Below are 217441 nucleotides of genomic sequence, written 5' to 3' on the forward strand. Positions count from 1 at the left end.
GCCAGCTTTAGGCACCTGGGGTATGAGGAACAGCTCATCTGGCTTTTACTGCCCATAACACACTTATCATGGGATCAGTGTTCCCTTCTCATAAAGAGCCATCAAACTTTTGAGCCTACATGCTCTCTGCTCTTATCCAGTCCTTTAACTTGTCATTTGAAATGACTTATGGGCTCACAGCCCTAAGTTAGCAGACATGATGGAGGTCAGGTTTTTTTTTTTTTTTTTTTTTTCTTTTTAGATGTAACGATCAGCGTGGGGAGAGCTGTGAACAGAATAGAGCCTTTCTTTTGGAGACTCTGTTGTTCATCAGCCAAAGTGATGGTGAAATGTTGCTACACACCAAAAACCACACCCCTCTCTTCGCGACAGTGTTTGATCTGAGTCAGCTTCTCTTCAGCCCTTCAGGACTTGACACTTAACAGTGGATGAGTGAGACATTTATTTATTTATTTATCTTTTTATTTATTTAACTCATTTATTCAAGTGTTTAAATTCTTTGGTTCCAACAGAAACACCATGTAATCATCTTCAGTTTTATTCAGTAAACTCTACGTAACATTGCATCGCTTGTGTACTCATAACCTTAACTCAGCAGTTGTTGCCCCACCATCACATGCACATCTGTATTTCATGATGCTCTCAAGCTGAGTTCAAGGTAGGGTCACCACAAATTACAGAAAAGGTCACTACATTTTATTACAGTACGACAACTGGTATTTTAACTGAGGACTGTGAGTTATAGCTGTTCATCCCAGAGGGGGAGACAGTCCAGTATAAGCTGCTTTAATTAAAAAATATGGATAGTTTAAGCAGAATTCACAACCAGGCTGGACACTAATTTAAGAACACGGTGTCTTACATGTCCTTTTTTAACAAGAAGATCTGTAGTACATGTTGAACTGTCACCATACTGTCCAGTGCTTCTAATTGCTTCCAGGAGTACGAGTAGAGCAGTGTAAGTCAGTGCCCTCTGACAAACATGTACGTTTAGATGACATCAGCTTGTTCATTTTAATTATCCTCCAATCCTTTTTGCTCTGAGCAAGGCTCACACTAAGCCTGGAGGTAATGGGCTGTCACAAGAAAGAGTCGACATGGTTTGGACTTGTTCTAATAATCAACCGGCTGATGAAAAGAAGAGGATCAGGGAGAGAAATGCAGGATTCTTTGTAACTGCAGTAAGTTGGTTGTTTCTTAAATTCAGAGTTTCTCCCCTGGGTTAAGAAAAAAATTAAAAACCGAGTGGAATGTAAGAGTCAATGTCAGTGAAAATTTGATGACTGCGGCGATGACATCTATGACTTGCGAATAAATTTAGTAGCAAAATAAGCAGAAAAGAAAACCCAATCATGGTGAAGAGAATGCCAACACATTCACTCTCTTTGTAATAAAAAATTGAGAAAATACCATTAAACTTGGTTAAAGTTTACAGTGTATATGTGTATTTTTATTGTTAATAGCTGCATATCTTTGCATCTGCTGTAACTGCAAATCTATAAATTAAGATTGTAGATCATCTGCCTTTGCTGCTCATAGCAGTTGTGCAATAGACAAATGTGCATCATTTTATTTCCAATAAGACAAAAATGACAAACACACTAACAAAATGTATTTTTGTGGTTTCTAAAAAGCATTACTCTTGTTGCTTTACTGCAAAGCCCCACAGCTGTGCATACAGACAAAAATGAAGTAGCAGGGTGCAGGCAAAGTGAGTGTCTGCCACTACACAGTGTTTACAATAACTCAGAACATGACATCCAAAAATAGAGGAGTCAACTCTTGCTCAACTTTTATACAACACTTAGAAGACAAATGATATACACTTTACTTAGCCCATAGCATACAATGTGCATTAACCAAGGGCTTTGAAATTTAAAAGCCCTTAGGAGAGACCTAACAGGCTGACAGTGTACAGTGTAATAAATATATGATAAATACTGTGTTATTGTGTTGAATGTTCATATTAAACCTTGACAATGTTTCGTTATCAGGGGATACACCAACTTTAGCGTAACGTCTGGATGTCTTTTCTTGGATTGCTCATTACTCCCACAATCCCATAACTTTTTCAAAGTTCATTATCCAGATTCATATACAGTGAGTGATGCAAATGATTCAAACAAGGCAGAACTGGTGCGCAGATGGCCTTGTGATACAGGTCATCTCCATGAGGTTCACCCCTTGCCCTGGTGGGCCCAGGTTTGAAATCTGTGGCCTATTCCTTGCATGTCATTCTCCACTCTTTTTCCTGCTCTTTCCATTGTCCCCGCTTCTATCCAATTAAAGGCATCCCCCCCCAAAAAAAGAATTTAAAATAATAGTAATAATAATGATAATAATCATAATGGTTGGTGACTGGTGAGAAAAATCTGATCCTCAGCTTAACTTTAGTCAAACAGCAGAAAACACGTTGCCAGAAAGAACGGCATAGGTTCATTAGTCCCAAAAAAAAAAGGGGGGGGGGGGGGGGGGGGGGGGGGGGGGATAAATAATAGTATCCGTGTACCTCTTTCCAGAACTCTGTTAAACTACTATAACTTCTTTTTATGAGAACAGGGATAAAAAAAGATGTTTTGAGGAAAGTGAGACAGGATCTTGCTATTTCCTTTAATAGCACAAGTCTGGCTCCAGAGGTACCATGAACAAACCTGTTCAAGAAAACTGTTTTTTTTTGCAGCAATAATCAACATATTTACAGCTTGGATCAACAACAACTCTGATATGAGTGGTTTATTTCTCTCAATGAACAGACTACACGAGGGGCACATTTTGATATAACTTAGACATTAGAAAATGTGTCTTGACAAGTTTTCTATAAAGGAAAAGCTTGATTGGCAGTGGGCACACTGTAGCTGTCTTTGGCCCCTCTCAGCTCCACCTCTGTGGCTGTTAAGATAAACATAAAGTTTGGTTGAGTCATTTTGAAATATGGCGTCCATTGACAATGGGCTTCGAAACTCTGCTTCAGGAACCAGTGTGTGACATCACTGAGGCTTTTTCCAAACAGTTAAAAAGTGCATAACTTGCATTGACTATAAAGTTAAAGAGGTAAATATGCTGAAAGTAATTGAGACTGTGTTACATTCTATTTCTGGACTGAGGATGAATTTTTTCCTCATTCTGTATTTTTGAAAATGTCAAACGTATAAGTTTTGCCCATGTAAGGGCATGGCTGACTTGATTGACAGGTGGGGTCCCCATCACCCTAACTAGAATGAAGCTAGGTTAAGTCATGCGTTTTCAATATGGCACCAGTCATAATGTAGTATAACAAAAATACAGATTTTTTCTGAGTTGCAAATCATTCATAGCTTCTATAGGTATCTCAATGTGACATAGTGGAAACGTACAATGACAAACCTTTAAAAATTTGTATTATTTTTTATAAGCCTGAATACTGTAATATTTTAGATTTCTATATGCTGTTTAATCGGAAATATAATTAGTGGATCTCTTTCTGTTCAAAGTGTGCGAGCCGTGTAAAGATAGACGGGGTGACAGATATATAGGGGCTGGAAAACGGCAAAAACATTGTACTGACTGGAAGAAGAGTCAGGGAAAAAAAAACAAAAAAAGTGAAATTGGAATTTGACCTCTTAAAATGGTTCACCTCAAATGATTTCATAACACCTGTATTCATCTACAGACTCAAAATACAGGGACTTCAGTCTTTTGAAGTGTGAAGGGTAGAGTCAGTTTGTCTTCACAGGTCAAAGTAATTACAGAGCAGTTCGAAGGCAGAGGTCAGAGAGGTCAGAGAAAAAGGCCTGTTCTTCAGCTTCAGATTACTACCTGCTAACGCCTGACTGTGCTTCAGAGGTTACTCTTATTACTGTTCATGCAGGGAAACATGTTTCTGTGTACTTCTAAAAAGGTTTGTCATGATCATGCTGTGACATTGAGTAGAAAGAAGTGTTTTTTATTCACTCATTTAGAGGAGAATGAATTATTTTTTGTCCATTAAGTTACAGCAGGCTCCAAATATGTTTTGTTTGCTTGTTCAGATTTCTCCCTCTCAAGACGATGACAGGATTGTCTGAATATTTGACTGCAGAATTCATCCACATGGCTACTCAAAAAGCAACTGGAGCACTGTGGACATATGTGAAGTAAGCCATCTAAAGGCAGCATTTTACTAACTTAAATGTTTATACACTTTACCTAAACATTGATTTTTTTTATGTATTTATTTATTTTGTTTTTGCAGGGGGCCATAAATGTTGGGTAGTTAGAAGCCAAGTCAATGACTTACAACACTTTCTGAGACTTCACTGTTTGTAAATCCCAATGTGATCTTTAACATTTTGATAATAAAAACCATGAGGACCATGAAATTAATTTAACCATGCTTGATTTTTTTGTGCTGATAAATTATTTTTGAGTAGAATTCATCATATCGAAATCAAATGTCAAATTAAATACAATCGTTCCTACCAGGTGAGTCAGCCACATTGGCTTTAATGACTTATAGACAACAATCTGGGCCTGTATGCACCTTCAGTCATTAAACTAACGAGACCATTAGTGTTAACGTACTGATATGGAATGACCTGTTTGGCTGTAGTGTTAGCTGAATGCACGTCTGCAAATAATCTGCTCGTTAACTAATTACACCACTGAAGCAACACAGGTGCAGGTTATGTCATTATTAAGGGGAACCTCCTGGAAAACCCCATCCCATAAATTCAAATTGAATCACATCCCCACCCTTCCAAAGGATTATTTCGACCCCTTATTATCCTCTGTCTTTGCACATTTCATCACATGCTTTGGTGGGGTATACCTCCATTAAATTTTATGCTCTTTGGGCTGTTAACCTGGCTCATGCATTGCAATTCTGCTTATCGAATTTTAGTTTTTGGCCTTGAGTACAAACAATCTGTGTAGAGTCTTCCAATAAGACTACATTTTTCCGGTGTGAGGGGAAGAACTTCTCAGACGCACGTTTAAGTAGTAACAGAAGTCAAAACTATCAAAAAAACCAATACCATTGTCCTTTGAGCTTTGGATGCCTTGACCCGTTTATTATTCACCCAAAAAGAAAACTAATAATCCACGTTAAAACAAATAACCAAAATGTTCACCACCCGTTACAACAAGCATGGTTGAAAAACTGTATGCTACCCATTCCACACACACCTGGCTCATTAACTCACTCAGGCTTCTTAAATCCCTGTCAAACACCACCTAATGGCAGAACAAAAAATTGCGTTCTTGAACACACCACAAACAAAAAAAAACAAGAAGAAAACAAAACTAAATTATGGCTCCAACAATCTGTTTTTCTTTGCTAATGGATGGACATTCATATGGGCCCTGATCTTTTTTATGTTTAGTGCCTTTCTTTTTTTTGCAGTTATAAGTAACTTAAATAAGACATGACTGCTTGTTAGCGTTAGCACTGAGGTAAAAAATCCCAAGTTTTCAGGCTACGGGAAAGGAATGTTTAGCCCGCAGAGGACGTCGTACCCCTAATTTTGGCATTGTGTCGACTGTTTCTACACACAGGGCTAATTTCAAGCAAGCCAAAGTCAGCCAGAAGTTGGCTTTGTTAAACACAGAAGTTTTATTTTGCTTGTTTGAAACAATTTAAATTTAGATATGAAATGCTCTGCCTCCCTTACTACCATTGAAGATTTATCATAAGCAGACCTTAAGATGATAAGTATCAACAAGCACATTTTTTAAAGGAGATTAAAGGCAAAATGAGATTTTCTGGATGGAAGGTGACTATCATAAGGTTTGCTTGTGAAGGGCTGACTTAAAAGTTCTGCAGAAGAATCCACAGAAAGCCAGAGAAGCTTGTATAGGAAAACATGATCTCTTTTCTTAGACACACAACATTTGCAGAAGCATTCAGGGCCAGTCTGAAAATTGTACAAAGCCTATAGGGACAACTAGGTCATGAGAAATAATCTAGCCTACAGGAGTAGGAAGATGATGGACCATTTTTCTGAGCCTTCTACAGACCGGATATGACTTATTTTTGGAGTGTTACGTCTGTGAAAAGGCAGTCCTGCTGTGATGTGTGACAGAGCGGCTGCTGGCCCACAGCTGTCTCCTGGCTTTAGGACTCTAAGATAAAACTCTACGACAGTTGTGCCAACTATGAGGTCAGTGTGGGAAAGCATGTCGGTCAGGGTGTTAATGTGTGTGATGGGTCATAACCGTGAACTGTCCCAGAAACCATGGGTAGCCCTGTGACAGAATTTATCCATTAATAGTTGTTTTTGTCTCACATAATTTATTGACTTTCTCCCCTTCTTTTCTTTTCTATTTTGAAGAATAGAGATGTGCTATTGTCCCTCTGTTTGGGCCAGGATGTTACTGTTGCCTGTAATTTGCTTGTTGATCCAAAAATAGAGTGCACATGTAGAAACCTGGCTTTTCCTTGTCAGCAATGATCTCAATATTTGGCTTCCAGATGACATGTGTCACTATGCAGCAGAGATATAATGTGGCTGCTCTTTATCTACAGCTTTTCCAATGTCAGGCTGAGACCCATACGGGCAGAACAGGTCTGGGCCTGAGATGAAAGGGAATGTCAGTCAGCATCCACCACAAGGCAGTCCACCTGCTCAAAATACCACACAGCCACATAGCTAATGGGATACCTGTCTAGAATAAAGTATTTCATTAGGGGTCACTGCTGGTTGGCTGGTTTTCAGCCCCACTCTGGTGTAGAGCCGAGGCAGGTCATGGATGAAGCACAATGAGGTGATTATCTGTCACTCGATAACGCTGCCAAATACCAGCGATGCCATGTTGATTGAGGTGCTATCAAATGCCTGGATCTGTGGCTCTGGGGAACAGGTGGTAAATGCTTATCAAACCCTCAGGAAACCCCTCCCAGGTCCCCCAGTCTGCAGATACTGATCTCATATTATATATGTAACCACGATGTTTCAGCCCAGAAAGGAATTTTATTCCCAACCTAGCTTTTTGTCCCAAAACATGTCGGAAACGGGTCAGCACAGTGACTCTGGACTTTGTCAGTCTGCAAATAATTAAATTACCATTCCCTAAAGTTGCCTTAGGCTCTAGCCCCTAATTTCTTTCACATTGCAAAAGTTCTTTAAAACCACTATTAAATATCAACCGTCAACACATCTTTCATTAAAGGGGGCCTCAAAGTGGCATGTTTCTTCTTGGCTGACTTGTTTTTACCTAGAACCCAATTTAAAGGCAAGTCTTAATGTGTAGTTATGTGTGGTTATGTAAAACATAATCCTGACAGGGTGAGACAAGACCGCAAAGAAAACATCATATCTTATATAACTCAGCTGTAAACTAAGTGTCAATCTATAGATAATATTCCTGATTTAAAATTGATTAAATATAGAGTTTTAAAAAGGTATAACCAACATTTTTTGTACTCTCCTAGTAAATATATAGCAATGTCAGGTATATTCTCCATATTGTATACTGATGCTATTGGAAAGTAATGTCTCTGTTATCGCCAAAAGGTATACATGCATCTCATTAACTCCTTTCCATAGATTGATTTAATATGTCTGACGTGTGATCGAATCATCCCCAGCATCCTACGTGCTGATCTGAATAATTAAAGTTGTCAAGGGGACTTTAACCTGTCAGAGTTAAGTATTTAACACAGTTAGATACTAAACAAGAGGGACAGGTAATCATATTTCAATCAGGTCAGACAAGCTTAATATAAAAAGACAAGACAAGTATACAAGGACATTTGTCAAATAAATGAGACCCGACAGAAGCTCTTTGACTTGTGGACTCAATGGGTAGATGTAGAGATTATACAAAGTCTGATCTGAGCAGAAGAGGGAAAATCCCCCTGTGGATCCTGACCCTGGTGTTAGTGGTGGTGGTGGTGGTGAGGTTTGATGACTTTCCAGCACCAGATGGATGATGAATGAGGGCTAATGATTCTGAAAGGCTGGGTAGTGATAGGCGAGTGGAGGATCCTGTTCATACTGACAGCATGAAGGAACTAGTGACAGTGAAATAATCTCAAATAGAGAGTTAAGGGTGTTAGGGGTCACTGAAAGTGTGCCAACTATTAGCTATTGGATGAAAAAACAAATTATAAAACAGCTGATTTGATGATAAAAGTTTCAGCTTTTCCATGGCTTTAGTTCTTCACCTTTAGTGTATCATCTTTTTGTTGTTGCACTAACGGCTTTATTTTTAACAAAAAAAAAACAAAAATACCACATGATGTTTTTCCCACATACAAATCAAACGTAACGTATTGTATATCATGTCATGACACCTCGATTTAATCTCCTCTGACCCTTAATATTGTCCTTACTTAAACATCACTCTCTCCAAGATGCTGATCCTGCACATCAGTGCTGCTCTGGACGTGTCAGCTCTTGGTCAGACTAAATGTTTGGCAGCCTTCTGAGATGACAGGGTTAGTGAATAATAGCTGTTTATGGGCGAGACTAATCAGCTCGGTAAGACACACTCTCTGAGTTATTATTATCATCTTAGGAGGGAGCGTTGTGATCTGGATCAGGGTTGAACTGAAGAGATGCAATAAAAACAGTATTCTTTTTTTTATTTAGGGTGAAATGTAATGTGGTACTTGTGACGTTGAAATGATGATATTTAATGGAATTTTTGACGTCCAAATCAGGTCTCCTGAAGGTGCAGAACGAAAGTTTTTATTATGTCTTTTTTGGATATTGTATGGAGGTCAGTTTAATGTCTAAAAAAAGTCTATTAATGACGTCTGAATGTTCGGATCCATTCTGAACGTCTCATTGACGTCTAGATTTGGTCTGTAAATTACGTCCAAATGCTGAATGTCATTACAACGCCCAAAAAAGGTCAAACTGAGATGCCAAAATTTGTACCTCTTTTGCAGGTTTCTTTGACATCTAGATACGGTCTTCGACAGACTGACCCAAAACTGACGTGATCTGCATGTCTCCTCAACATCCAGTGTTTGGTTGGTTAGTTTGAGGAGTGATTTACAGATGAAGTCAGCTGATATGAGATCTGTGCAAGGGGACTTTTATAGATATACACATGAACCCTCCCTGTTTGTCTCTTATGTTTACAGAGAGGCACTAGATATTTATGGGAGCTGTTTCTTTTCACGAGTTTGACTTACCCACTAAAGAAACCTTTTAAAAAACAATGTCCACAACAGCTTACCCTCAGATTTGCAGTCGAGATTGAATCAAGTGGAACAAGTTTGAATTATCAAAGAACTCAATTTCATTCTGGTTTTTGTTGTTAAAATGATTATTTATTTCACATAACAGATTATATCAATATATGATTTCAATACATGTATACATGATTATGAGTACATGATTTCCGTTGCTAGGCGCTGCCCAAGTAGCTGCCTGTTGCAGCAGCTCTCTCGTCTTTGTCCGTTTCTTGTAATTTTCTTCGTCTCTTTTTCGTAATCTTTGTATTTGGAGTGGATCATCACTTAGTATGGTTCATTGTTGGTCACGGACACCAAACTTTTTGTGGCTTCGGTGATATTTTTTTACTACTTTTCTCCTGTGTTTGTCTGGAGATCCTACATGTAACCATGGCTGCATTGTTTATATGTAAAATTAGCTGTTAGCAGCCTGTAGCATGTCAATGCTAACTAGAGTAGGGCTTGATGATTTCCCTCGAGGTAAGGAGGAGGTGAGGACGACGTGCTGGTTCTCCGATGTGAGCTGGGAGGTGACGACGTGGACCTGTCCTTCCATCCATCGTTGTTGGGAACGTGGGATCTAGCTCCGAGGGATGGACGAGCTAGCTGTGCTAACCCAGTGGCATCGTGCTGTTCACGGACGTGGGTGACGGAGCTGACATCGGACGCCGGCGCCACATTGGAGGAGCTTCACCTGCTGTGAGCAGACAGGATCCAGGAGACAGAGACTGAACAGACTGCTGGGGAGGCTCAGTCCTGGACCCTGTGGAGGTGGAGACTGGCTGGGCTGGAGAGTGGTGGACGAGTGGTGGACGGGATGTCGTCATCTAATTTCTTATGGACCTTTTTGCACTTTCTATACTCTTTCTTACTTTTGTTTTCTTAAATGCTGCGGTGACTCCTGAATTTCCCCTCGGGGATAAATAAAGTATTTTCTATTCTATTCTATTTCTATTCTATAAATAAAGAGTTCCTACAGGCTGATTGTAATGTAGTTTTGGTTAATAGTTAAGCAATAAACCAGTCAACAAATAGTAAACTGTACTATTTAGCCTGATGTCTAAAGTATGAATTTGATCATTCTAGTAACATGTTCAGTAACCTGCAGATTTCAGCATTTTTCGGATAAATATCATGAAAAGCCAGCTGTATAAGTCATTATTAATAGTTGCGATAGCCACATGGTAGTGAAAGCATCACTGATGAGCAGTGCTAATACTTCTGCGAGTCACATTAGCATGGCTCTGATCTCACACATGAAAGCAAGACGCAGCACGCTTGCTTCACCCAACTGGAGACACTTGTATGGTCTAGACACACAATGCTGGCAGAAAATCCCTCACTTTAACTATGGATGGTCACCATGGATACCACATACCCAACACCAATTTCTATTACTCTCCACATGGCTGTGTGTGAAGGCCACACCACCTAAGACTCAAAGCATCAGAGATGAAAGCATTCATCACTTCATCCTGTCATGCATGAGACATGAGGTTTTTTTTTAACATGGCAAAAAATTGAAAGACGTTGCTGGATTTGAAAAAGTGGCTGTAATGAGACGACTGTTAACTCCACAGCAGACCTGTGGAATCAGAGATAATGTGCCACCTTTATAAGGCCACCGCAGCATTTAACCATAAACACAATGATATTTGCAGAGAGCAACCTCAGAATGCCTCAATAATTCAGAGCACAAAGTTTCTCTGTCTGTCTGTTTTTATCAGATATTCCTTTTGCATGGTTGCTTTTCTGGGAGCAGTGTTGCAAGGCTGGAGGATTTCAGTCAGTTTTTATTTTTTTGGTTCCCCTCCTTTACTCTCTCCAGGTCTGTCCAGATCAAACTGTGGCATCTTCTTTGCTTCAAGATGACCAAATCTGCCAATATATCTGTGATGATTTTATACCAGGTTTGTAACTAACACATTAAGTCCGATGATAACTCAGTAAGCAATATATTCAACACAATCACATCTTTCAGAAGCTGAAAAACATCCCATTCCTGTGATCACACGAACTCCACTTTAAGGTGCCATGGACAGCACAATCAACAGTGACTTAGCTTAAAATACATGAAGCCAAAGCAGAGGTAATAGAAACTGCAACTTATGAAGCACCTGCTTAACCCCTTGAAGGTATAATTGGTAGTTTGATTTAGATACACCTTTTGTTATACTGGTTACAATGATCTATATGTCACAATGGCAAGCAATACATGATGTGTTCTTAAATGAGAGCGAATAATATCTGCAATCTACAGCAGGAGAAAACCCAGGAAACCATCAGCCAATCACATTGATTAGGATCCAATCTGTTAAACCAATCAAATCCCGTCCTGCCGTTTTGCCCTCCTCTTGCGTGTACTTTTAACTGGCGCGCACCGCCCCTGACTCAAAGCGTGTTCCCAAATGTAGATGTACTAATTGTATTAAAGCTTTACTCCTGATATCATGTCACAGGTAAAAGTGGATAATGCTAGCATGTTGCAGTTGCGAGTACTAAGTAAAGTCACATTTGTTTATTTGTTTTTTAGCTTAATGTTTTAACGTTTTGGTGTTTCCTTACCTCTAAATGAGACATGACTTGACATAGTGCAAAACATAAAATGATGTGCTAAATCTGTCTTTCAGTCATTCACAACCATAGCCCAAAATCAGCGGAGCTCGTGCATGTGAGTGGGGGCGTTGCTTTGGAGGAGCACCAAGGGGAGGGAGAGGAGGAGCTAGGCGGAGTCCTGACGAGACGCTACATTCAAATTCATGCGAGTTTTTCAGGGCTGCCAACACTGCCTTTAATGCCTGTTGTGACAAATTTGCAACATATCCTGTCAGACTTTGATGCAGCTGAAATGACCTTTGTATCTCATTATTACCTATTATAATAATACATTTTATTTATAGAGCGCTTTTCAAGTTCTCAAAGTCGCTTTACAAGGTAAAAGCAGTATAAAAAAAACAAGTTTAAAAACAGATACAAAAACAATGAGATAACAGAAAAGAAAGATGTATAGAAAAGAAGACGAGACAAAAACAATTCAAAGGTGTAGAGTAAAAGCAAGTTCAGTTACCGGGGGTTGTTAAATTAAAAGCTATGCGAAACAGGTGAGTTTTGAGTTTTGTTTTGAAGGCGGTGAGGTCAGCAGTATCACGGAGGTGTTGTGGGAGTGAGTTCCAAAGGGATGGGGCAGCAACAGAGAAGGCTCTGTCCCCCCAGGTTCGGTGCTTGGTCCTGGGGACGGTGAGGAGGTTTGCTACTGAAGAACGGAGGGTGCAGGAAGGGGTGTAGGGGTGGAGCATGTCAGTAAGGTATGGAGGGGCCTGGTTATGGAGTGCTTTGTGAGTGAGAAGGAGGATTTTAAACTGGATACGGTAATGGACGGGGAGCCAGTGGAGATCTTGAAGAATGGGAGTTATGTGTTCACGGGAACGGGTACGGGTGAGGAGGCGGGCGGCAGAGTTTTGTATATACTGGAGTTTGTTGAGGTGGTTGTTGGTTGTGCCAAAAAGAATGCTATTGCAGTAATCGATTCGTGATGTGATGAAGGCGTGGATGAGGGTTTCAGCAGCAGAGAAGGAAAGAGAGGGGCGAAGGCGGGCGATGTTCTTAAGATGGAGGAAGGCTGTTTTTGTAATTTTTTGGTATTGTCACCTATTACCTGTTACCTATTATCAATGTGCTCTATGTCATGTACTGTCTTTTACTTTATTTATATTTTGTTCATTGTTGTCTCTTTTTGCTGTTTGAAGTTATATGTGTAGCCTAGGTGGACTGCAAAATCAGAAGTGCCCATTGGGATAAATAAAGTTGTCTAAACTAAACTTAACTAAACTCAACTATTGATTCATATTCTACACACACCCAAGATCATATCAGATCCACTATGTCACAATTTATTGGTCAGGAATAAACTTCTCATGTCTATAAATATAATAGAACTTAGTTATAACTATTGTGTGTACTATACTCAAATTTACAATCTCCATTTAATTTAATATCTGTAAGAATGCAAAATAAATAAAAACAATCTATTTTTATAATTGTTAATTCATTTCAGGCAGTAAGGGGTTGATGCTCGCTACAGATGCTGTAGGAACTACATACTACAAAAACACTATATAAAATGGAAGATGATCTCAAGCAAAAAAAAAAAAAATACTGTCTGATTACAGAAAAGAAAAAATAGTTTTGGTCTTAACAGTCTACTTTGCCACTCAATACTACCACTGATAGTTGCAGATGAAAAAAAAACAGATGCACTTGTCATTTCTTCAGTAAAACATCATAAAAAAAAAGTAAACCATGATATTTATCACACCCATCTTTTTTTGTTTTGAGACATAATGTTTAATCTCCTCGTCCTCTATCTCCCCTCTCATCGCTCAGCTCTGTGTCGCTATCCAGACCTCCATCACAGAGGTGCTTGCTAATACTTGAGTGTGCTGCCGGGCTGCCCACTGGGATAGGGGGATTATCTGATCACCTGTTGCATGCTGCATTCCTTTGCTCTTCATCTGAAAGAGGAGAGATGCTGTTTTATTTGCAGGTGGTGTTTTACTTTCCAATCTTCCTTCCCGTGTGTGAGGTGACTACCTTTTCCTACCTGGTGAAGTAATGACACCTGTAACTGCTCACTATTAAGAATCACAATGGACACCACAAATTTGCATGTGTCCCTGCAGGCAGTTCTCATGAGGACACTTCTGATGTAGCAGTGGGGAGTCTTTCTGTGGTCAGAATTTTACCTCAGACCAATAACAAAAGATTCTTTCATCCTTTATTATTCGAGAAGGAAATAAGGTGTGCTCCCTGCAGGTACTTGCTAACACTTTCCTGCTGTGGGTCATTTCCTACGGCAGAACAACCAATAAAGGCCAGTCAGACATGTGATACATCTGTAGCATGACAGTGAAGCCAAAACAAAAACTCTGTCCTCTAATTCTTTTTCAAATACCACAATGTGTCGTTCTGTATACGTCATTAAAGGTGGTACAGATCTTTAAGACTCATAATGAAAAACATGATCCTTTCTTCGCTGAGAGCCAGGCTGAGATATGCAGCCACTGGCCTCAGTCCTTGTTTCTGTGAGCTGCTCATCAATCACACGGTGACTCAGAAGTGGGATCAGTGCTCTCGTTTCAGCTGATTTACTTTTTCCTTTTCGTTTCACTTTTTGCGGAGCATTTATGAAGAGTGATTTGCTTGTCATTGGTTTTTCCTGCAGAGAACTAACAGCAACAGAGACACCCTCGGAAAATAAGTGGTGTTTTGCGTCTCCATCAGAGGCCTGTTTTGGTGATCTAGCACAAGTCCAACGGGGTGAAATGCTTAAATTATCCTCAAACTCCCTTCAAACTGGATACCATGTTTTGACACATGTCTTGGTTACAAAGATACATTTTGCTTTTGCAATAGCAGAGACCACTTCTTTTTTTTCTAACTGTGGGTAAAAGGTTGTTTGTGAGTCATGATTATGTGCCAAAGTCTGAGTAGATTCCATGTATCAGGATAATGTTAATGCCAGGGAGCAGATCCCTGCTGGAGAACCCTGGTGAGGTGACACTGCCAGTAGGTCATGTAAGGAAAGCTCAAAGGGTTTTAGGGAAGGACAGAATCCCAGCCAAGCCTGGAAACTGAAACAGCTTGTTGCTCAAAGGGTTCATGCAGAGTTCTGCTTGTTGGGTCTCTTGCTGCTGTTTTGAAAGAAATGAAAGCCGGTGTCATTCCAAGGAGCATGTTAGAACAGAATTGGTGTTATGATGCTAAACCGAACATTAAAGGCAGTGACAGATGGTGGATTCGGGGCATGGGGAGGCTGTTTGGCACTGGACTTTGTAAAAGTTGCTTTTATTTATCGCTTAAATAAAGACAATTTACTCATTCTATCAAACTATTAAGAGTGAAAGATGTATGAAGGTGTGTGCTTGTGTCACTTGTCATCAGAGGAGACATCTGAAGCTTTGTAACAGTTGGTAACATCTGATCATGATACATTCTATAGCTGTTTGCTGTAAGACATGCATCTTGTCTGACCTTTAGACTCTCAACGAGGAAGTACTCTGCTCTCCCATTTTTAAAAATGGATATAAAGTGATAATGATGGCTTTTCATCCAAAATGTGTGCAGGATGGACAAGAGTCCTTCCAGGGACTTACTAAAATGATGAGGTCATTACATATTGAGCTCCTTACTAGTTACTAGTTACTAGGTACTAGTTTATGAGAAGGGCAGGCAACTCCAGGGTCTGCCCATTGTTCTGCCCAATAAGAGGAAAGGGAGCTTTTTAAAGAGTCCGCAGCTAGAACAGTCATTTCAGACAGAGGGTGTAAAAAAAGTTTTTCTGAAACACCAGTGTAAGAAAACATATACAGAATTTTCTTCTTTTAAATCATGTGAAGCTGTTACCGGGGGTGCCAGAGGGACAGTGTAAAGGCACCCCCCAAAAAACTATACCCCTCACATATTTTAGAATGAATAGTGGTACCTAAAATGAATTACCCATGGTGCTCTTCTTGACACTCAAATCGTGTTGGGATTGTTTCATGAGGACCCTATGATGCCTAAGCACCACACACCAAAGCTATTACATACAGTTTACAAGACCTGATAGTATGTTGAATAAAGGCATGCTGATGCAGAGTTGAGGCATTTTTTTGTTTTGCTCACTAATAATAATAATAATAATAATAATAATAATAATAATAATAATAATAATAATAATAATAATAATAATAATTATTATTATTATTATTATTATTATTATTATTATTATTATTATTATTATTATTATTATTAATTTATTTATTTATTTATTTATTTATTTATTTATTTATTTATTTATTATCTTTTTAAAACAGCATTATATTCTGGTACCCAAAATATAAAAGTAATGATATACAGATTCTTGATAACTTGGGTATGCCCTTAGAGAAATCTTAGCTGATACACGGTATGATGTATGTGTTACACATGAATAAAGCTGAATAAGCTTTTCACTAACATGAGGCAGCAGTAGGTAGTTAAGGGCTCAGTTCACACACATTAACATCAGACTGCTTTGACAGTCTTAATCCTAAATTTGCAGTTAGCAGCTAGTACCTGGTGGGTAGTGACAAAGCTACAGAATTATTCAGTACTAACTGTATGTTCCTAGTCTTTGGATGAGAGCTTTCAGTTTTCATCTCATAGTTTTCTAAAGCTGGACCATTATCCATCTTGTTAACCAGCTATTAATTAAAAGGATTTGATTGTTTTGTCGTCCAGAAAAAGAAGCTTGAATAAGTTTTACAGGTTTTTTTTTTTTTGTCTGAAAGTCTACACCAAAACCAACAACATCATCATCATCATCAACAACAACAACAACAACAACAACAACAACAACAACAACAACAACAACAACAACAACAACAACAACAACAACAACAACAACAACAAGGTAAATCATAGATTTGAGGGTGTAAGATCAAGGGACATGGTCCACTTTTGAAGCATTGCAATTTTACTACAAAAACATATAATTAGTCCATAAAACCCAGAACCATGTTATATTTTAAGTTATTATAAGTGAATATTAAGGCCTGGGTTGCCCGTGATGAGTATACACTTAATCTGCCAATAGAAAAAGAAAAGCTGACAAGTCTCGAAATAAGGATCTTGTCCCGATTCAAGAAAATTATAAATATTTTTTTCTTATGCTTGGCTTAAATAAAGAATCCTTTAACATTTTTACAAGAATATGACAAAAATAATTGCCTAGTTCTGACTTTTTACAGTGTAGGAACTGCAAAAATGGCACCGTACCAAAACATACAGTGTTGATCCAATAACCACAACATATTAAACAGTGGTGTCATGATGGAGACACAGATTTGTCACGTTTTCTTAAATAAACTTTGGCAGGCTTCTTAAAGAAATCCAGAGGCACACAATGTTGAGCTCAGTAGCCACTCCCATGACATCACCAATCCCAGTGGGTTTAACTCACACCCAAACACAATCAAAGGTTAACGTAGGATTGATCGTGTTTGTGTAAAATCCACAAAATGCTATTGTTGGGATTAAGAATTGATCCGAAGTTGAACCTATTAAAGTATGTGTCTGTCTTAGTGATGTTGACAGTGTTCTTGGTTCCCAAAGAAATTAATTCAATCCAGGCTTTGGCCTCTGGTGCTGCTGGCGCTGTGTAGTCTACAAACTGAGAAACAGAGCAGCCCAGACATGCAGGGCCAAAAGCCCCTCCAGCGCTGCACAGGCAGCAATGCCCTGCTTAGAGACGAGGAGGTTTCACAGTTCTTAAAAAACACAATGTCACATGGCTCTGGTTCAACCTTCAAGGATTATACAATATTTACTCTGCTCTAAAGACTTCTACAGTTTATGTTACACAAAAATAAAGTTGAGGGCGGCTGTGCAGTCTCTTCCTGATGAATGACTTTATCAGAACCACTTTCAGTGACATTTATGGATGGCACTGGAGTAGAAGCAGGATTTTGTTTCTCCTGAGTCATACTGTGGAGAGCAGCAGAGGGATATCAGTGTACTGTTTGGAAAAAAAAGAAAGAAAACAATATTACAGGATTTTATGTGTCACTATTTATCCGTTTTGTATCAGGAAGTGGGCAGCATTGTGAGATGGTGTTTGTGGGAGTTGTCCATTACTGTTTGTGGGACACACCCTTCAATGTTGGAGCTGTAACCATGGAAACTTTTTTAATTTTGGACAATAAATGTGATGAACCAAGGGCACAAGTTTGTTATTATTGATGCATTTTTAAATTATAGAACAAATCAAGACTTAACTTCTTTTCAGTGTCAGATTACAATCTGTTGTTATGGATTTTATTGTAAGTATTGTATCAGGTTGACTTAATGGTGCGGTAAGTCAGGTGTGAGACAGGAAGTGAGTATTCTGTCTCATCAGAAACAATAGCTTTACAGGCCAGTATTCAGACTTAGCAGGATTAGCTTCCATAGAGACTTTAAGATAACCTTTCAGCTCTGGCAGTGGGAAACTCCCAACAACTCAACCAGGCGGGTTTACATGGCTGTCATGGAGATAAAGACGGTGAAAACAAATGTTGGCACCATTGGTTGCTTTGCTAGCTAAGCTTATTACAGTTACTGTTGTTCCTTGAGTTAAGATTTTCATGTTTCGACTTCACTTTCTTGACGGAAATTGGTGGACATCTAAACCAGAGCAAAGAACCTGAGACACAGGGAGTGTTCTTTATAAGAATGCTTCCAGGAATAATTAAGGAGTTACGTCTATTCTGTGTTTACATAATAAAAAAAAAAAAGTGAGACAAGAAAGATGACACATCGAGCAAAACATACACTTATTTTGAAAAAGGAATTTAGAGGAAATGCTTCAAATTTAGATATAAAACAGCCAAGTACTTGGCTCCCATTGCTCTTTACTCAGACTCTATAAATAGCCTCTGATGCTAAATCCAATTCCTCTTCTGATATGTCCCATATTTTCAAATTATTCTCCACTCTCTTGTTTTTAAGTATTAAAGCTCTTCAGATTGCTTTTGCTTTGTATAAAAAGTGCTAAATACATGAAAACTATTTGATTTATTGTTTCACTTTCCTCAACCATGGTCACTGAATACTGATGTTTTGCCTAATAAAAACAAAACAAACAAACAAAAAAAAAAATAGAGGCATTTTTCTTTTAACAGGGCTGAATTGAAATGATCTGCTCGGGTGTGTTTAGAGGCCAAGAGAAAAAAAAAAAAAGTAAGACGTAAAACGTATTATTACCTCTACAATAAAATCAATGGATGCTTAGAGCTATACCTCAAGCAATTGAATCCCTGTCTTGTGAAGGAAAGTCTTCCTGGTTGGCCAAATGAAAACCTTTGACTGCAAGTGAAAGTCACATTTCTGCCTCCTGTGTCAGTTTGAGCCGTGGCTTAAAGTGATAATAATACTCGTTTCATATCATGCATGTTTTGAGTTTGACCCTGAATGACACTCCCAAGTGCTGAGACAGATGTGGTATTTTATGACTTGGGAATTGGAACATGCTGTAATTATGTCGTCTTAATCAGACATTTCAAAGTAGAGTTTCCCCTCAAGCGATCCAGTTTCTTTCTGACATTAAAATCTTGTAACATTTCAGTGTTTAATGACACTGAGTTAAAGTCATCTGTCTTTTATAATAATGTCTACAATCAAATCAAGACACGCTCAAAGGTGCAACAGCCCGAGCAGGTTTGAACGGTTTTCACAGCTTTAACTCCGAATGTTAACATGACAGAGCGCAGTAAGAGCTGTGAAACCTGGTAATGGGCAAGATGGACGGGTCATGACCCCAGTGTACTGTCAGAAGACAGGAAGTGAATAAAGTCCTGAGAGGAAGTATTGTACTCTTGCCCCTTATAAATCACATAACATCCTCAGGAAGCATCCATAGAGCAGTGCAGGGCCAAAACAACAGCTCGACTGATAAGTTCAAGGAAGAGAGTGCACAGATAATTGGTTTCCACCTCTGTAGGGCGCTCATTTTCACAACATAAGCACATATGTCTGTGACACAGAGGGGACTCACTGCTTTCCTGTGGGCCCCACAGTCAGTCTGAGGAGATCGTGCAGTAAGGACTCCTGGCAGGGGCAGACACAGTGGTAGAGGTTATTAGTTTGTTGGTTGTGTAATGGATTTCTGGTCAGTATTTAAGAGGTTTAGCTACTGCAGTTAGGGGAAAAAAAATCTGTATCATGTGACTTAATTTGTAATTTGGCCAGCACAAATGAGGGAGTAATTCATGTTAAAAACATTTGGCACTAAATCCCACAATGCAAAAATCAAAACTAACAACCAACCATTATTTTTAGTCTTTGAAAATCACAAACCCAAAAACTTGTCCCTACATGAGGTAAAACCTAGAAACAGAGGTGAGCACCTTTTATTGGCCAAAAAGAGTAAAAAAAAAAAAAAGAAGAAGAGTTCAGCATATATATAAACCATAAGGCTGGTAAAACACTCAGGACTTACAAAATCTGAGATGTTGAAATGAATGGTCATGATTTCTCAAAGGGTCTGTTTCTGGAAAAGACATGGACATAAATGCCTTCTTTAAGAAATAATGTGACAGTTATTGACATTTTTACACTGTGGGACTGACAAAAAAGAGACTGAAAAATAACTCAGTAAGAGGCAGGACGTGTTATTTGTGAACTTAGGCCGTGTATATATGTATCTGAAAACGCTGAAACCCAGCGAAAACGCAGTGAAAAAAAATCTGCGTTTACACAGAAACGCAGAGGGACTGAAAACGCTGCAGTAAGCATGCCAGGCCTGTAGTCGGCGCTATAAATGTCTTGCCCAGAAGCCGCTTTTGGGATATCTCCACCAAAGTAGAGTTGAGCTGATCATCTGGTGTATTGGTGAATGCTAAGAGCAAAACTGGAGCAACAGATGCACATTTTGTATAAAGACAGTCAGCAGATACAGCAGATTGAGCAGCACAAGCACAAGACGGTTTGGTATGATCGTAACAATTGTACCGTTGTCCTGTTGTATGCGCTCGTGCGAAGTGGAGTGTGACGCCAGCGTTTCCACTGAAAATGCCGGCTTACAGTTTACACGGCAACGGTGTCGGCAGCGTTTCAAAAAAATCCCACTCTGAAGGCCGTTTCCAAAAGTTTGCGTTTCAGGTCGGCTGAAACGCTGTTTACGTGTAAACACAAGGCTGAAACGCAACAAAACTTTCCATTTCACCCTAAAACCGTTGTTGTGCAAACGGCCCCTTAGTGGCTGTGAGGAGTATCCTACTCCCTTTGAACAGAACTGAGGCTTGCTGTTGGTTTTAAGGTTCTATGCTAAGCTAAACTAGCCATTCTCATGTCTTTTACAGATAATGTGTTTTTTTTCCCCAAGTGCCAAGCTTATCCTTTAGATTGATATACTGCATGTTTTGGGTTCATCATTGCTTGTATAAGTGTCTTGTTGACCAATGCAGTATTAAGTCCACTGTGTCCATATGGGACATGCAATCAGTGAGTTCATCTAGTTTCTGATACATAATCACTGGATGTGTGTTCTGCCTCAGTCTTATCGTAACCTCTCAGTGACTGAGTGGTGTAATTCACTTTTTTCTCCACCAAATGTTCTTGTACCACAACATTAACTCCCTGTTCTGTACCTCCCAGTACGCTGGTGTGAACAGGAAGTATGACACACACTTGGTATGAATCATAAATGACCCACCTAAAGGACTTGGTAATGTTTCCTCTTTTTTTATAATCAAACCCAGTCCCTTGCTAAATGAAATCACCATTCAGACTCGGGTAGATGAATTATTTGTTCAAATTTCAGCACTCAACTTCACAGTGACAGCCAAAAAAAAGAGTTAGTTGAGACGGCATGCCCCGGAGAACAGGGGAGTATTGTAAATCTCAAAGTGAGCTGGCTAGTTCTCCCAGGACTGATGTCCCGGTTTGTGATTTTATTCAATTACAGAGTGTTTACCTTTCACGTTATGTCAACAGTGATGTAGAGCAGCTGAAGGGAGAAATTAACTCACCTGTTCCTCAACACACACCTTTTATTGTGTCCAACACACACATGATTTAAATGTCACTAAAATACGTACGCACAGACTAACACTGGGGCACAAGTTTATTTATCCAGTTCGGTCAAGACCAGCTCTCACTCCCCATTCTCTTTCCCATTTGATGTGTGAAAAGTGGAAGGAAATCAAAGCCATTTCCTTCACTCTGCTCGCTGTGGGTTGTGGTTCCCTTGGGCAGGAGGGGCTGGGCTGGCAGTAAAGTATGGTCAAGCCTGTAGAGTCTGGGAAGTGTATGGAGCGCTACACGTTGCCAAAAACAACAGAGGAAACTGTTGCTCAAAGCAGCAACCACAGGTAGGGAATAGGAAGGTGGTCCAAGCACTGAAATGTAATCTCTGCTCCGAGGAGTCGCATACTTTTGTTCAGTGTTATCACAGAGCTGGAAATCCCCCAAGTCCATCCTCTCCTAATTTAGTCCAACAATTTGTTAGTGTGCTTCTTTAAAGTGAGTCACCAACACACTCATGGTTACTCACTCACCTTCTGAAACATTTGGAAAAGTTTGTTTGAAATATTTGTGAATTGAACAACTTCCAGACTGACAAAATCCTGTAATCTAGATATGATACTTTTCTCTGCTCATTTAAATGCTAATAGCTTTGAGGACATGGGCTGCAGAAAGTGCTGGGAGCCAGGCTTTTCTCCTATCTGTTCGTTGCATGAGGTGAGCACCTGCAGCTGAATTTTCAAACAGACTAATTCTTTTTGCTGGTAGGACAGGGCAGTGATTTTGTTTTGTTTAAGGGCATTTTGCATGCATAAATGAACACAAATTTGTGCTTGTGTCTGAGTGTGAGGGAGATTTGCGACAGAAATAATACTTTAAGGAATCAGAGTTATGTTCAGATGCCTGGCAGAGGTAGCTGTAGCTAGAGTAAAACAAAGAGCACATTGTTTAAAAAAAAAGAAAAAGAAAATCACTTTTCTGAGCAAGGGCCAAATTCCCTCCTTGAAACGGCACCTTGGGTTACAACTAATGGTTTCAGTCATGAGCCAATACTTTGAAAATTTGGGACTGAACTTCTCTGGTATCCTAACAGGGATTTACTTAAATGTTATCAGCAGTGAGAGCAATGGGGAAAAAACTTACTCCTAATATTAAAAAAGGGGTCAGGGGTATTTTCCACTTTGACCCAGGCTGTATGAATGAATAAAAAGTGTTTACTAAGTAGGGTTGGGTATTGGCAAGAACCTCTAGATACGATACGCATCACAATACTTAGGTCACGATACCATAGTTATGTTTATGTTTATGTTAAAGCACTTTGTAAACTTGTGTTTTTAAAAGGTGCTATATAAATAAAGTTATTATTATCATTATAGTATCATGATATATCACAACATATTGTGATATATTGCATATTCTACACAATCAACTTAAACAAACAGAGATGATGTTTATGGAAATCAAAATATTACTCAAAATTAAAAGGACCAAGGAAAACATTGATGTCTGGCAGTAGTGGCAGCAATGGCATGCTGACTTGCTCATTGCAACAAAAACCCTACATCATCGCGTTTAGACATTAAACATTTTATATATACTTTGGGATGATATTTATTATACAATCTATTGGCAACATACAGTGTAATAGCTGTTTTATTTTACTTCTGACTTGGCTAAAATATGTTTTTTTAATTTTCACAAATATATTGATATTAAGATTTGAAACATCGATATTGTTTTGGCGGTCAAAGTATCACGATATATTGCCGTATCAATATCTTTTAACACACCTCTAATACTAAGAGAGGTCAAGTAGCAAAGAAAAAAGATAAAAATCCCTTTGACAACTTTCTAAGTCAAGTCATCTTGAAAAAGTCTCACTTCTTTTTGTATGCCTATTCATGATCCACAGTTTAAAATGAGTTCTTCGGCACCAAAATAAGTCATTTGTTAATGCTATTTTCAGCATCCATTTTTGGGTCCAGTGACGTGCACCGACTTTTTGAAGAGTTGGGGAAAAAAGAAAAAAAAAGCCCCATAAAGCTTGTTTTGGCTCACAAGAAGACACTGTAGTACATCTTGGCATCCAATAGGCACCTTGGCATGTGTTTTCAAAAACTGGGCCACAAGGGGGTTGATTCCCCCACCACCACAGGTCGGGTCATCTACAGTCATTAATCTCGACTGATTTTAGACACAATAGGACAAAAGAGCAGAAGAAAGCTAGACAGGAGAGTGATAGAGCACAGGTTAAAACACGGGTTAAACTGTTTGTGTTAATGTTCATTCCAACCCACAGCCAGCTGTTATTCTGCAGTGGTCTCTTCAAACTTGAGAGTCTATCAATAACATGAAGAGTGAGGTTACGTTAGCTCTGATTGGTGAGGTTGGAGCGGGTAGATGAACACTGGTTGGACATTACCAGGATTCACCAACGTGAGACGTCGCAGAGCGCCAGGCTGTGAGCAGCACTAAATATATCCTGGTACTAAACTATGGTACAAACTGAGTTTACAAAGTTTGCTAGTAGTTCACTACATGGTAGCCTAAAAAGTTGTCTTGAACAAAGAAACGTGGTGTTAAAATGAAGAATTGCTCTCCTTTCATTTGCTTCAAAACAAAGCATCTCAAAGTTAGAGTCAAGACCGTGGGTATTAGTGCTCATGGGAAGCAGAGTCTTAACCCCTGAAAATCACTTCTGAATAGCTCTCACAGCCATTTTTAAAGAAAAAAAATTACAGTCACCATATTTTCCTTTGGCTCTAGATAGAATCTTAAACCCCTCAGGGTTCAACTCATCACAAAAGCACAAACCAAGCTTTGCAGCACATCCAGCAGAGTGTGGAATCCCTCCCCATGCATTGAAGCAGGTTTTATATTACAGATGATCTGTTGAGCTATGTTGGAAACACAAATGCTGATAAAACACCTGGCATCAGTTCATGCCCTGCAGGCAAAGCCCCACAGAAGCCACTGTTCACACCTCAGCTGGAATGTAGCTTCTTCTGGGGAACATTCAAACAGCTTCATACACCACTTCCATGGATGTCAACAACACGTTTCTCTCACAAACAGTTCAGGCCCACTTAGCTGCAAAGCGATCTTGCGTGTAATTTCTGAAGTGCACCTTGGATTTCCATGGAGCAGAAAAGTATGACTTTTGGAATGGAGGGTGACGGATGATTTTATTCGTCTCTCAGTAAACCAGAGTAGGTGTGGAATGTGCAGCTTTTTGAGAATCTAAAGAGCTTTACAGAAAATCTGCCGTATCACTGGTGAAAAGATATCTTGTCCTAAAGAGAAGAAAGAGGAAGGAGAAGTGTATTTGGTCACATCAAGCTGGTCTTTTTTCTATTTGACCTCTGCCAAGTTACTTCCAAAGGGAACTTTTGTGTTGGGCAGCAGAGTGAAGGCTACTTAGCCAACGTCATGGATTCACATAGAAGAAAAGTTGAGCAAGACAACTTCTTTGGATCCAATTGAGCCAAACCTGAAAACCCTGACAAACTTTCTATGTCAGAATGGGCTCAGTGGTGAATCAGGTCCACTTAATTTGAAGCTCCAGGCTGAATGAAGAGCAGACAATTCAGGTGTGAAAGGACACTGAAAGAAATATGATTAAAAATGGGAAAATGTTTAATTTTCTCAATGAGCTATAGAAAATCCTCCCAGGCAGTAACTCTGTGACTTTGGGACATCCAATCAGTCTTTGAATAGAGGAGCAAATTAGGCATTTTAATCGACATATTCTACGTACTATCAAATGAATTACATTTCTAACCCTTTTACAAATCAATGAGTACATAACTAAGATAAGACTTTTAATTTCTGATAAGTTGGACCCAACAATCATCACATTGTCTGTACTCCAAGTCACTGAAATTGACTTTGTGGGTCAAATGTTCAATGGAGTGAAGTCAATGTAAGGCTTATATACTTATAGAGCAAACTTTAACCTTGTGATATTTAAAGTTCACATAGGTCATTTCGTTTATGTATTTCAGGCTTTAGAAGTTTCTGATGAGATAAAAGAGAACTTGAGAGAAAAAAAGGATTAACACTGATTTATTTTATAGGCAGTCGCTCTTTGACTGAGACAAAAAAGGACACATGTACGCACTCCTGAAGCCAAATCCTGTCAAACATTTTCCCTCCCTCCCCACCTCATGTGTGGGTGGCAGATGGTCGCTCACTGGTTGTCACAGCGATAGAAGATGGAAATACAGTCGACTTATTCAAAGCAAGCAAACACCTCCATTGTGACAGACACTCTTGTGTACAACAGCAGCTGTGATATAGCTGGGATCGGGAAGCTAAAAAGAGCATGCATAGATTCCTACAGGAGATGATTCATTTTTCCGTTAGCAGCTTACATCACAGCATACGATACGAACTGCAGCTGTATATGTACATAAAACATGTAGCTCCATGTTATATACCAACAACCTTTAGTGATAACATTTTTGTAGAAGATGCTTGCACACCTGTGATATGTCTTTAATTAATTTACTGCAGTGTCACAAATGTTATGGCTTCTCTTAAAAGTTTACAACAGGCGATGGTCTGCGACATGGTCTGGACTAGTGCTGCACGATTATCGCAATCGCAAAAGAGGTGTGATTGTGCAATTATTTTTAAAAAAGGGTAAAAAAAATGAGCGTGTTTGTGTGAGTGTGTGTGTGAGTGTGTGTGTGAGTGTGTGTGTGTGTGTGTGTGTGTGTGTGTGACTGAGTAAGAGAGCGAGCGTGAGATGACTAATCAGTCACTGTTTCAACTGGTCATGTGACTACCTGCCTCCCTGGTACGGCAGTTTAATCAGACAAGATGGAGCACAAAGAAGTAAGTGAGGCGCTCAAGGCGAAAAGAAACTCTACCTCTGTTATTTGGTGTTATTTTGGTTACCGGTTGGATGACACAGCAAAAAGATGTAATTTTCAAAACATGCAAAGCAAAAGTGGCATAAATGTGCTATTTTGAATACAAACAAAACAGTACTGTTGTGCTGTACATTGTTGTTTGTATACAGTAAGTTTGGATATTTTGAGAATTATTACACAATTAAAATCCTCAGTAATCCATCTCTGCTTTTTTCTTGATTTTTATCCATGATAACCAAGCAAGTCTGTAGACTCATGTCGCAACTTTTTTCATTAAATGGCAAGCACAATCGCAATACTGTCCACCTAATCGCCAATCGCACCTTTTCCCCAATTCATGCAGCACTAGTCTGGACTTGCTGTTCCAACAAGGTTCGATAATGTAATCACTTTTTCTACTAAAGATGCTGTAAAATACATACATATATACATATATATCTTTTTTAATGTCTTAATCATTGGACAAAGTAAAGTGAATCTAATAGATTTTCTTACTATCTAATACATAGTTCCTCATGGAACTATTCTTTTTTACTTGGACTGCTTCACCACCTTCTGGCCCAGGGTCTCATGCACTCTGTCATAAAGATGTGACTTTTAATCAGGTGTGTGTTTGATTCGTAACAAATTTTCTTTGTTCAAGACGTGTTATCAGATACAATGCGGCTCTTATGTAGCACTGTTGTTTGACAACAAGTAAACATTGTAAGTTTGTACCATTCGTCAGTAGCTGGCTATATGTAGTGCTACTAGCAGCCCGGTGCTAAGATGTATCAGTAGGCTAATGGGACGATGAGCAAACAGTCAGTTCCTACAATGGTTTAGTAGCCATCCATATGTGGCACTACTGACAGCCTGATGCTGTGAGATGTGTCGTTAATATGTCGCGTTAGTGAATCCTGGTTAGCTTTGCCCCTCCAGTCATCTACCAAGCAGAGCTAACGTAACCTCACTCTTCATTTTATTGATAGACTCTCAAGTTTGAACAGACCACTGCAGAATAACTGCTGACTGTGGGTTGGAGTGAACATTATCACAAACAGCTTACCTTGTGTTTTAGCCTTTAGCTTGTGCTCTATCCCTCTCCTGTTTATCTTTCTTCTGTCCTTTTTCTGTCAGACAGTTTGGTTCCTGTATCCACCATTACAACAAAATTAATCACAGAAATCATTTTCAGCAGAGAAAAAGACAGATCTCTCTTGTCACTACTAAACTTCGTCAGCCGATACAGAGTAGCATTTTGAAATAACCTGTCATTTTAAAGTGTGGATTATGATCGGGCACATATCTAGAAGGGAGACACTTTAAAGATCACTTTCAAACTCCCTACAGCCGTATTAGTTGACAGTGTTTTACCCTTTTCAGCTAGTTTAATCCTTGCCAGATTTTATAAACAGTTGTTTGGTTTCTGACAACATCCTAACTTACAATGTGTCTGTGAAAGAGGAGATTTAAGTTTAAAGAGCCTTTTGATTCATATTGTTTTTCACCATTTGAGCAGCTGTCATTGGAAAAGTCTGCAGGAAACATTATTTTGTTCCTTATGTTCCCAAGACATTTAAAATCTTTTATTAATTAGTTCCAGATACAGACCTGGTGGATTTCAAAGTCTTCATTATAGGTGGCAGTTCCTAAACATTTTTTTTCAACCATTCCTCCTTCACTTGTACTTATAACCAATATAGAGGCACTCTGTATTTTTTTTAATCACTCGGTGCAGTAATAACAAAAACTAAACTTAAAAATAGATTCGCACATACATCGGTGTTTTATTTGGCAGTGTCTCTCCTTTGCCCCCTGGTTCCTCAGACAGCACACAGCGTTTAACACGCTAGTAAATCCTGCCCCCCCTCCACCCGGCTGGTCGATGGGCGGCTCGGCACGGTGCTGCCCGCCCTGTGGGTGTGTTTAAAACAAATAGGCCTCTGCATCCACCTGCTAGCGCCCTGCCTCCTACAGTCAGGAGCGCCCAACTTTCCTGAGGAGCACACGCTGCGTGTCTGGACCTCTGTACGCCACAGGGACTTTGTTTCACACCGCTTTTCCCACGAGATGTTGACTGTGCGCGTGCAAAGACAGCGTCTCCTCGTCTCGCGATCCCGGTGAAGGTTTTATTCAAGAAACATTTTCATTTTGCTTCTTTTTTTAATTACTCACTGACAACTCCGGAGCCAATACCCGCGCAGTGCGCACAGGTAGACACTGCCCTCCTGAGCAGGGACTCTCCACGAGCTCCACCGGGATTTCCTAGGCTTATTATTGATTTTCACTTGGAAACGAAAGTGATCGATCTGTTGGATTTGTTCAGTTCAATGACTTGCAAGACTCGGTTTGAAGTTATATTCGCAACGCTGTAACAAAGGTAACAAAGGTAAGCCTCACTCCCCCATTGCTGTGTATCTGAGGATTGATTATTATTGCTCTTTAGTTTACCTGGCTGCGCGCGTTTTAATTTCTATATTTTATTCTTCGCAACGCGCCTTATGGGGCTTATTTCTTTAAACTCTAAATGAAGGTATTTTATCTCACTTCTAATATCTGAAAGATAATAACCTCAAATTTAAAACACTTTTACTTGCTGTTCAGTTTACCTCGCGCTCTAATGACACACCAGACTGTTTACAGTTGTGTCCTCCATGTGTATCCAAAGCTGCCAGTCTGGTACGCACAGCTTTCTTGAATCAGGGATATCGGCCACCCTTTTTTAAACTACACGTTTTTTTTTCATTCAACGCAGTGATTAAAATGCAGTGTTATTATTTTTTTTCATGTTCATAGTTAGTCTTTTCTTTAAGCCACTGTTTACAAGTGGGACAAAATCCTCCTTGGTGGGTCTGTCATGTTTTTCATGGTCATTAAGTGGACCCTTTATTGCTCTCCAAAAACATGAAGATCAGGAGGAAGCTTATGTGTGTTTGATGACATTGGTGCATTTTAATGTGCTCAACATGTGGCTGTAAATAACTTATCACCAGAATATAGACGCTTGGAGCATCCGTTGCTGTGCTTTTTACACTCTATCCTCCATGCTGATTGCTTGATTATGAGTTCTGTTCAAGTGGCTATATGTCTCTATAAAGTGTCCTCCCTGACCCTGCACCTATATATTATTTTCTTGAAGCAAAATGTCTTTTGAATTGTGGCTCTGTTTTCTTGTGAAGGCACTGACTCAGTTGTTTGTGAGCAGCGCTGTGTTTGAGTTTATCTGCTTGTGTGAAGGAGTTGGCTCTTAGAATAAACAGCTGGATGGTTTACAAATTGTCAGTAAATAGCCAAGGTTTAAACAGCTGGTTATGCTCATAAACCCACTTTAGCCAAGTAGTCTGAGATTCTCTGGCAGTGTGAATGTCTCTAAATGGGTGTTTGTAGCAGACCGCTAGAGGAAGAGCTCTGCCGACTGTTATTGTAGCATCAGCGAGGTCAGGGTCAGGATGAGAATACAGCTCAGTGAAAATAATGTCATCCATGGTAGAATACTAACATGCTACGTGTAAACAAGCTGAATCAATGCAAAATGGGCAAGGGCAAAAGGTGACATGTTGGACACAACTCTTTTAAATGATTTGTGACGTACGCATGGATCATTGTGGTTGCTCCCTGCTGTCTATCATTCATTAACCACAGGCTTTATTGATGACCACACTTTGTTTGGAACACTTGTTAAACTGTCCCATTTAGCATTTGTGCCTGTCGTCATTTGTAACCTTTTACGAAGGCTTTTCAGCAAGAGGTTAATATTTTATTAAGATTGCACCAATAACAATGTTTGACCTATTGTCTGCTTTTTGAATAAGAGTGGGGACGTGGTTTAACCCAACATTAGGTGAGTCTCTAATGACAGAGCAGCACGCACGTGTAGTGTCATGATGTAGGAATGTGTTTTGGGTGCATGGAGGGGACCAAAAAGTGACTTCTCTCACAGGAATTAGAGCTGTCTTTCTATTTTGTTGCACAGGAAAACACCCTGGAAAAAAATGGATGTGAACAGACATCTTTTAAAGATTCGTTCCTCTCTGCAGGGACTCATCAGATTAGCAAAGTCTCCCAGGGATCTGGTGTAATCTTCACACCTCATTGCAGCATCACTAAAACGTGCAAGAATCGAGCCCTTGGGAGACTTGGATTTGACATGTCACATAAATTAATAAATACAAACAGAGTTTTTGCTGCAGTTTGGAAAGCAAAGCATCATATCCTCTCGTGTGTTTGTTTTCCTCCAGCAGAGATTTTTAAAAACACGCCTCGTGTGCTACTGGAGGTTGGTCAAACATGCAGCTGGACGGTCTGTGGACGGTCCACGCCCTCCTGGCACTGTCCGGCTTCGCTCTAGGGAACCCGATGAGCAATGACCCACTGGCCGCACCCCGCGTCTTCATTTCCTTCAAAGGTAGGAACCTGAACCTTGCTTTTCTTCCTTCCACCTGCCCTACATTTCTGGTTTTCAACTGGTGTTGTGGAGTTCCCAGTCCTTCTGATTCTGCGGTTGTTTCTTAATCTCTGCTGCGTGTTTGCTCATTGTGTGAGTGATGGGATGACAGTTGAATAATTAGAGTGGTTGTGGATTTGATAAGTGCTGAAGGTTTGTGCTGAGGAAGAACTTGCAGCTTCACCCTCTCATGTTACACTGCAGAGCAGACTGAAGACAAACTGAGCAGCCAGTGCTGATTCGCTGCCCCCCTTCAAACCATCAGGCTCTGTAATAATCACCAGATGCTTCCACTGCCTTACTGTATACTGTATACTGTATACTGTACACACATTATGAAGTACAAACTTATAGGAATAACTAAAATCTTCTATTAGCTTTATTGCTGTCATGTGATTATTCCCCATAGAGACAGGGTTGGACTTCAGAGGGCTGCTGGTACATTTCAGCGGCCGTATAGATTAGGTGAGATGGGTTGCCGGGTTCCGAGGGGTACAGAGTGAGTGAGGGTATTATCTAGAGCAAATTGCCAGGATCAGCCAAGCAGAGCGACGTCCCTAAAGCCCGTCCTGCTCCCAGATCAAGCCTTTGATTAGCACCCAGAGAAAAGCTCAGGGAGCGAGCTGCAGCACCCCTTGTTTGCTTTGCTTTCCATTTCCCAGCGCTCCCCGGTACAAGTTGACTTAATTAAGTGGACTGGCACGGTTCATTGTTAAAGGCGTTTTCCTGCTTTAATCAAGTGGGATTTAACACATCAGTGAACGCACATCCAGAACTCAGCAGTTTTTTTTTTTACTCCAAATATCATTTTTTTCTCATTCTATCTCTGATGCAGCGTTGTTTTTGAAGAACTTTGCTTAATGTTTTTTTCTGCTGCTCTATAAGCTTCTTTCTGAGCAGACTCAGTGGATGCTTTTGTAAAAGAGCATCCTCGGATGGCTGAACTTACCCACAATATATTAGAAAGCAGCAGACTACAGGCACTATTCTTTGGCTGACACAGAGTGGAAAAAGCTCAGCTCTGCTGCTTACCTGTGTGTGTTTGCCTCTCCAGTCAATATGAATTTCACAGTCTACTGCTGCTGCCTCTCAGAGGAATGCACCCCCCTCTCCATTCAATATTATGACTCTCTCTCCCTTAATTGCTTTTTGAGAGGCCCATGTAGTCCTTACCTTGGCAAGCTGGCTGCTCTTTCTTAGATGCATTAAGATGTGTTAAGTTTCTGCTCGAGCCTTTAGGGAGAACAGTATTCCTCTTGGCAAAGACTTAAATAGCATATAGAATGACCACAAGTGTGGATTTAACACAGTTTTGACCGATGCAGGAAAGGACGTATTAATGATCCTCATTCTGTCTATAATAAGGGGAGTTTTGAATTTGTCACATTGTCAAGAACAAAGCTAAATAGCTGCATTGGAGTTATTTTCTCCTTCAGTTGAACTACATACATGCTCCAAAGAGATAAACTCAGAGGCCGGAGGTTTAGATCGTGACCTCTGCCTTGGAGGCCCCCGCCTCCCTATCAAGGCAGGTCGGATAAATCATAGGGTCTGATTGCTTAGCCCTGTCGCAACGTGGTACAGAGTTTTTATGATTGGGAAATATTAAAAAAGAAAAACACTGTCCCCAATTATCAAAGAAGTATAAAGCAAGAAGAAAAAAACACATTAAATAAGAGAGGAGTTCTCAAAGCCAGTGAAATAAAACTAGGAGTAGACTTTGTTCAGGCTTATCACCCCTTTTCTTCGAGTAAGCCAAATAGAAAGGGCTGGGTTAGCGAAAAGAAAAAAGTCTGCTTGAGTTTACACAGCAAACAGGTGTAATCTGCTCTCTAGGATAAGAACTGTTGCAAATCTGCTGAAAGTAATCAGTGAACATTTCCAAGTTTGTCGAGACAAGACTGCTACGGCGAGCCACTCAAAAGACAGGAATCATATCAGAAAGCCAACCTGAAACTGCTGAGAATCTGATAGTTTGAATTAAAACACACCCAGAACAAGTCCTGGCATGACATCTAATAAAGCAAACACTTGGAGAAAGACCTTTTACTGGGTCATAGTTGGCTCCTAAGGAAAATCATCATACTTTTTTTTTCTGCAAGTTCATTTTTTGAAAGATTTCAGCAAATCATGAGTCTGAGCTTTAGTTTTTCTGCTGATAATTCGTAGGAATAACTGATAATTCCCCTTTAAAAATGTGATAAAATATCATTTGATACTTTTGTACTGTTCTACAGGTCAGGTTATGACACGTGTATGTGAATTATTCAGATTTGGGTTCAGTTTTTTTAATGTAATATGATAAACTGAGCATCAAAAGCTATGGGAAAAATGACTGATTGATGCAGCTTGTCTAATTTTAAGTCCATATTTCCGCCTTTTTAATCATATTAATGATATTATCTAATATTTTATCATGAATTGTTTGTGCACTCCTGCTTTTGTATACGTTAAATCATTTGTTTCGATGTATTGAGCGTTACTGACTCCAGTTCTTTGTGTGGAGTAGCTGAGTTATACTTGTACAAGCCATTACTCTTGATTCTACACAAATGTAGTGCCACTTGTTGGCCCATATTTAAAGTGTCTCATCACTAAAGTGAAAGAGTGAATTTACATGTGAAAGGATTGTGTGAGAGCTTCGCCTCTCCGTGAGACTCCAAAGACATGCGAGTGCCTTTGTGGCTTAAGTCCATTGGGAGGTCAACAGATTTAATGTTGACGTTATTTCTCACATTTTGCTTTTGTGTCACACGAGGTACAGCGAGCATCATGCTTTATGAATCCCCTTTGCAGGAGGTTTGGCTTTGAAATAGTGTAACATTACTGCTGCTGTGCTGCTCACGTTCACACACTGACATTTCTGAGTTCATGCATTAGCAGATCTAAATCTAAATCCATGCTTATAGCTCTGATATTTCTGCCTCATACCACATACCAACAACCTCATTCACTTTAGTTAATCACAAAGCTGTTTCATGTAGCAGTTTTCTGGAGCCATCTGTGCTACAAACACAACTGCTTAAACTTTTAAATTTCCTCCTCTAACAAAAACAGTGTGAACGTAAACTTTGCTTCAGATGAGCAAAGACTCAAGCTCTAAAGTATCTCTTAGAAAATCTATGTAGATGTGACCTGCTGCTGAGAAGGGAGCCATGACTTATGTGGATTAGCCCAATGCACTTTTCACCTTTTCTGCATCGGTGCTAATAGATTTGAATTGCTTTCCTCTTCAACAGCAGCACTAGAGTTATGCTCATTGGGCTCAAAGGAGTCAAGTCTTTTATATACCATAACACAAAGGATTACAGCACGCTGCTCCCTCCTCCCACGGGGCACATACGATGACAAATCCAGAGACCATATCAGAATGTGGGTCAACTTTGCTACAATACACAACAACGATACACAAACTCCCTGCTGCCCCGGCAGGTGGAAGTGATAGGGAGCAGCTCTTGCTTGTCATTTTTCCAAACATTTCCCATCAGCATACCTCCTGTGCAGGGCTAACTGCAGGCTCCTATTTTTACTCCTCAGCAAAGTCTTGAGTCTCTATCAGGCGTTAGTGTGTGTGTTTTGGTGAGTGTGTTTGAGTGGGTGGGTGGAAGTCTGGAGGGTCAGAAACCCCCTTTTGGGGGAATTCTTGTATGAGTAAGTTGTTGGAATTCTTTTTTTCTGACTATGAATGACCAAATAAAAAAGAGTGGACGAGGGTTTATCAGAGGGCGTGAGCTGAGAAGCAGCTTAAGGCGGCTTCCATACAGTGTAGTCGTTGTTTTGATGGCTCAGCAGTTTGCTTATCAGATAATCTCATGTCGTGCCCTCTACCCTGGCCCTGTCACATATTATATTGCTAAATGTTTAAACTGTGGTTGCTGTTATTGCACAATGAAAATAAGTAGGAACTTTTGTAGTATGAGCTCTAGGAGCATACATCCGTGGTAAGAATTATCTCCAGCCCTTATCACGGTGGAGCTGATAGGCCGACATAATGCTTTTAGGAATATTTTGTGTGATTCTGAGTGTTTTACCTACATTTTTCCAATTGAAAAGAATAGCTATCCTGTGGTGACTCTTGCATGTTTGCTTCGGGGCCTTTTTTCTTCACTACTGAATAAATGAAATGTGGCATCTACCTGTGTACAGACTTCTAGTTAATACACCTCTGCTTCTCGCTGCAGGTCTTTGCAGTAGACACATCATGCACATTGGCATACCTTTGCCCTAAACGTAGCACTGCTGTATTAGCAAACCACATGTATATTCCACAAAACCACTGCCCCAGTAGTCTGGCACCACTGCTGATGTTTGGCTGTGATCTCTAATTACTGTTTGTCAGAGCTGAGTCCATATATCACCACAGCAGCAGAGTTAAGACTGACAAAGCACTGGAAACCACTATTACCCTGGCTACATCCCAGACCTCAGTTTTTCTCCACAGTAGCTTACTAAGTTATATTTAGAGTAAAACTCTACTCTCCCATAGCAGACAGCAGTCTTTTGTAGGTCTGTGGTTTACCATTGAACACAGTTGGTCGGGTGGTGAGTGCGGTGCAAGTGCGAATGCAGCTTGTTACGGCACAATTTATGCTCAGCTGTGATTCTGCTGTCAGAAGAGTTAACTGGCCAAAAGCCACTGGCCACTGCTAACTGTATAAAATGTTTAATATAATAGATGGAAAAGCACTCAGAGAGCGTAGACCTCCACCGAGCATATTGTGTTTGTTGCGCAACACTTTAGTCCTACTTTAATGTTATACTCCCTTTCAGCAGACTGTCCGCTACAATTTGGTGTTAGTTGCAGGTTTGTACGATAATTTGTTACCTGACAGTGTTGAAAATTATGAGGACCCAGTACATATTTAATATTCCTGATCTTAGTATCCAGAATATTGGCAGGATCTAGATCGTACTTTTACATCTGTCAGAAATTATGGTGACCTTGTCTTGTATTGTTTTGCAAAGCAGTCCGATTGTGGAGTTATATACACCTATGGTGAAACCGACCCTATCTCACAATGATAAAGAAACCTTTATAAAAGTTCTGGATTCAGTCGATGAGTCGGATCACCTCCAAAATTTCATCAGTTCTTCCTTATCCCAGTTTGAACATTTCCTGAAAATTTCATCAAGATCTGTAACTTTTTGAGTTATGTTGTTCACAGACAAACAGACAAACTCTACCAAAAACACAACCTCCTTGGTGGAGGTAATGAGAAAACCAAGAAGGCAGTAAATAGGGAAGCAAATATTAATGCCATGTAATTCAGAAGCTGCTGACACCCCTCTGTAAGTTTTACATTCAACAAATGCTTGTAATGTGTGTCACCACTTTTTGTTGATTGAACCACACTGGGGAGTAATTGTTCATGAAAGGCATCCATTCCTTTACTTGTTGGATTTTTACATATCCTGTTATTTCTTGGTCCCTGTGCTTGTGACGATGACCGATTTTTAATTTTAAGGGAAGTAGGGAACTAATATTATGTTCATTAGGGCTGGGATGATATGTTTTTCCCCCCGATTCGATTCTTATATGATTTTTGGGGTGCCATGTTGATTTGATGTGCAGATCTTTGATTCTTCCTGGGCTGCGATTTTTACTCTCAGTGTTTAACACCAAACCAGGTAAAAAAGTTAAATGATGATCATATCGACAGACTTTATCAGGAGCCATATGTTCCCCAAAAATGCACATCACATGTGAGTCAGTTTTAAGGATCTATTCACCTCAACTTTTTTCCAACCCAGCTTATAAACAAATACTTAAATGAAGGATTTAAAATTTGAAAAACAAACAAACAAAACAATTAAATTGTTTGTTTATGTTGTCTTCCTAGTTCTATTTTTTTCCCAAATTTCCTTTTTTTCTTTTTTGTTAGTTTCTATTAGGGCTGCACGATTATCGCAATCGAAATGTCAGCACATGCAATTCAGATTTTTCTCCATGATAACCAAGCAAGTCTGTAGACTCATCATGACAGAACTTTTTTTATTAAATCGCAAGCACAATCGCAACCGCAATATTGTCCACCTAATCGCAAATCGCACCTTTTCCCCAAATCGTGCAGCACTAGTTTCTATATACCACTTGTATTGCACTTGCATGAAAACATGAAAATAAAAGTATTTTAAAATAAGTAAATAAATTTAAAAAAAAAAAAGATTTTTGAACAAAACCTCACGATACTATCATACAATGATTTTTTTTCTCTCCCTCTCTTAATGTTTATGCCAACATTTTCTACATATATAGTTCAATTGTACTTCTCTGATTCATAACACTTGAAGTTGGACAACATGTGGATGGCCTTATTTGTTTTGGTCCTCTCCATCTATTTTCATTCAAAGTCAAGGAACAGTTGTGCTAAAATGAAATATGATTGCCAACCATTCTTAGACCTGGACAAAACTGATCAGCTGCTATCGAGTCAGAGGTTATTGTTAACTTGTGCTTGTCTCAGGTTGACAGGTCAGGAATTGGCGATCGATAAGCTGTCAGCCTGTGAGCGTGTCTCCTGAACCGTGTACCCTCTTTGACAGATGACAGATATGGCCATGATTACGTTTTATTTCTGGGCCAGTTGGTACCATGCTGTCATCGACAAACATGAAAACACTGTTGACAGATGGAAAATTAAGTGAAAGAGTGCACAACAAGAGTTTTGCTTGAGGCAAAATCTGCATTCTGAGGTTATCAATGTGAGATTCAAACTCTTCTGATGTTTATTATTTTGAAGCAAACCTCTATACTTTTTTATTGCTATAGATATTTGTCATCAAGCATCTATGAGAGATTTGTGTCTCATAATATGTTTTAGTAATTCATCAACAATAAAATGACAGTCATCTTTTTAAAATGGTGCCAAAGCTCTCAGATAACCTTATTATAACTTTGTTTTAATTAAAGGCTGCATAGTTTCCGTTCTCACCCTTCCCCTGTAAGGTATATCTGTGGGATGGAAGTGTGATATTTCTCAAGAAAAAATGAGTATGCTGGCACCTTTCATCACATGGCCCCTGAATCCAACAACAACCTGGTGTGTGTCTCTCCTATGGTGCCAGTTTCCTCTGCAAATAAAAATACTGCCACGGTGTCATCTCAGAGCTGTGTCTGCCAACCATTAATGCTGTCTGCACCTCCCAGTCGGTGTTGCTGCTGCCGCTGGAGTATCTGCTTTATTCTCTCCCTCTTATGCTTGTTACATGCATGCATGCCTTTTTCACGGTGGCCAATGAATCAAGTCATTGTATTTTAGTGTTAGAGAATATAGCCACTTGGCACCTTGCTCTATGTGAATCTAAAGCCATATGGCAGTGAGGTTTTGAAGTGTATCTAAGGCAGCTTGGGTGGTCTTGTTTGATAAAAGAGGACACAGTATCAGCGCTGGCCTCTGGAATTCTCACATCTGTTGAATGAGTGCTTGAAATATGAATTGGCTCCACAGGCAGCGGGGTTCCTGCACAACTACCATTTGGACAAGGGGACCTCAAGACAGAGTGGCGTCTGAATATATTCTGCTGCAGCTCTGTTTGTCTCCGCTTTCTCTTTCTCGACATGGGCATGGCAGTAAACACACAGGGACTGGGCTGTTTGGGATTCCTTGCATGGAAGCTGTGCATGCTCGTAGCCTCTGCAGAAAGAAGGATATGTTGTGAGAATGTCGTCTCTCATCTTTAGTCAGGGTTTCACCAGTGAAACAGCCCCCTGAGTCAAGTTTCAGTCTGTCATTGCCATGCCTCCAGTGAAATCAAGATTGTCTCTTTAAAAAAACCCTGAGGACTCAGTGTTGTCTGTCCTTCTTGTCTTTCGTTGGGATGTTGTTGCATCTGTTTCTCCTCCTGTAACCCTCGCCTCGCCAGATTGGAAAATACCAGCCAAATTGTCCAAATACTGTGAGTCATATTTCCCTTCCCTATCTGTTCCAACTTATTTTTGATCATGAAGATATTTTTTTTTTCCAAAGATGTACACCAACTATTTTTTGTGAATGGTGGAATATGAGAAAACATGTTGAGGCAGTAAATGAAGCCACATGGGCCAACCGAGTGTCAAAAGACAGCAGTTGTGTCCTATAATCACAAAAGGTGTGAGAACAAGGTTCCTTGTTGTGGTTATTAAAGATCACACCAGCAACATCCTGGAGGCCCTGTCAGGTATGATTAAACTTTTTGAAACTTCTTAATGAAGTGAAGAAAACTGTCACTCAACATGTTTTGTTATTACTCTCCCCTGTTACTCTGACAACAGTGATAAGCATTCTTAAGCCTGATATATTGGTGGAAACCTCATAGACGCTAAGGTTCATCTATGCCTCCGGCTTGGTATCTAGCACACCTGCCAAGCTTCAAGGTTGGTCCCTTTTCTAGGTGGCATAATTAGACTTCCTGTGGGATTTCATGTCCTTTCTTACTTGAGAAAACAGGGCATTAGTATGGACTGGATAAACAGGTTGAGGACTCAGACTGGCTTTGTCTCTGTAACCCTGCTGGGGCTGAACATTGTATATTATTAGCACCAGTGTGTCTGTTGAAGCAGATTAAGGTGTCAGGTAGATTAATGCTCCAGAAGGATTAGATACCTTTGCTTGAGATCCATTACAGACTTATGCTATGGAATGTGATATAATGTGGTTTGACTGTAAGATGTGATGTTAAAAAAAACCCTGCTTTGAATAGACAGGAAAGAGTAATAAAGCCAGTAGAGGAAGGGTTGGAGTATTGTGTTGTGTCTTTCACTCGGGATAGGTACCTTTCACATTTGAAATGATGCAGTATCCATGCCCGGTACCTGGCACTTGATATCAGTACTAAACGGTACCAATTTTTGGTATCTTTGTGTGTTTATGTGGTAATGAATATATATGTATGTTTTTCATTAATAAAATACTAGGGATGGGTACTGAGTTAGGTACTTTTATAGGTACCGACCGAATTCTGTCAAAAGTACCGAGTACTGGTTCACATAAAATCAAAAGGTACCATATTTAGGTACTTAAATGCATCCTTGTGACTGTGAGGGAGTGGAAGAGTAGGAGATTTTCCATGCTGGACATGAACACAGCATTGCAAGGTTATATATTGAAGAATGAATATGTTAAATTGAAAAAAAAATTGTATTTTATTCTTTAATAAATTTATATTTTTTTACCACTATAACACAGAAAGTACCGAAAATCGGTGTCGTTGAGTACCGGTACCAATTGACAGGTACCGGGTATAGGTACCGTATTGTTTCAAATGTGAAAGGTACCCATCCCTATAAAATACTAAAGTTTTTCAATTTAACATATTCATTCCTGAAAATATAAACCTCCATGTCCAGCATTGAAAATTGCCTTCTCTTCCACTCCCTTACAGTCACATGGATGCGTTTAGGTCCCTAAACATAGTTGATTTTAAGTGAATTGGTACATGGTAGTAGGGCTGCCACAAACGATTATTTTGATAGTCGACTAGTCACCGATTATTTTTTGCGATTAGTCGACTAATCGGATCATACATAAATTGCAGCTTATTGTACCAGCATACAGCTCATTAGTTTCCAGCTTCAAGTGTTTAAGGTATGTACTAAAAATAAAGACAATTAAGATGATAGTTCATTCAACTTTTAATGAACTTTGCAGCTTGTACTGACATTCTTTTAATGTGATAGTGCAAAATAAAATGAAGGCATAACTCTGGTCTAGAATGGACCCAAAACTTTGCACTATGTATGTACACTATGAATACTATGCAGTAGTAAGAACACAAAATATCAACAAAAGGAAATAGCTGAAAACACATTTCCCTCTTCTCTGACATCAAACAAATCTTTAAATGTGCAAACAGCTGAGTTAAAGACGGTAAACAAGGCACTGGGTGAGAGTAAACAAAACAAAACAAAAAAAACGTTTATAGGTTTTTCTTTGCTTCATTGTCCCTGGCATTAGACATAGCTACATTTGAAGTACTGAAAGTGCGACACAATCAAATGAGGTAGGCACCTAAAACTAAATAAATTATCCAAAAAGACAAGTTTTGCTCTCATCCATGTACAGCAAAAGTGCATTTTGTGCTCAGTGCTCACAACTGTTTTTAACTTTACAACACTCTGACTCTACATAATCCCAGTCTACACAAGGCTCTTGTTCATAGCCAGGAAAGTTAGCATTTCTACATGTTCTGGAGAAAGGCTTGCTCTCTTTTGAGAGCAGATGTTCCCTGCTGTGGAGAAGATGCGCTCTGACGGGGTGGAGGTTGCAGGGATGCACAGAAAAGATTTAGCTAGCTTTGATAGCGTGGGGAAGCGTCCCTCATTTTCACTCCACCATTTGAGAGGATCATCCTTTTTAGAGAGTGTGGCCTCTGCAAAGTACAGCTGAACTTCACTTCTCACAACTTGGACTTTTTGGTCCTCCTGGTCGGTTTCTTCATCATTTTCACTCTGACTGTCTGTGCCAGACTGAAGAAGGGAGTCCAAAGCAGTCTTTTCAACTCTACCTGAACCAGTGACCCTCTGCTGTTGTGCACACTCACGTGTCCCAGCATTTGCCTCTTTGACAGCAAGCACTTCGATAGTACCCTGCACTCTGATGCCATCGGCGGGAGCCAGAAACTTCAGCTTTCTGTATCTGGGGTCCAGTGCAGCTGAGAGAATAACTGGGTTTTCTTTCTCCGCTGAGATAGCGAAAATACTCTCCCATCTCTGTGTTATCCCTTTTTCCGCAGTGGCAATGAAAGACTTTCCTGAGCTTGTCTCAAACTGTCTTTGGTGTACAGACCGAGACAGTCCCTTGATCACCTGTGGAAGACCTGAAATGGTTGTGTACTGCTGTCCACTAAGGTAAACAGTAGCTGTCTCAAAAGGCGCCAACCCTTGCTCCAGTTCTTCAAGCAGAGCCCACTGCTCTGGCTTCAAGTCAAAGTAATGCTTCCCCCTTGAAGTTACCTCAGGATCTGAAAGAGTGGCAGTGAGAGGCCAGCGCTGTTCCAGGAGTCTCTCAATCATGTGAAATGTACTGTTCCATCTTGTACTGACATCTTGGATCAGAGCATTTTTCTTCACATTCATTTGCTCCTGTTTCATCTTTAGCTTTGTGCTAGCCAGCTCACTTCTCTTAAAGTGCTCCACTAGCTGCCTAGCAGCACCTAGTGCTCTGCTGATGGTGGTTTCTTTGAGAGCGGTGTTGACTATGAGCTGGAGAGTGTGTCCAGCACAGCGGATAGAAGCCCATCCATGTTTTTCTTCAAGGAGTCGCATTGCTGCCACCATATTTGACCCACTGTCGTGAACTACTGCCTTTATTTTGGTGGGCAAGATGTCAAATTTTGCTAACACCTCTTCCATCCATGTCATTATATTTGCACCAGTATGCCTTTCCTCAAGAGGCATGGTGGCAAGGTTGAAGCTCTTCATCTTCCAATCTTCACTCATAAAATGACAAGACACACCAAGGTACGCCTCTGTTGCACGACTGGTCCACACATCAGCAGTCAGGGTGAGGAAACTTTGGACTCCTCGAAGGGTCTGCTTTACCTTAAAGATATGAGATGATTTGGAATAGTTAGCATTAGGAGGAAAATTTTATGTACATATATTATTTTTTAACAATATTTGTCAGTTTATGCATCAAGATTTAAATGTATTTAAAAATTCAGCAATTCAGTTGTCACATCAAATCAAATACAGTAACAATAAACATTCAACATATCAGTAAAAAAAATTGCATTACATCACTTTTGTTTTATGCTTTAACAAAGATTAATTAATTAATTGCTAAGTCAGCAAATTCTTAATCATTTCATCATGTAATGTGTTAAATTGTAATACAAAATGCTGTTTTGTGCTGAGAGAAACAGAGAGAGAGAAAAAAAACTGACCTTCTCAAATGTTTTAACATATTTCTCTTCCATCATTGCGGTGAAGTGTGATCGGCCTGGTAGGTAGTTGTCATGGTATTCTGGATTGAACTGCTTGATCATATCTTTGAAACCTGAATCACCAACCATGGACAGGGGTCTCATGTCTGTCACCAACATGTTCAGGATAGCTTCAGTCAGGACATTTGCTTGCCGAGGTGTGCATGTTGTTGGCTTTGTCACAAAGTTGTCCATTGAAGAGGAACACGTTTTTTTGGCGCTGTAACGTAGCGTTATGAAACATTAACGTCATCACATTTTCTATTCAAACACATCGCTATAAAGTAGGTAGCTCACTGTTGACGCTAATGTTAGCAGCTAACTAGCCAATTAGCTTACCGAGATGGTCCTTCTTCGTCCGAAAATAAATCCGCCACGACGTGCTTTCTTTTCAGATGCTCATGCATCGCCGTCGTGCTGCCATGGAAGGCCATTTCTGCTTTGCAGATTTTGCATTGCACACTTTTCTCCTTTACTTTGGAAAAATGCTCCCAAACTTTCGAGCTCCGTTGCCGGCTTGCCATGATGCTGCTGGGCATAACACTTTCGGTGACATCACGGGTGACCTCGGATACCACTTCTGCGCATGTGCGTGAAGGATAGAACGGCAGACAAGATAGCCGAAAGTACAGCGGCAGTTTTGAGGGGAAAATAAGGTTTGAAAATATCTTAAAACGACGACGTCGATCATTAAATAAGTCGTCGACGATTTTGATCGTCGACGTCGTCGTGACTAGTCGACTAATCGTGGCAGCCCTACATGGTAGTACAGATGGAATTTGGTCTGTACCTATAAAAGTACCTATACTACAAAAAAGTACCTAAAGAAAAGTACGTAATTTGGTACCCATCCCTGCTTTTCACACAGGCTTTGGTGTGTTTCTAATTTCAATGGGGAACTTAGTTCATAATGTAAGTGAATATATACAAGAAAGGCTTTTCAGGTCTTGAAGTATTTCCTCCTAACTGCTTGTCATAGGAGGGTACACAACTCTTCCAAAACGCTGCACACTGCCTGTCTTTGACTTCCACATATCCTCTTGTATCAGCCCCCCTCTCCCACTGGCTGTTTGTAGCAGCTCGTATCATATTCAGAGCCCAGTGCTGGCATACCAGCCTTTGAAGAGATCGGCAACCCTGTATACCCAGCCCTGAAAACCACACCGCTGCCCCCTCCCCGCTATGTGTCCAGAAAGAAGAAGCCTGCTTCTTGTAACAATACCACAAGTCATCCCTTCCTCACTGTTGTTCTTTCTTTCAAAATTTCCTAAATAGTCACAGCCCTCACCAACGCTCTTCCTGAGGTTGTTGGATTTCCTAATGAGCCTTGTAGTTTCCCCAGATCTATGAATCAAGCTTCCCTTATTCCTCATCTCCTCTGGAACAACTGTCTCACTTTATCAACCCTTGGTTTTCTGTCTTTCATTCATTCTTGTTTTTTTTTTTTTTTTTTTTATAGCCAACCGTGAATCAGCACTATACAGGGTATCTTATGTAACATTTCTCTCAATGTTTGATGTATTGTGTATTCAGACTGAAAAGCATGTTGGTCTTCCATGTAAACACAAATTTTCCTGAAGTCTTCTTGTACGTTATAATCAGTGTTGGGATTAATGGATGTTTTTTGAGGTTTAATTGACTTGTTTTGACTTAAAACAAATTATTAGAGATAATGGAACCATACCTAAAAATAAGGGGATAAATCGGTGACATTACAAACTGGGAGTGGAGCAAGAGACAGAGTTCAAAAGTGTGAGTTTCCCTTCTAAATTGGGAGTGTTGGCAGGTCTAGCAGTCCCAGGGCAGGGGCTTCATATTCAATACGTGTGAGTGCCGAGACTGTCGAGTTAAAACTGGCGTTTTTAGGATGGGAGAAGACCTACAGGCAGTACTTTAATGTTATTTTCAGGATGGAAGTTAACAGACACCACTTCAGTGTCATGGATGTAAAAGGCAGGATGCATGTACATTTGAACATTGTGTCTCAGAGCAAAAACTGACTTATTTTTCAAGTATTTTTTAAAAAAGTAATGCAATAATTACTGTCCCTGGCATTTTAAAGTAATTTGCCCAACACTGGTTATAATGATGTTTAAGGTTTAAGATTTTTCTTGGTCCATTTCCTTAGACTGTACCTCTGTTGTACATTGCTGAGGAAAACATCAAAATAGAAGTAAATGTATCTGCAATTACTGATTCATGCCACAAGTACATTTGCCTTCTATATTTACTTAATCCTCCCCCATTGCTTGTGTTAATCCCTAAAGACATAGAGCCATAGAAAGGTCAAGTGGGAGGGCATGACCCTGACTGAGGAGGCCAAAGCCACTGCCTCCCTCTGATCTACAACCTCAACATAATTTCTCACCCTCTGTCAGTAGTGGATTGAGTTTCAGGTGCGTCTCACTTCCTCAGAGCTGCAGACTCGTTCCCATTAATGTGACCTCTCGTCTTTGGGGTGTACAGTAAATACACTGCTACTGTGGGGTGCACTGTAACCTCTGAGCATAACTGTACTACAGATGATTCACAACTTGAACTGTGTAGGGAAGTAGAGTCAGATGTTGTGTAAGACAATAAGTTGGCTTCAAGGTAGTTGTTTATTATTATTATTATAGAGAACTTAGAGCATTCAATATATCTAAGTTGTTTTCTCACCTGATGTTTCCCTGGTGGTTAGCGTATCAACCTAAACATTTTCATTCTGACTTTACCTGGACATTTTCCTCCCTGACTTGAAGCAAAATTTCTGTGTGGAGCCAGTAGGACTGGCGTGGTAGTGCTGCGTGAGAAGACAGGAAAATACAAAAGCGAGTAGGCTGTCAGTTTTTGCTCCATGTCTTTATTTTGGTCACAAACTGGGATATGTGTCCAATAAGAGTATGGACGATCTGTTTTGGTACCTTGTTGTCACACCTTAAGATATAAGAAGAAAATGGTCTGTCTTAGGAGATCACTGTCCACTATCAGATAATGGCCCAAGACACCCAGGATTATAGATTGACCTGTACACCTCACCACAGAAAAAGAAAAGCATTCAGCAAGACTGCATTTGACTCTTTGCTTTTTTCCAGTGTGTTTTCTTCTTAAACTTATTGATTGATATGATTTATTCAAGTGTTTGTAGCATTTATGTTTCTTTCCTCGTAATGCAATATCTCCATCTCTTTTAAAGTGACAACAACTTTGTTACAGTTATTAATACTGTAAATTTAAAAAACACATGAGATCTGAAGAAAAACAGAGTCAAGTGCTCAACAAAGAAAAAATAGCTAAAATAAACATATGGAAGATAAAAACAAAGGGATCAACAGTTTTAATATTTAAAAGCTTCAAACATTGTACCATGACTGCTAGAAAGGAAAAACTTCATCCTGTGAAGAGACACATGACAACACATGTGAAAAATCAATTCAGGAAGATTTGGGGCAGAGCTTTGGAAAATTTCTGTGGTCTGAAAACAGCTTTAATGACTTAACACAGTTGTGAAATCGCATTACTTCGAGTTAACAGGAGAATAAAGTTTCTAGTCAGTGGTGAGATGGTTTTAGGAACCAGAAAGTATAGAAAGACACACCAAGTTTATAAGTATCTAAGAATTCAAGCAAAGCCAAACACCTCTTATGCAACTTTATCTCAGTTGATGATAAACTCCAATTGATTTCTTTGTGTGCACTCCTAAATAAAAACAAGTCATCTCAAGGTATTTTACATGAACCGCGGGTGTGGATGACTCTCTTTGTGTTATTATTCTGAGGGAGCCAGCATTAATCTGCTGTGGCTGCAGTGGCAGGGATAAACATTCCTTTAACAGGCAGAAACCTCAAGCTTCACCAGGTTCATTTTTAACAGCAATCTGGGGCTAAAACACAACATTCAGCATCGTCTAGGTTTGGTTACAGAATGAATCAAACATTCTCATTTGAACCTTGAGGAATTTGACTTTGTTGTTATTGAAATAAATGTTCGATACACTCTATTTATTTTTATTTGCATTATAATTCCAAAGCTAAAGTTTGACCAAACTCGTGAGCATTTTTAAAGAGTTTGACAGAGAAGTAGTTTTAAGATACCTGACTCAAGCCATGATTGTTGGGGCTTCACTTTTGATGCGTTTCACAAGGTAAAATTTGTTTTCCATCACGATGCTCTCAGAGCTGTTGTCTCTGTTTCCCCTCATTTGGTCTGTGGTGAGTAAACCACTTTAGCAAGAGGAAGTCGTGTTGTTTGGGAGACAACATTTATTCCTATAAGAGCACTCATGCAAATAACAAAGCAGCTCTTTGATGCCTTTGTACTTGCTTGGTTTTGAAATGCTGATTTGAAGATTTCCCTATTGCTGCCCCCTGCCTGTTGGTTGAGTAGGTGTTAATTGCAATGTGTGGGGATGGACCCATTCACATCCATTCAAGACAGGCTAGGGCCATTGGTGACCCCCCGACAGGCCGTTTTATTGTGAAGGAGCCATCCTTTAGGCCCCCTCCTGCAGCAGTGCCTTCTCTTGATTGGTTTGGGGGCGGAATAAAGAGAACCCTGGCATGCAGCTCTCCTTGTTGTTGTTGTTGTGAGACGTCACCCACACACTCTTCTCACTGTGAAGGTCCTATAGCTGCAGGGGTGTTTGTGTAGGTTTGCCTCTTATTCATAAAAGTTCATTCACATTCTGGGAGACCTGGGGGTGGGCGTCACACCAACATCAGGCTTTTTTTTTGTCTAAGAATGGGGTGCGCAGCATCCCGCTAAGACTTCTCTGTGCTTCCTATAGATTCCTTAGTCCAGGTCTGAGGTTCTTTGCTGCTGAGGGAGGGGTACAGAGGACAGCAGTCTGGAAGGGAGGTGAAAAATGAGATACCTCGGATGGAGGGAAAATGTAAGTGTGGAGGGGCAGAGGACTTTTTTTTAACCCCCCTTTAGCCTGGCATCATGCCAAACCAGTAGAGTCTGATTTGTAGTGATATGAAAGCACAGGGGATTACAAGTATCAGGGGTGTTGTTTGTGGAGTTATAGAGTAATTCCCCAATCTTGCTCACTTTATTCCATCTCTCATCCCCTGTCTTTGATCTTCCTGTTTGTCTGAGCATGAATTTAATCTCTGCGAGGCTTCTAATTGTTTTATAAATCTTAAGATGAGAGGGTTGGTGTTACTGTGTGCTAAGTCCCTGTTTGACTTCTTAATTCACTTGCTTGTTTTCCTGCTTAGCCATTCAATGCAGGGTCAATGAATACTTTATTGCCACTTTACTGTGTGGATCAGAGTGGCCGTATTTATTTTCCCTCCAGGGACGTCCTGTGGCGTTTCCCAGAGTTTTGGAGCAGCCTACTTTGCATTTCCATTCTGTGAGAAGACAAACGGGCCGAGAGTCCAAGATGGACCGCTCAGACGGAGGGAGGGAGGCGGGTATATGGGGACAGAGAGACAAGGAGAGACAAGTGAAGTCAGGCAAAGGCTAGGATTTCACTCCAGCTTCTTTCCCTCCAAGTTCTGAATCAGTCCAATGTCTCTCTCGTGGGCTACAGTGTGGATCAAGTTTTACGCCAACTTGTACTCTCCCCCCTTCCAGTTTGGACATACTTATGTTCCCAGAGTGAAAAAGACAGACAGGCTGCTTAAAGAGAAATGGAGTCATAGAATATGAGTAGTGAATGAAGTGAATGAGTAGTTTCCTGAGTTTAGAGGATTCACACACTAATACTCTTTTTTTTTTTAAGTGTCCACTGCTAAACATGGGCATATCCTGTCACCTGACCTCTGCTGGTACCTGATCAGACATTCATCAGGTTGTATTTAAGGTTGAGGTTGAACTTCTGCATCTTTCACCGCTTGATCAACTCCCTGACTTCACCTGGAGTTAAGTGGAGCAGGTCTGATGACTTATATCATCGCCCAGGTTTGCAGTTTTTCTCCTCTTTTGACCGACCCTGTCAAACAGCACTCAGAAATGCAGCTCAACTGTGACGAGTGTTTGCTTTTTTAAAGCCTGTAATTAAGTCAGTTAGCTCTACCTCCCTCCTTCATATGGGCCAGATCAGGGTTCTTTGGGGTCCTGGAGCCCACCTCTTTCTTGCATTGGACCCCAGGCTGAATGATGGTTTTTTAATGAGGCAGAGAAAAAAGCAGAAAAAAAGCCAAAGTTTGTGGTCCCAACTCGAGGGAATCCTTGAAAGAGTGGCAAAAAGAGCAATGAGCAGCTCTTCCTGTTTTCTTAAACGTGGAGGCAGCATTAAGTAAAGGTAATTGATCGGAACTAATTAGGGGATGAGAGATAAATGATGGTTAGGCGGGATGCAGTGTTTTTAATGACGCGCTGTGGGGATGGAATGCACTGTGGGATCAACTCCTCAGTGAGTAATGGCTGCACGCCTGCAGTAAAGCTCCATCATGTGTTTGTGTTTGTGGGTTAATCCCCAAGGCACCCGAGATTCATTGGCTGTGCTGCGTGAGTGTGGGGAAATTGTTGGTAGATCAAGTATATTCTCTGAATTGACGTTAAATGAGTCTTTGATTGGTGGCTGAAGTATTTCTGTGAAAAAAAAATATGTAAATGTCTCTGAATGTCCGTCACTTGTTGCATGTGGAAGAGTGTGGTTGAACAATAAAGTAAGGAAATTACTTCCGTATGAACAATTTAAATGGATGACTGGAAGTTGAGCAACAGTACAAGAAATCCCCTAAAATACAGAGCTGGACAGGGGGTAATGAAAATGAAAAAAGTTTGTTTTTTTTCTAAAAATAAACGCTCACCATGTTTGCATGTTTAAAACACACAACATGTACTCTGTTCTTATTATTTGTGACGCAATATGATTAAATAACCAGGATGCATTATTTATTTACTAATTAAAATACTTGATGTGAGTGTCTACATGTTTTGGTATTTTCTTCTCCAAAACAACTCACTGTAAGCTCTGCACTTTTCTGGATTAGCTGATTTCCTAAACTCCTGAATACATGCCCAGCATTACAACTCTAAAGCTCATTTCTAAAATTGATTAATGAACCATTAGTGATTAACCAATTAAGTAGTTAACTGCATGTATTAATAACACTGAACATTGATTTGACAAGTGTTGAAGTACACAGCAGACTCCAGAATGGCTGATAGACTGGGTGAAGACTGATGACTCTTTTCTTAAGCGGGGGCCGACCTCTTTATCCTTCTTTGTTGAACACCTCCCCTGTTGTCTTTCCTAGCAACATGTCTCAGCTGTTTGGAGAGGTTTGCCTCTTGAGATGTCAAAGAAATTTACTTTCATGTGTTCACCAGAGGGGATGTGTGAACCAGCTCTGAAAAGTGCTGTCATGACCCAAGACAACCACTGACACACCTGATACTTTACCTGTCAAAGGGTTTCCTCTCCTTTTTTAATTTTCCTTTATCAGCTGTGGGTTTGCTTTCATGTGATATTAAACATGTGTTGATGCTTTAGTGGGTAAAGCTTCTCTGTCAACGTAATTCCAATTAATTCAACTCTTTAGTGGGAAACATAGATGTGCAATAAAACTATCACTTATATATTGTGTAGCATGCAACTAATTGATCATAAATTTAAGAGTATCAAGAAATGAACACGAAGAAGGATTGTGCTTCCTTTAAATGCACTGTTTCAAGGACTCAAAGAATAGAATAGAATAGAATAGAATAGAATAGAATAGAATAGAATAGAATAGAATAGAACTTTATTGTCATTGTTACAAGTACAACAAAATTGGAGTCACAGCAGCAATCAAGAAAACATAAGTAAGAAAGTGTATAGAAAGAGCAAAAAGTTCCATAAGAAAATAGATGATGACAGCTTGTCCATCATTCTCCAGTTCATCCAGCCTCCACCTCCACAGGGTCCAGGACTGAGCTTCTTCAGTCATGCTCCATCTCTGTCTCCTGGATCCTGTCTGCTCACAGCAGGTGAAGCTCTTCCAATGTGGCGTTGGTGTCTGATGTTAGCTCTGTCTGTGAATAGCATGATGCTACTCTACCCTCTGGTATTCCCTTGCTGGGTTAGCATGGCTAGCTCGTCCATCTTATTGGAGATAGATCTTACGTTCCCAATAACGATGGATGGACAGACAGGTCCATGTTGTCACTTCTTAGCTCACACCTGAGAACCAGCACGTCGTCCTCACCTCCTTCTCCTCACCTTGTGGGGAAATCATCAAGCATTACACCAGTTAGCATTGACATGCTACAGGCTGCTAACAGCTGAGTTCACATGTAAACAATGCAGCCATGGTTACATGTAGGATCTCCAGACAAACACAGGAGAAAAAGTAGTAAAAATATCACCGAAGCCACAAAAAGTTTGATGTCCATGACCAACAAATGACCCATACAAAGTAGTGATCCAAAAAAGGAGACAAAAAAATACAAGAAATGGACAAAGAAGAGCGAGCTGCTGCAAAGGCAGCCATAGCCTACAGGGTGGCGCCTAGCAAACTGTTGCCTTGGCTAAGTTGTAATCCATCACTAGCTTGTTGGGAATAAAAAAGGCCTCGAATGGTGATGAATATCTGAAAATACGAGTCATTGCTACTTTACATTAATGAAACATCACTGGGCTGTTAAGTGAGCCCGTACTAATGAATGATCCTTCATGGCACATTCATGGGAGCTGCAGGTGTAACCATTAACACATCATCCTATGCTAAGACTACAGAAGGAAGTACATTGAACCACGAGGGTATTACTTAAACTACACGTAATGTTGAACATTATCCTAAACACAGTCTTTCATGTGCTGCACTGCTCAGACATTCACATTTTGAAGGGCTGTGTCGAAATCATCTTGCAAAGTCCTCAAACTTGATTGAAACCACATCAACTGCTGTTGCAAACATAACCCGCTGACAAATAAGAACTTTTTGACAGGATTGCACCACAACCAGTGTTCCCAGTGGTGATGTACTGAAGTTAATTGAACATTATTTCCAAAATATCTTCTCAGCATGTGAGCCCTCTCTGCCTGAGATTCTGGAGATACATCTGTGATGAATTCTCTTCATTCTACATTTCCCAGATAAACTGTGAGACAGATTATTCACCCCACTCACAGAGTTTCAGTAGAGCTCTGTTTTGACTTGTCTTGCTTAATTGTGGTGTCAATTAAAATATTTTTTCGGGAACATCACGCAGGCGGGGTTTGGGCCCGGAGGATTGCGAGAGGCTCCTTCTTGTTCACAGCTGTGCATTGCCTGCAGTGCTGATGCAGAGCCAGGAAGAGACAGCGTGGCTGAGTTGCTGAGAGAGCTCAACATGTGAGCAGCCAAATAAAGTCTAAGAGGTCCGTCCAAGTCAGATTAACCTTTTTTCAGTTGCTTCCAGAGAGCAGTAACTGATAGGTTCTTTCATCATGATGTAAATGCAAAGTGTCGGATGTGTGAGCTTATGAACTTCTTGATTTAGAGTTTGACTCTGAAGGGAGAGGAAACTCTCAAAGGAAACACAAGAAAAGGAGCAGTTTCCAGTTAACTGACAACAAAACTTAAAACAAAAATACTTCTGCACAGAGCAAGCAGGTGGCAGCTCACTTAACAACTTAAATGAGAGGTTATTGGAATAAATAGGATTGTATTCATGTCAATAGCATGACCAATTATCAATTCCTGTGAATTTTTCAGGTTCTGCATGCTTCGTCCTTGTGTACATAGAAACATATCAACTTTAAACATTAAGTTGTGACTTTTACCCACATGTGCTGAGTTGTAGTTATCACAGGTATGAAACACTCTTTTGCTAGTGCCATTAGCTTTTCATTCAAAGATGTGATGAAATTGTGATTAAGTCGGCTGCCAATCCAACAATCAATCCCAGGTCCTGCTGACCACAGTCCAGAGTGATCTTGAGCAAGACTGTGTGAATGGGAAAAGTTCGACTGACTGTACTGTGTAGATAATACCTCTAGCATGTTGCTGGTGTTCCCCATAGACTGTAAAAAAAATGGATGTCCGCTTGCTCAGCTCAAAGTGAGGGCTCCACAAAAACTGCCCCCCCTGGTGGCTGCAGTATAGGTTAAAAAATCTGGCTTTCCAGTCATTCCAGATGGGCTGTGGTCAAACTTGAAAAAATGAATACACCTCATAGAAATGTTTCTCACGTCCGATTGTTGTGGTGATTTGAAGATAACATTTGGCTGTCTTGTATTCAAGTCCTCTATTTTCTGAAAAGTTTCATTTTCATTAGTTATATGAGGTTAAGAACAAGGCTTTATGTAACGTTTAAAGATGATTGACAGCTGCCGTTCTTGTGTATTTTTTTCAGGGTTTGTAAAATATGTCGGGAGGTAGAGTCAAGAAGTGATTAGAGTCTCGAAAGAAAAAAAAAAATGTCACCCAGCTCCACTCAGATTCCCCCAGAATCCCTCATTGTCTCTACTGTGCAGGCTCTGGCTCCAAACTGCTACAATGGCTGCGCCTATGACGGGGGTATTTTGGCTTCAAAACCGTATAATGATAAATGGCTGCGCCACACTGTCCACTCTATATACAGTCTATGGTGTTTCCACCAAATCAGACAAGCACAAGCAGCTGTGTTAGTGTCATTTGACATAAAAATAATATATATGATAATAATATATCACTTCTGTTTTCTGTTTGCCTCGAGTATGTCCTTGATCCCCTGCATGTTTTTTCTGCAGACTACTTCTCGTGATACACCATGTTGTTATTCAGTAAGGCTAATTGGGACGAGACAATGATAGGGGAGCTGTTGAGCTTGAGGCAAGGGATGATGATGCCTCAGTTAGAGCCAGTTCTTGATTCCCATCCCTAAATAGAGTTTTCTTGTTGTAGAGAATGTGAAATTATTTGAAGGTCATCACCATTACTCGTGTGTGTGTTTGCTGTGCATACACTGAGCCAATGATAACATGCCATATTAACTGCTTACACATTGGAGCTGAGTTTTGCTCTGTTTTTAAATGTGTAAAAAGAGTTGATGCTGTCTTTGGGAACAAGAGGGACTTGACCTTTGATGGGTTTCATACCAAACTGATGGTTAGTTGCTGTAGTGCTGCAGGACCGTGGAGGAGTGTGGGAACATGGCAGTTCTGTGCTGAGTTTGCTGGACCTCTGAAACCTAATAGAGATGGTGTGTTAAGGCTAAGTTACAAAGGGTTGCACGGTAGCTGTAAATTCATTGCAAACTACTGTTGCAGGGCAGAATATTACCACATACTTGTATAAAGCCAAAGAACACACAGCAAAGATATGAAAGTTGTCACTTCTCTTCAGCAGCTCTCTTTCTTGTGAAGTAACTTTGAGTTTGATAAAAGAAACAACCCAAATTTTTCATTATTTAGTGATAACATGAAAAACTATCAGCCCTTCTACAGACAAAAAGAATGGAAGAATATGTATAAAACTTTGGGGCATATAACTGAAACACTTTTATTTTTAAGGCTTAACTTGTAGGATTATTGTTAATTGTATTATAAACATCTTACAGTGATTTGACGGCTGATAGGCCCTCAGACTCATGGATCTGTCAGTGACCTGTAGCGACACGCCCCAAAAAACACAGACCTTTGAGTTTATCTTACTCCATGCTCCGTCTGGTCTGAACACCTACTGAGGACATAGTTGAACAGGGAAGCCCTCGAGGTTTGTCAGGGGAGAGTATTTCTCAAAACTGGGGTAAAGATGACTCCAATTATCTCAGTTGCACTTGTCGCTCCCTGGAAATAAACGTCATTTTCTTGGTCTGCACCATCCAGGAATTCACTCATAACAAAAGCCTTTTTAAAGCCAGTTTGCAATCAATGCTCCCAACCTCTCCTGCAACTCATTACCTGCAGCCAGAACTTCTCAAGAGGAGGGCTGCAGGGTCACAGGGAAGGATATCCTGCCTGTCAGTCAGATGTCAGGGCTGTCAGGTGCGTCTCACAGTTGCAGATTTGAACCCAAGTAAGAAGAGACCGACAAGTCATTAAAATCCAGCAGAGAGGCGAGTTCTGATTTTTTGCCTGAGCTGACTATATTTCCACAGCTGTCAGTTTGTCTGCATGTCTGCTGCCACATGTGGATGTCACTTCTGGAGACGGACAACTTTCCTCTAGGTCAGTCAAGAGCCGGGGTAATGATGAGAGGGGGTTGGGTTTTTCTCTCCTGAAAGTGTTTATCTGTGCAGACCCAGTGATGATGGGTCATATGGGATTAAACTGTGAGCAGTAAATTAATGCAGAAAAATTTAATAAAAGAAGAAGCACCTGTGAAAACATTTTGAGTTTTGTTTTATTTTTGTTTTCCTTGTTTTGTAAGGAAGTGTCTGCCATCACTGCAGAGCTCCGCCTCAGTTCAGAGATCCTGAAGGGAATACGGTATTGAAAATAAGATCAGATACTCTCCTAGGTTTGAAGTCTTGTTTCTTTGACAGAAATACCTTTTAACCTGTAATCTCAGTGGCACTGACCAGTTGGGAAGGCAGGCAAAGCAAGTCTGCCAGGGGGACCTGTGTTGTACTGTGAGCTTTTTCTTCACACACTTTTCTTCTACCGCCAGCCCCCCTGATCCCCTCACACCGGCTGCCTTCTGCTGTCAAACCAGCCTGAAAAGTAATAAATAACTGGGAATTTGTGAGACTTCTTTTTTGTAAAAAAAAAATTGTTTCGAATGTACGGGGTTAAAGAAAGGCTATTGTGCTCCCAGGAGAAACGTGGATGTATGAAGTTTGTCTCTGAAATGATAAAAAGAAGAAGGGTAGTATATTACACCACTCAGAGGGAAACAGAAAAGTTAAAGGAATTTTAAACCAAGTCAGAGGAGCTTGTTTTCAAAAGGATAAATTATACCTTTTTACACCTGGTTGTAGTTTAACACCACTGGGTATCTGCAGCGCTGACCTTTAAGTGCACTCATTCTCTGGGAGAGATTGCAGCCTGTGACAGTCCATGATGCCGTCCCATTAACAGAGATAAGGCGGCAAGGGATTGAAAAGCTCAGATCAATGAGTCATTATGTGAAGTGCAGAGCCTTTGCCCCAAACGCTGCCAGAGCGGGATGCTTATAGTTGTGGCTTAGCGGCTACACTGCCCAGCAATCCATCAGCTGCTCCCCACCAACCTGCAGTGGGGGCATCCTGGAAGAAAAACCTGGCAGGATTTTCTCTGGATTAACAGTTGATTCCATGTCAAATATGCTTTCCAGGAATAACGAGACAGGGCATCAGCCTTTTCACCTGACACTTTTCAGATTGCCTAAGAAGCCAGTAGGTTTTTCACTGTGACATGGTTTACTTTAATTCCCATTTATGGACTCTGCTTTCCAGTGGAATGGAGTGGTTACACAAAGCTTGGCCTTCTTCTTGCTTTAGTGATCTGAAGTGTTTGGTCATTTGAAAAAGTAGACTTTGCTTTTGTTAAAAGGAAGGCCGGTAAAAGATGGACTATCAACAGATGTTTCCTCTCATAAGGGATCATGTATTAAAGCTGTGTTGTCACTATGGATGGGCATTTCAAGCGTAAGAGCTATTTGATATTCACTCGTAACTACTTGAACATGCCCCCCCCCCCCCCCCCCCCCCCAGTAAGCAGCCGCCGCTGCCCACAGACACATGTTTCTGTGCCTACATTGCGCTTTGACTAAGATGGAGAGGGCTTTTGTACGCAGATCATCAAACTTCTTGGGTGGCGTAGCCTACCACTGACTGTTGAACTGTGGACAGTGCCACACTTCCCGCTGCATGCCTCGCTCTGCGCATAGTTGTTGATGCTATTTATCATACATCAATAAAACCATTTATAATTTCTAACCTCCCAGCAAACAGTGTACAGAAAGTAAGAATTTGATACAGCATGTTCCAAACTCAAGGCCCAGGGACCGAATGTGGCGAGCTTAAAAGGTCTAATTGTCTGATAATAGATAAGTCAAAAGGTTGCATTGACCATAAACTACACTTCCCATAATACCTGCTGATTATGTTGCACGTGATGTTACAGTATCCCACCATTAGATTGCAGTGTTTTCACATCAGTGCCATTTTCCAAACTAGTGGAATTACAAAATAAAACAATGATCCCGAAAAAGTCCAGGAAGAGAAAAGTTGATGCAGATGGAAGGCTGTTGCAAGAAAAATGGGAAGGCCACCATATTTTTGTGCTTCAAGGAGGAAAAATTGTATGTCCTTTGTGTCATGAGGCCATGGCAGTTGCCAAAGTGAGCCTTCAAGAAAAACAACAAATAGAGCAAGATTTAAAATGCAAGAAGCCTCAACCAAAAACATTACAGCGGAGAGAAGCTAGCTTTATGGTGGCTGAAGAAATTGCCCACACTGCAAAGTCTTTTTCAGAGGGTGAATTTTTGGAGCAGTGGTTGCATTTATTTTACATGACATTTAGTTACATTTAGCCACATTTTATACTGTCTCAGGGTTCCCGCGGATCCTTGAAAAGTTTTAAAAGGCATTGAATTCATAACTCTAAAAATAAGGCCTGAATTGGCATTAAAAAGTCTTAAATCCAAATTTCAAAAGTCTTAAAAATTTGAACACATTGGTTACATTTATGTTAGTTTGAAGAAAAAAATTAAGTAACATTTATCTTTTTTTCTAAATAATTTCCTGATTACTCTTGTGGTAACATTGTGTAATCACAATAGCGAAACCAACAAAACAGTGCTGTGGTTGCACCAGGAACTTTAAAAGCAGATGCATGTCTTGGTTCTACTCAGGGTGCCTGGAGATAGAAAAAATGAGGAAAAATTGGCAAAAGAAAATCCAAAAGTGGCTTAGGAAAATTGATTATGGCAGCAAAATTGAGAATTAAATTTGACATTAAATTTAAAAAAACATGTAAAAATTCCAAAAATGGTTGTGACAGTGGCCAAAAAAGATGAATGGGGGCAAAATAGGCATGAAGTTGTAAAAATGGGGTTAAAAAAAGGCAAAAAGTGATGCTTTTTGTAAAATAAACATTGGGTTAAAATTGCCTCTAACACAGGTAATTCATGCGGTGTTTTTGTTTGTTAGTTTTGTTTGTTTCAATTGTGGTTTGTTGTCGACTTGTTTTTAAATTTGATTTCCAACGTCATTAAAAAAGTCTTTAAAAGTCTCAAATTTAACTTGCCTTGAGCTGTAGGAACCCTGTGTCTTATGGTTACATCTGGCCCTTTGAGGGAAACCATTATCTAATGTGGCCCTTAGTGAAAATGAGTGTGACAATCTTGTGATAAAGGCTTTATTTCAAAAGTAATTTGGGCGACAAAGCGATAAATTGGTAATACGCAAAAAGGGTTATTTCTGTGTCTCTATTGCTGAAACAGTTTCTGCAGTTGGTTGGATTGTGCTCTGAGATCCCTCCCTCATCTCCTTCATAAATAGACTGCCCACTTAAAATGCCCTCTCCTCCCCGAGGCTCAGCGCTCCCTTAATAGCCGCTCGTCTGTGTTCCTCTCTGACTGGGTTTTGGCTGATATTGATCAAACTTGAAAGGGGAGCCCTTAAGTGAATGTGTAAAAAGTCCTGGTAATCAATGATTGACAGTTGGTATTTCCCTCATCAAGGTCACTTTGCCAATTTCAGAGAACAGAAGAGCTGTGGGCCAATCAAGTGATGAGTGAAAAAGAGGGTTTGTTTTGTCTCTTTGGATTTTTCTGCACCAGCGGGAGGTCAGGCCAAGAGAACAACTTTCAATCACAGTAGTGCTCAAGCATCACGAGCTGGACACAAGCACAGCTCAAAAGAGTGAAGGGAAAATCTATCTGTGTGCTGCGAGTTTATCAGCATCCAGCTCGACATGGTGCTGCCAGAGAGATCCAAGCAGCTTCAGTGCTTCAGTTAAACGTTACAGCTGCAGCTAATTGAATTCAATCATAACCAAAGTGAGAACAGCACATGCTCAAGGTTTTCTCTTTTTCCATTTAATTAAACTTAACTGTATGAACTTTTGAAATGAGGCAAAGAGACTCATTTTTGCAGCTCCACCAGGACAACCTGTGGTGTAATGTTTCATCCCAGTGTACGACTTCACGTTACTGTGTCACCTGGCTGCATGTGAAGTCTCTTAATGCATTCTGACCAGTTCATTTCCTCTGAATGTGTTCAAATAACAGCAAATGGCTAAATGAACGCCTACTGGGATGTCAGCAAAAGGTAGAAACCCGGTGAGCTTGACCCACTGACATGTCTGTGCTGCTCCCCGTGCACACAGGGAGCAAGAGAGAATAACGCTCACAAAGCTCCCACCTTTTCAGGCTGATTCTGTTTGGCTGGAAGAGCCAGAAAAAAGAGTCCTCTTGATTTAAAGAGCATACTTTCTGTGTTAGGAAAGACGTGAAGGGATAAAGGAGGCCACACTGAGGGGGCTAGAAAGAAAGGAAATGAGGATGCATTGGCTGTGTGTCTGTTTTTTTCTCAGAAGGTTATGGTTTTGGCCATCGTAGCTAAAAAGAACACCTCCATATTCTGTCTCAGAGGAACCATATGAACCTTTCACACGCTTCTTGCTTTCGCCTGTTCTGCAGCTTCCATTTGGACTTGCCTCATTTCTGCTGAGCTCGATTGTTAAATGTGTTTGGAGGAACTGCTGTCACGGGCACTTAGAATCTGTAGATATTAATCTATTGTTGCATCTCATTTTCCTTTTTTTTGTACATTTTGTTTAAATTACTCCAGCTGCTGCATGTCTGGACCATCAGGAGTCACACTTATGGTGTGTGACGGTACTTAACTTGCGTGTTGAGATGCACATGCTATGCCTATTATCTGTGAGTGTGTGTGAGAGATGGAGGGATGAGGTCCAAGAAGGCATGCACTCAAACACATCTCCCTCTCACCCTCCCTATCTGTCTGCTGCTCTCTTTATCCATGTCCTGCAGTCAGCTGGCTGATTTTATCACCTTGTTAGCTGTAGGGAGATTACCCATGACAAACTGGGATGGCTAAATCGGCTTGGTAAACCCAGTGACCCTTCAAACCTCAGCCCTTCTCTGCTGCTATCTCCTTAACATCACCTTATATGGGCGTAGATCAAACTCTGCCAATTTAACAGTTAAATAGATTTTATTGAAATGATGGTACTGAACACACTCATAGGGTAAAAGTTACACTGTTGAAAAAAAAACATAAACATAATAGACTCATTTAATCAACAATGCCAGTTCTCTGATGAGTGTTTAGGGTTGTCCCACTATTTACAAACTGGGATTATTATTGTTTTCCTTAAAAAGAATAAGAAACTTTGTCAGTCGGGGACAAGCTCCCTCACCAGATTAATTCCTCTCGTCTTAAGGGAACTTATTATCTCATTCTTACTCTGAAAGAGGATAAGAGTGCAGAGCCCTGGAAGGCCCTTAAAACAGCCGTGGTTTACGAACAGCAGGCTTATAACGTCAGAGAGCACAGCTGAACCGGTGGCTTCTGCTCCTTGCTGTCTTTTTACCTCAGATTGAGTCTCTGCTGGTGATTCCAGGACTGTAATAAATGAGACAATTTATTTCCTGAGAGTGTCGCCTTCAGTTTTTGAACACAAAGCTCTGAGATGGATAATCATTCAGTGAGCTTTGTTTGACAGATTGTGGATGGAGGCTTTTCAAAGCAATTCGACTGTCTAACAAGCGCTGAAGAAGTTAGCTTTTACGAGCACCTTTTGCCCCATAACTCTCTTTTCCCATGAGTCCGTCTGTTCGCGATGTAGAAATTTCAAGCACTTCCCCTGACTGATAGACCCAACAAGGCAAGGGGAAGTAGACAACACAAAGCTGTTTGTAGAGGGCTAATCCCCTTTATTCAGATGAGCGTCCTTTGAATGGAGAAAGTAACTGATGAGGCAAAATGCCATGCTGCTGCGGACATACACGTGGAAACTGGAATTTGTCATCTAATCCCACTTCCTGTCCCCTAAGCCTGGGAATTAGGAGGGGCATTGGAAGCAAACTGATGACCTCCCTCTGCTCAGAGAAGAGTTAAACCCGAGGGATGTCCACTGGTCTCCTGTATCATCTGACTGACCGAACAGAGAAACTGTACATGTCAAATAAAATGTTGAAGACATTTCTGCCTGAACCACAACTCCTCCCTCCCCAGCCCTCCCTGGGAACAGGAAGATAAGCGCTGAGGTGGCATGCTGTGTACTTACTGAGGGTAAGGGATCAGCAGGAGCCTGGTGGGAGGGAGAGACCTGGAGCAGAGCCACAATGGATGCTGTCACAGTCTGTCCTGTCGTCCTGACATTCTCAGGAAGGGGCTGGAACAACTGGCCTCCCACACACTGACCCCTCACTGCTCCAACAAATAAGGCATTCATAACCTATGGGCACTACAGTGGGTCTCTGGTGTCACATACATTAGCTTGCTATATCCTGTGTCTGAACAATTGTAAATCTGCCACTGGCCTGTCAGGGTGCACCTGAAAGACAAAGAGTTGTATTGTTGCATTGAGACATTTTTCCGCTCTGTCTTACTGAGTTCTTTTAGGGTCTGGTTCAAGCTGCCAAGAAGGTCTTTTTGCATGTACTCACAGTTTTCAGGGCACGCACTATCTGTTGTAAGTTTTAAACCCTTTGCGGTCTTCCAATGGAAACTACTTGGATTATTTTGGATACAGACTCACTATGTCAACATCAAATTTATGACTAAAAATAAGTTTCAAACTATCAGATAGTAGCTAGTAGTGATGGGCGAGTACTGGTTTTGGTATCGAGTATCGGACTGATGCCAGCCATATCAGTACTCGTGAAGGCTGCTGATACTCAAGACAAAAAAAATCGTATGTCCTCCTCGCTACATCGCTGCAGTTTGACACCACATAAAATGTGTGTCAGGTCGAGTTCAGACAACATGCATGATCCATGGAGAGCTTATAGTTATTAGCTTCAGGGGCAGTTTACACGACAATGGTTTTAGGGTGAAACGCAAAAGCTATGGCCTCACGTTTACACAGAAACAGCGTCTCAGCTGACCTAAACGCAAACTTTTGAAACCAGCCTCCAGAGTGGGATTTTTCTGAAACGCTGCTGACGTCGTTGATGTGTAAACACTGAGACGGCATTTTCAGAGGAAACACTGACGTCACACTCCGTTTTGCGCGAGCACATACAACAGGACAACAATAATGTTGTTGCGATCGTTGTGGATTACCTATATGCAAAATGTGCATCAGTTGCTCCACGTTTGCATTTAGTTTTCCCCAATACACCAGATGATGGGCCCAACCCTACTCCTGTGGAGATCTCCCAAAAGTGGCTTCTGAACAAGACAGTTATAGCACCACCTACAGGCCTGGCATGCTTACTACAGCGTTTTCTTAGTCCCTCAGCAAATCTATGTAAACACAGATTTTTTTTCACTGTGATTTAGCGTTTTTGGTTAAAAGGTTGTTGTGTAAACAAAGCCTTATTTTACACTTTTTCTAATTTATCAAAAACATAAATAAACTCAAAGAGTTGTTTTTGTTTTATCTTAAACTTAATGGCAGAGTGACTGTGCTGTTTTTGTTCAAAATGATCTGTCACTGTTTTAGGCAACCAAAAGTACTAGTGGTATCAGTAATTACTCAAGAGGGTGTACTCATACTGGTATCTGTTTGAAAACTGTAGACAGTCTGTGGCAGCAATTTTTTTTTCATTTCTCAGAATAAATTTATGTGTCCAGCAGTTGCCTTAGTGCCAGAAATTATAACCTGGAAGTATTGGTTTTTTTACAAAATGACACATGAATATTTCAGCTACTCTAAAACTGTATGCTTCAACAAAAGTTTCACTATTTTTATTTATTTAGAATTTAAAGGGTTAATTTCTGGCAACTTAAGTAATGTAAGACACTAGATTTATTAACCTTCATTGTCTTTTGGCCCTCAGTCCTCACTCAACTGATTCCCTTCATCTAATTCTCATCAAAATTTTAACAAAAACTGAGTTTAAGACCTCTTCTTTTACAAATCCATCCTTATTTCAATAATCAGGTCTGTTTCTCCCAGGTAGCCTTGAAATCCGACAGCAGAACCCACCCAGTGTGTTTATTATTTGGGGATTATGTGACATGAAGTTGACAAAAGCCAGGTAAAGATAAGGGAGGCGTATGCCAACACAGTTTTTCAGCGGAGACTTCTGTCTTTGTGCTGCTTGCTTCTTCTGCCATGCTTTTTATTCATTCCCCTGTTACAGACACTTTTAGCTCGCCTCCCTGCTGGCTCCTCGGTGCTACACCAGCATTAAAATGAATTTACCATGCTCAATGTACTCAGGAAACCAGGAGGTATGCACATAACTATGGCTAGACAGATATAACACACAGTGATTCATTGGTTCACTGGGTGTAGTAATTCTTAGTGCATGTGGATCTGCGTTGAGTTGGATTGCAGGGCTGGCAAGTGTTAGGGTGATGGCAGAGAGGTTACAACCCAGAGCCCAGTGAGTCATGCTCTACATCTACTCACTCTCTCTTTCTTGTCTTTACTCCTGTTGATCACAGGCTCATTGCAATTCTAGACAAGCCATCCAGTAATGCCACTTTACCCCAGGCAATCCCTGTTTCCTGATTCCTCTCAGGCTGAGGAGAGATAACCCTGACCCTGAGCTAATCCCAGATTAAACCAGAACATAAAGCACAGCTACTACTGCGAAGTAACCTGTGACCTCGGCACGTCTCCTGGCCCGGGCTGGAGAAACCCTGCTGACTAGCACAGGCAGCTTTTACTGAGCATCATCCAGGCGTTGTTAGGGCACATGTACCATTTCAAGCTCAAATGACTTCAGGCGAAGGCAGCAGCTAGTTACTTGGCCAGTTTCCTGAGACTGAAAACACAAGTGATTCATGCAAACACTCTGTGTGTAAAAGGTCACTGAAGGATCGCTGAAGCTGACATGTGGGATGGGAAAGGGACAAAATGTGTCACTGTTGAGCCGGAGACTGTTAATAAAACATATGTCAGTAAAAACAGAGCTATGTTTGTGCAGATGTGTGCGATTAGATCAAGACTCTCATGGGAGGATCCCCTTCCTTACTTGTTCTCTCCATTTCACTTCCTCCTCAGCTGGATCTCCAACTTTATATGTTCCTGCCAAATCAAGGAAGGAAGGTGTTCATTTGTTTGGAGAGGAACTCAGGTGTACACTGCTGGCTTTAAATACATCCACTTTCCCAGAATGAGAACGAAGCACCGTGGAAATTAAAAGGACGGGAAGTGTGTGTCTCATTTAAGTTTTGATCGTGGATTCTTTATTGATTCAGGTTGTCTTGGTGAACTGATTCTGGGCAAGAGCACATCTGCCTTCTGTTACAAGAGTTAGCAAGAAAACAAAGACAAGTGTTCATCTCCACACTCACCCCCTCACCCTCTCCACCTGTCAGTCACAATGCTGGGCTTGGCAGTCAGCAGGAGAGGGGCTTAGGTGATGGGAGCCAGAGGCCTTGTGATAAGGCAATCTCTCCGCATGAGAGCTCATCAGAGCTGACAGTGAATACAAATTGGTGCCATTAGCGTGGGGGGCTGTTGGACAGAAGAGGGGCAGGGCACCACAGTGGCTCCTAATAATAGAATGGTTGAACCCCCAGGTTGACAAGAGAGTGGTGGGGCACGAGGGGACCCGACAGTGACAGGACAGAGACAGTTTTAAACACAGAGACCATGTTTCGTAGAACATCTGGTGCACATTATCAATAGTAATGCTTGAGCTGAAGTGAGTGAGGGTTTTTTGTGTGGTAGTGCTTTTGGTGTGTATTTGTTAAGATGGTTAAATATCAGAAAATGTGTTGAGGCAGGAAAGAGTTATACTAGTTTCGAAGTGTGAGAGCAAAAAAACAAAGCATGCCCATCACTTCTCATCTCTCTATTTACCAGAGCCCGACCGATTAATCGGGTGGGCCGATTAATCGTGTGGGCCGATTATAACCTGTCACTGATTAGTCAACATCAGCCAAAATGTAGCCGATTGTAAACATTTTTGCTCCGCGGTGATTCTGTTGCTCCTGCTCCTGTGTGTTAATTAGTATAAGGCTACAACACAGCGTCTCACTTCATAATGCCATGAAGGATTAACCTGGGCTTATAAATTCACAAGTTATTGTCTTAATTGAAATAATTTTTGAAAATGTTTCTATGTATTTAGTTGTAATTGTATTTATTACATGTTCTGAAAGCAGCTACATTGTTACTTAAAATCTAGTTTAGTCCCATGCATTAAATGGAAGATGGAACTTTTCAATAGCTAGTAATTATTTGTGTTCATATACAGTATATATCCCGTGTATATCAATGGATTTATTATATATATCAGCCAATATATTGGATATCAGCCGATATATCGGATATCAGCCGATATATCGGATATTGGCTTCTTAATGCCCTCAGTATCGGTATCGGTATCGACCCCAATTGGTCGGACTCTACTATTTACCCTCATTCTCAGTCTTAAACTGACTTTGATGCAAAGTTTTTTTGGAGCCGCATCATTGCGTCACTGTAAAACATCAGTATGTCACTGCATTAGTAGCTTGTCAGTGGTGTCAGCTGCAGACGCTGTGAGTGAAGGATGGCGACAAATACCGTTTTTCCACTAGGCCTGCACAATGTATCGTTTGAACATCGCCATCGCAATATGTGCATGCGCAATAGTCACATCGTGCATATGATGTGACTGTCGCATTTCCCCCATTTATCGGAGAAATGAAAAAAAAGCAACTGAAATTGAAACCTATTCTATTTTGTACAGAGACATGGCCTCCTGGATCCCTTTCATATACAGCAATCTTCATCATTAACAGATAAACCCCCTTGGCCTGGCTTAAACGGTATAATAAGAATACAATGGTGTCATTGTGAGTCAACCAAATTCTTCCCAAACACAGCTATTCAAGTCATTTGGTGAAAATTCTTCTATCTTTAATAATGCAATATATATCGCAAACCCCCCAAAAATCGCAATGTCAGTTTTTTCCAATATCGTGCAGCCCTATTTTCCACTAAACTGGTGCTAGTGCCAGTTCCAGGTCAGTGCCTGACTTAGCGCTGATTCTCTGTGTTTCCACAGACAAAGCTCTGGCTCCAGGTGCCCAAAACTGGGGCCTAACAAGCTCCAACTCTTTGCTGAGCAAAGCCCTGACTATGTCAGAGGTCAGGAGTGGGGCTACTGTAATCAACAAGCAGCCATATTCAAAAAGTAAAGCTGCTAAGTGAGTCCCCTGTTGTTTTGTTGGTGTCTCCTCACTCGAAACATAAACTTGAGGCAAATTTAAAGCAGCAATGCCTTGCCTCTCTTATAGATCAGGTTTATACCTTGTTATTTATTAAACTAAACAGCAGAATGTATATTATTTTTTTTTTACAGCTATGTTAATTAAGAGTGGCTGTTTTTCACTGCTCATCGTTGGTCACTGTAGCCCCACCCTCAGCCCTTATGTTGTTGATGCTTTGCTCTCATCTATTGGCAGTCCAGCCTTGAGTTTACAACCCATAGTAATTACACTCTGGGACAGCAATATTTTCCTTTTTTTTGTGTGTGAGTTGTGTAAGTACAGAGGTGTAAATTTGCATGGATGCTATGCTAAGATGTTCAGGAATATGCACTGTCCCTTTAAATTTGAAAAAAAAAAAAAAAAAAGTTTTACCCCTTCACTAACTGCACAAGTGTGTGATTGTTCGCTTTAACGTGTCTCTTTTACTAGGCTTGTCGTACAAAATAAATATGAGTGACAAGAACAACAGCACAGCCTAATCTTTGAGAATTAAGATGCTTCAAGCCAAACAATTAATTGATAGAATGAATCAAATAAAAGTATTTAACCTCAAAAGATGGATTATGTTAATGTGTAGCCACAGCATACTGGCATAAACAATGATCATAATCAAAGTTAAATTAACATCATTTCAGCCTTTAAATAGCTGTGCAGAATTGTGTGTTGTTGTGAAGGAATACTGTTCTTGGTTTCATTCACCTGATGTCATGTTTGAAGCTGGATGATGGTGAGGAAAGGAGTGTGTGTTGATTCTTGTAGGAAGCAGGTGTTTTTACAGGCATGCTGTTATGTCTGTGTTTTCTCTCCTAGCAGCAAGCTGCAGATCATGTCTCTTCACAAAGAACACACACACACATATGCACACACACACACTACAAACAGAGCGAAGCTTGACCACGCTTCTGAGAGCACTTCACAAAAGATTACCATTCCTTTATGAGCCGAACTCTTCAGCATTTACCAGCAGGTCAGATCAGATCTCTCCTCTGCCCCTGCATATTTGTTGTCTGCTGAATGATGCGTCCTATCTGATGTGACTCTGGCCGAGCCCCTGACCGCTCTTATTATCCTCCGTCCCACGGAGTTACTAAGCCGAGGCGAGCAGATGCTGGGTTCACATGCTGTTATCTTTTCTTTTCATTTAGCCGCACAGCTAACCTCATACTCACTCTCAAGTAATCACACAGGCATTCTCTAACAACTGTGTCACTTCTCTCCTGGCTTTGAAGCATGTAGCGCACACAAAACCAAATGAGTCCTGTAAATGTTTGACATGAAGACTAATTATGTCGAAGGGAGATGTTGAAGGAGAGTAAAGGCAGGCGCTGCAAACTAAGTCACTTTTTGTGTCTCTTTGTAAGAAACCCTGATTAGATAAATAAAGATCCAAGTATAGAAAATCAAGGAAAGAGAGACCATAGCCGCTTTTGGATACAGGAGTCTGGATGTAAGCTGATTCCACTCCTTCTGTGTACAGTCGGTAAATCTCAAAATATTTGAACAAAATTTATATAAACACCCATCTGTTGTCACATTTTGTAACCTTTACAGACTAGAGCTGGAGCGCTTTCTTCTGCTTTTTTAGCATATCACTCTGTAGACAAAGTTAATTATCTCAGTCTGCTTGAAAAAAAAAATATGATTTTATCAGACTTTAACACTTTAATTTAGAGGGAGAAGCTGTGACAAGGAAGTCAAGAATTTCTCAAACCGATCCAAATTGAAACTGCACAGTTTGAAGGCCATGTCACAGTAGGATGATGAGTGAAAGAAAGAGTCCTTCCTGAGCACACAGCAGACAGCATCTGTGTACAAATCTCTGATTTTGTAGTGAAAGATGATATTGGTAAAGCATCCAATTGGTGACACTTCCCAGTCTGCTGATCTCACTGGTTATTGTGGGTGTCCTGTTAGAGGCAGTTTGACCTGGAGACCTGGAATCATTAATACAAAACATGTTGATATCTTTGATCCTAGGAGTGGGAGGCTCTGACTCTTTCTGGATCAGTCATATTGACACTACACACTCGAGGATTATGTGAACAAATGATCAGTTCTGACAAGCCTCGATTCAGGCCACACCCCTGGTTATTAGGAGTGTTAAATCCAATCCTGTGACACTGTTGCCAGTGGTATCTCAGCTCATCGCTGCTCATTGTTTGAAGTTGACCCAACTGCCGACTAGTCAAGCTTGTAAAAAAATCTCTTGGGGTAATTTGTGCAAAACTCTGCTGTTCTCGTTGAAATGGAATGTAACTTTGAAAGAGTAATAGGGCAATCTTTACTGAAGCTCTCCTCTGCACTGACAGCATTCAGAATATTTGGCCAGGTTTCCTGACAAGTGCTGCTTTGATGTGTGAGAGCAAGCCACCTCTCCCGCCCCCTGTTAAACACCCTAATTATCACTGCTGCCACTCCACTCTGTGTGAACTAACACACCCCTCTCTGACGGCTTGGAGATTGCCTTAGGACCTTGCTTAGGTAGTGCAGCTTGTTTATGATGAGCTGGGAGCTAGCAGGTTATGTCTGTCACTATATATCTATAACCCAAGCAGACTAAATGAAGCACTGTCAGACTCAAGACTTGAAATGTGCTTTTTGTTTTGGTGCAAAACAGTATAGCCCTTACATTTTAACTGTAGCTCCCCACTGTGAAGTTGTGTAGACGAAAGGGTCAGCTGCTGCAGTAGCTGCAGTTTCTAATTATCAGCCATACGTTACACAAGGGAAAACCACAGACCTGTGAATTGAGCAGGTGATTGCTACACACGTCCTTCCACATTGCTCATCTCTCCCTTCCTGTTTGGTGTCAAAGCAGCAGACCGCAAACTTTTGTTTCTTCCCATCACCATCCCCCATCCTCCTCATTTTCTGTTGCTCCCTTCAGGGAGAAGCAGGCTTCAGGCACCAACATGCTCTCCACTATCATTGGCAGCATCCTGTACTTTTAATTCACCGCGGTTGAAGCCAGAGTATGCAGAGAGCTGAAACACATATCAGTGTCACGTAGCGGCTGTGTGCTGCACGGTCAAGTGGCAGGGTGTGTAACGAATCTCATCCTGTCTTACTCTATTCATTGTTCTTTTTTTTTGCTCTCTGTCCAGAGTTTTCCTTGATGCTTCTGGTTTATTTTCCTGAAGATTAATGAGTGGTAGGGGCTGTGCACTGTTAACTTACACTTCATGCAGTATCACTCCTGAAGCAGGGGAAGATAAAACATCACTGAACGAGTAAGATGCATTAAGCTTGAGATATAATACATAAAATCCAGTATTCTCTATCTCTGACAGCATGGGGAGAAGTCATTTCATACAAGACAGCAATAGTCTGTGTTTTTTCTTACTTCTGGGGATGTGAGCTAAAGAGTATATTGCATGCCAGTGAACTTTTCCTGTCCAAACATATTTCCAAAGTAAACTGGGCCCGTTGGCTATTAATTTTAGATGGAGAGATATGCTATAACATGCAGGCCTGCAGCCCCGGAGATCATCGTCAGCAGCCAAGTATTCTCTCAGGAGGAGGAGGGCTGGCTCTGTCTGACAGTGAGGCATGTCTCTCCTATACAGTGAGTTTCCACACCTCATTTAACCAGGCAGGCTGACAAAAAATACATTTTTTATTTATCATTTTCTGAGGAAGGGGCTGCAGGAGGTTGGGACAACTGCAGTACTTTTCAGTACAACCACTGCATTGTCCTACAGGCCTCTGTCCAGCGCAGGGTGCAGCCAGAAACACACCTACTGGAGTCTGCAACTAAGAACAAGTATATTTATACAAAATGTGAAGCAAGTGGTGCATTTACTGAGCTAGAAATTAAGAGAAGCACATCACAAAAGCCTGTGTTCAAGGTCAGAAAACTCATTTAGTGAGTTTGATAAAACACACATGTACTCTTTGGCTCCTTGTTTTGCCAAGGTTCTGTGCTGGACTTCCCTCTTGAACAATTTAGCAGTTTTTTCTCATGTGATGATGGCAGTAGACTGAAAATTAGTCTTTCACTCAACTTTATTTCATTTTCCCAAGTTGATATCTTTCTTTGTTTGTTGAGCAGATCATAACGTCCATACCTTTGATTTTGGATTGACTGTGGATCCTATTCCATAAGACAAGGTGAAATGTTTTTCGTAAGTACACAATTCAGTAGCAACTCAAGCAGTGTTTTTATTTGTTGATCTAAATTGTTTTTTTTGATTATTTTTGGATTATCCCCGACCTGCAGAACTGGCAAAGAAGAGCTTTCTTTTGAATCGTCTCTTAAATGTTTCACTAAACAGAGTGCATCATATATGTTTCTTGGAAATAAGAATGCATGTAACAACAGAGTACAGTTTATCATGGCAGTGGAAGGATCTTCAACATTATTAGGATGAAAAGCTCCCTTTTTTGATAAACACAATTTACTCATGGTGTGACACCCACATTGAGTACTCATGCTTGTTCTCTGCCACCATACTTTATTCCCACAGAGTACAAGGTCAATAGATGCTGCCAGTTACCAAAACGTTATATCTATCACATCATTTACTCATCTATAATACAGAGTTCTGATGCTATGGGGCTGAATGCCTTTAATGTGGCTTAAGGCTAAATTACACTTGATGCCATTTTTGTCATGTGTTATAGATGAGCTGATTCACTGAACATCAGACATTTGTTTTTGATAATTCCTAAGGAAGGTTGTGCTGCTCACTCCAGGTCTCAAATTAACATTTTATAAATTATTGAACTCTCATAAGTGATGAAACTTAAAGCAATCACTAAGAAGTTTACATCATTCATAAGAAATTTTAAAACAGAAGCAGAGAAAATGGATAGAAGCTGGTTGCTGATTGTTGACCTACAGATTGATTTGGGGTCATATAATGAGTCAAATTTATTGCATAAAACTTAACAGATTCTTCAGTTTGAAATAAATGAATAGTTTTTACTGAACTAAAGATGTACTTAGCTTCTAACCACCATTGACTATCTCATGCCGTAGAAGAGAGAAGAGAGTTCAAAGTTTGGGGTGGAAGTTTGAGGTGTCTGACAACATTTAAAGTCTATGAAACGGCCCATGGTTTGTCACTTGGCTCTATGCTGACATCTAACCAGGTCTCAGGTTCAGGTCTCATCTTACTCGGCTCACTCTTCTCAAACTTTTCCTGCAGCCAAAAGCAGAGTGTTGAGTTGTGGGAGCAGGCAGTAGGTTGTATCAGCCAGCAGCACCTTGCAATGTTGGGAAAGAGTAGAGGATTGTCTGTGTTCAGTAGACTAAAGTAAGTGAACCTGTCTGCCTTTCACTAGCTGACTTGGATGTCTGAGCTCACTGCTGTTAGATCAGTTTACGGTCGGTGTTCTGGTAGAGCACAGGCACCACTTTTGTTCTGAGTTGCGTGCAAGTGCAGACATACAAGCGTACTAGAGTAAGTGGACGAGTTAAGGACAAGACATTGAGAACAAGGATCAGGTTCCATCACCAGCTTACTTTCACCTCTAATAGAGCCATTGCCATTCCTCAGGGGCCAGTGGTGCGTTTCTGAAACAATGCGCCTGCTGTCTGTGCAGACCCCCCAGAGTGAACCTAAACCATACATCCAGTAATGGGCTACTTTAAGAGTTTATCTGGCTCTAATGGACATACTTGTACACTGCTCCCAGTCTCTAAATCTTGAGGATAAGTCTGTGTGTGTGTGTGTGTGTGTGTGTGTGTGTGTGTGTGTGTGTGTGTGTGTGTGTGTGTGTGTGTGTGTGTGTGTGTGTGTGTGTGTGTGTGTGTGTGTGTGTGTGTGTGTGTGTGGAAAAGGCTGTCATGCCCTAATGTGGCTGACAAAGGGAACAGTAGTCCTTCCTTTCTGTGTCTATCCCTGTAAAATAGATTCTCTGATCTTCTGCTTGAAGCATGATGAGTATTGCAGTGAAGGCGGTGGATTGATCATGTGGTCAAATGTATAAGAGACTGTAATGGTTGAATAGTTTAAAGAATATCTTTAGTCATTCATATCCATCCAACACATTTCTTCATAGTGTTTTAAAAATTTAATGGCCGTATGCTTTAGGGATAGGAATCGAAAACATGTTCCTGTTGAGAATCGATAAGAAATGTTTCAGTCCATCGATATCATTAGCCATTGTGCTGAACAATTCCCTTATCAACTCTTTACACTATGCCAGAGCTGCTGGACCTTATGTGACTAGTCTGCTGCAGCTTCCTTAGCTTGGCAGTTAGATAACATTTCCCAAGAAAACTCTGTTTAAGGATTTCTAGCTTGATATTTTATTGACCAACTGAACACAGAAATATTCATTACTCTCTCACAGGAGATTCCTTTTCAATACATTTAAAGTACAAAATAGCGCTAGCTTGATGCTAATATATACGGGAAATTGCATTGATTGGCTAGTAGTTAGCATCCATTGGTATAACTTTGGCTTCAGAGTAGGATTTCAACTTTCATCACAGAGGCATATCACAGTTACTCTTTTTTAACAATACGGAGAACTCCAAATGTCAGAATACTTTCAGGCAAATGAAAGAAAAGTTAGGCTCATGGTTGATTTCATAGCTACGGCAAGCTTCCAAACAACTTAGAAGGATGCTATAACCACTTCGATACTCTAAAGGGCTTACTTGAGTCAATAACAAATTACAAAACTGTACATCAATGTCACATGACGTGCAATTTTTACTTATTTCTGTATATTAACGCCAAGAGATATCCAGATCCAGTGACCAATTACATATTTGTTCACTTGAAAAAGAAGGAATTGATAAGAGAATCAATAAAGAAATGAATCGATAAGCATAATCGATAAGGGCATTGATATTGATAAAATCTTATCAATGCCCATTCCTAGTATGCCAAAAAACTCACCAAACACAACCCAACCTATTCCTCTTTATATTTCCAAAGTAAGCTCCTCATCAGCCTCCATTGGCATGCCTTCACACAGAACAGCAGCCTCTCTGCACGACTCCCCCAGCTGATACTGGCTGGGTGTTTTCCTGGCACTAGCCTCAGAACAAGAACCACCTTTTTTGGCGTGTTCCCACAGGCGGCCTGACCTCCTCAGCAGTGGAGCGGCCAAGCCCAGTCGGCTGCCATCATGACTTCTTGATCAACATGTTGTAGCACAAAGCCATGTACCCCTGCCCCTGGCAAGGGTTGACTTTGGGACTGAAGTGAGAAAAGCTGACAGGGTGGGGAATGATGCCTAAAAGCTACAGTGACTTCACACTTGGGTAGAATTGTCGTGCTCTTTTTTTTTTTTGCTTTTCTTTTTCAAACATGTGGTGATAGGTTTTAAATGATTCTTTTTTTCCCCCTGATAGTAGTCGACCCAACAGCATTCAGGCTGCAGTATTAACACCATGTGAGAATCCTGTGTAGTTTTATTCTTTGTAGATATGAAAACCCTGGAGAAGTTAAACAAGAAAAAAAATTACAGGCCACTGGAACATTCCATAAGAAAGAAAGACCTGAAGGGTTTCCTTTCAACAACAACATCGCAATTTAATAAGCTTAGCTCTCTGTGATTTCGTCGACATTACAATTAGATATGGAGGATTAGGTGTGGGGAAAGAGTTTTCATCACTGTTCATTATAGTGAGCTGTGTTTTCATTGTGACCTAAAAGTTGGACATGCTGTAAGGCAGATTCAGGCTTAATTATATGTTCATTATCAGACAATTACGGGATTACATTACATGTCTTTATATCTAAATTTGAAGCTCTCTGTTGGGTACGTTTTTGCAATGTGTGCAGAGCGTGTTCACATTCCCATTGTGGCTTAAAGATGGCGTCCAATCCAGACCCCCTGACAGCAAACACACACTGAGGTGCTGCTGAAAGGACCTCCACTGGCCTTTGCTATATGTGTGTTTGTCTGTATGCACATGCATTCTCATCCAGTGTGTTACGCACTCACTGCAAACACACATAAACACAGCTAGAGTGCATGGGGACTCATCATTCAGCTTAAACCCCAACACAAATAATCACAGCGTCCGAGCACATGTTGCTGCTCCTCTGACAGCTGTCAGTCATTCTGCTGACCTGTAAACATTCTGTTGGTGGGCATGGTTATTAAATCAAACTGTACAAATACAGCAAATCTAATGCTATTAATCTTTGCTTATTGATGTAACCCTATGTTAAATTTAGACCTGGCTGGAAAGACGGGTAATATCAGATTCCATAGTCTGTTTAAAACGGTCTCTAGATGGTGTTTATTTTAAGGCCCACTGGTGGACATGCTGATGGCTTTGCATGCTTTGGTGTCCAGACCTCTTCTGTACCACCAGCTAACAACCACATAGGAATGCTTCTCAGTAGCTTCATACATATTGAGCATGACCGCACACAAGGAGCTCACCGAAAAAAAAAAGAAAAGAAAAAAAATCATTCATTAAGTTATTATCGGTTTTACAAAGCTAACTTGTGCTCAACAGTTTATCCTTTGATTTCCCTTCACCACATTTTGCTGCTAAATCAACAAAAGAGAACTCTGGTTAACCTCAAAGTGTGGCTCCTTTTTTAAGCTCTTTGTGGTCTGATGGTTGTACAATAAAGCTTAACACTGACACAGGACTATCCTGCTGTCTGAGTTAAACCCCTGTGTTTGTCCAACAATATGTGAATGCCACCCTGTAATGCCTCTCCCCTATAGATTGTGGAGGAGTGTTTGTCTATGGTGTGGCATGGGGCCTTTGCTCTCTTTGCAGCGGCCTCTCTGCCCTGCCTGTGCATGGTTGCTGAACCGAAGAGAATATATCAAACAAACACTCCAGCACCACGCTGAAGGAAGACTGTGAGCCACTTGACATGAGAAAACTTGTTGACTACATTGTGTTGCTTTAAGAGCCTCACTCCTTTGACCTTAGTGGAGTGTGGTCCAACCAAGGATGCAGCTGCATGAATCAGCCATACTGATCAACACACTAGGGCTGGGCGGTTATGGTAAAAATAAGAATCCCGATTATTTTAAGTGATATTGAAATCAAAATTAATATATACAATTATTCATTTATTCAAAAACTTCAGTACTGATTTAAACACAACTTTTAAGAACCAGCAAGTGGCACATACAGTATTATTGATACACATAAGTCACACACACTTGCTGTGGCTGCACATGGAACACAGAAGAGCTATGATGCACAGGAACTTGCATACATCTACACTGTGTGACATATTAAATGTTTTTCTTCGATTTTATTGTTTTTATGATTGTCAGATGGCAAAATTGAAATCACGATTAAAATCTGATTAATTGTCCAGCCCTACAGCACACCACACAATTTTACTAAACATTACATCTGTCACACTGCGGCTTGTATTTTCAAACATTTGAGTTGATGTAGTGAGAAGCAGATCATGTAAGACTTTCTAGATCTTCTGAGGTACTCAGGGAGCATTAAGCCATCAACACAGTGTGACAGACCCTCAGCAGCAGTTGCCTCTAATGCATGGTGTTAAGTTGCAGCAGTGTTGGTGGAAAACCATCAGATAACTCCAGTCTGTTTGGAGGAGTGGCATCAGGAATGTGTCAGTTGTGCAAGCATGTTTTTGTAAAAATGTGCATGTGCACCACAGCTGTCATTAATGGGTAAATTTTTGTCTCCATACAGAGCTGAGATCCACCGGCACTGCTCATCACTTTGCCTACCTTCTCAATACTTCTGATTACCGGATCCTGCGTATGGATGAGGACCATGATCGTATGTATGTTGGAAGCAAGGACCACATTTTGTCCCTGGACCTCCATGACATCAACAAGGATCCACATATTGTAAGACTATTCCCACGCTACCCCTCTCCCATAACTTCCATCCCTCAAATGGGCTGTATCAAAGGGTCAAAGGAAGTGTCTTTACCTCAGTGCAACAGCAGCTGCTCCACAGGGCAAAATATTCTGTAGTGTTGTCTATCCAGCAGCCGTTTCTGGTTAACTCACATTGACTTTTCATTGGAGTGCACATTGTACGTTGTAGGGTCATTAAACTACTGTGATTGGGTCATGACGATCCCAACAGGAGTGATATTTGCCTGGGTGGATGTCTCTTTTGCAATTTCAGCCCAGACTTCTCATTAATGCCACTGATGTGTAGCAGGTTGGTTTGAAACTATAAAAATGTCATCTGTTCCCTCCTGACAGATCCACTGGCCAGTGTCCGAACGAAGAAGGATGGAGTGCCTTGTGAGCGGGAAAGACGCCAATGTAAGTACGCCTCCTGACAGCACTCACAACCACATCAAGTTTGCTCAACTGAGGGGGTTTCCATCCACTCCATTGATTGCCCTAATATAGAAAAATATGTATTTTTCAATATTCAACGTCTTAAAGTATACAGCTCTCTGTTTAAACTTTAATGAGAGCAACCAGAGAAAATGACTCTCACCTGCAGGGTTGAAAATTGGCCCAGTAAAATTGTAGTTCCAGCCATTTAGCCAAAGAGAAGGAGAAATGAATTCATGTTCCAGGCCAAAGTGGAGAGCACAACACCACTGGCTGAGACTTTGAAGTATTACCCACGTAGAGGCACAGTCTAACTGGTACTTTTTGTTAGTCTCTTAAACTTGTGCACTCAGTTAATCTGCAGGGGGTTAACCTGTAAATTGTGGCTATGCGTGGCTTTTAACTGAGATGTTTATGGCCGTTTAATTGACTCAAGTTTTTATGTTTCCAGGAGGAATGTGCAAATTTCATCCGTCTGATTGAGCCATGGAACAGGACTCAGCTTTACATCTGTGGAACAGGAGCTTACAATCCAGTCTGTACCTTTGTCAACCGTGGGCGCAAACCTCAGGTTAGGATTTACACTTAAAGAGAGTTTGAGCCAAGAAGGTGCTGTTGTTTGATACACCAACCTAGCAAAAACCTATCTTCCACTGGATGCTATTTGGCCTCACCCAGCCCCTGATTTTCTTTTTCCCTTAAACAAGTTCTTGCTCTCAATCCACCTTACACCAGGTTCCTTTACGAGGATTTCCTCCCATCATTAGGCCTGCTGGAGGTACCATGTTTCTGGGTCTGGCAAAGCAGCCAACAAAGCTTTACATGCACACAGCTGTCTTCCCCAGTGAGCTGTTAAAGCTACTCTGTTTAGTCTCAGTCTTTAATGGGACCTCTTAAATTTCTTAAACTAAGCCAAGCATCCCTACCTTGCCATACTCCCCTTTAACACCTCGCTATTCTCTAAATATCACACTTGTTCCCTAATGATGGCCAGGAGACTGTTAAAATGGGAAAAATAAAAAGTAAATTTCCCTGTTGACTCTCCTTTGAGACACACATCACAGTTTAGAGAACTTGCAACTGCAGGCACGGCTTGCATGAGTCCCTTTTGGTTACTTCATGACCATTGGCTTACAAAGGGCTTCCATCCATTTGCTCGCCTATCCATCCACACCCGCGCATGCATCCACCAGGCCACCCGCCAGCCTTCAACATGTGAGATGTTGGGTAATTGGAGATGGGAGCTCCCATTATGGGGTGTCAGAAGAATGTTCCAGTTCTTGCCTATTAATGAGAGGGCTGTTTTTTTTTCTTTGGCACATTGAACAGATTGGTTAAAGTTGTCCCTAGTGAGGACCTTTCTCAGCTGTGCTGGGCAGTTAACTCGGAGTGCAAAAACATGAGGTGACACACTCAGCACAGATGCATGCACACACCTTTCCTTACACATGTAAGGTGACTGGGTTTGTAATAACTGTTTCAACAACCAGGTGGATTGTTGTGATTTGATCTCATTGTGTTATGTTTCTTCAGATCTTTATCGCTGTCCTGGTAGGTTTTGGAAACTGTGGTATCCAAATGTTTTGCTTTGGCAGCAGCTTTGAGGAAATGTATGTTGCATACTGTGAGAGCTTTATTGACTCAACCATGGAATAGAGAGCTGTTAAGGTTGTCTTTACAACCATCTGGTCAAATAAGCCTAGGCACATTCTCTGCAAACATCAACAGACATGTTAATCTTCTTTCTGTTCATACATTAAACTGATTTCATTGGTGTTGGTTTGGAAGGGACCTCTTCGAATCTGGAAGTCAGTAAAAATGCGAGTGATGCAGAAGGAAGAAGGCTCCACGATCCCTCCTCATCAGTGGCGTAACATGCAGACTGTGTTGCTGTCTCCTGTTTTAGACTTCCATGTATCTGCAGATGGCCCAGGCCAGAGGAAGGGCTAGCCGCGCAGCTGAACCCAGCGCGGTGCACGAGACTCTTGGATTGAAGGTGCGATGTGGGGCCCAGTCTGCACCGCAGCCCTGAATATTACCTGGGCTCGTGGTCACCTGCAGCACGCTCCCCCTACATGTGTCTGAGCACCAAACCATTTAACTCCCATTCACTTTTATCTCCTTAACATTTGGCATGAATCTTTTCTAGACCTTGCACAACCCTGAAGTCTTTTTGTGATCTGATTTGCATTTGATTTCATGTCATGTTCATTTAACAGTCCTTGAATCGTTTTCCGTTGTGTCAGCCTCATTGTTTGAGCACTCTTTCCTATCTGTCATTGTCTTCTTTGTGCTTTGCATTTGAGCTAAATGCCATATTTTGCATGTGAGCTGGGTTATCAAACATAGCCTTACAGGCTGCCAGGGAAATCTCTTGACCTTTGCTTGTCACAGATTTAATTATTCAGGCTTTCTTTGCTGTTTGATGCATGGCATATCCATTTTAGATACCATACATCTGGCATTTATTAAACATCCAAAACCCAAATCATTCATCCCACTTATCTGAGATGACGCCGGGTGTCCCACCTATTATTGCAGCGCTCCATAAACCATCCACCCTCTGTAGGAATGTGGTGCAGTCTCTCCCATAGAGGTAGGAGGACTAGTCAGCATCTGACCCACTCCCACAGCAGGCTCTGTTAGCCCAGAGCAAACACCAGCCATCTGTAGCCAACTAGCAGCGCAGCAAAGGAAATAAAGGAGCCACATACTTGAACATGTCTCCACTGTTTAAGCTCTCCAAGCACTTAGAGACACAGAAAGTCTCTCTGGTGGACAATCAAACTCCAAGGTGTTGTATTTTTATTATTTCCAGTGTTTTTTGTTTTTTTTTCTTTGAAGGGTCAGACATGCGACAGTGTTATAAAAACATGTTCTCCTCTGGTACACATCAGTTTTTTGTGACCTTTTTATAACATCTGGAATGGCTGGGAGTGAGCTGACGGCACCATGTTATTTAAACAAGTGGTGACTGTAATCAAGGATGAATGGAGGATTGCGAAAGGATGTGCTTATGATCCAGTGAAGTAAGTGTGGCACGGTGCCATTTTCTTTCCGCTGCTTTAGTGCTGATGGACAAGGACAGAGTTGTCTCTTTCCCTTTACCCATTGGGACTGATAAATGGAGATTGGACATGCACTAGTGTGTGTGGAGGGGCTACAGGACATGTCATTGCATGCCACTGATTCATGTTCCCCCACTCTCATTCGCAAATTCCTGCCAATCATCTCCCAGTGCTGGTGTACAGGGATGCCACAAGCAGTGAGCATCAGTCATCCAGCCAGCATCATGGGTTTGTTTTCACTGCACTGGATTACAGGTGTCAGCAGCAGGCCTCAACAGCCATAGGCACAAAAGGCTGAGAGACATTTGGCATGTGGTTCATTATGCAGAAAAAATACCCGAGCAACTCAAGACACATTGTTTTCAGGAGTAGAGTGGCGTAGATGAGGATTAAAAATTCCTTACTTTCTCTGCATGTATTTTTCTGTATGAACACATACTCATTATACTAATACTTCATCCCCCGTCATGCCTTGTAGGTCCCAGAGGAGTCAGGGGGAGTGCACTCACTGCCTCATTTTACCCTGCACAAGGGAATTACAGTGACAAGATGAAGAGTGCTGAATTTATTACCGTCTCCATATGATTTTTCCATTCCAGGAAGATATATTCCATTTGGAGCCGGGCAAAGTGGAATCTGGGAAAGGAAAGTGCTCCTACGATCCGAAGCTCAACAGCGTGTCAGCTTTGATCAGTGAGTATTACGTGAGCGTGATCATGTACGATCATAAGCTCAGGTACGATTAGACCCAGAGGTTCTCAGAGCGATTGCAGAGCTGCCTCACATGGAGTCGTCATTTGTGTTTCGTGTTTGATTAAGGCCCTGTTTACGTGACAACTTATCGCCCCAAAACACAGTGAAAAAAATCTGCTTTCACAAAGAAATGCTGAGGGACTAAAAACGCTATAGTAAGCAAGCCAGGCCTGTAGTTAGCGCTTTAACCGTCTTGTCCAGAGGCAGCTTTTGGCAGCTCTCCACCAAGCGGCAACCTCCAGTCTAAGAATATTAGACAATGTAGAAGTGCTAGATTCTGCTGTTTCTCAAGAGTCTGCTTTAGGCTGGCTGCAGAAGTACCAGAAGTCACATACACACCAAACCAAAAAAAGCTGTTTTCAAAGCAGAAATTAACCTATTTACAGCCTCGTTCAAAAAACGTCTCCTGTCTGAATAGAAAATAGAAAATACTTTATTTTATTTTATATATATATATATATATATATATATATATATATATATATATATATATATATATATATATATATATATGTATATATATATATATATATATATATATATATATATATATATATATATATATATATATATATATATATTATATTATATTATATTATATTATATTATATTATATTATATTATATTATATTATATTATATTATATTATGTTATGTTATTTATTTATTTATTTATAATAGCTAGCTTTACTATCGGCACACACTGAACAGGGTGTGAATTTTTTTTCAAACTTGGCGGTTCAAAGGATCTTAAGATTGCAAGCTCGTCTAATCAGAGTCACAGCTCAGGTCACATGACCGGCAGGCGCCCTATAGCTGTATGCAAAGCCCTTGCCACTACCAATATGGCAGCTATAGCCGATGTGCCTCATTTTCTGTTTCAGTAACAGACAGGTGGTGACAGGGAGACTACGTCCATGCTCTCCACCGAAGTGGAGTCAAGACGGTCATCTGGCCTATAGGCAAAAGTGCAGAAGTGGTGCATCGGATGCGCATTGTGTTGAAAGACAGTCAGCGGATTCAGCAGCACAAGCACAACACAGTAGTCTGCGACAATTGTAACAACAGTACTGGTGTACTGTTGCATGTGCATGTGCAAAGTGGAGCATGACGTCAGCTTGGTGTTTACACCAAAACTTGGGGCTGCAGCGTTTCAGAAAAATACCACTCTGGAGGCTGTTTTCAAAAGTTTCCATTTTATGTCGGCTAAAATGCAGTTTCCATGTGAACAAGAGGCCAAAATGCAGCAATACTTTAGCGTTTCATCCTATAACCGTTGACGTGTATATGTCCCCTAAACATAGAGTTTATACTTCTGCTTCACTTTGTAAGAAATTTATGGCCTCCTGTTGAAGAAGGGGCAAGATGGTCAGGCCAGTTTTGTGGAAAACCTGAAGAACAAAGAAGAGAAACCTCAGAAAGAAGGGAGCACTGAATAATTCATCACTCTAGTGTGTAGATGTTGAATTCAGGGAAAAAACTACAGGGAACGTTTGAGTCCATTTGGCAACAAGATCATGTCAGACTATACTCACCAATTACATGATTTAACATTTGTATTATATAAACCAATGTTTCATTTCTAATCTGTAAGTTTTAGTAGAATGATTGTTATCCCTCCATAAGTCCAGTTGCAGAGTAACAGCTGTTTTGGGGGATCATGGTGGCCCCAATCTAATAACCCATTGGCAATCGTTGCCTCTCATCGTCTGACTTCCCTATGCAATATGTGCTTCTGGGAACCAATGCCAACTTCTCAGTAATTCAGATGTAATCAGGGGTTAGTGTTAACTGAATTCCAGCCAAAATTTCCTTTTTCCATCTGGCATTTGCATTGCAGACATGAATCCCATCATTTCTTGGTCCATTACATCCCCCAGTGTATGGCTGTTCTTCTATTTTAAGAATATATCAGCTCAACAGGAGACAGCACTGTAACACAGATGCTTCACTTTGGCTTACTTCTAGTAATTTGTTCACAATTAACAGGTCCCAAGTTTGCCAAAAACATTAACGGCATGATGCAGATTTGTAAAGCGTAAATGTGAAAACTTGGTCAGGTGTGTCCCCAAGACATAAAGAAAATAGATTTATAGATGCACTTGTTGGAGTTAGAACATCTGAACTGTTTCATAAAAACATGAAAAAAAAGACTTATGAAGCACAGCAAGTAATATTTTGTTACCAAGTGTATCTATCTATCTATCTATCTATCTATCTATCTATCTATCTATCTATCTATCTATCTATCTATCTATCTATCTATCTATCTATCTATCTATCTATCTACCTACCTACCTACCTACCTACCTACCTACCTACCTACCTACCTATCTATCTATCTATCTATCTATCTATCTATCTATCTATCTATCTATCTATCTATCTATCTATCTATCTATCTATCTATCTATCTATCTAAATATCTATCTATCTATCTATCTATCTATCTATCTATCTGTCTATCTATCTATCTATCTATCTATCTATCTATCTATCTATCTATCTATCTATCTATCTATCTATCTATCTATCTATCTATCTATCTATCTATCTATCTAAATATCTATCTATCTATCTATCTATCTATCTATCTATCTATCTATCTATCTATCTATCTATCTATCTATCTATCTATCTATCTATCTATCTATCTATCTATCTAAATATCTATATATATATACACACACAACAGATTGTAAGACACACTAGATTAAATTTCATAAATTTCATATATATTAGGGGAAATAGGTCATTTTTAGATTAAAGATTTTCTTTAATTGTGTTGGTTTAAATTCCTCTTGCTTTTCTTCTCAACAAAAATCTTTTCGATAAGCCATAAGCTAAAGCCTGCTGACACATGATTGGACAAAAATATTTGAGCTACCAGCAAAAATGTCTCTTTTCAAGCTGACAATCCAGATCCCCCAACCAGAGCTTTTATGGTTAATAAACGGAGATTAATCATAGTCTAACACGACAATGAGACACTTTTGTTGGTGGTTCTTAAAATGTTGTTTGATATTGAGTGCTGTCATAATCTTTAGTTTTAGTTTACTTGAGTTTCAGTTTAGTTTGAGTTTATGTCATTCTATCATAAAAAATAACATATTCCGTTCAAAAACATGAATGAAAAGGAGCAGAAAGAAGAAAAAAAGACTTTTTATATCTGCCCCTTTTCTCACAAAATATTAATTAATATTTTAATTTGTATTAAAACACAATACAAAATAAAAAAAACAAAACTGTAGGCCCGCATGCCATGTTACACTCTATTATTTCTTATTTAAAAACAAACAAACAAACAAACAAACAAACAAAAACAAAGATCCTTAAAAGACTTCTTTGTTAAATTCCCCTTGTTTCCATCAAACAAAACCAAGGATTTAGGTCAACACAATCCCATTTTTCCTGAGCATACTGGTTTTTATGCTGTTGAACACAATATTCTTTTAACTTGGTTCTGAATGTCGGTTTTCTGAACATTTCAAATCCTTTTAAACTATAACTAGTTTCTCTTTTTTCAACACGGTTCTAGTTGTTGATTGGTAATAATTTACTGAACTCTCCTATTTCATTGAATTTTAACAGCTGCAATTTGAGAAACAATGGGGATTCATGAAACAAACTAATCAGCATGCTGTAGAAAAAAAAAAGCTTATTTTCTTTACTCTGTTGAGTTTACATCGTTTACTTCACTAAGGCTCAAAATTCTTTCGATCTATCCTGCTTTGGTAATTTGACAGGTAACAGTGGGAGCTGCAGCTTGTCATCTGCTGTAATGTTCGTGTAGACCGTGTCCTCTGTCCTTTTGCCCAAGGTTACTCAGTTAGTACCAGACCACACAGTTGCCACCAGTGAAAGGCGATCTTCTCTGTGTGGGGTGAGGCAGCGGGTGTAAATCACTGGCAATGCTTTCCCACATTAGCACAGTGCCAACTGACCAGTATGAAACCAGTACTGTCATCCAAGATGGATTTACCTCCCACTTCCACCAGTTAGCATCATACAAGAGACCCTGTAGCAGGTGTTCATAATGACTTCGAATTCTGTGCTTCAAAAAAAGGAAAAGTGAGCTCCGCTCTCTCCCACATTAGACATCCAATCATCCATGGACATTTTAATGATACATCATCAATCTCTATACTGCTACTGAGCACGGTGACACTGGATTTAATGGCAACAGGACAGTGCTTTTTGTTTCCTGTGCTCCACCTCCTGCTGTCTTCTTCCTGCGTCTCTGAAAGCTGACAGTCACACGTGCTATCCTGAGGGGCCCTTACAGCAGCTGGAAAACCAACACCTCGTCTTCCTGGGGCTTAACAAGGCTGTAATATACATTTGTGTGTCTCCACACATGGATTTTATGCCTTTACCCAGAGCATGTGAAGGCTTTCCATGGACTTTAAGCACCTAATATGGTGACAGATTTATAATAATTTCATACTTTTTTTTTAAAGTGGTTTTCAGAAATTCATTTGAAACAAATAAGTTGATACAATTTTTTCATTGAAATAAAGAAAATAGTGTTCAAGTGTTGCAAGAGCTTTGCAGCTACTTGATTTCACCCAAAGAAATGCCATATTTAAAAAAAGAAGTGGGTAATAATTTTAAAATTGAACAAATAAATAAAACACCCAAGTTTTCCTGCAAAATCACTACAGAGGGTAGTTTATAATATCTAACAGTTCACACCCTTTCAAAAAGATTGTTTATAAGGGAAAAGTCAAGACAACAGTTTTACTTTGGTGGGCGTCTGTATTTATAAAGTAGATTCTTGAGATGTTGGGTAAAAAATAGATTTTGACGTTAAAGAGGGCGTTATGTGTCAAGGGAGGTGCTAGAATAATAACATCGTCATGGAATTTTACTTAACCAACCTTTTTTTCCTCTTTTTTTCAGATGGTGAACTGTATGCTGGGGTCTATGTTGACTTTATGGGGACAGACTCTGCCATTTTCCGTACTTTGGGAACAAAGACAGCCATGCGAACAGATCAGTACAACTCCAGATGGTTAAACGGTAAACCTCCTTTAAAGCTAGAGGTGATACATAGGGCTCCCATCCAGTGTTTAGCTCTCCTGCATGATTTTTCAATATACAGTGCAAACAGAGCTCCAAATGTCAGGCTAAAATGTGAAGGTTTTAATGTTTGCATATGCTAAGGATCTTTCAACAAGTGATAAACAGGAAGGCGGACAGTTTATAAGATTTCAGCCATCGGTTTCCTAATTCTATTTGGGTCTCAGCGTCTCATCACCCTCTCTCCCCACAGACCCCACTTTCATCCACGTCCACCTGATCCCAGACAGCGCAGAGAGAAATGACGACAAGCTGTATTTCTTCTTCCGAGAGAAGTCCTCCGAAATGGGCCAGACGCCGGTGACCCAGTCCCGTATAGGACGCATCTGCCTGGTGTGTAAACAGTGAGCAGGGTTTGTTTTTGGCTGTAAACAAAATGAAAGAAAAGCTTGCATGGATATTAAAAACAGGCTGAAGACTCCCAGCATGAGTGTTTGATTGTTTACAGGCACAGGACCAGTATTTGCTCAACGCTGATGTGCTGGAATCCACATGTGTCTTTAACCTTCCTGTCCACAATGCATGCCTCTGTGTGTAAGACTGCCCTTTGGCTTCTGACCCTGTGATCTTTTGACCTCTTCTGCCTGGTAGTCCTAAAACACTTTTTGTGTATTTAGCGACAAATAACTCTGCTTTTTAAAGAGATAGAAAGTCCTCAGTGCAGCAAGAATTCTCCACAAAACTCTGCGTGCCTGGAGATGAAAACATAAACACATTGCAGTCCACGTCTCTTGAAGCTTTTAGGGCATCTTGTGTTGTTTATACATTGCTAGTGTGAGTGTAGCAGGGACTCCCTTATGGGTTTGCGTGCATGTGTGAGCCTTACAGCGGGTGCAAAAGCACGGGTACGAGTGAGAAAATGTGCTGTACGTGCGTTTGCCTCCTCAGCTGTTTGCCATTGTATTTATTTGAGGAGGTCAGGCACTGACCCGGCACACAAACACTCATCCTTCTCTCAGTGGGATCTCGCGCCGCCTCAAGAGACCTAGCCTTGTGATTCTTATTACGTCACACATCTGAACTTGCATTCTTTGCACACCAGCAAGTGAAACCTCTCAGACATTTACTTTAACTATGCTGAAAATTATTAAAACATTCAGCTTCTGGAATGGGAAACCTCAAAGGTGCATGAGGAAGCCTGTTAAGAGTATTCAGATTAAATATTAATTTATTTTCCCAAAGATGCTAATTATGGGTAAGGACTTAGCAGCAAAAGCTGGTCTCAGCTTTCTTTCTGGGATAGATCCTGGTTTTGATCCACCATAGATGGAGGACTAAATCAGAGGAGTCAGTGTTTCTGATCTTGCCCCCCCCCTCCTTTGCTTACCATCATGCTCTGTGTGTTTGGTGTAGGTGTGTAGGAAAGAGGTGTGAGTTTAAGTGATTGATGGGGAAGCTGCTCTGTGTCTGTCCTCCCTCAAATGTAGAATGATGATGGAGGCCACTGCTGTCTGGTGAACAAGTGGAGCACCTTTCTGAAGGCCAGGCTCATCTGCTCCGTGCCGGGCGCTGACGGCATGGAGACACACTTTGATGAGCTGCGTAAGTACAAAGACCTTGCCTCTTCTTTTTTTAATCTTTTCTTTTCATTTTTCTTTTTTGCTTCCTGCAGTGTGAGTGGTTAGCATTAGGTCACTTAGTGTGGGAGGGGGTGCTGTATAGACATATCTGTCAATCAGCTGTGAGCCTGGTTATGTCTTTTTTGTCACTCAGTGGGTGTTGTGCCACAGCTCTTTGCCAGATTACACTCCAACATTCCTTACATGTTAGAGACCAGTTTATGAGTGTGCTGTTCTTACCATTAAGGTTTTTACTTATTTATGAATTAAAAAATCTTAAACCACTAAAAAAGATCTAATGAATTCAGTGTTTGTCTATTAATTTTTGTGAAAGATTAGGTGTATAGAAAAGGTAAAAATACAATCTTATGCTTATATAAACATTAACTGGCTAATTTGGCCATTGACTGGTCACCTTTGACATACCAATAATACTTTAATCAATCAATCTCTGAAACCTTATTTATCAGCCAAGAATTTCACTAAACTGGTTTTGAATCTAATTTCCTAAACATTGAGTTGAATCATTTTAACACTCCGTATCAAATTGTGAAGAAACAGGCGCAACTGACATGACAATGATATTTTAGACATTTTCTTTTTCTGGGTCCTGTCATTTATAATCACATATGTAATATTAGGATAGAAGCTGTCCACTGTGCTATCTGTTACTACGATGGCACCTGCCTCTAGTGTACTTGTGTAAATACGCACCAGAGCTCAATCCTTAGCCCATATGGCAGCCCACTCATACCATATGGCCCATAAAGTATGATGGAAATGACACATGTAATCCTACCACTGTAATTTTCATTCTCTTCTAAAATGTTTTAAACAAAAGGTTTTTTTTTATGTATGTGAGGGTGAGGCCTGATGATGAACAGATCATTTCACCTGGCAGGGTGTGTGACTGTGAGGCTGCTGGCCCTTTGCTGTTTGTTTGGTCTCACTAGCTTAAAATTGGGCCAGTAATGATGAAGTGATGCATGGAACCACTGATAGTGGTCCTCCCTTTTGTTTTGGTGCATTTCCCTCTTTTAGTTAAATCTGATTAGTTACAGTTTGTTAAAGCAGACATTTAACTTTTTTATATGTCAGACCTCTTATTGTGTGCAAGCGTCCCAGAGTACAAATGGACTTACCTTGCCTTTACGTTTGGGGTAAAGTCTTTCTGAGTCTGATCTGTGTTGACACAGTGATTCTGTGTCTGTCTACGTGGGGTTACAGCTTTTATGCACCAATGATTACTCTTTATTTGAAGGAAATGCTGGTCAATGACCAAGAGCAGACTTTAGAGGATAGACATTCCCATAGAGAAGGATAAGCTGCACATATCAGTTCCCAGAGCAGCCGCCTTGCCAAGGACTCCCAGAGGGGATAGTAAACTGGATATGATTGAGTTTCATGCTATTGGCCTCACATTTACTGCCTTGAATGTTTATTCAGACCTTTTGCTGGACAGTGTGATTTGTATGATGACGAGATTTAAAAATTTTGGAAAAGGAAGTTGATCTGGTAGAATTGCCATTTGCTGCTGACTGAATGTTTTGAAAATCATGGTTATTTTGTTCATACATAATTGGAGTCCAAAAGAAAGTGTGTTGTGTGTAGTATTACTTCAATTAGCAGCAGTAAACAGAGCAGACTTAGTAGAAATGGAAATAATTTTGATTAGTATGTTTAAATAAGTATAGAATCACCTAAATAATAAAAAAAAGTTTTGTGATTTTGTTAATAGAGGCTGTCATCTTGAATTGCCATGTTTTTACCACTGCACAGAATATACAATGTAGTAAGTTATGTTTAGAGTAGGGGTCTATCTTCAGGAGCTAGAAGTGAATGTTGAGTGAACGTGTGCAGTTTGAGTTCACATCTGACTGAAAATTAACATCTTATCCACTGATGTGTGTCCCAAGACAATAACATAAGTAAAATTTGAAATATTGTGGAGTAATTATTTAAAAATACAAAAGAATGCCTAATCAACCAGAAATGTCATGGACTCTCTGCAATACCTATATGCACCCCCTAGGGGTGTAGCCCTGTTTAAGACCCTTGGTTTAGGGGATTTCTGCCTGAGAAGCTCCAAAAAGAAAAAAAAAAGGAGAAAATAAAATAAAAACAACAAAGTTGCGGGGGCATTTACCTTCAAAAGATCACAAATTGAAAACTGTTAAAGTAACTAGAACTCTATTTTGGAGTTTGACTCTTAGTTTCCCCTGTGTTCATGTTGAGCTCAGCTAACCGGCTGCTGCTTGCAGCTTCATGTGTGCTGTACAGACATGGGAGTGGTAATGATCCTCTCATCAACATTCAGGCATGAAGTTAATCATCATACGGTCATGAAATCATTCTCAAAATGTCAAATTACTTCCTTTAGGATACTGGAGGCTAGATACAGCATGTAGGAGGCACAGTACAGTAGGAGAGTGTTTCGAGCCAGGACAAGTTCAGGTAAATCTCAGAGAGATCATTTAGCCACGCTCGAGTGAGAAGATCCTTAAACTTTCCTTTTCCTTTAAGAGCTTTAATAAAACAACGCTGTAAGTCATTAGTGGGAGGTTTGCTGAAATGTCCGGACCAGCTGTGCTCCTGGAGTGGTTTTTAGAAAGGCATTAAGGTAAAGCACATCTGAGACCTGGGGAGTTTTTACAGGTGGAATATTTAGCAGATATTGGCCCTAACAACTTCTGCGTAAATTAGTCAATGATTTAGAAAACAGCATTAGAATAGTTTTTTCACTCAGAACCTTACGGAAATAGAAAGAGTCTCCTTGTTTTAGGATGGGGAACACTTTAGGACACTGATCAATGGACAACTGAAGAGGCTAACATCTGCAGGCTGCAGGTCACTACAGCTCATGCTGTCATGGGTTTCACACAGGCTGCATGTTAGCTGTATGTTGGCTGATGTTCAATTCAATTCTGTTAAATCAAATCAAAGAAACTTGATTTATCCCAAAGGGGCCCATGCTGTAATGGCTTTTACACAGGCTACATTTTTGGCTGCATGTTGGCTGTGCGTTGATTGTGTGTTGGCTGCATTAAGTTCTGAAAAGGCTTGAATAAACATGATTTTATCAATGACCTGAAATGAATCACTGCGTAATAAGAAGGGAAGTTTCTCTTTTATTTTGAAAAGCATTCCAGCAGTGTTTCCACAATATATCTTCCATGCTAATAAGATAAATATTGCTGATTTAAAACCAATAATGCTTTCAAGTCTTCAGTTTTTTAATTAATTTATTTTTGTTATTTATTATTATTATTATTATTATTAATAATAATATTAATAATAATAATTATTAATATTATTATTATTATTATTAATAATAATAATAATAATAATAATAATAATAATGATAATAATAATAATAATAATAATAATAATAATAATAATAATAATAATAATAATAAATTGATTATTTATTTATTATTATTATTATATTTATTTATGTATTTACCTATTAATTTTTGCAGAGATCAATATGTGACTTGTGGAATCAAAGCCTTCTATTCTCCCAAGTTTTCAGGAGTGAGACACGTCTTGTTTTCAGCCTTGTTATCATAAAGGTCTGATCTGCTGGTAGTAAAGAGGTAGCTCTGTCTTGTCCTCAGCTGTAGCTTGTCTGCATAAACACACACTTCTTGCGTGCAGGTCAACCATTTGTGCAGAGCAGCAGATGTATGTCATGACAAGGATCATCTGTTGTGCGACACCCGTGAAAGCTCGTCGTGCTGCATCCATGCGAACCCATGACTGTTCCACTGTGGCAGCTGTGGAGGATGGCTTTGCGTTGTGTGTGTGTGTAAATGGATAGATTTGTGTGTGAGTTATCTCCCAAGGATTAATTACCAATAGGCTGTTATCTGTCTGTCTGAAGAATATTCTGAGGACATGTGGGGTGTCTCTGGAGGGGAGCTGGACTCTCCAGACCCACGTGAACATGAACAAAGTGGTTCAGATTCAGAGACAATACTCCTTTACATATCATTCTGTTGTAACGAAACAGAATTTTAACATTATCAATTTGCTGCTCTCTGTACTTATCTTCACTCTGCTGACACCTCTCCTCTCATCTGGGCTGGGTCCACGTTTTCTTCTCATGCTTAAGGCTGTTGTCCTATTGTTGGCAGTGAATGTGCCTCCTGGGACTAGTATTTAGGTCAGGTACAAAACAGGAGAGAGACTTATCACCCATCATATGTGTAACTTCCCTTTATTTTTTGCTGTGTACCTTTCACCAGTATCAATAAAAGAGTTGTCTAAATCAGGCAGTGTCCAATGTCAGAGCCTCATAGGACAGAGTCTGTGACCGTCTGTGATTTAGAGGACTCTAAAATTGTCTTGATACTGTATGATGTAGCTCTCCTCTGGGAGAGATATTTCCGTTCCCAAATACATGAACCAGGAGACACATGGTGTTTGAATTGTTCTGTCTCCTCAGGAGTCGTCTCAGGTGGTTCAGCAATCACATTGTTTCAGTCTCATCTGAAGACACTCAGACAGTTTGAGTTCCCTGCTCCGTTAAATACCATTACCCTGGTACTTGGGTTTGATTGCTTTGTTAAGGGTAAGGGGATAAAGCTTTACAGGTTCACTCTGTTATTTTGCAATAATAATAAAAAAATGCTGATGTGAACTCCTTTGGAGCGGTTGGTTATTTTGTTTTTGCATCACCTGTTTCAGAGACTTGTTAATGACAGGAGGGAAGTCTGGATGAAAGAAATTCCCCCTTATTAACTTGGCCAAGGAGGGTATATTTTTTTGGGAGAGTCTGTCTTTTGTCTGTTTGGTTATTTGTCTGTGAATAACATAACCGAAAAAGTAGTGAATGGATATTGATGAAAAACGAAATAAGAAATAAATTATTAAATGTTGGCGGTGATCCAGATCACCGTCTGGACCCAGGATTTTATTTAAAGATTCTTTATCATTGTGAGATAGGGCTGTTTTCACCATATGTGTATAGAACTCTGCGATAAATGGTCAGATTGCTTTGCAAAACAATACAAGACAAGGTCACTATAATTTCTGACAAATGTAAAAGTTAGATCCAGATCCTGACAATATTCTGGATACTAATATCTGGAATATGAAATATGTACTGGGTCATCAAAATTTTCAACACTGTCTGGTAACAAATTATCGTACAAACCTGCAACTTACACCAAATTGTAGCAGACAGTCTGCTGAAAGGGAGTATAACATTAAAGTAGGACTAAAGTGTTGAGTGACAATCACAATATGCTTGGAGGAGGTCTGTGCTCTCAGAGTGATTTTCTAGTTTATGATGGAAAACTTAAAAACTTGAGTGTAATGAAAAACAGTTTTTACCTTTGTTGATGTACAAGCTAATGTTGCCTGGAAAAGTCCAGCTTTTTTCATCCACTCCTTCAGAGGAGTGGTATGTCCCATGTGTTCCCAATAAACCTGACGTTTTCAGGCCTTTGTTAGCGCATCACTTCTTCCAGCAAGGTGTAGCCTAAAGGTCCCTCTGGCTGAGGGTCTGACTAAAAGCTGTGTAAATATTAGTAAAAGAGAGTGGTTTCGCCATGGAGCGTGATGGTCCCTTCATCCGTTGAGTTTCCACTGACATGATTTCCCTCTTTTCTTTTGCAGGAGATGTTTACATACAGCCAACACAGGACACAAAAAATCCTGTGATTTATGGAGTCTTCTCTGTCTCTGGGTCAGTGTACCATAGTGAACTAGATTTGCTTTAGGAAAAAATTGGCAGATTTTATACTTCATGTTTTATATTTTCCTGACCTTGTTTTCTTTCTCATTTACCTTCTGTAACAGCTCTGTCTTCAAAGGCTCAGCAGTTTGTGTCTACTCTATGGCTGACATTCGTATGGTCTTCAACGGACCCTTTGCTCATAAGGAGGGTCCAAATTATCAGTGGGTTGCTTACACCGGGAAGATCCCTTACCCTCGTCCGGGAACAGTGAGTTTTCTGTTCACACACAGGAGTCCACAATGAGTTTACAGAGCAGCAACTTCTGCTTGATTTAGACTTCAAATAAGGAATCACATGAACAAGTTGCTTGGCACTAGCATGAGAAGTGTAGACAGGCTTTTAAGGATTCATGTTTTCATTTTCCTTGGTTTGTTAATCCTTCTGTTCCTGCCTCAGTGCCCTGGAGGTACCTTCACCCCCAACATGAAGTCCACCAAGGACTACCCAGATGAAGTGATCAACTTTATGAGGAATCATCCTGCTATGTACAACGCTGTGTACCCAGTACACAAACGCCCCCTGGTGGTTCGGACAAACGTGGATTATGAGTTCACCACCATCACTGTGGACCAGGTGACGGCTGCAGATGGAAACTATGAAGTCCTCTTCCTAGGAACTGGTGAGTGTTTTTTGAGCTTTAAGTGTCATTAAACACAAAAGAAACAAAAAGTGTTTGTTTTCTTATCACTACGATTACTACAGTATTCAAGAGGTCATATTAGGGAGTATAAAACAAGTCAGTTTGAACTTAAAAACCCTTTTCAAGAGATTCACAATGCCAGACGACAGTGTCAGCAGGAAGTTGAGTGATGGAGAAAAAAATCCCCCCATGAGGATAAATCCCATGTAAGTGGAGGGCTTGTCTCCCCTGTAACCATTTATCATCAAGAGAAAAGAATTCTTCTCTTTTGTGCTTGAGTGGAAGTTTAACCAATCAAAGGGTTTGTACCTTGCTCTGTTCACATGAAGTAAACAACAGGAGATTTGTACCTGGAGGGCAGGGGTGGATCAGCAGCAGGGGAGGAAAGACACAGGGGGGTGAGAGGAAGAAGAAAGGCGGGGGGTACAGTTAGGGTGTCCATCACTTTAATCCTGCCCACTGGTGCAAGAGAGATTATCTGTTTGTTTTCATGCCTCCAACCTTTAATCAGGCCTCAGTTTGACAGCAGCAGTCACCACACAGTGTGCAGCCCTCACATGTTGCATATGACGCCAGTGCGCTGGCTTCTACATTGATCTGTGCAGACGAATGGGTTTGTGTGTGTGATGGAGGCCACTGTGAAGGAATGTGTGTGCTTTCAGCTGCTGTCAGAGCGAGCCATTCAGCCCCGCGTTCCCGGCTCAATGCAAAAGTCATAATAAATCTCAGGTGTCCTGCTCACAAGAAAGCCGTACACTTTGCTGAAATCAAACATGCCAGGAGATGTTTGTAGCATCCAAACTAATAGACATTGCAAGAAGTAGCTGAGGATGACAGGAGAGGTTTGTCATGTTGGCTGAAATGAGGGTCTATTCCATCATATGAAGTGGAGTTCAGTTTTATTGTTCTAAGGTCAAATGAAAGAGAAAACTCATAACCGAGGGAAAAGTACAGTGGAGCCTGTTGATATGAGGATTATCCCTTCTGGGAGGTTGCTGAAAGAATAAAATTGAGATTCAAGGGGCTGTTGACAGATGGAGGGGTGTGAGATTGCAGGTATGTAGCTGACAAGTGTGCGTGTGCATATGTGTGTGTGTGTGTGTGTGTGTGTGTGTGTGTGTATACACAGACAAGGGGACTGTTCAGAAAGTGATTGTTCTGCCCAGAGATGACCTGCAGACCGAGGAGCTGGTCCTGGAGGAAGTGGAGGTCTTTAAGGTGAGCTTTAATTTGACTTTTTATTTATGATGCTCTTTTTACTTCCTTACAGTTCAATCAAGTTTTTTTTTCTTTCTGTTTGTCCCAGTTCCTCTTTTTAATTTTGCCCACTCCTCTGTGTAAACATGTCCCTCCGCAGCAACACAACAGATACTGTTCTCACACTTGAATATCTTCTCTATTAAGGTCCCTACACCAATCACAACAATGAAGATCTCATCCAAAAGAGTAAGTATGTTCGCACATTTCACAGCTTTTAGGAATAAAAGTAAAAGGTAACACTTTATTTTTGAGGTCCGCAAATTTCATCACACGTCAGTAATAATTAGTTATAATAATAGGCAATAATTTTCGTATTTCTTTAAAATTAGCTCATAACTTGCCACAAATAGATCACCTGCCTAGAGATCTAGCAACTATTGTTTTATAATGGGGATGATTCCTTAGACTGGAGAGCCCCAGTTGTGTTGTCACAATTTGTTCAGTAACGTGCCCAAATGCACTTATATTTAGTCAGATATGTATATATATATATATATATATATATATATATATATATATATATATATATATATATGCCCATGTGTCTACTCGTATGTAATATCTGTATGTATATGTAACAGTGTTACGTTAGTGTAACGATAATGTGCTGCCTGCCCTCCACCTTTCCCCCTCTTTTTTTTTTTTTCTTCTTCTGTATTTAGTATCTATTTATTTACTTATTCTTCTTTTCTGGGGTTATTTTAACTTTAAGCTGTAAGAATTAATCAGACACAAATTTTCTGTAAAAAAATGGGAAACACAATAAAATATTGTTTAGAAAAAGATAGCCCATAACTTCTTTAAAATAATGTCCAAATTTATTGTTTCGAGTCACAATTGGTAGGTCACTTTTTTTTTTTTTAGTTTCTTTGAAATTAACTCCAAATTGCAAGGTAAGAAGGAGATGATTAGCAAATAATTTATTTGAAATTAAATCACAACCCACCACAAAATGTTTTTAGAAGTATCCAAACATTTCTGCTATTACCAGAGAAACAGGTGATAAATAGCTGCTTAGTTCTTGAATACAGAAGTTAGTTTCATTGGTTCCTCTGATAATTACCTTTGAAATGTTCAGTGAATAATTCAATTTCCCAATAAACAGTTGATAGTTAGCTATTTGTTATTTAATGTCATTAAGTTCTTAAATACCAAGTTTGTTGACATGCATAATTGAGATCACATGCAAAATGATAAACCTTTATGATTGGGCCTATAATGTTTTACATGATACAACTAAAGGCTTCAGATGTGATATTCACTTAAGAGTGGGGTTGTAAATTGGCCTTACGTAATTGTGATAGACACTGCGAGTAAAGGCTGACTGAAAAACAGAATCTTGCCAGAAGTTATGTCCTAATTTTCACCAAATTCTCATTAAATTGTGGGTGTAATTTCAAAGAAACAAGAAATAAATGTGTCTAATTATTACCTAAGTGCGATAAAATTTGCAGACCTCTTGAGTAAAGTGTTACCAAGTAAAAGATCATCCGAGAAAAGAGAATAAAGTGCACTTTCACTCAGCTGTTCTTCCTACTGTTTCCCTTCGTAGCGTAGAGAATCCTGACTCTAATCCTTGCCCTCCATTTGATTCAGTGACATCACCCCACAGACACAGAGGTTATATTACAAGCAGCCTGCCAAAGTGACACATTTCTAACAGCTGATCATTAAATTATGATGATGACTAGAAAGAGATGAGCTAAATATCACGCCAGATGATCCAGAGCCTGCTGATGTTTCAGTAGAGCAGTGCCACATTTTACACTTTTCTCATGACACACAGATTGTGAAGTCTTTCAGACACAAGGTTTTTTGACATGTGGTTTTAAAAAAAATGTGTACAATAAATACTTTTAAAAGTAAGCAACTTGGTATTTAATTTTTTTCTTACTACTCTTTAAACAAATCTATTTGACTGTTCTTTTTTTATGACACGTTAAACATCATAGTGTTTCCAGGTGGGTGAAAGTAACACCATTTCTCTTTCAACAGCAACAGCTCTATGTGTCGTCCACGTTGGGACTCACCCAGCTGGCTCTTCACCGCTGCGATGTGTACGGGGAGGCCTGTGCTGACTGCTGTTTGGCTAGAGACCCTTACTGTGCCTGGGATGGCAAGTCGTGCTCCCGTTACTCTGCCTCGCAGAAGAGGTGAGCACCAGCAGCAGATAGCATGAGCTACTAACTCCATGACTAACAGACTGTCTGATATAGTGTTCTCAGAGTAGACCGCCTGGATGGCTGAGTGGCTGTGTAAATGGCATTGGGTCTTTCATAGTTTATTAATCCTGGTCTTTGGGTTATCTGTTGTTAAGGAATCACTAATCAATCATGTTCCTGTCATATTATAAGATTAACCTGAGGAAATCCTATCGCTGTGATGCAGTGTGATAACATAGCTGGGTGGAGGTTGGTCATTAGAGGCATTTAGATGTGACACCTTAATTGCTTTGTGTTTTGATGGATGGCTTTGAATGGCTTGCGGTTGCTTTATACCTGTTTTCTCTCCTTATTCGGCATTACTGGTCTGACCCGTTTAGAAGAAGCCGGCGGCAGGACGTCAAGTACGGGAACCCCATTCGACAATGCAGAGGCTTCAACTCTAATGGTAAGATGTCTGCTCTTCAACCTTTTTCTGCTGTAATTTGTTTATTAATGAGTCCAGGAGGCAAGATGTGGTGACACATCCTATTATTGCTGCTCAAACTGCTAGAGGTTGTCACTGATAGGGGCGGTTATTAAGGCATGCTGGCAGCTTTATGGTAATCAAAGAAAGTCGTCTCACCAAGAGGACTTTGATTTGCCACAACTGAGATTTTGGTCTGAAGGAGTTCATGGTAATGAGTGTTTTGGTTGCCATGGAAATCCCCCTCTCTCCCTGCCTTACAGCCAATAAGAACACTCTGGAGATGGTGCAGTATGGGGTGGAGGGGAGCAGTACCTTCCTGGAGTGTCAGGCCCGCTCCCCACATGCTGTCATCAAATGGCATCTGCAGAGGGATAACAGCGACCGGCGGAAAGAGGTGAGACACCACATTGTGTGTTTCTCAAACACTCAGGTTGTGTGCCGTGTTTCTGTGGAGAGTTTGCTCACAACAAACGTATAAAATTCCTCAAGTATGAACACACTTGAAGTTTATCTAGTATCCCACTGACTTCACCTTGCCTGCTGTGGATGGGTGGAGGATGAGCATTTGAACAGATGATCGTTTTTTTTTTCATTGTGTCTTTGAATAACCCCAGATGGGGCTGGGGGCCACTCCAACTCTGAAGGATTTCATTTCATTTTCTCATTGTGTTGTCATGGAGAGGGGGAGATTTATAAGCATTGAGACTCAAGTGAAAAATGACCTCAGTGTAATTCTTGTTATATTATATGTTAACATGAGTAAGTGATTCAGGCTCTGATTGAATGATGCCTGATTTCTCACACAGACCTCTGACTGTCCTCAGGCCCAAGGGGAGGACGCATAAAGCAGAGCTGTGAACAAGGCTTCTGCTATGATATATAGCCCTGAGGTTCTAGTTAAAATTTTATTGTGAAGCTATGTAGTGTTGCTGCTTCTCTTTATAGACTATTCTGTTGGATGCTCTCTATCCCCTAGTTTCTATCCCCACTGGCAGAGCAGATTCTGCTACTACCTCAGGTTCAGAGCTCAAAAGCTAGCATGCTCACTCTCAGATCCCTTGGTGTGAATTTGAAACATAAAAATGATAAGAGCTACACCTAGTAGTACCATTTATTATGTTTTAATTGATCATCTTTTTGGGCAAGGCAAGTCAAGTTTATTTATACAGCACATTTCAGCAAGGCAGTTAAAAGTGCTTTACAGAGATACAAATCAGCAAAATATATTAAAAGAAAACAATTAAAACACAATTATATTAAGATTAATAATAATAATAATAATAATAATAATAATAATAATAATAATAATAAGCTAATAATAATAATAATAATAATAATAATAATAATAATAAAGCAAAAATAAAAACAAATACAATAACACAAATTTAATGGCAAAAAATATGGTTAAAATTTTTTTTAAGACTTAAGCATAAAAGTTGCAGTGTTAAGTTGTGTAGCAAAAAAAAGATATTAAAATGATTTGTTAAAAAATTTGATAAAAGGCAGCCATAAAAAGGTGAGTCTTTAACCTGGATTTAAATTAGCTGAGACTTTCAGCAAACTTGATATTTTCTGTCAGTTTGTTCCAAATATTTGGAGCAAAGAAGCTGAATGCTGATTCTCCATGTTTGGTTCTGACTCTGGGGACTAAAAGCAGACCTGATCCAGATGACCTGAGTGGCCCTGATGGTTCGTACTGGATAAGAAGAGCATTGATAGGTTTTGGCCCTGATCCATTTATTGCTTGATGAACCATCAAGGGTATTTTAAAACCTTTCACCCAACAGGCAGGGAGCCAGTGTAAATACCTCAGAACTGGACTGATGTGGTCCACTTTCTTGGTCTTAGTGAGGATTCGAGCAGCAGCATTCTGAGCCAGCTGCAGCTGTTTGACTGAATTTTAGGGAGACCCGTAAAGACGCTGTTACAGTAATCAAGTCTACTGAAGATAAATGCATGGAGCAGTTTTTCCAGGTCCTGCTGACACATTAATCCTTTAATCCACTACACATTCTTCAAGTGGCTGTAGGCCGACTTTGTAACTGTCTTAATGTGTTTGTTAAAGTTTAGGTGTGAGTCCATGATCACACCCAGATTTCTGGCGTGGTCCATAGTTTTTTACTTTTATCTCTGGAGGTGCTCACCGATCTTTAATCTTTACTGTTTTGGCGTGAAAAACAACAACCTCAGTTTTATTTTTATTTAGCTGAAGGAAATTTAGGCTCATCCACTCGGTGATTTGTTTGATACACTTACGCAGAGCCTGTGTGCAGCCATAATCGCCTGGTGACATGGTGACGTATAACTGTGTCATCAGCATAATTATGGTAACTGACTTTGTTGTTTTAAGTGTTATTAATCCACCCTACAGGCCAGATGGGAATGGTTTCTTCAGAGATTATTACAATATATGGATTAAATTAAACTCAGACTTTTTGTCATTGTCATCACAGATGCGTTCTGACGGTCGGATTTTGAAGACAGAGCAGGGTCTTCTCCTGCGCTCTCTGCAGCCCTCTGACTCTGGCATGTACCAGTGCACAGCCACAGAGAAGAACTTCAAACACACGCTGGTCAAGCTGCAGTTGGTCGTGCTCTCAGGCCGGGCTGTCAACAACGTGCTCGTGGAGGGTGCTGGAGGGCTGACGTCTTCTCTCCACTCCTCCAGCACCCAGTGGACCCCCAGCTCAGACCAGTACAAGGACCTGCTGACCATCCTGAGCCAGCCAGAAATGAGCCTGATCAATCAGTACTGCCAGGACTATTGGCAATTTGGAGACCCACTGCTGGGCGCCCTCAAGGCTAAAGACCTGAAGGAGCTAAAGGAGCAGAAGAAACCTCGCAACCGCCGGCATCATGGGGAGGGGGAAGAGGAAGAACGAGAGGAGGTAGCGACATGAGGAGCCCACCTTTTGTGTCTACAACACCCTCGACCACCCTCCCCCACCCTGTGAAAACTGGGAGAGACTCATTCAGAGTAGCAACATGAAAAAAATCCACAATCCCCCCAAAAAAGGAAACTGAGAAAAAAAGAGGCTTACAAACTAAACCCACACACTTCCTCTTCAACAGTAAGGTATATGACACAGTATTTATTGTAGGTTGTATATAGTCTCATTCTGTGGATTTCTTTGTACTTATAGAAAAAAACATGCTCTTTGTGTATAGGTACCTGTGGGGCAAAATATTATTGTTATTATTGATGTTAATTTTATTGTTACTGTTACTGTCATTGAAAAAACTCATTGTCCTAACCATGACAGTTTGGAATGTGTTATCAGGCATGTAAGCTGTTAGCGGGAGCTCTGAGGAGCTCTCTATCACAGGAAAATGAGTTGTTAACGAGAGGTTATGGGTTCACTGTTGTTTCTTCTTTACTTTGACTCAATGCCAGGACTCTTTATTTCCGGACACTCCAGGAATGACTGTAATGTAACCTCATGTGGCTGCATGACAGAGACTTGATATTGTGAGGGGACCATAAACCCATGGTCCGGTTTATGGAGGGGAAATTGTTTTTCCTCCATGGGAACCCAGACATTAAGGTAACTGTTTGATAAGTGTTGACTGGTGTAACTGGGCTTTTTAAACATAGTGCTTTCCTTTCCTTTTCTCCTTCTTGACAGAAGAGTTTAAAGTAAAATTTGGCAAATCTCAGTTGTATTTTGTCACGCTGAAGGTTCTTCTGGCTGTTGAACACAAGTTTGACAAAGAACAGAGAACTACAGTTTAAAAAAGTGCATTGAAGAGGCAGGAGACTTGATTTCTTAAGTTTGATTCTTCTAAGATGAGACATTGTTTGGACTGAGGTTGAGGTGCAATAAAGGGTCATGGTTATGTATAAAGGGCATTATTTTTTTACTTACAAGGGACATTGGCTGGGGCCAAATCCAAAAAGCACACTCAGCAAGTTCAAGTTAATTTTTGTAAAAATGGAAAAAAAAATCTATAACACACAATAGAGGTGCCAGATCAGGCAGCAGCTATTAGCTCCACGCACAAAAGGCATCTTTTGTTCCTTCTTCATGTACTGAAAAAAATATAGATTGCCCCTTCACTCATCAGAGCATTGTAAAAATGTTGTGACACTAACCAAAATATTGGGAAGCTGGCTTTCATTGTGTGCATGAACCTGTATTTGTACTGTAATTCTGATAAGATACTGTGTGTTTTTTTTTATTTGTTTTATCTGTTTGTTTTTTTCATCTCTAAGGGTGTACAGTAAGTCACAGAGGAACATTATTAGTACAGAGAAAAATGCTTTAAAGAAGTCTTTATATCAAATTCCCCCTGCAGCATGATACTCCTTTTCACTGAGATAAATGTAAGGTGTTAGGTTTTCACCTGTTTCTCTATTGTGTTTTAACAGGTGAAAATGTGGATGTATCATTGGAAATATTAGAAGGGCATGTTGATGATGCAGACAAAGGCGTACAACCTTCAGTGACAGGGCTGTTATCAATCTGAGTGATGGTTTCGCTAAATTGACTTTTGTACTCACCATAAATTACACCAAGCTGTTATCAACATAACCACAGAGAATCAAATGTAACAGATTTCTCTTTAAAAAAAGACAAGACTGAAAAAGACAGTTCCTGAACAAGGTGCAGTTTCATCTTCCTACCATTGTGATATATTTAAGGCTGTCAGAACACCTTGCCTGGCATGTATTCAGGCTGTAAATAAGCCGCTATGAATTCCTTTTAAAGATGTATCCAGAGTAATTACTGGAGTATCTGTACCCCCTCTCCTCAATTTTGGGATATCTATCTGTCAACAGCCTATACTGGCAAAACAATTCAAAGAAAAGTTGTACAATTTGTTAGTATTTTTAAGTATGTGCCTGTAGTTCTGAGTGTTTTTGTTTGTTTTGTATTTTTGCATTACCAGACTATGACGAAAAAAGAAAAAAAACACTCAATGCGCAGAGGTGATGTTATCGTAATAACTCGTGTAAATTACTCTATCTTCCCTTTCCGTTGTTGTTGCTGACTAATAAATTAAAGCTCTATATTTTATAAGAATGGAATGCTCCCCCCGTCATTGTGATTGGCTTATTACCTGATGTTTTCCATGTTCTGCCCAGAGCCCTCTGGATCCTTGGAATAAAGTTGTACCTGTTAAAAAGACATGGATGCACATTTCTGTTAATTGCACATATTTTGTGTTGTGAATTGAAACTATGGAAGATAAAAACACCTCAAGTTAAAAGACATGGGAGGAGATTTGTTCTGTGTTTGTACCAGGGCTTCCTAACCTCTAAGAATTAGACTGGATTAAGTAAATCCATAATCCCCATTGGTGAGACTATTAGAAATACACCATGTTAGTGGTTAAAGGTTCATTAACTCATATTTTAAGTGCTAGGCGCAACGTGATCAGAATATACCTGCAGGAGATTTAAAAGGCTGTAAATGTTTTGACTGGCAGAATTTCTTCCTCTATAAATTACCATGAACTTAAAGCTTCAGCACCGTGACCTTTAATTTCTCAGGAAAAGTTGTAAAATTACATTTAACATAAACGTAAGCTTGTTTGTTTTTATGCTTCTGTGCAGTAGAGAGACATGACTTGATGGGATAATGAAGCAAAGGGAATGTGCAATAAAATTGTGAGGATGTAAGTGGAGCTCACAGCACCACAGGGAGCAAACTGTTGTCAGGTCAGAGTAGTGTGCTTCAGTCAAGCCCATTAGAGTCTCTACACCTCATTAAAGCCCTGATGGCTGAGCTGACCTCTGATCATACCAGAGTGACTCAGGTCTTCCCATAGACACAGGTCAGACACAGCAAAAGGGCTTGTCTTTTTTTTTCTTTCTTCCTTTTTTTATTTTTTTTTATTTATTATTATTTATTTATTTATTTATTTATTTATTTATTTAGGGGGATAATACTTTACATACACAACACAGTTATATCTAGACTGCTGTCAAGATTTTGAGTGCACAATGGCAGTCAGACAGCATTTACGCCTTTATGTGACAAAGCTGACCACCTCGGAGACTAAATCACATTATTTCACTATCAATGGATCAATAAGGCAGAAACACTTATTTAAGTGAACATGGAGCAGACCATAAAAGACAGGCAAGTATTCTGCTTCTTAAACTACAAAACTGGAGTTTTTGTGCTTGGTTTTTCACATCTCGCTGACATCACTGTTAAGCATTACGACTACCCCAGACACTATAAGACTTCCAATTCTTAACCACTTTACTTCTACTAATGTTGCTCTTACAGATAATTTTAAAAATTATGTCTCATCTAAGGAAAACTGCTCAAAAACTGGTCTGAATTAAGAAGCTGCCTAAGTTTACATAAGGTTACTAGGCTTACAGTAACGATACCAGTAGTTGTAAGTCGTAGAGGTCTGGGAAGTTTATTATAATTTCGGGAGTCTGCTGCCTTTAAGGTCCCATATTCTGCTCCTTTTCTGCAGTTAAATATGGATCACTGATGTCTTCATGAAATGGTAGTAACATGTTTTGGTCCAAAAAGCCAATAAATCAAGCACAGCAGCATTGTTTCCAGGCTCTCATAGCCCCTCTGTTCAGAACGGTCTGATTTAGTGGGCGTGACCTTCATATGTAAATGAGCCACCGCTGATACCACCCCGCTCTTTCATGTCACTGAGAGCGGCACCACGAGCTCCGAGTGCACAATGTTTAGAAAACAGTGAAGCTCGTTTACTGTAACATTACAGGCTACAACAACAGGCTAACCGCAGCTAAAGTTAGCATCCTGAAGCTAACACAGAGACAGGGGGGACACTGAGGAAAAGCTCTTACATCTGCTCCACAGCACACAGCATTTAAAATACTCACATTTCCAGGGTCTGAGGTTTGTTGGCGGATGATTGGTGATGTGCCTGGATTCAGGACCAGTCCATTCACTAGCCCTCTGTTGTACTGTCCAAAGTTGGAAAAGCAGTCGGCCGTGAAGTGACTAGCACACACATGCACAGTTTTACTGAGTGTAGCTGGCACATTTCCTTGATAAATGAACTCTAGCCACTTAGTCTTGTCTTCTTCTGAGATGGGAAGCTTGTGCGTGGAACTATGTGGCTGTTTACAGCCAAAAACAAAGCAGTGATGGCTCTTCAACTTTGGCATTCCCCTCCCCGCTGTTGGAGAGTTTTCTCTCCAGCAGCAGGGAAGGGAGAGGGAGGAGAGGAGGTTCGGGGGTATCTGCTCCGGTGGACCAATCAGGTCAGACTTGCTTCTGATTGGTCAAAAAAAGGAATCGCAGATGCCGGCAAATCCCCCAAATCCAAACAGCTCATTTTAGATCAGGATTTTACAGTCACAAGCACTACTAAGTACAGGTTTTGTCATTAAATATCACATTTTGTGGGCTGGGAGGAAAGCCAAAGACCCACAAATTTCACTACAAGACTTAATAAAGTGACTTTTTGCATAATATGGGACCTTTTACTTACCTTTAAAGCATATCCATGTCCACTCTGCAAAAAACCTTTCCTCTCAGCTATGTGAGTGTGTTTGTGTGAGAGAGTGCATCCACAGCTTTGATTGCTGATTGGCTGTTACCTGAACCATGGCTCTGCTTGTAACCAATCAGATGGTTCTGTGGATGGGACGGTAGTGGGGCTTGGGACTGACTAGTGACTACAGAGACAGAGAGGTGGTTGCATCAGAGCCAAAATGACACAGTTTTATATGTATTACGTATCAGTGGCCAGATTTTAAGAAAAAAATTTGCCTTAAAACTGAGAATACTGGCCGATCCCATTTTTATATGATTTTATTTAGCATCAGTGTTGCTAATCGTCAGTGCCCTCTGTAAGAAATAAAAATTCTTTATATTAATAGTATTTTTCTAAAGCTACAGAGAGCCACTGCAAAAGACTCAAAGAGCCTCATATGGCTCCAGAGCTTGCAGACCCTTGCTCTAGTGGCTTACATTATATACAAAAGTTTTCTGAGGGGGATTCTTATCTTTTTCTGTTTCAAACAAAACAAAGGTGCTTAGCAGACTAGTGTTAGGTGGACCTGTGCACAGACACCACATGTGTTTGGTCTGTGTGTTGTGGCCCTCTGGTAAAGAGTACTCCTTGGTCTGAATCCAGACTTGGTGACATATTTGAAAAATCTGGGGATGACAACATGTCTGGGGACACGGTCTCACCCCCGCATTGGTTTGTTTGAGGACATGTAGACAAAAGGTCGGATGGGTTGAACAGCATCAGCAGGCATTCAAGGCTAAGATGGCATTTTGTCCTCTTTTCATTCCTCTCCATAGACAGAGCTCTGTTCCCCTTCCTTATCTAACTCTTATCAGGGAGCGGCAGAGTCAGGGTGGGAGTGTTACAGTTATGAATAGAGGACAACAATGTTCAAGGTCAACCTCCCACGCTTAGGGCTGTTCAAATTATGTCTGTATCATCACAGCATCACTTTAAATCCATCCATCTCTGGCTCTGAGTCAGAAACTGGCTCTAAACCAAGAGGCTGATCCACATGAAATTCAAAACTACCCACAACAAATGTTAAACTCTCACAATCTGATCAGACAGTTCTATGGAGCATTCTTCATAACACAGAGGAGATTTATTTCTACGGGTTATTACCTCCTTAGTGGCATATCACATGACACACAGCCATGTCATTGGCTTCAGTATCATCATTCAGCTGACTTCTCACATGTGGAATCCTACTCGGTCTTATCGTTGAGTCTGATCTGGTGCAGGGTGGCTCAGAGGCAGCGGTGGCATTCTGCGGCTATCTGCTCCGTCTCTCTTACAGACAGGGCAGCCAGACACTTACTGCATTGTTGGAGCTGAAGTTAGAAGGGGGCATAGTTTGGCATGGCATGAAGCTGGTTCTTTGTTCATCGCCATCTTTCTTTAGACCAACAAACCTGGGCCAGTGAAAAACTAAAAAAGTAATCGCAGTCTACTGAAAGGCTGATGAGCTGACACTCATTAAAGTCCACCCCAGAGGCTTCTCATAAACTGGGGTAGAGGTAAGTTGCTGGATGTTTGATTTTTTGTACCATGTCACAATCTGCTCCTGACCTGGTCTCCTACTCTAACATTGTGTGAGACAGCGACTTACAACAGAGTTCATCCATGTGCTAAATACGTGTTTCTGCTGATCCCAGTCCTCATATTGTCTCATAGTGTCTTCTCATGCAGTTTCCATCTGCAGATGAGACTCTGGGGAAGGTGTGGAGTCATCTTTGTGGACCAACAGTCTTCTGGAGTGAAGCATACAAAAGGGGAGCAACAGTGCTCTCTGCTGCTTCCACATGACTCCAACATGAGTCCTGATTGAGGCTGTAATGCATGCTGTCAGACAGCAGATGGCAGGCTGCAGCAGCGTCTGATGGACTGTCATTACTGAAAAAAGCAACCAACTATGAAAACTTGGAGAAAAACAAAATCTGTAAGGCAGGAGCTTTATTTAAAAGAGTCCAACATGAAGGCCCATGGGAAGATATCTTTTAATGAGCCTATATATCATGATATTATGCTGTTTCTAAAGTAAAAAAGGAAACAATCCATCCTCTGGCATTCAGACTAATTCAGCTAAATTTATTTACACCAAAATCTAGATAAAATATGAACTTAAATTCTTTATTGGTAATACAGTGTGAACATTTGCTGACTGCAGTAGATCATGGAAAACGTTTTGAAACACTACATCTGTAGATTTAGATTAAAAAGCTTGACCCTGTTCACCTAGAACACAGAGAAGCAACAGTTTTCTTTGATTTCTTAAAACTCTTGATCTCCTAAAAAAGAAACCGAATCATTGGGATGTAATTTGACCAATAAAACACACAGACATCCAGCAGCTAAAATATGTTTTCACAAAGGGAGATGTATGAATGTGTTATTATTACCCTGGTCCAGCTTAATCTCAATGCTAATTTTCTCTCGGCCTGCATTTTTATTGTTGTAATATAGTTGTAGCACTGGCTTATTATTTATTTATTTATTTTTTTAAATCCACTATGGCTTTTGAATTAGCTCTCTAGGAAAAATAAAGTTTCAGATAATATATATATAAATATATAAATATATATATATATATATATATATATATATATATATATATATATATATATATATATATATATATATATATATATATATGTATATATATATATATTTATATATGTATATATATATATATATATATATATATATATATATATATATATATATATATATATATATATATATATATATATATAACCTGATATTTCTGATTCCAAGTAAGTAATGTAATGTACAGTCTTGATTATTTTTGTGTTTGTATCCATCTGCCTCAGTTTGTTTTGTTGTCTTTATTTTTTTCATGTTGGTTAAGCTTTTTGTTTTACACAGCCTCTGACATTGATTGAGGTTAACTACTGAAGGCACGGCGACAATGTAGAATAGTGTTTGACCTCAGTGGCATGCAGTAAGCTGAGGCAGCAAACATTAACATGAACATGCCAAAAGAAATCAATGAAACTCACTACAACCATTCATCACCATCTTATTTCTGCTCCTGAAGTCATCAGTTTTAGTGTGAGGCCTGACACCAGTTAACAGTTACTTCAAAGATGGAAACATCAGTGTTAGTGGGAAAACATGTCCACAATGACTGTCCCATGTTTTTTCATAGTGTGATACGTGTGTAAGACTGTTTTTGCCCTGAGTATTTCATATTCAGTACACACTGTATTTTTCTTTTCTAAGATTTTGGTTGGACTTCTCGTAATATTTTGGAATTAAATGTAATATTTATGAACAAAGACTGAACAGACCCCTGGCTGAAAGCCTTCATCTCTACATTCTTGCCTGAGACAAACATGAGACTGACACTTCCCTCATGTGGTTCATAATGAAGTCATCTAACAACACAGGCACAGATATAGTATCCCCCAGAGCCCCTGGAGCGAACGGATGGCTGCATAACATAGCACAATGTGCATGAAAAGGAGAAACCTCCCAGGAAAAACCTTATTAAATCCCCAGAGGGCCGAGAATGTGAGTACTCTGTATTATTATCCAAATGCTGTGCAATTGAAGCACCCTGGAAAGTGTGGCCAAATGGCACTGCTGGGATTTTTCAAGCTCAAATTCGCTCGGCACCAGGATGGGTGCGAAGCTTGTGCTAATGGAGAGCGTGTAACACAGATGCTCTCCTCTGCGTAAGGAGAGAGCAGAGTGGGATGTCACAGGCTGTTTCCCCACATTTTCTCTGGAATCCACCGTATCCATGCCCCCTCTGCCACTGACTGTCGACTGAGAAGACAAATGATGAGAGTTCAACGTGAAGAAATAGATGAAGTAAATTTTTAATACCATCAAAGTCATCAACTCAGTCAAGGAGAACAGTACAGAGCTCACAAATGCGAGACAGGACCTACAGGTGACCACTGGTCCTGGCAAACATCACATCTACAAATACACCTGTAAGTGCATGGCAAAATGAACAAACATGGAATATTAAATACAGTGAGGAATGTACTGGAAAAAGCATTGCTTTAAACTGTGTAACAGTATTGAAACAGTATTTATTTGCCATCTAAACAAAGAAAACAGACTACATGGATTAATCTATACACACAAAAGTCTCTTTAAATCTTCTGTTAAAGCCTCTCTTTAATATCTAAATATTACTCTTGTAGGAAAGAAATAACAATGTAAGAAATAATACAGCTGTATAAACCAAATAACTGGTGTATCAACCAATCTACTTCATTATAAATTTAGAATAGATACGTTTGTAAATGTCACCAATATGTCCAGAGCTGCTTTTGATTTTACATGCACACTTTTATACAAAGTCTCATGTGCTCACGGTTAGTACTCTTGACAACAGATTTGGTGGGACAGAATCGCCATAACAGTGTACTTACTACGTTTTATAAATCAATCTGTTGGAATACTTGTGTTGACAGCATGGCAGCTGTCTCCATGTAACCAGAGAAATAAAGCCCATGGCTCAACGTGTGTTAACACAGAAAACCATGTGGGCACTCAGGGGCCAGAGAAGCAAAATGGTCAAATCTATCAGCCCCCACACACACTTATCTGACAGCAGCCACGTGTTAGTTAAGAGGCTGTGATGGGCCTGACAGCTGGCGAGGACTAAAGACTTCCACTTACAGGTACATGGACTGTATCGAAAGGACACCAGGAATCACAGTTTCTGCAGCCAGTCGAATATTGCTCAATATCCTCTAGAGTGATTACAGAGAACTTGTTCTGTAGCTCTTTATTAATGCTCAAGGGGACCGGTGTCAGCAAAGGCTAGATTGTTATTATTGTTCATAAGAAAACTATTGGATAAAATGAAAAGATTAAAAACAACAGAAAAAGCAAATGTGATCTGGAAATTAAAATTAATAAATAATATAAAAGTTAAGAAAATGAAAAAAATTGCTTTAAACATGGTTGTCTATAGAATACATGTCAGAAAAGCAGTGTTGATGAAAAGAGCTCTAGATACCACAAAGTCAAAATGATGCGTGTCTTCTCTTGAAAGCCGCATGTGGTCAGTTAATGCACATCTTGTTTTTAAGTTTCAACTTAATATTAAGACATTTGTGGCATTTAAGTCAATAGCCTTACACAGGGGTCAAGGTTAAACCACAGTAGATGCAGGTAAACTGAGATCTAGTCCCTCCCCAAAAGAACTGCTCGAGTCACGTGATGGATAAAGATGTGATGAAGTAACATCTCTAAAATGGAAAGCTACAAATTAAGATGCATAGAAGTGCGTCGAAATGAAGACTTCTCTTTTCAAAAGCTTGACTGACAGCAGAGGGGTGAACAGAGCGGTAGCAATAGACAGCTTAATGTGCATTTCAAAAACACTTCAACAAAGTCTGTGGGGAAAAAAAGTGAGGATGAGGATGAGGGAGCAGTTAGCTATGTTAAGACAAAGTATTCACATAAGCATCTTTATCCATCAAGTGTTTGTAAATGTGAATGAACAGCAAAATGTGAGAATGCATGCTGTTTTGGCTACTTCTACAAAGGTCTCTATATACAGAATCTTTACACATACAGCTATGAGGTGCTTCCCTGAGCAGGAAGTCAGCAAAGAAACTAAAGGTTTGTGTGTGTTCTTATGTTTAAAGCTGCCTCATTCAAAAATACTGAACTGGGCACGATAACTCCCAGACACCAGTCTCGGCATTGTAACACAAATATGTGCAGAAAACTTCAGAAGGACAAGAAACTATGTCTGTCCTGTAACAGGCTCAGAGTGTTGGAGTTTAAGATCAAAATCTCACAGGCAAAACTTTTCTTTTGATTCAAAGAGCAAATTCTGCTTTTGTAGTACCGGGACAGAGAAGTTTCTCAGGTTGGCTCATTAAAAAGAATCATAGCAAAAAAGAAAAGTTTAGCTGAAAGCCACAGTTTGACAGTATATCTGTTTTTGCCCTTCAAACTCAAGTATTCAAAGATAAAAGTGGTTTATATAAACTGACACAGAACGCTGGCGGGTCAGTAAGAAAACTTTTAACACATGTAGTAAGACGACCAATACAACGCAGCACTCAGGAAAGGTAGCACACAGCCTCCATGAGATGATTCTAATGCTGCGCGTGAGAAAGAAGCAGAGTCAGTGTCACCATGCTAGCAGCTAATGTACAGTGTGCAGGAGTTGGCAGGGACTTCGGGGGTCACACAGGGAGGGTTGGAAGGGGGTCTAACCCTGCTCATTCCCGGCTTCGGAGGCTGAGTGGAGGGCAGCTAAAGCCTCTCCATTACAGCGTGATGTCGGCTCGGCCTCCTGTGGTGGCGGGCTTGGTTGCTGGGGCTCAGCGACTGGGGCAGCCTCGCCGGTCCCCACTTCTGCTGCTGGTTGGCTTGCTGGCTCTGCTGTTGCAGGGGTCTCTGCAACTTCAGCGTGCACTCCTTCAGGTGCTGCTGTAGAGGGGGGCGCAGAGGGGTCTGTAGCCGTCTGGGGAGCTGTGGGGTCTGCTGGAGCGGCTGCCTCTGGGTTGGTTGTCTTTGACTCAGGTACTCTCAGTCTCTTCATGATGGTGGTGACCCGCACAGCTTTCTGTAGGAGGAAGAGCAAAGTGAACTCAGAAAGGTGCTGTATCCTATAGACTTTCTGAGAGAACATCATCATCTCTCAGTGGACTGCCATCACAGTTATAAAACACCACTATTCTGCAGCTGCCTGTTCAAGGACTGAACATGTCCTGTTGAGCTTTGTGAAGAAGAACAAAAAGGCTTACCTTCCATTTGGCTCTGGCAAAGTTCTTCTCTATTTGTGCACACACATTTTCCTTGATGTTCTTATCTGAAGCTGCACCACCGGAGATCCTGTTGTAAAAAAAAAACGAACACATCCAGCTTATGTCAGTCTTCCTCCTTCCCTGTCTTTGGTTACCGCTGCTGCACACAGTGTGATGCAACTTGATGTTGTTTTCAATGTGCGCATTTCAGCAGGACTGTATAACCTTTAAGAATCACATTGACTGTTTTTTTTTTTAACTCTGTCACACTAAAATGTAAGCAGCATCAACTTATTATTTCAACAGTAACATGCAGCACAAACATATGTAGTTACAGTTACTGAATATGGTTTGAAAGGACATATCAAGCCTGAAACAAAAGTCTGATTTTAGCTTGCTCCAGTTTAACTGGTTTGCACGATACAGCGGGGCTCTCCTGCTCACCATTCATGATTTATCGCCTCCTGGGCTGTCAGTCTCTGGTCTTGGTCCACCTCCATCAGACGGGCAACCAGAGTCTTTGCTGTCAGAAAAGAATCACACAGGAAGAGGAGGGGTTTGTTTAACTTATTGTCAGGAACATAACTATGTTGTGCTCTAAGGTAAGAGGGGAGAAACTCTTGATTTAGGATTTATTCCGTGAGCTGGCAATGTGCTTACATAGACAAGTTGTTTTATTTGACGCTTTTTCTTATCTTGCGTTTCCTGTTTTATTTTGTTTCCTAACCTTGTTTCTTGCTTCAGGTTACTTGACTTCCTTTCTCTGTTTCCTGCTCCCCTGATTATCCTAGCCTGCTGCACCTGTGTCTTGTTAGCTCCACTCACAGTGTGTGTATTTAAACCTGGACTGTCTTTCACTGGGGCTGGTTTGTATTTGCCATTGATTTTTTGACCAGCAAATGTAATTTTGTCTCATATTTCTGCTTCACATTTATTGAGCACTGCTGATTAACCACCTGTGCACAGACGGTGAATTTTCACCTGCCTCTCTTATCTTGCATTAAAGTTGTGTATTTTGTTCAGTGTCACCCTCAAGGTGTTTGTACCTGATTCAGAAATGTCATCCCAATAGGGAGAGTCAAACTCATAATCCCCTGCCAGTATCTTCCGGAACAGGTTCTTGTCATGGTTTTCATAATCATCGTCATCAGTTTCATCGTAAAAAGGAGGGTTCCCGGATAACCTGTTGCAAAGAAATAAAAAAACAACATTTATTTACATGACTTTCTCTCTGCAATGGCTCCTCTGCATTAAAAGTGGGATAAAGATTTCTTTTTGATTCACTACTTACAGAATGTACATGATGACACCCGTTGCCCAGCAGTCCACCGGTCTGCCATAACGCTGTCTGCCAACCACTTCAGGTGCTGCACCCAAGACAGACACTTAATTAAAATCTGTGCCACAGAAGGCAGCCACAAAGCATCCTGTGATGATCAGCTTGTGTTAAGTTGTTGGTTTATTTATATTCTCACCCAGGTACTCTGGTGTTCCACAGGGATCCTTTATGAGTCCGTTCTCCAGCTTGGCGAGATGAAAGTCGCTGATAACTATCTTTGAGTGCTTCAAGCGGTTGTAATAAACCAAGTTTTCCAACTGAAAAAAATGACATTTTCCAATTAATTATTAATGCTAAGAGGCTATTGTTTTCATAGTCAATCATTAAATGAGACGTGAGGAGTTTCAAGTTTAGTTGTGAGATCATTTTCTGACAAAAAGAAAATAAAAAAAAAACCTCAAAATATCTTAAGTTTATTATCTAGCGTGGATTCAATTACAAAGAATTCAATGTGAGACAATGTGTGCGGTTTATTTGCTTCATTAAGATTGGAAAAAAAGCTAAGGGCTTTGTTACATTTTTGACACATTTCCATTTAACAAATGCATTGCTTTTTGGTGACTTTGAATCTTAAATAAGACAATTTAACATGTCTCAATATGGGTAAGCTAATTAAGCTTTTATTACAGCTCGTATTAACAACCTTTTTCTCCATCACTGTGAAATTTTACTGATGTCATGCAGGGAATCGCATTCCCCATGCCTATGTGTGTGTCCAGAGGGTGTGTTTTTACCAAATTTAGCACAGCTGAGCGCACAGAGTTTCAGGCCAAAGATAATAAGAGCAATGATGATATTCAGCAAAACATCAGGCGCAATCTTGCTTACTTTTTCTTTTACAACAGTTAAAATGCGTATAATAAAACTGACTCCACAAGTTCAGTAAAACACACAAACTGAACATTCTTATGCAATCTTGCTACTTTCCATGTTGCTGGTCCAAAGTTACTGAGACCAAAGAGACTAGCTACTGTGTGTTATGTTGATTTATTATGCTTTTCCATTTATCCTGCTGCCAGTGAAAGAAGAGTCTATTGTGTTACTCTGAAGTGTTTATCCTTGATTGCTCAGGATAAACACTGTCTGCTGAAAAAGTTACGTAACTAAACAACAGCCGAGGTGGAGTAATACACAGATTAGAAAGTCCTGCTGATGCTGTTCTCCACATCAGCACTTATAAAATTTATCTTGTCCAGTAAGATAACTTGATCAGAAAAAAACAAACAAACCAAAAACTGTTTTTAACTACACTCTATGGGCAGGATACCTGTCATTTAAATAAAATAAAAAGCCCACTGACCACAATATCTACCCACCATCAATGTTTTTATGAACAAAATCAAAGCTGAGGACGTTACCTTGAGGTTTCTGTGAACAATATGCAGGGAGTGGAGGTAGGCCACGGCCTCCAAAACCTGACGCACCACATTGCTGGTATCTCGTTCTGAGTAGTAGCCCTGGTCGAGGATCCAGTCAAATACTTCTCTTCCTGTTGCACTTTATTAAGAAAATGACATAAACACAAACTGTTACAAGATTTTACCCCAGAGTGTGAAAACAGTACAACATAGCTACAGAGTTTATTGCTTAGGGTGAGCCTCTCTCTTAACTTGGGGCAAAAACGATACAATTGTTGCGGTCGCCACTTGGTTTGTTTGTGTTCACACAGCAAAAGTTCTTTTTCTCTCATTGGTCAGAAATCATACCCAGAAGGTGGGGAGTTTCCCTTATCTTCATGGAGCATCAACAATGTGTGTGGCTAATTCGCGTTACAGCATTTCTGGCCCATATAACAGTGTGTGCTATATGATCAACATTTGTTGTTTTTGACAGTCCCGACTGCATGAAGGCACTTTCATAAGGCACTTTATTTCTTTACTGCTCCACATGAGCCCACAACTCATTTTCCTCAGTTCATCGGTCTCTTCTTCTGCTGTGGTTGATTCTTCTATTTCTTCTTCTCCTCTTTACTACTACTGCCCCCATCACTACAGTGTGAGCCACAGTTATAAATCAGTTGTGCCGGTTGCCGGGGCGTTTGTGTTCTCACTGTAAAGCAGGGATCTCAAACTCGTGCCATGGAGGGCCAAGAGGCTGCATGTTTTCTTTCCAACCAGCTGATTTCACTGATTACCTCACCTTCAAGCAGAGAGCAGGGACTAATCAGTGAAATCAGCTGGTGGAGTTTTTAGTTGGAAAGATAACCTGCAGTCTCTTGGCCCTCCATGGCACATGTTTGAGATCCCTGCTGTAAAGGAATCGCTACAGGGCTTAATGGAAGCAAACTGAGACCACCTATTTTTGGTGATCTCAACCTGCTTGTTTTGTCCTGGAGCTGAGAGCGATTACTGTGTTCACATATGCCCAAATGAACCAGAGTTTCGAGGGGGCTGCTCACTGTTTCTGAACATCTGCTCTAAACAATCCAGGTGTGAATACACCCCTAAAGTTTGGGTTTTGGTGTTGGCTACTCTAATCAAAAACAATCTTTTCTGGAAATATCTGTTGAGGTACTTCTTTATTTAATAACTAGAGTTAAATGTTGATTACACTGCAGAATTAAATCCACCTACTTCAGAAACTTGGGTCAAATTATTTTCCAGATATACAGTGTTTATCAAATATATTAGACCACCAACCAGTGTAAAGTGTTAACCAACACTGCCTATAACAATAAATATTTGACTACCAAAACTTTTTTTCACGTTTCTGTGATGTTAACCCACCAGGATGTGCAAGCTATTTACTCAAAAGTCTATCTCGACTGATAAAGAATAATTATTGTTGTTACCCAGGAATTCTTAAATGCCCTGCTTAAAAAAATAAAATAAAATAAAAAGAGAAAATCACTTCATTATTTTTCAATGGACAAATAACAGTTATTTACTTTCATTACTGAGCATACATGTGCTTTACTAGTTGTTTGTTATTTTTGATAAATTTCTCAGATAACTCCAGTCTTCTGGCTCAAATTTGGGAATAAAAACATAAAACCAGCCTGAAACTCCTCACTCCTGTTTAAAATGATGAAGCACAAAAAACTTACAGAGAAAGAAAGAAAGAGTCTGAGTTAAAGCACTTTATGATGATGGCTACTTTCTGCTTCTCATAACAGGTGGTCTAATAAATTTGTTAAGCACTGGATGTGTGCATGAATGTCTTTGATGTTCTTTAACCTAACACCCCAAACCCACTAATCATGTGTCCTCGAAGGAGGAAACCGCTATTGCACATTTAGCATATCCATAGAACTGTATCTAATTCCCCAAGAAAGCATGCTGATGAGAATGGTGCAGCTAGCAAGCAATCATATCTGAATACCAAATAAGAGAGTTCAGAGCTGTTCTCATATCTAGCAGGCCTCAGGCTACAACAGCTTATTCCCCACGAGTGTGTAATCAACACACACAGCCCAGCAGGCCCAAGCTGCTGGGAAGACAAGCTGCACCTTTTCCCCTGGCTCGCAAGACATCTGAACTCACAGTTCAAGGAAGAGGAAGTACTCCTTTTTGGTCTCGAAGACGTCCACCAGCTGGAGAATATTGGGATGCTTCACCCTGAGGAGACATGTCATAAAAGACAAGACAGAGAGAGAAACCGAAAGAAGGAGAAAGAATAATTTCAGGATTCATATAGGAGAACTGCATCATTCATTCATTCATTCATTCAGATGGAGGAATAATACATAAGTCTCCTATGATACTCATTAATAACATATGATGCAGGGAAGCAACTGTGGAATAAGCAAAAAGAATCAACTCAATCTATCAATTTAACTTCTCAACACTGATAGTTTCCTGATCAAATCTCTACTAATAGACAAACATATTTATGTAATCTGATGCTTCCATCTGGAAAGTAATGACCATGGGGTAGTGTGGTGTTGAGCACCTGACCATGCCTTCTACAACCACAGCACCATATGGGAAAACTTCACGGGGAGCTGGGTCCATAGAGCAGTGCATTATTCAAGACTGAGAGTTGTTGTTACCATTAGAGTTGTCTGTACTCTCATTGCATTCAACTATACTAAACTTTGAACAGGGTCAGTGAAAATGTGTCTGAAATTGTTTCCTCATTCATCCAGACCTCAAAATTTTGTTTATTTGTCATTATCTTATGTGTCATCACTGACAGGTGTGATATTGCATAACTTTAATTTACATTTCTCCTATGACAGAAGCTTCATTATGGGATTTCTGGCAAAGAACACTGCCAATCTGTTGAACAATTTTTTATTCTGGAGGGTGTTTAAAGACCACGTACACCAAATCTCTATATAAAAATCTTGCCAAGAGCTAAATAAGCAGAGTTTAAATAATTCTTAAAAGGGGTAAAATTGGGAGTGTAACATTATTTAAACTCTGTTTATTAAATCAAAGGGAATTCTCTGCCTCTGATGTGTGCTTTTAAAGAACCAGTCTGTTAATCTCACAGCAAAACCAACAAAACATTTCACACAGATCTCCAAAAGACACCACATATCATTATGTGTAACACCCACTTTCTTTGAAAATGTTTATGTCTCTCTTCAGCTATTTCACCCTACCTCCCATCATATCAAGAAAAATAGCCATAGGTTGCAATTAAAACACACACATTTAAGTCATTTTAAAAGGGCACATATGTCATGTGATTTCCCCGTCATAAAGATCAGAAATTTATGACCACACAAAAATAATCCATTCCTTGTTTGCCAGCCTACTCTAAGCCTATGAAAGTGTCATCTAGGAGTGGGGGTATTGGGTATACAGTCTGTTTAGATGGGGAGGACTTTTGGAAAATGCCAGTACATTTACATCAAGGGGCAAAATCCAGTCAATAAAAATGAAGCCTATGCAGAAGTGCTAAAAGTCGCTGTTCGTCAAGAATCCGCTTGAGGTTGACTGCAGAAAGACTGGAAGTGAATTTTTTTCTATCTCTGCGGTTTAGAAACTATTAGGATCATTTGATTTTCCAATCAGAGGCACAGCTCAGGTCACGTGACAGCCTGGTGCCCTATAGCTGCTCGAAGAGAAACTAACAGCTGGCGTCATAGTGAATTTGGCTGTGTCCGTGGATTGGCCTCATTTCACGGTTTCAGCAAGAGACAGGTGATGTCATGGGTGCTTTGTCCATGTTTTATACTATCTATGGTTTACATGCACACATCAGTCCGACCATGAAGCCACAGCGAGGGGGGAGTCTAGAGAATCAGACTTCTGATCGAGAACCTCACATTTGGCTTGGATAGGCAGTGCTGTGTCCTCTTATGATGAGCAAAACTCGGGGCATTAAAAAAGTTTTGTTTCGCCAAAAGAAAAAGCAGCATTGTCATGACAATGGCAGGGATAGGATGCAGCTGTAGCTCTTAGTTTATGTGCCATTTTGTTTGTTGTGTTAGAGCCATAGACTGTATCAGTGCAGTGACCCTACTAACCATGATCATCTACTTCCTCTTGCCAAATGCCACAGTGTAGCGAGACCTGCCAAGTCCTGCCGAATGCAACCGCTGCCCGATAGCGATCGCACTATCTAGGTGTGTCAGTAGAGCTTTGCTTTGTCTAATTTTGGTTCAATAAAGCTGTTTACATGCATTCCAATAGTCCAATCTTGCACTGACTAAGCTCATAGTCTGATTTCTAAAGCTGCTGTGAGTATGATGATAAAGCAAAATGACCTTTGCGTGACTTGTTGAACAGTATGGGCAATGAGAATGAGCATTCGCTTTGTGAAGAAACAGTTCTCTCTGAAAGAGATAATTAAAATGATGAAAAAGGATGAACTAAACAGGCTTGACTCTTTGGGGAATATCAAACACATCTTATTACTTACATCTTCAGAATGAGGATCTCATTTTTCGCAGCTTTGCGGACTTTCCTTCCATCCTTTTTCAGGAACTTTTTACAAGTGTACATTTTCATTGTAGTTTTGTCCTTGGCTCTGAATATCTCACAGAATTCCTCCCTGAAAGAATCATTTCAAAGCATTTATCATCAGCACAGATCAGACACATTTCTTGAAAAAAAATAAAGAGTTTTTCAAATCTCTTTTCAAATGTTCATATTTCTAAGGAGATACTTACGATTTAACGATCTGACCCAGATCATATTTGTCTGTCACGTCTGAAGGATTGTTATAATCCTTCTTCTCTCCGATTGTTAAACAGCCAAATGGCATGGCTGCTTCTGACCTGAAATAGAAAAAGAAAAGAAGGAGAAATAAGCGCCCTGAGACAACATTTTTAATGACTTGGCACTATATAGATAAAGGTTGATATAAAGGATAAGAGAGGAAACGAGAAGTTTTATGGGAACCATCAGGGTGTTCATTGATCATCCTCAGTAGCTGATCCTTTCTCTTCAATTTGGCGTCACACACTTCCACGTTATTACACAGGATGATGACTAGGCTGCCACACGCCCCTCCCTCAGTCATAAACAATTACTCCAATAATGCTGAGGAAGCCTTTCAGAAGTAGAAGGGCTAAAGAGGCACAAGGGACCGTACGTTGCAGGGGATTGTTTCACTGATGCTGTAACTGAGCCTCACATGAGCCTGTTTTAATAATTGGCAGAGCCTTGGAGGGATCTGCTGCAGCGGCTCAGCTTTATGCAAACTTATATGAGTTCAAAAATTGCAAGGGTAATATATTTTGCAGTTATACAGGTATATATATAATGTACCCGTCCCAAGTAGTAATGCCTTGCTGTGATGTAAAAGTTACAAAATGGAAAGAAAATGCGCTTGAACTCTGTGCTTACGGGTTAATAGAAAAAAAAAATACATTGCTCTGCAGCCTAAACCAAAAGGATTCTCCTCTTTTGTCCCTGGTAGAATAAAGGTTTTATGGTCCACTTCGTTGGATTAGTTTTTTTTTAACTTAAGGGTTTCTTTCTCTCCCTGAACTCTACAGTAAGGAGCTGTGACAACAAATCAGAACAAGTTCTGTGCCGGCATGTTCAGTGAAAACTTCCTGTTTCTCAGCAGTCAAGACAACTGATGTGTGTTCGTGCCTCGTTACGTACACAGACTCACAGGCTGTGCTGAAGCTGATGTGCACAACATGTACCAAAAGCAACTACATGACACAATGTGTGGCACTCTCAGAGAGAAGAGGCACTACATGTAGTATCTTAGATTTTTAATCCTCAAATAGCTTTTTGTTCCTTCTTCTTTTCTTTTTTTTTTTTTACTAGGGGTAGTGAAACTGAAGACGCGTCTTTGCATTCTTCTGTTGAAGATTTATGGAGACACACACACACACACACACACACACACACACACAAACAAAGAATCTAAGTATTGTATGTCCATCAGATTCTGCACTCGAACCTCCCCATCCTCTGATTCAGGATGGAATCAATCAAACCGTGTGTTTGACAGAATGAAGCAGACTATAAGTGGCACTGACAACAGTTGCCAGGCAACAAGCTGTGACTTTAGGTAGCTTCCAAAAAAAGTAGCAAATAACATGAAACATCAAACCAGTATTTAACTATTCAAGCTTTTGTAGAGAATACAAAGGAAATGTACCATTTCAGTGGGACAATTCACTGTATGGGGCCATCAGTTTGGACACTCTCTGAGTTCTGGGAGAAGATCATTTAAGAGCAGGGTCAGGTCTGTGTCTTTGATGGCCCCTGATTTGGAGCAGGTGGAGAACATTATATATATTCTTTGGCTCCAGTTCCCTGTGCTGACTCATTATCTCACCCTCAGAGGAAGTGAGAGGAGCTGTTTTCTGCATTGTGATGTTTGGCTAAAACTTATTGAGCTGTTTTCTGAACATGGTCAGAACCATTACTTTGAGTTATCCAATGACATCACTAAAGACAACAACAACAACAACCGAAGACAGCTACAGATTGTTTCTGTGGAAAAAATGTAAGAAAGCCTAATCTTTTTTAAACAACCTCAGGCAGAGAGAGAGGGTGACGTTTCTGCGTTAGGTTTGGATGACAGCGATTTGATTACAGACTATAGACTATACCAAGGAGTGAAACCGAAGATTACTTTTTTTCACTTTAAAGGAGGAAGCATCTGCTGGCTCCTATTCAGAGTAGGCCCTTATTTTCATACAACAACTACATCTTCTTTTTCAACATTGAATAAGTTGAGCTTTCAGTGTTCTGTACAGGGATGTACATCACTTTGAAACACAGTTTCTCTACTATATACAGTGTCTCAGTATCATCTACTATATATCAGTATCATCTTTTAAGTCTCTTCTTAAGACATGTTTCATCATATTGCTTTTTATTGTCCTTGTCTTTTTTTGTATTTTTTTTTATTTATTTGTTCCATTTCTATTTTTGTTTAATTGTCAAGCACCTTGTAACTTTATTTGAAGGTGTTACACAAATAAAGCTGGTGTGGTGCACAATGTGGAGGTTAACAGAGAAAAGAAGGAAGTTCAGTACATAAATGCAAAAAAAAAAAAAAAAAAAAAAAATCCCTGAAGATGTAGAAAACATTTTCAGGAAGTGTCTGCTCTCTGATTTAGAATACATATTGCATACATTACATATTGCCATAATTTGATGCAAGGCACAAATAATCATCACCTGTCCTGGCTGGAGTATCATTTTAAGGTTACACTGAAAAAAATAAAAAAATAAAAATAAATAAATAAACAGAAAGTTTATTTACTTCTTTATTGTTTTGTCAGTAAGTTCTGGGTTTGCACTGAGGGAGAGTTTTACAAAGGAAACGGCTGAAATGAGATGAATCTGTGATCAGCTCTAAAAGATCAGCTTGGAAAACCTGCAGGGCAACTATTGCCCTGTCAAAACCGACACTGATGCGTCACTAGAAAACGTATCTACACCGCTTCAGTTATCTTTTCTTACTGACTGAGCTGATGGGAACACTGTGTTTTATTTGCTGCTTGGCTGTTAAGAAGTGATGTGCTGCAAAACGATGGCACAGCAAAAATTCCCCCAGATGACTAAAAGGTAGAAAATATTTATATTCAGAGCCACACGGGATCCATCTGTGCTGACGGCCTGGGTGATGGATATCCACATGTAAATTAGCTCAGCAAGCATGAGGCGTATAGCACTATGTGTAAGAAGGGCAATCTGTCTGCTGTTGCTCTGTGAACTGACTCGTAATCTAATTTGAGAGATGTCTTAAATTGCCGAGAGAAAACTGTGCTCTCTCTGAACTTCCTTTTCTCATCTGACGCTGGCGTCTAAGCTGTGGTGTGTAGTCAGCAAGAGGAGCTGACCTTTTCTGGCTCCCTATCTCTCACTCTCAATATATTCTACATGTCTCTCTGTGCTGAATGCTTTGACTTGGTGAAGTTTTGCAGCAGAGAAGAAAAAGGGGAGTTCTGCAGGGCAGATTGCTGGAATAGAGGTTATTCTGAGTAATCTGACAGAAAAAGGCACAATCAAGCGTGTTGAAATAAAATCGTTATTATGCAACAAAACACTTTGTGATCGGCAAGCCGCGACAACGGTCCCCCAGGGTTGTTGCACAAAGGGTAGAAACTGGAGAAAAGGCGAGAGCAACAGCATTTCTGATGCTGGAAGCTGGTAGGCAGCTGAATGAAGCCTTTGTAGTTTTGGAAACGTTTCTTGAACCAGAAAGTGGAGCCTATTACAAGCTTATCATGGCTCATTATTACAAATTTAAGATCAGCTAAGCAAACATGACTGTAGTTTCCCAAAGGGCCTCAGCCAATGTCAAGCGCTATAAATCAATCAATCAATCAATCAAATTTTATTTGTAGAGCCTTTTACAACACACAAGATGACCAAAGTGGTTTCTATTAAAATCAACATCAAAATAAAACAATTCAAATTGAATATAATAACAATACAACACAATTATAATGGCAAAAATATCTCACTGCATTACTGTATGTTAAAAGTCGGTCTGAATAAGCAGGTTTAATGAGAAAGAAATAGACCCACATCCTATTGGAAAAATATATGTGAGGCAACTCAAGTAGAAAGAGGAAGATGGAGGTTTTATTGTGTAACAGAGACAGCATATTGTGCTTTTATACACTGACCACCATCAGCAACATTCAGGCATTATCCCCAGAAATTCAGAGGGTAATTTTCTCTGCAGGAGAACCAATCGATGGCTTATAATGCTTTATGGCCCAGTGTGACTAGTGACTCCCAGGTTGGATTTTCTGCAATAAAGATGTACAAGAAGATAGATAGTGATAAAGACTGTGGGCTCATTAGGGAGCACAGCACCTCCTCTAACCCAGAGAACGGTCATGTTATTCTTCATTCCTTGTTCTCTGGAAAACAATGATATTCACACCCAGTGTCACTGGGGTGTGACACTGGGTTATGAGTTAAGGAAACGGCCAGTGTTAGGGATGGTTAGCTCACAGCGTTAGCACTATTTCACATGTTTTTCAAAGAAGAAAGAAACCCCCCTGCCATCGCCCCTCCTTATCTTTCTGAGATCTTTTATTGCTGTTTGGTTTTCAGCTCTATCCTTCCTTCACCCCTTCCTCCACACTCTCCCTCTGGCTCAGCAGCATCTTAATAAGGATGCACAGTAAAGATCAGACCCCATGCATCACACTTGTGCTGACTGTAGGCCATTACAGATTTACTGAAGTGAAACTAAGTAGTGCTGACGCCCAACAGTTATGAACAAAGTATATTTTATGCAGACCACAATCCCTTGAGCCAGATAAAAATATGATAAAATAATATACACCGCACATTTTGTCTTTTTTGATTGATGTTCAGTATTTACTCTAAAATCCTTACCTTAAATAATTCGGATAATACTAAATAGAATATCTAACTTTTCAAAAAAGCATGTTTGCCTTGAATATTTGACACACACACCAACACATGAATATATTATTATTAGAGATAGACCGATACGGATTTTTTCGAACCAATACGATACCGATTATTTGTAGTCAAGGAGGCCGATAACCGATATGTGAAGCTGATATTAATTTGCAGTCAAAGTGCAAATATTGGTGTCAAAACTTTAAATAATACAAACTCCAACACTTCATTCAAATACCTTTAAGCATGAGTTTATTGAACAGCTCCCCGGCTTAGCAAAGTTTTTTTATAAAGTTGAATGAAAACTTAAAATAATTAATAGCTAAAGTTTTCTACAGTAAATAAAGTTTTCTAACTGCAATAACTTTAATAACTGCACTGCTGATTGGCTCTTCCCAAAGCCATGGCTCTGCTTGTAACCATCAGATGGTACTGTGGGTGGGACAGTGCTGGGGACTGAGTAGTGACTGCAGACAGCGGAGCGGCTGCATCAGAGCTGCAACAAGCAGTTTGAAATTTGTTTCTTATCGGCCGTCTGATTTAAAAAAAAAGGCCGATACCAATATGCTTCACAATGCCAAATATCGGCCCCGATTTATATATATATATGTATATATATATATATATATATGTATATATATATATATATATATATATATATATATATATATATATATGGTTTCAGTACTAAATTTTTATGATTATGGCATAAAGCAGATAAAAGTCTGGCATCCAGGATCTGAAATTATTAGAGTACCATAAAACAAACAGAAAAACATGTTTTAACACAAAATTCAAAAAAAAAAAAAAATCTTGTGGGGGAGTAATTCCACTGTTATAAGCTACATTTTGAGACAAACAACCAGTCGTACACCAAACACTTTACCCATTCCTTGATCCCTATACATCACTGGTGGTCAAGGTGTGTTACGTTTTCTGCAGGAGTCTCTAGAGATGGGTAAAGCCTTTTTCTAACACTATCCGCTGAAATGTCAGCTTTCCATGTTGGTTCGGTAATATGCCAAATGGTCAGCATTCCCTAGTGAGGAGGTTAATGATGGGTTAAAACAGACCATGACCTGCACAGAGTCTGGGGACTTAGAGGTGCTGCCACACAAAACTATCCTGTTGTTGGCTCTGACTTCAGATGACAGGGAAGTTACAAACTTTATCAGTTCATTCATTCAACTTTCCGTTTTCCCCTGACAAAGTGAAAGTAAAATTACGACCTAACCCAGACTTTCTGTCTAAGGTTATTGAGTCATTTTGTAGTTGCCCCCCACAGGAGCTGCTTGCTTTTCACGCTCCTGCTGTGGATCTAGAGTAAAAGTTGCTATATGCATTGTTTTACTCGATTATGCCTCATAGTAGATACGACAAACGCTCAGATTTTGACTGCCGTGTGAACAGACTATTGTTATAGCAATATTTATAAAGATGAAACAACACTCTGAGAGCAATACAAATCTTTAGTTTAAAGTGGAGACAAATCAAACATCAAAGACTGCACAGATGGGTGTACAGGAGTAGAAAAGTAGGTCCAAATAAGCCACTTTATTTCTGAAACAAGAAGTAACAGGAGGCAAACAACAGTGTTTAACTGATTGTGTTTTCCTGCTCTGTAGTTCCATTACCATCAAAGCTGTCTGATTGTGAGGTACCTGGTTTCTGATTGAATCCCACGCTGGGAAACACTGTAACAAAAAAGGTTTCATCATCGGCTTGTATTGAGTCGGAAATAGTGACAGTGTTGTGAAGGTGATGAATTATTTTCAAATATCGAGTAGCGCTTTTGCTTGAAATGCCCATCCCTAATTTGTTTATTTCTGTAACTGTTAATCAGGTCATTAACTGGTAACTGGTCAATACAGTGAATGGCCGCATAACTACCCCCTCACTATACATTATCCCTTACAAGTGCCTTTATTATGCCTTTATTCTGTGGTCATCTATTGTTGGAAGAACCTGAGGCAGGGAGAAATAACATTCTGCGACATCATCACATTACCTCGGTGCTGTGCCTCACAAACATTATGTGTTTTTATATTGACTATGAAGGAAATGACTCCTTGGAAATGTTGACATCAAGGTTTGCATGCACGGTCTCAGCAGAGTTTCAGCACACTAATTAAACCTGCGGCGCTGTGTGTGAGACTTGCTATTTTAACCTCTGCAGAGCCAGGAGAGCTAACGGTTCAACAACAAGGGGAGCAGAGCCGGGAAACAACAGCAAATAGAAAAGTAAATGAAGGCATAGGAAGTTGCTTCAATCAGCTGCATGTGTGAAAATAGGATCAGAATAGAGGTGGTGGAAAGGGTTTTTACAGTGAATGCACACACACACACACACACACACACACACACACACACACACACACACACACACACACACACACACACACACACACAACTGAATTATTTCTTCATGAGTGACAGGCTCCTTTTCCACACTGTGTCTCACTGGGCCGTCGGTTCATGTCTTTCTAGACTAAAGGAACCAGCGTGTCCCAGGGTACTTCCTTAACTGTGTGCTACGAGCAGAAGCGAGTCAGCCATGGCACTGCTGTAATAATTACAAGCCTTGTCTCCTAAGCTTTCCACTAACCCCAGTTCAGTGCACAGCATTGCTGTCTGGGGTCTGTGACAGCCTTACTGATGACAAATCCCAAACAAATTGGGAGGATTTGATTTATCACTACCTACCTGGTATATTTCTTCAGTTAAGGTCAGGAACCCCAATCATCCCTTTGGAAAATAAAACCAGTAATACTCAGTGTGCTCATATTCATCCAAAGCAAGGTCTTGACACATATTTCTTATTCTTAGCTGAATGAGGAAACACACTGCAGAGGCTTCCCTAGAAGTAGACAGTGCGCTAAAGAGCAACTTTGGGAAAATACTTATTTACATTGCTCTGATCTTTTCATAAAATGTGCAATCTAAACTAATGAGGCCAATTAAAGCCACAGTTTATCATACTCTTGTCATCAAGCTTCAGGTAATTTGCCTCTTTTCTAGGACCAGAAATGACTGTAGTTGAAAGAGGGGGTTAGGCTTTGAGAAGTCACGACAGTTCTGTTCTTATTGCCCTGCCAGTTTATAATACGGCACTTCAACATTGGACAATCTTTGACTTACTGTCACCACCCATTCATCCATTATCTTTACTGCTTTTCCCTCTCAGGGTCACGGGGGCTGGAGTCTATCCCAGCTGTCATTTGGTGTAAGGCAGGGTGCATCCTGAGTAGATCGCCAGCCTATCACAGGGCTACGATGTAGACATAGTCAACCACTCATGCATACACTCACAGTGACAGACACTTTAGGCTGTTTGTAAGTGGGATATTACTTTAAACCGCCTTGTGATCATGCTTTTGGATTGTGGGAGGAAATTTAAGGGCTAAAATCTCAAAGTTTTTTTTTTTTTTTTTTCCAAAATGTGCATTTCTAAGCAGAATAACACGTACTGTTTCAATCAATGACCTATCTTATGGGTTATTTTTTTAATCCATGCATTGCTGCAGAGTGGCCAACCTGTGGCTCATAAGCCACCTGTGGCTCTTTGCCTTTCGGTGTGTGGCTCTTCTATCCACTATAAAGTTATGAGTAACAGTGTGCCGATCAATCTAAAATATTGATATATTGGTGCCAAAACTGGGATCATAATTGATCAATACTTGAGTGATGAGATTGATACTTAAGTTTCAGTTTCTCTTCTTTACATGTGCTCCTCTTAATAGCTCATGTGCTCATATCAATCTGTCTATATATCTATCTGTCTATCTATCTATCTATCTATCTATCTATCTATCTATCTATCTATCTATCTATCTATCTATCTATCTATCTATCTATCTATCTATCTATCTATCTAGATCAGGGGTCTCAAACTCATGCCATGGAGGGCCAAGTTGCTGCAGGTTTTCCTTCCAACCAAGAACTTCACCAGCTGATTTCACTGATTAGTCCCTGCTCTCTGCTTGAAGGTGAGGTAACCAGTGGAATCAGCTGGTGGAGTTATGGTTGGAAAGAAAACCTGCAGCCTCTTGGCCCTCCATGGCGCAAGTTTGACATCCCTGATCTAGATTCTAGATAGATTTCGGTGTATTCAGCAAAAACACCTGAAACTGAACAACTGTGACTGAGTCCCGCTGGAATGGCCTCACATTTTTCTCTGGAGTCAAACCATGGCTGCACAGCTATTTTTGAGCTCCACTGTGGACGCCTGAGGAGGCTTCAGTATGACCCGAGCAGCCCATTTTGTACTTCATTTCACTCTTCAGGTAAGATGGCTCATAAGTGCCTCCCCTATAGAGAGTGTGTGAGAACAAAAGCATGTTTGATGAAACCATTACAGACAATTCCCCCTCAGGGAGTGTATGTGTGTGAGCAGAGACATAAGTGCATGTCTGAATTCATACAAGCATGTCTGTATTACAGCACAAATACATATAACTCAGATAGGAACATGTCTGTCTCTATTTACAAGAGCTGCAGTCACAGTTTTCTAGTTAAGGCCAAAACAGATTAGGCTGTCATTTTCACTTCCTTGCTGTTTGGCACCTTAATTTTTATTTTGCACTCTTTTTCCTTCTGTATGATTTGTTTTCATCTATGTTAAGTCTTTAGTGTTTCCAGTAGGATTTTTTTGTTCTTGCTTCATGTGTGTCTGGTTTAGGCCTTGTGCACACGTGGCGTGGTATTAAAAGAAATGTATATATATCTTCCTGTCATTTGTTTTTGAAAATTCTTTTTTCCTCACACACCAGGAAAATCTGTCTATAAATGCAACTCGAAGCATGCCAAACCCAGATTTGGCAGTGTTTTTCAGACGTGAAACGCATTACACCCAGTCAGACTAAACCCCCATCATTCAGCTGTGACGTTTGAGAAACCAAAAACTCTGTTTCTTGGCGTATGCACAAAACCATGACACCAGAGTTTTCAGAAAAATCACTTTGGCTGGAGTTTTCTGAAAACATTGTTTTTAGTGACATAAAATTGCAGTCTCATGTGGAGGAGGGGCCCAAACATATGAAAACATTCCCAGATACTGGATGGACATGATTGAGACACAACATGTTTTCTCCTGTTTTTGTCAGTTCATTGAAATTTTGTTCCTCATAATGTTTGCAGGTTTCTTGTTCTCTTCCTGTGTCCTTGTTTCTCTTGAGTAGTTTGTTGAGAAAATTTATTTAAATTTGGTTTTTACTTTGTTCCTGAAATTAGATTAGATAAATTAGATATCCATCCTTATTTTCTGCCTCTGCTATGACAAAATACACCAACAAAGCTAGGAGGCCGTCAAACCATCAACTATATTAGCACTGCCTAATGTAAAAGACCAAAACCTGAAGCATGCCAAAAATACCCTATCCCTGATTTGGGAAAAAAATGCATCAGGCCTGTCTACTTTGCTTATTGTTATATTGTTTCCCACAAAACAAGGGACTGAGGCTGTTCATGTTTTTAATTTTTTTTTCTTGTTCTGTTTTCTGGGTGGTACTTCAGTTTTACACAAGGGGCAACATCTGTTGGGACAACTGTACTTATCAACATGACTTATTTTACAGCCCTATCTTGATTTTCTTGTTGAAGGTTAGGTCCCAGACTCTTGAGAGCATTTCTTCTCAGACAGCTGGGCCACATTTGCGCTGAAGAAAGTGGCAGTTGAAACCCTCAGTATGGTTTGAAAATGGACATCTAATGGACCTATTCTTTAATTTGCCCCCTTTTTTGCTCTCTGTAAGACATTATAGTTTGTTGACAGCTCTTTCTTTAGCTGTGCAGCTCGCTGTGTCCACTTATCTCCCTGGTACTTTGCATACGGCTTGCCGTTTAGTTGAAAAATGTCACAAGAGGTTATTCTCCTTAAGCAAGGCAATTTTCTCTCTGCGTATGAGACAGGTGTAATTCCCCTTAAACTCCACAGAAATAATCATTTTCCCACTTCTCCTCGAACACTCTTTGCCTATCAGCAACCTTTATTTTGGCCTTTGAAAAGGACACCTTGCTCTAACAACGTTTGGGAGATGTTGGCAGCTAGCCAAATGTTTAGGTTTTTTTTCCACTCAAGTAGTAATCATGCTGCATTTAGGGCCAATTGCAAAGTAGATACCTCTTGACCACGGTGGCCGATAAGTGTCAGACTATTCGCCAAAGCCACAACACAAATGCAAATGCCACAACACAACAGAAGTACAGCCACAATGGAAGTTAAGAAGACAGTTATCCCAACCGACATGGAAGAGTTGTAAGAGTAAGGAAAACATTGTTTTTTTTGTCTGTTTTTTTTTTTTAACTTCATCTACGACAAATATAGGTTATAACATGACTGATCCATAAAGGTAGCTATAATGTGACACATTAATGGTAAATACCGATATGTAAGTACCACAAAGGATTTCACAAGATAAGAGCCCTACAAAGCTGTATTTGTCATGGCTGAAGTTAAAAAAAAAAGGAATCAATGTTTACTTACTTTCGCAACTTTTCTGTGTCAGTTGGGATAACTAATCTTTTTTGACTTCTATTGCGACTGTACCTCCATTGTGTTGTGGGTTTTGCAAATCGTCCGACACCTATTGGCCACTGTACTTGATGGTTCCAACAATGGGCTGGGCCATGAAGGCAGCGGAAAGATTTCATTATAAAACTAATATCAAGTGGTAGGCTGAATGAATTGGTTTTGTGGCCCCGTGAGTTCAAAACCCTTTAGTATGTAGTTTAGGAAACAGCCGGAGACTATACATCTGGGTTAACAGGACACAGGTGTGACAAAGAGAAATAGGTGGAATTTATGCAGTGCAACCGTAAAGGAGAAAACTTGATTTTTCTCCACTGACACTGCCTACTTCCTAAATCATAACTTTCCTTTAAGCTTCCATCTTTCAACAGCAGCACAAAACAGAGAAACTACTCACAGTCATACACACATCTGTGTTTGATAAGTGGCTCTCTGAAATACACTGCTTGGGAAACAACAGAGAAAAAGAAAAGTTGCTGTTTATATGTGCAAGTAAATTAGTATTGACGAGTTGTTGAGGGCTACAACAGCAAAAATCAGCATCCTAGTTATCATGCATCACAGCAGCCACTGCTCGCCTGCGGGGCTTCATTAAAGGTAGAGATGAGTAAAGGGAGCAACTTAATCCAGAATCCCAGAGCTGGATAAGCCATGTATAAGATTTTGCTAAATATTCAAATTTCTACACACTACCGCTTTACCAAATAAAGAATCTATATCATAGAAATTGTATTTTCCAAAGTAATAATTATAGACCTCATATACAGACATGATATTTTTATGGCAATGGAGTTTTAACTGTTGACCTAATTGGTGCAAAGTTGCATGGAGTCAACACGTCAAATGTGAGAACTCGTGCATGTTCAACTCCAATCATCTATCACTGTTAGTGCTGCTGTAAGAGTTAGAGGTATTTTATGCAATGAGGCCCATTTGCCCAGAAAGGGGTCTGTTTTGCCCTAAATAAATGGACAATGGCTCGTTTAAATGCATACAACCCAATTTGCTCTGCAATGCAGTTTGTGTTTCATTTGACATTTAACTTTTAGCTTTGTCACCTGGATAGTGTATTTTTGTCTCATGTGCACAAGTTCACTAACTGCAAAATTATCACTCTATCTTTTCATTATCTATACTGCTTTCCCCAATCAGGGTTACAGGACACCCTAGCCAGTCCCAGCTGTAAATAGATGAAAGATGGTTTACACCCTGGATAACAGGGACAAACCACCAAAACAACCACACCCACAGGCAATTTCATTCATCATTCATTCATCTTCTGTAGCCCTTACCCTGTTCAGGGTCACGGGTTGCTGGAGCCTATCCCAGCCGTCCTAGAGTGAGAGGCAGGGTGCATCCTGGACTGGTCGCCAGTCAATCGCAGGGCTCCCATAGGAAATTTGAAGCAACCAATTAACTTGACAAGCAGATCGTATGGTATGGAGCCTTTACATACAGTGAAAGGCCCAAGCTGGAAACTGACTCATAAACCATCCTGTAGTGAGGCAACAGCTCTAAACACTATAATACTTTAACACCGTGCAAGCCAACTTCAGGAAGTGATTAGTATAATCTATAGAAGCACTAGGTTGAAAATGATACTCACAGTGTCAAAAATATGACTTAAGGTAGTTTTTTTTTTACACCCCCCCCCCCTATTTTATTTTTGTAAGTAAAGACAAATTCCCTCAATGTCAGTTCTTACAAATTCCACAAAGGATGTTTTGTTGACCTCTTATGGAGTTGTGATTTTAAAATCCTACTTAATAGAATACAATAATTTAACTGACAAACTAACAAACTTTTCTTTAACAGTGTAATGAATAAAGACTTGAATACTGAATTAGATTACAATTTTTCACAACAATCAATGAAAAAATTGCCTGTAGTTTACTCCTTTTCCAACCGGAGTATTTGATCAAGTGAACACCTATTGGGATATTGTGTTGTTGTTGCTACTGCTGTTGCTATGGATACAGCAAGACAAGGTGGAAACAACGCGCATTGCGTCATTCCCGCCATGAGATGTTATCCATACCTCTCTGTTTTAAATGGGATACCATATAAACAGAGATAACCCTGTTTACTCACAAATGTAAAAAGATTATTCCAAATATTTCAGAAACTGGAATATTCCCCGAATATTGACTGGATGTAAACGAAGCCAATGTCTGTCATTTATATCGTCTGTCACTGAAGTTCAAGCATTATTGGTGTATTAGCAGAAACATAGTTTAATGAGCTAATTATCTTCTCTCAATCAACCCTTAATGGTCAGAATCATGTAGGATGTAATGGTGCCGTGTGTAAAATACAAGTCGTTTACTTACTCAGTGGATTTGATGGAGCTCTCTTAGTTACTTAAAGTTTCTGGGGGTTTTTTCAATGTCTCCTGAGGTTTCTTGTTCTGATGAGAACATCCAATGCTTCAGCGTCTCATTTCTGACACAGAAGACTTGGCACTGCCAATCTCATTAGCCTTCAGTTCCTCCGTGCCGCATCAGTAGACAGCAACTTAATTGCCGCACATAAAATCGACATTACGTGAAATATCATCTGAAGAAAGGGATAAATAAAGCAGACTCAGTTTTAATGTTGAGCTCACACTAATTGAAAGTCCCTTCAGAGTGCTGACAGTGAAATTGACAATGCAAAAGAGACACAGTTATGAGCAGTAATTTCAAGGAAGCCCATTTATAAAACTATCAGGAGGATATTGATCAAAGCTGAGAGCAAACCAAGTGGAGACCCTCTCTCTGCTGTGGAATCAACTCTTTCTTGTCCTGGACTTGGGGTCATCAGATTTCACTGCAGCTGAACTTGCAGAAGGATTCTTAGTCTTTAATAGACCAGTCATACTCCAGGTTGTCCAACATGTACTAATTATATTACAGCCGTATGTCCGCTTATGTCAGGTTAAGAGCATACTTCATCATTAAACTCACAGTACAACTGAGTCAAGTTCCCTTTTAACCCTGGCTTATAGGTCCCTGTTAAACAGTTTGTGTGAAGAGTTGTGAACATGTAGATACTTTAATCTTGTAGGTTATAACTGTACATAGTTTCCTAACTGCCCGCTTTTTTATCTGCTACAGTTTCAGCACTTCTCCTACTTATTCCCTCTTTAGGGAAAGATGTAAAATCCCATTAGCCACAGTGAAATCAGTTTTCTAGTACTCTACACAAGTCTCTTCAAACAGCAAAAACTACCTGACTCTAATCTAATCCTTTTCCTGATCCACTTCTCTCAATCTCAGCTGTCCTAGTCCTGAAGAGAGTGAAGAGAAAAACTTGGGATGTCAGCACTTCAGAAGTTTCAGTAGAAGCAACTCTCCCAAAATTAAAGCTTGAGGAGACATTTTGTCTCTTCCGTGGTTGTGAATTTATTAAGTTGTTAAATTTGTGTCGGACTGGCGAAACGAGGAGCTCTAGCTTTGAGAACTACCAGTCAGTCTCTTACCTTAACCTCCCGCAACCCATACATCTTCCCTAACTTCAGACATCAAGCAAGAGAAAGAGAGAAGATTATTATCTTGCTTTATAAAAAGCTCTGGCTAAGGAGCAACATCCGGTTAGTAAAAATGAAGCCTATGCGGAAGTGCTAAAAGTCGCTGTTCTTTGAGAATCCACTTGAGTCTGGTTGCTGAAAGACCGTAAGTCACGTACACACTCAGCCATAAAAACAGACTTTTACGGAATTAAAAAAAACATATTTACAGTCTGGTTCTAAAATATATAGCAAACTAAATATACAGCAAACTAGTGCACATAAAACAAGATTTTTCACTCAACAAGTATTATTTTTGGTTCTCATTTATCCTTTATTTAACCAGATAAAGAACCTTTTGAGATCAAGATCTCTTTCACAATTCACAAGGGTGACCCAGCCAAGAGGTCAACAGCACGTCATAAGAACAGTGTAAAGAAATGTGTTTTGAGCAAAAGCTGTCTGGATCTTGGGATGTTTTACACGATCTGGTGTGTTGAGCTCAGTGCTCGGGCTGGAGTATGAAGGTGTCAAAACTTAGACAGGTAAGATGGAGCCAGCCTATGTTTATACACTTTTAAACACCAGCTAAACATTCTTAAGCTGGATCCTGAAACTGAAAGTAAATCAGTGAAGGGAAGTTAATGCAGGTGTGCTTTCTGCATTCTAGGCCAGCACAGATGAGTGGTTCGCACCAAAATACAAAGAATTGCAACAACTATTACCAAGCATGTAGTGATAAATGTTTGTATGGCCTGTTCAACCTCATATGGAAGAAGATGGGCTTTTATTTTGAAAGGAATTGCCGCTGAAAGCAGTTTGTCTTCAAAACTGAACTTCTTAACTACCAAAAATGACATCCAGGGTCCAAAGACACGAGCAACTGTTAAAATGTTAATGCCAATTACAATATTTATGCTATTCTATGGATCACGCTCCCTAAATATTTAGACTTTCATTTTGTTTTTCAATGAGACGCAAGAACTCAATGCACATACAAATGAAAAGCAGCACAGACATTAAACAAAAAATGGTCATTTGTACTGGAACCCTGTGGCTTCACACAGCACACAGCTGTCTAATATGTACCAGCTCTCGGCAGGTTCAGAGTGGTTTGGTAGATCTACACATTATATTTTCATGACAAGAGGAGCAAGTGCAGCAGGTCAGTGCTTTTTGCCTTTGCTGATAGGCGCCTCACATGCACTGTACTGCCAACATGTGAGCTTGTGTTTGAGTTACTGCTGCGTTGGTGTTTGTGTCACTGTATGCTTGGCATGACACACGCTGGCTGTGTGTGATGAGCAGAGAATGGCACAGAATCTAAAATATGTGACAAGACTGGCTGGTCACTGACGGCTTTACAGGCTGACTGGCTGCTTATTGCCGTCATGCACCTCTATTCAGAGATGCCTGCTCTCCTGTGACATTATACTGAGGTGCAGCAATTTTTTGAGAGGGGTCTGACTGTAGACCTTCAGTGTGAAGCACCTCCACTGTCAGTGTGGGAAGTGACTTAATTTGTTAAAGCAATACCACCTGAAGATTGGCATTGGAGATCAGTGGCGATTGCTCTAAGTCTGCAAGGGAAGCTCAGATTCCCCTAAATTGTCCCCCAAAAAGTGGAGATATGTACTGCTGTGTACATTTTATTGACAAAATATGCGCTAGAATTCCTTCATCTTTTGTTCAGAATCAGCTACCTATCACAGGTAACTGGCTCCACCTCCTTCTCATTCATCCCTGCAGTGTCTCAGTGCTTTAACACAGTCGGACGCTGAGCGTCTTCTGACTTCAGCAGGGACGCGTAGAGTGGGTTGTTCCACTGTGGAAACTGGATGGTCATTGGATAAAAGCTGGGCTTTGTCCCATCCATCGGACACTCAGCGTCTCTGGGGGTCTATGAGGCAGTGGGCTGGCCTGGACGCTGGGCTTCTGCATGATGATTGGATGATCTGTCTGAGGCTGAATCCCTTTTTGATTGACAGTGAAATGAGCATGTCAGCGATCTTGAAGTATAAACCTCCACTGGAGCATCTTCTGAGTTGTTCTAGATTGATCCGGAGGCTTTATCGATCCCCAGCGAGTTTACCTTTCTTAAAAACGAAGAGCGTTGAGAGAACACTGGTAAAATCCCTGGAAAAAACACCTGGTACGACAGGGTCACAGATCATTTTCTCGAAAAAGAACGGAGAGTAGAATTTATGTTTAAATAAATAAACAAATTTAGGATGTAGGCCGGATAAAAATTGAGCTTCCCCTTCCTTGACTGACCAGCAGCTGCCAGTGTTAGAGATAGACCAATATGTTTTTTTTCAGGGCTGATAACGATACTGATTATCAGTAGTCGAGAAAGCTGATAACTGATATTTGGAGCCAATTTCATTTGCAGTAATAGTAAAAATATTGGCGTCAAAATTTGAGGTAATGTGAACTCCAACACTTGACTTTGTTGAAACGCCTTTCAGCACGTTTACTAAACAGCTCCCAGGCTCAGCAGCATGTCTTATAAAGTTAAAGTAAAACTTAAAAAAAAAAATATCTCCCTAAAGTTTTCTACACTTAGTCAAGTGTTCCAAAAAATGGCTCTGTATGTCACCTGTTCAGATGGTAATGTGAGTTGGACAGAGTCGTGACTGCAGACAGAGAGGCACAGCTTCACTGAAGCCAAAATAACGCAGTCTGAAATTAATGTCTTATTGGCCGATGAATTTAAGAAAAAAAAGCTAATGCTGATATGCCTCAAAATGCTAAATATGGGCCTGGCCGATAATCGGTCCCTTGTTAGCAGTGTTCCACAAATGTTAGCATCAGCTGTGCTACTTTGGCCTTAGTAAGTTTGTAGAAGGAAGTAGATCAGGTTAGTTATTTGAGTTACATTCAGTGCCAACTTGGTAATAAATAAACAGGTAATCATAATAACCAATGACTCAATACTTTGCATCCAAATAGCATGATGTACTATACTTTGTTTTGTGAAGGACAGGACTTTTTCTGTGAGCTGTTTGTGGAGCTTATTAAAAAGTTGATTTCTTGAACTGATCTTGCATTGATAAATAATGTGAAGCAAGTTAAAAAGTAGCATATTTAGGTGAACTTATTATCTTTTGCTACAACAACAGCTACAATGAACCCTGATTCACAACCACTAGTTGGTTGAAAAAAGGTGATTACCTGTTGAACAGTCGACCAGCCAAATATTAAGCTCGCAAACAATGAACATAGAAAATGCCTACGCTCATCACAAATGAACTTCTGTGAACCTTGAATGTGGATGAATTTTAAGCTATGATTCACCTTTGGCCAATGTGGGATTAAACTATTACGGACTGATATTGCTATCCTCACCAAGGATTCATTCCAAGGAGAGACGGCCACCTGAATCTTTCTGGCAGACAAGCAATTAATCTCTGTTGGCTCCCCCCAACAAGAATTTAAAGTAAAGATAAAATTAGAAAAAAAAAACATACACACTCTCCACTCTAAAATGATGATAATTTATTTCTAGCACTGATTTGTTGTACTTACTTGCTGTTGCGTTTTTGCCTCTCTGAGTAAACAGACTGTGCCTAATGCTCTCATTAGTTTCTGTTGTGTCTCTGAGTAGAACTGCAGGCTAGCTCCATTTCTTATTCTCTCTTCTCATTCAGTTTAACAGCTCTGTTCTCCATTGAGGAGGCATCTTGTTTTATCATTTCACTGAACTAAAAATAGGAAGTCGAGAGCATGACAATGCCTTTGACGGTTTTGTGTGTGTGTGTGTGTGTGTGTGTGCGTGTGTGTGTGTGTGTGTGTGTGTGTGTGTGTGTGTGTGTGTGTGTGTGTGTTTGGGGAGGGGGATGTTGCTTTAGCACCCAGAGCTTGAATCTTAAAAACCCAGGCAGTTCTGCAGGGTTTTGTCTGAAGTGCACCACAACTGAAAGTGAATGAACTATGATGAATTCATGGCTCAAAGGCAGTGCATGCCTGATGAAGATGTGGGATTCTGCATGGAATAGATTCATTTTATGTGATGTCTCTTTGCTAATGAAAAAGTCAATCTGCGGGGAGTAGAGCAGTGCAAAGGCTGCACTTTTCAACAAAATTCTTTGAAATACTCCCTGCAAGAGATAAAATTATGCTGAAAGTTATCTGACTTGTGTATTAGAAAAGAATTGGAAAGCAAACAACATGTAACTGCAGGTTATCTAAATTCAAGTCAGGTCAGTAATGATTTGCTTTTGGGAAGAGTTTTGATACAAAGGCGCACCATAGATCCGTTGTCTTAATCCTGTGACTAACAACCAAAAATACCAGGCGCTTTGGAGAAAATTTTGTTATTCGGTTTAACAAGTGAGTCAGCACAAGCAGGTATACTGCAGTGGCAGGCCTGATCAAATAGTACAGAGGGAGGGCAAACTGATGTTTCCAACAGAAGCAGAGTTTTCTTTTTTTTTGCCAGCTGCACATTGTAGATATTTAAAATCCAGCCAGCATTGTTTACTGGTTAACAGCTTCAACATTCTGAACACCAACCTTCAAAGTTAAATCTTGACAGCCATCAACATGTTTTGGTTCTTTAATTTAAAAGCACAAATAAAACCACGGGAACAGACTTCATGGGGACAGCAACATGCTGCTGTTTACTACAAGTTTGCTCAAAGGTTCTTTGAAGGGATTGAAACTGAGGGGTTAGACTGCTGCAGAGCTGTTGCTGTCCAAAGGCTTGGTGTGAAGCTAAAGAGATTTTGCCATCTTTTGCTTGCTGCTTTGGGAGAAAGCCTAGAGAATGGAACAATTATATCTGTTGGTGTTACCCCAAATTCACACACAGTGCGATCTGCTCCATTAGACAGTGTGCGCCCATTCACATTGGCGCCATCTCTGGAGCAAAGCTTAGCGCTGTGCACCCCATACAGTTCTACTGTTTCATTTAGCAGACACTTAAAGCGACGTACAAAACAAGCAAGCATTTAGACACAAGGAAAACCTAGTTAGTGCGACAACAGTGCTACGAGTTATTCAGCTATGTAGGTGCTACCATTAAGAGGAGGATTTTTTTTATTTATCAATTAATTAATTTATATTGATGTCCTGATCCCGTTCCCAGTATCGGATCGGGCCGATTTTTGCTTCTTCTTTTTTTTTTTAAATTTATTTCTTTTTTATTGATAAGTAAAGATCAGGAATTCTAGCCAATCCCCTCAACAGATCATTCAAGTTAGCCGTCATACAGACAAAATTGCTGCCGAACACCAACGCATCGCTAAAACCGAGCATCCACCCTCATAAAGCTGATGAGAGACTGATAGAACAAGGCACAATACAGTGAAGTAGAACAGCAGCCACACTTTGGCTGTTTTCGAATTCGCATACTATACTAGCAGTGCCTACTGATTCGACCAAAATGTAGTAAGCAGTAAGCAGTATGCAAACAAATGTCAGAGTTGTGGTATAAGAAAAACACCCGGATGACGAACTGAATCGGGAAAAATCCACAGTATGCATCGGACCAGTCTGCTTCGCCTACTGTTACCCACAATGCAACGCGCCGGGGTCCCATATCAGAAGTGAAAATGGCAGAGAGTGGAGCAACAATGGAAGAGCCTTTTCTTTTTTATCTTTAAATCCTCATCATCTCCACCACTGAAAGTTAATATAAAATGCACTCTCTGGCAATATATTTGCAGATAAGTTACTCGTGGTTTGTTAATTTTGTACATTTTCAATAAAGTTTTTTGGGGAAAAAAAAAGTCAGCCATAGCCAACTTCCGTTTTCTTCGAACTGAAGACCAGCGTAGCATACTACAAAAATTAACCCAACTGAACAGTCATACTACATACTGCTTATGAAAGTAGTATGTAGTAGACAGTGCTTACTACATACTACTTTCATAAGCAGTATGTAGTGGGCGAATTCGAAAACAGCCTCTGCTTTATCACAGAACACATGTGCCCAACCAGATACGTTACAGCAATAACATCTGCTTTACAGCATCCTACGGTAACTCTACAGGGACAAATGGCTCAACGGGCGAACACAAACAAACACTGTATAGTCCATTAACTTCGCACTGACAACTCTGTGGCTTCAGTGTCAACAGTGTGGAAATACAACAAACTAGAAAGTGAAGACAGCCCAACAGCCACATCTATGCTCTGCGATCTTTCCAAGAGGTTTACAGCTCGACCAAAACATCCTGAAACATTTTACAACGTAGTTCACTCACAGAGGAAAGGCCGCTCCGCTGCTTCTGGGCTTTAAAAGGCCGGATAGAAATCCACAGAGAGAGGACAACAGCGCCCAAAAATCTCCGAGAAGAAGGTGGGACGCAGGTTTGTGCCATCTCAGTTATCCACGGTATGTCTCTCCGTTCATACACTTGGTTTATCAGCCTGCTTCACTGAAGCTGTACAGCACAGTCAGTGGTAACATGCTATGATCTGATGATGGTGGGATTAGCTTGACAACAGAAGCTTGTCCGGTGTTTCTGCTGAGCCTCACAGCACTAGATTGATCCCTTGCCATGGATGGTTCAGGTCAGTTAAAGTTATAATCCACTTTGTAGCAAAATAAGTATTTCCGTGAAAGGGGGAAAGCATGTGATAGTTCTGTTGTCTAATATGTACGTTTGGAGTCTCTCACCGTCTTCAGAGAGTTGCGTTCAGGGCAGCCTCTGATTTTAGCGTGCTGTATTACATGCACACAAGTTGTCCACTATTCAGGGTTTGATGAAAGCCGAAAGAAGTGTCAAATTTTTTTTCAACTGCATGTGGCGAGTAAACCGGTCATTTTCTGCAAATGTTCTGAGACGACATGAAATTCAAAGCAATGTTGCTGAAATTTTACCATCTTTTGCTTCATGTTAAGACATGTTTCCAGCTTTGTATGTGGTGCATTCAGGTGCCCTCGGAAACTTGAGAATCTGACAATTACCCCAGTTTTGAGTTTTTGCATTGGACAAATGGCTTGTAAATGTCAGTCATTTAAAAATAAGTGGTATTTTGATCCCGCCGACGGGTTTGGGATCCAGAGAACTTCAAAAGTAACTGGACTTAGTTACGCCTGATACACTTTAGCTGTAATTTTTACTTTGAAGTGTTGTTAACACACAAAACAAAAAGACTGCGCTGCTTCACTTTCTCACTTCTTCAGCAAAGATTATCTCCAAACTCAAAAATCGGATTGGGACCCAGTATCAACCGATACTCAATATTAAATAATCAGGATTGTGGGCAAAAAAATGCTAATTGGGACACCCCTATTTTTTATTTTAGTAGCGTAGAATAATCTAGCCAACTAACTACAATTAATCACTGCAACACTATAGTTTAACCTTCAACATGTTCAATAATCAGCCCTAATTATTTACCAAGGGCTGGGTCTGAGATCTCCTGACTCATTTTACCCCTGAGGACAAAGAGGAGAAGGGTCAGCTAAAGTGCTTAAGTGTTCCCTGAACACATGAGTCTTGAAGAGTCTTAAAAGTAGAAAGGGACTCTGCGAGTTTGGAGTTAGGTATTTCATTCCACCTTTTGGGCACAACAGAAGAAAAGTCTGGCTAGAGATTAAGAGCCACGCTGGGCTGGGAGCACCAGGCATCTTTCACAAGCAGAGAGAAGAAGTGTAGACCTGGATGAGGTACCCCAGGTAGGCAAGGGCCATTCTTGTCAATGGTCAGTAAACCAGAAGAAGAGCTTTGAATTTGATTTGAGCTGCTACTGGAAGCCAGTGAAGAGAGATTTACAACAGAGTCACATGCTGGTTTGGTCTGGTTAAAGACCACAGAAGCTCTTTGATGTGATTAGAATTAATTTAGATTTTTTTTTAATTCTTTCTAAAGGGCTGGGCCAACATGGACAGGAGAACATTCCTATTAAATTTGGGGTTTTCACAACAGATGTCTGGCAGAAATTTTAGTAGGGGGCAGGTAGAAAAATGTCTGGTTAAACTTTGGGTGAAAATATATCCTGCTTGAGTTCTGACATCCAGCCCATCCCCAAAATTTGTGTAAGTTTTGTGGAAAGTCCTCTCATATCTGAACACAGTCTTGCTTTTATCTTTTGCTGTCAGGTTGATATTGAAAAAGCCTGCTACTTTGTAGCAGAAAATAGCACTGCTGGTTTGGATGATTACAATGATTACAGTGACTTGGAAAGTCTGTCAGTAATTAGATGTTTTGGCTCAGTGAAATTAAAGGTGTGAGGCATCAACCCACAACCTAGCTTTCTATTCACCAGCTCACCATTTATGGAATGAAATTTTCCAAAAATGTGTGCAAATCTGGGCCAAGACTTTCTTTACAGCTCACAATTTTACAGTCATTAGGTTTGATTTCATGTGTCACAAACTTAGTGCAGAAAATGGGGCAGTACACCCAGGCCCTGTTTTATTTTAACACTTGTGCACACGAATCAGATATACAAATGATCAAATCCAGATCCATCAAAACTTGCACTTACATTAAGGCACATCCTCTCAGAGAAAAACAGTTTGTATTTCATTGAGATAAATGTGTCAAGGAATAAGACGTGGCAGTAGCAGTTGTGTGTGATTTCTCTTTTTTTACTCCCCAGTAATAGACAAGTTGACTGTAAGCTGCAGTGCATTAAGCCTTTTGATCCCACTGGTAACATTCATGTTCAGTGTCAGAAATCTAAGTTTAACAAGGACCAGTCCATTAAGAGCAACCCTGACTGGTTCATTTCTTCTTACATTACTACAGTGGTAGGTAGCCCTGTAAATACTGAAGATTTACCTTAATGAGTCAAGATAATGTTTGACTTCCACTCGCCTGAGATATCCATGCAGATAGCCAGCCAATCAGAAGAAAGTGCCCTTTCAGGGAAGGGGGTGCGAGGGAATAAAACAGCCTTTTTCAGAGAGAGGCTTTGCTGAGGAAGTGTATGGGGAATTTTAATGACCTCTGAATCATGCAAATCTACTCAAATGGAATCTTGGAATAAGAATTAAAGCTTAAAATCAGGAAGATAGGACCACTCTAGAGAAGCATCAGTTATGCTTCAGTGTCTTCTCACGTTTGGTGCTGATGCATACAGTTATAAATTATATCAGGGTGTTGCACGCTTGTTGATTGATGAATCATATTTTAACCCTTTCTGACAGTTTACATGTTAGCAAATATCCAGGATAAATTAAAGAGCGCTTCACAACCTGTGTTAAACTGTTTGAGTGATTCTCTCTCTGAAGGCTCAGCTGGACCTAACTGGGTTGACTTTTCCAGTATTCTGACACGCATTTTGAATACTGGTATCCATGGTTATAATTTATGAAATAGTATACATGTACAGTTGCTCTTCAGAGTAAAAGGAGATAAAAGCCTATCACTTAAATTTGAGGTAAAGTGTTTTGGCGAAAGAAAACCAGACATTGAGGTCTGTGTTATGCTTGTTCTGCAGAGCAAACAGTGAGCAGATGTCAACAATTACTTTCTGCACATCCTAAGACTTTCTATGGATTTAAAGAGTTTTAATCCCAAGTATATGCAAAGAAAAGAAAACATTGTCTCTGCTGGTAATTAGAGTTAGATCTCCCTTTTTTATCCCTAGCTCTGTTCTAATATGCTCTACTACACTTTAAATTTTAATGGCAGTCTCCTGGGTGTAATAAAAACCAACGCTACACAGCCCCCCAGATGCTAAGTCAATAAAGAAAAGGCTAAGAGAAAATCTGGTTCTCAAATCCATGGCCACAGAGTTGTTTCTGTACCTAAAGAGAAGTAAATTGTATGCACAGATTTATAAACATGAAGTCTTTCTCCTATGGAGTCCAGTGGCATTAAAAATGCATGGCCACCAGATAGTTATTGATAATCATCTTCAAGCAGAGATATTCATTGTTGCTTTCATAATATGTAAATTCAGGTTCAGATCGTCGACACAGTTTGCAAATCTGTGGGTAAGGATTACAAATCCCTGTGCGCAGCGTACCAATCCTTAGTTACAGACAAGCACGTGGCAGGTTTTTCTTGGTCTGGCACCTAGTGTGGCTCTGCACAGCACAAGAAGCAGGATGAAACATAATTCCCACGTTGTGTTAGTTCATTTATAAATTTCTTACTCACAATTACAAAATTGAAAGGACAAATGGCTGACTCAAAGTGTGTTTTACACACTTGATGAAAATGTAATTAAAAAAAAAGAATCAGGAAGAAAATGGAAAGGAAAACTTCAAGGCAGAAGACTGATCAGTATGCATGTGTGGCAGATGAGATTTTGAAGAAGTGTCTAAAGTACAGTACCTTGATCCGACAGCCATGCTCTCTTTCGGCGCTGCTGTGAGCTGGGTAAAAAGAGTGTGTGTGTGTGTGTCTGTGTGTGTGTGTGTGTGTGGGTGGGGGGGTCTTGTCACTGGAACATTAAATCTCAGAAAGAAGCTTTTGAGAATGATCTCTGTTGCATAAACAAAATACCTGGAGTAATTACACTGAATATAAAGCACCATAGTGAAAGTTATTGTAGCTGTTAGCTTATATAATGACCCACTGGCAGAGTTTGTGCGCACTAATGAGCCATCAGTAAATTGCTTCTTGGTCATTAATTAGATCAGAAGCAGCTTGACAGACACTGTAAAAGAAGCTGCAGGCATAAAAAAGCAAAACATTTGCAGGGGTCTTCTATTGTCTCTAATGATGTAGAGCAGGCAGGATAACTCCCTGATTCAGTCATGTTTGAGACTCATAACTTGCTTCATATATGAGCAAAACTTAGAAAGCTTTGGCTGCAAATAGAAAATGCTTGTTGTATTACTAACTTCAGCACACCTAGGGTATTGCAAAAACTGCAACACTATTTCTTTAAGGAGACAAAAAAATGTTTCTGAACCTTAGTTTTCTGCCTTGCATCACACACAAAGAGCTGCAGACTCCTTGCTCGTAATGTGAGTCTTTGCTGTAATACCTTCAACTGCCTCTCTATATTTACACCCCTCTCTCAAGGGGGGGAAAAACAGCGGGATGAGGGATGTGTAATCTCTCCTGACAGAATGTTCATGAAAAGTGGGATGGCGTCATTGCTGTGTGCTTTTCGGTTCCAAACAAGAGAGGCCAGCTTGCACTGCATTTTTAGCTGTTTACAAATTACAGTGTAGAGAAGCAGCTGCATTTCTCACTGTGTGCAGGTAAACAGATGTTGGAGACACAGATGAGTGGCTTGTACGGATCCAAGTCAAGATAACAGACTGAGCAGAGCTGCAGCAGCTTAAACACGAAAAAAGGAGGATAACCGCCCTGTTTCTATGGTTACAAAGTTGTCATACAGGGGGAACAAAAAAAGGGTGTCTCTCAAAGCAGGTGAAGACAGAACTTCACCTGCTGTGAAGACACGCTCTCACCCCTCAGACTGGAGGGAGAACGTATGTGTTGTGGCCCAGTCAAAGCACAGACCCAGTGAGGGGTGTTGAGCCGTCCTGCATATGTCCCTTATAATCCCCACAGAATCACAGCACTGCAGGCCCACCACCGGGTCTGTGGTGCCCCACCTGCTCCGCACAAAAAAGCCAAGCAAGCCAGTTCCTCATGCTGGCTACATTTCCTGTTGATCACATGCAAATACAGCACTGCCCAGAAAATGTCATCTAGCTTACTCTATCGCCAATGCTTAAATTGTTCTAGGCATTCATGCATGTTTCACACTCACAGTGTGATCACATTTGTCCGGCTCGAAAAAAGAAAGTACCATCCAAGCCTTAACTGGTGTTAAGCTGCATTCCAACTCCTCAAAAAAATGTTTTGTCTTTACACGTTTGCCCTCCGCACATTGAAAGGTCCTAAAGTCAAGTGGCTTGAACTGTAGACTGTGTTACCATGTGTTGGTGCACCCTGTTGTTGATTGACTCTGCTGGGCTGCAGACCTGTCCGCTGCTTTGTTAGTCATCAGTATGATCCTTTATTGTCCCTTATGCATGTCAGGAGTTGTGTCTTGGTGTCCTAGTTTGGCTCCATGAAGGCTTCACATTAGACTTTAAAGGGGGTATGTATAAATCATGGAAATCCCAAAATCTGTCTGTGAACTGCTGAACATTCTGTTTTTAAAAATAGCACGAGATCTTCTTGAGACACACTGAAATGATGAGGTCATCACATAAGGCTCTCCTAACTGGTTCATGACACACAGGAGCAGCAGGCCTCAAACATTAAAGCTCTGCCCTGACAGGCCTGTAGAGGGGGTTTTGGAGCTGGGAGCCTTAAAGCTACAACAGGTTTACCAGAGGGACAGTATAACACTAAAAGAAAACAAACAAATGGATCTCTGCATGAGAAGTATTCAGTCTAAAGCTAAAGGGTGATGGAATTGTATAAGCATTCTTGGCATAAAAAACTAAGTAATAAATCAAACCATAGGAGGAACCTTGAAAGATGGATTTTAAGAGGTCAGGGTTTGTTATCTCAAATGCTGTTTAAAGTTCAATACAAATGGGTGAGTACTGATCTCGGTATCAGTTATTGTCCAATACCAACCCCAATTCAAGTTATCCGTAATCATGAAGACAGCCAATACTTGAGCCCAAAAAAATCTTACGTTGAGTAAGTCCTTCATTGCTGTAGTTTGACACCATGGCAAATGTGCATTAGACAACATAAATGAACCAGGGAGAGTTCACTATTACACTATTTTATTTTTGCACTTTTGTTAATTAGTAAAATCAAAAAGTAAACTAAGAGAGATTTGTTTATGTTTTATTTTGAACTTAGTGGCAGAGTGAGTATGCTGTCTCTTCAAATGATCTGCTCTTTGAAATTTAATGTATTAAAATTACTTGTGGCATTGGTACTTGCTGTCAGTGAGTACAAGAGGGAGTACTCCTACAGATATGGGTCTGAAAAAAAAGTGTTATCAAAACCCTAACCCTAAACGTCAATAATAGAACATCCAAACAGATGCTCACACAAACTATTTTTAAAAGCGCTGTGAGGAGTTTAAAAGTAATCTTGAAAAAAATCTTCCTTCTAGATATATGCCTTAACGTAATCCACACTTTAAAATGGGATTATCAGCACCAATGTTACAGGTTAAGACAGTAAATGAATTATTTTTTTTTTTGGTCACAAAAATCTCCTGGTTCCCCCTTTAAAACTTTAGAAAAGATGACAGAAGAAAGGCAATTTTTTAGTGTAAGGAAGTTCTGTTGTCCACTGCAAAGGACATTCAATTTGAGGGGAAAAATAAATAAATAAATAAATATATATATATATATATATATATATATATATATATATATATATATTAGAGCTGAAACAAATCCTCGAATAATTGGAGGTACTCGATTACAAAAAATACTCGAGTCATTTTCTCCGCCTCGAGGACTCGTTTAATTTTAAAAAAGATCAAAGAGTGGTATTTCAAATAGAGCTGAGGCTATATTAAGAGAGTTTTCAGACCCCTCAAGCTACCTCTTATACAAAATAGCAATTAGCAACAAATCTAGCTTCTTTTCTGGAGTTTGGAGACTAATGGGTCATTCTACAAAACGGGTGTCATTTGGGTCCGCAACATTTGATGAGATGTACAAGGCACAAAAAAAGGGTCATAGTGTGTTTACAAATTTTGGAGCTACCAAAACAAGTGCTCTTATTGACATGCTGTATCAGAAAATTCTATTTCTTAAAGAGAAAAAATTTCATTTGAAAAATAACTGCTCTTTAACTAAACAAAAATGTATTTTATCCGATTACTCGATTAATCGATGGGATTTTCAGTAAAATACAGAAATTAACCTATTTACAGCCTGGTTCAAAAAATGTCTCCTGTCTGAGTCGCTAATTTTACTATCGGCACACACTGTACAGGGGGTGAATTTTTTTCTGACTCGGCCGTTCAGAGGATATTAAGATTGCAAGCTCGTCTAATCGGAGTCACAGGTCAGGTCACGTGACCGGCAGGCACCCTATAGCTGTACGCAAAGCCCTTGCCACTACCAATATGGTCGCTATAGCCGATGTGCTTCATTTTCTGTTTCAGAAACAGACAGGTGACGTCGGCGAGACTACGTCCAAGTTTTATTCAGTCTATGTTACGGACATGTCTTGGAGCACCGGGCATTCCAGCTGCACTAAATACAAATGGCTACTAAATTTCAAACTGACAGTGTTAACTTGTTGTCACGTTAGCCTACAGGTACGGTGCACCAGGCTACCAGGCTACCAGTAGGGCCGCATCTAGAAGGTGGCAAGGCAGTCCAATTAAAACAGATACAACTCATAGCATCTTTATTGTTCATGTAAATTCGCTTCAAACAAAGATCTCCCTGTATTAATTTGTCCATGGTAGGGCCTTTTAACATACACACACAAATGCCTGACCGTCAATGAGCAGCTGTAGTTCAGTGGTAAAAACTGTTGTGTCTCACTAGGAAGGATGGAGGTTTGATTTCAGCTTTTGCAGTCATAAGCTTAAGCGTCCTTAGGCAAGACATAAAACCCAAATTAATCCTGACAACACAGGCAGCAGTGCGTAGGAACAAATGAAATTAGTTTATACTTGATGGTGGGATGAGTGAATTTGAGCAGTACTGTAAATGTGCTGTGGGTTCGGCAGAAATGAAAAAAAGGGCTATTTTATAATTACACTTCCATTTACCAAAGTTCCAGGCATAACCTGTGACTGTGCGGGCACAAAAAAGGCCCTCTTTAACTGAAGACACATTAAACTCAATGCTGCATGGAAGCAAACAAGTATCCACAGACCACAAGAAGTGTTGGGATAATAAATAAAAGTGCAACACCGAGAGCCAAGTGGATGGTTCTCTGATGCATCCTTGGCTTTGTAGAAGTGTTTGTGTGTGAAAGACCAGACTTGGTGCTCAATAAAAACCTACTTTCCACCACAAAGCTCAGCTCGTTCCTCTTTCCTTCCCACGTGAATAAAAAAAGCATATCCATGAAGCCTCCTGCCAGTCAATGGTAGCAGTCTGTACCAAATATTCTGTCTTCTGTTCATTCTTGCCATGTCTAGGTAGTGATGCACTTTCCCTGCTCTTGGTGTTCTGGTGTGTTTAATGAGGAGACAGGAAGAGAGGTTGAGGTGGTACGGTAAGAGAATAAGCCGAGAGGAGTGGCGTGGAGCCAGGTGACTCAGAACATGTGACAGGGGTCAGCTTTGTGGGAGGCAGCCAGATGAATGACTGAGGTATGAATCTCCGTCGCTAATGGAGGCATCCACCTCCACCAAGCTCTTTTCCTGAGGTACATGATTATCTCATCTCCAGCTTGTGATCAGCTACATGTGTTTGCCTTTGAGCCTGTGTTCAAATCCTCCCCTCTGTGCCCACACTGTGAAAAGTGTCTAAATTTATGATGAAATGTACGGATTTGGTGATGAGGGGAGCTCCTTTTGTGACCTGTTTAACAGATGAAGTGAGACGACAACAAGAGCGGCAGCTAGAAGGAACCTTTAACAAGGTAAAGGGGTTATTTCAGCTGTTGACACACTGTATGGATGTAAGGAAGCCTGGTGATGTTGCTTTATGTAAAATCTGAAACGCTTCCTCTTCACACTTCAACGGCTAATCTGACCATTCTCTGCGCCTGTTGTCTGTTGCCTTGGTTACAAAGTCCTTCAGTGTGGCATCATAGTACAGTACTGCTTCAGTTCAATGCAGAGAAATGCATCATTTGATTTGGGGGAGGGTTTATGTTGTGCACTGCAGATTGCTAAATTTAGATGATTTTTTTTCTTTTTTATATATTTTGGAGGATTTGTTTATGTATTCAAATGGCAAAAAGGGATAAACATTAATTTCCATACCACATGAATCGTACTACCATTGTGTCTTTCACACATGGGAGTACGGTCAGTGGTTTTATACTGATCTTATTGGATCTGCTCATTAATGTCTTCGTCTCTCAGCATAGAATCTCATCTCATTCAACGTGTGCTGCATTTCATGCAATAAACCTAAATATGAAATTAAATGTCACAGCTTTAAAAATGAAAAACACATGACCATTTATTATTTTTGGATTTCATCTTTCCTTGCCAGTCACACACCGAAGGTAATAGCAGTGGTCTTAAGTTTCTCTTTCATTTCTATTTGACTGAGGATGTAAAAGGCTCAAGAGTTACACCCATCTATAAAAAAGGAGTAATATAAAGTCATGTCAAAGAGGCTCACAGGATGAACCAACAGAATACTATCACCTAAATCTGCAGCTCCTCTTGGCTTGATGGAGGTTTTTTAGCGAGTTTCAGTGTTTTGTTTATCCATCCGGCCCACAACTTTTCTCAAGTGGTTCACACTTTACGCTCTCAAAACACTGTTTCTCAGCCTCAGCAGGAAACTGTTTCAGAGAAAAGCTCTAAAAGCCCACTGTACACTATCCGCTTTGCATCCCACAGAAGACGGACATACTTAGCAGCTAGCTGTTGCGCATTTGGCAGCTAAATGACCATACAAGCCCTTCAGGGGATTGGCTGGAATAAAAACAGAGCTAAAAGAGAATCTGTATCCGGCATCCATTCATAGGAGGGGCAAACATACGGTTAATAGATAATAGAGATACATTTTATGAACTGTATGCATCCAAGTCTACCACATAAACTAAAAAGAGAGTAAATTTAATTTTCTTTTCTCTTTTTGCACTCAGCTTCAAAGACAACAAGCCTATTGGTGCAGGTTTTACCTACAACGAGTCACAGATAAATAGACTTTTGAAGCCAGAGTCAAACCATCGGTAAACAAGGTATCTCATTGGAAACAGTTAGTATATAACCGTGGCAGGAAGAACAGTAAGAGGAGAATGGTCTGTAGGGATGGGTACCTTTCACATTTGAAACGATACGGTACCGATGCCTGGTACATGGCAATCAGCACCGGTACTCAACGGTACCAATTTTCGGTACTTTTTTGTGTTTATGTGGTGAAAAATATAAATTTGTTTAATAATAAAATATATACATTTTTTCAATTTAACATATTTGTTCTTTAATATATAACCTTGCAATGCTGTGTTCATGTCCAGCATGTGAAATCTCCTTCTCTTCCACTCCCTCACAGTCACGAGGATGCATTTAGGTACCTTAACATAATACCTTTTGATTTCACATGAATCGATACCCAGTATTTTTGACAGAATTCGGTCGGTACCCATAAAAGTACCTAATTCGGTACCCATCCCTAATGGTCTGGATAATAATTTGTAAAGTACCAGCAGCTTTTGGGGTCAACAGAAAGCAGTGAGTTTGAAGAAGGCAGACAGACTTTGTTGGCAGTGTTTCTGTATGTCGGTGGTGTGTGGCTCAAAGTTTAGTTTGTAGACCGAGGTGAGTTTGAGATATTTGAAGCAGTCCACTATCTCAACAGTTTCATTGTTGATGTAGGGTTGTGGATAGAGTTGAGGGCTGGGCTGAGAGAGCAGGAGGGTTGTAATGGCCACTTTTTTTGTTTTTGACGGCTGAAGGAAACTGTTGGTGCACCATTGGGAGATCAAGTCCTGATTGGTTAAAATACAGTTGTTGTCCTTAATGAAAGTAAGTATGGCAGTGTTGTCTGAGTATCTGAGGTTTGTTGTAGTTGATGAGAGCTGGTGCAGTCACTGGTGTTGAGCAGGGGTCTCAAAATCGAATTGTCTAAGGGCCGCTGAGGATCCAATCTTGTCACAGTCTTGAGGGTCACTTAAGGTGCTCCACTGAAAAAGGAAATAAAACTTCAACTATTCACACAACTGTTCTTCTTGAAGTGAGCTATTTGGCTTGCTGGGCTCCCAGACACCTGAGAGCACTTCTTCTCAGACAGCTGAGACCCATTGCTCTGAGGAAGGTGGGAGTTGAAACTCTCAGTATACATCAATAAGTCTGGACCTGTTTCTTGTTTTGCCTCCTTTCTTGCTTTCTGGAGCATTGACAGTTTTTCTCTAGCTGTGCAGTTCATTGTGTTTGTCTCCCTGGTATTTTGCATACTGCTCCATGTTTAGTTGAATAATGTCACATGAGGTTTTACTCCTTGAAAACTTTCTCTTTGCAGATGAGACATGTGTCACAGGTGAGCTAACTTCATGGTGCTGAAATCCTGGTCAAGTTTCTGTTTGTATTTGACAGTTTATGGCTCAAGTGAAACCAGCAGTAGCCGTGGCTGGTTACTATAATCCATGATCATGGAGACCCTAGCTGTTGAACTGCTATCAGTGCAAGCAATTGATTCCTGCAGTTGTGCCGTGGCATCCTCGAACCCCTGCATGGCGCTATAGGTCTGAGGCTTCTGAGGCTTGAACACTGGTTTGCAATGGAGAAGAAGATGGACACTTTTGTTATCTGAAAAGCCAAGTGGTGGTTGTAAAGGATAAGGCAAGAGTCTGCAGGAATTTCATGGATGAAAGAAAGGAGTATTGGTGCTTTCCATTTGTACTAAGAAGTCGGAATTCATGAGTTATGAGTGGGAACACCCAGCTGGAATGCCCCCCAAGATCAGAATTCCTGACTTGTAAGTCGGAGCAGCTACACCCCCCTGAGTTCCTTGTGGGAAATCCAGAGTTTGGGGTAAACAGTAATTAAGCTCCTGTTATTGTCTTTTTATTTCGGAATTTCTGACTAGTTTTTGTGGCAATACATCAGCCGTATATATATTATTATTAGATGTTTAGTACTGCTGTTAAGGCAATTTTTTTCCGACTAGGCAACTGGAACTGGGATGATGTCATTTACACTCCCGACTTCCCAGGTCCGAGTACAAATGGACGCAGCATATGCTCATCATCTCCTGGTTTGGGGTACAGACCTGGATTATGATATTTTTACACCGCTTGTTGTTGGTGTATACATGCACCTTCCGCAATTCCCTCTTCCAGTCTACCCTTTGGCTCGTGAAGTTGTGGAAGGATACCTTGGCATTTAAGACCGCCAGGTTTCGGTCAGGGGGATGATGCAAGCCCTTTTGAAGGTCCTCTCAACCAGAGTTGTCATGTGGAGTATCTCCATTTTCTCCGGGAATGATGGATGAAAGAGGGCCATTGAGATGATGCCCTCTCAATCACTTTGCCCCTCTTTTTTACACTGTCAGATGTCTGCTGGGAGTACAACAAATGGTTTGGCACTGCTGAGCAGGGGAAAACATGGTATTCGTAGAACTTCCTGGTTGTAGGTGAGTCCATTTTTGCTGCCAGACAGTAGAGCCCTGCAGTCACTGGTTAAGCTCATGATTGAAGGATGAGATCAGGATCTTCTTGTGCAGTGCATTCATAGAAACAGACAGTATTAACAAACTTGATGTTAATGTGAAGAAATAGACAAGAGACATAATCACAGAGTGGGAAGATGCAGACAGGCGCATTGACAGTGTTGTTGCAGCAGAGCAAACAACCCAGCTTCTTACAGATAAAGATAAATGCTTTTTGTTTTTCACTCTAAAAAGTACTTGATCTGTTAAATCCCTAGTTTTTGATTCCTGGTAACCTATCTGTGTTATTTAGTGTCCTTTGAGTAATAAAGCCAGCTACACCAACATGATTAATTGGAGTTGCTCAGGGGCAAAAGCACATCCTCACGCTCTTTTTTGTGTGACTCAGACCCCTTAACGTTCTGTTGAACTGCATACAGTCTATTGCAGAGCTGCCTGCCTGATTAACAAGCCCCTTCCCCCTGTCCTCCCCCTCTTCCTGTTTTGCCAGAAGCCAAAGCTGCACTGTTGCACCTTCTGAAACTGCCCCAGCTGAGCCTGTGATTATGCTTAAATCCCACTCAACAACACTTAACACACTGATTCCTAAGTCAGTATATCCTCTAATGTGCTCCAACATCTAAGTGTCTAAAAAAAGGTGCTTTGGTAAATAACTGCAGGCCAGCAACGAAGCATCATTAAATCTTCATTCAAGGGTCAACTCAAGACACATCTGTAACCGGCATCACCACAGCGACGAACCACCAGAGCGTGAGCAGCATTGATTGTAGTCATGCAACTGCCGGTTGTCTTCGGGCTCTTTCATGCTAATTTAATTAAAATAGATTTCCAATGCCCTTCACCTGTGTAGCGTGCGTCATAGACAAGTACAACATGGGGCAGTGTAATATTTACTGGACAGAGAACTCATTAACAAGTATGAAATATGACAGGAACTGGAGGCTTTGACTGTTTTTGGATATTTCAGAAATTTCTCTCAGCTTTTGCAAACAGTGGACCGTGTGCTTACTGCATAGATTCTGGGTGGATTCAGTCACAGGAAATTTCACCACATTTCATCAGTTTTATTCTGCATAGAGCACAGCCTTGCTGCAGATTTCAGCTGATGCATTAAATGTCACCTGAGAAATTACCTTTCCCACTGAAATATCATGGAAAATGTCACTTGTTTCTTCAGAACAGTCAGCAAACACAGGAAAACAATGAAAACACCTTTCATCATCCATCTCCACCTTTTCCTACCTCAGCTCTTTATTAGCGCCTATTTTAAGTGGTAAAATTACAGAGCAGGAAACTGGGGTGATTCCCCTAGGAGGTGATGACAGGGGCACCCCACACAGGAGGTCCACTACTAATACACAGTCAGGAGGAGGGAATGGGCTGAATCAAGAGACTGTGGTTATACCATTGCATGCCTTTGCAGAGGCAAACTGCCAGAAGATGAAAATGTCTACACGGACAGCACAAATCAATGCCGAGGTGAAATATTAATCTTCCATTTAAAACTCCCCTTCAAATATTTTATTTTTGTTTGTAAGGTGTTTGCTGACTTCCAAGCTGTAAGGTGCCACTTTAAGTCATTCACTAGAGAAGGGGCATTTTTTCTGGCTTTGCCTGTCTTAGTGATTGGTTATTGATAACAAAAACAACAACAACCCAATTTTTTTATCCATCAAACTGATGGATGTTTCCGCAACAGAAGTTCAAGCTCAGGACAAGTAGTATGTCATGTCATTAAAACTTAACTGCTGTTACATGCCCCCTCAGATACAACCCATAATAACTAACGACAGAGGCGGTGTCAGCAACTTGTCCCTGGATTCTTGCCACAAAAAGAAGCCAGCCTGGACTAAATATTCTGGCTGGGAGACTGATAAATCACAGCTGGCTCTCCTGGTGAGTTTATTCGCTGATGTCGCCAGTTCACACACACACACACGCAAACAAACACACACACACACCACACACACGCACAAACACACACACACACACACACACACACACACACACACACACACACACACACACACACACACACACACACACACACACAACTTTCTTTGTAACTCGGTAAAAAAAAAAAAGGAAAACAAAATTTGTGAGTCTGCAGTGAATGAGCCGAGTGTTGCTGGAGAACCACATGTTTGGTAATGAAAAAAAACAGGCTACATTATTTCCAGGCAGGCAGTCAATCTGACACTGCATTGTTTGTGATGATTGGAATTGTGGGCAACAACAATAAAAAAAAACTTATTCTAAGAGGAGAATGGAAGGTATGAAAAGAAATAATGGTACTTTTTTTTGTTATCACTAGCTCAGGCTGAAACTCTGGAGCTGCTCCTCTCTAGACTCTAGTTCTTTAAATATTCTGGAGAAAATCAATCAGAAAGTTGTGTTTAGTCAGTGGATTTCACAGTCTTTGCCCATTTTGAAAAGAACTGTACATAAACACTCCCTTAATTTAATAATATTTGGTAGTTGGCAGCACAGCAGCGTTTTAATAATATATTTAATGTTGTCTCTACATTGTGACAAGAACAAGACATGAAGAAGTAAAAACAAGAATTGATTTGACAAATTAATTTTTAATCACTGTCCATTACTCTAGTTTTTAAAAATGCAAAGAGGAGGATGGTGGATCTGTTAATATTGGACTGCCTCGCCACCTACTGGTCTGGAGTCGAACACACACTGTCATGGAGATGTGACTTTTAACCAGGCGTGTGTTTGCATTGGAACAAATTTTCTTTGTTCAAGACAACTTTTACTGGATATAAGAGACAAAGTAGGTTATTTATCAGTACAGTTACGTAGCGCTGTTGTTTTAAACATGACAACAAGAAAATGTAACTGTGTCCCATACGTCAGCAGCCAGCTATATGAAGCACTACTGACAGCCCGAAGCTGTGAGACATGCCGGTGATGTGTAATGTTAGGCGATTCTGGTTATGTTCCATTATCACAAACAGCTCAGCTCATGTTTTAGCCTTTAGCTCGGGCTGCATCACTCTTCTGTTTAGCTTTCTTCTGCTCTTCTGCCATTCTCCTGTCTGACATTTAGGCTCCTGTGTCCACAAAATTAACCACAGAAGTTTTTTTTCCCTCGAGAAAAATACAGATGTATCCCCTCGCTACTAAACTTCGTTAGTCGGCATGGTGTTGTCATGGAGACTTAGACATGCCGTACATAAATCTGGTCCTGCTCACTCAATCAGGAGGCTAAAAAGTAGCATTTCAAACCTGTAACCAGTAGTATAAGCACTGATAGTGTCATTTTAAAGTCTGGATTACAATCAGGCATGTAGCAGACCTTTTTATTATCTCTGTTAAATACTTCAAATTGTTCGTCTTTACTTGTATCAACACGGGACAGTTATGTGATTGTTAGCATTGTAAAAATCCAAAAAGGCAAACCATGGGGCAACTTTGGCAATGAGTAGGAGAGCTCTCTGCATTTACTGTGTGCCTGACTTCAATTGCGCTTTGGCTCAGCTCTTGTGGTGACTCAGTTCACATCAACACTAACTGCAAATAACTCCAGTAAAGTCAAGGAAACTGTCTGGACGGGCTTTGAAGGAGGATTTTTCCCATTACGTTATCTGTCTCTGTTCAAGGAGTCTTGCCTCTGCTTGTCATCTACAACCTAACTGCTGCACCACTGGAACAGGCTAATGGTCGTTATCTATGTGTAATTATGCACCTTCAGAAATGTGTGGTGCTGAATGGAAACTGTTTTAATAGGTTAATGCATTAACTTTGGCAGCCTTTTTTATATGTTTGTACGACTGAAGAGAAATAGCTGCTGTTAAGTGTGTTAGCAGATTAACGCTGATATTAATAAGGATCGGCTGTGGAAGCAAAGATTTACTGACACCCAGTGATTAATAAGTAACAGACTGAGAACAGGGCTCAGTGTGCCTGGATGAGCTATTATAACAAGGCTGTTGACAATCAGTCGGTAATGTTTGAATCCACTGTGTTCATTTTGGCTGCATCCATCAGCTCTGTCACAAGCACGAGCAACTTATCTTTAATATTCAGATTAGCAGCTTAATGTCAGCTGCCGCATGGCGCAGCTGCTTAACGGCTGCTACAGGTATCACTGCAGGATTTATGCACCGTTGTATGCTCCTGGTTTTTACTCACACCTCACAGCAGGGTATTGATCCACGCGCAGGAAGAAAAAATAACCCATATGTTGCTGCAGTTATTCTCTGACTTCATGACGTCTTCTCATTTGTCCCACTTGAGTCATGTAAGGACAGTTTGGCCTGTGTGTAATGGTCAGTCAGCACCAGTAAAACCATAAAGGCTTTAATGAAGCTGATTAACCAGAATATTCTGCACTGCATCAGAAATAATGATGGCAGTATTTACCTCTGAATAAAAATTATGTATAACTATTTACCAGATCACATGATGTTGTTTACACTTCTAAAAATGTTCAAACCAAACGTGCATGTCATCAAATTAGTAAAACTGAATGCATCTGCTGGCTGCTGTGTTTCTAATTATCAAGAAAGTATCGGGGCATTTAATCTCTGCTATGCTAAATTGCTTGGTGATTGGAACAAAAACAGTTGAAAAAAAAAACTGTTTAATGGTAAAAATCAGAATAAGCTTTACCTCATATGTGGGTTACATAAAGTCAATACAACAGTCAGCCTCTGCAGTGGCTGAGTATCCACACGCTTTTGATTCCACTCTTCAAAGCAGAAGGCTACACACACTGTCCACACACTGTAGCTCTCATAAAAAGAGACAGTTCAGTCTTATTACTTCAGATCCAACCGTTTCATGCTACAGGCGTGTCCCCCCTAATTTAAGCTGTTGAACTCCTTTACACTGCATGATTCAAATCTCTCATCCAGAGGCCTTAAATTCTCATTGCTCACACTGGGGCCATATAATAAAAAAGTATTTATGAAGCAAATCCATCAACAGTGCTATCCAGCAGTGACAGCAGCAGTCACCCCGTTGTGTGACATTTCTTAGTTTTCTCAGTGAGTATTACCGACTTTTCAGGTCTGATTCAGAAATCTAAACAATGAAAGAAGATCGCAGATAACAGATGATCTCTGCAGCCCACCTCACGTCCTTCATGTAATAAGTACTCCATGCTCCGGTAACACAGCCATGAGTGCATTTGGCTCTCAAAGAATCAGCATGGTACACTCTTTGACTAAAAGCCCTCATAGTGAATGTGTCATAAAGCTCTCACACAGGGGTATTGGAGGCCCAGGACTTTCAAAGGTTTCATAAAATGTTTAATGAACAGAATAAGCCACATGCATGGAAGAGACATTAGATACTTTTACAATGCAACATGTACAGCAATGTGCGAGGAGAACCACAGGACTCGTAAAAACAGATGGTAATAAAAACACTCTATATTGGAATGCTCGGGTGCTTTCAAGAAAGCATAGATCTAAATGAGCAGACTTCCAGAAATTGATCCCACGTCTATTTATACAAGAGAACCAACTCCTCTGTCTTCCGAGTATCGATTTCCATTAATTCACAGCACTATTGCCCTAATTACTTCACCAGTTTCTACATCTGAAGTTGCATTTTTCAAAGAAATCCTTACATTTCCACAAGTCTCTCATGCCAGCAGCTCTCAGAATTGAGAGCAGTTGCAACACAAAGTTGTAGCAGATCTCCCAGGAGATCTAATTGTGAACAAATTATGAGTCTATGTGGTAATCCGAATTGCTCTCCTGTAGCTGCTGCTTCCACAAGCCCACCTGGGGTCTGTCACAGGTTTTAGACCTCCTCTGGTTCAAAGAAAATCATTTCATACAGCCCACTGTGACCCGGTGCACATCCCACATCTTTTAGGACTGTTATGATAGGGCAGGTTGATGTGCAGCTTTACCTCCCAATACAAAATGCTCAAATGAGGGATTTTAACTCCTGTCTGAAGCCAGACTGCTGGTCCATCAAAGACATAGACCTGAATATGTACTTAAGAAGCAACTCAATAATGAATGTCAAAAGGCAGATGGAGAGTTGATTATTCTGAGTCTTATTAAATACTTGAACTAAATGTCAGAGTGCCTGCTCTTTCATGTTCCTCTGAGGCTGGGTGCATGTGAGAGTTCAGAGAGATTAGTGTCACTGTCTCTCACAGTGTGGCAGTAAAAAGCATCATCTCTGCGTGATGGTAATAGGAGTAAGCCCTGATGTACTTCAGTATTTGCTCAACGGAAAACACCTCCTATGTGGTGTTCCCTAAAGCTAATTAATTTTCTGTTTCACAAAGCTCATCAGTGCATGAATCCTAAAAATAAGTGATTTGCATTTTAATGGATGATTGGTTAACGGATACCAGCAAACTCCAACACATTATTCAGCAAAGAGATGCGTGTAGACTGTCACAGTAATTATTAAATATCTTGTGTTTGTTTTTGGTGTTTTTCTTATTTCATCCACTGTAGAGCCATGTTAAGCATGCCTTTGCTTGCCCTGTTTTAAGCCATCTTTAACCCGGGCCACTTCTCACAAGAGATGAAAAACTGCTGTAGACAATGTCAGAGAGCATTACTGACCTCTGACATGGAAGTGTCTGTATAGTTTTACACATTAAAGTTTGCCTGTAGGGGGATAAACAGAAGTCACTAAGCCAGTGAAGACTCAGTGCTGCTGCAAGTCCAGGAATAAACAGCTTTAAGATTCTGAAACAAGCAGGATCAGAATCACTGGGAAGACTGATGTGTCTGTTCATTCATAATTCACACCTAAACCAGTGCTGCAACCCTAAAGTTCATTCTGCCATTTGAATAAAAATCTCATAATTTTATATTCTTTGTATCTTCTCTTGTGGATAACTTAGGATCTACTTGAGGACGTTTTTTCTTGTCTTTAAGGAATAAAATATGAGCGTATTTATGGAAGCGTGTGATCCGATGACTGGTTAATTGACGCCAGCGCGCTGTCTCACAAGTCTATTGTTCTTCGTTATGTTAAATATTATGTAACACGTTTAAATTGGGATAAGTAAATAAATAAGGGTGAAGACTACAGCATCGATAAAAGAGGGTGAATGTTTATTATCACTGACTTTGGCTTTTTTTTTTCTCTGCGCACTATTCTGAGTTCGTTGAATCCAAAATGTGAACGGTTCATGTTATTCAAAAAAGCATCACAACTTACCTTGACACCAAATGTCGCCTCTAAACCGTAGGATCCAGTTACTGACAAAGTCGCGCGTGTCCTCAGAGGACCCCTTTCTCCTTATACTCTAGACTATTCGGTGAAGTTCAGAGGAATAAAAGTACTTGTGCACAGAATTAATGCGCTCCTGCAGCCTGTAGTACTGTACCATCTGTTGTGCCTGCGCGCGTCGAGCTCCAAGCGCTAAGGAGGAGCGCAGAGAGGAGGAGAGGAGGAGGGATATGGGTGTCCAGAGCGCACAGCGGATAGGAGGGCGCTCACTGGATGAGAGGGGTCAGAAGCAATCTGATCAAACTCAAACCCTTTGCCTATTTAACACTGAGCCTATGTCAGATATAACTGAATCAGTTTGAAACATGCAGACTGATAAGCAACCAGCTTGGTTGCCTGCACCTTTCCCCCCTACCCCTAAGCCATGCACTAAAAACATCTTTGCGTAGATACTTGCAAATTACACCCAAGTTCTTCTCAGTTCAGAAAATAGTGAAAGAAGCTGAAACACGCAAACTGTGCTTTTCAACATTTGAGTTTGGAAATAAACAGAACAGTTCTCCATTCTCACCAGTTCAATAGACTGCCAAGAGGCTCACTCCACTGCAGAGTGAAGAGAAAACACTACATGGTTTGACGCCAGCAGTGGAGTAAAATATGAAGTAGAGGAGGAAAAAAAACACTTCAAATGAATGAATGAAGCACAACACAAGGTAAGTGTGAAAGGAATATAAGCATGAATGCATCATGGTGGGGGAGAGAAGATCAGAATTGTGCTGCTGACACAAAAACAGGGCTCTCAAAGATTAATGTGCAGACTTGTGTGATGCCTATTTAAAAGTTATTTTTGATTATATACATTAACAAAGCCAGAGTCTTTAAAATACACAGAGCCCCTTCTCTTAAGGTCTCCATCACTGCCCTGCTGATCTCATGTTCATCACAGACAACAGGAAATCTATCACAGCCATATATTGTGGTGCATTTCCAACACTGTCCAACCGTCCAATCAGCCCCTGGCTGCTGAATCATGTTGATATCTATGAGTGCTGCTTGCGGGCATCTCAGAACTGTTTGATCTTCCAGGTCACTCTGACCAGCTTAGATGCTTGTTAGAAAATAAACAGATAATAAAATGTTGCCCCATCAAAATCAGATGGCATGCTTTCATCAGTTCAGGTTTTGAAATAATTTCTGTTCTTCATTTATTTTCAGTTGAATTAGGCCTTGCAACTTCAGTAAATCTTACATTTAAACCAGTAATCAGCAACATCTATTTCCACAGAAGAATACACAATTTTCAGGGAAGTGGTGGATAACTCAAGACCCGAGCAAATAAAACCAGAAGCTGCATGGTTTTATCTGGGCAATGCATGTTTTTTCATTATTATTATTATCTGTATAACTGTTTGCATTGTGAAATAAAACATCTTGCAGCTGGCCTTGAATGTAGTTTGAGATGAAAACATACTCGACACTGTCGACTTATCCAACCCCCAAGGGTCCACATGTCCGCACACATTACAAATGAAGCATGAGAAGAATCATGTATGCTTTCATACAACTAAGACGTGAAAACACTCCACTCAGTAAACAGATGGTTTTCCCTCGATGTGACAGATGCAGTAAGATGTCCTACATATGTTTTGACCGATGAGAGCACAGGTCAAAAGATTCCAGCACCTTCAACACAAAGTGGAAACACATGATGATTTTTTTCTGAAAACGTGTCCTCATGTAAACTAAGTTTCTAATACTTTTTTTTAATCATTATATTAATTGTGTACGTGTACTGACAGCTGTCAGTCTCGTATCCCCTCCTGCAAACAGAAACTGCATTCCTCCTCCGGACACTGCTGCCTCCTCTCCCACATGTGTAGAAATCTGCTGAAACAGAAGAAGACGCAGCCTTTCACACAGGCTAGGTATTTTTGGTGGGACACAGACTGAATGTCGACCCTGATGTCGTTGGGTGCCATCTGCAACCATTGAGAGAAGCCAGGCTGCCATACTGGCCATTTACTGCTCCTGCCAAACTTGCTTCTTCCTGTGGTAGCCAGGCCTGGTCACTGCGATGATGAAACAGAAAAAGAGCATCACAGCACAGCCGGGTCACTTAGTGAATCAGTCAGAGCTGGAGAGGCTGATGATCCAACTCAGCCTTTTTCACTTTTTCTATATGACTTTAATGCCCTGTTTTAACTACGTCAATCTGCTTTGCTATTCAAAGTTAACTGTGGAGGTTCACTTTTTTTTTACCACAGGAGTCATGGAACAGTGTGGATTCTTGAGTAGAGGAGGTATTAAAAGTGAACAAAGGAAGCTGTAGTGATAGCGATTGTTGACTGATTGACACAGGAAATTGATAAATGCGCTCACTAAGAAAATGATAATAAGATGAGCAAATCATGTCTGCAGACACTGCAGACAGCCTAATAAGTGCGTCTTCTGTCCAGGAATAAAAAAAAATACACCTCCTGCAGGCTAACATGTTTTTCTCATCCTGATCATGAAAGAATACATCCATCCATTTTCTTTTGACACTTTCCCTTCCCTTTTCTGATCACAGGTGTCATTCGGCTCTACCCTGGACAGGTTCGCAATCTTCCCATAAGGCCAAAGAACAGACAGCCACGCTCACATTCAGACCTACAGGCAATTAAGAGAGAACAATTAACATGACGAGCATGTTTATTTATTTATTTATTTATTTATTTAGATTGGCCATAGAAAACCCACGCTTGCACGGGGATTACATGTGAACTCAACCCAGTCCAAGGAATTGAACCAGAAACCTTCTTGCAGTGAAGCAACAGCGTAAGACCCTGTGCTTCTGTGCAGCCCATATGTTAGCACATCAAATCTATAACAGTTACAGGCTTGTGTCAATTTTTCTGATGTGATGTGAAGTATAATGTAGCTTAATATTGTCTCTAACATTTATACCAGTAACGTTTGACAATCTAGAGGATAACTCAATATGTTATAAAAGACAACAAAGAGTCAATTCATTAAACATAAAACCAGGTTAGCATGTTGATTAAATTTCAATGTTCATAGAATAATGGTTAGATTTCTGGGTCGTTGCAACTCAACAAACGCAATAAACCACAAGGTAATATCACTATTATACACCAGCCATTGGAACTGCTTTTGAATTATTGACGCATCAATCAGCTGTTGAAAAACTGACGATAATCAACTGCTGTTCATCACTGTGTATGAATTCTGTCTGCAGACCTTCAAGTACAGAACTTAAGTGAAGGGCTATAGGATCTTCCCATAAGTCTCTTGGTATTTCAGATGTCTCAGATTTACAGCCTGGCTTGAAGTATGGAGGTTGACATTGTTGTTTAAAGCAGGGGTACTGTATATTTTTTTCAGGCCTTATACTGTCTCTCGAGTATCCTTACAGTAGCTTTAAGTAATTGACAGCTCTAGAATATCTCTATTTTTCTCACACTGGTGTTTTAGAGAACTCTCATTTCAACTACTGTCTGAAATGCTTTCTTTTAGCTGCTGTCTCTTTAAGGATGAACTGATTGAAGAATTTCAGCAGAGGAAAAAACAGATCTCTCTTCTCACTTCTAAATTTTGTCAGCCGGCGTGGTGTTGTCATGGAGACTTACATGTGCCATAAATCAGTCCAGGCCTACTCGACTCAATAGGGAAGCTACAAAGTAGCACTTCGTCATAACCTATTTTGGTGCTGATAATATCATATTTAAGTGTGAATTACGATCAACCATACCTAGAAGTGAGACTTTTTCAAGATCACTTTCAAACTCCTCACAGCCCTTTCAAATCTGTGTTAAAATTGTAAAAACGGTAATTTCACCTCTTTGGCTGTTTTCTCAAAAATCTGATGACTGAGCTCTAATTGGGCATCATTCCTACTTGTGAAAGTTTGAAGTGAGTTCAACTGACTCCAGATGTTTCAGTGTCATCTAGTCTGGCCTATGTTTAATTACACAACCCAGGACAGCCCAAACTCATCCTGGAGACAAACTGAGTGAGTTAATCATCAGATAATTTTATTTTAATTATAATGCCAACAGTTAATACAGCAGACTGGCACGTCAAGCCAAGATACAGATAGCTTTGTTCTTGAGGACAGTTGAAAAGTGTGCACAGAGTGATGTGTGATATGTTCAGCACAGCCAGTCACTTTGTCTCCTGTCACGACAATATCAATGATGTAATGAAGCAAGCAGTAGTTATTGCACAATGTAGACTCAGCTGTCATCTCTGAGCACTGGGACAGAAGTGACAGCTGGGGATATGTCAGCAGGATGTCGTGTTCTTGAGGGCAGAGCCACAGCTCCTCAGTGTGCAGCAGTTGCTTCAAAATGTGCTTTACCAAACCTGTGACTCCACTCGTTGCTTTTACATCTGTGTTAGTTAGCTGGCTTGAGGGCACTCTGAGCATCACAAGGTCCTACGTTAGAGGAAATGGAAAAAGAACAGTTGATGATCATCGTAACTTCTTCAGTTAAGCATGGGCTGTAATATGTGTTTATCTCCCCTCGATCCATCTAAATAACATGATTCATACATGACCATTTCTTTCCTTTCCTTTCCTTTCCTTTCCTTTCCTTTCCTTTCCTTTCCTTTCCTTTTTCCTTTCCTTTCCTTTCCTTTCCTTTCCTTTCCTTTCCTTTCCTTTCCTTTCCTTTCCTTGATGACCCGAAACATCGTCTTAAGCTTCTCTTGAAGCGCACCCAGTACTTCTGGTCACAGACAGACAGTGCTGTTTCTCCGTTAATATCACAATGACAACTATGGCCTTGTAGCATCACGGCACTCATGCTGGAGTTGCTATGGCAACGAGTGATCAGTGGGGTTATTTTTCTGTGTTTGTGAACATATTGAGGAGGTGATGGGGGAAAGAAGATTTTATAATCAGTCACCAGCTACAAAGAATTTTTTATCCTCCACAAGAAATGAAATGCAGCTAAGATCATTTATTAAAGTACTATGTGTACGAGGGCATTATTATTTGATCACAAGTATTCCCACTTTACTCTGTGTTACATTTCTATTACTTATGATCCACAACAGAGAAAAAAAAGAGGAAAATTCATACTATTAGCTCTCCAGATTTACATTATTCACAGTCGTTTGAGTAAATAAATTGTAAATGAAGGCCCATCTCTACCAGATGAAAGAGACAACAATGTAGCACGACACAACTATTATATATATTGCATATGATCTAATATTACCGTATAATAATGAGATGTTTCAATCTAAGATATGTCTCTCTGGATCTACTTTTTTGGCTGTTATTGTGGATGATGTATGTTTTTAGCCCATATTATATGCGTATTGACTTAATCACAGAACTATTGAGTGCAGTAATTTCACTTTTGCTTCAGCAAATGAGCTAAACAATTAAACAATAAACCACAACACCCCCCACCAGTCTCTCTTTGTTCCTCTTTTCAGATTGTACCAGAATGCTAACGATGATGCATCGCTGTAATATGTCCATCCTCTTTTGGTGATTGACCAGGAGGGGATGGCTGGCTCCTCTGACAAAAATTAAATTAAAAAAAATAATCCTGCATGACAGCATCTCCTGAAACAAGCCTTCCAAGAAGAACTCTTCTGAGTAGTGAAATCATGATGAGCACAGCATGATTTCACATCACCCCTACAGAGAGCTGACACTATACTGCCAAATTTAAAAGGTCAGGGCTGGAGGCATCCACACTTTATGGGGATTTTATTTTGATGGGTAGTACATTTGTGAATATGTTGTAGATGGTTTACCTTGAAGCCATACAACAGAGAAAATACATTTTGTGATAGTTTTTAAATACTGCCCACACACACACAAACACACACACAAACACACAAGCACACAAACTGTCGTTGTCCCTAAACATTCCCGTCCTCACTGAAAGCTTTTTTTCTCTTTCTTCTCTCTTCCTGTCTCAGTCTTTCTGTTGGTGTCAGCACACAGAATCATTTATTGTTATCCCTCAGAGGAAAGACCGTATAAATTTCAATGATTTCATGGCATGGACACTGTTATTGCCTTTCACATCTACCCACAGGGTGGATGAAATTTCCCCACCACAGCCCATAACAGCACTCAGAGGCCTCTTTTCAGCCAATGGATGAATCCACTACCCCTAAACGGGATTTTCTTAACATCCCACATCATATTAAGTAGTAGTAGTATTGAAACTAAAATTAAACCCCAGAGAGGCTGCTGATGGTGGGCTGTATAGGATCTATATTTTGCTCTTTTGCTCAATATTTCAGAGTGCTTTTGAACAATTTCTGCTCCAAGTAATGTCAGTCCCAGAGGAACAAAACAATGTTGAATTTCACCAGCTATTGTCATCTGTAACAAAACAGATAATCCCTGAGTGTTTGTACTTATAGAGGCCAAGCCAATGCTCTAAACCACTGAGATTTCTCACCCAGCGTAATAATTGGCGTGCTTTGCGAATGAAACTCTTCTCGTTTGTTGCGGTTTTCAATGATATGTCCATTTTATTTACAAAAATCATTACCGAAAAAAAGGGTGTATAATATCTTTATCAACCTGTGTACCATCAACTCCAGCGTCCTACATCATCCAGCGTCAGTGGTTAAAAACAGTTTCACACCAACAGATGGAAAACCAGCCCACAACACCAAGGTTCCTACCTATATTGTTTACCACCCGTAATTGACACACACACACACACACACACACACACACACACATACACGTGTAACCAACCCAACTCAATCTGCTCCTACAGTACTACTGAAAAATTTTGGGATGAGATTGAAAAAACAAAAGTCTGAGTTTTGTTCTTAAAAATGAAAAGCTGATCCACGCGTGTTTTATTAACTCCTCTTCTTTTATCAGAGCTCATTACCTTCCAGAAGGTGTTCAGGTTAGGCTCGAACATGGAAGTACCGGAGCTCCTGGGATTTTTCAGTGCAGGCGTCCAGCCAAGTGGAAGAGCTGTTCAAATGTCTTCATGCCTGTTTATTCATGGCAGGTACTGTATTGGTTCTTGCCAATATTCTCCCTGCTATTTCTGTCTCTCCTGAAATAACACAGTAAGCTCATTTTTTTGTCAAAGGCTTTGAGGTCTCGGTCTGGATTATATATGAATGAAAACTCATGGTCACTGGGGTGATAAGTCAGACAAAATTTTGTGATCGTTTGCCACAGAGGGAGTGTGGGAACTTCATCACATTTGAAAAGTAGTTATCAAAAATGAATTATCAACATTAATGTATTTTTTTTCTTTATAGTTTTGTCAAAGCAGATAAAAAACAAGCATTTTCAAAAAGTTAAATGTATTGTGAATCCCAGTCAATAACACTATTCCTTCCTAAATTCTAAACCATTAGTACATGTGGTCAGTTTTTTCAACCTGTGTTAATCTCCATAGGCAAGGTAAATGTTTAAGGGTGCGGACACACTGGCTATCTGTTCCGTGCCCCAAGCAAGTTTCAACCGCAAGTGTGCAGTACACTGCACGGTGCACTTTGTGCACAGGCACAAGCACCCGTACACAACAATATGGACATGAGGTATGATCCACAACGTACAACTTCTATGACTGCTCCTCTCAACAATCATTTTAAACAGTAACTGCCTGGAGCACAAATGGCCTAGTGGTTAAGATCGTACTCCATGAGGTTCGCCCTCATGTGGGTGGCCTGGGTTAAAATCCGGCCTGTGGCCTCTTTCCTACATGTCACTCCCCACTCTCATCCTGTTTCCTGCTCTATCCACTGTCCTCTCTAACATCCAATTAAAGGCACCAAAAAAAGCCCCAAAAATAACTTTACGCAGCAATGAGGTTGTCAGAGGGCTGTGTTGGACCAAACCGACTTCACATAAAACAAAAAGTCACTTCAGTCATAGTCATGATCTCTGTGTTCTCTGGCTCTGATGAGACTGCACTTCTTGTAAACAGAAGCTTCATGATGACCTACGCAGGCCATGCGTGTACTGTTCAGCAGGGAGGGGGCACATTGCAGGGGGGCATTGCAGGGGGGCAATCAAGCTTGAGTACAGCACAGTATGGATGGCCAGCATGACCTCGCCCTAAACCCCAGACCATATTAATGTAAATAAAATCACTCACTTGTTTGTGACACAGGGTTTAAAAGCCCACTGTGGGTTAGGGGGAAAAAAAAAGCCCACTGTGGGCTGGTGCCATATTGAAAAGTTTGACTCAACCTAGTTTTGATTAAGTGAGGATAAAGTGAAATCAGCAATGGCCTTATGTGGGCAAAACTTGAACATTTAATAGCTTAACAAATGAATTTAAAAAAGACATACACAGAGAAATGAGTTATTCCAGCCATAACAAGTTTCTGAACCAGGCTGAAAACATCTTTGTTTCGATGGTAAAGGTCCCATATTATGCAAAACTCACTTTATTAAGTCCTTAAGTAAAATTTGTGGATCTTTGGCTTTCCTCGCAGCCCACAAAATGTGATATTGTGATAATGACAAAACCTGTACTTAGTAGTGCTTGTAAATGTAAAATCCTGACCTTAAACGAGCTGTTTGGATTTTGGGGATTTGCTGATGTCAGCGATTCCCTTTTCTGACCAATCAGGAGCAAGTCTGACCTGATTGGTCCACCGGAGCAGACACCCCCGAACCCCACCACGCTGCTGCTCCAGCAGCCATCACTGCCATCACTGCTTTGTTTTTGGCTGTAAACAGCCACATAGTTCCATGCACAAGCTTCCCATCTCCAAAGAAGACAAGACTAAGTGGCTAGAGTTCATTTATCAAGGAAATGTGCCAGCTACACTCAGTAAAACTGTGCATGTGTGTGCTTGTCACTTCACGGCCGACTGCTTTTCCAACTTTGGACAGTACAACAGAGGGCTAGAGAACAGACTGGTCCCGAATCCAGACTCATTACCAACCATCCGCCAACAAACCTCAGACCCTGGAAATGTGAGTATTTTAAATGCTGTGTGATGTGGAGCAGATGTAAGAGCTTTTCCCCCCTGTCTCTGCGTTAGCTTCAGGATGCTAACTTTAGGTGCTGTTAGTCTGTTGTTTTAGCCTGTAATGTTACAGTTAACAAGTTTTGCTGTTTTCTAAACATTGTGCACTTTAAGCTTGTGGCGCTGCTCTCAGTGAAGTGGAAGAGCGGGGCGGTATCAGCGGTGGCTCATTTACATATGAAGGTCACGCCCACTACATCTTTGAACAGAGGGGCTATGAGAGCCTGGAAACAATGCTGCTGTGCTTGATTTATCGGCTTTTTGGACCAAAACATGCTACTGCCATTTCATGAAGACATCAATGATCCATATTAAACTGCAGAAAAGAAGCAGAAAATGGGACCTTTATAATCACCTTTCTTAAATGGGTGTGTATGTGTTTTTTGCAGCCAGCCTCAAGCAGACGTTCAGTGAACTGCAGTTTCTAACTCCTCTGCATTGGCTTTATACCTTAAGACCAGAGGTTGCTGCTTGGTTTAAACTCCACCTTCCACCTACAGCTACATATGTGGCCTTGACTTCCAAAAATGATCACCTCCAGTCATACACTGTTACTGGAGCACTGTGTGGGATCAAGTGGGTGTGTCAGTGTGTTTCTGTGAAAACGAATTCAAACAACAGAAATTTTGCTCTGCTAAACATAAGGAATAAACTCACCTTGACTCAAGGATGAAGATGTGTACGCCTACCCAGGCACCCATACAAGTCACCTATAGATCTGCATAGACTTTAAAGTCTACTCTGAGAAAAGTACAACTTCAGCATCAAGCCAAAGGAAAACACTGTTCTCCCTTCCTGCTTGTGAAGACAAAGACCATTGAACAGTCACATCGTCTGACACTCTCTTGTAAACAGATCTCAGGCTCCCTGTGAAGGATTTTCAAACTCCACCAGTGATGTGGTAGGAGTTAACAACATGATACAATTGTTTTGTATAAATAGCTGCTGCAAAGTGAAAAAGTGAGACAAAAGTTACACAAAGAAGTTTATCATGCTGGCTCGTGCAAACCGTATGGAAGGTTGTTTTAGGCTCATCACTGTCTCATTGCTGTCTTTTTACCTCTTTAAATGAAGGAAGGAGAGCTGGAGGACTTCTCTCTGTTTCTAAACTGTTCCCTTCAGTTCTGCTGTTCCACTTTAAAAGTCATCTGCTGCGTCTCTTGCCAGGCTCTCTGGGTCCATCTGCCAGACTGAGATCATACAACGAGATCGGAGACTTGCCAGTGTGTAATCCTGTTGTGTGCAAGGAAGTAGGATGAAAAATTCCTTGAGTGCCAAAAACAAAGGAGTCCAAATTTCGCAAAATGATACTTGCTGTTGTAACAAATTAATACATTATTTTCAATCTTTATGAAGGATCCGGACGCCATCAACCCTTACACCCGATGTCTAAGGACCACAGATTTATAAACAGACAACAGATATCAGCCAGAGGCATGAGTCATGTAGACAGCAGGACACCATACCACCATATTCAAAGAGGCAATAGTCCTAACCCTACCTTTATGACCGCAGCCACAAATTCAATACTGAATATCAACAAATTATTAATTATAAATTATTTATAATTTTATTGAATTGCACATACAGGAAATGAATCACTAAATGAGCATTACACACTGACTGGGGGGTCAAATAAAGCAACAAACTGTAACTTAAGGAGACTAACAGCCAGACTGTAAACTTTACTTTCTAACCTTTCCTTCTGCTTGTGCTACACTTTTTACCTTGCACTGCCGATTCAGCAAACAGCAGGAAAACATGAGAAATGTCCCAGGGTTCAGGTCAAGAGGGAGAAAAACAAACCCCCATTCCTTGATTGTACCAAAAAAAAAAAAAAAATTGGGGGAAGAAGTCTAGCCCTGACGTAACTTATCAAACTCATTTTATTTTTGTTTAATTAACAATCGCTTACTGTGTAATCACACAGCACTTCTATGCAATAAAACACGAAAATAAAAAAATTAAAGATACTTGACCAGATGAACCACAGTGAATCTGAACAATGTCAGTTTGTGTAAAATAAGTGCTTTAAGTGCAAAAAACAGCATCAAAATAGAGCTTGTTTCTTACTGGAAAAACCCAGGAGGACTTCTGGTCCCCCACTGAGATCCAGGCCCCACAAGAAAAAAAGCCCCAAAAATATCTTCAAGCCTCAGCACACTGTGCTGAGATAGATCTCTACTGATCTTGTCTCCACTGTCTGGTACTGTCATGGTATCATAAAAACAGTTTATGCATATGACAGAAAACCTGGTATTTTGCCAACAGTGCGTTTGTGTATGCAGTAGTTTTTTAGTTTTGAGTTTGACCTCCTCCAATCAAGGACAAGGACCATTCCCTGTCATGAGTACACAGTTCTGAGTGCTCAGTGGACTCTGTCAATGAAGAAAAGTCTCAGTCACACTTTGGAGAAATCACTCTGAAATATGTTTTCAGGTAACTTTATGAGATTTAGTAAATGTGCATAGGGTGAGTGATTGTGTTACCTGCATCAAGCTGTACATTTAGTTGGTTATAACCCACAGTGATGTGAAGCTTCAGTACCAGCTTCACACCTTTAGTTTTCTTATTGTGAGTGGTTGTAAATGTTCACATTACCTGAAGCAAAGAGTAGAAAATTAGAAGAGGGAGGCTGGAGGGGAAACGTTTTCTTGCACTACAAACCTAATGCATTTATGTCTCCACAATGTAATAATGTCAGGAGAAGAATCTTTAAGAAGGAGGCGCTGAGCCAAGTGGAAAACTGGAGACATACCTCATGACCGAGTGAGGTGTGCTGCATAACTGTAATTTTACAGAGATTGGTTCAAAGCCCAGACAAACCTGGGTACCCATTAATCCCAATTCATAGTTCCCTGTCAGTTCAGCCAGGTGTAAATGTGAGATCTGTGTCTTTGTATTGGGCTCCGTAAAGAGGAAAACGTGGTTATGTTTGGGTCCAAGATATATCAACAATTACTCTGGTTTTACGGTTACTGTTTTGCATGTTGTAATAAGAAGGTTACATTATGTACGAGTTGAGCTCAGAGTCTTTGAATGGTGTAATAAGATTCCAAACCCAAAGGCACAGCTCGAGGATTCATTTAAAGTGAGCACCCTGCGTATAACTACCAGCACATAATAAATCTAATGCACTCTTCAATCGGGCAAATTTTAAAACAGAAACCAAACAAATGAGATGCTTCTGGCCCATTTTGATGACACTTAAATCATACAAAGTAATTTGGCCCTTATCTTAATGAGTTTTTGAACCTTTATACACATCAAATGAGTATCTGTAATTAGGAATCAAACATCTTTGGAATGGTATTACTGTTTCACAGTCAAGAATCACGAGTACACAATTGCCTGATTGAAAATGATGCCTGAAGGTTGTGACCACAATCATCCCTCTGTTAACGTTCCTTTTTAATTCCAAGTGCTCAATAATCTCCTTTTTTCTTAAGTACATCTCATTATGATGTCTCCTGACAATGACTCAGCTTAGTTCATCGGTTTTTTTTTTATCATCTATCACTTAATTAAGATCCACTGGACACTTATGACAGCTCTTCACTCTTTACTTGGCAAACATCGATCTTTTGAGAGGAGGACTGGGAGCCATTTTCTTTATTATCATATCCACATTATCTTTAAACAAGTGTCTGGGAAAAAAGCACATGATTATGAAATTATAACTCCTTTGTGAAGTATTTTCACTAGAGCCAAGAGTCGATTCACTGATTGGCTATTTTCATTTTAAATTCATTTAAATTCCTCATTCCAGTTTCTTTGTCTGCAGTCATTATTCATCTGGATGCCTTTGCCAGCTCCTGCTAGAAAACAAACTACTGCTGGGTGGTGATCTATTACTTTCACATTCAAATGTTTGGGCACCAAAATAATGAGAACCAGCCCAAACTGATACAGGTTAACATCTCGTGACTTAAAAAGATCACAAGCCCACATGACCAGTACAATAAAACAGGTCCTAAAATCTCTTACGAGATTTATGCCATGAAATTTAAACATGTTAAAGGTGTGGAGTGGAGAGGTTGCTGATAAACAAATATAGACCCACCTCTCCCTTCATACCCCACCCCTGGCTTCACACCTGAAAGATGATGGACGTGCATCATCATGGAAACGACTGCAGAAACAGCACAGCCGACCAACATGGCGGAGGCCAGACCAGCAAATGCTCGAGGGTCAGTTCGCAATAACATGTGAAGCTGTATTTATTGCTTTGAAAGTAGTAATAGTGTGACGAGTTTTAGTAGTATTGTATCAAAAGATATTTTAATATTTAGATATATGAATATTTTCCGATCAAAGACGTGCGATGCTCCACAATAGAAAGGCCCAGGTTGTTGAGCTTTGAAAGAGACTTGACCTGCAGATGTACGATGGAGTGGGAGGACGCTGTCCTCAGGAGGTTTAGCTGCAACACCCGCCAGCTCCAGCTGTTTTAAAGGTATTTCTTCCTTTAGCTCGCTACTATTGTTTGGGTTTCGTGGTTCTTTGATTGTTGAATGGTGCTTATTGTTCACTCTAATGTTGGTGCGCTAAAGACACACGGTTGTGTTTGCATCGGAGGGAGAGAAAAGAGAGGGAGGGACTCGGCTTTCCTTGTGGTACAGTGCCTTGTATATGTGGATTAGAACTTTACACTATGGTTATGAATCCAGTAATGAACAAGAATTTGTGCCCCCCTGAACCTGTCATAATGCCCTTTGTTTAATTTTGTCGCTGACTCTGGGTTAGCACATTGCTAAGCTGCAAAGCTAAGGTAACCCTGACTTGTCAGACAACAGTAGCCACAACTCGACCGCCATAATTGATAACATCACAACAACAGTACATTTTGGCAGATAAGACAATAAGATGAATGCCTCACGGCTGTTACTGTTTTGTGAAGCACCACAAAGCTAATCCAGCAGAAAGTCGGCGACATCCGCGTCCGTTTTCAGCTCTGTTAAATCACAGAGTTCCCTCCACCATCGGAAAGCCAAACCAATGTTGACCCGGGTCTTCCCTCTATTATGGTCATAGACCCTCCTTTTTTGGGGGGGGCTGTTTTTCGGCCATTGCTACTGTTGGTATCGCACTGTTTTCTTACGCCAACTGCGCACGCTATGCAACATTCTACTCCCCCTCCCCCCTCTGTCTGATCTGCGCATGAGTATGATCCGCTCCCTGGTTGTGTGGGGGTGTACCCTGTTTTGGTGGCTTGGTCCGAGCAACAGTATTCACCTGCTGAAATTCAGAGCCAAGGCTGTGTATTGAAACGGGACTTTATTTCAACATGCTGTTAGTGATGATATCTTGTGGATGGAGAGGAGCAATACGGTGATTTTGACAAATAGTGCAGATTAGAGAATCGCTGACTACACCTTTAAATCCAGAACAGGCCATCACTGAATCCCAAACTGGTATGAGCCCCCACAATCATAACATGCTATTCTGATCATGCAACAAGGCTCTGGTTCCATGTTTTCTTTACTCTCTCTGTGGTTTTACTGTAACTGCAGAGAGACACACAGTCTCCTCCTGTTCCTACATCCATCTACTCTGACATGGATTTTGCAGATTAGCCATATTGCTCCATGGCCCTCAACTGTAAATGGGAAGTTCCTTTTAAAATGGCAAGCTTGTGAGGAGGAAGTGATGCTCATTGCTGGGAGGCGACCATCTGCAGGGCCTCTGGCGAAGAACAGGTCAGCCATGTGGTAATAGCTGTTTTTAACTGCCATGCTGTTAAAGTTCTGCTCGTAGCCAAGAAACACATGTGTAGCTGTTACTTCTGGCACCACCGTTTTAACTACCAATTGGAAGCTTTGCTTTTCAAAACAAAGTGGAGGATCAGGGGCATCCAGGTGGAACAGGAGCAAAACAACCCAACCAAGTTTGATTCTTGGCAACAACACCTCCAGCTTGGTTTTGTGTTCCCAAGAGCACACTTGGCAACGTTTGTGGTTAGGGAGCTGCTAAACTGGCAGTAAGATCCAGATTGCCCGGGTGTTTAGTGTTAAGTCAATGTGGGAACTGGTTGGGCTTTCATTTTCCAGTGCAGGACTTATTGGGCTACTCAAGATGCAATGAGGTATAACACAATACTCACCACATTCTGGCATTGACATCATGACACAGCAGTTCTAATTAACACAAACATATTTCATTTCACTCACATAACAATCTTTGATATCTGTTTAACTGAAGAACATGTCTCCAAACAGAATCCTCGATGCAGAAACTACAAGCTGTAAATCAAAGGGCTTTGTATGAGCAGATAATTAGAAATTTAACTTAAAATTATTCCAGAAAGAGTCAGTTTTAAACCCAGAGAAAGGTGACTGAAAGTTACTGACATGCCATGGTTTGATGGGCCAAACAAAAAGTTAGAGTTAGATGATGTGATTTGACACACTGTGAATACCTTTGAATCACAGCCACCTGCCAGCAGAAGTGGTTCATAGACAGGTGGTTTCCATGACAACGTTACATGAGAAGCTCTCCCAAAATGATCAGATGAGAGGAATAAAAAGTCAACTTCAATAAGTCAAAGAGTGGTGAGAGAAACACTGTCAGGGGTTGGTGCAATTTGGACATCAGGTTTTGCACAATGGCAGAGGCTACAGAGGTGAAGGGCAATACTATCTCTGTGAATCGAATTCCAATAGCGTCTGAGCCGTCTCTGCGCTGCCACTGATGTGCTGCCAGAGAGTGTCAGAACAGATCAGGAGGAGACAGAGTGAAGTGTACCTGCACAGAGAAATATGATGACACAGGGAATTGAGCCAAGCTTGTCAGATTGATTAAGAACATTTTTCATCGGTGGTATTTTTATTTTATCTCCACATAGAATTCCGACAAAGCAGGCGGAATCTTTCACTTTTTCCTAAAGGGGACGGGATCCATTTGATCAACAATGATATGCAGAAGTGTCCTCGCCACAACATCTCATGTTGTGTAAGAGTTTTATTCATAACATTACTCTACAAAGTGCTCGTCCATGCAGCCCATTATGCACCTCCTGTCTAACTCTCTGTTAGTTTCATTCGACAAACCCAGATTTTTCAGAGGACATTGTCGGTTCACTGGCTTCAGTTTTTACTAAAAGAGTAACTTGCGTTTCCATAACATCTTTTGTTGAGCAAAAACTAATTTGTGCCTTGTTTACATACCAGCAAGAGATGATTCTGTTGCATCAACAATAAAATACAGCACTCACAGATCGAGTGACACAATTTCTACTGACGCAGCCATGGCAACCCGGAGAACGAGATGTTACGTCGTGATAGGCTGTCAATAAGCAGCCTGGTTGCATAATGCTCTCAACCTTGACTTGATATGTCCCTCTTTAAAACTCTGTACCTGCAATGAATGTTCTTGTGGTATTGCATCATAGGAGGGATAGAGGTGACACTAAAGGTCAAAAATCAGCCGTGGTTTAATCTCAAAACACAAAGAAATATCGATTTGATGGCAATTTCCACAAATTATCAGGTTGTTTTTTCAACAAGTGCATGCACACAGGTTAGCACAACCCCGGAAATTTAATAAACTACTCCCAGTCGACTTGGGCCGCAGAGAGAGTTTAGCCTCGGTCAAAGCCGTCTGCTGCTCCTTTAATGAAAGGTTAAAGCATGTTATGATATTTCATCTGGTCTCTCTGTTAAGGCAGCACAGGCACAGGGCACAAGGAGAGGAGGAGAAAAAAAGAAAAATGTGCTTGAGTGTGTAAAAGCTGGTGGCAGTAGGTGGGTGGGTGTTGGGGGATGGTTGTGCAGGGAATGGGGGAATGAAAGTCGCTTTCAAATGCAGTGACTTTGCTTTGACACATGACCGCCATTTCACCCATTTCAATTTAGTAAGCACTTTGTTCTTTAGAAAGAACTCGCCATTGATTTCAGTACGGAGCGGTTTTGAATCACTGAGGAGAGCAGCCAAATTTCTCTTCTTCCAAGAAGTCTATTAACAAGTGAGAGACCCGTACTCATGTGATTTAAAGATTTAACAGCAAAGATGCTTTTTCCCTCGGCTGAGTGGGGATTTTATTTTCTGTGGATTAGTACATTCAGCTAACAGTATCTTTGTGGAAGCAGCTGTTAAGAAGTGACTCTGTGTGTGTACTGATGATGTGATGGTGGGAGTTCGGCAGTGAGAGGGGAACAGGGAGCAGGGAGCAGGGGGAGTTGACCTCTGAAAAGGACACTTTCTTTGCTCTTAATTACCAGCAATCCCAGCGAGAGCAGAGATGTTCATTTGTGCTGTGAGCACTGTGCTCTTGTTTTCCTGCTCTGCAAACCCTGTTATTGCATCGCTGATGCAGCCTCAGCCCTTTGTCACTTTTTCATTTAATGATGCTTCAGCAAAGCAGGAAGTTTCACCTGCACCAGATTTTTAGAGTAACTGTTATTTAAACAGTATGGGACGCGGTTTGGAGCTGGAGGAGGCTGTTGACTAGTCGCAAAACTGTATCCTTCAACCATGGTATACACAAACACACACACACACACACACACACGTGCACACAAACAAATAAACACAAAGGCACTGTGTTCCATCGGTAATCAGAACTGATAAGTCAGGAGTGGGAATGATGTCATCTCCGAGTTCAGCGTTCCACTTGCCAAGTTGGAAAAACTTGCCTTGACAGCAGTATTTCTGTTTATCGAATCATACTATACGTACAGCTGATTTATTGTGACAAACACGAGTCAGAATTTCTAAAAACAAAACAAAACAAAAAAAAGAATATAACTGTAGCTAAATTAATGTTTACCCCAAAACTCAGGATGTCCAACTAGGAACTCAAGGGTGGTGTGGGTGCCCTGACTTCCAAGTCAGGAATTCCACCCTCGGGGGGCGTTCCCACTCGGAATTTAGAAATTCCAACTTCCGAGTACAAATGGTACGCATCAGTACCCACCTGCTCTGCCTAACTACACCAGTCTTCTCAGTGATGAGAGTACATTGGATGGAGAGGTATCAGCTCTTGTACGCACAATGACAAGCATTCTCTAATTATTCCAACACATTAACCAATTATCAGTTATTATTTAAAACTCACTGTGCCTGAGAGTCTCATTAGAGATGAGAAAAAAACACAAGCCTGAGATTATGATGTCATGAGCTCGGGAACACAGGAAACAAAAGGAGGTGGACCTAAATGTAGATTAACAAAGAAACAATTTGATTAAACCAAACTCAAGAACCCAAAAGCAAGAGAATCCAAAAACTGAAAATCAAAAACTCCTAAGAAAAAGACTGAAAAGAAGCATATGAAGCACAAGGGCATGACGGGAGTCAGCAAAGCAATGAACTCACAAAGAACACAAGAAACACTGAGGCCACAGTGTTTTACACAACTCCAAAAACTGTCAGATCCGATATAATTAGTTTTGGCCTTGTGTTTAGATGAGACTGCGTTGCGTTTTGTCTGAAAACAGAAACTTTCGAAAACGCTCTCCAGAGTGGAGAGTTTTCAAAACGCTCCTCCATCCAGCCTCGTATAAACACAGAGCAGAGCACTTCAGGGTGAAACGCTGACGTCCCCGCATGCGCATTTGCATTTGCATTTGCAGTTTCAGGTGAAGGTTGTGCGTGCAGCCACAACTTCCAGTTAAGCCATCCCGGTCCAGTAGGTGGCGGTAAAGCGCCTCAAGGTTGGATTGACAACTGTCTCATACAATAAAACGGCAGAAAAAGAAAGAACAACCACAACAATGATGGCTGATTTCCAAGCAGCATATATATATCCACACACATATATCCACATCGCCAACTACTGGCCTGGCACAGCCACTACATCGTCGTGACTTGTCATCTTGGAGTCGTATGAATGCGGATCGTTTTCACGCTGTCCTCATGTAAACGCGGGTGGCTTTTGGAAATGCAAAGGAAGAATCTTTGCGGGAGTCTCAGGGAGTAAACGTGGCGTGAGACTACAAAGACCAGGGAGCAATCAAACACAGGTGAGAAACAAGACACAGGTGAAACACATGAAGGGTATTCAATCTGAAGGGAAACAGAAGGAGGACTAAGCCAAACGCAGGGAAACTCAAGACAGAGACTACATTCATAAAAACAGAGAAACACTAAGAAATATCACAAAAGGACTCACACATGAAAAGAACACAAATCAAAACCACAAGGAACACAAATTAAAGACAAAAACAGGAGACACAGAACACTCAGCAAGAATAACCAAGAATCACAGAGAATAAACACAAAAGAACTCAAGATACCCATGAACACAGAAGACGCAAGACAAGCCAAAACCCGGGACTACGCAAACCAAAAGGAAAAAAAAAACAACCATTATATATGGAATGTAAAGGATGGATTTCAGCTCATATCGGATTCTTCAAGAAGAGCTGACCATGTCACTGCACATTTATTTCACTGTTAACAAAGTTCAATGTGGCCTTAAGTGGAACCACTGCACAAGCAAATTGTGTTGAAGATAATGTATCAAATAACAAGTTAAATCCAATTTCACAAACATATACCCTGAAGACACGATTTACTGATTTCTACTGATCCATCTTTCACACGCAGAGAGGGAAAGAAAGTGTGAGGGGGAGAAGGACAGGGGGAGGGGGAAGAAAGAGGCAGCAATCTCTTATTGTATTTCTAAAGATATCAAAGAAATTGAATTTTGGTGAGAAGGAGCATCTTTCATTTTGCCACCACACGTCCAACAATCCCTGCTTGGGATGGATTTTTTTTTTAAATCTATAAATACATATCTTCCAGCAGCAAGTGAGCATGCTGAGGTGAAGTGCTGTTCTCCCATCAATAAACTGTTATAGGCTTGTTAATCCCAAGCACATCGAGCTTGGATGGAGGTATGAATAAGGAAGATTACAGCCAGTGGGTCTCCCAGGTTAACACACACACACACACATACACACACATGCAATGGTTTTCACCGAGTAACTTGTATCTCAGTAAAAACAAGACTGGAAGAAGCTGCATTCAACAGATTAGCTGCTAAAACCAAACCTGAAAAATAAAGTTCTTCAAAACAATCTTTGCAACCCACTAAATGGTGCACAGTTCATGTGATTGACAGACAATAAAAAAAATAGCTTGATTATTTAACAAAACTGGCATCAAATGAGGCAGTTGGAACAGAGAGTGTACACACCCACACAGCAGGTACATCTCTCCTTTACAGTTAGTCTGCTGGGTGTGATGCTGGCAAGCGATGCTTCTTTTTCAATGCATATCTGTTGTTATTCACAAGAGTGAGGAGACAGCTGTCTCACCCTGTATAACCATTCCCATCAATTGTCCTCTATGCAGTCAGGCATGTTTACCCGTCAGCCAACTGCAAAGTAAACCTCAAATTCTCCCTCAACCAAATGTCTCAGTGAGAAACTGTAGCTCAAGAATACACAAATGCTTCAGGACAGCATGTGAAAGCAGGTGGGAGTGCTGGGAGCTGGGAGTGTGAATCTACAGCTAAAGCTAGCTAAGGTGAAGACAGTAACCTATGTTTCCATTCGCACTGGTAGAGGGTGTTGAAATTTACACAATCAAATTGAAGAAAACAGAGACAACGGAGAACAACCAGCTCGCTATAAGTATCTTGACAACAGTCTTTCTCAGTCGCTTTGGTACATGTCTCCAGTCATCCTCGCCATTTGCAAAACAGTAGGAGCATTTCTCAAAACAGTTTGTACAAATACCAAAATACCATGGGTTACCTGCAAAAGTCAGTCTCTCTCTTAAAGTTCTTAGTTCATCTCTCAAAAGTAAATTTCTGTGTCAGTGAACGTGTCAGTGCATCAGAATGACAAGTCCTCGTGTCATTGTGTCAGTGTGTATGGATAGGACAGTCAAATTGTTTAGTCATGTTGTCAGCATAACAGTGAACTCTGGAAGGATGTGCTGATGTAAACTACGGCTAAAAGTTTCATGACAGTTACTGTAAATTTAAAGTTACATCTTAGTGTTTGTGGGAGATTGATTACAAGAGACTGGACGAAATTCACATTTTCACTTTCACTGCTTGTGCTGTAATTTGTTGACTGACCCCATCAGTGATACAGAAAGGAGAAGAAGGGGCTGCATAGCACAAAGAAAAACAAAAGTAGAAATGTGAACATAGAACAGCCTCTTTATGGAAAACTGTTCATGCAGTGCTGTGTGAATTACAGGTCAGTGCAGTCTTCCTTCACCGCCTTATGTTACTGTATGTTTGACCACAAATTCTCATCCACATCACAACAAAGATCTTCTCCGTCCACAAAAAGTCTGAATGGTTGAGGACACAGTTGTTCTTCCAGCTTTTAGCTGCATCCTTCAACCAACCTCAGCCACTGTAAGCGTATGATTGAGAACATGGTTCACAGGTGTGATAGATCTTTATTGTCTTTTTACAGGAAATGTGTTGTCACTGCCTGTACAGAGGAAAATACTCAGACATAGATACCTATCAGTTAATGGTTTATGAGATGAACCTTTGAGCTATTTCAGAAAACTGGTTGATCTGATGATTCACACATTTCCATTTGTTGGAGAAAGTCAAGACTGACAAGGGAGCAATTTACCCATCAGGACAGATTTAGAAAAATAAAGTCCACTGGGATTGTGTGGAAAGATGCTTGACATGTTATGATAATTTGTTCAACCTTTTTGCATGTAAAGACACATGTGATGAACTCATGTCTAAATGTTGTGTGGTGTTAGATTTTCAACAGAGCCCCATGATAATCCATTTTGATCAACATGACATAAGCAGCTAATAACATAGGAAAAAGCAGAGAATCGTACTTAATCATTAGCATGGATGTCCCAAAGCATTTGCAACATGTTCAAAGAAATAAGAACACTATTTTGATTTGCATAAATGACACAATGTTGTGAAGATTGAAGAAGAGAAATGAACCAAAGATACAAACGAGTCGACTCAGGTATTGATTTAAAGATTATTTTATTTTATTTTCTATCAGAAGAAAAAATAATTAAAACAGCACCTGTATAAGGTGCACTTTACGTCCTGGTCTTGTTTCCTCTTGTCAGTATATTTTGTACTGCCAGCACACTTAAATAACGTATCTCACCTTTTTCTATTTCTTGGCGTGAAGTATTTCTGATTGGATGCCTGATTACCTTTTCTGTTGCATCGAGCCTTCGTGTGCTTGGTGACCCCTGTTTGAAAGAGGAACTGTTGTGTTCAAGGTCTGAAAGCCTAAGAAGTGTAACCCAAGGCTACATCAATGGCTTCTGGATGAGCAGTGTCAGTCTCTGACATGCAGCACAGTGATGGATCGTTAAATGTTGCCTACAGCCTGTTTGGCCATGCACACACTTCCCTACACGTAAAGCCACCATATGGATGGTTTTGAAAAAATGGTTTTATCACCAGTGAAATAGGAAGTATATGTCCTTTAACTTATCAAAGCTTAAAATCATTGTGGTTTTGCTGTCCAGAAATGAGCCGTAAATCAAAGGCTCCCTCGGATTGCTTTCGGTCTGTTTGAGATTATCTCGGGATTTTCACATGAACAGGCCAGACTGCGTGGAAGCATCCATAATGCAGGTTGTTAAGACCCAGCAAAGTCATTGCACATGCTGCAGGAAAACATCATCCGTTATCCAGCCTATCTCTTCTTATTGCTTTGTTTTTTTCTTCATTTATTTCTGCCACAAGCCACACATGTACAACCACATATAACACAAATCCCATTAGCTTTCTGACTCCTTGGTTTCAGGCAGGATCTATGAAAAAATCTAAAAGCAAACACAGTTTCCAAAGACTCAGGACTTCTCTCCCATTATTACTTCCCAGCTGACCAGTTTCATCTTTTTTCAGCTTCTTTCTGTCGGCCTCAAGCTCTGTTTATCCCTCAGGCCCTCCAGCTGCTGAGTGACCGGTGTTTGTGGTGAAAAGAGATGCACTTTTACACAACTTTTACTCCAAACATTAGTTTGGTTATAAAAACCAATCCTATTCTGTGTTTTGAGAAACCACCATTTGCAAAGCACCTGTTTGTAAAATCAGATCATGACAGAAGATTGCAATCACACAAAGAACTGTTTAACCGAACATAGCCTGTTTTTCATCTCACAGGCAATGCAATGCAAGTTTATGGCATAACCAGCAAATTAATGTACTTAAGATGCTGACTATAAAATTTTAGTGCCAGTGCACATGCAAAATTATATTTCCTTAGGGATACTGAAGCTATGAAAAAAGAAATGGTGTCAGATTTTTTTGGCGCTAATCATCACATTTTGACATGTGAACTGATACTGTTTTTCTTTATTTTGTTTGAACAAAGTAAAGTTGAGGTGTAAAGGTAAGATAAGAACTAGAAACACTTTAAAAGAGCATCTTTTTTGCCTTTATCCTTCATACAACACTCTGAGATAACAAGCCTTAGGCTGTAAGAATATAAACCACAAGCATTTATAACGAGGAAAACAAAGTGGCTTTAGATCTAGAGCAGGAAAAACATTCTGCCAAAGTAATACCTGAGACTAAGGGGTAAACTGTCGACATGAGACTGTGTCCGAAAATAAGGGTTTTAAGCACCTCGGCACCTTCCAAAATATGCCTTAAAATCCAATCTACTGAGAAGGAAACTGTGAAACTTTTAACGTAAAGTGAGTATTGATAAAGCATCTAGAACAAGGGTCTTCAACCTGCAGCTCTGGAGCCTCACGCTGCTCTTTGACTCCTTTGCAGTGGCTCCTTGTAGTTTTATAAAATATTATTAAAGTAAATAATTTTTATTTTTCTTACAGAGGGTATTGATGATTAAAGACACTGACACAGAAAAAAATTGTGTGTTAACATTTTGTTGAACTAAATATTCATCACATCTGTCAATAAGCTTTCAATTTTTTTCTTTTGAGTTTTGCAAGTTTTTTGACATTTTATCAACTTTGAAAAATAATTAATTATTTTGAAGATTTTGCAGTTTTTGAAATTTTTTGCAAATTAAAAAAAACTAGGAATTTCGGAACATTTTTGTACGTTATTTAATTCTTTTTTATCCCAAAAATTTTGAAATTGTACAATTTTCTGAAAATAAAGCAGATTTTTGACATTTCAAAATTTTTGAATTTTGCACTGTTTTTTTTTTACTTTTGCAAATTTTTGAAACTGCATTATTTTAAAAGAACTGTGCAAGGTATTGGAATTCTATAAAGTTTGAAGATTTATTAAATATATGACATTACAAATTTTTCATCTTTAAATTTTTTTTGCAAATGTATTAAAAATTAAAAACTAAAACATCACATGCACAATTTTAAATACACAATATCTTCTGGTTTAGATAATTATTCACTAGATTTGACTATGTTTAGAATTTTATACATATTATACATATATTTATATTTTTGTCTTTATTGTGAGATAAAGTAGATTTTGTGGCTCCTGAATAATATTAATCTAGGTGAGCTGAGGAAAAATGGTTCTAATGAAAGTAAAGGTTGCAGACCCCTGAGCTTGAATGTTTTATATCTGATTCACTGATGTGCAGTATTGAGCAGCAGTGTTTATAATTCCTGTAAAGCATATTGTAATATGGCCTGCATGGCTACTATTCCAAAACTATTCCCAACCAATAAAAATTACATTGCAAAGCTGGTGATTATGCTACTGTCACTCTTCACCCTGTAGGTAAAGTGCCAGCGACCTGCCAAGATGAATATATAAATGGCAACATGCAAGGTGATGGCTTCAGGTACAAAGTTTGATCTATAGCGAGCCCCCAGTGATTCTCTGAAGACGTCTGTGTGGTATGAATGGCACAAATGCAAACCAGGAGGCTAACTCCCCTAGGAGCTACTCTTTTCAACAAGTGGACCCCCTGCTACCTGTGAGGGCTCTAATGTGCACAGAGCATGAATGTTACCAGAGCCCTGAGAGGATGAATGACATACAAGGCAATGTAAAAGCCCTCTATACCTCTTACATACTGTATATGAGCAAAACAATGAGGCTGAGAGGAACACTGAACAAATACAAACCAAATACAAACACACTGGTGGGTTATCAATTTGTGCATTTCTTTTTTTCAGGTATTCCTAAATTTGTTTTGTGCCACATTTTGGTCATATTGCATCTGCTGCGCTAGTTTTGTGTCTCTTTATGGATACTGCAAGTCTCTCTTAAGGTCATTTTTCACTGTCTGTTTTTTTCAAGTTTTTTTCAAGTTTTTTTTATGTCTTAAGGGAAGTACAGCAATAAGAAGAGAGTAAGCTTATATGGTGCTTAATAATTCTCTACCTGTTTTTTCAAGATCTTAAAATCAAATGTCTATCACTACACAATATTATTTTGTGCACAACAACCACATTCTTCTTCTTCCTCTTCTCCCAGTATTTGCATTTTGCACAGCCACTCACTAAACACAAAAGTCTGTTTGGTCTGTGCTGTGGCAGAAGGATGGCAAGTGCAACATAGTGGCCTCTGTGGGCAGGGATCCATTCCAAAGCTGAAATAAAAGGTTGATTGTTAAGTTTATCTAACGTTTTTATGAATATTATATTCAATCTCTACCAAGGGCTGCACAGTGGTGCAACGGTTAGCGCTGCAGCCTCATAGCAAGACGGTCACTGGTTGGATTCCCAGCTTGGCCGGTGGGCCTTTCTGTGTGGAATTGGTCACTCTAAAATTGTCTGTAGGTGTGAGTGTATGTATGAAAGGTTGTCTGTCTGTCTCTCTGTCTGTCTGTCTGTCTGTCTGTCTGTCTGTCTGTCTGTGTCAGCTCTGTGATTGACTGGCGACCAGTCTAGGGTGTACCCCGCCTCTCGCTCAATGACAGCTGGGATAGGCTCCAGTCACCCGTGACCATAAACAGGATAAGCGGTTCAGAAAATTAATGAATGAATGAATGGATCTCTGCCAAATATAGCCACATATACATGGACCCAAATATTCTGCTTGCATTCAGTTTATTTGCTCAAACAGAAAGAACTTAACCTTTTTATACACCTCATTCCGAAAGAAAAGTGCCAATCCGAATGGACATTTAATTGGTTTCACAGGGGTGGAATATTCCTTTCCCCAAACTGATTGAGGTATCATGTATCCACTCAAACGGACAGTCGTCAGGGTGCGCTTACAGATATGACGAAAGACGCAACTAGAGACGTTCCTCAATTTGTTTACGTTTGTTTGCGCATGCCCATTGACTATTCTGTTTGATTATAATGGCGCATGTAGACCAGAGATTGAAATATTCCTGTTCATGTATACTATTGTTTTCGGAAAAGTCATTCAGAAAGATTCCAATTTGAAAAACGAAAAACTCCTCGTGTAACCATGGCCTATGTTGTACTACCAAACAATGCAAAATAGAACCCACATAAACAGTTCTCTCTTTAAAAAGTTTTTCCTGGATAAATAAATAAGTAAATCCTTCCTTGGGAACCTGACAGAGCCAGTATGTAACATGCGGCTGCATTTTTGGTAGAGCAGTGACAGAGACAGGCCTTTCTCTGTCTTTAGGAGTTAGAAGTGAAGGCTGAGTGAACCTGTGTGCAGTTTGAGAGGTGCTGTTTTGCTGAATGTGTGTTAACTAATAGGAATAACATGAGTAAAAACTGAAAATATTTGGGATTACATTTTTGAAAAAATGAAAAAATGCCTTAAATCCAAAAAATGTCACAGACCCCCTTGCAGTACCTCCACAGACCCCCTAGGGGCCACAGACCACCTGTTGAAGACCTCTGGTCCACAATCTACATGCGGTAAATAGATTCCATGGTTGGGTCAAAAACAGATATTGAGAAATAACCTCAAGAATAAATCAATGTTGGTGCTGATAATCTCATTTTGAATTGTGGATTACTGTATAAACAGGCAGATATTTAAAAAAAAAAAAAAAAAGTGAGATAATTTCCCTCATTAGTCCTCATGGGGCTTTTAAGACAACTTGCACAGGAAACTCACACCCCAGGGCTTTGAATTGAAGCTGGCTGAGCTCTCCACCCTCCACCCTGGGGTGTCATTGCAGAACACACAGACTAGAAAAGACAAACAAAGCCCTGAAACAGCTCAGAGAGTAATGATGCGTGCTCGTAACAACCGGGAGGCCAGACAACTCGACATGCTAAAGAGATGAGTTATGTTGTGATAGTGAGTAAAGGCCAAGCTCAGATATGAATTAAGCCTCACAAACTCACTTGCTGCACGCTGCACCCCACACAGAGTCTGCATTATGAGCAGCTAGTAGGTGGTGAGATGTGGTTGACGTCTCCTTGTGGGCAGATAGTCTGTTAGTTTTTTTTTCCGCTGAGATGAGAGACTCTCCATTGACTGAAGCCAAAAGTCACGAATGGTAGTCTGCTGTAGGAACGTACCTTAAATACCCTCAGAGCCTTTTCAGGAATATGCAATGTACTGCCCAGTTGTTGTGGAAAATATATCTAAATGATGAAATTATCAATAAATAAACGACAAAAAAAAAGGATTTTGCATAGAGCTTGCCTGCACGCATCCACAACACTGTGTTAATAGACATCCTGCCTAAAAAAAAGACAAAAGACAATTGATAAAAAAAATAGCATGGTGTCATGGAGACACTGAGTCTTACTTTGGATGCTGTCCATTTAGTAACTCTGAGATAGATTATTCTATTATTGGCTGCATGTGGTGCTTTTTCAGAAACAGGGACTCAAAAATCCTCCCTTTAATACAATATTTTGGCAACATTTTCAGCTGTGTCCTTAATCCAATTCATCATCAAACAATGTGCAGAGCCTCTTTTTATCCCAGGTTTACATGAAAGGCTGATAGCCATTCCACCCTGAAAATCAATTGTTCTGTTTCTGAACTAAAGCAACAAAGGGGAAAAACAGCATCCAAGTTCTCTTGACATGGATATAAGGTTGTTTGTTTAGGCAACAAAGATTTGCAAAGCTCTTGGTGGTCAACATGAAACGGTTTTTTTTTTAAACCTGCTATCTGAGTAATTTGGTTTGTAGATTACTGGTCCATGAAAAAGCTTTAAATATAGCAGGTTATTTTTTATAATCATTATTATTTTTTCTGAATACAGTCACCTGTTTTCTCAAAGGATGTGAATTTAGATGTTTCTTGTTCTTTTGGCATTTTCTTCCTAAAGGTAGAGTCTGCAGGATTTTCCTAAAAAACAAAATGTCAACTTTTACAGGAATAATCCTGCTGAATCATCACTTCTGAGCATTGATACATGTGTGTCAGTGTCTGTGTCTGCCTCAATCTCTTTCCTCTGCCTGTATGTTTATGTTTTGGTTGTGTAGGTACATTTCTGGGCAGAGAGTAGCTGGGTATGGTCGCTGTGGTGCACAAGTGACTTTGCGTGTTGATTAGCAAGTGAAAGAAGCTATCCCAAGCGGCTGTGATAGTGGACGTAGCACGGATCAAGAAAAACACAACCAAAGTGAAAAGAAATGCCAAACAGATCAATTTTTTTTCCTGAACAACTAACTAGATAATATTTCAACTTATTTCAGATCTGCACAGTTGTGCAGAGATGCTGCATAGTCAATCTGCAGGTTGCCCGGCTACCTCAGCAGGAATACTACTCCTCAGGATGAGACTGAACCAAGACACAAACTCACTCCACAACCATAAAATCAGTTTTTCTAACAGAACTGAGAGAAGATTAAAAGAAAGAGATACACCCCGCTAATGTGCGTCAGATGTGCTGCAAGGCATATTTTCAAACCATGCATATTTATGCAGGGCTGGCTTATCTCTTAAAAATAACCCACTGAGACACAGTGTTATCAATATTCCCATCATATTCTGAGAAAGAGTGTGAATAAGCATATTTCCCAGAATATAAAATCTTATTTAGGATCTTCTGACTCTCATCAGGAAATCCATGATCCTGTGGATGCAAATGAATTGTAACAATACATGGACCACACAAATTCAGAGAACTGTCTCTATCACCTCTAGCTTCTATGTTCATTTCATGATATTTTAACATATGTGTCGTCATCATGGATCCAAATGCAGCTGCTGGTTCGAATATAAATCATAGCTTTGTTTGTGCTGTCCAGATATAAATAGCTGTTTTGAATGATCACTTATAATCATCTATTTCAGGCCATGTCCTCTTTCATACACTGGACCAGCGAGGAAGACCATAGCTCAAGTATCTGTAATCAAGGGCTCTAGAGCTTCTCCCAAGCACCAGTTATTCCTCATGACTTCCTCAGCTAACAAGAGGCTCTCAGCTCAGCCTGTGTAATAAAGTAGCCACTCAGGAACAACAGGAGGTGTCTTCTTAAGCCCACATATGGAATAAGACTAAATGATGATTATAGCTGAAGTGACAGGATGACTTTGGGAGTGATTACAATCAATAGACTCCCAAACACTAGATTTAGGTTTCAATGCCTTTTATCGATGCTGCCATGGAAACATGTGACATCAGCAGGGTCAAAAGTGCAGGGAAGTGTGGGGTGGGTGGGCAGGTGGGTGGGTAGTGGATCTGATGGGAGGCAGACCTGTGGAGCGGAGGTGGAGATTGTGGCGCTAATGGTGTTTCAGAAGGGGGAAGGGCTATGCTGAGGGCTCTTCATTGCTACTTCTGTCCGTTTAATGACTCTGCTGCATGATTACTCAGGTCAGTCCACACAGTTACATAAACACCACTCAGGACTGAATGCTAAATGTGGTTGTCCTGTTGCTGTGAAGTCCAGCTGTTACATGCTGCAGATAAGAATAGTAATATTAGCTAATACTTCATGGGCAGACTGCATCAGTTTGGAACATGTTGTGATTTTTTTTTTTGGTACCCCAAATTGTGTTACTTGAGCTGAGGACTACTGTTTCATATTGACTACCCCTACTATTTGTGATGCTTAAAGGACTATATTAACGAATGATCTGAGATGAACATGAAATATTCATCCAGTTTCTTCATACACTGCATAAACTACATACAGAGTCAAGACCAGTGAGGTTGAACAGGGAGTTGAATTCTTTCTCTTCTATCCAATAATTGTTTCTTGCTCTGATAGTCCTGTGGTCTTTTCATATTTTATTCAGTGCTTCCAACACAGTTCTTACTTATTAGCAGTCAAGAATATTCTTAGCAATAACATTAGTTAAATGCCTTCCTCTGAAACACTCGCCAAGCTTTTCTTACATCCTGCAAGCACTGATCTCATTTCTGCTGCGTACATTTGTAGTGGCTAATAACGTTGATTTTTATCACTGCAAAATGTCTATCACACTTAAAACACTGGCTAATAACAGGGGTTGTAAATGTGTTATTAAATGCGTATCTGGCTTAAGCATTTGTCTAGCCCCGAGTTAACTAATAGTCAAACATGAACCACTCTTGGATCATTCAGCCTTACAAAGATGACTCAACAGCGTGAAGATTTCAGAAGAAATCTATCAAAGTTAGGGAGTCATTGCAAGGCAGATCATTGCAAAGATAATGTGCTGTTGGATGGTGATTTAGCCTCAGACAGTAAAAGCCAGTGTGTCTTGGCTCACAGATGAAAATGTAAATTTTAGGGGTTAGGTGTTATTTTCTACGTGATGGTGATTGCTTACATTTTAGCTACTGGAAGTGTCACAAAATGAAGTCAGAGTACTCAATTTTTCATTGCTCCTTTTGGTTGATGTAAATTTGCACATTTATCAATTTATCTAATTATTTATTTTAACTTAGCCACAGAATAAGCATAGAATAATTTTCCGAAGGAGAGTTTCTTGTAGCAGAGGAGCCTTAAAAGTGAGACACATGATCCCTTAGTTTCTGCTGGGGTCCTGCTTACCCTGTCAAGTTTCTTATCTGTTCCAAAAACCTGCTCACCATGCATTATATTGTGCATATATTCTGTTTTGTTTTGTTTTTTTTTGTTGTTCTTTTGTTGATTCTCAAAAGAAATAATCATCTCCTATAGCATACACTGAAACCCAAGCTAGGGTCAATGCACTGCAAACGTTGCAGTAGCAGGCTACATGTAGCAACATTGTCAGCTCTGTATGCTAACATGACAACAAGTAAACACCATCAGTTTGTGGTTTAGTAGCCGTCTATATTTAGCGCTCTTGACAGCCCGGTGCTCTAAGACATGTCTGTAATGTGTAACGTTTGTAAATCCTGGTTAGCTATGTCCTGCCATTCATTTACCAAGCAGAGCTAACATAACCTCACTCTTCATTTTATTGATAGACTCTCAAGTTTGAACAGACCACTGCAGAATAACTGCTGACTGTGGGTTGGACTGAATATTATCACAAACAGTTTAGCCCCTGTGTTAGCCTTTAGCTCGGGCTGTACCACTCTCCTATTTAGCTTTCTTCCGCTCTTCTGTCCTTTTCTGTCTGACAGTTAGACTCCAGTGTCCTCCATCACTACAAAGTTAGTCACAGAAATTGTTATCTTGTCACAACTAAACTTCGTCAGCAGGCATGGTGATGTCATAGAGACCTAGACGTGCCGTAGATCAATCCAGTCCCGGTCGACCCTAACTGGAAGCTAAGAAGTAGCAATTTTAAATAACCTGTAATCAGCAATATTGGTGCTGATAATCTCATTTTAAAGTCTGGATTATGATCAGGCGTGTATCTAGAAGGGAGACTTTTTCAAGATCACTTTCAAACTCCTCACAGCCCCTTTAGGAGTAAAAGAGAGTCAATGGGTTTAGGAAAATGTGGGTGTCAAGTTTCTTATTAATACATTTTTCCAATTTTAAGAAACTGGACAAACACTCTTTTCTTAGCAGATATTTTTCAGAAATAAAATAAAACATCTTTCTGGACCTGTCAGATTTTCTGGCTCTAATTAAGTCTAATAAGACATTTTCTTCTAAAAAAGACAAACATGGTTAGGTTTAAGTTTTGATGTGTAGTTATCTTTTTTTTTTTTTTTTAACACAAAGTATGCTAAAGTGGAGATGTGTCTGTGTACCTCGCTAAGCTTTGGGCAGATCAGAGGTAACATTACAAACATGACTTAAGTATTTTACTTTCTTCGACTGTAGCATACTCCACATAATAAAAATGGGTTTGCATGGATTTAAAGGTTCCACCTGACTGAGTTAATGTGCCTTAATGATGTCAGGCCAGTCTTCCTGCGTTAAGCAGGGCTGAGAGAGTATTCCACAGGAGGAACACTTTGCTTGTCACCCACAGCAGCTCTCCAAAGGTCAACAGGCGAAGAAGAAGAAGATCCAGCCTTCTCCAGTTCTTTAATTAAAGACCTCTGCTGGACAAGAGTTAGCAATTACTGTCTTCTCAACGACTGTATGTCCCAGGGGAGGCACCAAGAAGAACTCCTACTCACCTATTAATGTTTAAACTGGCCTGATTGAGCTGAATTATTCAGTGAGTCACTCGCCCTCTATGGGTAAGTACCTGGTTGCTGGTTCGGTCCTCAGGCCTGATTCTGTGAGATTATATGGACAGCTGCAATCACTGCGGTGGAGTCGTCACGCATGAATTGTAGACACAGATGGGCAGAATTCTGGGAATGAAGCAGCTTTAAAAAATAAAAACAAGACAAAAAAGAGTTAAGAAATCAACTCTCAATAGACTTAATAGTTTTTGCTTTCTTCAAAGTCTTTAAAAAACTCTCCCAATTTAATAGTAGAGTCTGCAAGGTTTTCCTTAAAAAACAGCATCAACTTTTACAGGAATATTTCTGCTCAATCGTCTCCAACGGACCTCTATACATGTGTGTCAGTGTCCGTGTCTGCCTCAACTCCCTCCTCTGTTTGTATGTTGATGTTTTACTTGCGTTGGTATGCACACTCTCCACATAGAAACGTGGAGAGTGAGCATGATTTCATCAGCCAACGCATGCCCAATACGCAAGTGACTTTGAGAGTAGCAAGTGGAAAAAGCTTTTCTGAGTGGCTACAACAGTGGACAGAGCACAGAGCAAGAAAAACACAGCTGGAGTGAAAGGAAAAAAAACAAACACATAGAGCTTCTCCCTACATGAGGGCTAAGCTTGATTTGACTTCCACTTGCTTTCAGGCTCTTGGAGAGCAGAAATGTGATGCTGCAGATGGTTGCTGGGCTAGTCAGTGGGTTAACATAGTCACAGTTAGAGGCTGTGGGTGTGCGCTGCTGCTGGCACTGAGCCAAGGAGCCCAGTTTGAATGTTGTGTTCACTTACAAGTAAAGAAAATCCCTGCAGAGCCTCCCTTTAATTAATAAAAAGATAAGAAATAAATTTATTATTCTTTGCTTTTCTTTCATAAAGTTCAAATACCGATTATTATTATTATTATTATTATTATTATTATTATTATTATTATTATTATTATTATTATAAAAAAGGTAAGTTTTTATATGTGATCAGAATACAGGTGTGCTCTGAGAGTTATGTGTTTTTGATGGGTTAGAGAAGGGTTCCTTCACTAAGATTGTTATTGTATCATGAAGATTTAAAAAAACAAATACAATTGTATTTATAAAACCTAAGCGAAGGTTTGAAATGTGAGATGGCAGTTACAAGGAAACTAGTAGACAGTGTATTCATTCATTTCATTTTTCTGGCACAAATTCAAGACATGTGGTGAACACTAAATCGTACTTCAGTTATTATTCAAAGAAGCTAATGACTGTGACTCTTGCTTTACATACTTTATGTTTCTATTTTTCTCAAAACTTTAAATTTTACATAAATTCATTGAAATGTGTAGATGTTTTAAAACAGTGCTTGCACTTTTTGAACCCTAGTTACCAGCAACTCCACATTTTTGCATTTGTGCTTTGTATACATTGAACAGTATATTATTTAGGGAGAATATTCGTGGGTAGGCAGGCTTTACTTACGGGAGAGTCAGGCAAGCTGTGGTTTTTGCCTGGTTTCTGGTTTAACAGACAGAGGGTCCACATGATAGATGGTCTAGGGTGGCAGGAATCTTCTTGCTGTATTATTACAAGGAAAAAAAGAAGAAGAGCAGAAAGAAAGGGGTTGGGTTTATATCCTAAAAATTAAACAATACATATTCCCACAGCTGTTTTTGTGTACCAGGGATGAAAACAAACAACTTTTGTTTTCATCCCTTAATTTGTTTTGGTGGAAATCTTTAAAGAAATTTTTTGATGATCAAATCATGAAAGATACTTTAGCTTGGAGACTGTTTTTGGATATGAATACGGTAAGAGTTAAAAATATACTGTTCTCTCTTATAAATTTATACATTATTGTGCATATTTCAATGTGGTGTAGGTGTAGTTTTTTTGGGTGGAAACATATTTGATTATGGACATTTTTTTTACATCAGCATTTCAGCAGAGGTATATTTCTGCCTGGGGTTTGGATTGCCCAAAACATTGAGTATGTCACACTGATCTTAATCCTCTATTTACAATTTTTTTTTCCTCTAACAGAATCACTCAAAGCATCCTTTTCTGATCCATTCTGAGCAGAAATTCCTTCACTGGAAAACTGACTTGGCTGAATGTTCCTTACTATAACTGGAGCCATTTGTAGTACATATCTGTTTTCTACAAATCTGCAGCAATGTGCAAGTAAAGCCTGGGTTATCTATATTGAACCAAAATCTGGCATAGCTGCTGGCATCCTACACATTATCATTGTGAAAACAGCAGTTACCTTGGTAACAAGCACACCACAATAAGGGCATCTTAGGAGACAAACAAATCGTGCTGTACCGTGGAGGCTGGGGCCGTGTTATAGATTTACATAATCAAGGACATTTACTGTACAGCCCCTCTTGCAGTGATCTGAAACATCTCACCAGCAGCACCCAAAAGGTGTTTAAGATAGAGATGATATTCTCACCAGCCCAGCCAGCTTTTATTCACAGGAGGATTTTCACACCTAAATGGAAGAATATTATATATCTCTGACACTTAGAGGCACAATGCTTCCTCAACAATGCTCTCGCACATTACTAATTTCCACATGCATATGCGCCTTGGGCAGCCTTAGTGGGGGTAATTGAATGAGTTTGTTCATTTAAGCCAACAGATGTTCCCTGTAGCTGCAGCTGTTTGCCTTATTTACCAACTGAAGACTTCAGAGGAGAGCAGAAAGCCATATCCAAATATACATTTAGGCTGCGCTTCAGTGGGCTGTGGAGAAAAGAGAGCTGTGTCTATGTTTTACATTCGTCACAGCCTGTTCTTCTTTGCTTTAGTTTTGGTGACATTTTGTACATTCAAGTAGCTGGTGCTGTCAGGTTTGGTTTAGAGCTGTCAGTGTCATTAAGCCAGGAGCTGTTCTGGTTTCTGCTCAGTCTTTATTAAACACCAGGACAACAAACACATGCAGTGTCCAAGTAACAAGGCAGTCATGACAGTGTGTGGAACAAATGACCACCTACATTATGTGTGTCTAAAACAACAGCACTCATTTAAAATAATTACAACCAGCCCTTCCCTCAACAGCGCACACACAGGGATTCCTGTCACCAGGTTTCTTATCCTTCAGTTTTCAACTTTTCATAACATCAGCTTTGTTTCTCCTGTTATGTCAATGTCCTGTTTTTTCTTGGAGGATGGTGAAGGGACTTTGCTCTTCTGACCACTCAAAGCTCTTTTACTTGTAAGTCCCATTCACACCACATTCATACACTAATGGCAGAGTACCAAGGGCACTTCAGGGTGAAGACTTTTGCCCAAGGACACTTTCTCATGTGGGCAGCAATCAAACCCCCAACCTTCGTTTTTAGAGATGGCAACTCCAGCACTGAGTCACAGCAGCTCAGCAAAAGGAGGAATCAGGGGGGCAGCTGGTAACCTGTCAGTGTGTGATTTACTGCAGTGATTCCCAACCAGGGGTATGTGGACACCCTTGTTTATTTATTTCCAACTTGGAAATACTGAGATAAGCCCGTCAATTAAATGATATGTGTGCGCCACAACTGGTTTCCCCAGAAAGACAATAACCTGTGCCACAGCCGGACCAAAACCAAAACAGATGCTTACTGGCTTAGGAAAGACAACAAGCAAGCTCAAGGGCCTCATTAAAGTTTGGATGACTGATAAAAAAGAAAATAAAACTGTAATAGTGAGTCTGAATATTATTTTGTTCAGTGTTTTGTACCTGAGTTTTACAGTTTCAATGCCTGTTTAAAAGAGACTTATTTGATGGAGCTCCATTTTTTGTGGTAAATGTTACAAGAGTTATATTTAAAAAAGGAAGGTTGATTATTTCCTCCTCTAAGGAGGTTATGTTTTGAGGGGAGTTTGTTTGTTTGTTTGTGAACAACATAACTCAAAAAGTAACAAACCGATCTGGATGACATTTTTAGGAATTGTTCAAAATGGGATAAGGAAGAAGTGATACAATTTTGGAGGTGATCAGGATCACTATCTGGACCCAGGATTTTTTTAAGGATTCTTTATAATTGTGAGATAGAGCAGTTTTTACCATTTGTGTATATAACTCCACTATAAATGGTTGGATTGCTTTGCAAAACAATACAAGACAAGGTCACCATAATTTCTGACAGATGTTAAAGTACGATTCAGATCCTGGCAATATTCTGGATACTAAGATCTGGAATATGAAATATGCACTGGGTCATCATAATTTTCAACACTGTCAGGTAACAAATTATCATACAAACCTGGAACTAACACCAAATAGTAGCAGACAGTCTGCTGAAAGGGAGTATAACATTAAAGTAGGACTAAAGTGTTGGTGACAATCACAATATGCTTGGTGGAGGTTGGCGCTCTGTGTTGTTTTTTTGTTTGTTTGTTTTTTTGTTTTGATTTTGTGTTCATTTATGTATCTACGTTGCTTATTTGTTTTCAAGGCGGCATATTATGGATTTATGCTTAATTTGAGTTTAACAGATGAAAATGAGAGAATTAAATGTTCATATTAAGGAGAAATTAAAACAATTTCCATTTATTTATCAGGTGTGTTATATCCTACTTTTGAAGAATCGTCAACATGCATGAGTAAGGGGTACTCATGGTCTGACAAAACGGCTCAAGGGGTACACAAGACAAAAAAAGGTTGGGAACCACTGTTTTCCAGCATTCACAGAAGCCTCTCTACCACTAAGTTCTTAAAATGATAGTCATAAATCATCATATACTACGTTGAAACACAGTCATATCTACTTAAGCTCTTGATTATGCTTTGACAAACATGACAAAAGATACACTGATGATAAAATCAGGGGTCTTCATGTAATCATTCACCCATTATTGACTCTGAGCTTGTAGGATTTAGGTTCAAACCATATCCTGAAGTCAATGAAGATGTCAATGTGGGGTTTTTTAATGAGCCCCTAAGGGTCGACAAAATGTTTTACCAGATACCAAGATGTCCCTGGAACAAATACAAGACCATCAATCATGTGAATATAATATATTCACGTACAGTGTTCACTTATGTTTTGGTTCAATGGGTTAAAAGTGTCATCGAAATAAGATGTGTCTTCAATCAATATCTATTTCCTTTTGACAAATATTACCTGTCACACTTGAATACAGTTCACAATTCCAGGCTGTATCTCAGTTATTAGACTCCTCCAGACTGTGGAGGTGAAATGATTCATGGTCCAAGCCTCCGCCCATAAGACAGGACTAAATTAGTTTTATAACAGTGACAACTTGTAGAATTACTCTGTCATAAAACTGTCAGCTAACACAATCATGTTGTGTAGCCCTGACCGTGCCTCTATCTGTGGCACAAGAGCAGTTTCTGTCTCGTTTGCACTGCTAGGGATGACACAACCTGACTGGAAGCACACTGGATGCAAGCTGGCAAATCAGCCGCACATTTTTGGAGAGAAGAGGTCTATTTTCAGAAGACAGGACAAATCTGCATACTCTCAGCATATTTTTTTTTCCAAAATCTAAAATATGCCAGTGCATGAATAAAACAGAGAATACGTGAGTGGGCCAACTTTATCTGAAAGCACAACAATGAGGAGATAAGAAATCAGGGAACAAATGAATGCAGCAATAAAAGGTCAGTGTTTGAAGATAAACTGAAACAAAACAGTAAAAGATCCCTCTGTGTCGCTGCAGTCTTGGTCATATTTGCATGTTGTATTCTCTGCCTGTGGTCCTGTTTCCTGGAGCTGATCTCAAAGCTCTCTGGTTGAGTGTCCTTGTAAATTATGTCAGTGAGGCATTTAAAGTTTAACTTTAACATAAACTGAAATTCGAGATTACCTTGATGAGATGAAGTCCTTGGGAGCTGAGCTATGTGAATAAACGCAGTGAACACTTGAGCTGATTGTCTTGTGTAACTGTAACATTTTAACTGGCAAGAGGAGAATCACAATACTGTTTAAAGCACAGTTAGCACATTGATTGAATGAACAGAGCAGACGTTTCTGCTTTGGTTTTCTCAGTCTTGGATCCCAGAGATGTAGAGCTGTCCATGGTGCTGAACCTGCTGGAGCTGAAAATAAAAGATTTGTGTGTCACATTTTGGCTCATCCCAGTATGTAAGAGAAGAGTAAGAGAAAAACCATTACCAGGCACACGGATCACTGGAAAAACTGTATGAACCCATGAATATTAATGTGATTTGTTTTCTCAGTGAAAAATTAAATTTGTCATCTCCTTTATCTATATTTTGCCAGGAGCTCATCAAGGGGGTTTCTGTAATTTATTGTAAGCCCCACAACAGGCTGTTGCTTTTGGCTCCTAAATTTTCCTTCAAGCTTAAACATGACATGAAAAAGAAAATAAAAGAAAAAGAAAAATGTGACGATCATTAATATCCTGCTTCAAGAGAAGATAAGATGTTTAAAATGTGAAATTTACACTGTACATTTACACCTTTCCTGCGGATACACACCGTCCAGTTTCATGAACCACACAAGTATTTAATTCAGAGATGATGATGGCATGCAGTCCTTGCAGAAAACAAATTGAAACTCCTTCTAATGAAAAACATTTTCAGACAGATGCTGGACTCCACTGAACAGATGGAGAGAGGAAATAAAACTTTAAATCTTGGCCCGCAGTACACCAGGGGACAACACAAAACTTTCAGACATTCCTCATTTCCCAATCTTCTCTACCGCTCCTCAAATTCTTTTTATATCGACCAGACGGGAAGTGGAAACTCATACCAGCAGCTTTAGCATGAATCACACAGAATTATGAGGTTTTTGGTGATCAAAATGATTAAAACTGGCTGATATGAGACATACTGACGTATCCTCGGTTAATTTTGCTAGTTATAAATTAACACTCAGAGCATAGGCTGATAAATAATAAGAGGGGTGACAGGAGTGTATCTTATATTGTTATAGGAGAGATGCGCTTAAATTCTGCACAAAATTTTTAGCAGTTCATCTTTCATTTTAAGCGATTGTCAGCTATTTGGGGCCTTGTCAGGATGGTAGACGGATAGACAACCTGACAATGTCACCCAGAAAGCTTGACCACCAGTTTGTTTTTAACCTGAGGATTTTCTAATAATAAAACAATAATAGTAAAGACTCCTTAATTTCTCTGAGTGTGTAATCCACAACAATAAGAAATGATGGACAGGAACCAACAAAGTGAGAAATGAATCAATGTGTAACAAGACATACCGAGAACACAGTTAACATATGCAGTCTTTTTTAAGGTGGCAAAGCCCTCCAGATGCCTACCTGCATACATCCATCCTGTGGTGACAGGAGACAAGGACCTCATCCCCTCCCATGATCTGATCTGCCAGTCAGTCCTGAAACTCTGAAGTGACAAATCCCAAGACTGATTCCACTGGGTTTTCTGCAGGGCTTTTTGATTGAATCCACCATGTACTCCAAGAATTCATGTCCTGATATAGCTCGTTTACCTTTTCTTCTTCTTCTTCTTCTTCTTCTTCTTCTTCTTCTTCTTCTTCTTCTTCTTCTTCTTCTTCTTCTATCGGCTGTCCTTCTGTTTTTCAACTTTAGGAGAGTCTCAGTTTCAGCTAAGGTTAATTAACCACAGTTTTCAAGTTTTGTCCTGCTCAAGGCATCAGCATTTATTATTATTATTATTCCTGAATTCAGTTCACACTTATAAATGATGCAGTGTCATGAAAGATAAGCTTCAACCCTACCCTGTCATAACAAAAAAAAAAAAAAAAGAAAGAAAGAAAGAAAGAACTACTCCTGGAATAACAATACAAGCTGTGGTAGCTCAATGAACCCTTAAAAAAGTCTGTCTACTTTAAGTTTTTTTCAATGAAACCTATCTTTATTATTTTAGGTATTATTTTAAGTGTTAAAGATGCTGTGAGGAGGATCTGTTTTAATTGGACTGCCTCGCCACCTTCTGATCTTGAGTCTCTCACACACTGTCATGAAGATGGGACTTTTAACCTGGTGTGTGTGTGTGTTTTTTTGGAACAGTTTGTCTTTGTTCAAGACAACTTTTTACCGGATACAACAGGACGAGGTAAGGTATTCATCCATACAGTGCCCTTGTTTGACACGTGATTGCAATCAAACATTGTAAGTGTATACCGTACATCAGGTGGCCGACTAAATGTAGCGCTACTAGCGGCCCAGTGCTATGACATATCTGTAGGTTAACGTGACAACAAGCAAACTGTTGTAAACAGTCTGTATAGTAGTTTAGTAGCTGTCCATATGTAGCTACTGACAGCCCGGTGTTGTGAGTGGTGTCGGTATTTAGTCGTGTCCTTCCAGCACTCATCTACCAAGCAGAGCTAACGTAACCTCACTCTTCATTTTATTGATAGACTCTCAAGTTTGAACAGACCACTGCAGAATAACTGCTGACTGTGGGATGGAATGAACATTATTACAAACAGTTTAGCCCTTTTAGCCTTAAGCTCAGGCTGTATCACTCTCCCGTTTAGCTTCCTTCTGCTCTTCTGTCATTTTTCTGTCCGACAGTTAGGCTCCTGTGTCCACCATCACTACAAAATTAATCACAGAAATCATTTTCAGACAAGAGGATCTCACAACTTCTAGCAGAGAAACTAATAACACAAACATTAGCTGCTAAACTGTCAATCGCAGGTGATGCATACACTGGGCCTTGTAATTCTCAGACACAGCACAAGTTCCACGCAAATATGTGGTTTATTTATTTAAAAACTAGAGTGTTATTGATGTTTCTATTTTATTTGGCTGTTGTGGAAAAAAGCTAAGTATAATATTAGTCATCACTAAAAGAAATATTTTTTTGCAGTGTTTGGGAAAAGTTTTAACTGTAAATCCCCAGTGGTCCATGAGCAACACCAGAGTAATAACGTCACTGTCAGTGGCTGGCGAGTGAGTGAGTAGTGGCCAAAATGTTGTTTTTATTTAGCTGATTGAGTGGACTGTATAGTCCACTACATTTAATTCACTATATAGTAAGTTTTTCGGACACAACTTTTTTCAGCCGGCGTGGTGTTGTCATGGAGACCTAGATGTGCTGTAAATCAATCTGGTCCTGCTTGGACTGATCAGGAAGCTACGAAGTAGCATTTCAAAATAACCTGTGTTGGTGCTTATTAAGTGTGGATATATATCTAGATGGGAGGCTTTTTCAAGATCACTTAGAAACTCCTCACAGCCCCTTTAAAGACATATATTCTACTATAACTTCATAATTCTTGTCAGCTTCTTAAGTTTTACAACTGATTTTACACTCAATATCCAGCTAAGCAGGTTGAAAGTGTTTTTCTGTTCCATTACCTGAAAGATCAAACAGGAACCTTCTTGATTTGCATGTTATGAGTTAAACCGAAAATGAGGAGAATGTTTTCTGGGTTTTGTCTGGCAACATCTTTGGTGCCTCTGTGTTTGGCACTAAACATTGTTTTTTAATTAAGGAACTTGACAGGCTCTTTGTACAGACTCTGCTTAAATCCCCCGCTTTGTTTACCTGCTAGAGGCTAAATGTGTCTCTCAGCAGTGCTGTCCTTGGCAGGTAGTTAACAGTGTGTTTACTACAGTAAAACCTATAAACCAAAGGGTTGTGGAACCAAAATGATGTCCTCAGGGACAGTAGAGAGGCAAAAAGAGCTGGAAAGAACAGCAGAGTTGTACCCATAAAAATATTAACCACAGCAGCTCTAACAAAGGCCAAGTTGTTCCTAAAGATAGATGCTGCTGAAATACTCTTCATAACAAGCCAGTGTTCATATTCCACATCTACAACGTAATACCTTTTGAAGTCAATCCTGATCTGTGCTTTTTTTTTTTCTCCGTTGAAAAATGCATGCTTCTAAGCCCTTTGATTTTCTGTTGCTGGAAGCTGAATCCCGAGGCCCCAGTGAGTCAGAATTTCATCTCTCTGGAAGAACAACCATCAGCCAATAACTGCAGCACATTGACAAACACAAATCATCTCAATTCATGTCAGCTCAACATGTCCAGCCAACCTCATCATCTGACACAAAGCTAATGTTTACCAATAAATTATTATTCCAGAAAAAGGATTTAAAAAGTGCAGTCTGCTTTTGGTCTGTTTGGATATTTATTTAAATTAAATGTTTGTGCTGCAGCAGATTTTTTTTTCTTTTGCTGTGCTTGAAGGTGATTAGTCTCTATAAAGGTGAAAAGGAGCGATTTGAAAAAACCTCACTTTTTCACCAAGCAATTAAGTAGAGTAAGACACACTTCAGTGACATCACGAGGGCGGAAAGATGAATCAAGCTGGTGTGGACAGACGTCCCTGCGAGGTCTGGTGATCACTGAATGTTTCATTCTCTCGGCTGTCACGAGCTGTTAGAGGTAGATACTTGAGTTGCGTTATTATTACACTTTTTGTTTTCTTATATTATTTATTCATTTTTGGCTTATGCAATCGGGTAGCAGGCAGTCAGATAAATTCAAACTCCCATTTCTCTGCAAGAATCATATCAGCAGCCAGATCTACAAATTGCTCAGGCATCTTTGAATTAACAAGAGGAACAGGCTGGACTCCAACTGTAGATGCCAGTTCTCATGTCTAGACTCAGTAAAAGCATTGTTTACTGTCTTACACCTCACCTCCTGTTAACACGGAATTGTTACCGCCAGTCTCGGATGTGGCAGACTCAGTAAAGTAAAGTTGGCAGGTGTAGAGTTTCCATAAAGTCTTGTAACCATGGATGTCAGGACTGATTGAGCGTTGCAACCATTATAAAGGTAAGATTATTTCAGAGCTGTTGTGAGACTGCAAACATTTTATCTATCTGTTCCTGATTAACTCGCTTCTTAAAACCCATTCCTGTAATTTTTCTCTGCACTGTTTGTGTTGGTGGCTAGGAAACAGATATATGATTTTAATGAGAAAGTAGCACCTGCTTCAGGGAGCATTACTCTCCTATTTCATCATTTTGACTTGTCACAAAGCACAGCCTCTGCCGAATCCTCTGTTGATATCCTGAAATCTATTGAGTATGATTTTTTTTTTACTTTTTCAACTGCAGAATGTTTTGTTCTGTTAAGAAACACTGTTTTGTCAACTGTTTCCAGAAATCCAGACAAGTAGACATTATCCAAAACAATAGACTGTATAACAAAATTAAGGTAGTCTCCATGACTCCACCCATCTGTTTCTGAAACAGTTTTGAAGTGAAGCATTGACCGGGGCCATATTGGAAATGTGGCAGGCTTTGAGCCTCCACACTAACAACTATAGGGCGCCTGCCTGTCAATCCGCTAAGCTCTGCCTCTAATTGAGAAATCTCACATTCTTAAAGGTCCCATATTATGCAAAAAATCACTTCAAGTCTTTTAGTGAAATGTGTGGGTCTTTGGCTTTCCTCCCAGCACACAAAATGTAATATTTAATCACAAAACCTGTGCTAAGTAGTGCTTGTGAATGTAAAATCCTGACCTAAAACGAGCTGTTTGGATTTGGGGGATTTGCCGATGTCACCGATTCCCTTTTTTGACCAATCACGAGCAAGTCTGGCCTGATTGGTCCACCAGAGCAGATACCCCCTAAACCCCCTCCCCGCTGCTGAAGAGAAATCTAAGTGGCTAGAGTTCATTTATCAAGGAAATGTGCCAGCTACACTCAGTAAAACTGTGCATGTGTGTGCTTGTCACTTCACCACCGACTGCTTTTCCAATTTTGGACAGTACAACAGAGGGCTAGAGAATAGACTGGTCCTGAATCCAGGCACATTACCAACCATCCACCAACAAACCTCGGACCCTGGAAATGTGAGTATTTTAAATGCTGTGTGCTGTGGAGCAGATGTGAGAGCTTTTCCTAAGTGTCCCCCCTGTCTCTGTGTTAGCTCCAGGATGCTAACTTTAGCTGCGGTTAGCCTGTTGTTTTAGCCTGTAATGTTACAGTAAACGAGCTTTGCTGTTTTCTAAACATTGTGCACTCTGTGGCTCATTTACATACCAAGGTCACGCCCACTAAATCAGAGCGTTCTGGACAGAGGGGCTATGAGAGCCTGGAAACAATGCTGCTGTGCTTGATTTATTGGCTTTTTGGACCAAAACATGTTACTACCATTTCATGAAGACATCAATGATCCATATTAAACTGCAGAAAAGGAGCATAATATGGGACCTTTAATATCACCTAAACTCCTGCAATTGAAAAAAATTCACCCCATACAGATTGTGCCATTAAAGAAATTAGCTACACTACGGTGGCTGGTAGGAGATTTGCAAAAGCCACAACATGAATGTAAGCCCCAGAACACAACGGAAGTTAAGATAGTTAGGTGTCCCGATAGACAGAAAAGTTTTAAAATAAGTAGATGATTATCTTTTTTAACTTTAGCTATGATAAATATAGCTTCACAGGGTTGTCAACTTGCGATATCCTTCATAATACTTATTTTTCTTAATTACCAGTAACACCCTATGTTATTTTTAGATATGCATGATTCATTTCATAAAATTAGCATCATAGCTATTTTTATCATTGGTGAAGTTAAAAAGAAAGCAATCATTTACTTACTTTTTTAAACTTTTCTGTATCCGTTGGTATAACGGTTGTATAATGTTGATGCTTTTGCAAATCAGCTGACACTTACCGGCCACCAATGAGAAACATTTTTTGTACCAGGCTGTACAAACGTGTTTATTTTTGCAGTGAAATTGGCTTTTTATAGCTTGGTGGTTTCAACTACTTCTGGGGCCAGCCTCACACAGACATATGACAAAAAGCAAATTTCAGCACTCATGCAATGCCTCATATTTTTAGACTGGAGGTTCAGCTTGTCAGAAACTCATTCATCTAAAAAGTAACAATGAAAGACATGACCGTTTAAACTAGCACACCTCAATTCTTAGTGCATATTTTATCTTTGATGCTTTGAGCAGGGTCAGCAAAGCAACGTCAATATCAATCATCACTGTGCGGCTGTAGATGTAGCTCTGAAATTGTCATTGCCTGTCGAAGTAAAATGTGTGGCTGTTTAAAATGTTGAAATCTCCATCATATCGATCGGTGTGGCTAAGAACTTGCTTTGATTGTGTCACTGAACAGGAAGTATACAGTCACTTAGCAAGAACTTTTCCCTGTAAGCAGCCACAGACCGCTGGGAATGATCGATCACTGAAAAAAATACTAAAGCAAAGCAAAACAATATGGAAAACAGGGTTTTGAAAACACCCTGAGCTGAGCGAGGATAAAGAGAGTACCCTGTCGATTTATCACCGTGAGAATTCCTCAATAACTAATTCTCTTTTCTGTTTCGACAGTGGAGATCTTTGAAGTTGTGCTTTTCAAAAAGACGGAGCCTTCTGTCCTTTCCCCTTGAAAAATGCAGGTGAGTTATTGATTTACTACAAGCACAAGCTAAAGTCAGACACTTAAAAATTAGCTCCAAAAAAAACACAGCAGGTAAATGAAACAGCTAACACCAACATTTGTCTTTATTGCTTTAATCTTGTACAAAGAAGACTCACCTGAAACGTGGATGAAGAAGAATGACGGGGGATATTTTGGCAGTTGTGTCTGTGAGGCTCAGAGACACTCATCTTTGCAGTGACTGACAGGAGGGTGTTCAGTGAGAGAGAGGAGGTGAGACGGTGTGAATCAAGGTGTCAGCAGAGCTGGAACATTAGGTCCAACAGAGACGATAGAAACAACGCTTCTTAAACAGCACCCAAAGGAGAATGCAGCTGGAGTGTCTGCCTGTCCTGCTGTGCAGTGAAATGGGTGATATTAATCACCAATAGGTGCCAATCCATCTGGTGTCATCTGTACCTTAAAGTTTGAGTATGTTGACTGCAGAGCAAAGGAAAGGACTCACCAACGTGAGCAAGACCCCAGCAGCTGCATAGTCCATGTAATGATACCGCTCATGGCAACGGACATTAAGGGTTTTTAATGTAGATATAAAGGATTCTCTGTTGTTTATTGATTAAGAAATTCACTAATAGATTGATGTTAATTATCTCCGCCAAGGAGGTTATGTTTTTTGGAGAGTTTGATTGTTTGTCTGTGAACAACATAATTTAAAAAGAAACAAACAGATCTTGATGAAATTTTCCGGAAATGTTCAAAATGGGATAAGGAAAAGGGGATTGGATTTTGGAGGTGATCCAGATCACTGTCTAGATTCAGGATTTTTTTTTTTTTTAAGGATTCTTTATCAATGTAAGATAGGGCCGTTTTCACCATATGTTTATATAACTCCACGATAAATGGTCAGATTGCTTGGCAAAATAATACAAGACAAGGTCACCATAATTTCTGACAGATGTACAAGTACGACCCAGATCCTGACAATATTCTGGATACTAAGATCCAGAATATGAAATGTGTACTGTGTAGTCATAATTTTCAACACTGTCAGGTAACAAATTATCGTACAAACCTGCAACTAACACCAAATTGTAGCAGACAGTCTGCTGAAAGGGAGTATAACATTAAAGTAGGACTAAAGTGTTGCGTGACAATCACAATATGCTTGGTGGAGGTCCGTGCTTGCTGAGTGCTTTACTAGTTAAAAATGTTACATACTGTTTTATTGTGGCACTTTCAATGGCTGTCTGACACTGAAAGCACTTTTACATCACGTCACATTCACACCACTTTTCATACACTGTTGGCAAATTCTGCTTTAATACTTCTTCCATACACACATCTTTAGCACGGCCACACTTGAGGGTTGCATGAGTGTTTCGCACTAAAAACACTGCCGACAGTGAAACCTGGGATTGAACCCCCAACTTACTAACTGAGCAGCGACCGACTTTACCGTTGAGTAACAGCGTCCTTCCAGGATTTAAAATCCAAACAACTTTTAAGATCAATCCCACGTTCAATCCCAGGTTTTGCTCCTTGTTTTTAATTTAAAGTAATTCATGATTTTGATTTTTTATGGAAAGACTTCATTTTGCCTGTTGTGATTTTATTTCAAATCAGGTGTAAAACACTTTGAGTTGCCTTTCCTACACTAATACCAAAGATCAGGTATAGGGAAGATGTGTAATGTAAAGAGTTGCACTGTATGATGAAAGCCATTTGATTTTTAAACTACGGATGTCCCGATCAGGTTTTGCCCCTGAGTCCGAGTCTGAGTCATTTGATTTTGAGTATCTGCTGATACTGAGTCCCAATCCGAAGCTTTTACTCCAATACATCACACGTTCAGCTTTCAGCTTTCATCTCCTGCTCCACTTTACACCATTCAACCAAAAGTGTCACTGCAGCAAAGTGACGTCATGCCCTGCGTTGTTTCTGTGTGGAGTTGAGACAGTCTGATTCTGTACCACCACACAAGGTAGCAAAAACTAAGCTCTTATTTTTCCCATTTGTTCTGAAATGTATTAGACCTGATACAAAATAAAGCTAATGATTACATAAATATTTATATCTAATCCCTGATCGGGATGTAATTTCTGATTCCAGATGAGTCTCTAACCACGTGATCAGCTGCGATTTCTAATCACGTGATCTGATCAGGACATTTCCGTGTTTAAACACTGTTTTAAAAGCCTCATCTCGACTCATCCATCCACACTTGCATCCTTTAGAAGGGCACCATGGGGAATTCATCTTCTGCCATATTTTTCTGTACCTAAGCCACAGGTGGACCTTGCAACATGACAGTAAGCTCTGATTCATGACAAAAAAAACAACAAAACAAATATGCAAGCAGGATGATTAATTTTTCGTTTGAGTTATTCTTTTCACAGTATCTGTTTTAGCTGCTGTCTTTATCCAGTCATGTGGTTTTTGTTTTGTCTTTGACCTCCTAAAATCAGTGGCACTGAAGCATCAGCTCCATTTGTTTAATCATGTGTTGATGCAGAAGAGCCTGTATGTTGGCAAATGTCGCCCCATTATCAGCAATCAGTTTTCACAAAACAGATGTGACATTTAAATGTCCTTAAACAGGCTCTCGGGAAAAAGAGCAGTGCCTCTATTTTTCACTGAAATGCAAGAAAATTCAATCGTGTTCTTTCTCAATACAGATAAGAAAAAGATTGAAACTTAAATTACATGGTGCAGGTGGTAAGGGATTTTTTTCCCTACTGTATTGAAAGAAAAATGCAAAAACTGCTTCATAAACAGAAGGGATCCAAGGGGCCTCTATCAGTTCTTACCCATCTAAATCTAAATCTGTGGATTTCACATGAAGAATACCAGGCCAATACATGTCTCTGTCAGTGCTACACTTACTTTCACCACACTCTTTGTACAGTATCTGTCTCTTGATTCTGCTACCTACCACAGGCAGTGAGAAATCCCTGGAGAAAACTTCATGTTGACATAAACATCTCTCTAGACACTTGTTGGTTTTTTAATAATCAGCAAGACAGAAAGCAGAGACCTACCCCTGTAGGGGAAAAAAAAAGAACAAGAGCCATTTTTACAGTACACTGACTGATTCTTATTGGCTGGGGGGTTTGTTTTGCTATCCTCCCCCACTGTTTTGCTGTATCGTAATTATTATGCAAATTGCAATTGCAGGGATTGAGGAGCTCCAGGTTTTCATTAGTTCAGGAGATGAGTGCTGATCGTTTAAGGAATGGAAGGAATATCTTATCACACACAACGAGGGGATGACAGATGTCTTTTTGTTCTATAAAACATAAAGGGAATGACTGCTTGTGTCAAGCAAGTGTCAGCAATCCACACTAAGAAAGGTGACAAACTGAAAAACACTAATAAAGGGCTTTTTCTCACTTTTGACACAAAGGTAGAGCATACGTGTCATCTCCTTTTTTCTGGCTACGATAGCTGTCAGTGTCATTTTTCATCAAACACATATGTAAGTAACAAATGTAGAAGCACCCATCTGTGCACCTCAGGGCATGTTGGTAATTTAAAACAATGTTTGGTCTGCTGCGTTGCTTTCTTCAAAGACTGACTGCTAAAGAGCATCAAAACTGGTCCAAAAGTTATTTCCCTGATATTTAAAAACAGGTCCATGACATACTTTCACTTTGTTTGTTAGGCACATAGAAGTAACCTTACCTCTATGTTAAACATCAGGATTTCAGATACAGTAAATGGCTTTTTGAAGGTTAAAATATATGGAAGGCACTGAGCCTTTGTTTCCTGTATTCTCTCTCTAAATGCTTTCAGGTTCGTTTTTCAAGAGACACTAAAAGATAAGGACAAGCTTATCGCTCCCTCTTCCAAAACCTTCTGTTCCTTTAGGAGGTTCCAGCCTGAGCACAGGCCAGAGACTCCATTTTCTGTCTCCTCACTTTATTACCCAAAGATCTATGTGACCCCTTTTCTCTTGACTTTGTCATTCTGGATGGAGACCAGTCTTTGTAGGAGGGAATCAAAGTGATCACACAGATAAACTCTGTAATGATCAGTGACCTCAGCTATTGGACCTAAGCTTAAACCTATAATCTACTTGAACAATATTAAATCTCCCTGTGGCTACAAATAAAGTAACCTTGACTCCTGAACTTCACTGAGGAAGCTGGTAATAACACTTCCTTCAAGAACCTATGGCTTGTTACCGATGAAGGTTTAATACTTTTCTGTGTGGAGTTGTTCACAAATTTTCCTGCAAACAGTCGTTTAAGCCCTGCTCTGACATTTTCAGTCACCTGGGGTAAAATTGCAATGCCCTGGTTTTTCCTTTCCTCATTTCACAATCATTATGTTTAAAAAGGTTTACAATTTCACATCATAGTACCTGACTCTGTAATAATACCCCATTTTTTATCCATGATAATGTTCATAACTGATCATTTTGGTTTAATGGAAAACATCTTTCATTGTGGATTTTGCATTCTATGAATCTGTCAGTGAAGGAGGAAATTAACCTTTAAAAACTGAATTGCACAAACTCTATTCACCGTGTAACATGATGATCTTTGAATCTGGATCAGATGCACATTATTTGGAAATGTGCTGTGAGGTAGTTTATTCATAGACTGATTCGTAGATTATATTTCGTATCATTTTGTAGCTAGTTAGTCAGTTGGTTGGTTGGTTGGTTAGTTGGTTAATTGGTTGGTTAATTACTAAGCTGCAATGTTGGCTGCATAATGTTAGTTAGTTAGTTAGTTAGTTAGTTAGTTAGTTAGTTAGTTAGTTAGTTAGTTAGTTAGTTAGTTAGTTAGTTAGTTAGTTATCAACCTGCACTGTTGGCTTCTCAATGTTAGTTAGTTAGCTTTTGACTGTGGACGCCATCCAGTGCAGTCGGCCTCCTGGCGTTTCCTGACCTGGCTCCTCTGTACTCAGCCACCGATTTTAAAATCACACATTTATAATCATGTATTGTGGGGGTGGGTGGGGGGTGCTTTGGGGTGGAGATTGAATGGGGGCTGGGGACTGTTTTAAACATGTATAGCACTTTGTGCTGCATTTTTTTTAAATGTATGAAAAGTGCTTTATAAATAAGCTTGATTTGATTGATTTGATCAACCTGCACTGTTGGCTTAACAATGTTTGTATGTTAGTGAGTAGGTTGGTTAGTTAGTTAGTTATCAACCTGAACTGTTGGCTTCACAATGTTAGTTAGTAAGTTAGTTAGTTGGTAGGTTGGTTAGTTAGTTAGTTATCAACCTGCACTGTTGGCTTCACAATGTTCATTAGTTAGGTCGTTAGTAGGTTTGTTAGTAAGTTAGTTAGTTAGTTAGTTAGTTAGTTAGTTAGTTAGTTAGTTAGTTATCAAGCTGCAATGTTGGCTGCACAATGTCAGTTGGTTGAAATACTGTTGGTTAGTTAGTTAGTTAGTTAGTTAGTTAGTTAGTTAGTTAGTTAGTTAGTTAGTTAGTTAGTTATCAAGCCACAATGTTGGCTGCACAATGTTAGTTAGTTAGTTAGTTAGTCAGTTAGCTAGCTAGCTAGCTAGCTAGCTTGCTATCAACCTGCAGTGTTGGTTATTCAGTTGGTTAGTAGGTTGGTTAGTTAGTTAGTTATCAAGCTGCAATGTTGGCTGCACAATGTCAGTTGGTTGAAATACTGTTAGTTAGTTAGTTAGTTAGTTAGTTAGTTAGTTAGTTAGTTAGTTAGTTAGTTAGTTAGTTAGTTAGTTAGTTATCAAGCCACAATGTTGGCTGCACAATGTTAGTTAGTTAGTTAGTTAGTTAGTTAGTTAGTTAGTTAGTTAGTTAGTTAGTTAGTTAGTTAGTTAGTTAGTTAGTTAGTTAGTTAGTTAGTTATCAAGCTGCAATGTTGGCTGCACAATGTCAGTTGGTTGAAATACTGTTGGTTAGTTAGTTAGTTAGTTAGTTAGTTAGTTAGTTAGTTAGTTAGTTAGTTAGTTAGTTAGTTAGTTAGTTAGTTAGTTAGTTATCAAGCCACAATGTTGGCTGCACAATGTTAGTTAGTTAGTTAGTTAGTTAGTTAGTTAGTTAGTTAGTTAGTTAGTTAGTTAGTTAGTTAGTTAGTTTGTTATCAAGCTCCAATGTTGGCTGCACAATGTCAGTTGGTTGAAATACTGGAAAGGGTGGCTAGCTTTAATTAATCAGTAATAACAAGGGAATGCATTCATTTATTAATCTGTCTCCATTCACTATTCATTTCAGTCACCTGTTGTAAGAACATGGTTTGTTTTTATTAGGGAATGTAGCTGCAGACTTCTTTTCCCTGTTTTACAGGTGGACCTCTCTTTTTAGCTGGTGGTGTAAAGGAAGAAGCAGTACCTGTTCTTGTTACTCCTGTGTCCTTTTTACACACTCGCTGCTGCATTGACTCGTCTTTTCGGCTAAGTTGTCCTTTTTTATTAGATCCTCTGCTTTGTTCAGGTCTTTTGAGCCACTGGACTATTACAGACAGTAGGAAAAAAAGTATCAATCCATAAAAACATGCATGAAAATATCTGACCATCCTTTGATTCATGCAGTATGCTCCTACTAATTACACTCCAATTGTTAACTTGCTGTTATACATGTGAGTGAGATAGGTATGCCAAACAAAACAATTCCTCGTTCTTTACAGACTTATCTTTAATTCATTCATTCATTTTCTGAGCCCCTTATCCTGTTCAGGGTCGCGGGTGGCTGGAGCCTATCCCAGCTGTCATTAGGCGAGAGGCGGGGTACACCTTGGACTGGTCGCCACTCAATCACAGGGCTGACACATAGACTGACAACTATTCACACACACACAGACACATCTATGGGCAATTTGGAGTGACCAATTAACCTGATGAGCATGTTTTTGGACTGTGGGAGGAAGCCAGAGGACCTGGAGAGAACATGCAAACTCCACACAGAAAGGCCCACCGGCCAAGCTGGGATTCGCACCAGTGACCTTCTTGCTGTGAGGCAGCAGCGCTAACTGTTGCACCACCGTGCAGCCCTTGGATTTATCTTTATAGATGTAAAATTATTATTCTGTCATTGACGATTACTTCACACAGAGATGCTTTGACAATTTAATCTTTTGTCATTTTACAAGACTTATTGGCAGGGCTCTTCTCTTGCACCCTGATGAGGCTGAGCCCAGAATAACCCTGAACATGATATAAGGGGAGAGTCTCTGCACACACTGACCCTGACAGTAACTTCTTATGGGGTTTTAAATTATTAAGAATAATCATTTTGGATGAGTCATAGCGTGTCTTCAGGAAAAATCCTTACCCTGCTTTTCTTTTTGAAATATCCTCACCATACTAGCTCAGATATCTCATGGCAGATAAAATCAAATGTCCCAGATCTTTTGGTGTACCTCAGAAATCTCAGAGCCTCAAGTAAATACACACCCACTGCACAGTGCTGGTACTTTCTGTCCCTAGAACTTTAATGTTAGACTTCATAATGACACTTTTTCATTACTTATTTCACTGCAGACGAGCCATACCATCTCCTGTTTTCACTCAAACATAATTATGATTTGCCAGAAACCTCACAATGAAATCTCTGCTCTACAATCAAACAATTAAATCTGAAACCTGCTTTGTGCAAAAACTGTCAGAGTCAAGACATCAACCAGAAAGGCAAATTACAGTCTCTGCCACACAGCCAGACTCACTCACTGGTTATTGAAGCTTTGTTTAAGACAATGCCAGACATAAATTCAAATGATTTGAAGGCTTGTTAGCATAATGTGGGCCTGTTGTGTGTGCCTTATGTAACAGTCGCCCTGTGCTGGCCCTCCACAGATGGTCCAGGAGAGGTAGGCAGTTGTTCCAGCACATCTATTTCCACACAGCAGCAGTAAGAGCTCTTATCCCTCTCTGCAAGCCCCAACTCTGACAGGAGGCTGAAGCACTTGACGAGCAGCAGCGAGGCCAGATACCATGATTAAAAATGGATGCTGATGCGAGAGAGAATGTCAGCATGATGCTGCCATAACACACTCATATAAAATAGCAGTCAGATCGCTGTCTCTGGATGTGACGCTCACTGGTGGGTTATTGATTATGGTGGGAGAGCAGAGTGTGCTTGGAGACGGGATGGTCCCTGGAGAAGATTTGCATGATTGATGCTTTCTTTACGATGCTCGTATCCTTGGCTTGTCAGCGAGTCAGCTCAGCAGAAAAAAAACACACAGTGTACCTGGTGATAAATGGAAACTGTGGAGATGTGAGCTCTAAAATATTGAATACCTGTAGACCTCATACAGTATATATGGCAGCATGAAAAAAAATATTTCCTCATTATCAAATTTTTCCATTTGGGGGTTAGAGGAAAGAGCAGCTTCAGTTTCTATGCATGCAGAGTTACAGCTGGTGCTGGCTGTTTGGATATGCAGCTCTCACACTCCTCTGAAAAGTTCCTCTAATTAGACTCGAAATATGAAAATGTGATGCAAAAAATGTAAAGTTTTAATTGAAGTGCTTGAAAAGTCACAGGACCAACTGTACGGTAAAGTAAAAAAATAGAAATCAAGAGGGATTATTCAGAGTCGTACTTTTGATCAGACAGGACTGGAAACAGGGTTATTTATTTTTTTCATTGTGTGGCGAAGCACAGTGAGAGACATTTTGTGATGACTCTGTCAGCCCAGGTACATTTTGATCTATTTGCTGATGATTTGTATAATCTTAAGTTACTGCTTCACCATTTCAATAAACCTCATTGTGAAACTGTGGGAGACAATGTGAAAAAAACAGCATCTTGCAATACAATTTAAGTTTTAAAAGATTGCTGTGGACAACTAACAAAAATAAGAGCCGAGACTTTGTCAACTGTTTTCAGGTGTAAGTCCTTGAAGGGTCATCACTACCAGAAGCACTGCATGTCAACAGGCAGGACAGACAACTGCTTAGGGCTCCAAGCCAGGTGGGGGCACCAGAGAGCTGACCAACCCTTAATCACTAAAGAGCGTTGACAATGGGTGCGTCCCAAAGCGAGAAAGTTCCATCCTTCCTTCCTCCACATGCGTCGTTCTCTTGCGTCTTAGTCCCTCCCACCAGAGATGCATGGGAGAGACGCAAGGAAATGAAGAGAGGAGAGAGGATGAAGGAGATTCGTTTTTAGAGCAATGGGACATCCTCTCCTCCGGAGCATCACACGAAGCGGCGTGTTTCAGTGATGACGGCATCAGCTGATCGCCTCTGGATCATCTGTCAGTCAGCTCTAACAGCTGTTTTTGTGTCTGCACATGTGCGCTGTAATAACTCTGATAAAACATAAACAGTAACAGAGCTTTGTCAGTAGCTTCAGTAAACTACTCATAGATAGCCCATAGCTTATTAGCTATCATTAGCAGCTCACAGCCACAAATCCTCCACACTAAACAAAACAACAAAACAATACTTCTCAGATGTGCCATGTTGCTCACTTATTGAGAATATGGACCCCATAAGTCGATGGATCTTGCTGCAACCGCTGTTCACCTTAAACCTTAACATCCATCCATTATGCTTTAAAGATTTAAAGAAAATTTCATTACTTGTTGGGAAACACAAATTCAAACCGGGCTCTTCCTCCTTGGCTCTGTGCCAGCGGCAGTGCATACTCACAGCCTTCAACTGTGACTACGTGAACACATTCACTAGCCCAGCAACCACCTGCAGTATTGCGTTTCTTCGTGAGAGTCTCTAGAGCTGTGCATCTGACTTGGCATGTTAGTACAAGCTAATCTTGGATATTTGGCACATACCTGCTCAGCAGAATGCCAACTCACACCGCTCTTTGCCCCAGGCTGCTCTCCAAGTGCCCAAAAGCTTTATATGTTTGGCATTTTGTTTCACTTTGGTCGTGTTTTTCTTTCTCTTTGCTAAGTCCACTATTGTAGCCACTCGGGATAACTTCTTTCTCTCGCTAATCAACATGCAAAGTCACTTGTGCACTGGGCGGGCTGTGATTGGCAGATGTAACCATGATTACTCTCTGAAACAACCAACACATTATCACATAGGCTGAGGAGAGGGTTTGAGGCAGACACAGACAATGACACACAAGTATAGAGGCCCATAGGCGATGATTGAGCAGGTTTATTCTTGTAAAAGTTGACATTTTATTTCTTAGGGAAATCCTGCAGACTCTACCTTTAACCTTGCCATCGAAAGAAAAATGGGTCCTCTGTGTTCAGTACAAGTTAAGTTCTGTCCTCTGTTTGTTGAAAGTAGTCCTTTTGCTGTTTATCCCTCCATCAGCTGAAGTAATGTCTTCACTGCTGTGAGCATGGGTTGCCTTGAGCATGCCCGTTCATCTCATGAATATTCAATTAGCCATGTGCTGCTTTGGAAGATGGATAGCTATGCTTGGAAAGTACAGTAAAGTACAGTACTGCTGTAGTCTAGCAGAGCCATGTCCCCCATTGCCCTGGCATAGTTTTTACAGCTATAAAACAAAAACACTTTAGTTTTTGTTGATTCTTCTGACCTTTCTCATTTAGATGCTAGTTATGGGGCTTTTTCTACGACAGTGATGGCGGTCATCAACTACCGTTGTTCCTCAGGATTCGTCTTTAGCTGCTTCAGTCACAACGCTTGCTTGTATAAATCTCGCTGTCCGAGCCCTCAGGTTCAAATTGGAGAGGCTGAATGGAAGACGTGCAAGATGGTGACAGGATCGCAGAGGCAACGGTCGATTATAAGCGTCAACACAGAGGCATTGCCTTTTGACCTCATTACCTAGAATGTATTGCAACCAAACAACAGTGATAATTTATTGAAATTTATTTAAAAAAAAAAAAACAACTAAGCTGTTTGTAGCATTTTTTAAGATATTGATTTGAAAGATGATACAAATGTTTGTCAAACAAGGGCCATTAGTCAAACAAGGGCCATTAGTCATTCAAGTCAGGGTTTTTCCAACATATTACACTGTGGAGAATTAACAAAGCATGAATCTATATTTCTGAGTCCAGCCATATCAGTTTGAATGACCCTTTTGGCTTACAAGAGGTAAATGCTATTCAATAATCCTTTACCAGCATAATAGCTTTACACACGCTCCCTGCTGTCACCAGTTAACCTATGATAGCACGATTACTGGAAGAAGTGGGGCTTTCTATCCCATCAGCATTTTCCTTTAAGATAAAGGATTCAGGAGATTCTGTCAGAGTAAGTAAAGAAGAACAATAGCTGAGACCTCCCATTAACCAAGTGTGACAATTACACAGATGAGCCAACTAGGTCCTCTCACGCCTCCCATTGTGTTCCAGTGTTATCACCTTGTACACCCTGTGGCACAAACCAGCGACAAGGGTGTCCAAAATGATGTGCTTATCATTAGTTCTGCTCGTGTGCTGAGGAAATACAATACAAGTCTGGAGGAGCAGGACTCACACAAAGCCTGCCATAATTGAGCTCTGCCTCAAGCTGCTGGTACCACACTATTGTCACACTGGAAGCTATTCTTGGTGACTTATTTCTATATTGATGGCCAAACAAAGCTTTGGAGCTGTGGAGGTTAACAAAAAACGGATGGTGAATGGCTACGGATTAAGCTCAGGGAAAATTTGAGGTTGATTTCCAGTTGATACTCAGCTCTCGTGCTGTGGCTCATCTGCTTCATGATTGTTTTTTAGAGAAATAATGAGCCATACCTTTCAGTAGGGAGGCAGTGTGTTATGAAAGTGCCATTGTATCATACTGTATGTGCAGAAAAAACTATGGGGAATAACAATCCAATGGTGTAACTACAACAGGCTTCGACAATTTTCCTGTAAAAATGTTTTCCTTCATTGGGTTGTTGTTTTATTACGTTTTTTTTTCCTTAGAATGAGAAGTTGTCCATACCATAATAACTGTAAAGTTATAAAGACTCATTTGAATTTGAATTTATTTAGGATAGCCCCTTGAGATGCAGCATCTCTTTTTCGAGGGGGTCCCAACAAAAATACACACAATACAAAAAAATACATAAGCATGCATAACAATGAAACACAAACACAAAATGTACATTACAGTAATACACAAAACACACTGCTCTAAAAGTTCCACAGCCCCCACACCCACGCCCTTCACTCCTCCCACCCCATCACCACTTCACAAAAAAAAAAAGAATGAATAAATAAATAGAAAAATTGCGCTTATGCACAGTCCCAATGCAATACAATATAATACAATCAACAGAAGCAGCAGAATGTTATGGCAACTTGAAGAGAGAAAAAAATAAATAATAAAATTAATAATAATAATAATAATAATAATAATAATAATAATAATAATAATAATAATAATAATAATAATAATAATAAATTAATTTATTAATTTATTAATTAATAAATGAGT

General features: G+C 40.1%; 3 protein-coding genes across 5 annotated transcripts; 1 reads left to right on the forward strand and 2 right to left on the reverse strand.

Moving 5' to 3' along the window:
* Positions 1 to 28466: 28466 nt before the first annotated feature.
* On the forward strand, positions 28467 to 102102 carry LOC141788853 (semaphorin-3F-like). 3 transcript variants are annotated; one of them, XM_074667969.1, is made up of 19 exons: positions 28467 to 28912; positions 30762 to 30928; positions 75636 to 75796; positions 76163 to 76225; positions 76695 to 76814; positions 78150 to 78239; positions 79911 to 80004; positions 84966 to 85085; positions 85339 to 85478; positions 86573 to 86687; positions 92327 to 92396; positions 92510 to 92654; positions 92844 to 93066; positions 94217 to 94305; positions 94492 to 94533; positions 96343 to 96499; positions 96874 to 96957; positions 97239 to 97372; positions 99432 to 102102. In XM_074667969.1, exons 2-19 carry the CDS (start codon positions 30811 to 30813, stop codon positions 99876 to 99878), a joined length of 2412 nt encoding a protein of 803 aa, XP_074524070.1. In that variant the 5' UTR covers positions 28467 to 28912; positions 30762 to 30810; the 3' UTR covers positions 99879 to 102102. The 3 variants fall into 3 exon arrangements, with proteins under 3 accessions (XP_074524070.1, XP_074524077.1, XP_074524086.1); XM_074667976.1 differs by having other exon boundaries at positions 30765 to 30928; XM_074667985.1 differs by lacking the exon at positions 78150 to 78239.
* LOC141799017 (E3 SUMO-protein ligase ZBED1-like) lies at positions 41082 to 43409 on the reverse strand. The gene is made up of 3 exons (XM_074681087.1): positions 43208 to 43409; positions 42830 to 43088; positions 41082 to 42485 (listed from the first exon to the last, which is right to left on the reverse strand). Exons 1-3 carry the CDS (start codon positions 43405 to 43407, stop codon positions 41082 to 41084), a joined length of 1863 nt encoding a protein of 620 aa, XP_074537188.1. The 5' UTR covers positions 43408 to 43409.
* A 6207-nt stretch (positions 102103 to 108309) lies between the features above and the next one.
* LOC141798313 (caM kinase-like vesicle-associated protein) lies at positions 108310 to 159786 on the reverse strand. The gene is made up of 11 exons (XM_074680195.1): positions 159564 to 159786; positions 118595 to 118702; positions 118345 to 118476; positions 116013 to 116087; positions 113889 to 114027; positions 112667 to 112787; positions 112483 to 112558; positions 112238 to 112374; positions 111636 to 111714; positions 111192 to 111279; positions 108310 to 111010 (listed from the first exon to the last, which is right to left on the reverse strand). Exons 2-11 carry the CDS (start codon positions 118687 to 118689, stop codon positions 110654 to 110656), a joined length of 1299 nt encoding a protein of 432 aa, XP_074536296.1. The 5' UTR covers positions 118690 to 118702; positions 159564 to 159786; the 3' UTR covers positions 108310 to 110653.
* Positions 159787 to 217441: the final 57655 nt, after the last annotated feature.

Source organism: Halichoeres trimaculatus, unplaced genomic scaffold, assembly GCF_033239565.1.
Source record: "Halichoeres trimaculatus isolate MK-OKI-2021-1 unplaced genomic scaffold, fHalTri1.1 fHalTri1_scaffold_1, whole genome shotgun sequence".
Classification (NCBI taxonomy): Eukaryota; Metazoa; Chordata; class Actinopteri; order Labriformes; family Labridae; genus Halichoeres; species Halichoeres trimaculatus.

What these genes read in the sequence shown, in the direction of transcription:
- LOC141798313 (XM_074680195.1), bottom strand. Translation starts at nt 118,689, where the DNA reads ATGCCATTTGGCTGTTTAACAATCGGAGAGAAGAAGGATTATAACAAT. An exon ending in GAGATCCTCATTCTGAAGAT is followed by an intron (nt 116,088 to 118,344) that starts GTAAGTAATAAG and finishes ATGTCTCCTCAG; the next exon opens with GGTGAAGCATCCCAATATTC. An exon ending in GAGGCGATAAATCATGAATG is followed by an intron (nt 111,280 to 111,635) that starts GTGAGCAGGAGA and finishes TTTTTACAACAG; the next exon opens with GATCTCCGGTGGTGCAGCTT.
- LOC141799017 (XM_074681087.1), bottom strand. Translation starts at nt 43,407, where the DNA reads ATGCCCAGCAGCATCATGGCAAGCCGGCAACGGAGCTCGAAAGTTTGG. An exon ending in GACGAAGAAGGACCATCTCG is followed by an intron (nt 43,089 to 43,207) that starts GTAAGCTAATTG and finishes GCTACGTTACAG; the next exon opens with CGCCAAAAAAACGTGTTCCT. An exon ending in ATGTTAAAACATTTGAGAAG is followed by an intron (nt 42,486 to 42,829) that starts GTCAGTTTTTTT and finishes CATATCTTTAAG; the next exon opens with GTAAAGCAGACCCTTCGAGG.
- LOC141788853 (XM_074667969.1), top strand. Translation starts at nt 30,811, where the DNA reads ATGCAGCTGGACGGTCTGTGGACGGTCCACGCCCTCCTGGCACTGTCC. An exon ending in GGAGTCTTCTCTGTCTCTGG is followed by an intron (nt 92,397 to 92,509) that starts GTCAGTGTACCA and finishes CTTCTGTAACAG; the next exon opens with CTCTGTCTTCAAAGGCTCAG. An exon ending in AGTCCTCTTCCTAGGAACTG is followed by an intron (nt 93,067 to 94,216) that starts GTGAGTGTTTTT and finishes GTGTATACACAG; the next exon opens with ACAAGGGGACTGTTCAGAAA.